The sequence below is a fragment of the Coregonus lavaretus genome (genome assembly GCF_964263955.1).
Source record: "Coregonus lavaretus genome assembly, chromosome: 39".
Lineage (NCBI taxonomy): Eukaryota > Metazoa > Chordata > Actinopteri > Salmoniformes > Salmonidae > Coregonus > Coregonus lavaretus.
The window spans coordinates 20,298,471-20,586,828 of NC_140026.1; the positions used below are offsets into that span (position 1 = coordinate 20,298,471).

The window sequence follows — 288,358 nt, forward strand, 5'->3', positions numbered from 1 at the left end:
GTTCCAACACCGGCTGATCCTAGCTTTCTCTCAAATGTTGCTCTAGCACTGCGTTCTACAGCTACACTACATGGCCAAAGGACGTGGACACCTGCTCGTCGAACATCTCATTCCAAAATCATGGGCATTTATATGGAGTTGGTCCTCCCTTTGCTGATATAACAGCCTCCACTCTTCTGGGAAGGCTTTCCATTTGATGTTGGAACATTGCTGTGGGACTTGCTTCCATTCAGCCACGAGCATTAGTGAGGTTGGGCACTGATGTTGGGCGATTAGGCCTGGCTCGCAGTCGGCGTTCCAATTCATCCCAAAGGTGTTCGATGGGGTTGAGGTTAGGGCTCTGTGCAGGCCAGTCAATTTCTTCCACACCGATCTCGACAAACCATTTCTGTATGGACCTCGCTTTGTGCATGGGGACATTGTCATACTGAAACAGAAAAGGGCCTTCCCCAAACTGTTGCCACAAAGTTGGAAGCACAGAATCGTCTAGAATGTCATTGTATGCTGTAGCGTTAAGATTTCCCTTCACTGGAACTAAGGGGCCTAGTCGAACCATGAAAAACAGCCCCAGACCATTATTCCTCCTCCACCAAACTTTACAGTTGGCACTATGCATTGGGGAAGGTAGCGTTCTCCTGGCATCCGCCAAACCCAGATTTGTCCGTCGGACTGCCAGATGGTGAAGTGTGATTCATCACTCCAGAGAACGCGTTTCCACTACTACAGAGTGCAGTGGCGGCGAGCTTTACTCCACTCCTGCCGACGCTTGGCATTGAGCACTGTGATTTTAGGCTTGTGTGCGGCTGCTCAGCCATAGAAACCCATTTCATGAAGTTCCTTACGAACAGTTATTGTGCTGATGTTGCTTCCAGAGGCAGTTTGGAACTGGGTAGTGAGTGTTGCAACCAAGGACAGAAGATTTGTACGCGTTATGCATTTCAGCACTCGGCGGTCCCGTTCTGTGAGCTTGTAAAGGGGGTGAATCCTTTCCTCTACACTTCTAAATCTTCGTCTACATCTGACCTGTTATCTCTCAATCCTCCACCCTTTTCTTGTTTCTTTGACGCACTTTCTTTCCCTTCTTTCTCTCTTCTTAGTGGCCCTCTATTTCCCTCTCACTCTCTCTGTCGCGCTCTCTCCCTCTCTTTCTCGCCTCTTCTCTCCCTCCCTCCCTTGTTTTGTTGACTAAACAAAGTGGCCTTTATCGGAGAGAGCCGCAACCCAAACAAGCCAAACAAAAGATAGGGCAAGGAAATCTGCCCAGAGGAGGGAGGATCTTATCATGCCAGGGAGGCCATTGTGTGTGTGTGTGTGTGTGTGTGTGTGTGTGTGTGTGCCAGTCTGCACAATGGCAGTCTCATGCCCTGGCATCTAATGCACTAACGTATCATAACGGTCTTTGAAGGCCGACACCTGCCAAGAGAACGATATCGAGGAAAGAAGACGAGGAAGCCATGCTAAGTTTGGCGGCCATTTTGAGAACTCATCCTTTGCCAATACCTAGAGAGCATGGGTGATAAACCAAGCCCATACAAACACACAAATACAGACCCAGAAAACAGCAGTAAATGTGTTAAGAAATGTATAACTCTTTCTGTGTGTGCAGAATGGATATGAAGACAGCAAGCATTCTTCTAGGAATGCCCCCCCCCCCCCCCACCCACCCATATAAGGCATTTGAGCAACTCAAACGCTAACTAGCATATCAACGACAAATAAAGTTTTCTATCATGTTAATTAGATTCAGCTACATTTGCTTTAGATCGACTGCAGACATGATACAAAAAGCCTGTCTAGGAACACATTTAAGGCTTGTGGGAGTGTTAGGGGGAGGTGGGGAGAGACAAGGAGGGTAAAGTTGAAAAGACTGAAGGAACAATGACATTTTGCCTTCTTTTTATTCAACGGAGAGACACCACAGACTTGTTTGAAAGGCACACACATACACGCACACACCCACGAGACAGTGAGACAGTGGGATTGTCAGGTTTTGAGACGTAGGAATCAAGTGTCAGACAGACAGGGTCAGACTGAGAGGAGGACGAGGTGGAGGAGGGGGGGGGGCATACAACTTTCAGGGTGAAAGCATTTACAGACAGCTACAGGAACTGTGTGTGTGTGATTCTCATGAAACCAGTTTTAAACATGGCTGTAGCAAATTGAGTTACAAAACCATGGTGCAGCTGCAAAAATCAACTATAATTCTGAAAATGTGTCTTATTTTAAATACATTGTACATTTTCGCCAGAATTTTGTACATTTTCACCCCAAATTCTCATTACCAGAATGCGTCCGGATTAAATTCTCGGGTCATTTTATGCAATTCTACTTTAGATAAACCTAAATTATTTGAATAAAATACAAAATATGTTGCTGTAGTTTGTCCATAAATCATTACCATTACCTTACCAACATGGAGGCATGAATGGGCTTTAGTGATGTGGTCAATTGTTTGCTGACTCATAACGGCTGTCTCCTATTATTTGCAGATTGAGCTAAGGGCCTCTCATTACCGAAACACACATTTCTCATTTTTTGGTCCGTTTCGGTAATGAGAACCTTAATTCCAGTAATGATAATAAGCTAATTCTAATGTATAGTCAATGGGTGTGCTGTGCTGGTAAACTTTATTTATTTACTAGGACCACTTAAACCTATTGTATAGATTTTTTGTAAAACAACAGTTACTTGATTAAGTAGGGTTTGTCAAGAAATATGGGGTGTATAAACCCCATTTAACTTACTTTGTCACAATCTGCAGTTTGTGTTTCAACAAAGAGCAACCTCACCACTTAAATGAGGATATCCCCAATTTTGACATGTGTACCTGCTTTTACACTTGTTGTTTGATATCCTAAGAAAGTTTAAGGTCCATATCTCACATATTTAAATACTTTATAGGCATATTGTGTCATGCTGTTTGCACATAGGATCCCATCCAATCCAGAAATACATCTAAAATACCGTACAACCACAAATAGCCATGTCCTAATACACAAATATTAACTGTAAAGACCTTGGATAAATTATTTTTTCCAAAAAAAAGTCACCTTGTTATGTTTAAGTCTAACTATTCAGCCCCCAAAGTCAATACTTTGTAGAGCCACATTTTGCAGCAATTACAGCTGCAAGTCTCTTGGGGTATGTCTCTATAAGCTTGGCACGTCTAGCCACTGGGATTTATGCCCATTCTTCAAGGCAAAACTGCTCCAGCTCCTTCAATCTTTAAGTCATACCACAGATTCTCAATTGGATTGAGGTCTGGGCTTTGACTAGGCCATTCCAATACATTTATATGTTTCCCCTTAAACCACTCGAGTGTTGCTTTAGCAGTATGCTTAGGGTCATTGTCCTGCTGGAAGGTGAACCTCCATCCCAGTCTCAAATCTCTGGAAGACTGAAACAGGTTTCCCTCAAGAATTTCCCTGTATTTAGCGCCATCCATCATTCCTTCAATTCTGACCAGTTTCCCAGTCCCTGCCAATGAAAATCATCCCCACAGCATGATGCTGCCACCACCATGCTTCACTGTGGGGATGGTGTTCTCTGGGTGATGAGAGGTGTTGGGTTTGCGCCAGACATAGCGTTTTCCTTCATGGCCAAAAAGCTCAATTTTAGTCTCATCTGACCAGAGTACCTTCTTCTATATGTTTGGGGAGTCTCCCACATGCCTTTTGGCGAACACCAAACGTGTTTGCTTATTCTTTTCTTTAAGCAATGTTTTTTTTCTGGCCACTCTTCCGTAAAGCCCAGCTCTGTGGCGTGTACGGCTTAAAGTGGTCCTCTGGACAGATACTCCAATCTCCGCTGTGGAGCTTTGCAGCTCCTTCAGGGTTATCTTTAGTATCTTTGTTGCCTCTCTGATTAATGCCTTCCTTGCCTGGTCCGTGAGTTTTGGTGGGCGGCCCTCTCTTGGCAGGTTTGTTGTGGTGCCATATTCTTTCAATTTTTTAATAATGGATTTAATGGTGCTCCATGGGATGTTCAAAGTTTCAGATATTTTTTTATAACCCAACACTGATCTGTACTTCTCCACAACTTGTCCCTGACCTGTTTGGAGAGCTCTTTGGTCTTCATGGTGACGCTTGCTTGGTGGTGCCCCTTGCTTAGTGGTGTTGCAGACTCTGGGGCCTTTCAGAACAGGTGTATATATACTGAGATCATGTGACAGATCATGTGACACTTAGATTGCACACAGATGGACTTTATTTTTTTACATTTTACATTTTAGTCATTTAGCAGACGCTCTTATCCAGAGCGACTTACAGTTAGTGAGTGCATACATTTTCATACTAATTTAACTAATTATGTGACTTCTGAAGGTTATTGGTTGCACCAGATCTTATTTAGGGGCTTCATAGCAAAGGGGGTGAATACATATGCATGCACCACTTTTCAGTTATTTATTTGTTATAATTTTTTGAAACAAGTTATTTTTTTCATTTCCCTTGACCAATTTGGACTATTTTGTGTATGTCCATTACATGAAATCCAAAAAAGAATCCATTTAAATTACAGGTTGTAATGCAACAAAATAGGAAAAACGCCAAGGGGGATGAATACTTTTGCAAGGCACTGTACTTTAGCAATTTGGGACTAATCTGACAGTGTGACTTTCGTTCTTTATCCAAATATGTGTGCATAAAGACAATTTTAAAAGAACATGTATACGCAAATTTAAATAATGGTTATGTGTTATGGTAATGAGATCAATTGCCAAATAAATGTTAATTCAATTTTCAGTGTTATGTTTAACTATAATATTAGAAATTTGTTTATAACTTTTTAGGACTTTGAAAATTGTTGCGGTAATGAGAATTTATGTGTTGGTAGTTGTGGAAATTGTGGTAAAATGCATAATATCTGATCAAAAAATATAATAATAATTATGAAATAGATAAGTACAGATCCTAATCTCGGTGATCCAAGAAGAAACTTTATGAAAAATTACACTTGAGAATGTTTTGGTCAAATGTCAGTTTCGTGAGAATGAACCGTGTGTGTGTGTGTGTGTGTGTGTGTGTGCCCTTTGGGGAAGAAGAGACGTGCATACTAATGATACTGGAGACCGGTTCCCCTTTCTCTTACACTTTTTTAGGGGACTCAATGCTGTCTCGTCCATAAACTCTCACGGGGGTGAAAAGACGAGAGCTTTTACAGAGCCAGAGAAAACAGACTTCTCATTCAGGTCAACAAACAGTGTGGCATCGCCCACATTCATTCCAGAGAGGAACGGGAACAAGGGCTGAATCGCCCGACACATCATTAATGAGGCCAGGCCAGACCAGGAAAGAGAGAGGGAGAGGGCAAGTAGCCGGGAATACAAAGACAGGAGAGGAGAGGAGAGAGAGGGCAGAGAGAGGAGACTGTGGGCATATACACATATGTATGTGCATGCACACATTTACTCACGCATGTATACACACACACATACAGATGTAGAATCTTAATTTGATCACCCTGTTGCAGGAGAAATTTCCTGCAATGCACGAAATGTAAAACTTGTAGTGTATTTGAAGTTTTAAAAGGCTTCTGAAGTTTGTAATTTCCGCTTGATTTTCAGACATGATTTTCCCTAACGGAAAATGTATCAACCCCTACAAAAATGTTCATTTATTATAATCCACATAATAATTCAGATTTCCTGTTGCTGCAAGATGTTCCTGCTGTAGCAAACTGGCTCAAATTAAGATCTGACATCTGTACATGTGGACTGAGATATGCACGAATACACAGATGCATACACACACACTATGAAATTACACACAGATAAACACACAAATTATTCAGGTCTGTGGGAATTGAGATCTCCGAAGTGCTGCAAGCTTAACACACACACACACACACACACACACACACACACACACACACACACACACACACACACACACACACACACACACTCTCTCGTGTTGAGAGCTATGCTGTGCCATACATGTGCTCTGTGGTCAGGGCCTGGGATGCAGACAACACAACACAACATCTGGCTGTCCCATGAAAAATGAGCATGCAGGCAGGGCTTCACCGCACACTGCCCCAGTCACTGTTTCCACACACGGAGACACAAACACACACAAGCATGAACGAACGCACACACACACACATTCCCAGCTGCACCCTGTTCCATGACAAAGCCTCCAGCCATGCAAGACATAGCCTGACCATGACATGACAGAGTGCTTACATGGCTTCAAAATCTCAGTCATACTACTAAGGTTCTGTCATATATATTATAAAACGAGATCAGGCATTCAATTACAACCTACACAAGTGATAAAAAGCAGGAAGCAGAAAATTCAAATGTTTAACATAAAATTGTACACAGCCCCCCTTGACTTACTGGGAAGTCAGCGCTAAGTCAGGATAAACTTAACCTAACCTAAACTCAAGTCAGCCTCACAAACAAAACTGGTCTTTACAGTGCAAAAACATATCACACTATGTTGGTTCTAGGCTGTTAGCTAAGGCACTTATCATGTCAAAACAATGTACCCATCAGCACATGAGCGTTAAAACAACAGAATGATTTTGGTATGCATCAGACCCACAATTTGCTTTGTTGTCGTGTAATTGACTGTCTAGCTGGCATTTGCATTTGCCCACTGCCCAAGCTGCTAGTCTTGGGGTAGCATAATGGGTTACGTGGTGAGGAGGTTGATGCCACTTTCTACAGGACCAGGAGGAGCCATCTTTGGCGGTGGCAAATGTCCAAGAGTCCCCTTTTATACGTGGCGGAGGGAGGGAGGGAGGGAGGTAGGGAAAGGAGGGGAGGGAAGGGTGAGACTATAGATTTAATTATGCATGCGTGTTTCTCATTCATGGTGGTGGTGGTGGTGAGAAAGGGAGGAGTAAATGGGGTGGGGGTGAGGACCAATGACATTCCGCCGAAGCCCCCTCTTTCTCTCTCACCTCTCTCTCTTTTCTCTTGCTCTCACCAGTCTGGTGGCTGCTTGGGCTAATGAGGTGACACTCACCGTCTGGAGGCTAGCCAAAACAGTCCATTAACTCTTAGCAAATAGTGAAGAGGAGGAGGAAGGAGGAGAGGGTGGGGGTAGGAGAGGGGAGATGGGGGGGATAGAGGAGGAAAAGTAGAGTGAAAAAGAAGAGAGAGAGAGAGAGAGAGAGAGAGAGAGAGAGAGAGAGAGAGAGAGAGAGAGAGAGAGAGAGAGAGAGAGAGAGAGAGAGAGAGAGAGAGAGAGAGAGAGAGAGAGAGAGAGAGAGAGAGAGAGAGAGAAAAGAGAGGCTACCGGGGGTGTTTTGTATTTGTGAATGAACCAGCGGGAGTTGGGGTGTGGGAGTTGGGGTGTGTGTGTGTGTGTGCATGCACGTGTGTGTGTGCAGGATCGTGATGATGCGTGATAATGCGTGCCGGGATTGGTTCAATAGAGGCGGCACTCGAGTGTGGGACTGCATGGGACAGGGGGGTTGGGATTTGGGGAAAGGGGCTGCTATTAGCACAACGCCACATCATAGAAAACCCACCCAGACAGACAGACAGACAGACCTTTGACAGAGGGGCTGTGTGATTCTGCTCTTTCATCCTATCATCCCTCCCTCCCACACCCCCTGTCTGATAATTATGAGACAAATGCACGGGTCCCCTGCTGATGAGTGGTGGGTTCAAACCTGCTGCACGCTGTCTGGACTGGGAAAAGGAGAGGGAGAAAGAGAGAAAGAGAGAGAGAGAAATGGAGGGATCAGAGAGAAGGGGGGAGGGAAGGAGGTGGTGTAAATTGATTTCTAGGAAAGTGCCGGGTGGTAGTCGGGTAGATCTTCAGCTTTGACACACTAGCTGGCAAAAAAGTGTTGGTTCCCACAATGTTTCTGGTGGGTTAGCCGGCTAACATTCTCTAACCTCTCTTTTGTAACAGTAATATGTGAACATTCCTTCCAACAACATTCCAGGAAGTCTGTTTTAGCAAAACTCCAGGGGGATGTTCTTGAAAGTTGAATTATGACATATTCCTGGAAGTTCATGTTTTACAACAACAACAAAAAGTTATTATAATATCCAGAGGTAACATCGTCCAATAATCTCATCGTAACCAAATGAGTGTCAGACAAAATGTTATGTTGTGAGAACTGCAATCAATTTAGTATTGATTCAAATGTCTATAAACTGACCAATGGAGACTGATCAAGGTCGTGTATGGCTGAGTTGGTAGAGCATGGCGCTTGCAACGCAAGGAGTGTGGGTTTGTTTCCCGGGGTCACCCATATGTAAAATGTATGCATGCATACCTGTAAGTCACGTTGGATAAAAGAGTCTGCTAAATGGCATATGTGGAAAAAATACTTGAAGAATGTTAATTGTGAATGGAGGATTCCATATCTTTATAACTCTGAACTCCAGCCAATGACGGACGCCAGTGACTCCCTCTAGCCAATGCTTAGCCAAGCCTTTGGCCGCTGACTTAGCCAACAGAATCCCCACTGGCAGAAGGCCACGAAGGAACTCTGCCACCCTCACCCTGTGCCAACGGCACAGAAGTAAACATACCCATACACACAACACCAACGACCTCCCACACCTTAATTACAACGTTGGACGACTTATTAGATCATATAATTCCACATCTAAGGCAAGGCGGAGAGGCCTTGGCCCAAGACAGACAATGGAACAAAGCTGTGCACTCATTCAGACAGCTTCGCTGGCAGTGCTACCCATGTTTGGAACGGAGTGGTGTTTAATGTGTTTTTACAAACATAAAAACTGACTACCAACACTGCCAACAGATGTCGACAAGCACTTTTTTTTACTGCCATGACGTAACTTCAATATGGAAAACATGCAAGCAGGTGCAAATGAAGACAGAATTTTCTACCCACACAACTGTGCTCCATCTTCAGTGTTCCCGGTCTTTGATTGAGATATGGATAAGTATTGTACTGGCTAACAATGGAGTTCTGAAAGCTAACAGGAAGAGAACCTGTCTGAATATTTTGATGATGATATATTACCGCCGAGTTGGGCAGCCCATGGAGATCAATCAACCAAATGTATTGCTGTAGTGCTTAAACACCACAAATGTAAACAGGTCCAGAACGGAGCCTTGCGGTGTACCAGACTACTACCAGATATCAACAGAGGGCTGGAGTTGGGTTTCCAATGTTTCCACCCCCCTCACTCCCCAGCATTCACCCTGTAATGTCCTCAGGTAAAGACTGTTAAAACCTCTTAACGGTTCCTAGTACACGGCTTGGTTATAAGAGGACGAGAGGCCGTAGAGTCGGTGTTATAAAAACGTCTGCATGCCGCATGGCCAGTAAAACCCTTCTTTCCTGCTAATGAGCCCAAATGCCGGAGCTAGCTAGATGTTGTTTTAAACCCCATGCCAGGGCCGGGATAAATCAATGCCAGCTACGGAGAAATAGAGGATGGTGGCAGTAAGGGAGTGGGGTTGGGTGGTGCCCAAGTAACGGTACCACACCTGGGACAAGGTTTCAGTGGGGGGTTGGGGCAGGGAGGAGGGAGGAAATTGTGTAGCCAAATGTAAACACATTTTGTATTTCTGGGTAACAGAAGCAAGCTGCAGTCCTGATACTGCAAGACTTTGAGATGGGCTCGCTCATCCTTTTTAGCTGGAGGCTCATGCGGAGCAGTCTGTCTTAGCAGAGCAGAGCTGAGCTGAGTGGTTGGAAGAGTACATGCTCTCACATAACTCAGGAGAAACAAAGATGGTGTGCCCACCACAGGGTCAGAGAGATCTGGCAGGGTTCCAGAGGCAGTAAAGAACTCCTCCACCCCTGATGGAGCTATCGCCTTGGGGATCTCCCAAATCTACCACCGATCAATAATCAAACACACACGAACTTGCGCCCACACACACGCGCCCACACACACACAACTAAAAACAACTCCCTCGCAACCATGCAGGGTCGATCGTAACTTTCCTATTTACCACAGCTAAAACTCCAGATTGCACCTTTTAGATATGGGTAGCAGTGCCCCACTTTTATCCCTACAAACACACACACAGTCCTCCAACCTACGAGTTCCTCCTCACAAGGTGTCACAGCATGGAGCAGCCGTGTGTGATGAGTGTATGTCATTCCGCATTCCTGGCAACGACTAATGGAAGCAAATCATCTCAGTGCTCCCGAGGTCTTCCGGGGCAGCCCCTCGCGCCACACTGCAGCCGTAACAACATGTGGTTTGGGTACAGAGATCCTGCACAGCCCCAGTTTATATGGGCAACAGTTTGAGAGGGAACCAACCGCTAAATTGTTTGAAAAGCCTGGTATTTAAGAACTGGGTCTGAATGAGTGTTGTAATTGATGTATCTAAAGGGAAATAATTAAAGGATATGCAAATTAGGCCTAAATTACACAGGAGGTGTACCCAGGGTGGGTATCACGACAGCCTGGCATGGCAAGCCCAGTCCTCCTCCCTCACTAGTCAGAATGAGAAACATGTGAAAGGCTTTTGTTTTGCAGCCCATTTTTGGGGGATGTTGCCAAAATACAGGGATGATACAGTACCAGAAACAAAGACACCTGTCATGTGGCCTAATTCTGCGTTTTTTTGGTCAGCGCATTGAAAGGTGTTCATTATTAAGGTTCTATTGAGGGAGGGAGGGAGGGATTTGCAGTTAACTTTTGGTTGGATTTGTCTTCATAAAGCTTTTACACCCTTTCCCACGAGGCTCCCAACTTGATAATGTCGAAAATATTCACACGGATGACAGCAGAAGCAGGGCGCCATGTTACAGTTGACATGGAATGGCAGAACTAGGCCTAAATCTCGCACTCATTTTTTCCAGCGTTTGGAAAATCAGGAATTCCCCTCTTTCGCCACTTCTCCCCTTTCCTCCCCCCTTTCCCTCCCCTCCTTCCCCGGTGCTCTTTCCACCACTTCCTCCAGTTCACTAGGATTGTCCACTCAGCCTGACGACGGGGGTATTTACACCAAGCTTCACAGCCAGCTTCCAAAAGCTGCCTTGCTGTTTTCCAGTCATCCTAGCATGTCGTTTTCACTTTATCTGTGAAGCCAAATGTTCAGTGGGTAGGGGTGGGGGAGGGGGGCTGGATGAGGTGGGGAAGGGGCTAAGGGGTAGCGGTGGTGTGTGTGTTCAGGAAGGTATACACCGTGGGGCAAAGCTGGGCCTTCGTGTTTGTTTCGAGGGGGGCATGTTTTACTCTCAGGGTCCCAAGCAACAAGGAAGAGAAGAGAAGAGAAGAGAAGAGAAGAGAAGAGAAGAGAAGAGAAGAGAAGAGAAGAGAAGAGAGAGAGAAGAGAAGAGAAGAGAAGAGAAGAGAAGAGAAGAGAAGAGAAGAGAAGAGAAGAGAAATAGTTGCCCTGTGTGTTACTGTTAGCGTTGTTCTGTGCTCTCCAGAGTGTGATCCGATTCCATCCCTCATCACCCATCCTCGTCGCAATCGAGCGAGTGCCTCGGAAAACATCGCGAGCGAGTGACTCGGATCACAAACATACATTGTTTCCATTCTAGAACACCTTGTCAAAACACTTCCCATTTGCAGTGCTGGGGCCGGGTCCAAGCCACTTGAGCTTTGGCATGGCTCACCTGGAACACACCAGGACTCCTCCAAACACACGCCAGCAGTGGGCCAATCCACTCCGGGAGGCCATACTGTAACAGCAAATATAGCAAACAACGCTGAGTAGAAAAGACAGCGCAGCTCAGAGTTCCGAAAAAATATTCCTGGGAGGTCGTTACAGTTGAAGTCGGAAGTTTACATACACTTAGGTTGGAGTCATTAAATCTTGTTTTTTAAACACTCCAAAAATGTCTTGTTAACAAACTATAGTTTTGGCAAGTCGGTTAGGACATCTACTTTTATGCATGAAACAATAAATGTTTCCAACAAATGTTTACAGACAGATTATTTCACTTATAATTCACTGTATCACAATTCCAGTGGGTCAGAAGTTTATACTAAGTTGACTGCGCCTTTAAACAGCTTGGAAAATTCCAGAAAATGATGTCATGGCTTTATAAGCTTCTGATAGGCTAATTGACATCATTTGAGTCAATTGGAGGTGTACCTGTCGATGTATTTCAAGGCCTACCTTCAAACTCAGTGCCTCTTTGCTTGACATTATGGGAAAATCTAAAGAAATCAGCCAAGACCTCAGAAAAGAAATTGTAGACCTCCACAAGTCTGGTTCATCCTTGGGAGCAATTTCCAAACTACTGAAGGTACCACGTTCATCTGTACAAACAATAGTACGCAAGTATAAACAACATGGGACCACGCAGCCGTCATACCGCTCAGGAAGGAGACACGTTCTGTCTCCTAGAGATGAACGTACTTTGGTGCAAAAAGTGCAAATCAATCCCAGAACAACAGCAAAGGACCTTGTGAAGATGCTGGAGGAAACAGGTACAAAAGTATCTATATCCACAGTAAAACGAGTCCAATATTGACATAACCTGAAAGGCCGCTCAGCAAGGAAGAAGCCACTGCTCCAAAACCGCCATAAAAAAGACAGACTACGGTTTGCAACTGCACATGGGGACAAAGATCATACTTTTTTGAGAAATGTCCTCTGGTCTGATGGAACAAAAATAGAACTGTTTGGCCATAATGACCATCGTTACAGTGAGGGAAAAAAGTATTTGATCCCCTGCTGATTTTGTACGTTTGCCCACTGACAAAGACATGATCAGTTTATAATTTTAATGGTAGGTTTATTTGAACAGTGAGAGACAGAATAACAACAACAAAATCCAGAAAAACGCATGTAAAAAATGTTATAAATTGATTTGCATTTTATTGAGGGAAATAAGAATTTGACCCCTCTGCAAAACATGACTTAGTACTTGGTGGCAAAAACCTTGTTGGCAATCACAGAGGTCAGACGTTTCTTGTAGTTGGCCACCAGGTTTGCACACATCTCAGGAGGGATTTTGTTCCACTCCTCTTTGCAGATATTCTCCAAGTCATTAGGGTTTCGAGGCTGCCGTTTGACAACTCGAACCTTCAGCTCCCTCTACAGATTTTCTATGGGATTAAGGTCTGGAGACTGGCTAGGCCACTCCAGGACCTTAATGTGCTTCTTCTTGAGCGACTCCTTTGTTGCCTTGGCCGTGTGTTTTGGGTCATTGTCATGCTGGAATACCCATCCACGACCCATTTTCAATGCCCTGGCTGAGGGAAGGAGGTTCTCACACAAGATTTGATGGTACATGGCCCCGTCCATCGTCCCTTTGATGCGGTGAAGTTGTCCTGTCCCCATAGCAGAAAAACACCCACAAAGCATAATGTTTCCACCTCCATGTTTGACGTTGGGGATGGTGTTCTTGGGGTCATAGGCAGCATTCCTCCTCCTCCAAACACGGCGAGTTCAGTTGATGCCAAAGAGCTCGATTTTGGTCTCATCTGACCACAACACTTTCACCCAGTTCTCCTCTGAATCATTCAGATGTTCATTGGAAAACTTCAGACGGGCCTGTATATGTGCTTTCTTGAGCAGGAGGACCTTGCGGGGGCTGCAGGATTTCAGTCCTTCACGGCGTAGTGTGTTACCAATTGTTTTCTTGGTGACTATGGTCCCAGCTGCCTTGAGATCATTGACAAGATCCTCCCGTGTAGTTCTGGGCTGATTCCTCACCGTTCTCATGATCATTGCAACTCCACGAGGTGAGATCTAGCATGGAGCCCCAGGCCGAGGGAGATTGACAGTTATTTTGTGTTTCTTCCATTTGCGAATAATCGCACCAACTGTTGTCACCTTCTCACCAAGCTGCTTGGCGATGGTCTTGTAGCCCATTCCAGCCTTGTGTAGGTCTACAATCTTGTCCCTGACATCCTTGGAGAGCTCTTTGGTCTTGGCCATGGTGGAGAGTTTGGAATCTGATTGATTGATTGCTTCTGTGGACAGGTGTCTTTTATACAGGTAACAAGCTGAGATTAGGAGCACTCCCTTTAAGAGTGTGCTCCTAATCTCAGCTCGTTACCTGTATAAAAGACACCTGGGAGCCAGAAATCTTTCTGATTGAGAGGGGGTCAAATACTTATTTCCCTCATTAAAATGCAAATCAATTTATAACATTTTTGACATGCGTTTTTCTGGATTTCTTTGTTGTTATTCTGTCTCTCACTGTTCAAATAAACCTACCATTAAAATTATAGACTGATCATTTCTTTGTCAGTGGGCAAACGTACAAAATCAGCAGGGGATCAAATACTTTTTTCCCTCACTGTATGGAGGAAAAAGTGGGACTTGCAAGCCGAAGAACACCATCCCAACTGTGAAGCACGGGGGTGGCAGCATCATGCTGTGGGGGTGCTTTGCTGCAGGAGGGGACTGGTGCACTTCACAAAATAGATGGCATCATGAGGAAGGAAAATTATGTGGATATATTGAAGCAACATCTCAAGACATCAGTCAGGAAGTTAAAGCTTGGTCGCAAATGGGTCTTCCAAATGGACAATGACCCCAAGCATACTTTCAAAGTTGTGGCAAAATGTCTTAAGGACTGCAAAGTCAAGTTATTGGAGTGGCCATCACAAAGCCCTGACCTCAATCCTATAGAAGATTTGTGGGCAGAACTGAAAAAGCGTGTGCGAGCAAGGAGGCCTACAAACCTGACTCAGTTACACCAGCTCTGTCAGGAGGAATGGGCCAAAATTCACCCAATTTATTGTGGGATGCGTGTGGAAAGCTACCCGAAACGTTTGACCCAAGATAAACCATTTAAAGGTATATACAGTTGAAGTCGGATGTTTACATACACCTTAGCCAAATACATTTAAACTCAGTTTTTCACAATTCCTGACATTTAATCCTAGTAAAAATTCCCGGTCAGTTAGGATCACCATTTTATTTTAAGAATGTGAAACGTCAGAATAATAGTAGAGAGAATGATTTATTTAAGCTTTTATTTATTTCATCACATTCCCAGTGAGTCAGAAGTTTACATACACTCAATTAGTATTTGGTAGCATTGCCTTTAAATTGTTTAACTTGGGTCAAACGTTTCGGGTAGCCTTCCACACGCATCCTACAATAAGTTGGGTGAAGTTTGGCCCATTCCTGCTGACAGAGCTGGTGTAACTGAGTCAGGTTTGTAGGCCTCCTTGCTCGCACACGCTTTTTCAGTTCTGCCCACACATTTGATATAGGTTTGAGGTCAGGGCTTTGTGATGGCCACTCCAATACCTTGACTTTGTTGTCCTTAAGACATTTTGCCACAACTTTGGAAGTATGCTTGGGTTCATTGTCCATTTGGAAGACCCATTTGCGACCAAGCTTTAACTTCCTGACTGATGTCTTGAGATGTTGCTTCAATATATCCACATAATTTTCCTTCCTCATGATGACATCTATTTTGTGAAGTGCACCAGTCCCTCCTGCAGCAAAGCACCCCCACAGCATGATGCTGCCACCCCCGTGCTTCACGGTTGGGATGGTGTTCTTCGGCTTGCAAGGCACCCCCTTGTTCCTCCAAACATAACGATGGTCATTATGGCCAAACAGTTCTATTTTTGTTTCATCAAGACCAGAGGACATTTCTCCAAAAAGTACAATCTTTGTCCCCATGTGCAGTTGCAAACCGTAGTCTGGCTTTTTTATGGCGGTTGCTTCTTCCTTGCTGAGCGGCCTTTCAGGTTATGTCGATATTGGACTCGTTTTACTGTGGATATAGATACTTTTGTACCTGTTTCCTCCAGCATCTTCACAAGGTCCTTTGCTGTTGTTCTGGGATTGATTTGCACTTTTCGCACCAAAGTACGTTAATCTCTAGGAGACAGAACGCGTCTCCTTCCTGAGTGGTATGACGGCTGCGTGGTCCCATGGTGTTTATACTTGCGTACTATTGTTTGTACAGATGAACGTGGTACCTTCAGTAGTTTGGAAATTGCTCCCAAGGATGAACCAGACTTGTGGAGGTCTACCATTTATTTTCTGAGGTCTTGGCTAATTTCTTTAGATTTTCCCATGATGTCAAGCAAAGAGGCCTTGAAATACATCCACAGGTACACCTCTAATTGACTCAAATGATGTCAATTAGCTTATCAGAAGCTTCTAAAGGCATGACATCATTTTCTGGAATTTTCCAAGCTGTTTACTGGCACAGTCAACTTAGTGTATGTAAACTTCTGACCCACTGGAATTGTGATACAGTGAATTATAAGTGAAATAATCTGTCTGTAAACAATTGTTGGAAAAATTACTTGTGTCATGCACAAAGTAGATGTCCTAACCGACTTGCCAAAACTATAGTTTGTTAACAAGTAATTTGTGGAGTGGTTGAAAAACAAGTTTTAATGACTCCAACCTAAGTGTATGTAAACCTCCGACTTCAACTGTAAGCTACTATACAAGCGAGTCAGCGAGTCATAGCTTACACACAAAGAACAGAACAGTACAGGCAAGGCAGGCTTTATTATCAATTGAGAGAGAATTCCACAGATCATATGGAATAATTTTTTACACATAATGTATTCCCTTTGTGGAGACTGTGAAAGGATATGTCTACATGTTTTAGGAGGAGGAAGGGGGAAAAGTATGTATGGAAGGAGGGATGGCGGGAGGGAGGGAAGGAAGGAGGTGGGGGGGGGGGGGGGGGGGGGGGGGGGGGGGGGTCGAGCTTTGGAAGGGGGTGGCCCAGGCACGTTCAGCGAAAATATGCCTCATGCACTCGTTGAACTTGGGGCCTGCACAGGCTTCTCTCCTCTCAAGGTTACAGAAGGAGGGCCTGTGCAGAGAAGCAACAGTATGAGGAGGAGCCAGAGTTTAGGGCCTGACGATTGGCCACAAAGAAACGGTTCAAATTTAAACAAATTATACTAAGTATTGTCGAGATGTACGTTTTCATAAACTTTAAGATTTATAAAAATGACTTCAGTATCAACTTAAAAAATTATATTGGACTTGTCCTCAACCATACAATGGAAAGCCCTAGTGTTGCTGGACTATGGAGGAGCGAGTGTCTCTGGCCCAGATAATAGGGGGAGCGACTGCCGAGCGCCTTTGACACCGAGCTTCCTTCCCCTCCTCAGAGCCAGGAGCGCGGGCCATGTATCCTCTAGCCGCACCCCTGGGACCCCGTCCACACAAAGGTAGGAAGCTGGCTGCCGGAACAGCACCGCCACACGGCATTGTGATGAGGCCACTAAATCACGTCTCGTTTAATCCGCCGATGCTCTTTATGCACGTTTTGGTCAGGGGAAACCATAAACACAACAACTGCCAGTAAATGCATCGGTCTGGAAACAAGGGGGAGGATGACAGGGCTAATAGCTAAATTAAGTCGATACGATTTGTGGTGTGTGCCGACGAAGGAAGGAAAAGGCAACAGATCCAAACGTGGTGAGATAGTATAATAGTATATTGAGGCCAAGAGCCTCTGGAATACTTTTTAGGAAAAGGGACTGTCACCAAAGTCAAAGGGACACCAATAGAACTCGCATATACCTTATTTTCAGCTAAATTAGACCCATTTATCAGATAGAGAGGATTTGGTATCTGGTTTGAGCATATCACCTATTCATAATTGTAATACCACAGCCTAGAGCACAACAATGCATTACAATAGCTGCTTTATTTTTCTGTTGGTGTTTCGGTATTGCAGGTGATAAAAACAATGCAACAGCCAACATGTACTTTGCTGTTCCATAAAAGCGAGACAACACATTCCAAAAAACACACAGAGAGGAGACGTGAAATTGAAAAGACAAGGTGCTGCCCTGTTTAACCCTGGTGTGGACAGGGTCATATGAAAATGTATGCACTCACTAACTGTAAGTCGCTCTGGATAAGAGCGTCTGCTAAATGACTAAAATGTAAAATGTAAAAATGTCATAAGTCAAATAGGTCATAAAACCGTTGACTGAACAATTGGTCACTCTGCTTAGCTTCCAGAAGAATTAGCAGTCCATTATCACCTCATAAAAGGAGCTCTTTTCATGCTTTACTACAGATTAGGTTTCCAAACATCAGACAAGTCAAAGCTTGTATAGAGAGGCCTACAGTGCAGAACCCTTGACTTTTTCCACATTTTGTTACGTTACAGCCTTATTCTAAAATGTATTAAATGACATTTTTCCCTCATCAATCTACACACAATACCCCATAATGACAAAGCAAAAACAGGTTTTTATAAATTGTTGCACATATATAAAAAGAAAACAACTGAAATATCACATTTACATAAGTATTCAGACCCTTTACTCAGTACATTGTTGAAGCATAGTCTCCCGAGTGGCGCAGTGGTCTAAGGCGCTGCATCGCAGTGCTAGCTGTGGCACTAGAGATCCTGGTTCGAATCCAGGCTCTGTCGTAGCCGGCCACGACCGGGAGACCCATGGGGCGGCGCACAATTCGTCCAGGGTAGGGGAGGGAATGGCCGGCAGGGATGTAGCTCAGTTGGTAGAGCATGGCGTTTGCAACGCCAGGGTTTTAGGTTCGATTCCCACGGGGGGCCAGTATAAAAAAAAAAAACATTTTTAAAAAAAATGTAAGTCGCTCTGGATAAGAGCGTCTGCTAAAAATGCGATTACAGCCTCAAGTCTTCTTGGGTATGACGCTACAAGCTTGTCGCACCTGTATTTGGGGAGTTTCTCCCATTCTTCTCTGCAGCTCCTCTCAAGCTCTGTCAGGTTGGATGGGGAGTGTCACTGCACAGCTATTGTCAGGTCTATCCAGAGATGTTAGATCGGGTTCAAGTCTGGGCTCTGGCTGGGCCCCTCAAGGACATTCAGAGACTTGTCCCGAAGCCGCTCCTGCGTTGTCTTGGCTGTGTGCTTAGGGTCGTTGTCCTGTTGGAAGGTGAACCTTCACCTCAATCTGAGGTCCTGAGCACTCTGGAGCAGGTTTTCATCAAGGATCTCTCTGTATTTTGCTCCATTCATCTTTCCCTCGATCTGGACAAGTCTTCCAGTCCCTGCCGCTGAAAAACATCCCCACAGCATGATGCTGCCACCAACATGCTTCACCGTAGGGATGGTGCCAGGTTTCCTCCAGACGTGACGCTTGGCATTCAGGCCAAATACTTCAATCTTCGTAACAACAGACCAGATAATCTTGTTTCTCATGGTCAGAGTCCTTTAGGTGCCTCTTGGCAAACTCCAAGGGAGCTGTCATGCATTTTACTGAGGATTGGCTTCTGTCTGGCCACTCTACCATAAATGCCTGATTGGTGGAGTGCTGCAGAGATGATTGTCCTTCTGGAAGGTTCTCCCATCCCCACAGAGGAACTCTGGAGCTCAGTCAGAGCGACCATCGGGTTCTTGGTCACCTCCCTGACCAAGGCCCTTCTCCCCCGATTGCTCAGTTTGGCTGGGCGGCCAACTCTAGGAAGAGTCTTGGTGGTTCAAAACTTATTCCATTTAAGAATGATGGAGGCCACTGTGTTGTTGGGGACCTTCAATGCTGCAGACATTTTTTGGTACCCTTCCCCAGATCTGTGCCTCGACACAATCCTGTCTCGGAGCTGTACGGACAATTCCTTCAACCTCATGGCTTGGTTTTTGCTCTGACATGCACTGTCAACTGTGGGATCTTATATAGACAGGTGTGTGCCTTTCCAAATCATGTCCAATCAATTGAATTTACCACAGGTGGACACCAATCAAGTTGTAGAAACATCTCAAGGATGAACAGGATGCACCTGAGCTAAATTTCGAGACTCTTAGCAAAGGGTCTGAATACTTATGTAAATAAGGTATTTCTGTTTTTTATTTAAAATATATATGCAAAAAAATCTATAAACCTGTTTTCGCTTTGTCATTAAGGAGTATTGTGTGTAGATTGATGAGGTTTTTTATTTATTTAATCTATTTTACAATAAGGCTGTAAAGTAACAAAATGTGGAAAAAGTCAATGGGTCTGAATACTTTCCGAATGCACTGTAAATCCTAAACGCTGAGTAGCCTCAAACTAGCATGAAATGCTAAGGAGCATTACAGGACAGCTGTCGTCATCTCTAGACAGTAAATCATTTGAGTTTTTAAAAACAAATTAACATATCTGGAAGTGGGTCACTCATAATTAAAGTTGGGCTAGGCTTTGCCCATGTGGGTAAATAAGTAGTAAACTAAACCAGAGTCAGACAGCTAATGTTGCTGCACACTTAAGATGGCCGCCTTATCAGGAGTCTTTGGAGAACGAGATGAGGAAAATATAGCCCATCAAACACAATGAAAGGCGAGAGACAATCATCAAGAGGCTAGAGGAGAATCTGACAGAGTATTAGACAGTCACTTGGGGTTGTTGACGCCATGGCTTAGAGCGTCACTTGAGGATATCCTCGTTGGAGGAAGAAGCAGCAAACAAATTAAGAGGGATGAGCTCACACACTTAGTGGATTAGGTTTATATTTATTAGGCTAACTCGTCACTAGCAGACTAGTGTTCTATGGTGTAGGGAGAGAGAGGATAAAACATTTTTTTTTTAAATATAGCATCAAGATGTCCTATGCTCTGGGGAAGGTATACAATGAGAGCTGAGAGGCAAGAAAATTGCACTTGAATAGGAAGCCCCAAATATGTCCATTTGAGATAATGGCTACTGATATAAAACATTGATGGCAATTGAATACAGCTTTAGCACACAGGGTTAAATTAGGTTTGTTAAATTAGAAACCTTCCCAGTTTGGTGGGAAATGTTGAAGCGATAAACAATGTTACCTAATTTACCTAATTTGATTTTGTCAACTGCAGCATAATCTGGTTGACTTGTACGGAGCTCTAGGTGAACGTCACACTTATTCTCATCTGTACTTCATTAAAACAGGGGTGTGGTGGTGCGCTGTGCGAGCTATGTGGGAATTTTAAACCTGGCTTAGCTATAGACTGTAGGCCTATGTGTGGGAATGTATTGCATAGCCTTAGAAGGGTTAAAACATGCAGTAACAAAGCAAATCTTCAAAAGAATAACGGCAAAAAAACGTCTGTTGCCGCGTCCAAAACTGCAGGTTTTCACGGGGTGCGATGTTTCCCGACCAGAACATGTTTTCGACATTCAATGTCTTGATGGTTTTAGCAGTCGAATCTCATCCACAGCTGTGCAGAACTGGTCTGGAGTGGCCTAGGAAGAAGAAACTCTCTGATCCAAACAGGGGGCTATGCGAATGAGAAACACGCGTGTGAGGGGGTATTTTTAGGACAGGTGATATTTCGCTGTGACACATTTACTGCTAAGGGCCTGCAAACCACACTGCACTACAGAAAGTGACATGACAGCATTAGTAAAGACATGTCCCCCTTTGAGTAGGCCAGCACATACTTTATGAGAGCCATTCTTTAATGTGTGTGAATCGTTAATCAACTTTCATATCAAAACCTCTCCCGTTGCATATGCTCATTCCAAAACACTGACCATGTCTAAGTTACAGTATATATATCAAGCATTTGTACAAAGGATACAACCCTTACATTCACAATCAAAAGTAATTTGAATAGTATCGTCCACGTGGGCACCCTTGTCTGCTTAAAGCAACCTGTTCTTAAGGTTAGCCTACAACATCAAACAATACCATGCCACCCCTTCCCTAAGCCTGCCTATCAAGGTACAAGCCAAACACCCACCACTGGCACTTAAGACATGAAAGGGCTGCTGCAACCCTTGGTTTATGTTCTATGTTAGTGGTTTCCACATTGTGGCTAGGGGATAAGCATCAGAAGTGTTTTTTCTCCTCTCTCAGAGCTCTATGGAATATGTAAACATATGTGTAATCAGTCCTTAAGCGTAATGGAGATTGAGGAAGAGGTTGTGTGGGAAGGAAGGAAAGTGGTGGGGAAGACTCTGTCATACCCATGGCTCGTGGGAAAAATAATTTTAAGACGGAAATGCAAGACTTTTCTCTCAATAATAATCCATGAAAATAGGCAGTGAAGTATTCTAGGTAGACCCACCAAAGCCAAAGGCCAAAATGTCTTAAAATTCTTCAGAAAGCTTTCCCTGATGTTATAGCTTCTCCCAATAAGGACTGTTTCAAGTGATAGTGACACACTTAGAAAACCCAATTTAATTTCGAGTGGAGCCCATGAACTCTGTACCAGAAGCCTGTGATGTTCATCTTTTGTCTCTCTCCCCCCTTTCTCCGTGCTTGCACAAAGCCAGTGGGAGCAGAAGTCACCTCCAACCATTTCCCCCCTCAAGTCTACCATAAGCTGTCTGTCATGTGTGTGTGTGCATGCGCTCACGCTCACCCTCCAGTCAATAAGTTCTCCCAGCGAGGGCCAAAGTTTTAATATGGTGTCCAATCAAAAGTGATTAAGCATCACAGAACACAAACAATGCTGCCCCTTAAATCTCTCTCTCTCTCTCTCTCTCTCTCTCTCTTTCTCTCTCTGAGCCCTCTTTCAGGGGAGTGAATGAAAGAGCACTCTGTCTGTAGGCAGCAGATGACAGACGCTGGAGCCGGAGAGATAAGCCTTACAGCCGGGCTTTCCCCTCTGTAACAGACACAGTTCCGTCTGTATAGGATCTCTATCTGGCTTTGCCGCGGGTGTATGATTTACTAAGGCATTGATGAGGAAGTGAAACTTATCCGTTCTAGGGGAAATGTTCCTTTGGAGTAGAACACCTGATAGAGCTAGATGAGTAAGCAGCAAGCCACCTGGATGGATTCAGCAGGAGGAATTAGCAAATAATAGAGACAAACACACTCTGAGACAAAGATGCGTGCGCGCGCAGAATGCATCCTCTCCTGCTAAATACAGCATAGCATGCAAAGCATTCATAGAACAAATTCTTCAAGAGCAAAATGTCCAGGACTTTGGAAAGGAACCGGCTGGTATATTTTTGGTGTTAAATCAAATCATTGGAGTGCTTCATGCAAATGGCCAACAATCATAATGCATGAAGTATGCTGTATGTAACACAATACCCTGAACTAATACATTCAATGCAGCGGGATTCTCCCCTGGTTATATTCTAGTGAGGCTTCGAGGGAAAGTTGAATGAGGAAGTAGAAAACAGCTAACGTGGATTATATAAGATACTGTATTCTTTAACAAACTCAAAAGACAACCAGAAATCTGCTGCTGTAATCATGACATCAAAATTATTGACAGGATACAGCCATTTTGTTTTTCCTTCAATGTTTACGGGCTACACCATGTTTTCTTCTGAGCGACTAAACAGCAAACTGCACTAAACATGATCTTTGTTCCCCGTAAAGAATAACGTAATTTGGTTATTCCCAGAGCTGGTATTAATCAAATGTAATCTTTCTCTTGAACACACAGAGTTTGAGGAATGAGAGGAAAAAGTTAAGCATGGCAGAACTTGACACTACACGTACAGTGAGGGAAAAACTGTTTGCCCACTGACAAAGAAATGATCAGGCTATAATTTTAATCGTAGGTTTATTTGAACAATGAGAGACAGAATAACAACAAAAAAATCCAGAAGAACGCATGTCAAAAATGTTATAAATTGATTTGCATTTTAATGAGGGAAATAAGTATTTGACCCCCTCTCAATCAGAAAGATTTCTGGCTCCCAGGTGTCTTTTATACAGGTAACGAGCTGAGATTAGGAGCACACTCTTAAAGGGAGTGCTCCTAATCTCAGTTTGTTACCTTTATAAAAGACACCTGTCCACAGAAGCAATCAATCAATCAGATTCCAAACTCTCCACCATGGCCAAGACCAAAGAGCTCTCCAAGGATGTCAGGGACAAGATTGTAGACCTACACAAGGCTGGAATGGGCTACAAGACCATCGCCAAGCAGCTTGGTGAGAAGGTGACAACAGTTCGCAAATGGAAGAAACACAAAAGAACTGTCAATCTCCCTCGGCCTGGGGCTCCATGCAAGATCTCACCTCGTGGAGTTACAATGATCATGAGAACGGTGAAGAATCAGCCCAGAACTACACAGGAGGATCTTGTCAATGATCTCAAGGCAGCTGGGACCATAGTCAACAAGAAAACAATTGGTAACACACTATGCCGTGAAGGACTGAAATCCTGCAGCGCCCGCAAGGTCCCCCTGCTCAAGAAAGCACATAAACAGGCCTGTCTGAAGTTTGCCAACGAACATCTGAATGATTCAGAGAAAAACTGGGTGAAAGTGTTGTGGTCAGATGAGACCAAAATGGAGCTCTTTGGCATCAACTCAACTCGCCGTGTTTGGAGGAGGAGGAATGCTGCCTATGACCCCAAGAACACCATCCCCACCGTCAAACATGGAGGTGGAAGCATTATGCTTTGTGGGTGTTTTTCTGCTAAGGGGACAGGACAACTTCACCACATCAAAAGGGACGATGGACGGGGCCATATACCGTCAAATCTTGTGTGAGAACCTCCTTCCCTCAGCCAGGGCATTGAAAATGGGTTGTGGATGGGTATTCCAGCATGACAATGACCCAAAACACACAGCCAAGGCAACAAAGGAGTGGCTCAAGAAGAAGCACATTAAGGTCCTGGAGTGGCCTAGCCAGTCTCCAGACCTTAATCCAATATAAAATCTGTGGAGGGAGCTGAAGGTTTGAGTTGCCAAACGTCAGCCTCGAAATCTTAATGACTTGGAGAAGATCTGCAAAGAGGAGTGGGACAAAATCCCTCCGGAGATGTGTGCAAACCTGGTGGCCAACTACAAGAAACGTCTGACCTCTGTGATTGCCAACAAGGGTTTTGCCACCAAGTATCATGTTTTGCAGAGGGGTCAAATACTTATTTCCCTCATTAAAATGCAAATAAATTTATAACATTTTTGAAATGCTTTTTTCTGGATTTTGTTGTTGTTATTCTGTCTCTCACTGTTCAAATAAACCATACCATTACAATTATAGACTGATCATGTCTTTGTCAGTGGGCAAACATACTAAATCAGCAGGGGATCAAATACTTTTTTCCCTCACTGTATGTACTGTGCACAGTGAGGGGAGAGGGGAAGCTAAGATAACAGAAGGTGACTTTCGGCCTGGTATGGTGGCTCATTTCCTGATTACGTGTACATGCAAGTCAAATATTGTCTGGAAAAAGACGAGGCTAAACTGGTAAGAGATTACCTATTACAATGAAGTATTGCTCCTTGTTAGGAAGTTTAGACAACTGTGGCAATTGGCAGCTAACAAGTCCAAGTCACAGTAACTGCTTCCAGAACTTCATACAATTGAAAGTGTTTATTCCCACTGTATGTGTTACTTTGTATATACTCAAAAGTGACCTGAAACAACAACCTGCCTGAATGCAAACAAGAACCGTTTCGCTTGAGAGGAAACAGGGTTTCTGGTCAATACCTCGCAGATACAGCGCTGAAAACACACACACAAACTCAAAACAGATCAGGAGATGGAGAGAGATAGGTCTGAGGGAGGAGCCGACCAATGACAAGCTGCTGACATCATCCCCTACGGCTCACTACATCCCCGTCAGTGGCCCAGTAACACTGTCACTGACTGAACAGTCCCACCTGAAGGACTTTCCTCACTCCTCACACACACACACACACACACTGAGCCCAAACAACTACCATCACCGCCGCTACTGCTGCTTTCAATTTCACCACTGTGGCCTTGGTTAATGGCTTCAGCGTTTTGCGGTCTGCCGACACATATGGTCCGTGTAGTCATAGTGTCCCCATCCTTCCAGTGAGGGAGCACAGGGGCGTGGGGGACAGCCTCCAGCCGGCAGGCCTCCATAATAGTGGCACAGTATGGCTTTCATTATGGACACTCTAAGGAACAGATTCTCGAGCCAGGCCCATCACCGCCACAGAGTGTGGAATACGTACACTCACCTGTGTCCACATCGACTGGGTTTAAAAATACAAAAATGTATTTTGTTTTAGTTCACTTTTCCTACCGTTCCTACTTACGAGCTACAATAGAGTAGCTGTAAATTATCATTGACACATTCATACAACCACTTTTACCCATAGTCATTGAATCACCATAAGTATACTCCTTTAATACTAGCTTCAACTGATATGACTACTCTAACAAGATTATAATTTCTGTTACCCTCAACAAGGTTTCTCTTGAAACATTACCTGTTACCATCATCATTAATGCCATTATCACAAATGTAGTTATTTGTGATAATTTTGCTATTACTACAGTTTCCTTCTGTCTAACCTAAAGGGTAGCTCAGTGGTTAAGAGCGTTGTGCCAGTAACCGAAAGGTCGCTGGTTCTAATCCCCGAGCTGACTAGGTGAAAAATCTGTCAATGTGCCCTTGAGCCAGGCACTTAACCCTAATTGCTCCTGTAAGTCGCTCTGGATAAGAGCAGGGGAGAACTACAGTACAGCTTGTGGTTACTTAGGCTCTTCCTTGTTGGATTTCTTTGTCTGGGCACAAATCTCGGGACACAAAGTGGCCATTTTGTGCCTCCTCTCTTGAGATAGAGTTCCAGAGTTCCAAACACGACCCTGGCAACAGGGCCTCTGAGAGAGAGAGTGGGGCAACGGAGCGGGGGCCGCTGCAGCGCGACGACTTAGCTTCCTCAACTTCCACCATACGATACATGTGCACTCTCCTTACTTCTCTGAGCATGCTCTGTCCCTGGGCCGGGGTAAAACGATCGGCAAGGGCAGATGATGTCATGCCAGGAGAATTCAGATATATCAAGCCCGACGGTATGGAACATGGTGTGAGGCAGGCCAGCCAGTGGGCCTGGACACATAAGCTCTCTGGTTCAACAGTACTTCAGAGATGTTTGTTGTTCCCCACAAACCATGTGTGAACTGTACTGCAGAAATACTGAGGTGCATTCTGTCCTTTTACTAGAAAGGTGTGAATAAATGAAATAGTTACTTTCTTGTACAGTTAGAGACTTGTTAGAGACTTGGATAGTACTGTACTACCCAGCACTTTAAGAGTTGTGTTTGATTCGCTGTTGTCTTGCCTCAAACTTTAATTGAGAGAGTGAGGGTCAGAGGGCTTGTTCAATACACCATTTGACCCCGACCCTACCAGAACGTCAAGTCATACTCTGGCAGTCATCCTGAACTAAAGGAAACCACCCCTCTCAATGCCCCATGTGTAATCTACACACGCTAGTACACTCCAACTACAGAGAAGGTTCAGGTAACTAACTACTGACGTTAGTCTACTATCTCCTATAGGGACTTCATCAAGTGGCCACATTGTTCTACTCTATAAGGAGAAAGAAAATGAGAGAAAGAGAGAAAGAGGGAGAGAGAGATAGAACGAGAGAAGAGAGAAAGCGAGGCATTCACTGATCTCATTCTGACAACAGGCCCGGAAAGGGAAGTGTCTTTCCCTGGAACCGTTCGTTTTGTAATACCACCCATGTTTACACAGGTGGTTAGTGAGGAGAGCGCAGGAGATAGAGTCCATGTTACACAACACCTCATTATGAATACTAAACCAAAGGGACATACGTACAAGCACGCACACACACACGCACACACACCCACTCGCAGACGTCTGGCCTAGTTGTCACAGACGCAGACTGTATTTGTAGTAATTGTTTCTGGTAATTTATTCTGAATTCTGGAACGTATGTGTGTGTGTGTGCGTGCATGCATATATTTTTGGAGTTCCCTTATATGGTACAAAATAGCATTCACAAAGTGCTCTCCTCCAATGACTGAACTCCTCCTGAAGCCGAAGTCACTGGTTGGCTCCTATGTATGGCTCCGGGGCCAGTTCCAACAACATCTGCTTGGAGTGGGTTCAAACCCACGAACAGCTCTGCTAGCCCAAAGGTGGCTATGCAGACCATTGTTTATGCAATAGCACACAGCTGGCAGGCAAGGAAAGAGAGGAAATTATGTCCACGATCACTTGCATTCACTCTCTGCATTATACATAGTAGACTACAACCAAGCCAGCAACTTTGAGATGTGTGCTAAAGAGAAGGTCTCTTGGTGCGAAGTGTTGAAATGTCATTTTTGCTGATCCTATACTACTTTGAAAACTGGTTCAAACTGGTTGAAAACAACATAAGGAATACTATCACTAGAAGAAAGTTAATCCTGACATGCTTTCTAAAGGAATGTGAATACTGACCAGACTTGCTCATCAGGACAAGGACAGTTTCAGTTTCCATAAAGCTTTATTTTATTTTCACTCACCTAGAGAGGTGAACCCTTAAAAGTAAAAGCGCTCTCTATTTGGGAAACATGTTTTAAAAAAAAGCTACAGAACAGCTGTTGGGAAACCCACACGAGGTAATTGTTCCAAACGCCTCGTTTTAACACAGATTAAACAATTAAATAACTGTTTATCTAACCACAACAAGTCACCCTGCCAAAAGCATAAAAAAAGACCTCTATTATTGTTTGTGCAGCTAGCTCCGTTCGGAGGAACGATCAGAGGGGAGAGGGGTGGGGTGGTTTTCTTAGCATGGTTTCCTTATGTACAGGAAGGAACATTTATACACAGACAAACCATACATTAGCTTTGAGCCAAGCTCACATAGGAAGAGGGAAAAAGCAGGGTTGGTTGCTGAGGCAGGGGTCTTCTGAGGTGAATACGAAGGAATTTAGGTCACTTCAGCGGAGAGACATTTAACCAGCTCAAGCCATCGCTTAGTGGAAATAACGAGGGAGGCCCAGAAAAGGGGAGCGAGGGGAACAAGTATGTCAGGGGAGGCGAGGCTTGATTCTGCTTCTTGCCCCAGACTCAAACACAGAGCCATAACCTCCCATAATGGTACCAGTTAACATACTCTTCGTTCCGCCCTAAAAACAGTGTCCCATCTTACTTCTGACCTTCAAATAGATGTGGATGTTTTATAACAAACATTAAATCCCTGAAACTTAAGTTGGGAGTTCCAAAAACAAAGTTTTCAAAGGGTTGAGTAAAAAGCACAGATCACCCAAATTACAAATTCCCAGTATATTTCTGGATACCTACAAAGTTTTCTTAGGTGTCCGGAGGCAGCTAATCACAATTTGAACTTAATTGCAATACTTAGCTAGAGCTTAGCATTAGCATAATTAGGTGCAAAATAATGAGTGTGGGATTTACATGCTCAAGGAATATGACACACCTACATACAAAGTAACCCACTGACCTAGATAGACAATAGACCTGGTAACTGCCAAAATAAAGGAAACACCAACATAGTGTCTTAATCGGGCATTGGGTCACCATGAGCATAGGTTCTACAAGTGTCTGGAACTCTATTGGAGGGATGCAACACCATTCTTCAATGAGAAATTCCATCATTTGGTGATGATGGTGGTCGAAAGCGCTGTCTCAGGCACCACTTCAGAATCTCCCATAAGTGTTTAGTTGGGTTGAGATCTGGTGACTAAGACACACACACACCCCTTTAAAACTACTATGCTCCTTTGAGACCCCTCTTTCAAAGAGATCTCTTCTTCTAGCCATGGTAGCCAGAATCATGGGCAACTGGGCATTTTTATACATGACCCTAAGTATGGATGGGATGTTTTAATTGTTTAACTCAGGAAGCGCACGTTTGTGGAAGCACCTGCTTTCAATATACTTTGTATCCCTCATTTACTCAAGCGTTTCCATTATTTTGGCAGTTACCTGTAAATAACCCAGAGGATATTAACTAGCTACCATCAAACCCTTACATAAAGACCTTTCCCATAGAGATAAAGACAGACCCACACACTCCCTCCCACTTTCTCTGTCTTAAACACACGTGAGCAGATTCACAAAGACACCCCCACCTACAAACGCACACACACAAACACTCTCTCTCACTCACACACACACACACACACACACACGCATTGTAAACAGTCTTTATTGAGACGTGAGTGGTTGTATAAACACAGACAAGTCTTTTATTGAGGGGTCCTGAGTGGGGAACAATAAGAGGGAGATCCTGATCCCCTCCTCATAGACGGTGTGTACTAAATCCCATTACCAGGGCCACGGCATTAACATTCCTCTAGTCTGGCAGGTGACGGCTCCCTCTTTTCAGCCCTGCGCAGGGCCCGCCGCCCGTCAGAGCATGGGACGGAGTCACCCCGACAATATACACACAGATACACACACCGTAGCACCCTCCGATTATACACACACACCCGCAGATACACACACTGTCGCACCCCTACAATACACACACACACCGTAGCACCCTCCGATTATACACACACACCCGCAGATACACACACTGTCGCACCCCTACAATACACACACACACCGACTCCCTCCCCCCCTAGCTGCCCGAGTATAAAGACATATAGACGGTAGGAGTGAGGAAGAGGAGGGGGGGGGGCTTCTGGGGTTCTGGTCTAGTGGCAACACTAAGTCTTTTCTTAAAGATCAGCGCAAAAACTGGCGAGCAAATCTCTGTCAAAGGGGCTTTCTTCTCTTTCATGTCTCAGGGCTGAGAATATGCTGATCGCTGATAACTACAATTATCATTATATGGATCAAGCATTGTTTCATGGATTTTCTCCTATACCAGTTCTAACACTGAAAAGGTGATGAGATAAAGTGCTTTTTGATTTTACTAAATATTATATTCACCACAACAAATAAGTTCAACGAGTTATCAATACGACATCAAAGCAGATATCAAATCGGTTCCCTTTCCATAGACATGACATGCACTTTCAAGCCCACATTGCACAAGCTACAGTAAAATGCATGAAGAACCAGTGTCTGTGAGTTTACAGTACAGTACGTCTACATGCCATGTATCCGTGTTCTGACGGTTCACCTTTATCCCTATAACACGGTGACGTGTGGTGTACGTGACAGAGCGCATGTGATATGGAACATATGTCTCTCGTGTCCTGCTCTGAACTCTCAGTCGGAGTTGAGTCCCTCCCTATATATAAACATATATCTAACCAGCCAGGGTGCTCTTTCCATCATGTATCCATCTTGCACCTCTCAGTCCCGGTATGCTTTGATACCTACAGTATACCATCTCCGGAGATTTATGATGTTCAGCCACTAACCCCCCCTCCACCCTCCAGCAAAACCAGTGGCCCAGCTAACTATAAACTCTCTTGGGGAACTCACACACATCCGTGTGCTTTCATACTGTAAACTCTGTATCTCTTTCTGTATATCCCTCTGTCAACATTATTAAATCAAACAATCTTAAATTGACTAACACATTGGTCCCACTCAGCAAGAAATGAATTTGAGCATTTTTTTCACCTTAAGCAAGGTTTTGAGAACATGATTTGAATCTACATTATTGCAGTGCAATACTAAAAGAATGTTCTTCAAGTTGTACAGTCTCTTCTCTCCACACTATACTTTCATCATACAGTAGCTAGCTAGCTGAAACTGCCTTGCACCCTCCTCCTTCCTTTACCCCCTCTCCTTATCTGTCTCCACTGTAGAAATGGGATGTTGCTGCTAGCCTGCTACTGTGACTGGTGGCTTTGTCCAACGGGGCTAAGCGCCATGACCAGAAGGGCTGCATGGACGTGGTTAATTATTCTTGGAGTGAAAAAAGTCACATTTCTTTTCTCTAGTGGTTGTCCCCATTCATACTAGGTGGCACTGCCCTTGAAACCCTCTGCCAGTGCTGGGCCTCACACCCAAAACCCATTTTCATTTCATTTCTTTCCAGCTCTCTCCATTTCATTTCATTCATTTCATTGACATTCCACCAGTTACTCTATGTGTCATTTGGAAGGGCGGAGAGCGAGGTCTGCACTTACCCCGGTCCTCAGACAGTGCCAAGTTTTCAAGCTTCTGCTTGTTGGCTTTCTCTTGGATGATGACGGAGAGACCACCAACTGGGACAAAGCAGACATGCGTAACTGTGGATAATTAAATAGTTTCTCTGTATTTCAATGGACTGATGATTAATAGAAATAAGAGTAAAGTGGTGTGTAATCATAAAATGGAGAATGTGCTGCAACCGGAGTTGAGTTGGAAAAGAAACAGGTTGCAACCATATGCCTAGTAATAAGGATTGACCAACACCAACGCAGACTGAGTCATATTTAAGAAGAAAGGACAATGCATTTTATGACAAGAGCCATTATTGTAAGTTAAGAGTAGATCCAACGGTTTCCATCCAAACAAGATATTTTCCGACAACAGTACTCCCAGTGGCCTGGTGGAAACATGATGTATGTGAACACTCAGGGGTGTCTAGGGACATTGTGATAGGCTAACAGTTTCAGAAGGGGGTTGGAGGTTGGATATTTTACACAATGTTGTCTGAAGTCCAGAGAAAGCATCAGTTTATCGTTGTAGAACTACTGGAAATGTAACCCTGAAATGAAACTTCTATCAACCCCAGTACAAAACTGTAAGGGGAGCACTCATTCACATTCCTATCCACAGAAATTGAACACAGCAAACGTGTATTAGCTCCCCACGTTAATCCCTAGGCTTAAGTTTAGCAGGCTAAAGTCCCCCAACTCTGAAGCCAAGGTTGGCTCCCACATCCTCCAGTCCAGTCCATGGAACTCAACAGGTGGGGCATAGAGGCTCCCCGGCCAGAAGGTGGCTGCAGACTGCAGTGTGGATTGGCTGCAGTGCAGAATGGCTGCAGCGTGGATTAGGGCCCCACAGTGGCCCATTGTTAATTGGGCCCCATTTGTGAAAGCTACAGAGAGATTAGTTTGAACAGCTGTTGCCATTTGTCATAACTGCCCTTTTTGTGGCTTTATCTGTCTTATAGTCCATCATAACAGTGGTGGTTTGGTGGAGCACATATGCTTGTGGGATGAGTAAACATGCCTGAGACTTGAAGACTTGTGTTAGCTCCCCGAGTTGATGCATAGGCTTTAGCTCAGAGGGTTATATCATATGCATAGTCTCTGGGAGAAATGGCAGGGAATTGCCTCGACTCACTCTCTTCTTCTATGTGATCCCGAGGTCATACTGCAGACCCAACAAATCAACACAAACCATGTCTAACCATTTACCATGACATCGCAAAATGATTGATCTCTACTCTGACAGTTTTGAGAAATAGATCAACTAGGCCATCAGATTAGGAAAAATCCACTTCAATGAAGCTCCATGTTTGTCATTGATGCTATAACTCAGGCTATTACCGTATTTTCCGCACTATAAGGCGCACCGGAGTATAAGCCGCAGCAGCTAAATTGAATGATATTGAATGATGTGTACATATATAAGCCACACTGGACTAAATTATAAATAAATTGGTCATTTAGCAGACGCTCTTATCCAGAGCGACTTACAGGAGCAATTAGGGTTAAGTGCCTTGCTCAAGGGCACATCGACAGATTTTTCACCTAGTCGGCTCGGGGATTAGAACCAGCAACCTTTCGGTTACTGGTACAACGCTCTTAACCACTAAGCTACCTGCCGACTATAAGCCGCAGGTGTTTTAATGTTTAATTACCATATGTAAGGGTTCGTGCACAGAGGGGATTGTCGGGAAAGAGACAAACTGTCTCGCTCTCGTAATGTCTGTCTGTCTTGCTCTCGATCTGTCTCTCGTTCTGTCTCTCGTACCACTCTCGGTTCCACTTTTACTTTTGCGCGCTACCTGTCTCACTCTTTTCCGGCCTCCAGCTTTTCCTGCTGGAGCCCGCCGCTTAAAGGTGGGGGGCGCGGACCGGTCATAGAGCCCATAGAGTTAAAGTTGGTGGACTGTAACCTGTAAAATCCATAGATTTAGGAGGTCTTCTAGTGGCCGTTAGCTGTAAAAATCCATAGATTAGCCGCACCGTTATATAAGCCGCAGGGTCGAAAAATGGGAAAAAAGGCGCGGCTTATAGTCCGAAAATTACGGTACTGTAGCATTCACCAGCCATTGAAGGGTTAATGAATGCTATTAGACTGGCCAGGTTGGCACCTTGAGTTAGCCTACTGATAAGAACCCAACTGTTTGACCTCCAACAGCATCTCCTTCAATTTAAGTTCAGTGTATTTTGCATGGTTAAAGCTAGTCTTGGGGACATTTATGCCTAATCCAATAGAGGAATAGATTCTCCTGCTGAACAGGACGACACAAAAAAGATGCCAGACTCTTCGAACAAACACTCGATTGGTAAAATAGACTCCCCCAAACACACAAGTGTGTGCGTGCATACACATTTGCGCATGTGTGTAGGTATTTCTCCAGGTCAGCAGAGTCTTCACCAAAAAACTGATGGAATCCCATGACAGGGGAAAAGCCCAGCCAAGGCAGGGAAGAGGGAAGTCAATTTTTCAGCATGACAATGCCCCCGTGCACAAAGCGAGGTCCATACAGAAATGGTTTGTTGAGATCAGTGTGGAAGAACTTGACTGGCCTGCACAGAGCCCTGACCTCAACCCCATCGCACACCTTTGGGATGAATTGGAACGCCGACTGTTATGGCAGCAAAGGGGGGACCAACTCCATATTAATGCCCATGATTTTGGAATGAGATGTTCGACGAGCAGGTGTCCACATACCTTTGGTCATGTAGTAGTTTGTATGTGAAAACTATTTCTAAGATGCATACTTTCAGTCGCGGAAAAGAGGAGGCTTGCGCTGCGGGTGCTAGCAGATGCGCAGATCAAATATGCAGCTGGAACTCTGATTAAGGTGTTTACTTGTCCTAATAGTTTGAAAGATTGCTAAGAAATCCAGGTGTTTTAATCTGCATATGCTTACTCCAATAATGACCTTACGCCGATTAAGATAATCAGAGTAAGGTGTTTACATGACTAATGCCATACTCGGCCTACTGCCATAATCAGTTTAATATCGAATTATTAGTGTGCAGGTAAACATACTCGGCTCATGTGGTGGAGGAGGCAAAAGTGTATGTTTAGGCTGAACTTAAATCTAATGACCAGATCAGATGTTATTTTTTTCTTATGTTTATTTGACTCAAATGTTGGTCCTCGCATATCTTCTCATGTATTGCATGCCTGACTTCATGTATGTATTCTTGGTTACACTTTAAATAGATGTTTTCGTCAAATAAACCATCTGAATACTTGGTAACTTTTTGAATATCTCCCTCCTCTGCTCCAATCTCCCTCTTCCTGTAGGCTGAACTACCAACTGGAAAATCTCTGTCTCTCGTTTTGGGGGGGGGGGGGTTGTATGTGTGTCCCTCGCTGTGTGAAAACAGGATATGATTATCACAGGGGGAAAGGAGCTGTCCAGACATACTCTGACATCTGTCGTTACACTGATTTGGGATTCAATTTCTGCTTTTTCCACCCTACAGGATGTCCACATGCGGCTAGAACACGGCTAGATTCAGGGAAATCTGCTTCCCAATCATAGAAAATCAAATATCTTTTTGATTTATTCATCTTTTCAATCATGTAGAACACATTTTTTGAATATCATGAATATTTTAGTCTTTTTGAGTCATGTCAGCAGAAGCACTGAGCTTTAGTAAATCACCATGGCTTTAACGTATGAATTTTGTACCCCGATTTCTTGCTGATTCGTTTTGAAAAAGAGCAGGTCAACGGAAAACATGTGGCAATATACGTCATGGCCGCATTTTACACACAATACGATTTGTTAACAGTTTTGTCTCGTCTTACTGCTTTAAATTACACTTCTAATGGTGTGAATAGCGTTGGGATGTTGGGTAATCGCACCGGTCAAAATACTCAGCTACACCTCTGTGCTGAATTTGTTCTTAAATCCTAATATCAGAGTGGTTTTAGTTCAATCTTAATGTCAGGAGAGTGGTTTTAGTTCAAACTTAATGTCAGGAGAGTGGTTTTAGTTCAATCTTAATGTCAGGAGAGTGGTTTTAGTTCAATTTTAATGTCAGGAGAGTGGTTTTAGTTCAATCTTAATGTCAGGAGAGTGGTTTTAGTTCAATCTTAATGTCAGGAGAGTGGTTTTAGTTCAATCTCAATGTCAGGAGAGTGGTTTTAGTTCAATCTTAATGTCAGGAGAGTGGTTTTAGTTCAATCTTAATGTCAGGAGAGTGGTTTTAGTTCAATCTTAATGTCAGGAGAGTGGTTTTAGTGCCACAGACATATGTGAGGGAGGAGCAGTGGGCCTCTACAGAATTTGACAACTCAATGGGGCGCTAACTGATACCAAACACCGATTCCCAAGCCCCAGATGCCATATCCTTTCTTTGACCCAAGGGACGACATTATCCAGCATTCCACTGGGGATTCACCCTACAAACAACATGCAGTATACGCTTACCCCAACACACAAACACACGCACGCAAGCACACACACAACCAGGCACACGCTCGCTCACAAGCAGAGACACACTCACACACAAACACGCACACACACAAACACTGTAATGGGTTCCCTTTTCATTATCCGTCCTAAACCTGGCAACTCTTATACAATGACGGGGGTCCTGTACATGCAGACAAAAGAAGAGACTACCATCACTCTAGACCTCTGATCGGGCCTGTCCCAAATGAAAAGAGTCTGATGGGGAAAGCAGGAGGGGTACGGAGAAGTTCCCGTCTCCCTGGCAACCTCCCCCGATTGTCTGGCCCTTCCTGCCCCCCCATCTCCACCACCACCCCTTTATTTTTTCCCTTGGCGGTTATTATTTCACTTGATAAAGATCGCACATTGGTTTTGCACGCTCTCGATCTGAAAGGCACAGTTTACATTGAAGGAATGCTTCTTCCATGCTTCTATCGCTCTCTGTATCAGAATATTAAGCTCTATCTGGCCAGTATTCTATGATATACTTTTTCTCTCTGCTTCTAAATGTTTGTCTACATAGCTCCTTCTCTCCTTTCATCCTCCTCTGTCTTTCCCCTCTGATCTTTTACTCTATTTCTCTCTCTCTCTCTCTTTGGCTCAAATCCATAATCACAGCTGTCAGATAAGGCCTGGTAGGCAGGCAGACTGGCAGGTTGAAGAGAGGAGAGGAGGAAAGAGGAAAAGAGGAGAGGAGGAAAGAGGGAGATAGAGTAGAGTAGCGTAGAGCAGAATAGAGTAGAGTAGAGTAGAGTAGAGCACAGCAGAGTAGAGTAGAGCAGAATAGAGTAGAGCAGAGTAGAATAGAGCAGAATAGAGTAGAGCATAATAGAGTAGAGCAGAATAGAGTAGAGCAGAATAGAGTAGTGCAGAGTAGAGCAGAATAGAGTAGAGCAGAATAGAGTAGTGCAGAGTAGAGCAGAATAGAGTAGAGCAGAATAAAGCAGAATAGAGTAGAGCAGAATAGAGTAGAGCAGAATATAGTAGAATAGAGTAGAGCAGAATAGAGCAGAATAGAGTAGAGCAGAATAGAGTAGAGCAGAATATAGTAGAATAGAGTAGAGCAGAGCAGAGTAGAGCAGACAGCAGCCGTGGATGGTAATAGTTGTGGCAGCAGCAGGGTCTTTGTAAGCCAGGACAGTGAGGTAGTGTACAATGTACAGTTTGGGACAGGGGGTCAATGTACCCATTTGTCTTCATTTGGGAGGGCTGGTGGATGGGACAGGGACTAGCTAGGAGGAGGGGGCGGCACTAGCCCTCCTGTCAAGTGGTGTCAGGGGGTGTTGAAATGTATTCGGCTATCTTCACAAAGCCTGGGAAACTCTGATGGAGCTTAACCATAAGGATATACTATATACACTGAGTGTACAAAACATGACATAGACTGACTAGGTGAATCCAAGTGAACGCTATGATCCCTTATTGATGTCACTTGTTAAATCCACTTCAATCAGTGTAGATGAAGGGGAGGAGACAGGTTAAAGAAGGATTTTTAAGCCTTGAGGCAATTGAAACATGGATTGTGTATGTGTGCCATTCAGTGACAAAATATTTAAGTGCCTTTGAACGGGGTATGGTAGTAGGTGCCAGGCACACTGGTTTGTGTCACGAACTGCAACACTGCTTGAGTGTATAATATAGTACATAAATATAATAATGTTCTAATTCTATTTCTATGAGCTGACTGCTATTGGAACCCAGAGAAAAATATACATATGTAGCCTACAAACTGTGTCAACTTCTATAAGACATTCTGAACTCCTTTCTCAATCAGACTCCTGTCTTCACCTGCACTGTTACATTGATCAAAAGTACAACAAAAGGCCCAAAGAGGTGCTAAAGGAGTTCCACATTTCTCATTTCAGTTACAGGCCACATTTTGGGATTCGTTTTGGAGAGTGAAAAGGAGTGATGAAGTTGGCTAAGAAGCAGGCATCCGCATAGGGCTGTGACCTCTACATGGAGTTGTCTTGTTTCCATGGAGATTTATGTACACGGTGCACACAAAAGAGGGCTAAGGAGGTAACATGGGCTGTTTAAGCCTTGAGATATTTGCCGGAGCAAAACCCTGCTGCTAGTGACATGCGGCTGATACTGAGATGTAAAAACCTGGTTTCAGAGCACCGGGGTTGGCGTAAGACCATAAACAAGGGAGAAAAGAAAGAAAGAAAGAAAGAAAGAAAGAAAGAAAGAAAGAAAGAAAGAAAGAAAGAAAGAAAGAAAGAAAGAAAGAAAGAAAGAAAGAAAGAAAGAAAGAAAGAAAGAAAGAAGAGAGAGAGCTTTACCAACACTAAATGTAGCTGAAAGTAAGACCACATCATTTTCACAGCAACAGGGTAGAATAGTGGAGTAGCAGAGAGAAGAGAGATAAGGGGGAGGGATGTTTAACAGGAAGAGGAAATCAATAAAGTGGGCAGCCGAGCTGGGAGGGACTTGTTCTAAGTGGATTAGACTGGGAGAATGTGTTCGATAGGTTATGGCTCCGAGTGAGATATTCACCGCAGGCCCAACAGCATACTGATGAGATGAGCCAGAGCTGAGCAGTACAGGGTTGTGTGGTTCACACTGAACAAAGCCTTCACCAAATGTCTTAGCAAAATTCAGGATGAAGTCTTCTCTGTTACATTGGAACTATTAATTATTTTATTGTTGTATAATTTCCACTTTAAAAACCTATTTTAAATGTGAACAAACCATTCCTCTTCACGTTCAATATAGTGAATTTGTCCTGTACATCAAGTTTAATCCAAACGTCAACCATGCTTCTATTGACTCCACCGACAGAGACTCTGGAAACAATAAGTGGACTACTGTACTGTGCTAACAAAATAGCTCTTTGTCATCCTAACCACAAAACAACAACAAAAACATGGAATAGTGGTGTCTTTAACACTGTGGGTCTGCAATGATTTAGTTTCCCACTACTGGCATCCTCCCAGCCATCCTTCTCTGGCTATGAGCCCTGGGCCTGAGGCAGCTGTCACATGAGTCTGGGGGTGACTTGATGGAGAGTCAGTCAGAGAGGGCTGGGCAGTGTGCCGCAACTCTTGGTGGCAGAGGAGGAGAAAGGAGGAGGAAGGGAAAAGGGGGGAGGGGGAGGGGGAGAGGGGGCAGTAGGGATGTAGTGCTTAGCCACAGACCTCCGCTGTGACCCGGAGGTCCAGAGGTCAAACTCACTGCCCCTGACCATGCCTCAAATGCAGCCAGCTGGAAAACGAGGGGCACACAGCTCAAAGCGCTACCCCACGCAGTGCAGCGCAACCAGCCGGCCAATGACCAGGGAAGACAACCGACCAACATTGACACCACGCCAACCTCGGAGGGAGCAGATCTTCTGCTGCCTCTCCCACTCACTGATTCGAAAACCTAACAGACGGACAGGGGGACAGGGGGAGGGGCGCAGACTGACAAATGGTTATCAGGGGACCACTGGTGGTCTGGGAAGCACGACGGCTGACCCCAATTGTTGGGTTCAACGAGGGGGGAGGGGCTTTGCAGGTAGTCCCCCATCACCCCCTTAGGCCAAAAGCCCCCTACTCCACTTACGCGCTTTGGGGCCAACCGTGTTTTCACAGATCTGTTTTGCGCAATTAAACATCAGAGGACACCCCGCCACATCTCTTAGCTGAGGTCAAGGCGTTCCATTCCATGTCTGGCTATCGTAAAACAGAGCCGCCGTTTTAACATGGCAAACCGTATAAGAGGGTAATCCATCCGGATCCAGGACCTATCAGGACTGTCAAAAAAAAGCTTGAAAAATGAAATGGGGGAAGGTTTAGAGAAGTAAAAATATGACTATGTTTTTATGACCATGTTAACTTTCAGCACTAGGATAAAGGGGAAGGGACTTGACCCTTGACATCATGGGATCCTACTGTGGATCAACCAAGCCTTTTCTTTCACTGGCTATGAGTTATGCAGTTTTTTTTCTTCAAAATGGACTCGGAGATCACTGATCTTCTTAAAAGTTTAATGAATTTGTTAAAAAATCTACAAGAAAATAATTCTGACATTTGAACATAAAAATTATCTAAATTCAAAGCAAAATCAGACAAATGAACAACTTTGGGACACCAGTTTATAGACATCAGTTCTCTTTCACAGTACTCATTAGTGGGGAAAAACATTGGAGGGGACCTCAGTCAGCTATCTAAAAGAGAAGCACTCAGACAGCCCCATCATGTATAAGAGGCACTTAATTCATATTAAATAACTGGTCTTTTGAGGCTATGAGTATATTTCAACAATAGTGTTCCTCTTAGCCTAGAACAGAGCGGATAAATCCTAAATAAATACTGCAGAATCTACTAAATCCACTGAGGGATCTGTCATTGGGATTGGAATACGATTTTTCCAAATCCTTCCTCAAAATGTTCCCTTAATTGTCACAATCACTGTTTAGCTACTATAGGGACCCAGCGATGTATCCGAAATCTCATGGAAATAAAGAGCTTTGGGTTGAGTAAATGGTGTGCGTTCTTATTTGAATATTTGGACAAATAAGTCTACAGTCTACACTATCCTCGAGTGTTCATATATGATAAGCACAATGGTACCTTGTGCTTGTGAAACAGTGATGACTTGTGAAATGAATCTGAATGAACAGACGCCCTATCTCCATGTCCTGACATGACTTAAGCAAATCTAATCAGGCTTGTTATTATCAGAAATATTCCCTCTAGCAGTGGAATTTGATATGCGAAACATCCAAAATGGTACCAAAAATCAAAAATTACAATACGAACCAGAAATGTTTGATGAACCCAAGGTGGTTACTAGTTTTAGCAGCAGCACATGGCGAAGGGCATTATCCCATGCCAGTGGGTTTCCATTGAAAAAGACTGGCAGGATTGGCACAATGGCTCCCACAACCCCCACACCCTGCCCCCACCCCCCTTCCAGCTGGCATTCATCTGGGCATGCACATGGGTGCTGCTAGGGCAGACTTTGACCAGCTAAGTGCGTCTATGCCTGACAACAATGGGTTGAGAAACCTCTCTAAAATTCCCCAACTCACTCACTGAGCCAGCGACCTTTCTTGGGCATCAACCCTGCAAAGTTAATAAATACGTATAGCTCAAACTCAATATTACATAAACATTACATAAGAAGCCAAAAAGAAACAGCTGGCACCAAATAGTTTAAGAGGGTTACTATTTTAACAGATTTGAATACAGCTACATATTTAAAAACATATATTATTCACCAGGGAGAATACTAAAGTCCAAATGGAATACGGTGAAAAAACGTATGACATCATTTTTTACTAACGATTAACGGAAACGCCATACTCTGTCGAAGCGGGGCATCAGTTTGGCAGTTTCTTCTTTGTGTTTGTTTGTTTGTTTCATGCAGTTGCAGAAGAACAAAAGCATGGGGGTTCCCATTCTGCCACCGTCAGAAACTTTCCAGCGTGCCCACTGCATTGCGGATGCCAACCAACGAATCAAAGGCACGCTGCAAGCAGACAAAGAGGGTTTGATGCCAACCTCGGAACCTCTAACAACCATCACTGGCGTTTTCCCTGCCTGCCTGCCTGGCACGCCGCAAACAAAATGGCGCCCACCCCGCACGCTACCACAATGTGGCTACATTGTCTAGAAAGCTGGGCACTGGTAACGGCATGCCAAAGACTGCCCTTTTCTCTATACTCGGCAGCATTTTAAAAAACTGTTGAAAAAATCGTCTGAAAGTCTCATTCAAAAGAAATGGGGAACAGAATGTCCGTCCTACTGCAAATGAAGGCTCGATATGTGGTATCTAGGTTACTCTAAAAATAAATATGGTAAGCTGCCTTTACGGGAAAAGCTGAGTATTCTTCATCACTTGGGACAAATATTCATAACTGAAAAACATACTTTTCAAATACTAGGATTCCCCAACTTGGTAACTGCATGTATACACATTGTAAGTGGCAAATGCAACATTCAGACACATTTTCTTTTTAAATATCAGCCAATTATATTAACACAACCTGTAGTGTGCAGTGTGCTTTGTAGATTCTTATTACTTACATGATATAAGTGGACCATATTTGAGACATTTTGTGGTGTGCTGTCTGATACTGTTCATTTGTTAACAGTTCAAATGCGGCAGATGCAAACTAGACATGAGAATCAGCGGCACCCTACAAAAGACACAAAAGAGGGTCTGATGCCAACCATGGTGCCAGTGGCAACCATTATTGTCTCTCTGCTGTGCCTTCTGCTTTCCCTGGCACTTATCAAACACAAAATGGAGGCAATGACAATGAGCTAGCTAGACTGTCTGCGTTTCCTCTCCAACAGCCAATGCATTACGGGTACCTTACTGCATGTGTTGGCGTTATCGTTGGAGCATTTACTGTGGCCCAGCTTAGACAGGTAGTTTTAAATGACTTTAAAATTCACACTTGTTATAATTTTTTTTACAAAAGGTTAAGGGAATAGTTGTTAATGTAGTAAATAAAAGTTAAAAGTGGCAAATACCTAAGAGATTGAATAACAAAACAACCCTATTTGCCAGAATATATATCCGCAGTGCGGTATTGGTCTGAGAAAATTATGGTTCTTGTCAGTTTCCTCTTCTTACAACAATATAAAGATCACGTTCTATCGTAACATCTAGAAATACTATGACTACTTTTGAGTTTATAGGCATTACGTGAATTTCTGTATTACAAGTTTCCATTCAATTTTAAATGTCCTATACATTTGCAATTTCTTACCCAACAAATCATGAAATGTAATGTATATAGTTTGCCATTGTTATCTATTTATGAACTATTTTAGCAATTTTGCCAATTTGATTAATTGACTATATGCAAAATTTTAGGTAACACATTTGTTCATTTAACATCTGTCTCCAAACCACATTTATCAGTAAAAATCTAGTGCAGGAACTCCTTGTTACAACAACTAGATTAAATATCCAATCAAAGATCAAGACTGATATTAACATTTGTCAGGATAAAATTAGCAAATACTGTACATCCATCAAAATGTACAAATTTCCCTTTTTGCCTAAATCCCTTTTTCAAAACCATCAATTAATTACAGTCACATCAAATTATTTGTTTCAATTTCTATTATGTTCAATGATCCAAAAATGTACAATCCATTTTGTGAGCACATACTGTATCTGTGTCCATGAGTAAAACCCTCTCTCCTTGTTCAGAGACTATTAAATTACAGTACTTGTAAGTTGTCAGCACTATAATGTAGTAAGTCTCTATAAAGAGAACTTGTGTGTGCCTAAACAATACAGCATGCACAGCACATACAAAATAGGCACCGGTATTTGGAAAACGATCAAACCAATCAGAAGAGAAAAGCAATCCAACATACTATCTTGTCTTCTATTGTCTGTGTGTGCATATCATATGTTGTTGTTGTTTTTTTTTACTGGTTGCTTTTCTTTTTAAAGGAACATGCCTGTTTGCAAGAGTGTTCATCTACATTGATGACAGGCCAGCTTCCTTCTAAAGCCACCATAGCTGAGACACTCCAACCAGCCAATGAGGCTGCCAAAATGGCAGCGGATATGACCCTTGACCTTGGTCAACCCCAAACTCCACCCACCCAACCAGTGATTCATACAGTAAGCAAACCTACCTTGGTCCTGGACATAGTATGCTAGAAACAAGTCCAGTTCCTTGACCGACACGGTTATGTGATGCGGCTGGACGCAAAGTGTTGGGTTGGTACAATGCGGCGACTTGATGAGGCGCTCTCCATCTGTACTTTCCAACGGGATGCCTTTGAACAGGATGACCATGACCAGGTCCAAGCGCCACACCTTGTCGGCCTGCCGCAAACAGTCGATCCGCCGGATCTTGCCCTTCTGGTCAGGGTTGGAGATGACACAGCACGGGTGCTTCTTGCCTGTCACGCTGAGCACAAAGTCCTCACGGTACTCCTGGCGGATGTCCTTGCGGAGCTTGGCGAGGAGCCTCGAGGCCCACTTCTGCTTGATCTCGGGCTTCTCGCTGAGCAGTTCGTCCTTGACCACGCGCTCCTCGTCCTTGGACATCCGCTTCTCATGCTTCTTGAAGTACTTGCGTTTCCTCGCCTGGAGGTTGAACCACGTGTAGGCGATGGCACGGACGTGAGGGAGAAGTGCCTCGATGAAGGGATGAAATTCATCCTGAAAGGCAAGGGGAAGACAGAAAATAAAGAGAAGTTAGTTGGCATAGTCATGTCAAGTGACCTTTTTCGCAAAAGTTCAGCCAGAAGTCATCCTGAACAAAAGATAAATAGAACATATGCACATTCACCATGTTACAGGAAAAGGCTGACAGAATACAGTTGACATTAGGCATTTTGTGGTTACAATACAGTAAAATTACAACAACAAAATTAAACAATTATGTACTGGAGACAAACCACAATTTCATGACTGTCACATATTGACTCCTATAAGACAGTCAAGTCAATCTGGTCTGAGAATTTATAGGACAAATCTGTTCAGAAGCTGTTTTACCATCTACAATACGGCTGGGATTACAACCGAGAAATAACAATCTAGGTTGATGAAGATATGAGGACGCCACTGTGTTTATTACAACCGCCAACACCACAATAGAATGTAGTCAGGTGCTGTTCCTGTTTCCCCGAGCATGCTCTGACTAGGACTGCTGGGTTGTTGGCACAAGGAGCAAGCGCCTCTCACACTTGCATTTCTCTTATCAAACCGTCTACATTCCAACATGTACTTGCCCTTCACTGGGAATGGAGAAAGGATAGTCTGGAAGGGGGGACTAGAGTGTAGTGGAAAATGTTTGCATAACTGAAGGGGCAGAAAGGAGAAACCTCAACTCCCCCCCTTTCCTTCAACACAAACAGTCACCTTCCATGTTCCAAAGGCAAGGAGTAGAAGGTAGGGGAAAAAACATATAGTATGCTTCAACCTAGAGCCATTATTGACATAGGTTTGGGACTATGTTTGCGGTCCCACGCCAAGTCCCTTAATGTGTTTTCATAGATGCATGGCACTTACTCAGAGTCATTCCAAAATCTAACCAAGGTTGACAATGAAAATGGCATCTTGGCACAACCTGCAGATTCTATGTACAGACTTAATTAATACACTTCCCAATTATAATTAAATATTGCAAATACTTTTAAGTTTAGACAAATCTATAGCCAACCTAAAGTGCTTTATTACAATTTTAACATAAATAATCAAAACAATCTCATATTCTAGTAGCTGTTAGGGCTGAATAAACAGCAAAAACATCACCATTACAATTTTTAGGTCATTAACATGTCAAATTCAATGGCCTTGGAAGAGTTAAACCACATATTGTTCTTTGTGTAAGAAGGCAGATGGGCTCTGGGAAAACCACAGAGATCCAATCCCAGTTATCTCTATGCTCTTAAACTACCCGCTGGTGTTTTCATGAGAAAGCCACATCGTTGATCTGTACTGTAATGTGCCAACAAAACTTGACTTTGGGCGCTGAACTAACACACTGAAGGCAAAATCTTTCATCAATAACAACTCATCCAATTTTTAACAAAGTATGAACTGATGCTGTTATTTTTCACTGTATAGCCCTTTTTCTTTAGAAAGTGAGTTTCTTTGAGATAAAAACAATGTTTTTTGAGTCTTTGTTACTTTTTTCTAGTCAATAACTGTGAAAGTGATAGGACATTTTAAGCAAGACATTAGTTGTTATAATAGTGAAGTTAGTTTTTTATAAGATTGCCATTACCTCACCATAAATGTCGATAGGGTAACAGTAAGGTATATAGGATATAAATGAGTTTTACTTACAAAGTGACCATAATGGCATTGCATGTCCTATTTGCTCCATTATAATGAATTGCATTTATACAGCAACCAATTCCAGCTCATAAACTCCTAACTTCTTCTCTAATATAAGAAAGTAAGCCTAGTTTGCACAAAAGATTAAGGTACGCCTATGCTACATTTCTAAGGTAAGCCTTGGAATTGCATGTGGTGCTGTTTGGATAAGAGTGTCTACTAAATGACTAAAATGTTAAATGTTTAAGATAAATAAGTTGGCAGGGGCCTGTGTGCAGTGCACTTTAGTTGAGACCATAAAAGCACAATCCTCTTTAAGCACAAACTAAACCACATCTCAGTCAATCCCTTACTTTAGCCAAGGAAAATATAAACAGTCAAATTGAGTCAGCCAAAAGCCATGATACTCTGTCCAACCACTTATCACTGTTTTCATCTTCACTGCAAGTGGCTCACATGCAGCTCAAACTGATTGAAACTTTCTCCTGAAACGCACTATGAAAAAAAAGTATTGTCCAATATTACCAGGCCAAAACCAATTTGGGGTCATCGAAAAAATATATATAATAATAGTAGTCCGTTTATGTGTTTTAGTTTACACATCAAACACAGGTCAAAGGAATGAAGTTGAGATTTTGTATAATATCATCTGATAGCCTGATTCACGGCATTTTGAAAGAGGACTTTTACGCACTCATTGGAGCTAGCTTATTTACAATACACATGGCGCTACTGCACAGACTTTTTTGGCTTATTTTCTCTCTCACTGGTAACACAAATGTTCTTTCTTACTCAAAATGAACTTGTCATCCTATAACACTATAAACAGTATTTCATGCACTTTAAATCAACACACATATTAGACCAGGTGAAAACCATATCAATACCAAAATCTACACAAAACCAATGCGTTTAGACACTTTTCATCCTGCTACAAAATATAAGCATTATATAAGATAACGTTTAGTAAGATATACGACCATTTTCAAAGCATTGTTTTATCAATATTCGTCTGGCATAGTGCAAGTTATTATTTTATAACTAAGCTACTAAATCAATCACACCGCAATAGCCTATATAATAATCATGGCACATAATCGATAATAAGAAATCAAAACTTAAAAGCATTGCGTAGGCTATACCTGAGTAAGACAAATTGGAGAGTACATCATCAGCCAACAGTGTACACAAAATAGGTACTTCGATTGATTTCTCTGAAGATCACTTTATCGCGCCATTCTTCCTTGCCCGTAAAGCACCATGCAATATTGTGGAGAAGTTATCCGCGTAAAGAATGTCTTATCCAAGAACATCAGTGAGATTGTGGAAGTCCAAACAATCCCATGTCTCAGTTCAAATGGAGACGATATGGCAGATAGGCTATGCTTTTACAAAGAAGCACTTTGAATGTCTTTATGGCTATCTCAATCCGAGTCGGTGCAAGTTAAAATAAATCTCGCTACTCTGGAACCGTGCGCTTTATAATGTGAGAGGTCCATTCATAAAAGCATTATGTAAAGTATAGAAAGCGCTGAATTTTGGATCCCCACACTCTTCTTTTCAAACTTGATAGCCTAGAATATCGACCCGTACACCCTCGGTCTGCGCGATACTAACAAATCAGTCCGCAAGATTTTTCTTCTCACTTAATTACATAGTCATACTCCTCCCCCTCCAACAAACGCATTCCATTGCCATCGGCCCACCTTCTCGTCTCGCTCAGAAAACACAGCATAAAACGATTTCTCTTCTCTGCCCCCTACCCCGGGTAAACAGTTGACTGCTTCCAAAACTTTTGACCCACCTGAGGTCATTCCAGTTTACGCATGACCCACCACATAAACGAGACTACAATGTTTTCCACCATGACAACACATAGCTGCGACCTATGAGGTCTGGACTAGTGATCCAGACTCACCATTTAGGAACTACTGGAACAGAGGACAGGAACGGCCTGTCAACGAGTCCAATCCTCTATTTCACACTAACCGCGGCACTGACGCTTCGCTTCAAGTCCACAGTAATATGCATGCCTGAGGTCGCCTAAACTATAATTTCGTGTCAAACAAATAGTAAACTATGTTTTATTTTAATCCTGACTGAGAGACTAAAAAGCGATGATGCGTAAAAGTAGTCTGGAGTACTTCGCCAATGGCACGCCTGTTTTTCAATGCAAAGCGCCGAGAGGAATATCGTCTTCATAAATTCATGTTAACATTTTCCTTTTCATGGAAGTCACGGCTCATTATTGGACTATATCAGTGGTGTAAATATGGTGTAGCCTAAATCGGAACAATTATCCCTACAGCTGTGCTCTTTTTATCTCAAAAAGCGGTTGCAGAAAACTATATTGCGCCAAATGCATTGCATGTGTAACCTCCTATAGAATTGTTCCACACATTCCAAATGTAGTTCATTGCCAACAGAGGGGCGGGGGAGGTTAACGCAGGATGTGTGCCAAGTTAAATTCTCTTTTAGGCGCTAACTCCTCCGACCAATGTGACTCAAATGTACCCCCCCCCCCCCCCGAACCAGAAAAAGAAAAACATAAACAATCGTATATGTGTTAATAGTCTTGTCCACTTGTCATAATTATATTCCCGCTCAACCAGACTGAGTTGTGGTGAAGCGCAGGTCAATAATAGGAAAAATACAATGTTGTAACATTTGAAAATGACACATAGCAATAATAATCCACGTTCACGTACCATTGAACTGTATTGCATTGATTTTAAAGGGGGATCCTGGAACCTGGGTGAAACAAGCCGGGTGCCTTCACATTTCTCACGTTCAACTTTGTGCTTTGCAGGCTTTTTCTTGTTGTAGGCTAGTGCTTGCAAAAAAATCAACACCGGAAGAGAATTATTGGCAGAAAGGCGCGTAAAATCAAGTCACCGAGCACCTCGGCTTTTTTATTCCTTCCTCTTCAAGTCTTACTTTTCTATTGGTTTTGGGTTGTTCAATTGCTGAACGCAATCCAGAAGAGGCTGAGTTTTCGTAACTGGGCAGGTTACACCTTCCCTGTCTGACTGCCGCCCGCCTCCCGGTGCGGCACTGCGCAGCCAAAAGAGAGCTCCGCACCTAGAACTTGGATTCTCGCTTCTCATTGGTCAGTGCGGCGGCGGCATCAGGACTTCGCTCAGTAGGCCCTTCACTTCCGTTCGCTACTCAGTGTTTGTGGTTTTTACTTGCATGTCAATACATGATAGGCTGCAAACTGCTGGACTGGCAGAAATTATGGTTATTCAGGGTTTATAGATACGAGTTAATGTAAAGTGGCAAACAGCAGTTGAAACAAAAATAAAGCTCGGTAGAAAGCTGAGGGATGTGGCTGGATAAATGTAACCACTCTCAAATTCATAGCCAGAGTTATGGATACAAAATATAAAAACAGTTTGAACCATGTTTTGAGGCCATGTAGTGTTTGTTTACATTTATTTAGTTGACAAACATTGCAGTAAAACAAGCTTATGTTTTGAGTTCTGATGGGGTATGACAGTAGAACTAAGCTCATGAGACATTTATAAGTTATATTCTTCAAGAATAAATGGGTACATATCATTAAGTTATATATAGCCTACAAAAATTGATGTATCAACTGCAGATTACCCCATTAAATGATCTGTGGTTAGAAGGAAAACCAAAGAATGTCATTATCCACGTTAGGCATATAATCATAATACACTATTATTATCAGGCCTATATTACAGGCTATACTGGGATACTACTAATAATAACCCTTATAAAATTGCTAGTAATATTATTATTAGCATATTATCATGATTATTATAGGCAAAAACTGTATACAAGTTTTGGTTTTTACAGACTGTAATTTCAAATAATTAGCTAATTGTACTAAAGGCTACCAACAGTAAAGGCTACTGTCCTTTATTGATTTGAACTAATTAGGTTTAAAGAATTACTCGTGGTGAAGTACTTCCTTATTAATATGGAAATCTTTGATATTCTATATGAGGAGGCCATTGCATCACATTTCTCTGGACCAATACAGTAGGGAGGTTCATACTTGGGTGACTCCAAATGACAATGGATAATGGACTGTGACAGGGTTTATACAGTCCAAAGACTCTGTATTTAGTTTTATACATTGCCATTGTAGTTACATATTTTATAATTAAACATGTTTGATGAATGATAAGTGAATATATCTCCAGAGGATGCGCCATAAATAGGCTACAAATGCCCAACAGAACTGTAGATTGTGAATATGGCCTAGAGAGTCACTGAACCTAACCGCCTAATAGAATAAAGCTGTTTTGAAAGTTATTTATTTATTCTTTATCATTTGTATAACTCCGAAAAAATATATGTATAGGCTATATCATTTTAAGTGTTTGACACAGACATCCAATCAACGCAACAATATTCCATTTGCCAATTAACATTGATTGTTCAGAAATCCCGTTATAAGAGCAAATGGGGCTGCTTTATTAAGTTACTTCTTGATATTGTCCCTGACATGCACGGAGGGGAAGAATGCACTATGCAAAAACTCACAGGCAAATTAACTAAACAAGAGATATATGTTATAGCATGTGTGCACATCATTTATGCCTATCTGGCCAACACGTTTTACGATAAATAGGCTACCGGTAATTAAGAACTTTTTCCATTTGTCCTCATCTGATTTCAACTCATAAGCTCGGAGTTTTGTTTTTTTAAAGCTGTCATTCCCTTCTTACGAAGAGGGAGGTTACGTATAAATCGACATCAAGGAGAGAGGTTGGAAAAGTTGGTCAACCGAAACTTCGAAGACTGCATGATCCCTTTGGTGCACTTACTGCGCTGAGAGTGAACTTGAGAACTTGAGGCTATTTCAGAGAAAAATGTGATTATTTGCGTTTCTCTGTGAGTTTTGATATTGCTTTTGAGGTGTTTTGATAAATGCATGAATAAGATGTGACAAAATCTAAGACGTAGACGAAATAACTCAAGAGTACGCTATATGGCTCAACGAAACAACCGCAATCTTCTTCAGATCGTCGCATGAATTTATGTTTATCTTACGCATTTTAGGTACGCATTACGCACGTGCCCACACTTAGATGTTATTTTTTGCATGAAATGCACGGTGTATATTGTCTTCTTTCCTATAGCTTACTGTATGCAAATTGCAAAAATATTTTCAATGATGATATATTTTCCTTATATCCACTTATTTGGTTACACCCTACAAAACGCTTCAGTGTGCTCAAAGTTACTGAACTTTGTTCTATTGGCGGTTGGACATATGCTGGCAATATGGACATGATAAATATGTTGCCTATTGAAAAAATTGCATGCTGAGTTTATTCATTTAATTCCATTGAATCATATTATGATAAGGATTATTCACTACGATTTCACAAAATAATCATAAATCCTGAATGTCCATTGTTCAATTTGAAACCATGAACTCCAATAAGACAGCTATTATCAGGGACATTGTATTGAACATTTTCTGTACATTATGTTATGTAAAGGCGGCAGGTAGCTTAGTGGGTAAGAGCGTTGTGCCAGTAACCGAAAGGTCGCTGGTTCTAATCCCAGAGCCGACTAGGTGAAAAATCTGTCGATGTGCCCTTAAGCAAGGCACTTAATCCTAATTGCTCCTGTAAATCGCTCTGGATAAGAGCGTCTGCTAAATGACTAAAATGTAAAACACTGTCATTTTTATACTTAGTGTGTCACTTATTTGGCAGTAGAAAACAAGCCAAAGGTCAATTTAAAAGACAACACTTCACAAAGCTTGTAATTCTCCCGTCTTCGTTTTTGCACCCTTAATGTTACAATAGCAATACATCTACACATTGCTGCCGATCTTTAGACCCAGACTGTGTGTGTGTTTTGAATTGTAATGTATGGCAGACACATAAATCCTTCCCCTCTCATAATTACCAGAAGGACAGTGGTGTATATTGATATATTGATAAATATATTGATTAATCAACAGACTTGCACTATAGCAAGTAGGCCTAGCACAGAGAGAGCAATCGCGTAAATGAGATCAGCAGTTGTGGTTGCTGCTTGCTGGGGAGATTTGGACCAGATTCGTGGACCTTTGCCTGTTTTGGACGAGAGTGAGGAGAGAGAGCCCTACATCTTGAAGTGTAGACTATACAAGAAGCCAAATAGTGGGATAGACAGCAATATTGACATGGAGCACAGATGAATGAACATTGTGAAAGAGTCATAGGGTGTATCGGACAAAGTTATCAATAATGTTACTCCCGTTTTTCGATGGTTATGTGAACATTTGATTAATTAAGTGGATAAATTGGCCACTGTTTTCAGCAGTGATTTTACTGATGATTGACTGACTTGATGTGGTTAAACAAGTTATTGATTGCAACCCTATCCAATATCAAATATCTGTCTTATCGTTATGTCATGGAAGCGATTGCTGAAATCTTTCTGCTTTGTGCGTATTGCCGCCCAGTGGTGTTGTGTGGGATTGCATTGCATATACATTCTGAAACAGTCTACAGTCGTGGTCAAAAGTTTTGAGAATGACACAAGTATTGCTCTCCACAAAGTTTGCTGCCTCATTGTTGATGATGGCAATTTGCATATACTCCAGAATGTCATGAAGAGTGATCAGATGAATTGCAATTAATTGCAAAGTCCCTCTTTGCCATGAAAATGAACTTAATCCCCCAAAAACATTTCCACTGCATTTCAGCCCTGCCACAAAAGGACCAGCTGCTATCATGTCAGTGATTGTCTCGTTAACACAGGTGAGAGTGTTGACGAGGACAAGGCTGGAGATCACTCCGTCATGCTGATTGAGTCAGAATAACAGACTGGAAGCTTTAAAAGGAGGGTGGTGCTTGAAATCATTGTTCTTCCTCTGTCAACCATGGTTGCCATCATCATTGCTTTGCACAAAAAGGGCTTCACAGGCAAGGATATTGCTGCTAGTAAGATTGCACCTAAATCAACCATTTATCGGATCATCAAGAACTTCAAGGAGAGCGATTCAATTGTTGTGAAGAAGGCGTCAGAGCGCCCAAGAAAGTCCAGCAAGCGCCAGGACCGTCTCCTAAAGTTGATTCAGCTGCGGGATCGGGGAACCACCAGTGCACCACCAGGAATGGCAGCAGGCAGGTGTGAGTGCATTTGCACGCACAGTGAGGTGAAGAATTTTGGAGGATTGCCTGGTGTCAAGAAGGGCAGCAAAGAAGCCACTTCTCTCCAGGAAAAACATCAGGGACAGACTGATATTCTTCAAAAGGTACAGGGATTGGACTGCTGAGGACTGGGGTAGAGTCATTTTCTCTGATGAATCCCCTTTCCGATTGTTTGGGCCATCCGGAAAACACCTTGTCCGGAGAAGACAAGGTGAGCGCTACCATCAGTCCTGTGTCATGCCAACAGTAAAGCATCCTGAGACCATTCATGTGTGGGGTTGCTTCTCAGCCAAGGGAGTGGGCTCACTCACAATTTTGCCTAAAAACACAGCCATGAATAAAGAATGGCACCAACACATCCTCCGAGAGCAACTTCTCCCAACCATCCAAGAACAGTTTGGTGACGACCAATGCCTTTTCCAGCATGATGGAGCACCTTGCCATAAGGCAAAAGTGATAACTAAGTGGCTCAGGGAACAAAACATCGACATTTTGGGTCCATGGCCAGGAAACTCCCCAGACCTTAATCCCATTGAGAACTTGCGGTCGATCCTCAAGAGGCAGGTGGACAAACAAAAACCCACAACTTCTGACAAACTCCAAGCATTGATTATGCAAGAATGGGCTGTCATCAGTCAGGATGTGGCCCAGAAGTGAATTGACAGCATGCCAGGGCGGATTGCAGAGGTCTTGAAAAAGAAGGGTCAACACTGCAAATATTGACTCTTTGCATAAACTGAATGTCATTGTCAATGAAAGCCTTTGACACTTATGGAATGCTGCAATTATACTTCAGTGTACCATATTAACTACTGACATAAAGATCTAAGAACACTGAAGCAGCAAACTTTGTGGAGACCAATACTTGTTTCATTCTCAAAACTTTTGACCACGACGGTACTACAGTGAGGAAGAAAAATGAAAGAAAAGGTATCGCGTTGATGTTCCTGAAAGAACAGTCCCTCTTTTAGTCTCTCAGTGTACCTTTATATTGATGTTATACTGCAAACCCCAAATGTGGATATGACATCATCAACAGCCTCCCCTAACCCTTTCAAGACATCACTAAACTGACAAAAAAAAAACGAAGTATTATTGATATACGGATGGTCTCAGTTTACAATACATACGCCTTATACTACAGTACTAACATGGTACTGCCTATGTAGGTACAGTGTAGTAGTAGTAGGTACACATTACTGCATCGTAGAGTGAGGAGAGGTTCAAATAATTTAGATCGTCTCTCCTTTTCTATTCCAATAGGAGGCGCCAGTGTTCTTGATTGTGAGAACTATCCAGTGAGTTTGGCACAACAGTGGCTTGGGACTGCCGAATCCTAATTCAAGTGTCAACATCAAACAGTTAAGAAAGCACAGTGCAGAAATCCACTATATGCTATAATCGAGTTAATATTTATAAGTGACTGGCAGCAAGCGGTCCTTCCTTCACCATGGGAAAAGCGTGGGTATAACAGCCTTTTGTCTCAGACCTCTCTACATGGACACAGTAGAGGTGAACTCGAGGAAAGCTCTCATGACAGAAACCGTTTCTCATCATAGCCAAAGAAAATGAATTGTAAAAATGTCTCTCTCCCGACGCCTCCTAATTTAACATGCACTGTAAAAAAAAAGTATATATAAATGTACATATTTTTTATTATTCTTTCTCTCCCTTCTTCGGGAAGGAGGAAAACCTTTCATGAAGTTGGTATATTGCAACCAGCACACTGAGCAAATCCAATAATTATATCCATCTGGAGAAACACGGGTTGTCAGGCAAGAAAAGCTAGCCTGTGGCTATAAAATTATAATAATAAGGACCTTAGCAGTTGTGAAGCAAAGTTTGGGAGGAGAGATAGGACTTGGGGCAGGGAGGTAGTATTCTAGCCAACCCAGGGATGCTTATTACTGTAAAATACATTGAGTTTCTAGAGAGGGCTACACACACACACAAATACAACCATTCTTGAAGATACCCTGTTCTCATTAGCAACCACTCAGAATGTCAAGCTCCAATAAGTTCATCAGTAATTGCTTGACTTAGTCATCCAAACAAGGACAGCTTTTAGAGAAGTGAGATGCTGGTGGTTGACAAGAGCATGCTGATTATGAAGAACTGTAGCTGTAACCTATCTGTCACAATAAAGAACCATTGCCAAACCATTGCAAACATAGCCCTTCTAAAAGCTTCTCTGGCTTGACCTGTAGAGGCAGTCACACCAGCCTGGTTCTCATAGACTAAACGTAACATATTCAATGTAAATCCGGGACACCTGAATTAGTATGATATGTTACATTTGGCTTGGTTACATAAGACAGGTTACTTAAAGACGCATTATGCAGAAATCGCTCCGCCATTCCCTGGTTACTTAAATTCTAATAGTTCGCCTAATTTCAAACATGACTGTCTAGCAACCCAAAGGTTGTGTGTTTGAATTTTATCACGGACAACTTTAGCATTTTAGCTAATTAGCAACTTTTCAACTTCTAAAAAATGTTTTGCTACTTTGCAACTACTTAGCATGTTAGCTAACCCTTCCCTAGCATGTTAGCTAACTCTTCACCTAACCATAACATTAACCCTTTAAGCTAACCCTTCCCCTAACCCTAACCTTAACTTTTACCCTAACTCCTAACCTTAACCCTAATCTTAACCCTAACCTTAACCCTAACCCCTAGTCTAGCCAACGTTATCCACCTAGCTAACGTTTGCCACAACAAATTGGAATTCATAACATATCATATGTTTGCAAATCGTAACATATTGTACGCTTGCAAATTCATAACATATCATACGAATTGTAATTCGTAACATATAATACGAAATGGATGATGGACATCCACAAATTAATACATACCATACAAAACGTAACATATCATACTACAGAACAGTTTTTACGTACAGAATAATACAAAATGCTCTGAGACCAGGTTGTTCACAGATACAGTGGAACAGTTAACAGAGATACTGAGATCTTCACCCAAATGATGTTTGGTTAAAGAGAGTGAGCTTTAACATAATGACAGGTAGCTAAGTACCCTTCGAGAAAAACAAAAACAAAATTAAAAAATTAACTCAATTGTCAAACATCAATTTGGGCTAACTAATACCCAACATAAGTGCCCTTTAAATTCGATCATACTTGCGGCTGAACTTTTTAACAAATACACAACTCACAGCAACAATGTTGAGCCTGGATAAGACAGGATGAAAAAAAAGAGGGAGAATGACAAAAACATACAGAGAAATAAAACAGATCTTACCATCCACCAGGTTCTGGCTGACATATCGTAACATAACTGCCATTTGATGGCACTGTCTGTTCCTTTCTTTCCAGCCATTGTTGTGTTTGCTACCTTCATCGGACGCAGCTCAGTGGAGGATGAGACACCTAATCAAGGAGAGATCAGTCACAAGTGGCATGCTGTGCTACATGTAGGCCAATCCTATGTGACAGACTGCATTATGGGAGGAAGCTACAACACGACCAGTGTCTTAAACCACTATGATTAAAAGGACCACGATCCGTGTCTCGACTCCCTTATAGACCCCTCCTTTCTCTCACTCTGTGTACGTGTGTGTGTCTCTCTCACACACACACAACACAACACACATACACACACCCCTTCAGTCTGGATTCATCTTGAAGAAGCAGAGTTGAGAACAGGACCATCATTCTTTTGTAAAGCCTCAAGAGTCAGGCAGTGGGTGTCTAGCTGCTGAATTGTGACGCATTGCTCCCCACCCCCCCACCCTTAAATAATACCTTAAATAATACCTGCTTACTTAGTTGGTCCACTAAAGAAGTTGAGTGATTCCTCTGAGTACCAACATATTATTTAAAAGGGCAGTAGAAAATACCTTTTCACTCCTGACACATTCCAAGCCACCAACTCATCACATTGTCCTCTCCCAGGCAGCTGGGTTACCCCACATGAACCGTGGGTGGACTGAGCAGTAAAACATGAATGGCAGTGGTTCTGAACCGTTGGCATTCAGAGTCTGAACCGTTGGCATTTAGACAGAAGGCCATTGGAAATAATACCTTGAGTGTTGTGCAAATAGCCTTTCGCATGCATTTACCCTCTTTCTCGTTTACCCAAATGCCAGGAAACGTAGTTGGGGGTTGTGAACTCTTTGAACTCTACTGTATGCCCCTAAAGTTACCTACCTGATCAATTAAATGGCAATGCAATAAGGGGCAGATTAAGCTTAGTCCTAGACAGAAAACATGACATTCTCCAGTGACCATGCTTTTTAGTCTTGAACTAGGCTTAATGTGTCTGGGAAATCAGCCTGGAGTAAATCACAGTAGCTAATTTAGGCACCAGCCTACAAATGGTATCCTTTTATTACTGTTATTGTTCTGAATAGTACTGTAACATCTGGTCAAAATCACAGGTATTATGCCCATTTATACTTTAAGGTCTGATTCACTAAACTTCATGTATCGCACAAGAGGCACTTACACGAGCAGCAATAACATGAGAGATACTGTACATGAAACCTTGAAACCTTGAAATACTAGTTAAAATCACATTTTATTTGTCACATGCGCTGAATACAACAGCTGTAGACTTTACTGTGAAATTCTTACTGACAAGCCTTTTCCCAACAATGCAGATTTAAAAAGTAAGAAAATATAAATGAGTTATAACACAATAAAATAACGAGGCTATATATAAGGAGTACCGGTACCAAATCAATGTGCGAGGTAATTGAGGTAATATGTTGTTACAGGCTTTGGTTTTTCCATTTATGTTTTGAGATTGGACTTTAGCACGTATAGCTCGTTAGCACGTAAAGCGCACCGATTGGTGTCACCTCGTTACTCAGTATGTGTTACACCTGTGCTGGTTGCCATCTTGTTAGTGGAAAGGTGTTTCACCTGTGCTGGCTCAGGTGCTTTTTAAGAGTGGCTGGTGCAGTGCTCCAGTTCTCTTGATAGATGTGGAGGGTTAACACCTTTAGTTGGTGTGCCCCTTTTTGATTTTTAGACAAACAATCCTTCACCTGATTTTGTTTTGCTCCACCTTTTAGTATTTTATTCCTATCACTAAGTTTGGTGTGGGTTTTTCTTTTGTTTGCCTCTTGGGCAAATTTTGTGGGTGCTCATGGTGGGTGTCTTTTAGGTTCCAGTTGTTGTTAGTCAACTTTCTGTGGACACCCCCATGAGTGTCTTTCAGAACCCCACCTGTTTTGGTTGTTGTCAGTGACTCTTTGTTAGTTTCCCCTTCTGTTTGAGCGACATTATTTGGTTTTCTTGCTGGGGAAAGTAACAATGCACATGTAGGTAGGGGTAAAAGTGACTAGGCAATCAGGATAGATAATAAACAGAGTAGCAGCAGCACGTGAACGTGGGAGTCAGTGGAGGCTACTGAGGGGAGGATGGCTCATAATAATGGCTGGAATGGAGTAAATTGAATTGTATCAACCACATGTTTGATATCATTCCATTGAATCCATTCCAGCCATTATTATGAGCCAGCCTCCACTGGTATGTGTTGGAGAGTCAGTGTAGTGTGTGTGCATTGAGCCAGTGCAAGAGAGTCAGTGCAAAAAGGGGGTCAATGTAAATAGTCCAGGTAGCCATTTGATTAACTGTTCCGCAGTTATAAAAGTTTATTTCTTGAAACCGCATAGCCTAGATGCCTAGGCTTGTTCATTGGTTCAGGCGTGCAGAAAGGAAAGTTAAGGGCCACGCTCACATACACTGAAAGGTGGACAGTCGGCACGCACCACGCACTTTATTGATTTGGAAAGAAAAATCGATACGTTTCATAGTCTTGATTGGATTAGGCTCAACTGTTTGGAGATCCAGCTTTAGTTGGATTTCTACTTTCTTCTTTTTCAACTACAATGACTTCTAATGTGAAAATCAATAGGCCAAATCAATACCTTCAGTGACCAGTGCAGAAAGTTCTGCTGCAGCTGCTAGAGATGGGAGGGGAGACATATTCCCAACATCTGCTACTGGAGAGACAGTATTGTGGACAAAAACACACTTTTTGAACCACACAACCTTTTACTGCACTTCAATGAATGTGATTCAATGCAACTGGTATCAAGTACACATGGTCGTCTACTTCATGAAAAACATATTCTTCGATTGATTAAATCACACATTTGCTGTCAAGTAAATATGTCATTTTAAAGATTGCAGGTGTGTAGATACACATTTGAACCTCTGATATTCATGCTGCTCCTGGGAAGTTCTATGTGGTTACTCTAATGTGAGAAGGCACAATATCTTGCATTTTCTAATAAGAGGAGATGTCTACATGTTGGTTGTTTTGGCGAAAGATGTACTATGATTTCCTTTATTTTAAGATAATTGTGTTAGAATTAATACATTTTGTATGCATATATCACCAGCCTTTTCTATGCTACAATCATATGCCATGGATTAAACATGACCCATATGGAAACAAATCTGAAATTTAAAAAAGATTGTCTGCGATTAATTACTAATTAAAAAATCCAACAATGTTTGACATGTCTACTGCATACTTAATCCTAGTCTAGGCTTGGTGAAATTGAGCAGAGCACATTGGGACAGTAATACATCCAATCATACTGCTAATAAAACTGTATATAGACACGGCTAGCATCCTAGAAGACACTCCTCCACGCTTTAGATTTTATGTTTATATCAAGCCCCTAATTGTTTCCTTTGTTCCGCCAGATGTCCACTCCTGTGCTGGTAACAGGTGGCCACTTGTTTAATTAGTCCACTTGATGAAGCAGGACCAGAGATTAAGGAAATAAATTAACATGGACTATTGGTAGAACATTTTCATATCCTAAAATGACTTAAAGAAATATGAAATTGCCATCGACAATCCTTGATGTGTAAGAATTAGCCCTATGTTATCTTCATCAATGATTTTGTAAGATCACTCAGACATACATGTGGACATATCTGAGCATGGGCATATAGGGTATGTTTCAATATCAATGTAACAACCAAAGTTTAATTGGTTAATTAAAAAATCCATTGCCATTGTCTGATCTACCAACTATCACAGTGTATGGACAAAGGGATCTGTCTTAGCTCAGTCCCTGACTAGGAGCGTATTGTGCAACATGTTTGTGTCATTGTGTGTGTACTTATAACATGCAGACAATGCATTGTTATACAATTCACTGTAACACAAAGCAAATTTTGCACCAGTTTTCTTCCAAAAGGAAATGAATAAGGTTATTTAAGGTAATGTCACTGGATTAGAGAATAGCCCCACAGTAACCATAAACTGATTATGAAGCATTTTAACTTTGTAAATGTAAAGACGGAAATTGCCTCTACAGGTGTGGGATCTTAATTTGATCACTCTTTTGTTGTTGAGAACAATCCTGCATTGCAGGAAATGCAGATGAGCTTTATGATTTTCATAAATTCACTGAAAACCCGCACTAACACATGGTTATATTATATTAGCCTCCAGCTAATAGCCTAACCACTGATCAAGCAACATTATGGACTAAATGTTCCAATTCTGTTGCTGCCGGATTATTTTGAAAAACAATACTGGTCAAATTAAGATGCTACATCTGTATGTCAGCTTTGCTTGGGGCATCCAAAAGGCTCATCACTCATAGGAGTTTGACGAACGCACTCCATACTTGTTGCCAGTTTAGATCGTCTGGAAGACAACATTGGTAACATCTATTAAATTCCAGGTTCATGCACACATTATGAACGCTTCATTGAGTTGTTAAGACCTGGGGTTAGGCTCAATTGACAATGGAAGACGACCTACATATTGTTTTTTGAATTCAAACTGTGAATATTCAAAACTACAGTGAGGGAAAAAAGTATTTGATCCCCTGCTGATTTTGTATATTTGCCCACTGACAAAGACATGATCAGTCTATAATTTTAATGGTAGGTTTATTTGAACAGTGAGAGACAGAATAACAACAACAAAAATCCAGAAAAACGCATGTCAAAAATGTTATGAATTGATTTGCATTTTAATGAGGGAAATAAGTATTTGACCCCTCTGCAAAACATGACTTAGTACTTGGTGGCAAAACCCTTGTTGGCAATCACAGAGGTCAGACGTTTCTTGTCGTTGGCCACCAGGTTTGCACACATCTCAGGAGGGATTTTGTTCCACTCCTCTTTGCATATCTTCTCCAAGTCATTAAGGTTTCGAGGCTGGCGTTTGGCAACTCGAACCTTCAGCTCCTTCCACAGATTTTCTATGGGATTAATGTCTGGAGACTGGCTAGGCCACTCCAGGACCTTAATGTGCTTCTTCTTGAGCCACTCCTTTGTTGCCTTGGCCGTTTGTTTTCGGTAATTGTCATGCTGGAATACCTATCCAAGACCCATTTTCAATGCCCTGGCTGAGGGAAGGAGGTTCTCACCCAAGATTTGACGGTACATGGCCCCGTCCATCGTCCCTTTGATGCGGTGAAATTGTCCTGTCCCCTTAGCAGAAAAACACCCCCAAAGCATAATGTTTCCACCTCCATGTTTGACGGTGGGGATGGTGTTCTTGGGGTCATAGGCAGCATTCCTCCTCCAAACACGCGAGTTGAGTTGATGCCAAAGAACTCGATTTTGGTCTCATCTGACCACAACACTTTCACCCAGTTCTCCTCTGAATCAATCAGATGTTCATTTGGAAACTTCAGACGGGCCTGTATATGTGCTTTCTTGAGCAGGGGGGCCTTGCGGGAGCTGCAGGATTTCAGTCTTTCACGGCGTAGTGTGTTACCAATTGTTTTCTTGGTGACTATGGTCCCAGCTGCCTTGAGATCATTGACAAGATCCTCCCGTGTAGTTCTGGGCTGATTCCTCACCGTTCTCATAATCATTGCAACTCCACGAGGTGAGATCTTGCATGGAGCCCCAGGCCGAGGGAGATTGACAGTTATTTTGTGTTTCTTCCATTTGCGAGTAATCGCACCAACTGTTGTCACCTTCTCACCAAGCTGCTTGGCGATGGTCTTGTAGCCCATTCCAGCCTTGTGTAGGTCTACAATCTTGTCCCTGACATCCTTGGAGAGCTCTTTGGTCTTGGCCATGGTGGAGAGTTTGGAATCTGATTGATTGATTGCTTCTGTGGACAGGTGTATTTTATACAGGTAACAAGCTGAGATTAGGAGCACTCCCTTTAAGAGTGTGCTCCTAATCTCAGCTCGTTACCTGTATAAAAGACACCTGGGAGCCAGAAATCGTTATGATTGAGAGGGGGTCAAATACTTATTTCCCTCATTAAAATGCAAATCAATTTATAACATTTTTGACATGCGTTTTTCTGGATTTATTTGTTTATTTCTTTGTCAGTGGGCAAACGTACAAAATCAGCAGGGGATCAAATACTTTTTTCCCTCACTGTACATACTTTGTTGGGTTTTGACTGGAGGCACATTGTGTAAAAACAGTGCCTGACCAAGACGAAGGGTCTGTTAAGTTTATCCTTCCTTAAAGTTTTTGGAGTGCAGGATTTTGCTCCAACCCTACTCCAACACCTGATGGAGCTAATCAAGGTCCTGATGAGTAGTTGATTAGTAGAACCAAGTGTGTTTTAGCAGGGTTGGAGTGAAAGCCTGCACACCCAGTAGCTCCCCAGTAGGAGGGTTGGCCACCTCTGATTAACAGAAATGATCAAGAAATAACAATAAAACACATTTAAGAACTTAGTTACACCATTTATTTAGTAAATAATCATGTGTATTGGCAGCAGTCATATTCCCATGATTAAAACAATGTTTTTTTTCTTAAATGTCAAAGAAAATTAATATAATTATAACCTGAGACACAGAAAATAACCAACATTTATTATATTAACTTTAAATTCGGTCTTTCCTAATTGTTCCCAAAATAGATTTGAACTGAACAATTTTTAAAAAGCTCAAACTGAATTTCAAGTCATTAACAAATTCCTTTAATTACACCAGTCAAAAACCTTTTTTAAATCTACATTTTACCCTGAAATTGATTCTCAAATGGACAATATTAGGCCAACATTGATGTTCCATTCCTTATGCAATACCTTAATCTATCTGTAAGTTAACTAAATATTATATTTTTCAGAATATAGGTATTATGGGTACAATTAAAAACAGTACTGGTGTGTAGGTAATGTAAAATGTAGGTGGCTATTTTAAATGTATGTATGTGTATGCGAGGCAATGTATGTGAGGCATACCAACATCTTAAGAGACATTCCCTTTAAATATATATTATGTTGAGTATACGGACATCTACATTTCAATTGAAGTCAATGAAATTCAATTCCATCTTATTGCAACCTCTTGGGGACAAAAGCGTCTTAAGCTTCAAGCCTCTAATGCATCCTCAAGTCTGTCTTGATGTCAGGTTGGAGCCCAATTCATTACACAACAGTCAGGAATATTTGTATGATATATGCACAACACATGTATGATCTACTGTATATATGCATTCTTCCTAATTACATTGAGAAAGAAAAGTTGTAGCAAAAAGGCCTAGCGAGAATCATATAGCCAAATGTGTGAGTCGCGCAACTTTGGTCCTTCAAGCTGAAATCTCTAACTGTAAAATACTGGTGTTCTTATATTTAAAAATAAATATGTAAACAACAGGTAATTTAACCTGAACATGCATGAATCATGTGTCAATTACATTAGATTCAATTTTTTTAATAGACATATGCCGCAACTACAAGACTCAATATAGATGTAGGATCTTAATTTGATCCCCCTGTTGCAGGATAACTTTCCTGCAATGGAGGAAAGTGTATTTGAGGTTTAAAAAGGCTTCTGAAGTTTGTAATTTCCACTTTGATATTTCAGACCTGATTTTCCCTTATGAAAAATGTATCAATTCAACAAAAATGTACATTAATTATAATCCACATAATAATTCACGTCCTGTTGTTGCAGGATAATTATTTGTGCTGTAGCAAACTTCCTCAAATTAAGATCCTACATCAGTATATGTGGACTCTCCTTCCTAGTACATTTGTCATTTAGCATAGACACTTATCTAGAGCAACTTATTAAAAGTAATTATAATAAGGGGGCTAAACAACCAAATAAAAAAGCATTGTAAGTAGATCGATGTTAATGGCTATGGCAAATGTTAATGGCAAATTCCTTACTAAAATAAAAAAGTGCAAATTCCAACATCATGGCATGTAATAAAGTGCAGATTTCAACACAGTAGTACGAAGTTGAATGATTACAGAGGTAGTGGTACATTACATTATATAGTGTTATAAGACAATGGACCATCTATCACAAGTGATGGGGCGGCAGGTAGCTTAGTGGTTAAGAGCGTTGTGCCAGTAACCGAAAGGTTGCTGGTTCTAATCCCCGAGCCGACTAGGTGAAAAATCTGTCGATGTGCCCTTGAGCAAGGCACTTAACCCTAATTGCTCATGTAAGTCGCTCTGGATAAGAGCGTCTGCTAAATGACTAAAACTGTAAATGTAATCAAGTTAGGAGGGAGATTAAGTTTAAGAAGGAGAGGGTTGGGGAGTGTAGAAGATACACATGAGAACAGCAGGGGACCTAGCATCAAGCCCTGTGGGAGACCAGCTGATGTAATGACGATACAGAGCCTCACCAAGGTCCTTTTTAGACTAACAGTTGATGTAGTGTACATACATCTATGGTTTAAGACAGTTGGTGGCACTCCTATTGGTGACGTGCCATTGACAAATAGTTCAAGTCTAAACGAAAAACATGTATTTTGCATTATTGTAACATTAACATTCCCCATTTATGATGCATCCTATATGATGAAGGAAGTACGGAGTAGAAAACATACTACAATGTCAACCAGGAAATTCAAATTAAAGACCCTATTGTTATTACCAAAAAATATTTCAGCGTCCACTACCATTTACGACCAATCAATGTACAGAACAGGAGAAACTAGAAACATGACAGACAATTTACAGCAGCCGTCCCCACATTCAACATAAGAACAAATCAACATCAATCAGTGCCTACTTACAGTGTTCTGAGACTCCACTAGGTCTTACATACGGTACAGGAGACTCAACGTTATTATCATACATTCAAATCATCAAAAATTATAAACTCAACAAGTGATGACAACATTGAAATAACCATTTGATGACCATTTCTACAGTATATGTATATTGAAAAAAATGTGGAATGTGTACAGAAAATATAGAGGTAATATATCAGTGCATATGCACAATGTTACAGCCAAGTGTACAACAGCAGATACATATAAATACAAGTATTTGGTATAGCCTGAAATAAATGTTGATACAATCCACTTGTTTCACGGTGACTCCCCATTGGGACATTTTACAAATCATCTTCATTGGTAAGGTTAAATAATTTGGCAATAGGAAGTGTGGAGGTATGAAGTCTCAAGCAAACATAGTGTTTTATAAATGGATGACCAATGACTTTCTAGCGTTGTGATATGTTTTTAATCATGGATATCTGTGAAAGCTCAGCACTTCTGTGGAAATGTTGTCTAATTGATAGTAATGAATGTGGAACAAAATACATTATCACTGTGAATGGAAGATTAGCCATGGTTAGTTACTATGTAGTTAAAATTAAGGTGTTACTAGTGGTATATATTTTTTGTAGGAGCATTATCATTTCTTTTTTCAAAAAATAAATATGAGTGTAAAAAGTAAAGCAAAGGAACCCTTGAACCATATAATTATGGAATGCAGTTCAATCATGGTACTGCTCTTCCTTATAGAAATCCATAAACCAACTTGCCCACCACTTGATATCCAACTTCTTCCCAAAATAATTACTTATATAGCCTTCTGTAAAAAGCATGTATCCAAACCATTTGGAAGACTGACTAAAAATGTCATTTTATATCTTGTAACAGCAGGCCCCAGCCCACCAGATAATAACAGCAGAAACACTGCTGATTTATGACACATGAATGGACAAAAAGTCAAAAGAAGGCACAAATTATAGAAACATTTGGCTGTGTATTGGGTACGGAGTTAGGGTTAGTATTTAGTGTGGTTTGAAGGTCTACATGGCCCTACAATCAAATTGAGGTTCTTAGTGATTTCCTTTTTGTCAAAGTTTCTCTCAAAAGCAATTTTCCCTTAAAGTGGTTTCCACAATGGGACAATGGAGCACAATGGAGCCCCTAGTAATGATTATAAAGGGCACTAGGTTGCACTTGGTAGCATGTCCTCGACTCTTGCAGAAGTTTGTGACCCAGTTCAGACACTGTCAATCCTACATCCTATAGAGAAAGACAAAAAGACTGTGTATCCACTGGCCAATCAAGACTACCACCCAGCTTAGGTGGCACAAAACAGGGAGGTGAAGGCAGGCGGGGGGTGCTGAGAGTGTGCACAGTGTATTCTCTGTCAGAGATGGCAGCCTATCGTCTGGATCGAAGTGGGACAGCACTCCTTCACTAATCTACACATGAGTGCGGAAGTGGTGGGGAAAGGTCAGCGGTTGCCTGCTCCTCAACGGGATGAACCACAGGACTTTCCAGGTAGTGCCAAACACCTCAGCCAGTGTCCGCTGCCAGGATTTATTTGACCCACCACCAGCCCCACCTCTGTGAAAGAGAAAGGAAAAATAATGTGCACAAGCATGCAAGTCCGAATGGGCCCAAAAGAGAAAAACAGAGGTCCCAACGCTAACCCTTGTGGAACACCAAATTCAACGGAATGATACTGGGATGATTCGTCAACTAGCTGGATGGATAAATTGTTTCCATTCAGATATAAGTAAAACATGAAACTGAAGAGACCGTCCACTGAGCCCAACAAAGTCTGCAAGTACTGAGAGGATGTTATTGTCCCTTGTATCAAAGGCAGCACAAAGGAACAAACCCATGGTACTTACATTTTACTTGAGAAGTTAGCCATTTTCTCAATGGTGGTGGTGTCCTGTTAGGGGGTCACACAAGAGGGAAATAGTTGAAACATTTAACATCTTTGAGTAGTTTGTATGATCACAGACTGCCCTGGAACATTTATTTGCATTAATTAACAGGATGTGTACTACTTAGCCAGGTAAACCTCTTCAAGTGGAGGCCTTACACACAAAGCGATTCACCAAACAGATAACACACCACATGCAAATTAGGAGACAATAATGCACCTTCCCAACTGTGCGGAGAAGCCCAGGTTTCCAAAGTTAAGTTATTTTCTGAAAAGGACCTCTATCTGTTTAAATCAACAATCAAAACGCCTACCTATCACAACTCTGCGTTTATTGTCAATTGTTAACATCTTATCATCTTAACTTATTCCTGTTAGGTTATTTTCTCTGTGAATAACAAACAACTGATCAACATCCTGCCGTTGCCCTTCCTCCTTACCATATGTTTTGTTGTATTAAAATAGCCAATAGCTTTTGGTGGCGTACATCGATACATTGAGACTTGGAGGTGTAGGGATTTGGCCAATCAGCAAATCTGTTACTAAGCTTGTTCACAGGTCTGTGCAACAACAAGACGAGTATGGGACTAACTAGGCCTTCCTAAGCTGCGAGAAGGACCCATGTTTACCTACAGGGACAGTAATGGAAATAAAGGCTTAGCAGTCCAGATGGTTTTACTCAGCTGGGCTCAGATTTAAGCTGTTAAGTCTATTGCACCTTGGTGCTGGTTCATTACCTCCTGTCAATCTACTCACAGAGGTTAAAGGTGAGGGCTCATCTGGTCATGACAGCCAAGGACATGGTAAAGTTTACAAACACATCCTAATATTCCAACTACTTCGACAGCAATAGGTAAAAATCTGGTCTGAGTGTGCAGACACTAGTCACATACCCAGGGAACGGAACTGAGGCCGAATGGCATACATCAGAATTTGAAAAGACCTAGGTTACATGAAATTGGCAGTGTAAACAGTGCATAACATGCTACTTTGACATACAGTGCATTCGGAAAGTATTCAGGCCCCTTCACTTTTTCCACATTTTGTTACGTTACAGCCTTATTCTAAAATTGATTAAATAAATGTTTTTCCTCATCAATGTACACACAATATCCCATAATGACAACGCAAAAACAGGTTTTTAGAAATGTTTGCAAATGTATAAAAAAACAACAGAAATACCTTATTTACATAAGTATTCATACCCTTTGCTATGAGACTCGAAATTGAGCTCAGGTGCATCCTGTTTCCATTGATCATCCTTGAGATGTTTCTACAACTTTATTGGAGTACACCTATGGTAAATTCAATTGATTGGACATGATTTGGAAAGGCACACACCTGTCTATATAAAGGTCCCACAGTCGACATTGCATGTCAGAGCAAAAACCAAGCCATGAGGTCGAAGGAATTGTCCGTATAGCTCAGAGACAGGAATATGTCGAGGCACAGATTTGGGGAAGGGTACCAAAACATTTCTGCAGCACTGAAGGTCCCCAAGAACACAGTGGCCTCCATCATTCTTAAATGTAAGAAGTTTGGAACCACCAAGACTCTTCCTAGAGCTGGCTGCCCTGCCAAACTGAGCAATCGGGGGAGAAGGGCCTTGGTCAAGGAGCTGAGCAAGAACCCGATGGTCACTCTGACAGAACTCCAGAGTTCCTCTGTGGAGATGGGAGAACCTTCCAGAAGGTCAACAATATCTGCAGCACTCCACCAATCAGGCCTTTATGGTAGAGTATTTGTTTTTGTATTTATTATGGATCCCCATTAGCAGCTACTCTTCCTGGGGTCCAGCAAAATGAAGGCAGTTCATACAATTTTAAAAACATTACAATACATTCACAACACACACTTTGTGTCCTCAGGCCCACACTCCACCACTACCACATATATACAGTACAGAAATCCATGTGTACGTGTGTGTATAGTGCGTATGTTATCATGTGTGTATATGCATGTGTCTGTGCCTTTGCTTGTGTTGCTTCCCCACTGTCCCATAAGGTGTTTTTTAAATCTAATTTTACTACTTGCATCAGTTACTTGATGTGGAATAGAGTTCCATGTAGTCATGGCTCTATGTAGTACTGTGCGCCTCCCGTAGTCTGTTCTGGGCTTGGGGACTGTGAAGAGACCTCTGGTGGCATGTCTTGTGGGGTATGCATGGGTGACCGAGCTGTGCTGTTAAGAAGGTAGAGCAGCGCTTTATTATGGACATACTTCTCCCCATTTTAGCTACTGTTGTATCAATATGTTTTGACCATGACAGTTTACAATCCAGGGTTACTCCAAGCAGTTTAGTCACCTCAACTTGCTCAATTTCCACATTATTTATTACAATATTTAATTGAGGTTTAGGGTTTAGTGAATGATTTGTACCAAATACAATGCTTTTAGTTTTAGAAATATTTAGGACTAATTTATTCCTTGCCACCCACTCTGAAACTAACTGCAACTCTTTGTTAAATGTTGCAGTCATTTCAGTCGCTGTAGTAGCTGACATGTATAGTGTTGAGTCATCCACATACATAGACACTCTGGCTTTACTCAAAGCCAGTGGCATGTCATTAGTAAAGATTGAAAAAAGTAATGTGCCTAGACAGCTGCCCTGGGGAATTCCTGATTCTACCTGGATTATGTTGGAGAGGCTTCCATTAAAGAACACCCTCTGTGTTCTGTTAGACAGGTAACTCTGTATCCACAATATAGCAGGTGGAGTAAAGCCATAACACATACGTTTTTCCAGAAGCAGACTATGATTGATAATGTCAAAAGCCGCACTGAAGTCTAACAAAACAGCCCCCCACAATATTTTTATCATCAATTTCTCTCAGCCAATCATCAGTCATTTGTGTAAGTGCTGTGCTTGTTGAATGTCCTTCTCTATAAGCATGCTGAAAGTTTGTTGTCCATTTGTTTACTATAAAATAGCATTGTATCTGGTCAAACACAATTCTTTCCAATAGTTTACTAAGGGTTGGTAACAGGCTAATTGGTCAGCTATTTGAGCCAGTAAAGGGGACTTTACTATTTTTAGGTAGCGGAATTACTTTTGCTTCCCTCCAAGCCTGGGGGCACACACATTCTAGTAGGCTTAAATTGAAAATATGGCAAATAGGAGTGGCAATATCGTCCGCTATTATCCTCAGTAATTTTCCATCCAAGTTGTCAGACCCCGGTGGCTTGTCATTTTTGATAGACAACAATAATTATTTCACCTCTTCCACACTCACTTTACGGAATTCAAAATTACAATGCTTGTCTTTCATAATTTGGTCAGATATACTTGGATGTGTAGTGTCAGCAATTGTTGCTGGCATGTCATGCTTAAGTCTACAAGACTCAATATAGATGTAGGATCTTAATTTGATCCCCCTGATGGAGGAAAGTGTATTTGAGGTTTAAAAAGGCTTCTGAAGTTTGTAATTTCCACTTTGATATTTCAGACCTGATTTTCCCTTATGAAAAATGTATCAATTCAACAAAAATGTACATTAATTATAATCCACATAATAATTCGCATCCTGTTGTTGCAGGATAATTATTTGTGCTGTAGCAAACTTCCTCAAATTAAGATCCTACATCAGTATATGTGGACTCTCCTTCCTAGTACATTTGTCATTTAGCATAGACACTTATCTAGAGCAACTTATTAAAAGTAATTATAGTAAGGGGGCTAAATAACCAAATAAAAAAGCATTGTAAGTAGATCGATGTTAATGGCTATGGCAAATGTTAATGGCAAATTCCTTACTAAAATAAAAAAGTGCAAATTCCAACATCATGGCATGTAATAAAGTGCAGATTTCAACACAGTAGTACGAAGTTGAATGATTACAGAGGTAGTGGTACATTACATTATATAGTGTTATAAGACAATGGACCATCTATCACAAGTGATGGGGCGGCAGGTAGCTTAGTGGTTAAGAGCGTTGTGCCAGTAACCGAAAGGTCGCTGGTTCTAATCCCCGAGCTGACTAGGTGAAAAATCTGTCGATGTGCCCTTGAGCAAGGCACTTAACCCTAATTGCTCATGTAAGTCGCTCTGGATAAGAGCGTCTGCTAAATGACTAAAACTGTAAATGTAATCAAGTTAGGAGGGAGATTAAGTTTAAGAAGGAGAGGGTTGGGGAGTGTAGAAGATACACATGAGAACAGCAGGGGACCTAGCATCAAGCCCTGTGGGAGACCAGCTGATGTAATGACGATACAGAGCCTCACCAAGGTCCTTTTTAGACTAACAGTTGATGTAGTGTACATACATCTATGGTTTAAGACAGTTGGTGGCACTCCTATTGGTGACGTGCCATTGACAAATAGTTCAAGTCTAAACGAAAAACATGTATTTTGCATTATTGTAACATTAACATTCCCCATTTATGATGCATCCTATATGATGAAGGAAGTACGGAGTAGAAAACATACTACAATGTCAACCAGGAAATTCAAATTAAAGACCCTATTGTTATTACCAAAAAATATTTCAGCGTCCACTACCATTTACGACCAATCAATGTACAGAACAGGAGAAACTAGAAACATGACAGACAATTTACAGCAGCCGTCCCCACATTCAACATAAGAACAAATCAACATCAATCAGTGCCTACTTACAGTGTTCTGAGACTCCACTAGGTCTTACATACGGTACAGGAGACTCAACGTTATTATCATACATTCAAATCATCAAAAATTATAAACTCAACAAGTGATGACAACATTGAAATAACCATTTGATGACCATTTCTACAGTATATGTATATTGAAAAAAATGTGGAATGTGTACAGAAAATATAGAGGTAATATATCAGTGCATATGCACAATGTTACAGCCAAGTGTACAACAGCAGATACATATAAATACAAGTATTTGGTATAGCCTGAAATAAATGTTGATACAATCCACTTGTTTCACGGTGACTCCCCATTGGGACATTTTACAAATCATCTTCATTGGTAAGGTTAAATAATTTGGCAATAGGAAGTGTGGAGGTATGAAGTCTCAAGCTGTCTTACTCAGCTGGGCTCAGATTTAAGCTGTTAAGTCTATTGCACCTTGGTGCTGGTTCATTACCTCCTGTCAATCTACTCACAGAGGTTAAAGGTGAGGGCTCATCTGGTCATGACAGCCAAGGACATGGTAAAGTTTACAAACACATCCTAATATTCCAACTACTTCGACAGCAATAGGTAAAAATCTGGTCTGAGTGTGCAGACACTAGTCACATACCCAGGGAACGGAACTGAGGCCGAATGGCATACATCAGAATTTGAAAAGACCTAGGTTACATGAAATTGGCAGTGTAAACAGTGCATAACATGCTACTTTGACATACAGTGCATTCGGAAAGTATTCAGGCCCCTTCACTTTTTCCACATTTTGTTACGTTACAGCCTTATTCTAAAATTGATTAAATAAATGTTTTTCCTCATCAATGTACACACAATATCCCATAATGACAACGCAAAAACAGGTTTTTAGAAATGTTTGCAAATGTATAAAAAAACAACAGAAATACCTTATTTACATAAGTATTCATACCCTTTGCTATGAGACTCGAAATTGAGCTCAGGTGCATCCTGTTTCCATTGATCATCCTTGAGATGTTTCTACAACTTTATTGGAGTACACCTATGGTAAATTCAATTGATTGGACATGATTTGGAAAGGCACACACCTGTCTATATAAAGGTCCCACAGTCGACATTGCATGTCAGAGCAAAAACCAAGCCATGAGGTCGAAGGAATTGTCCGTATAGCTCAGAGACAGGAATATGTCGAGGCACAGATTTGGGGAAGGGTACCAAAACATTTCTGCAGCACTGAAGGTCCCCAAGAACACAGTGGCCTCCATCATTCTTAAATGTAAGAAGTTTGGAACCACCAAGACTCTTCCTAGAGCTGGCTGCCCTGCCAAACTGAGCAATCGGGGGAGAAGGGCCTTGGTCAAGGAGCTGAGCAAGAACCCGATGGTCACTCTGACAGAACTCCAGAGTTCCTCTGTGGAGATGGGAGAACCTTCCAGAAGGTCAACAATATCTGCAGCACTCCACCAATCAGGCCTTTATGGTAGAGTATTTGTTTTTGTATTTATTATGGATCCCCATTAGCAGCTACTCTTCCTGGGGTCCAGCAAAATGAAGGCAGTTCATACAATTTTAAAAACATTACAATACATTCACAACACACACTTTGTGTCCTCAGGCCCACACTCCACCACTACCACATATATACAGTACAGAAATCCATGTGTACGTGTGTGTATAGTGCGTATGTTATCATGTGTGTATATGCATGTGTCTGTGCCTTTGCTTGTGTTGCTTCCCCACTGTCCCATAAGGTGTTTTTTAAATCTAATTTTACTACTTGCATCAGTTACTTGATGTGGAATAGAGTTCCATGTAGTCATGGCTCTATGTAGTACTGTGCGCCTCCCGTAGTCTGTTCTGGGCTTGGGGACTGTGAAGAGACCTCTGGTGGCATGTCTTGTGGGGTATGCATGGGTGACCGAGCTGTGCTGTTAAGAAGGTAGAGCAGCGCTTTATTATGGACATACTTCTCCCCATTTTAGCTACTGTTGTATCAATATGTTTTGACCATGACAGTTTACAATCCAGGGTTACTCCAAGCAGTTTAGTCACCTCAACTTGCTCAATTTCCACATTATTTATTACAATATTTAATTGAGGTTTAGGGTTTAGTGAATGATTTGTACCAAATACAATGCTTTTAGTTTTAGAAATATTTAGGACTAATTTATTCCTTGCCACCCACTCTGAAACTAACTGCAACTCTTTGTTAAATGTTGCAGTCATTTCAGTCGCTGTAGTAGCTGACATGTATAGTGTTGAGTCATCCACATACATAGACACTCTGGCTTTACTCAAAGCCAGTGGCATGTCATTAGTAAAGATTGAAAAAAGTAATGTGCCTAGACAGCTGCCCTGGGGAATTCCTGATTCTACCTGGATTATGTTGGAGAGGCTTCCATTAAAGAACACCCTCTGTGTTCTGTTAGACAGGTAACTCTGTATCCACAATATAGCAGGTGGAGTAAAGCCATAACACATACGTTTTTCCAGAAGCAGACTATGATTGATAATGTCAAAAGCCGCACTGAAGTCTAACAAAACAGCCCCCCACAATATTTTTATCATCAATTTCTCTCAGCCAATCATCAGTCATTTGTGTAAGTGCTGTGCTTGTTGAATGTCCTTCTCTATAAGCATGCTGAAAGTTTGTTGTCCATTTGTTTACTATAAAATAGCATTGTATCTGGTCAAACACAATTCTTTCCAATAGTTTACTAAGGGTTGGTAACAGGCTAATTGGTCAGCTATTTGAGCCAGTAAAGGGGACTTTACTATTTTTAGGTAGCGGAATTACTTTTGCTTCCCTCCAAGCCTGGGGGCACACACATTCTAGTAGGCTTAAATTGAAAATATGGCAAATAGGAGTGGCAATATCGTCCGCTATTATCCTCAGTAATTTTCCATCCAAGTTGTCAGACCCCGGTGGCTTGTCATTTTTGATAGACAACAATAATTATTTCACCTCTTCCACACTCACTTTACGGAATTCAAAATTACAATGCTTGTCTTTCATAATTTGGTCAGATATACTTGGATGTGTAGTGTCAGCAATTGTTGCTGGCATGTCATGCTTAAGTTTGCTAATCTTGCCAATGAAAAAAATCATTAAAGTAGTTGGCAATATTAGTTGGTTCTGTGACGAATGAGCCATCTGATTCAATGAATGATGGAGATGAGTTTGCCATTTTCCCCAAAATTTAATTTAAGGTGCTCCAAAGCTTTTTACTATCATTCTTTATGTCATTTATCTTTGTTTCATAGTGTAGTTTCTTCTTATTTTTATTCAGTTTAGTCACATGATTTCTCAATTTGCAATACGTTTGCCAATCGGTTGTGCAGCCAGACTTATTTGCCATTCCTTTTGCCTCATCCCTCTCACCAATAACATTTTCCAATTCTTCATCAATCCATGGGGGTTTAACAGTTTTTACAGTCATTTTCTTAATGGGTGCATGCTTATTAGTAACTGGAATAAGCAATTTCATAAATGTGTCTGTTTGCTCCTCATTACACACCACAGACCAACATATATTCTTTACATCAACAACATAGGAATCAATACAAAACGTATTGTATGACCTCTTATTCACAATATTAGGCCCAGCCTTTGGAACTTTCGTTTTCCTAGATATGGCTACTATATTGTGATCACTACATCCAATGGATTTGGATACTGCTTTCAAACAAATCTCTGCAGAATTAGTAAAGATATGATCAATACATGTTGATGATTTAATTCCTGTACTGTTTATAACTAACCTGGTAGGTTGACTGATAACCTGAACAAGATTGCAGGCACTGGTTACAGTTTGAAGCTTTCTCTTGAGTGGGCAGCCTGATGAAAGCCAGTCAATATTTAAAATCACCCAGAAAGTATACCTCTCTATTGATATCACATACATTATCAAGCATTTCACACATGTTATCCAGATACTAACTGTTAGCATTTGGTGGTCTATAGCAGCTTCCCACCAGAATGGGCTTTAGGTGAGGCAGATGAACCTGTAGCCATATTACTTAAACAGTATTTAACATGATATCCTCTCTAATCTTCACAGGAATGTGGTTCTGAATATAAACAGCAACACCTCCACCATTGGCATTCCTATATTTTCTGTAAATGTTATAACTTTGTATTGCTACCACTGTATCATCAAAGGTATTATCTAAGTGAGTTTCAGAGATAGTCAGAATATGAATGTCATCTGTTACTAGCAAATTATTGATTTCATGAACTTTGTTTCTTATGCTACATATGTTAACGTGTGCTATTTTGAGCACTTTTCTTCTGGGATGCTTACTTGTTTTTATTGCTTTACTGGGAAGCTTAGCAGCGGTAGATGTGGTCATGTTCTTTATGTTAGTGCAGGGTGAGCTGCACACAGTGGACTTCCTCCTCGGGCACACCGGCTCAGTGCTAACAGTATAAATCTGGTTCTTAGGCACATGATTACTGCATACAATTGCTGTAGGATCAGCAGAGGCATTCAGGGCAGTTAGAGGGACATAAATTAGGTTACTTATATTGTGTCTACCAACACCCCTGGTGTAATGTACATTCGCTGAAGCATTTTGACAACTCTGCGTCACAATGGTAGGGATTAGCTGAGCTGGGCTTTGGTCAATGCTACAGTGAGGGAAAAAAGTATTTGATCCCCTGCTGATTTTGTACGTTTGCCCACTGACAAAGAAATGATCAGTCTATAACTTTAATGGTAGGTTTATTTGAACAGTGAGAGACAGAATAACAACAAATAAATCCAGAAAAACGCATGTCAAAAATGTAAAAATTGAGTTGCATTTTAATGAGGGAAATAAGTATTTGACCCCCCCTCTCAATCAGAAAGATTTCTGTCTCCCAGGTGTCTTTTATACAGGTAACGAGCTGAGATTAGGAGCACACTCTTAAAGGGAGTGCTCCTAATCTCAGTTTGTTACCTGTATAAAAGACACCTGAACACAGAAGCAATCAATCAGATTCCAAACTCTCCACCATGGCCAAGACCAAAGAGCTCTCCAAGGATGTCAGGGACAAGATTGTAGACCTACACAAGGCTGGAATGGGCTACAAGACCATCGCCAAGCAGCTTGGTGAGAAGGTGACAACAGTTGGTGCGATTATTCGCAAATGGAAGAAACACAAAATAACTGTCAATCTCCCTCGGCCTGGGGCTCCATGCAAGATCTCACCTCGTGGAGTTGCAATGATCATGAGAACGGTGAGGAATCAGCCCAGAACTACACGGGAGGATCTTGTCAATGATCTCAAGGCAGCTGGGACCAGTCACCAAGAAAACAATTGGTAACACACTACGCCGTGAAGGACTGAAATCCTGCAGCGCCCGCAAGGTCCCCCTGCTCAAGAAAGCATATATACATGCCCGTCTGAAGTTTGCCAATGAACATCTGAATGATTCAGAGGAGAACTGGGTGAAAGTGTTGTGGTCAGATGAGACCAAAATGGAGCTCTTTGGCATCAACTCAACTCGCCGTGTTTGGAGGAGGAGGAATGCTGCCTATGACCCAAAACACACGGCCAAGGCAACAAAGGAGTGGCTCAAGAAGAAGCACATTAAGGTCCTGGAGTGGCCTAGCCAGTCTCCAGACCTTAATCCAAAACAAAATCTGTGGAGGGAGCTGAAGGTTCGAGTTGCCAAATGTCAGCCTCGAAACCTTAATGGCTTGGAGAAGAGTTTGCAAAGAGGAGTGGAACAAAATCCCTCCTGAGATGTGTGCAAACCTGGTGGCCAACTACAAGAAACGTCTGACCTCTGTGATTGCCAACAAGGATTTTGCCACCAAGTACTAAGTCATGTTTTGCAGAGGGGTCAAATACTTATTCCCCTCATTAAAATGCAAATCAATTTATAACATTTTTGACATGCGTTTTTCTGGATTTTTGTTGTTGTTATTCTGTCTCTCACTGTTCAAATAAACCTACCATTAAAATTATAGACTGATCATTTCTTTGTCAGTGGGCAAACATACAAAATCAGCAGGGGATCAAGAGCCAGTTGTGAAGAGCAAGAATCCTGCTTAAGCGTTCAATGCCACGATTCAGACAGGGCACAGGGCCAGATATGATGGTTTCTTTGTTAGTGTCTAGCAGAGAGTCAATCAGTTCTTTAAAATCCAGTTTCAACTGTTCAGAGCTGCCCTTCATAATGTAATTAAAACCCACATGGACTACGATAGAATCGATTTCCATGTCCTGATTTAGTACTTTCGGGAGCAGTTTAGTAATGTCATTTACTCGAGCTCCGGGATAGGACATTGTTTTTGCACCAGGAACGGTCACATTTCTTACCATGGAGCTGCCCAAAATCACGGCTGGCGAGAAGGACGAGGAAATCCGCCCACTGCCCCGCTTCACAGGATGCAGGCCTCCGACAGATGGAGAAGCCCCGCTCGATCCAGAGCAGGGACGGAAGGTTGCCGACATCGACGGATGCCACTCCACAGTAAAAGGCACATGACAGCCCGCTTGGAGTTTGCCAAAAGGCACCTAAAGGACTCTCAGACCATGAGAAAGAAGATTCTCTGGTCTGTTGAAACCAAGATTGAACTATTTGGCCTGAATGCCAAGCGTCACATCTGGAGGAAACCAGGCACCGCTCATCACCTGGCCAATACCATCCCTACGGTGAAGCATGGTTGTGGCAGCATCATGCTGTGGGGATGCTTTTCAGCAGCAGGAACTGGGAGACTAGTCAGGTTCGAGGGAAAGATGAATGGCGCAAAGTACAGAGAGATCCTTGATGAAAACCTGCTCCAGAGAGCTCAGGACCTCAGACTGGGGCGAAGGTTCACCTTCCAACAGGACAACGACCCTAAGCACACAGCCAAGACAATGCAGAAGTGGCTTCGGAACAAGTCCCTGAATGTCCTTGAGTGGCCCAGCCAGCCAGAGCCCGGACTTGAACCTGATTGAACATCTCTGGAGAGACCTGAAAATAGCTCCCCAACCTGACAGAGCTTGAGAGATCTGCAGAGACGAATGGGAGAAACTCCCCAAATACAGGTGTGCCAAGCGTGTAGCGTCATACCCAAGAAGACTCGAGGCTGTAACCGCTGCCAAAGATGCTTCAACAAAGTACTGAGTAACGGGTCTGAATACTCATGTAAATGTGATATTTCCGGGGGGGGGGGGGGGGGGGTTTCGTTGCAAAAATGATGGGGGTTATGTATGTAGATTGATGAGGAATTAAAAAGAAATATATATATATATATATATATATATATATATATATATATATATATATATATATATTTATTTTAGAATAAGGCTGTAACGTAACAGAATGTGGAAAAAGTGAAGGGGTCTGAATACTTTACGAATGCACTATATAACAACAACTGTAATATTTACTTGACAACAATTTTCTGACCACAATCTGTAATGAGAGACAGTAGAGAGATTTGACTCACTGTCAGGATGCCAGCCATCTGAGTATAGAAGAGGCTGCTCATGCCGGCAAACATCACCAGACCCATGATCGCAGACACTCGTATCAGGGCGAGCTCATGACGTGCCATAAACGCCTCCTATGAGAGAACAATCAGAAGAGGCCAAAGTCAACTTCACAGCACCATGCACATACCCCCATCCTCCTTTCACACATTCAGCATACCATCTCTATTCAAATATGAATCATCAAAGCATAGATGGGAGAGTGTTTTTTATGTGTCTGACAGACAGGTATCTGTGAGATCTTGATTACATACTTTCCAAGGAAATTGTCAAATCTTGATTTAGAATTAGAAAGTCATCAAAAACGTTGACGAAATGCTTCCTTGTGATCGCTTTTACCAAATAAAACCAAGTGTTGAAACCAAGCCATGTAGGGTTCTGTCCGGTGATGAATTCCTTGAATTAATTCTAGTTCAGTGTTGATAAGGCCTCACTTTTCATTATTGACTTTACCTGGTCCAGTGTGGTTAAGGGCTGGAAGTAATAGTACTGGCAGAAGTCCAGAGCCAGGGTGAACAAACTGAGGACCTGTGTGTAAAAACAAAGCTGCAAGAAGAGCCAGTGGTTGTCCTCCCCTACGCAATTATTGATCCTGCCAGGAGACAAGAGGGAGAAAATATACATTTTACAGGACGTCTCATAGGCCTAGTTACAAGCTAGTCAAATATTAAGCAGATTTTCCTAAGAGGATAAACAGATATATAGGCATAAACCATTAAATGAACCGTCTATTGGTTTTAGCAATATATGGCAAATGGCAATCCTGGGGGGTGCTGCTAGAGAAGAGGTGCAGGGCGGGGTGTAAATACTGTGCAGTTGGCCCCCTCCCATGGCCGGTTCGGGGAAAGACAATATCACCGTCAGTTTCCCCCCACAATGAGCTGCCCTGTATCGCTGAATCTCCTAGGGGAGTGATAGACAGGTCTGAAACATTACCATGGACAGTGGTGGTCCATTTTGCGTACACAGTGGCCACAACGGCTGCAGTGGTGGGACCTTTTTGGTCTCATCATGTTGCACTTGCTACACATTTCCCACTGCTCTCGCTCTGAAACAAAGTAACAAAAAAAAGTCTCCATGTCATGACTGACCATGTCAAATGATATACTTTTGTCATATAAAAAACCTTATCAGTGGATCTTATATCCGTATTCATGACACAGAGGCAGAGGCTGTGGAATGTCACTTTACCTGAGTGAGGGATGTGGGGGTCGGCTGGGAGTCTGCCAGGGTCGGCTGTAGAAGCTCTAAAAAGTGCTGCCATACAGAAGGCTGATGCTAAGTAGTAACCTAGGAGGAGAGGAACAGGAAGACTATAGCAGTTAAAGTCTTTGATTAAGCAGAAATAACTCAACACCTGGACTGTGGGATTGATACTCACTGACAACCAAGGCCCAGGGGATATGCCCCTCATTGAAATGGGGAAGCAGCACCAACTTGGGGACGAAGAAGGAGTTGTAGAGCCAGATGGCGAACACCATACTGATGCAGAACCAGCCCATGGGGTCCACCACAAAGTGCAGCCGAAGCTTCATGGTTCCTGTGACTTGGGGACACAGAGAGACGAAGTGTCATAACCTTCCCTGGAGAAAAAGATATGGATAATGGACATCTTATGATCAGTGTTAATAAATAGGTTAGGTTGCACCTGTGAAGGTCTTACTCAATAATCATTAAGCTCATAGTCAATGTTATCTAACTTTCTCATACTCTTATGACTCTTATCGGAGGTGTGTGTATATCATGAACCAATGATGAAATGTTAGTGTACACCCCCCACCCATAAATCACATGATGATACACACACACACACACCACAGGAGGTTGGTGGCACTTTAATTGGGGAGGACTGGCTCATGTTAATGGTGGAGCAGAATAGTGGAATGGTATCGATGCCTGAGTGGCGCAGTGGTCTAAGGCACTGCATCGCAGCGCTAACTGTGCCACTAGAGATCCTGGTTCGAATCCAGGCTCTGTCACAGCCGGCCGCAACCGGGCGCACAATTGGTCCAGGGTAGGGGAGGGAATGGCCGGCAGGAATGTAGCTCAGTTGATAGAGCATGGCGTTTGCAACGCCAGGGTTGTGGGTTCGATTCCCACGGGGGGCCAGTATAAAAATATATGTATTCACTAACTGTAAGTCGCTCTGGATAAGAGCGTCTGCTAAATGACTAAAATGTAAATTTGCTCTGTTCCGGCCATTATTATGAGCCGTCCTGCCCTCAGCAGCCTCCACTGACACACACACACAACTGAACAATAATGTAAAACATTCTGATTGTACCTTAACATACTGACACTTCACATTTTAGTCATTTAGCAGACGCTCTTATCCAGAGCGACTTACAGTTAGTGAGTGCATACATTTTCATACTGGCCCCCCGTGGGAAACGAACCCACAACCCTGGCGTTGCAAGCGCTATGCTCTACCAACTGAGCTACAGGGGACTTTACTAGCTAGCTAGCTACATATTGCTGAAAGTAGATAATGTCAAGCATACAGGTAGACGGTAACGTGAGACGCATTACAAATATATTGATAGCTAGCGAGCTTTTCTGACAGGTAGCTAGCTAGCTAAGTGCGGGCTTGGTTTTTGTAGGTAGATAGCTAGCTAGCAGTAACAGCTCAAAATGTAGCTAGCTATCACATTACTTTAGTTACTCCACCTACAAGTCAAGCTGGGGATATCTATTCCTAAAATTCAGAGGAATACCCACTTATTATCGCTGTCTTTTTCAATGAGACCACCGGTTCAGTTCTTCTAGTGGGGTACTTCCGTGGAGATGCGTCTACAGAAATATGCTGTGACTGTGTTGTGATTTGCTGTCAAAAAGATGAGTCCTGCTGCCACCTACTGGACGTGCTTTCGAACTTATTTTGTAGAATGTATGTTTTTGTAAGCCAAATAAAACATTATTCTGATAGTGTTATTTGTATGATTTATCTAAAAATATATATAATTGCAAAAAATCTATGTAATTGTCCCAGCATGCGATCTGAGGTCAAGGTTGATTTTGCCTTTCTACTTCCGCCTTACTTAACCGGCCGATTGCTTGTTGACAAGGAACGCCACTTCTCTGCTTAGAAGTTACGATTAAAACATTGTGATATTGGTGATAAAATGGCATCGCCTAACTCATATAAGCTAAGGTGCTCCATACCTGGCCATGAAATGGATGTTAGAGGTCTTGCAGCTGCTTTTTTCCCTGAAGGAGCCTTTATGTCTGTTTCCAGAGACCGAACCGGAAGAGTCTGGGTACCAAACTCAAGGTACCGCTGGTTAGCTAATTTAGCTTAGCTCAAAAGACAATAATGTGTTTATCTCACCATTTTAATGTCGTAAAGATAATAATTTACCAGCCCTTAGCCACACATATATCGATGCCCCTCTCAATTTACCATAACCATAATTTCAAGGCAAACCAAGAAGTCTCTGCTAACGGAAACTAGCTAGCTAGCTAACATAATTAGCGTTGTCATTCACTCAACTGAACTGTGCAACCAAACCACACTATGGTGTGGAAGTGTGGTTTCACTTCTGGTATTCCCCCATTAATAACATTGATGTCACACAAACTGTACGGGACACAAACGTGACACAAGTTTTCTAAACCTTGAATGACAATCTATGCGCACAAGGTTTCTCTAGCCCATATGGCTAGTACGGTACTAATTTTATAGCTAACAGTAAGCTTTTGTATAAAGCTAGTCACTGGAAGAAGCCAGAGACTGTTCAGAATTACTAGATTTAACACCACATTGTTGCTGTTGTCCTGCTCTGTGTTTTCAATGTAATCCAATGTAACTTTAAATAGCATATGTTCTGTGTCGAATTCTGTCTACAGCCCAGACAGGGGGTTCACAGAAATGCATTGTATGACAGGCCATCAGAACTTTGTATCCTGTGTATGCATCATTCCGCCCAGCGACACGTATCCTCGGGGACTCATAGCCACAGGTGGAAACGACCACAACATCTGTGTTTTTACACTGGACCAACCACAACCATTGGTCACTCTCAAGGGACACAAAAACACAGGTATAGTTGATATACTGTTGATGCAGGTAGCCTAGCAGGTTGCTGGTTCAAATCTTCGAGCCGACTAGGTGAAACATCTGTCGATGTGCCTTGAGCAAGGCACTTAACTCTAATTGCTCCTGTTAGTTGTTCTGGATAAGAGCGTCTGCTAAATGACTGAAATGTAATGCATCATTGTGGAACAACTAACTCAACTTGACCACTTAAAATACCAACTTGGTCTGATGACGCTTTCGTTGTGTATAACTAGAAACTGTCCATGTTATGTATGTCCACAGTGTGTGCACTGTCCTCTGGGAAGTTTGGAACACTACTGAGTGGCTCATGGGACACCACAGTAAAAGTCTGGCTCAACGAGAAGTGCATGATGACCTTACAGGTAAAGTGTCTGAGAATTGTCTATAGTAATTTTGATCTGGGTCATGTTCAGTTGGGCTCACTGTAGCAAAACGTTTTGCAACAAAATGAAAATCTGTGTTCTAATTGGATAAGTTTCAAAACGTTTTCTCCCTGCTGAACACAACCCAGGTGAGTGACCATGGCAAGAGCACGCACCCCTGAGGGGCCCCGTGTTGAGGATCAGCGTGCCAGATGTGTTGTTACCTACCCTTACCACCTGGGGGCGGCCCGTCAGGAAGTCCAGGATCCAGTTGCAGAGAGAGGTCCTTAGCTTAGTGATGAGCTTTGAGGGCACTATGGTGTGATTGCGTCATCTGTGGATCTGTTGGGGCGGTATGCAAATTAGAGTGGTTCTAGGGTTTCTGGGATAATGGTGTTTATTTGAGCCCTGACCAGCCTTTCAATGCATTTCATGGCTACAGACGTGAGTGCTACGGGACTATGGTGGTCTGCTTGAAACATGTTGGTATTACAGACTCAGTCATGGACAGGTTGATAATGTCAGTGAAGACACTTCCCAGTTGGTCAGCGCATGCTCCGAGTACACGTCCTGGTAATCCGTCTGGCCCTGTGGCCTTGTGAATGTTGACCTGTTTAAAGGTCTTAGTCACATCGGCTACGGAGAGCGTGATCACACAGTCGACCGGAACAGCTGATGCTCTCATGCATGCTTCAGTGTTGCTTGCCTCAAAGCGAGCATAGAAGTTATTTCGCTCAACTGGTAGGCTCGTGTCACTGGGCAGCTCGTGGCTGTGCTTCCATTTGTAGTCTGTAATAGTTTGCAAGCACTACCCTTTAGTTCAGTGCGGATGTTGCCTGTCATCCATGGCTTCTGGTTGGGGTATGTACGTACGGTCACTGTGGAGACGACGTCATCGATGCCCTTATTGATGAAGCAAGTGACTGATATGGTGTACTCCTCAATGCCATCGGAAGAATCACGGAACATATTCCAGTCCTGTAGCTTAGCATCTGCGTCATCTGACCACTTCTTTATTGACGAGTCACTGGTGCTTCCTGCTTCAGTTTTTTTGCTTGTAAGCAGGAATCAGGAGGATAGAATTATGGTCAGAGTTGCCAAATGGAGAGTGAGGGAGAGCTTTGTATGCGTCTCTGTGTGTGGAGTAAAGGTGGTCTAGAGTTTTTAATTTTTATTTAACATGCTGGTAGAAATGAGGTAAAAATGGATTTAAGTTTCCCTGCATTAAAGTCCCCAGCACTAGGAGCGCCGCCTCTGGATGAGCGTTTCCTTGTTTGATTAGGGCCTTATACAGCTCATTGAGTGCGGTCTTAGTGCCAGCATCGGTTTGTGGTGGTAAATAGACAGCTACGAAAAATATAGATGAAAACTCTCTTGGTAAATAGTGTGGTCTATAGCTTATCATGAGATGCTCTACCTCAGGGGAGCAAAACCTTGAGGAAATGAATGCGGTTTTTAGAGAAAAGCGAGTTGATTTTGTTTAGTTAATTTCTTTTTTGGTAGTTTGTATGATATTTATTTATTTTTACCCAAATGTTTTCCTTTTTTGGGATCCTTATTCTCCACTCGCACAGTAGGTGGTGGAATGCACATTTAATTGTTGCGAACGCCGTCATACCATAGAAGAAGAAGGGGGAGAGCCATCAACAGCTGCTTGATATTATTGGGGTAGGAGGAAGAATGTACAAATGGATAAAGGATTTCCTGTTTAGAAGGTCTATCCAGGTGAGGGTGGAGAAGTCTCTATCAGGCAGATACCTGGTGGATAACGGTACACCGCAGAGGAGCGTGATTAGTCCTCTGTTGTTCTCAGTCATGATCAATGATGTTTACTCAGGTACAGCCAGATATAGGGAGGTCGTTATTTACAGATGATGGTGCCTTATGGAAGAGGGGAAGAAATGTGCCATACATAGTCAGGAAGGTACAGGAAGCAATTGATGGGGTAGAGCGATGGGCATTAATGTGGGGATTCAGGTTCTCTGTAGAGAAAACTCAAACAGTGTTCTTTACCAGGAGGAAGGTGGGAGATGAGGTATGCTTGAGGTTATATGGGAGAAACTTGGAGAGGGTGGGGGCATTCAGGTTCCTTGGGGTATACTTTGACACTAGACTGACCTGGGCAGAACACATTGAGAGAGTGGTGGGAAAGTGTAAGAAGGTGCTAAATGTGATGCGCCGTCTGACGGGGAAGGAGTGGGGGGCTGGGCGTTCCTCATTGAAGACCATGTATGTTGCATTGATCCGATCTGTAATAGACTATGGCAGTATAGCATATGGTTCGGCAGCCCAGACCTCATTGGAAAGGCTAGATGTCATAAAGGGGCAAGGACTCAAAATATGTAGTGGGGCGTTTCGGACGTCCCCAGTGGCTGCATTACAGGTGGAGATCGGGGATATGCCGTTGCAGATTAGGAGACAGCAGCTGGCAATGAATTATTGGGTCAACCTACAAGGACATGGGGTGTCTCATCCTGCGAAAGGGATTTTACAGGCATGCTGGGAACATGAGCGAAGACCGAACACAAGCTTTGGGTGGGTGGGTAATACCCAGGCAAAGGAGATGGGACTGTATGGAAGGGAGTTTAGTCCAATGGTAGCTATTCCTATAAATCCACCATGGCTACTCCTGCCTCCAGTAGTTGATCCAGAAGTGTTGGAGAGACTACAGAAAGATCGGGAGGGTGTTGATCCATCAGACGTCTGGATACTGTGTATCAGGATTTTGTGGCCATTTACACAGATGGTTCAAAGGATCCAAGGACAGGACATACTGGGTCAGGATTTGAAGTGCAGGAATGTGGGGTGGAAGTCAGGAAACGTATTACCGATAATCTGGTGGTATATACGGCGGAGCTGATGGCCATACTGTTGGCCTTCCAGTGGGTGGAGGAAGTCAAACAAGACAGAGTAGTTATTTGCTCTGATTCATGTGCAGTGTTAATGAGTCTCCAGTCCTTTAGCTCACGTAGCAGACAAGACCTGCTTTATGAGGTGCTACAAACCCATGGCAGGTAGCTTCGTGGGTAAGAGCGTTGTGCCAGTAACCGAAAGGTCGCTGGTTCTAATCCCCGAGCCGACTAGGTGAAAAATCTGTCGATGTGCCCTTAAGCAAGGCACTTAACCCTAATTGCTCCTGTAAGTCGCTTTGGATAAGAGCGTCTGCTAAATGACAAAAAAAAAAAGTTGTGCTCTTTGTATTCTAGGGACACACAGCAGCAGTGTGGGCGGTGGTCATATTACCTGAACAAGGCCTCATGCTGTCTGGATCAGCTGACAAGACCATCAAGCTGTGGAAGGCTGGACGTTGTGAGAAGACATTTACGGGTGAGAGATTAATGCACCCACTACCCACGGTGCCCTCAATAAATATTGTGTTAAATGTCCTTGTCCGTCCCAGGTCACGAGGACTGTGTCAGGGGGTTAGCGGTGGTCAGCGACCTGGAATTCTTCTCCTGCAGCAACGACACCAGCATCAGGAGATGGCTGGTGACTGGGGAATGTGTGCAGGTATACTACAGCCACACCAACTACATCTACAGCCTGGCCGTCTTCCCCAATGGACAAGGTACAGTATGGACGACTGAACCCTGACAATCTACTAGTGCCCTGTTTGTGGAACCACTATGCCCTAGGAAAGTGTGACAACCTGTTGGTGATTCATAGTTTTAGTTATGCGTCCTGGTGTATTGTAATCTATAGGCTGATCCGCTCCTACTTAAATGTATTTTGGTATATAATTTCTAAATAGTTAACAGAACCTTTTGTATTGTTATTGGCCGCCTACTTGTCATCTTTTTTTGTGATTCATATTGTCGAAAAGATAACTCCTGCACACACAATATGATCTCTGCACATTTACTGTGTTGCCGTTTCCGTCAGATACATTCTTCTAGACAATTTGTTGGTGCTCCCCTTCCTTCTCAGATTTCATAAGCACAGGAGAGGACCGGACCTTGAGGATATGGAAGCAGGGCGACTGCCAACAGACCATCCGTCTCCCAGCCCAGTCCGTGTGGTGCTGTTGCATCCTGCCCAACGGGGATATAGCTGTGGGCGCCAGGTAAACCCCAAACCCCACTGTCTATTTATTTTGCCGCATATGGGCACCTATACTGCTACTGCACCGAAATTATAAACCAAGTACAAAATCTTCTCCTTGGTGTATGCTCATACAAGATGGTGATGCCCCCTACCTCCTTATAGCTTCACACACAAGGTAAACAAAGGTAAACATAGTTGGAGGTGAGGTGAGAGCGATGTTTATTATATGACCTTGCTTTTGTGTCACCGGTCGTGTTATTTGCCGTACAGTGATGGCCTCATCAGAGTGTTCACTGAGGTGGAAGATCGTATGGCCAGCCCCCAGGACCTCCAGGCCTTCGAGGACGAGCTCTCCAAGACCACCATCGACCCCAAGACAGGGGACCTGGGGGACATCAAGATGGAGGATCTTCCAGGAAAGGAGCACCTCGAGGAGCCTGGTAAATTGATTTGTATCTGCATGTTCTATTATGTTATTCCATTCCACTATATACAGTGAGCTCCAAAAGTTGGCTCTGTACATTGAAATGATACAATGACAATGAAGTTAAAGTGCAGACTGTCAGCTTTAATTTGAGGGTATTTTCATCCATATCGGGTGAACCGTTTAGAAATTGCAGCACTTTTTGTACATAGTCCTCCCATTTTAGGGGACCAAAAGTATTGGGACAAATTCACTTATGTGTATTAAGGTAGTCAAAAGTTTAGTATTTGGTCCCATATTCCTAACACGCAATGATTACATCAAGCTTGTGACTCTACAAACTTGTTGGATGCATTAGCTGTTTGTTTTGGTTGTGTTTCAGATTATTTTGTGCCCAATAGAAATGAATGGTAAATAATGTATAGTCATTTTGGAGTCACTTTTATTGTAAATAAGGATAGAATATGTTTCTAAACACTTCTACATTAATGTGGATGCTACCATGATTATGGATAGTCATGAATAAATCGTGAATAATGATGAGTGAGAAAGTTACAGATGCACAAATATCAAACCCCCATTTTATGGGGGTTATGATATTTGTGCCAAATCCAAAGTCCTGGAGTACAGAGCCAAAACCCCCAAAAAATTGTCACTGTCCCAATACTTTTGGAGCTCACTGTATGTATTGATACCTACAGTCAGGTCCAAAATTATTGGCACCCTTGATAAAGATGAGCAAAAAATACCGAGCTACTGTATATTGTATGCATTTTTGTTGTTGTTGAAAATTCTATTATTTTATACTCATACAAATTGCTCAGAGAAAGAGATTTTGTTTAACAAGTAAGATTTTTTTCTCTCAAAAAGATAGGGGTCAAATTATTGGCACCCCTGTTTTCAATACCTTTCAATACATCTCCTTGCGAGGAAATGATAATGAGATTGGAGAACACATTGGCAAGGATCTTAGACCATTCCTCCATATATGGAATATCCGAGTTTCAGCCTCCTGGCAGAGGCAACCAGGTTTTTGGCAAAAGTTTCCTGGTACTGGGTAAAGTTCATGATGTTGTTGACCTTAACAAGGCCCCTAGGACCAGTGGAAGCAAAATAGCCCCATAACATCAAAGATCCATCACCATATTTTACAGTAGGAATGGGGTTATTTTCTGCTTATACATCTTTCTTTCGACGCAAAACCCACCACTGGTGTGTATGGCCAAAGAGCTGTATGTCATCTGACCTTAGCACCGGTTCCAATCCAAGTGCCAATGCCGTTAAGCAAACTCCAGGTGTTTACATTTGTTTGATGACATGAAAATAGAGCTCTTTGGCCACGCACACCTCGCAAGGTGAGGTATTGAAAACAGGTGTGACAATCATTTTGAGACCTATCTTTTTGAGAAAAATACAATTCTTGTTAAACATAATGTATTTCTCTGAGCAATTGTATTAGTATAAAATAAAAATGCATACAGAACATATGCATACCCCTTGACTTGTTCAACATTTTGTTGTGTTACAGCCTGAATTCAAAATTGATTAAATATTTGTTTTTCTCTCACCCATCTACACACAATACCCAATAATGACAAAGTGTTTTTAGAACTTTTTGCAAATGAAATACAGAAATATATATTTTGCATAAGTATTCACACCCCTGAGTCAATACTTTGTAGAAGCACCTTTGGCAGCGATTATAGCTGTGTCTTTCTGGGTAAAATGCTTCAAGCTCTGTCAAATTGGTTGTTGATCATTGCTAGACAACCATTTTTAGGTCTTGCCATAAACTTGCAAGCAGATTTCAGTCAAGACTGCAACTCGGCCACTCAGGAACATTCACTGTCTTCTTGGTGTGCAACTCCAGTGTAGATTTGGCCTTGTGTTTTCCTCTAGGATTTTGCCTGTGCTTAGCTCCATTCCATTTATTTTTTTATCCTGAAAAACTCCCCAGTCCTTAATGATTACAAGCATACCCATACCATGATGCAGCCACCACTATGCTTGAAAATATGGAGAGTGGTACGCAGTAATGTGTTGTATTTGATTTGCCCCAAACATAACACTGTTTTCAGGCCAAAAAGTGAATTGCTTTGCCACATTTTTTGCAGTGTTACTTTAGTGCCTTGATGCAAGTTTTGGAATATTTTTTGTTCTGTACAGGGTTCCTTTTCACTGTCATTTAGGTTAGTATTGTGGAGGAACTACAATGTTGTTGTTCCGTTCTCAGTTTTCTCCTATCGCAACCATTAAACTCTGTAACTGTTTAAAGTCACCATTGGCCTCATGGTGAAATCCCTGAGTGGTTTCCTTCCTCTCTGGCAACTGAGTTAGGAAGGACACCTGTATCTTTGTTGTGACTGGGTGTATTGATACACCATCCAAAGTCTAATTAATAACTTCACCATGCTCAAAGGGATATTCAATAGCTGCTTTTTTATTTATACCCATCTACCAATTCATGCCCTTCTTTGTGAGGCATTGGAAAACCTCCCTGGTCTTTGTGGGTGAATCTGTGTTTGAAATTCACTGCTCGACTGAGGGACCTTACAGATAATTGTATGTGTAGTTACAGAGATGAGGTAGTCATTGAAAAAATCATGTTAAACACTATTATTGCACACAGTGAGTCCATGCAACTTATGTGACTTGTTTTTACTCCTGAACTTATTTCGGCTTGCCATAACAAAGGGATTGAATACTTAAGGGAAAAAACAGCTCAATTTAATCCATTTTAAATTCAGGCTGTAACACAACAAAATGTGGAAAAAGTCAAAGGGTGTGAATACTTTCTGAGGGCACTGTAGCTATTTTGTATTATTTAATTAATTGTTTTTTTTGCTTATCTTTATCAAGGGTGCCAATAACTTTGGACTTGACTGTATATATTCAATTAATATAAACTATAAAAACATTACATGCACAACATCACTGTTTGGCTATTATAGTTTTTTGCATGTACAGTCCCTGGTCACTGACATCTTACATGAATGATAAACTTATTTGACCAATCATCAAGCTTTAGTAAAACCTGCACAACTAAAAACCACAGATGCACATGAAAGTGGAGTAATCCAGAAAACCCCTTTGTTGAATTTAGAGTATATACAGTATGATTACACATTAAGATGTCTGTGTGTCTGTCTCCCAGGGAATCGGGATGGCCAGACACGGCTTATCAAAGAGGGCCAGAACGTGGAGGCGTACCAGTGGAGCGTGGCCGACAGCCGCTGGATGAAGATTGGAGATGTGGTGGGAGGGTCCAACCAGCAGACCTCCAAGAAAGTCAACTATGAGGGAAAGGTGAGGCGCACCCCAACGTTGGGTGATTGATGATATCAATAGATAGATACTTCATTGTCCTACAATACAATTCTGGTGAGCTAAGTCCAGAGTACAGACGCAAGGCATAAGTGATTTTCATCTCCACTTTTAACTGAGGCGAGCTGTCACACAGTGAATCTCTCAACACAGGTCCAACCCATTTCTGAATGATTTTCCAGGAGTATGACTTTGTCTTCACCATCGACATCAACGAGGGCGGCCCGTCCATGAAGCTGCCCTACAACGTGACAGATGACCCCTGGCTGACAGCTCACAACTTCCTGCAGAAGAACGAGCTCAGCCCCATGTTCCTGGACCAGGTGGCCAACTTCATCATCGAGAACACCAAAGGACACACCTTGGGCGCCGCCCCGCCCAGCGCTGCTGACCCATTCACTGGTAGGGCCACTGAACCAACTTCATACTATAGGCTGCTTCATGACATGTTTAGACTCTTAACACACACTGTGTGCAAAGTTACTGTAATATTTGAAATAGACCGGCCCAGCCCAGTAGTATCAACCCATTCACTGGCCATTTTCTCTCTATAGGGTACACTTAGGGTGATCTTTCCTTCTTCTAACACACAGTGTGCAAAGTTACCGTAACATTTGAAATAGACAGGTCATGGCAAATCAAATTGAGTTTGGAATACCACACTAACTGTATTTTCACCCACCTTTTATCATGTTCACCATTAGGCTCAGGCCGATACATTCCTGGAGCTGCTGACAACAGAGCAGGCTTTGGGGCTGACCCCTTCACAGGTAAATAAACACAAATATCATTTTCTTGTAGATTTCAGTTTGATGAGGACATCCTGTGCTAATACATTATTATGGCCTTTTCCCCAGGCACTGGGCGGTACATCCCAGGATCGGGGACTCCTACAGGGGCTCCGGTGGGCGTGGCAGACCCCTTCACAGGTTAGTCACTATAGCAACTCCTTCAATGTCTAGGGTTCAATAAAAGGTTGCATTAACACTCAAACCTGTTTTTTCCCCCAAATAATTACATATAAAAGACAAAACCCAATAACACTGCTAAAGCAGAAATTATTTTGTTTGGTTGAGGGGTAGGGCTAACACTTCTACCCCCCTCTTGTCTTCCCAGGTGAGGGTGCCTACTCGTCGACTGCCTCGAGGCAGACCCCCACAAACATCTACTTCCCAAAAACGGACGGGGTGACCTTCGAGCAGGCTAACGCCACACAGATAATGGGTAAGTAAGTAAGCACTGAACAAAACATGATCCCTTGATATTTTTATTTTACTGATCAACCAGCATTGTGGCTGAACTGAAATAATGTGGATAGCTATATGGAAACCTTACTACAGTTAATACATACCAGGTATTACCTCCCGAGTGGCGCAGTGGTCTAAGGCATTGCATCGCAGTGCTAGCTGTGCCACTAGAGATCCTGGTTCAAATCCAGGCTCTGTCGTAGCCGGCCGCGACCGGGAGACACATGTGGCGGTGCACAATTGGCCCAGCGTCGTCCAGGGTAGGGGAGGGAATGGCCGGCAGGGATGTTGGTAGAGCATGGCATTTGCAACGCCAGGATTGTGGGTTCGATTCACACATGAAAAATATATATATATATATAATGTATGCACTCACTAACTGTAAGTCGCTCTGGATAAGAGCGTCTGCTAACTGTAAAACGTATTACAAAGTGTCTGTTTCATTCTGAATAGCGCCTCTGTATATTAACGTTGCCCTTCCACCAGCCAAACTGAAGGAGCTGAACAGTGGGGCCCCTGGGGAATACAGGATGTCTGAAGAGGTGCTGGGGAGCCTGGAGAAGCTGCTGGTGTCTGTCTGTGACCCCCACGCCTCAGAGCAGCCCACCACAGAGCAGATCAGTCTGCTCTGGAAGACCTCCCACTGGCCAGAAGGTAGGCTACCACACATCTTAGACAGGATTTGGGTTTATCCCACTAGACTAGTGCAGAGGTGGGCAATTCTGATCCTGGCAAGCCGCAATGTGTGCAGGCTTTTGCTTCCAGTCACTAGCACACCTGATTTATTCTGAACAAAAATAAAGATCAAAGACATTTTCCATATGCACAAAAACATATTTCTCTCAAATTGTGGCCAAATTGGTTTACATCCCTGTTAGTGAGCATTTCTCCTTTGCCAAGATAATTTATCCACCTGACAGGTGTGGCATATCAAGAAGATGATTAAAAAGCATGATCATTACACAGGTGCACCTTTTGCTTGGTACAGTAGAAGTCCACTTTAAAATGTGCAGTTTTGTCACACAACGCCACAGATGTCTCAGGTTTTGAGGGAGCGTGCAATTGGCATGCTGACTGCAGGAATGTCCACCAGAGCTGTTGCCAGAGAATTGAATGTTCATTTCTCTACCATAAGCCACCTCCAACTTCGATTTAGAGAATTTGGCAGTACGTCCAACCGGCCTCACAACCACAGACCACACCAGCCCAGGACCGCCACATCCGGCTTATACACCTGCGGGATCGTCTGAGACCAGCCACCCGGACAGCTGATGAAACTGTGAGTTTGCCAACCAATGAATTTCTGCAGAAACTGTCTCAGGGAAGCTCATCTGCTTGCTCGTCTTCCTCACCTGACTAGTTCGGCTTCATTGGGCAAATGCTCACCTTCGATGGCCACTGGCACGCTGGAGAAGTGTGCTCTTCGTGGATGAATCACAGTTTCAACTGTACCAGGCAGATGGCAGACACCGTGTATGGCGTTGTGTGGGCGAGTGGTTTGCTGATGTCAACGTTGTGTACAGAGTGCCCCATGCTGGCGGTGGGGTTATGGTATGGGGAGGCATAAGCTACGGACAGCCCAGGACCGACACATCCGGCTTCTTCATCTGCGGGATCGTCTGGGGGGCGGGCAAGGTAGGGCTGGGCGATATGGCCAAAATATCATATCACTGTATTTTGTTGACGGTATTTTATGTTTTTTTTTGCTTTATGAGTAGTGAGTGACCATTGGGTGGCAACACATACATTCTAAGTGATTTCAATGGGTCTTTCTCCATTCTGAATGTTTTATACTGTTCAATTCAACTGTTCAATAAAAAATGTCTGCATTTCCATCAATTTCTGCATTTCCTGCACTCATTTGAGATCATTTCCACACTGCCACATAGGGCTGAACAATATGGGCAAACAATCTAGGCCTTATTTTTAACCACTTTAACACTTGGGTGAACTGTTGGAATCATGGAAATAGAATGATTATTCAAGTTGTATAGTTAGAATATAATAGTGGGCAGTGTTTGACATGACAACAAATGATAATGCCAGGGAGGAGTTATTGTGACAGGGTAGGAACCAAAGTGTTGACAAGTGTTTCCTAGGGGGCCCTATAATCTTGGGCTACATTTTAGCTACTTCATGTAGCTAACATATTCTTGCGTTGGTATTTGATTTAGAAGATACTGTTGCACAAACAACATGCTGATTTAGGTCTTCACCATCACTGGGATTATCAGGCTGTATAGCTAATTATGTTTGCTCTGACATTTATTAGCTAGCTAGCAATTAGCATTAACAGCTAACAGGATTTAGGTCCAACTTACTAAGAAAAGACAGACTAGCTGTTTGCAGATGTAAGAAATACAAATTGAAAACAGCATCTTTGTCATCAACATTGTTGCATGTGCAGCAGTGACCATGCAGCGCCCTTGCCCAGTCAGGAGAAGTCCATAGATTAGGGCCTAATGAATTTATTTCAATTGACTGATTTCCTTATTTGAACTGTAACTCAGTAACATCATTGAAATTGTTGCATGTTGCGTTTATATATTTTTTCAGTATAGATAATCAAGCAATTATGGTCAGGTGTGTTAGAGCGGACTGCAAGCCCCCAGCACTGGAATTGCCCACTCCTACACTTTACCCTCTGAAGTTCTGATAAGCATTCTATTGATTTACTTCAGTTTTAGTGTTTTAAGAATAAAAAGCCCTATCGGCATTTTCAAGCATGTGAAACCATTGCACATTACAATATTTGAACATATGGTAATGTACCATTTTCATTGAGCTGTGATCACCTGTTCTCTCTCCTGTCCTCCAGACATCGTCTTCCCTGTCCTGGACATCCTGCGGCTGGCGGTGCGCCACCCGCAGGTCAACGACAGCCTGTGCGGCGGCGACGCGGATGATGGCGTGGCGCTCTGCAACCACCTGCTGAGCCTGATGAAGCCGCAGGGCCGGCCAGCCAATCAGATGCTGGCGCTGAGGACACTGTGCAACTGCTTTAGTGGCTGGCGAGGCCGGGCCCTCCTATTGGCCCAACGGGAGGCCGTCCTGTCCCACGCCGCCGACCTCTGCTCTGTGTGCAACAAGAACATTCACATCGCCCTCGCGACTCTCATCCTCAACTACGCCGGCTCACTCCACGGCCAGCCCGACCTGGACGCCAAGGCCCAGTGTCTGTCTGTGGCCAGCGCGGCACTGGAGTCGGTGCAGGACAAGGAGGCAGTGTTCAGGCTCCTGGTGGCCCTGGGGACCACGGTGGCCTCTGACCAGACGGCCCAGGACCTGGCCAAGTCGCTGGGGGTCACGTCACAGATCGCCAAGTACACCTCCGTCACCGACCCAGCCAAGGTCGGCGAGTGCTGCCAGCTGGTTTTAAAAGAACTGCAGTGATCTGATTTCCTGTGTCTTAAGAAACACTGGTTTCCCCTTCCCTCTCCATATATTATTACTAGTCTCTGTTCAAGTGTTTAATTGACTTCTGAGACTGTTGGATTGCATGTGCTGCAATAAAAAGATGTACAAATTGGATCTTTCATGAAGCCTGGCTTGTGTCTTTATTCATTATAAATGGAGTTGGTGAGAAAGTAGAATAGAAATAGGCAAATTAGGCACATTTCTAATGCTTTGAAACTGTCCATGTTATGCATGTCCACAGTGTGTCTTCTGTCCTCTGGGACGTTTGGAACACTACTTACTGGCTCATGATGACCTTACAGGTAAAGTGTCTGAGACCTGTCTAGTTTTGATCTGGGTCATGTTCAGTAGGGCTCACTGTAGCAAAACATTTAGCAACATAAAATGTAAATTTGTTCTAATTGGATAAGTTCCTAAACGTTTTCTCCCTGCTGAACACAACCCAGGTCAGTGACCATGGCAAGTTGTGCTGTTTGTATTCTAGGGACACACAGCAGCAGTGTGGGCGGTGGTCATATTACCTGAACAAGGCCTCTTGCTGTCTGGATCAGCTGACAAGACCATCAAGCTGTGGAAGGCTGGACGTTGTGAGACGATGTTTATATGTGAAAGATTAATGCACTCACTAACCACAGTGCCCTTCATAAATATTGTAGCAGTTCCGGGGCCAGACATCACTGAATGTCTTTGGTAGACGCACAAATATCATACCCCCAAGACATGCTAACCTCTCACCATTACAATAACGGGAGGTTAGCCTTTTTTGGGGGGGTATGATATTTGTGCGTCTAACATTCTCACTAATCATCAACAAATTTGTAGAGTCACAAGCTTGATGGAGTCATTGCGTGCTATGAATATGGGACCAAATACTAAACGTTTGACTACTTTAATACACTTAAGTGAATTTGTCCCAATACTTTTGGTCCCCTAAAATGGGAGGACTATGTACAAAAAGTGCTGTAATTTCTAAACTGTTCACCTGATGTGGATGGAAATACCCTCAAATTAATGCTGACAGTCTGCACTTTAACCTCAGTTATTATATCATTTCAAATCCAAAGTGCTGGAGTATACAGCCAAAACAAACAGAAATGTGTCACTGTCCCAATACTTTTGGATTTCACTGTATGTATTGATATCGACAGTCAGGTCCAAAATTATTGGCACCATTGATAAAGATTAACAAAAAATACTGTGCTACAGTATATTGTATGGGAAATCTGTATTTTTTTGTACTCGTACAATTGCTCAGAGAAAGAAATGTTGTTTAACAAGTAACCATTCAAATTTTTGGCACCCCTGTTTTCAATGCCTTTCAATACCTCACCTTGCAAGGATAATGGCGCTGAGCCTTTTTCTAAAATGTTTTATGAGATTGGACAACACATTGGCAGGGATCTTAGACCATTCCTCCATATAGAATCTTTCCAGATCCTTCATCTGCACTTATGGACTGCCCTCTTCAATTTAAAGTTTCCAATGGGGTTTAGGTCAAGAGACTGAGATGGCCATTGGAAAATCTTGATTTTGTGGTCAATTAATTAATTTCTTTGTGGATTTTGATGTGTGCTTGGTGTTATTGTCTTGCTGGAAGATCCACTTGTGGCCCAGTTTCTGCTTCCTGATTAAATAGCATGATTACACAGGTGCACCTTGTGCTGGGGACAATAAAAGGGCACTCTAAAATGTGCAGTTTTGTCACACAACACAATGCCACAACTGTCTCAGGTTTTGAGGGAGCGTGCAATTTGCATGCTGACTGCAGGAATGTCCACCAGAGCTTTTGCCAGAGAATTGAATGTTAAATTCTCTACCCTAAGCCGCCTCCAACGTCATTTTAGAGAATTTGGCAGGACATCAAACCAACCTCACAACCGCAGACCACGTGTATGGCGTCGTGTGGGCGGTTTGCTGATGTCATCGTTGTGAACAGATTGCCCCATGGTGGCGGTGGGGTTATGGTATGGGCAGGCATAAGCTACGGACAACGAACACAATTGCATTTTATTAATGACAATTTGAATGTACAGAGATACCGTGACAAGATCCTGAGGCCCATTGTAGTGCCATTCATCCGACGCTATCACCTCATGTTTCAGCATGATAATACACGTCCCCATGTCACAAGGATCTGTACACAATTCCTGGGAGCTGAAAATGTCCCAGTTCTTCCATGGCCTGCATACTCACCAGATATGTCACCCATTGAGCATGTTTGGGATGCTCTGGATAGACGTGTACGACAGCATATTCCAGTTCCCGCCAATATCAAGTGGGACAACATTCCACAGGCCACAATCAACTGCCTGATAAACTCTATGTGAAGGAGATGTGTCGCGCTGCATGAGACAAATGGTGGTTACACCAGATGCTGACTGGTTTTCTGATCTACGCCCCTACTTTTTTTAAAGGTGTCTATGACCAACAGATGCATATCTGCATTCCCAGTCTTGATATCCGTAGATTAGGGCCTAATGAATTGATTTCAATTGATTGGTTTCCTTATATGAACTGTAACTCAGTAAAATATTTGAAATTGGTGCATGTTGCATCTATATTTTTGTTCAGAATACATACAGTGCCTTCAAAAAGTATTCATACCTCTTGACTTATTCCACATATTGTTGTGTTAAAGCCTAAATTCTAAATGGATTAAATAAATAAAAATCTCACCCATCTACACATAATACCCCATAATGACAAAGTGAAAATATGTTTTTAGAAATGTTTGCAAATTAAATACATAAATATCTCATTTACATAAATATTCACACCACTGAGTCTATACGTTGTAGAAGCACCTTTGGCAGCGATTACAGCTGTGAGTCTTTCTGGGTAAGTCTCTAAGAGCTTTTCACACCTTGATTGTGCAACATTTGTCCATTATTCTTTTAAAATGCTTCAAGCTCTATCAAATTGGTTGTTGATCATTGCTAGACAACCATTTTTAGGTCTTGCCATAAGCTTGCAAGTAGATTTCAGTCAAGACTGCAACTCGGCCACTCAGGAACATTCACTGTCTTCTTGGTAAGCAACTCCAGTGTAGATTTGGCCTTGTGTATCCTGAAAAACTCCCCAGTCCTTAACGATTACAAGCATACCCATACCATGATGCAGCCACCACTATGCTTGAAAATATGGAGAGTGGTACTCAGTAATGTGTTGTATTTGATTTGCCCCAAACATAACACTCTGTTTTCAGGCCAAAAAGTGAATTGCTTTGCCACATTTTTTGCAGTGTTACTTTAGTGCCTTGATGCAAGTTTTGGAATATTTTTTGTTCTGTACAGGGTTCCTTTTCACTGTCAATTAGGTTAGTATTGTGGAGTAACTACAATGTTGTTGTTCTGTACTCAGTTTTCTCCTATCACAGTCATTCAACTTTGTAACTGTTTTAAAGTCACCATTGGCCTCATGGTGCAATCCCTGCGCGGTTTCCTTCCTCTCCGGCAACTGAGTTAGGAAGGACGCCTGAATCTTTGTTGTGACTGGGTATATTGATACACCATCCAAAGTCTAATTAATAACTTCACCATGCTCAAAGGGATATTCAATGTCTGCTTTTTAATTTATACCCATCTACCAATTCATGCCCTTCTTTGCGAGGCATTGGAAAACCTCCCTGGTCTTTGTGGGTGAATCTGTGTTTGAAATTCACTGCTCGATTGAGGGACCTTACAGATAATTGTATGTGTGGTTACAGAGATGAGGTAGTCATTGAAAAATAATGTTAAACACTATTATTGCACACAGAGTGAGTCCATGCAACTTATGTGACTTGTTAAGCACATTTTTACTCCTAAACGTATTATTTCGGCTTGCCATAACAAAGGGATTGAATACTTTGAAGGGGAAAGAAAGCTCAATTTAATCTATTTTAAATTCAGGCTGTAACACAACAAAAAATTTGGAAAAAGTCAAAGGGTGTGAATACTTTCTGAAGGCACTGTAGGTCAGTATTTGTATTATTTAATTTATAGTATTTTTTGCTCATCTTTATCCAGAGTGCCAATAACTTTGGACCTGACTGTATATATTCAATTAACAGAAACTATAAAAACATTACATGCACAACATCACTGTTTGGCTATTATAGTTTTTTGCATGTACAGTCCCTGGTCACTGACATCTTACATGAATGATAAACTTATTTGACCAATCATCAAGCTTTAGTAAAACCTGCACAACTAAAAACCACAGATGCACATGGAAGTGGAGTAATCCAGAAAACCCCTTGTTGTATTGTAGTGTATACAGTATGATTACACATTAAGATGTCTGTGTGTCTGTCTCCCAGGGAATCGGGACGGCCAGACACGGCTTATCAAAGAGGGCCAGAACGTGGAGGCGTACCAGTGGAGCGTGGCCGACAGCCGCTGGATGAAGATTGGAGATGTGGTGGGAGGGTCCAACCAGCAGACCTCCAAGAAAGTCAACTATGAGGGAAAGGTGAGGCGCACCCCAACGTTGGGTGAATGATGATAACAATAGATAGAATCTTAATTGTCCTCAGATAACATTATTGTACGCTGTACTACAATACAACTCTGCCCTACAACATGAAAGATGACCCCTGGCTGACAGCTCACAACTTCCTGCAGAAGAACGAGCTCAGCCCCATGTTCCTGGACCAGGTGGCCAACTTCATCATCGAGAACACCAAAGGACACACCTTGGGAGCCGCCCCGCCCAGCGCTGCCGACCCATTCACTGGTAGGGCCACTGAACCAACTTCATACTATAGGCAACCTTTCCCTCTTCTAACACACAGTGTGCAAAGTTACCGTAACATTTGAAATAGACAGGTCATGGCAAATCAAATTGAGTTTGGAATACCACACTAACTGTATTTTCACCCACCTTTTATCATGTTCACCATTAGGCTCAGGCCGATACATTCCTGGAGCTGCTGACAACAGAGCAGGCTTTGGGGCTGACCCCTTCACAGGTAAATAAACACAAATATCATTTTCAGTTTGATGAGGACATACTGTTCTAATACATTATTATGGTGTTTTTCCCCAGGCACTGGGCGGTACATCCCAGGATCGGGGACTCCTACAGCGTGGCAGACCCCGTCACTGGTTAGTCACTATAGCAACTCCTTCAATGTCTAGGGTTAAATCAGAGGTCGCATTAACATTCAAACCAGTTTTTTCCCCAACAAATTACATATAAAAGATAAAACCCCAATAACACTGCTAAAGCAGATCATATTTTGTTTGGTTGAGGGGTAGGGCTAACACTTTTACCCCCTTCTTGTCTTCCCAGGTGAGGGTGCCTACTCCTCGACTGCCTCGAGGCAGACCTCCACAAACATCTACTTCCCAAAAACGGACGGGGTGACCTTTGAGCAGGCTAATGCCACACAGAAAATGGGTAAGTAAGTAAGCACTGAACAAAACATGATCCCTTGATATTTTATTATATATTTTTCATACTAGCAGAAATAATCAATGTCTATTTATTCAGTGTACAAAACTGATCAACCATCACTGTGGCTGAACTGAAATAATGTGGATAGCTATATGGAAACCTCACTACAGTAAATACATACCAGGTATTACAAAGTGTCTGTTTCATTCTCAATAGCATCTCTGTATATTAACGTTGCCCTTCCACCAGCCAAGCTGAAGGAGCTGAACAGTGGGGCCCCTGGGGAATACAGGATGTCTGAAGAGGTGCTGGGGAGCCTGGAGAAGCTGCTGGTGTCTGTCTGTGACCCCCACGCCTCAGAGCAGCCCACCACAGAGCAGATCAGTCTGCTCTGGAAGACCTCCCACTGGCCAGAAGGTAGGCTACCACACATTTTGGGCAGGATTTGGGTTTATCCCACTAGACTAGTGCAGAGGTGGGCAATTCTGATCCTGGCAAGCTGCAATGTATGCAGGCTTTTGCTTCCAGTCACTAGCACATGTGATTTATACTGAACAAAAATATAAAACGCAACATGTAAAGTGTTGGTCCCATGTTTCATGAGCTTAAATAAAAGATCCCAGAAATGTTCCATATGCACAAAAAGCTTATTTCTCTCAAATTTGGTGGACAAATTTGTTTACATCCCTGATAGTTTCTCCTTTGCCAAGATAATACATCCACCTGACAGGTGTGGCATATCAAGAAGCTGATTAAACCGCATGATTATTACACAGGTACACCTTGTGCTGGGGACAATAAAAGGCCACTCCAAAATGTGCAGTTTTGTCACACAACACAATGCCACAGACGTCTCAAGTTTTGAGGGAGTGTGCAATTGGCAAGCTGACTGCAGGAATGTCCACCAGAGCTGTTGCCAGATAATTTAATGCCACCTCCAACGTAGTTTTAGTGAATTTGGCTGTACATCCAACCGGCCTCACAACCGCAGACCACGTGTAACCAAGCCAGCCCAGGACTTCCACATCCGGCTTCTTCACCTGCGGTATCGTCTGAGACCAGCCACCCGGACAGCTGATGAAACTGAGGAGTATTTCTGTCTGTAATAAAGCCCTTTTGTGGGGGAAAAACTCATTCTGATTGGCTGGGCCAGGCTCCCCAGTGGGTGGGCCTATGCCCTCCCAGGTCCACCCATGGCTGTTCCCCTTCATGTGAAATCCATAGATTAGGGACTAATGAATTTATTTCAATTGACTGATTTCCTTATATGAAATGTAACAGTAAAATCGTTGAAATTGTTGCGTTTATATTTTTGTTCAGTATATATCATTTAAATGGACATGAATATAAATATTTGTTTGTATTTTTTAGTTTTTCCTCCTATTAGATGCCTGTGATCTGACACTGGACGAAAACACGGCACACAGAGAGCTCTCTCTGTCTGAGGAGAAATGCAACCATATCCTGATCACCCAGACAGATTTGAGCGCCCTGCACAGGTGTTATGCATAGAGGGTCTAACTGGACGCTGTTACGTGGAGGTGAAGGGGAACAAGTATGCGACTTATATAGGAGTAGCATACAAAGGGATCAGCAGGAGAGGAAGGGACTATGACTCCCTCCTGCGTTGTGCTGATGACCAATACATTGCCTGGCACAATATGAGGAGCACTGTCATTCCTGTCCCTTCCAACAAACTGTGGCTCAGCCGGCACTCTGTACTTTTACAGTGTCTCCTCTAGCACATTGACCCATCTTCACACATTCCACACTAAGTTCTCTGAGCCAGTCTATCCAACCTTTAAGGTTTGGGCTAATGGCGCATCAGTGTCCCTTTGAAAAATAGAATAGCATCTTGGCGCGGTAGAATAACTTGTAAGATGCGTTTCTTTATTATTGGCAGACCACAGAGGCAACTGAGTAATATGTTACAAATATTCCGATACAGTTTATGATCTTGTATTTTATATTTTTATTGAGCTATTGCTGTAAAAGGGCTATGATGATAATCCTCAATGTGCATCCATTTGTGTGTGAAGCCAAAAATGAATTATTTCAGTTTTTACATCTTGTTAGTATTTTAAATAATTAATTATTCAAGAACTTTTCCAGAATTGTGTTGGTGTTGTGATGGCAAAAGTACTCCCTTAAGGCAATGTTGAAGAAAGGGCTAGTAATTGTCCCCAAACCTATGCATTGACTACCGTATAAAAATGCATCACTAGTGGCAGGGTTTGTTTTGAATCAGGTCACAACTCATTTATTGCAGTACAATAGTGTATAGACATTCACAAGCATTCCACAGGACGGAAGAGTCGATTGAACCATTTTGTATAGTACAGTATTTTCTATAGATCCTCTGGCAAGCACATCATAAACTTTTAGCCAATAGGGAAATGCTCAAATGTACGATGTCATATATGGTGGAATCGTTTAGATACAAGGAGAAGTTAGTTATCAAATGTATAACACCACTGTGATTGGATTGATACATGTTCTGTAGTCCATATGTTCAAATGTTATAATAATAGTTGGATTTAGGTTTAGGTTTCCTGGAGGTTTTACATTTTGTCATCACATTTTCTGTTTTGGAATGAAATGGGTGGTAAATGAAATGTTACGTGGTGTAAAGTTTGACGTTTAACCTCTAAAATGTTGGAACAGATTATCCCTATTGGGGTTAAATCATGTACTAATCTAAGCAGTGCAATCTGACAACTTTACATAGAGAATATTCACACTTGTGTGTGACTCTCGCATTTATATCTAAAAAGGACCACCTCTAACCATTGTCCTACAACATGGTGGGTAGAGCCGTTGTAGTAGGAGTTATGATACTTTCTGTAATGTCATCTGGGTCCGTATTCTAAAAGCGTTTTAGAGTAGGAGTGCTGATCTAGGATAAATGTAGCCTTTTAGATAATAATAATGAAGATTATGGACCGATGTAGACCTGATCCTAGATCAACACTCACTCCTACAGGCCCTGGGCATATTACTCCTGTTTGAATGAGCCCTTTTATGTGCTGTGTAAAGTCTCTTCCGCTGTTCAATGTCAAAGTTGATATTCCATTCACAATAAATGAAAAACAAAGAGACGTGACAAAATGAATTAAAGCAGACCACACTAATATGTCAACCTTAAAAGCTAGCTTATCCTAAGCGAACAGTATTTGCCTTAACTACAATGCTTCATGATGGTTAAGCTTTCAAAAGGGAGGCATATTACTATGCCAGTCAGATATCGTGTCTATATATTATGGTCTATGATTATGGAGTAACCCAAGCATGTACACAAGCAGATATTTAATCACATGAAAGCATATATTACCATAATAGTTGAACTGTACGTTGCAGTTAAAAATGAAATCGTTAAAAACATTACACGGACTGACTGTCTTGTCACTACTACTGAGGCACCACAGTAACTTACCATGGTTTCTTTCCCTGTGAGAGAACGGCTCTCGTCTTTTGCTTAAGGCATGGGGATGGAGCGATGGAAGGAGAAGGAAGAGCTGCACTTCAGTAGTTTGGCATCTCAGTTCCCTTCCTATTCATGGTTACATTAGATTTTTAGCCCCAAAATGGCTGGTGGCTAAACCTGGAACATTCTAGGTTGAGTATTCTGCTACGGATTCCTTTTCTCTCCCATTGGGATGTCTATGTTGTAAGAATAAAACCTCATTTAGTTCTGGCTTTTCTTTTAAGACGCGTGTGCAGGGTTCTGGAATGTTCTCGAACTGATCGCCAACACTTATTTACACAAAACAAGAGAAATCTACTTCTCAAAAATGAATTGCATTGAGAGACAAACATCCACAATGACCCAATAACATTAGTTAAGACTGAATCTGTAGAAATCATCATCATCATCATCATCAAGGCACCCCCCCCATGTAGAAAAATATGTACAAAAAAAGACAACCATCAGACTGGTAAAGCTACCATTTCAATGACAGTGATGATCAGATTTCTGTCCATGGGTGAATTGTCTACTAGGATACTACAAGGTGGTTCTAGGGCCAGGGGTGTAGGGGTCAGACCCTGGGGATATAGGACAGTAAGACAGAGCTGGAGCAAGGCCACTCAGGACAAGGCAGTGAGACATACACGCATACTCGATCGTAAAAGGGACTAATTAACACTCTGTACAAGCAACATTCATTCTCTCTACACCATCGGTAAAGAAACACACCATTTTATAAAGAACAAGGCTCTTTTCCTGACCTTCCAGAGTATTTACATATATAATTATTTGAGTTACAAGCGACCCGCGGGAAAAGCTGCAAGAAGCAGAAAGAACAACAAAAGAGCCTTTCGGGAGAGGGTTAAAAAGTACCATCTTTGGGTGATATGAAGGTGCAAAAATTATCTGTACAAAATTCTCCCTTACACCCTCACCACCCATCAAGTTTCTTTCTCTCGGCCTCCTCTCTCTGCTTTTCTCCACAGTGTGAGTGAGTGAGGTCATCAGACCGTCCAGCAGATGGCAGCAGTGGCCAAATCAGATGACTGGCGCACCGAAGCACTTGAGGCACCACTGGACGTTGCTGTTGGGTGGCCGGTCGATCTTGTGCAGGGCCTTGAGCTGCTCTGGGCTCAGCTCATCAAAGGCCAGGCGGTATTCACGGTCAAAGGCCTCTGTTGGAGACACGGTGAAAAACAGAAATAGAATTACACTTTTTTCATCTATATTTAGCTCATCAAACTCAGAATTAAAAAGCACATAGTAGTTATGGTAACTATAGCCATCAGAACAAGACACTGGATGATTGGAATTACCCAAGTCTTGGTTTAAAAAGACTGGTTGTGTCATGCAGTTCACTCACCGACGTCAATGTTCTCCCGTCCCAATGCCACCAGCGCCAGGAAGAGGATCTCCCTATAGATACCCCTGATAAGAGACAAATCGATCCATTGATTAATAAATAGATCGAATGAGTAAAATGCATCACAAAATATATCACCCTCCAAATAAGTGTCGGAGGACTGACCTTTGGCGTTTGACCTCTGGGTTCCTCTTGACCTCCCGGAGGAGCAGGTTGATTGGGCCGTAGACGTCGTTGGTCTGGATGCTGCGGACGATGCTGTTCAGGAGGGTCCGTGTCTCCTGGTAGTCCGTGGGGGCCAGGGTGCCCTTCTTCTCCACTGGGAAACAGAGATGGTTCAGTACTCATTCACTATTCAATACATTAGAATAATGGGTTTTACGTATATGGCTCTTTTCATGAGCTGACATCTCAAACTGTGTTCCATTAACGAATATGAGCAGGACATGCATGTTAAAAGGCAATACAGAGAGAGAGAGAGAGTTTCTCAGTGCTCTGAGGATGATTGCTTGATTAGATGTATGAGAGCTATGTGTGTGTCTGAGTGAGTGAGTGAGTGAGTGCGTGCGTGCGCATACTCACTCAGGGTCCTCCAGCTCTGGTAGAGGGGATCCCCAGGTTCCTGGTGCAGGTTGATGTTGTCCCACAGCAGCTGAACATACACCTGTTTACTGTCCTGAGACAGGGATGTCTGGGGGAGCTGTGGACATAGAATGGAAAATACAGACACAGTTATCTACTGTTGTACTACTTTAAAGGTCCTGAACAGTTATTCTGAAAAGTACTTTTTCTCTCATGCTAACTACCAGGAAATTTGAAAAGACAGGCTGAGTGCGCTTATATTCATGAGCTCGCCTTGACTGACAGCTCTTTGAAAATCCTATGTCAAGCAACTTGAATGCAGTGAGCAGTATGGCAGTCAAATCATCTCAAGCAAATTTGGTGATATACAAAGCAACTCAAACATTGAAACTGCACCAATAATATATATTATTGGCATGTCTCGTGATGCGGTTCACAGCAGCACTGACGGGTGTGTTGACAACTGCGTCGGCGGTTTGAATGACCCTTCCTCCCCTTTTGTTCCATGCTGGCTGAAGACCTAGCTAGCCAGTAACTAGCTAACACCAGACACAGATGAAGATCTAGCTAGCTAGTAACTAGCTAATACCAGACACAGATGAAGACAGGTCTGGTGGGGCGGCAGGTAGCTTAGTGGTTAAGAGCATTGTGCCAGTAACCGAAAGGTCGCTGGTTCTAATCCCCGAGCCGACTAGGTGAAAAATCTGTCGATGTGCCCTTGAGCAAGGCACTTAACCCTAATTGCTCATGTAAGTCGCTCTGGATAAGAGCGTCTGCTAAATGACAAAAAATAAATAAATAAAAATAAATAAAAATAAGACCTAGCTAGCCAGTAACTAGCTAACACCAGACACAGATGAAGACCTAGCTAGCCAGTAACTAGCTAACACCAGACACAGATGAAGACCTAGCTAGCCAGTAACTAGCTAACACCAGACACAGATGAAGACCTAGCTAGCCAGTAACTAGCTAACACCAGACACAGATGAAGACCTAGCTAGCCAGTAACTATCTAACACCAGACACAGATGAAGACCTAGCTAGCCAGTAACTAGCTAACACCAGACACAGATGAAGACCTAGCTAGCCAGTAACTAGCTAACTCCAGACACAGATGAAGACCTAGCTAGCCAGTAACTATCTAACACCAGACACAGATGAAGACCTAGCTAGCCAGTAACTAGCTAACACCAGACACAGATGAAGACCTAGCTAGCCAGTAACTAGCTAACACCAGACACAGATGAAGACCTAGCTAGCCAGTAACTAGCTAACACCAGACACAGATGAAGACCTAGCTAGCCAGTAACTAGCTAACACCAGACACAGATGAAGACCTAGCTAGCCAGTAACTAGCTAACACCAGACACAGATGAAGACCTAGCTAGCCAGTAACTAGCTAACACCAGACACAGATGAAGACCTAGCTAGCCAGTAACTAGCTAACACCAGACACAGATGAAGACCTAGCTAGCCAGTAACTAGCTAACTCCAGACACAGATGAAGACCTAGCTAGCCAGTAACTAGCTAACACCAGACACAGATGAAAGGGGAAATATATAAGTATCTTTGTCATATAGGGTAAATCTTTCATTATTTTTGCTGACACCCTACAGTCAAAGGTAGGCACCAGTAGAGTATCTATCTAGCTATAAACCACCATGCCTTCTCAAATGTTGGTTACATGAGCGGTACTGATTTAAATTAGGTAAGAGAATATCATGTTACCATTGGTGTATTAAAAAGAGAGTTAAGGTGATGTCACCTTGTCCCCTTAATAATGAATCCAAGTGTTTGACATGGGGGAGGGAACCAGTAACTTTATGATACAACTTTATCAATGTAGAAGCAACAGTCATTTTTCATACTTTGGTCATCATACTTTGATCTGGTTTCCTTCAAATATCATCAAATTAAATGAAAAACATGATTTTGATAGTTCATGACCTTTAACAGTGGCTGATCGGGTTCACAGTGGCTGATCGGGTTCACAGCGGCTGATCGGGTTCACAGTGGCTGATAGCTCTGAGGTGATCAGAGCTATCAGCCACTGTAGAGAGCACTGTTTGTAAGCTGTAGGTGTATATTTGTGTAGATGAGTAGTGTGTGTGAGCTTTGCATGGTTATGTACCTGTACTCCATTGTTGCAATGTTCTGAGGTGAGGATGAGGCCAGGCAGGTAGCTGGGCAGGTCCAGGCGTTGGAAATAAAACACCAGGTTCCAGAATATGATGGGGTGCTGGCTCAGGAACTTGTGGGTGTAGATGACCTGATGGAGAAAACCAATTAAACAGTGCTCAAAAAGCGATACTACAGTTTATTACTCAAATCTGTAAAGACACTGGGACGATGGAAACAGCAACAGCGAGGTTGACAAATGACCAGCACGTCAAGGGACACACATACAATAGCTACATTTATGACATTTGTAAACACAGGGGCCCTTCAACATACTGTAAGTCACACTACATGTGAGAATCTATGGGCCCCATTTTGCTGCCCTGTCTATTTGAAATATTGCTTCTTTCTGAACCTATTCTTATATCTGTTAAATGTGTGTTACTTGGTCTCCCTCGTTCTCCAGTAGGGTCTCTAGTTCTTTGCGGAGGACCAGGGGGCTGAGGTAGGGCACAGACACTGGCATTGGGTTGGACCGCTTCTGTCCCAGGCCATCCTGAGAATCACACACACACACACAGCTCTTTAGTCAGTTGCATAACTACTTCTGACCATCTACACAATAGAACCTTTTGTTGCCTCCCACTCACATCCACAGTGAAAAACCTATTCACTACATCCACTGGACAGTGACCACTGATTACGTATCCATTTTATTTCTGGATTTTGACAAATGTGGTTTCACAGCACTGTGTGTAAACAACCTCTTTGCTTTCTAAATAGCATAGAAACGCATGGCCTGTACATGTGCTGCAGTTTTAAAATACATTCAATTTAAATGAAAGTCCACATAGGGAAAAGATTTGAATCAATTTCAATTCGTACCCTGAATTGACTGAACTGAAATTGAATTGACTCAAGCCCTGGTGCGCTGTGAATGGGAAGGATTGCGAGGACATTATAAGGACACTCACCATCTCTGTCAGGCTGCAGGGCAAGCTGGTGGTGGAAACACTATGTTCTGGTTGTCTCTGGTCAACCAGGCTCTGTAGAGGCCCGCCCACGCTGTTGCTGCGTGTCAGAGACGTCCCCCTCTTCCCTGCCTGGTGCTCCAGCAGGCCCAGGGGGTCCGACTGAGCCGGCTCCGGTACCAAACTGACAAACGGAGAGGGCAAAGACAGAGGATCTTTAACAACAGAAAAATGCAAAGCAAGAGTGAGCCAAGTCAAGTTTCAGTTTGTGATTTTTCAGTTCTTACAGTTCAATTGAAAGAGGAACAAATTAGCTTAGCTACACATTAGCATCATTAGGGTACATGTTAACCCTTTAATTTACTGAATAGAAGGCACCAAATCAGATTAAGGATAAAAGGTAATATGATGGTGACAGAATATTAAATGTATTTTTGAGACAGGCATATCTGTGAACAGACCTCTTGTGCGTGGCAGTCTGGCTGGCCGGGGCCTCTCCTGGGTCCTCAGATTCTGGGAAGCTGATGAGGTCCGGGGGCGGGGTGTCCACTGCACCCCCAACCTTGTTCTCAGTGGAGTCCGTGGCTGTGGCCTGGTGGCTGGTGCTGTGGATACTGTCTCCTGATGCACTGGGATTCAGGTAGAACCTGGAGGGGAGATCACACACAATGAAACAAGGGAAGAGCATACACATCCAGCCACATAGAACATTTTAATGACTTAGATGAAAATAATTAAGGATGTCTAATTGTATCAGGTTAAAATGTATTTAATGCCCATTTCAAAGCCTGCCACCGTATCTTCCTATGTAGCCGTTTCTGTACGAGTGCTTAATTGTCTGCTTTTGTACATTGTATTGTGTCTCACAACAAATTCTGTTTCAAGTTAGTGAGTTCTTCATGAACTAGTAAGTATACTTTAAACATTAGCATGGAAAATCTCTCATCCTGTTTTATTGAATACACTATTATACAAGTGTATACTTCAACAGCCAGACAGACAGACACCCACCCTGTGGTGGTGCGCAGGTCGTGGAACTCGACGTGGAGCAGGGGCAGGAAGGCGGTGCGGCAGAAGGGACAGGTGGTGTTGAGGTTGGAATCGTCTGCCGTCCAGCCCGCCATGATCTCCTCATCGTACACCAGACACTCACAGGACCGACACTGGGAGCAGCTGGACATCAGCACCTAGACACACACACAAAAACACACACACACACACGGAGAGAAACATTACAGATGCACCTGGCATAGGCTACCTGGCTATGTAACAAACTCTTATCGGGTTACGGATAGCAAGAGGTCACAGTCCATTATGAGCCTATAGCGCCCTCTAGCACTATGTATGAACTGCCAGATTACTACAGCATATGTCATCTGTTTTTGACTCTGTCTTTGTGAGACCATACAGTGGGGAGAACAAGTATTTGATACACTACCGATTTTGCAGGTTTTCCTACTTAAAAAAGCATGTAGAGGGCTGTAATTTTTATCATAGGTACACTTCAACTGTGAGAGACGGAATCTAAAACAAAAATCCAGAAAATTACATTGTATGATTTTTAAGTAATTAATTTGCATTTTATTGCATGACATAAGTATTTGATACATCAGAAAAGCAGAACTTAATATTTGGTACAGAAACCTTTGTTTGCAATTACGGAGATCATACGTTTCCTGTAGGTCTTGACCAGGTTTGCACACACTGCAGCAGGGATTTTGGCCCACTCCTCCATACAGACCTTCTCCAGATCCTTCAGGTTTCGGGGCTGTCGCTGGGCAATACGGACTTTCAGCTCCCTCCAAAGATTTTCTATTGGGTTCAGGTCTGGAGACTGGCTAGGCCACTCCAGGACCTTGAGATGCTTCTTACGGAGCCACTCCTTAGTTGCCCTGGCTGTGTGTTTCGGGTTGTTGTCATGCTGGAAAACCCAGCCACGACCCATCTTCAATGCTCTTACTGAGGGAAGGAGGTTGTTGGCCAAGATCTCGCAATACATGGCCCCATCCATCCTCCCCTCAATACGGTGCAGTCGTCCTGTCCCCTTTGCAGAAAAGCATCCCCAAAGAATGATGTTTCCACCTCCATGCTTCACGGTTGGGATGGTGTTCTTGGGGTTGTACTCATCCTTCTTCTTCCTCCAAACACGGCGAGTAGAGTTTAGACCAAAAAGCTATATTTTTGTCTCATCAGACCACATGACCTTCTCCCATTCCTCCACTGGATCATCCAGATGGTCATTGGCAAACTTCAGACGGGCCTGGACATGCGCTGGCTTGAGCAGGGGGACCTTGCGTGCGCTGCAGGATTTTAATCCATGACGGCGTAGTGTGTTACTAATGGTTTTCTTTGAGACTGTGGTCCCAGCTCTCTTCAGGTCATTGACCAGGTCCTGCCGTGTAGTTCTGGGCTGATCCCTCACCTTCCTCATGATCATTGATGCCCCACGAGGTGAGATCTTGCATGGAGCCCCAGACCGAGGGTGATTGACCGTCATCTTGAACTTCTTCCATTTTCTAATAATTGCGCCAACAGTTGTTGCCTTCTCACCAAGCTGCTTGCCTATTGTCCTATAGCCCATCCCAGCCTTGTGCAGGTCTACAATTGTATCCCTGATGTCCTTACACAGCTCTCTGGTCTTGGCCATTGTGGAGAGGTTGGAGTCTATTTGATTGAGTGTGTGGACAGGTGTCTTTTATACAGGTAACGAGTTCAAACAGGTGCAGTTAATACAGGTAATGAGTGGAGAACAGGAGGGCTTCTTAAAGAAAAACGAACAGGTCTGTGAGAGCCTGTATTCTTACTGGTTGGTAGGTGATCAAATACTTATGTCATGCAATAAAATGCAAATGAATTACTTAAAAATTATACAATGTGATTTTCTGGATTTTTGTTTTAGATTCCGTCTCTCACAGTTGAAGTGTACCTATGATAAAAAAGTACAGACCTCTACATGCTTTGTAAGTAGGAAAACCTGCAAAATTGGCAGTGTATCAAATATTTGTTCTCCCCACTGTATATTGAGTATGGTAGCCACTTATATATAAAGTATGATAGTCTCACCTCCAGGGCACAGTTCTGGTAGATACTAGAGGAGCTGGCGTGGTGGGAGCCTTGGTCTGACCTCTCAGAGTCTGGACCTCTGCCTGGCCTTCCTGGAGTCACATCTACACACACAAGGAGTAATCACACACTTTCAACCATACACCCTTCCACATCTTGTGAGTGTGTTTATGGGTATACGGGTAACGTTGTTTGTCTTCTCGTGCATGCATTAACAAACAGTGTGTGTGTGTGTGCCTGCATACTTTTGTATTTATATAAACTGTGTGTGTATGCTTACGTGTGGAGTGGGGTCCTCTCCCTGTGTCGCTGCTCCCACTGCTGCTGCCCAGGCTGGTGCTGCTCTGGGTCAGGCCGTTGGACACCAGGCCTTGGGTGGGCCCTCTGTGGGTGGGACTGTCCCTTCCTCCACCCCCCAACAGCATGGACTCATCCAGCCCAGCAGGGAAACTGTCCCTATCCCTATAGCCCGGGCCCAGCTCATCCTGGGAAGAGGGGGAAATAAGGCCAAATGTAAACTTCTAAACGATTGTGAATCGTCATATTATTCACTGGTACAACACTGAATGCATTCTGCAATCTGGTTTGCAAGATGAACCTGTGAAGATGCTCTGCTTGCATAGTCAAAGTCTTACATAATTTGTCCGTATATAATGGTGTTTTACAGTGTGGTATTTACAGTGGGGTCCAAAATTATTGAGACGCTTGATAAAGATGAGCAAAAATAACTAGAAAATAAATAATTTAAATACTTAGCTATATTTTATGCTACAAAAAGTGGGGAAAATATATTATTTTATACTCATACAATTGCTCAGAGAAAGATATTTTGTTTAACAAGTAATAATGTTTTTTTCTCAAAAAGTTAGGGGTCAAAATTATTGACACCCCTGTTTTCAACGGCGCCGAGACTTTTTCTAAAATGTTTTATGAGATTGGAGAACACATTGGGAAGGATCTTAGAGTATTCCTCCATACAGAATTCTTCCAGATCCTTTATATCCTTCGTCGCCGCTAATGGACTGCCTTCTTCAATTCAAACCACACGTTTTCAATGGGTTTCAAGTCTGGAGACAGATGGCCAATGCAAAATGTTGATTTTGTGGCCAATTTTGTGTATTTTGATGTGTGCGTGGTTATTGTCTTGCTGGAAGATCCACTTGCAGCCAAGTTTCAGCCTCCTGGAAGAGGCAACCAGGTTTTTGGCAAAAATGTCCTGGTACTGGGTAAAGTTCATGATGCCGTTGACCTTAACAAGGGCCCCAGGACCAGTGGAAGGTACCGGAACGCCCCCCCAAAAATAATATAGCATTGCATGCATTATCATTGCTTGTGTGTACAGGCATAAAACATTAGAGTAGAGGTGATGGAAGAAGTTGCACACACATGGGTATAAAGTTTTGTAGCCTAGGGTCTGGGAAAATGTTTGCCTTTTATAAACGCATTTCTTGCAATTCTACATCATTTTAGATGACTGAAGACTTTACCAGATTTTTTTTTTTGTACCTCACAAATGATCGAAATGACAGTCTACTTTGACACTGAAACTGAGATCAACAAAAACAACCTTGTCTTGAATCCATCAATAGCCTAGGCCAAGTTTGTGGAGACACATATTGTACAACATAAGGAGGAAATTATAGTCCTAAAAAAGCTTTCCAGTTTCACTGACTCACCCAATGACGTACAGCACACTCACCGGCGATGGCTGATGCGCCCCTGTGTCAAAAGCCTCTCTTGTTTTACTTAGTAAAACAATGTTGTTTGCTCAATAGGTCTATTTGGAAATTGACCATATTTAGTAGCCTACAGGCAGATTAGTCTTCTCTTTTCAGCAGGAGCCATTTACTTTCCAATCTGTGTTTTCCCACGATTGTATTTGAACATTTTGCGAAAGGCGTGTTTTGGCTGCATGCTGTTCACTGACTGATTTGCAGCGCATTTCCGACTGTAGGCATGCCTTGTGATTGGGCTACACTCCACAGCTAGGCAATAATACAAAAATAAACTATTGATCCTCTGTGACCTAGTCCTGGTGTAGTCTTCTGAATTATTTCATTTTTCTGAACAGACAGCAGTATTTCTATAACTTCAATTTATCAGGGGTGCAGCGGCACCGCCAGCACCCTTCCCGCAGCTATGATTCTATAAGGAAATAAATGATGAAGTGCAACGCTGGAGAGATGAGAGTTGCAGGCTCATGTCTAGCAGAGCAGAGAGAGGGCGAGAGATCATAGGAAGTAAATCTCATTCTAGTTCTGTGAGAGATACAGGTGCGCTTTTATCTCTCACCACAGCAATGGCCACACGTTGGTCTATAGGCTACAATGTTGCGAAAACCATAAACCAGGGCCGGCCCAACTCGAATCAATTCTTAGAATATCAGGCACGTTTTCACGGGGCAGAAGAATTACAGATGAGGCAACTTGAATTAACTCTGATTGCGTTTATTAGTGAAAATTATTTTTCATTCCAAGAGAGGTATTGGATCCTGGCAAATGGGTTCCGGAACGAAACAGTCCAAAACTGAGTTCAAATTAAGCACTGGTTATGGGGCTATTTTGAGTCTATAAGTGCAGACCAATTCCTGTATATATGAATGGACAAACCCATCAATCACGTGACACTATTAATTCCTATGTGAAGACTCAACAGCGCATTGAAGCCAAATTAAGTCGGTTAAGATGGCGTCTCATGTAGACATAACGTGCAGTTTGAGCTACTCCAGGAAGTGACGTTGCAGGCTAGCCCCTCTCATTGAGTAACTCAAGTTGAAGGATGAAGGATGAAAGATGAAGGATGACTGGTTCAAGGACATGCATCTGGTGTATTAGAAGCAATTATTGGTACTATGATTGTCTTCAAAACTTTTTTGTATTTACACGAAGATTGCAATTTTTCCATTCACTATAATGGGAGATCCTGTTTTCAGCTAACAATGCCTGGAGTACCATGGTCGGCATTGAACTTCCACGGCTTCAATGAGAGGGGGGGCAGTCATTCTCCCCTGGCGCAGATTAAGGATATCAAAGATCTGGAAGGATTCTGTATGGAGGAATGGTCTAAGATCCCTCCCAATGTGTTCTCCAACTCATAAAACATTTTTTTTTAAAGGCTCAGTGCCGTTGTCCTCGTAAGGTATGGTATTAAAAGGTATTGAAAACAGGGGTGTCAATGCATTTTACCCCAAACCTTTTGAGAAAAAAAGTATTACTTGTTACACAAAATCTTTCTCTGAACAATTGTATTAGTATAAAATAACATAACTTCCCCTTTTTTGCATATAATATACAGTGGGGAAAAAAGGTATTTAGTCAGCCACCAATTGTGCAAGTTCTCCCACTTAAAAAGATGAGAGAGGCCTGTAATTTTCATCATAGGTACACGTCAACTATGACAGACAAAATGAGGGAAAAAAATCCAGAAAATCACATTGTAGGATTTTTAATGAATTTATTTGCAAATTATGGTGGAAAATAAGTATTTGGTCAATAACAAAAGTTATTGGCTAGGCCACTCCAGGACCTTGAAATGCTTCTTACGAAGCCACTCCTTCGTTGCCCGGGCGGTGTGTTTGGGATCATTGTCATGCTGAAAGACCCAGCCACGTTTCATCTTCAATGCCCTTGCTGATGGAAGGAGGTTTTCACTCAAAATCTCACGATACATGGCCCCATTCATTCTTTCCTTTACACGGATCAGTCGTCCTGGTCCCTTTGCAGAAAAACAGCCCCAAAGCATGATGTTTCCACCCCCATGCTTCACAGTAGGTATGGTGTTCTTTGGATGCAACTCAGCATTCTTTGTCCTCCAAACGCGACGAGTTGAGTTTTTACCAAAAAGTTATATTCTGGTTTCATCTGACCATATGACATTCTCCCAATCCTCTTCTGGATCATCCAAATGCACTCTAGCAAACTTCAGACGGGCCTGGACATGTACTGGCTTAAGCAGGGGGACACGTCTGGCACTGCAGGATTTTAGTCCCTGGCGGCGTAGTGTGTTACTGATGGTAGGCTTTGTTACTTTGGTCCCAGCTCTCTGCAGGTCATTCACTAGGTCCCCCCGTGTGGTTCTGGGATTTTTGCTTGTGATAATTTTGACCCCACGGGGTGAGATCTTGCGTCGATCGAGGGAGATTATCAGTTGTCTTGTATTTCTTCCATTTCCTAATAATTGCTCCCACAGTTGATTTCTTCAAACCAAGCTGCTTACCTATTGCAGATTCAGTCTTCCCAGCCTGGTGCAGGTCTACAATTTTGTTTCTGGTGTCCTTTGACAACTCTTTGGTCTTGGCCATAGTGGAGTTTGGAGTGTGACTGTTTGAGGTTGTGGACAGGTGTCTTTTATACTGATAACAAGTTCAAACAGGTGCCATTAATACAGGTAACGAGTGGAGGACAGAGGAGCCTCTTAAAGAAGAAGTTACAGGTCTGTGAGAGCCAGAAATCTTGCTTGTTTGTAGGTGACCAAATACTTATTTTCCACCATAATTTGCAAATAAATTCATTAAAAATCCTACAATGTGATTTTCTGGATTTTTTTTCCTCAATTTGTCTGTGATAGTTGACGTGTACCTATGATGAAAATTACAGGCCTCTCTCAACTTTTTAAGTGGGAGAACTTGCACAATTGGTGGCTGACTAAATACTTTTTTTCCCCACTGTAGCTCAGTATTTGAATTATTTTCTTCATCTTTATCAATGGTGTCAATCATTTCGGACCCCACTGTATATCATCTGGCTGTTGCAGGTTATTATTGTGCAATTAATTACTATTTTACTTTATCTCTTAGTTAATCTAGCTATGTATGCATGTTATGCAGTCCATCCCCACTCACCTCGTCGTCGGAGTAAGAGTAGGCTGAGGCCACGGCTCCCCACACCTTGCTGGCCAGGTTCCCTGCCTGCTTCATGCCCGACTTTAACACGTCCATCTTGGGACCCGAGAGCAGGGCGTCCATCTTGGGACCCGAGAGCAGGGCGTCCATCTTCATGCCCGAGATGGAGTTGATGACCGAGCCCAGCGAACCGCTCTGTGACGACCTCACCAGCGCAGTCAGCGACGATGACCTTGGGCTGGCCACAACACCCCTGGAAGAGGCAGGGCTCCTGGAGGCCTTCACAGCGAAGGTCTTGGAGCGTGTGACGGCTGCGGGGCTGTGTTTAGGCGTCGTGTCCCCGCTTGACCCCCCTGGGTGTTTGACAGGGGGCATGGGGAGGCTGGACCTCCGTTCTAGAGGTTGCGTCACTGGGGCAGCATCCGGGGAAGAGTCCCCTCCCTGGCCCCCCTGGTGGAGCTCCATGCTACAGGATTTGGGGCCAAGCTGGCTCCGGAGGCTCATGTACATCTCAATCTCGTCGGCCAGGTTTCGGGACACCACGGCAGGCAGGGATTGCGGCAGCTCCTGACTGGTTACGGAGGCTAACTCCTCGTGCTCCGAGACAAGGAGGGAGAGGGGGTCTGCCCCTACCTGCACCTCCTTAATCTCCAAGGTTGGCAGAGAGATAGAGCCCCTCCCCCCTGAATCTCTTTCCTCATCTTCCTCCTCCAACTTTAGACCAATCTCATCCTTTCCTCCTGCCTCCTTCCTGCCACCTTTCATCCTCTTCTCCTCTTTCCATATCCCCTCCTCCTCCTCCAGTGGGGTTGGGTCCTTTACTGGCCCCTCCTCCTCTGACAGTTTCCCCAGAGTCGGACCCCGCCCCTCCTCAGACTCCAACTCCAGGTCCTTAAAGAGGGCTTTGGCCGCACTGGGAAGCGGCTTTGTAGGCGGGGGGTTGGTGCCGCCCCCAGAGAGAGCCGCCGCCAAGATCCGTGCATCTGCGCCCATGCGGCTGGCGATGTGGTCCACACCATGTTTCTCCATCAGCATGCCGGCACGGCTCTCGGCACTGAAGCTGCAGGTGCGCTCCGAGAAGGCCTTCTGGCGCTGGACCTGCCCCTGGACCGCAGGCCCCGCCACCCCGGAGCCACCCGGGGCTGCAGACTTACCCTCCTCCAGCAGGGAGACGTCCTCGCTCTGGCTGCGCAGAGAGAACAGCTTCCCAGGGGCTGGTGGTAGAAATGAACACATAGGCCTTCAATACTAGGGGACATTTTCTGTCCACAATTTCCCCCAATAAACATAAGGAGAGTTCAGTGCTGTTTTGAAGACAAAAATGTTACCCCAAATATCAAATGTGTAAACCTCAGATATGAGATTAGGTTTAGATTTAAGTTTGAGTCTGCTCCCGTCACTCACCAGTGTCTCCTCTCTTCAAAGCGGTATCAAAACTCGCCCCTGTGGACAGCTTGACGATGCTAGGGACATGTGGGAGGGCTTTAACAGGGCTGGGGGGCTCCACTACAACCACTGCACTGTCCAACGAGCCAGCTATGTCCCCACCTGAGGAAACATGATTGCACACCAATAGCAAAGGTGCATAAAGATGGAGGAATTCAGATAGGACGTCATTGTTTTTCGCACTACCCATAGAGTTTTTCATTAAAAAAAACCTGAATATAAAAGACTGACACATTGCATGCCCATCTAGCAGATGAACTCTCGCCATTACTATTCTATGTTATGCCTGAGACTGGGGTTGGCTGTATTGGTTACCGTTGTGCTGTGCTTTGGGCTTGCTGCACTGATCCACGGCGATTACAAGGGCTGCTGATTGAGCCAAATCCACTAGGTCCTGATGCAACTCATCTTTAGAGCCATAGCCTTGATCAGACTGAACTCCTGTGGGACACAAACATATTGACTTAATCTACCCAGTCTTTTAAGATCTGTGCACATCTGAAGGTTAGGGACTATGGGCTAGGTGCAAGAAGTTAGGGCATAGGAGCTAGAGGCTAGGAGCTAAGGGCTAGAGGCTAGGGACTAGTAGCCAGGGGCTATAGACGAGAGGCTAGGGGCTAACAGACGAGTAGCTAGGGGCTAATGGTTAGTGGATAGGGGCTAGCAGCTAGGGGGTAGGGGATAGGAGACGCTGTACATGTAGGGACTTCGTCCAGTGTCTCCAGGCTGCAGTCTACCTCTGCTGCAGTGGTTGTCCGTGGCGTCTCCTATGATGAGGCTGCGTGCGAACAGCTTGTGATCCTCTCCATTCGCCTCGCTGGAGCTGTCCACACTCCAGTGGCTCAGCCGGTCGCCGTCGCTGCTCGCCGAGCCGCCCACTGATTGGCCAATATCACTTCCTGTGTCCCAGATCAGAGTTTTAGGTGAGCAAGCTAAAATGAGAGCTACTGGCCTTAACCATGTAGGAATAACACAAACAAACAATAAAGCAAGGTGGTCTGTACAGTATATTGTAAATAGAGTGTATTGTCCTACATACAAGCACATGTACATTACATAGTTAAAATAGATGAAATAAGTAGAACGTGATATGCATTTGGTGCAACAATCAATCAAATGTCAGCAGATGTCACAAAGTGCTATACAGAAACCCAGCCTAAAACCCCAAACAGCAAGCAATGCAGATGTAGAAGCATGGTACTGTGGTGTTTGCACTCCAACCTAAGTGATTGACTCTCTCCCATGCTCTGTCTCTGTAGTGTTCTGACACCTCACCTGTCGTGATGATGGTGGGTCCATTCATGGCGGGCGTCCGGTGGACTGCCTGTTTGAATTGAGAGAGAGCGCGCGCCACGTTGCGCACCTTGGCCCACATGAAGAGACCGCTTCGGTTCCGACTGGGCCAGGGGCCTTCCAGAACAGCCTGGAAGAATGAGTGGAGAGGAGATTAACATGGGCCTACTTTGGATTGAGGTATTTGTATGGGCTAGTTTAAAGGGATAGTGCGAGATTGTTGCAATTTTTGTCTCTGCATGCAGTTTGAAGGAAGTTGAAGGTAGTTTCGCGAGTCATTGCTAACTAGCGCAAAGACTGGAAGTCTACAGGTACAGCTAGCAAGCCAAAATCTTGCACTATCCCTATCCCTAACCCTAAATGGTTGCAGATATGTAAGGTCTAAGCAATATGGTGGAAGCGCCACAACTACACATCTTAATATCCAGACCAAACATTAAAGGGTTAGGGTCAAGGTGAAGGGAGTGAAATGGGACCATATGTATGTGTATCGGCTGGTTAAAAGTACCCTACCTTGTTGTAGTATCCATAGGTGATAGCATTAGGGTGCACCCCCGCCTTCTTCATCTCCACCAGAACACGGACGGCCATGACAGGCTGACCGTACACGCCACACAGCTGCATCACTACACGGTAACACACCTACAGAGGGAGAGATGGTGGCTATGTGTGAGAGGACACTCCAAGACAATAAAAACCTAATGGCTACAGTAGACTTCCACTGAAGTTATCACTGTAGTGGAAGTGATAATAGTAGCAGACAGACAGATAGACTCAAGCCCACTCACAAAGACTCATGTTCACAAACATCCTCAGACAAACAGACACACACGCTCATGTCCACATACGTCGACAGATAACCAACCATAAGCACTCACAACCCTACATACATATCCCCCCCAACCATCCAAACACCCAATAAACCCCAACCTCCCCTACCCCCATTCCCCTCACCTCATCCAGCACCTCCACCTCAGAGGTCCTCATTTTCAGCAGGACGTTGTAGGCCTGCTGCATGGCCCAGCTCTTGGACTGGGCCAGCCTCACCCCCACGGGCAGACAGATGAACCACAGGCTGTAGCAGTGGCTGAACAGACACTTGGCCCACAGCGGAGGGTTGGAGTAGAAGCGTTTGGCCATCTTGTAGGCCAGCTTGATCTCCTGTGGCAGGACACAGAGTTCAGTTCAGTTCAGTTCAATTAGCTTTATTAGACATGCAGACAATTTACTGATTATGATTGATTTCAGATGATGTATTTCAGATTATTCTCCTTTGCCATTTCCTGATGGTCAGAGTTGGGAGGAGAGAGTTGGAGTGAGTGTGACTGTGCACGTTCCTAATGGTGAACCTCCCCTTCCTCCTCTCTCTGTAGAACAATGGCCTACAAACAAATACTGCTTGTGGTCTTTTGAGGCGAAAGCAGCTCACACTGGCTTGATATCCTGTCCCGACACCCACAACTCAATGTTTGTGCCGTGGTGAGAATATGCGTGAATATGTTTATATACTTGCTAAAAGGGCCAGACAAAGCTACACATACAGTTCTGCCTGAACTGGAACAATATATTGGCCTCCCACAAAAGAGGAGAAAGAAACAACACAAAAATATAGTTTCCTCTGAGGTCTATTATTCTAGAAACAGGTCACAGTGGCCCCTTTCCCTCCCCAAACACACACACACACACACACACACACACACACACACACACACACACACACACACACACACACACACACACACACACACACACACACACACACACACACACACACACACACACACACACCTCGCTCTTCCCCCTCTTCCATTCCTGTCCAAAGTAAAGCTAGTGTTGGAGGCTGACGTGTGCAGACTGGCTTTGAACCCCTTCTCTGCCCTGCTGTAAATAAGTTGTTGCTGGTGACCGTGGTGAGTGACTTATTGTTATTGGAACCATCACAGCCTGAGAGAATGACTCCGCAGCAGGCAGTATCCATTGCAGGCTAGGTTATTCCCTGACTGGGGAAGTGGTTAGGTGGTCAGGGCAGTACAGAAAGGTTCCAGTGGGTAGAACCAGAATGATCAGGAAAGTACCAGAATTTGTAAGTCTTTCTTTTGTTGTTTTCCCCCTGCCCTTCCTGCATAGTTGCAATAAAGCAAACTGTTGCACCTGCTTATCTGGCTGACTGTGTGTGTGATCGTGTACCTGCTTGGTCCTCTTGGCCAGTAGTGCAGGGCTGCTGGACAGGCTGGCCCCTGGTGTACTACTCCTCAGCGCTGGTATCACCTCCCTGGGGCGGTCAAACAGGTCCAAACGCAACCGAGGAAAACTCTTATAACTGAGAGAGAGAGAGAGAGAGACAGAGAGAGAGAGAGCGAGAGGGACAGAGAGAGAGAGGGACAGAGATAGAGAGAGACAGAGAGAGAGAGAGACAGAGAGAGAGAGAGAGAGAGACAGAGAGAGAGAGAGCGAGAGAGCGAGAGGGACAGAGAGAGAGAGGGACAGAGAGAGAGAGAGACAGAGAGAGAGAGAGACAGAGAGAGAGAGAGAGAGAGAGACAGAGAGAGAGAGAGACAGAGAGACAGAGAGAGAGAGAGGAGAAGAGGGAGATGCCACAGGTATGAGAGTGAAGCCAATGCAGAACTGCTTCCGATCCTCCTGGCCAGGTGCACTGTCAACCCTTCACAACAGAATTACACTCACACTATAAAACACTACCAGGCCCACTGATGTTATTGTGCTGTCAATGTGTTAGTGGTGCAGCCGGTATTAGGGGGGTAAGCTCACCTGTAGTAGGCAGGGGGGTCAGACCCATCCTCAGTGGCAGGGGGTTCTGGAGGCATGACGAAGACCGTGTGCTCGCTCTTCTGTGATTCGTCTAGTTCCATAAGCTTGGTGTCCTCTGATGACTCACCCTCCACCTATGGAGAGGAAAACATGTTCTTAGTGTCAACGCACATGGTAGTAAACACACAGACAAATCAAATCACTACAACCAGATCGAAAACCATTCTTCTAATCAATGCATACAAATTTGACAGACCCCAGTTGGAAAAGGTGGTGTTAAAACTAGACTACGGTGTGATGGATTACCTTAGTGCCTTTGTCACTGCCTTTATCGGAGGGAAATAGCTGCAGGGGGAAAAAGTGAGAGGAACAGATTCAATAGAGGAAATTAGCCTTCCTCCGTCAGTCTCCCCTGGAGGAATGTTACGACTAAGTCACCAATAAAACAACATGTAACAAAAAAGGTATTTCATGGGGAACGGTGGAAACTGAAAAATGCCACAGAAATTGGGTTAGAAAATTGACGTCTGTCTGAGGCACTTGCCAGGGATGATGGAGGAAAGCCTTGTTCTTGTCTAGCAGGGTTTGGGGGTACATTTTCAATTCAATTCACTTCCTGGCTTGATGGGAGTTGGAATGGAATTGGCCCTAACCCAGCAGGCAAAGCGGCATAAATGACATCATTTCAACCAGTTTTGCCCGCTGGAAACACGGTTGGATTTTTAAAAATTATTAATTGAATTTCAATTCACTTCCTGGATTGATGGAGTTTAAATGGAATTGACCCCAACACTGATCCCTGATGCCTGGTTCTTGTTAATGCTCACCTTCTCAATGCAGTCATCGAAGAAGGCCAGGCCCGTGTCCTTGTCGCTGACGAATGTGCACTCCTCGATGAAGCGGATGAAGATCTGAGTCTTGGTCAGCTGGGAGTAGAACTTCTGGTGGGTGCGCTCCCTGCTCTTCAGAAACCCTGGTAGAGGACAGAGAGCCAGGTCAATGGGCCTATTCCATAGGAAACGCTACACAAACATTATCTAAACACTAAAACAGGCAATGCTGTGTGGCCAAAGATTAAATAAAAAAGCCGAAAGGAAATATGCTTTGTGTTACAGTGGATTTTAGTGGCCTTTTTTAAGTTACAATTCCACAGTAAAAAAAAAAACTATATTATATTCAGTGAATGGGTAGTGTGGTCTTGTGAAGTAGCCTTTTAAATCAAATATAGCGATATATACTGTATATTATATTGTCTATTTTCTTCCGAATGCATTTTATAAGTGAAAGTGAAGGTATTCAACCCAGGTGTATAGCCAATATAGCTAGCCATAACCAAGGTGTGCAGCTCTTTCCCCACTGGTTATGCAGCTTCCATTGGCCTTAATGGACCTAAATGAGGATGCGATGCCTTTCCAAGAAGCCTGCGTCAGTGGAAAGAATTTACAGCCAATGCCATGGATGATTGATTTCTGACACACTGAGCAATCACTAAGTAGGCCTGTGAAATAGGAGACTTGCCTGTTATGAACACTTGGAGGAGCAGTCAGATATGCTATCGGTTTAACACAGCCCCTGGATTTGACATTAACATAATGTAGAAAATACATTTAAATACTTTGAGAAATGTGTGAGATTGCAACAAATGAAAATGATCATTTGACTTTCCTGATGTTTTAGCCCATTTGTCTTTTCTTTTGTCTGTTTTGTGTTTCTCTTGAGACAAAACAGCGCCTGCGTAAGATCTTGTTCTAGGTGCTGCGATGAATTTTCTGGGGAAATAAACGAAGGACTAAAAATGATCCATCCATTCTCACCATGCAGGTCGTATCGTGAGTCTGCAGCAGTGACCTTCTCGGAGGGGGCCTGGGTGATGAGTTTGAGGCAAGCGCGGTAACACACACATACACAGCCTGTACTAACCCTGTAGGTCGTATAGTGAGTCTGCGGAGGTGGCCTTCTCGGAGGGGGCCTGGGTGATGGGTTTGAGGTAATAGCGGTAGCCCTTCAGGATGTTGGCCATGAAGCGCAGCAGGGCCTCTTGGATCTCCATCTCCAGGGAGGTCATCTTCTTGTGCCAGGTGAAGTCCGCCTCGATGGGGGTCATCTCCACTGCCAATCCCTCTTGGGCTGTCCGACGCACTGAAAACAACCACCAGACTGGATATAAACATTTCTCATTTTATTCACATTTCACATACCAAAGGTGGTCCTCTGTCGCTCAGTTGCAACGCCAAGCTAGTTTGTACAATTCCCGGCAACACCCGTACGTGAAATGTATGCACACATGACTGGGAAAAGGATCTGCTACAGCGAATATATTATTATTATTATCATTATTATTATATTACATGAGCAAAGCAGGTTGAATGCACCATTTACTCATCATCGGCTAGATAGCTAGAATTCATTCATAATTTATATCTAAAGACGTATATTCATAAAGAATTAACTTCTATATCATACGTCCAACTGATGTACTTTTATCCTGAATGCATTGGCCATGAAGCAATTGCTATGAGGGTACAGTTGAGGTGACTGTGACTGTGTACCTACCGATGCCCAACTGGTGGTGCAGGTTGGTCAGGGAGGTAAACAGACTCTTGCAGGGTTTCTTTGGGAGGTTTTTCCAGTTACTGTGTCTCTTCTCATCAGACCTGCACAGATGGTTCAGCATGTTAGTATGGTGTTTTTGGAATATGCTCATTCTCGTGTAAATAATTCAATATTTTATATGCAATATATGGGAATGTTTGGGGGTATTGACTACAGGTTGAGTGTGTAAACAGATCCACATGTCAAAATGGGGGAAATGCTCCTTTCAAGTGTATGGATCTTACAGGTAAATAGTGTTGGTGTCCAGGTCCACACAGACCACGTCCGGCGGGGGGTCATAAAGGTCAAAGTAGCGGGAGTCCACGCCCACGATGAAGGGACAGGGGGCATTGAGGACCCCCGCCAGGGAGAGGGGGCACAGGGGGATGTAGGGGCACTGCCACTGGAATGGAAAGATCATCTGGAGAGAAGAACACAGATGGAGAGAAAATCTAACTTCTATTTTACATTTTGATCTAACTTTTAACCTAAAATCAGTCCTACATGGGACTGTTACACTGTATACCAATGGTAACTGGATAGAAACTCCAACCAACCAATTAATAAGTCCCATTTTATTCTAATTTTTACATTTTAAAAGCTGTATGACCATATCCTGTATCACTCACAGCCACTACGGCCTCTGCTACCCCGGTGAGTACAGCGGGTCTCAGGGAGTGAAGCAGGATCTTACTCTCCAGCAGGACAAAGTGCAGCAGCGTGGCACAGTTCTCTGAGCCCAGGTTCATCAGCAACGTACTGTAGTCTGCCCCACTGAGGAGAGGAGAGGAGGGGAGGAGGAGAGAGAGGGAGGAGGGGATGAGAGGATGAGAGGGAGAGAGGCAAGTTGGGAAGAGAGGAGCACAGAGGGATTGGGAAACAATTCAAATTAGACTCAGGGATCCAATGGCCGGGGCATCGATGGTTGGATTGGATGAAGGGAAGCCATCTTTGAAGGTAGGTTTGTAATTGGTACAGGTGCACTGAGAAGGTGTGTGGGCAAATAAGTAAGGGAGGGGGTGAAGGTAAACTGGATTGAGACAGAAGCTCAGGTTACATTGTGCCCTTGCGACAAAACATGTTCTTTTAAAAACCTTTTGGGGGGGAAAGTACTTTTCTTTTCAGAGAATAACAGTTTCAAACTTTGCATAGCAGCAAACACTTATAAATCTGGCCCAAAATTATTATAAGTCTGGAGAGGAAAAAGCCTGATGATAATGATGGAACATATGGTATTTTTAGAACATTATGAGGTTTATTGGCAGAATGCAATGGCAGCATAACAGTTTATTTAATATGTACAGGCTGGATTTCTACACTAAATAATGAAGGTCCTGTCCACAATGTGACAGACAGGCAGTGCTGTTTCAGTTTTAAAGTGTGAATATTTGACCTTAGAAAACTGACATGAATTAATGCGTTTTGCATTACGAAGCTAGAACCTTTGGAGGGTGCTGGATGATTGCTTTTTCTAACCCCGGTATTTCCTTTGGAAAATCTGTGGTTGATGCTCTACCATGATAACAATAACTGGGCCCAGTCTCTCTTTCTGGTCCTGAAGCCTAGATTATCACAGCTCTAAACTTGTTGAGAGGATTTACCACCATCTGTGTGTGTGTGTGTGTGTGTGTGTGTGTGTGTGTGTGTGTGTGTGTGTGTGTGTGTGTGTGTGTGTGTGTGTGTGTGTGTGTGTGTGTGTATGGCCTAAATGTGTGCAAGTACAAAATCAGATTGACCCTTTGAGACAGCCGATAATGTCAGGAGAACACACATTTGCATGATCCATTCAGCCAGCTTTAAATAGGTCGTACCTGAGAGGCAGAGGAGTGCACACAGGTTGTGCGAGCATCAAGGTGTCATGTGCAGAGAGCTGAAAGAGAAAACAAAAACAAAAAAATTTCACCCTGCCACGACACCAGTTTTTTTTCCACACATCAAACACATTCATTCACGCAGAGACAGACGCAAAAACCCCAACAAACTTCCCTCGCTAACACAAAAAACACAATGACATCTCACCTGGACCAAGATTCTGGGCCTCTGAGGTGAGGGGAAGGACACGTTGTGCATGAAGTGCGAGATGTGCCTGTCAAAGAAACAAACCAGCAAACAAAACCACATTAGTCTCTACCAACACCCACCTACTATCAAATTCATTTATAAAAAAAGTCAAATACATGATTAAAAAACATTCATCCTGAGCTACACCTGATTTAGTTGTCCTGGTACAATGGAACCAATGGAATAGTCCCAAAGCAAATCACAAGCTTCCAACTTGATAAATGACGCAATCCTTACTTTTCGATGGGCAGCGGGTGGGGCCCCGAGACGGACAGCTTGTAGAGGAACATGAGGAACTTGCGGAAAGACTCGAAGAAGGGCCAGCGGGAGAGCAGGCAGATGCACTTGTTGGTGTTGACCGTCCGGTTGGGGATCATCATCTTCTCCACGGTGGTGAGCAGGCCCAGCTGCACCTTCTGCTTCTCACTGAGGAGATCTATGGGGTAGGCCTCGTAGAACTGGATGGCTGCGCCGTACACCTGGGGCAGATCAAATTATATAACAGATAGATTCCTGTGTTAACATGTTTGTTAACAGATGTTAACAAATGCCCTTTCCGCATTTTTATGATATGGCGAGTAGTGTTTGTGCACCCTTTACACAAAATTGCTAAATGTGTTTACGTTGAACGCCACCCGTCATCTCAACTGGCATTCAACGTTTACACAACAAAGTACAATTTCATTACTCCCTCTAGCTCAGAGAGAAGTGACATGGTTTGGGACATAACTTGTGATCAGATTGTAGTTTGCTCAAGGGGCAGCTGACATTCAGGTGCCTTGAAACACACAGCCTGAGGAGAAAACAAATATTTCTACCCATTCCCACTGTCACATGCAGCTCAGGAAGTGAGACTTGAATGTTGACTATTACAGCTCTCAATCAATCTACAGTATCACAGCGCTGCTCAGCGTTGGCACTCCATGGCCGAAATTGAACAGCCCTGAACTATCTAATCACGGATAATTGAAAATCACTGTTAACTGATATAATACCATTGTTCTAGTCCACCTACCTTTTCCCCAGAGGAGTTGGTTAACACAAAGGTGGAGAAGACGGGCAGAGGGTAGCGTGTGTTGGGGGCCCAGCACTCGATCTTAGCCCCCATGGGGAGGCAGAACAGGGGCACAGACTCAGACAGGGGGAAGGACTCATAGTCATCCTCTGGGTAGCGGAAGATGAGGCCTGGAGGAGAGAGAGCAATCAATCAATCTTTTTTTATACGGCAAGTCACACAAGACATACACTGAGTGTACAAAACATTAAGGACACCTGCTCTTTCCATGATATAGACTGACCAGGTGAAACCTATGATCCCTTATTGATGTCACTTGCTGTCCACTTGCTAAATCCACTTCAAATCAGTGTAGATGGAGGGGAGGAGACAGGTTAAAGAAGGATTTTTAAGCCTTGAGACATGAATTGTGTATGTGTGCCATTCAGAAGGTGAATGGCCAAGACCAAAAATGTAAGTGCCTTTGAACGGGATATGGTAGTAGGTGCCAGGCGCCACTGGTGTGTGTCAAGAACTGCAACGCTGCTGGGTTTTTCACGCTCAACAGTTTGTGTGTATCAAGAATGGTCCACCACCCAAAGGACATCCAGCCAACTTGACACAACAGTGGGAAGCATTGGAGTCGACACCTTTTAGAGTCATGCCCCGACGAATTGAGGCTGTTCGGAGGGCAAAAGGGAGGTGCAACTCAATATTATGTTTGGTATAAACATACATGTAACATTACATTTCATTGGGGTACACTGAAAGCACTAGACTACATATCCCAAGGAGAAAATGATGTCTACAGATCCCACTACACAATAATAAACACACCTATGAAGTGAAGACAGGAGAAGGGAAGGAAGGATGAAAATTGGCTCACTTGGCTGTTGGAATAAGATCAAACCCCTTTCCCTTGTCATATTTTCATTGACATCAGCCAGTGTGCTGAGATTCAGGACACATTATTTTCAAAGGAAAGCAACACTTTGCTGACCAAGACCTTGTCACCCCATGCCCTTTTGTGAATTTCAGAGAATGTTGTCAAAATAAAGCGATCAAAAGAGTAGGCGGGGTAGGAAGCAGTCTATGGTCTGAGTGTAGCGTGTGTTGGGGGAAGGACAGAAGGTGTGCGGCGGCGTCTCGCCCTTGCATCGCAGTGCAAAACTGTGCCACTAGATCCTGGTTCGAATCCAGGCTCTGTCGCAGCCGGCCGCGACCGGGAGACTCATGGGCGGCGCACAATTGGCCCAGCGTCGTCCAGGGTAGGGGAGGGAATGGCCGGCAGGGATGTAGCTCAGTTGATAGAGCATGGTGTTTGCAACGCCAGGGTTGTGGGTTCGATTCCCACAGGGGGCCAGTATAAAAAAAATTAAAAAAAATAATATGTAAGTCGCTCTGGATAAGAGCGTCTGCTAAAATGACTAAAATGTAAATGTAAAAAATGGTCTGGCGAATAAAAAGCGTCACCTCACAGGAAGAAGGCCTAGTGGAGATAAGGTGTGTGTGTGCGTGGTATCTGAACAGGGGCCCGTCTAAGCCAACACCCAGCTCTGACCTCCGAAAGTAGCAAGTACGAGACAGGGAACAATTCTGCATTATTTACAAGAATGTGGATACCGGTACATGGAGGGAAACCATCTGAATAGGACTTTACAAATGTCTGATTCTGGGCTAGCTGTCCTCAGAAACATCATCTTTCTAGTAAGAACACATGCAATTTTATTTTCCATTAGAACCTGTTTGGAGGTCATTCAAATGAAAAACCAAACGCGACAAAGATAAACATAGGGCAATTGCAATGACGCACAATGACACTGTTTTCCACCTTGAAATAAAATGGGCACCAGAAATAAGGCTGGGAATGCTGATGAGAAACACTCAGAGCTAATTGCATTAAGAGTTCTGATTTGCCGTGAACAATTCTAATGTGAGGCTGTGCCCTTTTCTAAACTCCAGATAGATGCATTGGTTTGAAACTAGGACTGTGTCCCAAATGGCACCCTATTTCATATATAGTGCACTACTTTTGACCAGGGCCTATAGGGAATAGGGTGCCATTTGGGACCTACACCATATCTTAAGATTCAGAAGAGCGACAAAACCCCCAAACGAATCATGCCATTTATTCCAGGAATCATCAGGGAGAGTATTGTGCAGTTTCCAGGTATTTGAGTGACAGATAACAGAGCTGGCATATGCCAGTGCATTTAGTCTTATCTACAGCACACAGAAAGCTCCTGTCAATTCAGATCAATCATAAGAGATCAACATACAATTACTTTGAAGTCATCTCAGGTGCAAAGCAAGCGGAAATATATGGTAAACAGCATTAAACAAAGGCCAGGAAATAATAACTATCCATCAATGTGAGCAGAAAAGGCAGACCGATGCGGAGAGATGGTAGATAGACAACAAAGAAGACTCACCGGCTTTGTAATTGATGGAATTGGACGCCGACACTGATTTCTTGTAGCACAGGAAAACACTGGAGCCCCACTGGAGGATGAAAAACAAGACCATGTGACTTGTGGCTCAAAACAACATTTTCAACGCTTAATTTCAACAGAATGTACTCGGGGTGAGTGCCATGGCCTACATTTCATAATAGGTATATTCCAGCCCCATACATTCCATCCTCATTCCTTCCCCAAAGTACTACTTTTAACCAAAATAATAAATATGTGTTGGAGCAATTGAGCATGTGGGCTGTAGTTCATTACCAATGGTAAAGTATATGACATCTGGCAGATGGTTTTAACCACAGTCATGCGTGCGTACATTTTCATATGGGTGGTCGCGTCGGGATTCAAACTCACAATCCAGGCGTTGCAAGTGCCATGCTCTACCAACTGAGCCATAGAGGACCAGAGGACTCACCATGCCACAGTTGAGGTTCTTGTCCACCTTGCAGAAGGTGTGCGGCGGCGTCTCGCCCTTGCTAGTGACGATGACGCAGATGTCGGTGACGGCCAGTGAGTTCTGGGGCTGGACGGGCGGCGCACGGCGGAAGGTGATGAAGATGCGCTGCGAGGTGGCAGAGCTGTTGTTGACGTTGGCACAGCGGCCGTACGGCGTGGCCTGAATGACCTCACAGCCCTGGATGAGACGCTCCTTCCCTTCGTATAACACCCTGTGAGAGAGACAGAGAGACAACCATATGAGTCAAATGACATGTACATATTCACATACACCCACTCACGCATTAATACGTACAACACCAAACACATTCACAAACGAGACCTAGAGAAGAATCTTTGTAGAGCACCCCGAGACACACACACTCAACAATATGAGCCAATAACGTACACATATTCATATGTATCCACTCACACATGAATAACAACAAACACATTCAAATAAAATTGTATTGGTCGCATACACGTTTAGCAGATGTTATTGTGGGTGAAGTGAAATGCTTGTGTTCCTAGCTCCAATATTGCAGTAATATCTAACAATACACACAAATGCACACAAATCTAAAAGTAAAAGAATGGAATTCAGAAATATATAAATATTACGACGAGCAATGTCGGAGTCCGGAGTATATATATACACTGCTCAAAAAAATTAAGGGAACACTAAAATAACACATCCTAGATCTGAATGAATGAAATAATCTTATTAAATACTTTTTTCTTTACATAGTTGAATGTGCTGACAACAAAATCACACAAAAATTATCAATGGAAATCAAATGTATCAACCCATGGAGGTCTGGATTTGGAGTCACACTCAAAATTAAAGTGGAAAACCACACTACAGGCTGATCCAACTTTGATGTAATGTCCTTAAAACAAGTCAAAATTAGGCTCATTAGTGTGTGTGGCCTCCACGTGCCTGTATGACCTCCCTACAACGCCTGGGCATACTCCTGATGAGGTGGCGGATGGTCTCCTGAGGGATCTCCTCCCAGACCTGGACTAAAGCATCCGCCAACTCCTGGACAGTCTGTGGTGCAACGTGGCGTTGGTGGATGGAGCGAGACATGATGTCCCAGATGTGCTCAATTGGATTCAGGTCTGGGGAACAGGCGGGCCAGTCCATAGCATCAATGCCTTCCTCTTGCAGGAACTGCTGACACACTCCAGCCACATGAGGTCTAGCATTGTCTTGCATTAGGAGGAACCCAGGGCCAACCGCACCAGCATATGGTCTCACAAGGGGTCTGAGGATCTCATCTCGGTACCTAATGGCAGTCAGGCTACCTCTGGCGAGCACATGGAGGGCTGTGCGGCCCCCCAAAGAAATGCCACCCCACACCATGACTGACCCACCGCCAAACCGGTCATGCTGGAGGATGTTGCAGGCAGCAGAATGTTCTCCACGGCGTCTCCAGACTCTGTCACGTCTGTCACATGTGCTCAGTGTGAACCTGCTTTCATCTGTGAAGAGCACAGGGCGCCAGTGGCGAATTTGCCAATCTTGGTGTTCTCTGGCAAATGCCAAACATCCTGCACGGTGTTGGGCTGTAAGCACAACCCCCACCTGTGGACATCGGGCCCTCATACCACCCTCATGGAGTCTGTTTCTGACCGTTTGAGCAGACACATGCACATTTGTGGCCTGCTGGAGGTCATTTTGCAGGGCTCTGGCAGTGCTCCGCCTGCTCCTCCTTGCACAAAGGCGGAGGTAGCGGTCCTGCTGCTGGGTTGTTGCCCTCCTACGGCCTCCTCCACGTCTCCTGATGTACTGGCCTGTCTTCTGGTAGCGCCTCCATGCTCTGGACACTACGCTGACAGACAAAGCAAACCTTCTTGCCACAGCTCGCATTGATGTGCCATCCTGGATGAGCTGCACTACCTGAGCCACTTGTGTGGGTTGTAGACTCCGTCTCATGCTACCACTAGAGTGAAAGCATCACCAGCATTCAAAAGTGACCAAAACATCAGCCAGGAAGCATAGGAACTGAGAAGTGGTCTGTGGTCACCACCTGCAGAACCACTCCTTTTTTGGGGGTGTCTTGCTAATTGCCTATTATTTCCACCTGTTGTCTATTCCATTTGCACAACAGCATGTGAAATGTATTGTCAATCAGTGTTGCTTCCTAAGTGGACAGTTTGATTTCACAGAAGTGTGATTGACTTGGAGTTACATTGTGTTGTTTAAGTGTTCCCTTTATTTTTTTGAGCAGTGTATATATATACACAAACACACACCGAACAAAAATATAAACGCAACATGTAAAGTGTTGGTCCCTTGTTTCATGAGCTGAATTAAAAGATCCCAGAAATGTTCCATATGCACAAAAAGCTTATTTCTCTAAAATGTTGCGCACAAATTTGTTTACATCCCTGTTAGTGAGCATTTCTCCTTTGCCAAGATAATACATCCACCTGGCAGGTGTGGCATATCAAGAAGCTGATTAAACAGCATGATCATTACACAGGTACACCTTGTGCTGGGGCCAATAAAACGGCACAAACGCCACAGATGTCTCAAGTTTTGAGGGAGCATGCAATTGGCATACTGACTGCAGTAATGTCCACCAGAACTGTTGCCAGAGAATTGAATGTTCATTTCTCTACCATTAGCCGCTCCAACGTCGTTTTAGAGAATTTGGTAGTACGTCCAACCGGCCTCACCACTGCAGACTACGTGTAACCACGCCAGCCCAGGACCTCCACATCCAGCTTCTTTACCTGCGGGATAGTCTGAGACCAGCCACCCGGACAGCTGATGAAAATGAGGAGTATTTCTGTCTGTAATAACGCCCTTTTGTGGGGGAAAACTCATTCTGATTGGCTGGGCCAGGCTCCCCAGTGGGTGGGCCTATGCCCTCCCAGGTCCACCCATGGCTGTGCCCCTTCCCATTCATGTGAAATCCATAGATTAGGGACTAATTTATTTATTTCAATTGACCGATTTAATGTAACTAAGTAAAAGAGTTTAAATTGTTTTATTCAGTATATGCACACTCTTGGCTTTCTCTCAACCAGCTTCATGAGGTAGTCAACTGGAATGCATTTCAATTAACAGGTGTGCCTCGTTAAAAGTTAATTTGTGGAATTTCTTTCCTTCTTAATGCGTTTGAGCCAATCAGTTGTGTTGTGACAAGGTAGGGGCTGTATACAGAAGATAGCCCTATTTGGTAAAAGACCATGTCCATATTATGGCAAGAACAGCTCAAATAAGCAAAGAGAAATGAAAGTCCATCATTACTTTAAGACATGAAGGCCAGTTATTACAGAAAGGCAGTCGCAAAAACCATCAAGCGCTATGATGAAACTGGCTCTCATGAGGACCGCCACAGGAAAGGAAGACCCAGAGTTCATTAGAGTTCCCAGTCTCAGAAATTGCAGCCCAAATAAATGCTTCACAGAGTTCAAGTAACACACACATCTCAACAGCAACTGTTCAGAGGAGACTGTGTGAATCAGGCCTTCATGGTTGAATTGCTGCATAGAAACCACTACAAAAGGACACCAATAAGAAGAAGAGACCTGCTTGGGCCAAGAAACAGGAGCAATGGACATTAGACTGGTGGAAATCTGTCCTTTGGTCTGATGAGTCAAAATTGTAGATTTTTGGTTCCTACCGCCATGTCTTTGTGGAATGCAGAGTAGATAAACGGATGATGTCTGCATGTATGGTTCCCACCATGAAGCATGGAGGAGGTGTGATGGCGTGGGGGTGCTTTGCTGGTGACACTGTCTGTGATTTATTTAGAATTCAAGGCACACTTAACCAGCATGGCTCCCACAGCATTCTGCTGCGATACGCCATCCCATCTGGTTTGCGCTTAGTGGGACTATCATTTGTTTTTCAACAGGACAATGACCCAACACACCTCCAGGCTGTATAAGGGCTACTTGACCAAGAAGGAGAGTAATGGAGTGCTGCATCAGATGACCTGGCCTCCACAATCCCCCGACCTTAACCCAATTGAGATGGTTTGGAATGAGTTGGACTGCAGAGTGAAGGAAAAGCAGCCAACAAGTGCTCAGCATATGTGGGAACAAGACTGTTGGAAAAGCATTCCAGGTGAAGCTGGTTGAGAGAATGCCAAGAGTGTGCAAAACTGTCATCAAGGTGGCTACTTTGAAGAATCTAAAATATTAAATATATTTTGATTTAATACTTTTTTGGTACTACATGATTCCATATGTCTTATTTCATAGTTTTGATAACCCACAACGTTAGACACGGACACGAATGATCTGCTTGGCGTGTTGACACACTGGTGGTTTGTTGTGGCCGAGTATTGGTGCTAGACCGTGTTATTGGAGCCTGGCATGCTAGTTGGCTATGGCGTCATAGGACTAGGTGCCCTGGACGGTTTTCACGGAAGAATACTGTACCAAGTTAGCTAGCTGAATAAACTAAGTTAGTCTATTCCTAGAAAACATTGAACCGCTGTAGTTTACAACAATTGTCGTTTCTGAGGTGGAAGTTGGGAGAGTTATATTTGGGTGTTTCAGTGAAACGTGAGGGAGGCCCCGCTCTCTCGCTTTCCCAGATGTTTAGTTCATTTCATTCCGATCTCCTTTGCATTATTGTAGCCATTTTCTGTAGCCTGTCAACTATGCGTTTGTCTATCCCTGTTCTCTCCTCTCCGCACAGGCTATACAAACGCCTCACACCGCGTGGCTGCTGCCTCTCTAACCTGGTGGTCCCTGCACGCACGACCCACGTGGAGTTCCAGGTCTCCGGCAGCCTCTGGAACTGCCGTTCTGCGGCCAACAAGGTAGAGTTCATCTCAGCCTATGCTACCCTCCAGTCGCTCGACTTCTTGGTGCTGACGGAAACATGGATTACCACTGAAAACACTGCTACTCCTACTGCTCTCTCCTCGTCTGACCATGTGTTCTCGCATACCCCGAGAGCATCTGGTCAGCGGGGTGGTGGCACAGGAATCCTCATCTCTCCCAAGTTGACATTCTCTCTTTTTCCCCTGACCCATCTGTCTATATCCTCATTTGAATTCCATGCTGTCACAGTCACTAGCCCATTCAAGCTTAACATCCTTATCATTTATCGCCCTTCAGGTTCCCTTGGAGAGTTCATCAATGAGCTTGACGCCTTGATAAGTTCCTTTCCTGAGGATGGCTCACCCCTCACAGTTCTGGGTGACTTTAACCTCCCTACGTCTACCTTTGACTCATTTCTCTCTGCCTCCTTCTTTCCACTCCTCTCCTCTTTTGACCTCACCTTCTCACCGCCCCCCCCTACTCACAAGGCAGGCAATACGCTTGACCTCATCTTTACTACATGCTGTTCTTCTACTAATCTCACTGCAACTCCCCTCCATGTCTCCGACCACTACTTTGTATCCTTTTCTCTCTCGCTCTCCTCCAACACTACTCACTCTGCCTCTACTCAGATGGTAATGCGCCGTCGCAACCTTCGCTCTCTCTCTCCCGCTACTCTCTCCTCTTCCATCCTATCATCTCTTCCCTCTGCTCAATCCTTCTCCCTCCAATCTCCTGATTCTGCCTCCTCAACCCTCCTCTCCTCCCTTTCTGCATCCTTTGACTCTCTATGTCCCCTATCCTCCCGGCCGGCTCGGTCCTCCCCTCCTGCTCCGTGGCTTGACGGCTCATTGCGAGCTCACAGAACAGGGCTCCGGGGAGCCGAGCGGAAATGGAGGAAAACTAGACTCCCTGCGGACCTGGCATCTTTTCACTCCCTCCTCTCTACATTTTCTCTACACACTCCCCCCTCTCTGTGGATGACTTCGTAAACCATTTTGAAAAGAAGGTTGACGACATCCGATCCTCGTTTGTTAAGTCAAATGATACTGCTGGTCCTGCTCACACTGCCCTACCCTATGCTTTGACTTCTTTCTCCCCTCTCTCTACAGATGAAATTTTGCGACTTGTGACGGCCGGCCGCCCAACAACCTGCCCGCTTGACCCTATCCCCTCCTCTCTTTTCCAGACCATTTCCGGAGACCTTCTCCCTTACCTCACCTCGCTCATCAACTCATCCTTGACCGCTGGCTATGTCCCTTCGTCTTCAAGAGAGCGAGAGTTGCACCCCTTCTCAAAAAACCTACACTCGATCCCTCCGATGTCAACAACTACAGACCAGTATCCCTTCTTTCTTTTCTCTCAAAAACTATTGAGCGTACCGTCTTTAGCCAACTCTCTTGCTATCTCTCTCAGAATTACCTTCTTGATCCAAGCCAGTCAGGTTTCAAGACTGGTCATTCAACTGAGACTGCTCTTCTCTGTGTCACGGAGGCTCTCCGCACTGCTAAAGCTAACTCTCTCTCCTCTGCTCTTGTCCTTCTAGACCTGTCTGCTGCCTTTGATACTGTGAACCATCAGATCCTCCTCTCCACCCTCTCTGAGTTGGGCATCTCCGGCGCGGTTCACTCCTGGATTGCGTCCTACCTGACAGGTCGCTCCTACCAAGTGGCGTGGCGAGAATCTGTCTCCGCACCACGTGCTCTAACCACTGGTGTCCCCAGGGCTTAGTTCTAGGCCCTCTCCTATTCTCGCTATACACCAAGTCACTTGGCTCTGTTATATCCTCACATGGCCTCTCCTATCATTGCTACGCAGACGACACACAACTAATCTTCTCCTTTCCCCCTTCTGATAACCAGGTGGCGAATCGCATCTCTGGCAGACATATCAGTGTGGATGACGGATCACCACCTCAAGCTGAACCTCAGCAAGACGGAGCTGCTCTTCCTCCCGGGGAAGGACTGCCCGTTCTATGATCTCGCCATCACGGTTGACAACTCCGTTGTGTCCTCCTCCCAGAGTGCAAAGAGCCTTGGCGTGACCCTGGACAACACCCTGTCGTTCTCCGCTAATATCAAGCCGGTGACCCGATCCTGTAGGTTCATGCTCTACAACATTCGGAGAGTACGACCCTGCCTTACACAGGAAGCGGCACAGGTCCTAATCCAGGCACTTGTCATCTCCCGTCCGGATTACTGCAACTCGCTGTTGGCTGGGCTCCCTGCCTGTGCCATTAAACCCCTACAACTCATCCAGAATGCCGCAGCCCGTCTGGTGTTCAACCTTCCCAAGTTCTCTCACGTCACCCCGCTCTTCCGCACACTCCACTGGCTTCCAGTTGAAGCTCGCATCTGCTACAAGACCATGGTGCTTGCCTACGGAGCTGTGAGGGGAACGGCACCTCCGTACCTTCAGGCTCTGATCAGTCCCTACACCCAAACGAGGGCATTGCGTTCATCCACCTCTGGCCTGCTGGCCCCCCTACCTCTGCGGAAGCACAGTTCCCGCTCAGCCCAGTCAAAACTGTTCGCTGCTCTGGCACCCCAATGGTGGAACAAGCTCCCTCACGACGCCAGGACAGCGGAGTCACTCACCACCTTCCGGAGACACTTGAAACCCCACCTCTTTAAGGAATACCTGGGATAGGATAAAGTAAACCTTCTACCCCCCTCTGCTAAATGACGTAAATGTAAATTATATCTTCACTATTATTCTACAATGTAGAAAATATTGAAAATAAAGAAAAACCCTTGAATGAGTAGGTATTCTAAAACTTTTGACTGGTAGTGTGTGTGTGTGTGTGTGTGTGTGTATGCATGTATTTATATATACACACACACACAGTTGAAGTTGTAGGTTTACATACACCTTAGCCAAATACATTTAAACTCAGTTTTTCACATTTCCTGACATTTAATCATAGTAAATATTCCCTGTCTTAGGTCAGTTAGGATCACCACTTTATTTTAAGAATGTGAAATGTCAAAATAATAGTAGAGAGAATTATTTATTTCAGCTTTTATTTCTTTCATCACATTCCCAGTGGGTCAGAAGTTTACATATTTGGTAGCATTGCCTTTAAATTGTTTAACTTGGGTCAAAAGTTTCGGGTAGCCTTCCATAAGCTTCCCACAATAAGTTGAGTGCATTTTGGCCCATTCCTCCTGACAGAGCTGGTGTAACTGAGTCAGGTTTGTAGGCCTCCTTACTCGCACATGCTTTTCAGTTCGGCCCACACATTTTCTATAGGATTGAGGTCAGGGCTTTGTGATGGCCACTCCAATACCTTTACTTTGTTGTCCTTAAGCCATTTTGCCACAACTTTGGAAGTATGCTTGGGGTCATTGTCCATTTGGAAGACCCATTTGCGACCAAGCTTTAACTTCCTGACTGATGTCTTTAGATGTTGCTTCAATACATATACAATTTTCATTCCTCATGAAGCCATCTATTTTGTGAAGTACACCAGTCCCTCCTGCAGCAAAGCACCCCCACAGCATGATGCTGCCACCCCCATGCTTCACGTTGGGATGGTGTTCTTCGGCTTGCAAAAGTCCCCCTTTTTCCTCCAAACATAATGGTCATTATGGCCAAACAGTTATATTTCTGTTTCATCAGACCAGAGGACATTTCTTGAAAAAGTACGATCTTTGTCCCCATGTGCAGTTGCAAACCGTAGTCTGGCTTTTTATGGCGGTTTTGGAGCAGTGGCTTCTTCCTTGCTGAGCGGCCTTTCAGGTTATGTCGATACAGGACTTGTTTTACTGTGGATATAGATACTTTTCTACCTGTTTCCTCCAGCATCTTCACAAGGTCCTTTGCTGTTGTTCTGGGATTGATTTGCACTTTTCGCACCAAAGTACGTTCATCTCTAGGAGACAGAACGCATCTCCTTCCTGAGCGGTATGATGGCTGCGTGGTCCTATGGTGGTAATACTTGCATACTATGGTTTGTACAGATGAACGTGGTACCTTCAGGCATTTGGAAATTGCTCCCAAGGATGAACCAGACTTTTGGAGGTCTACAATTTTTTTCTGAGGTCTTCGCTGATTTCTTTTGATTTTCCCATGATGTCAAGCAAAGAGGCACTGAGTTTGACGGTAGGCCTTGAAATGCATCCACAGGTACACCTCCAATTGACTCAAATTATGTCAATTAGCCAATCAGAAGCTTCTAAAGCCATGACATAATTTACTGGAATTTTCCAAGCTTTTTAAAGGCACAGTCAACTTAGTGTATGTAAACTTCTGACCCACTGGAATTGTGATACAGTGAATTATAAGTGAAATAATCTGTCTGTAAACAATTGTTGGAAAAAGTACTTGTGTCATGCACAAAGTAGATGTCCTAACCGACTTGCCAAAACTATAGTTTGTTAACAAGAAATGTGTGGAGTGGTTGAAAAACGAGTTTTAATGACTCCAACCTAAGTGTATGTAAACTTCTGACTTCAACTGTACATATAAAATGGGTAAAACAGTATGTAAACATTATTAAAGTGACCAGTGTTCCATTATTAAAGTGACCAGTGTTCCATGTCTATGTACATAGGCAACAGCCTCTAAGGTGCAGGGATGAGTTACCGAGTAGTAGCCGGCTAGTGACAGTGACTTAATTCAGGGCAGGGTACTGGGTGGAGGCTGGCTAGTGATGGCTTTTTAACAGTCTGATGGCCTTGAGATAGAAGCTGTTTTTCAGTCTCTCTGTCCCAGTTTTGATGCACCTGTACTGACCTCGCCTTCTGGATGATAGCTGGGTGAACAGGCCGTGACTCAGGTGGCTGAGGTCCTTGATGATCTTCGTGGCCTTCCTGTGACACCGGGTGCTGTACCTGGTATGTTATCGTGTGTGTGTATGCATGTGTCTGCACCTATGTTCGTGTTGCTTCACAGTCCCCGCTGTTCCATAAATATTTTTTATCTGTTTTTTTTTTTACTCTAATTTTACTACTTGCATCTGTTACATGATGTGGAATAGAGTTCCATGTAGTCATGGCTCTATGTAGTACTGTGCGCCTCCCGTAGTCTGTTCTGGACTTGGGGACTGTGAAGAGACCTATGGTGGCATGTCTTGTGGGGTATGCATGGGTGACCGAGCTGTGCGCCAGTAGCTCAAACAGACAGCTCGGTGCACCCAACATGTCAACACCTCTAATAAACACAAGTAGTGATGAAGTCAATCTCTCCTCCACTTTGAGCCAGGAGAGATCGACATGTAGATTATTAATATTAGCTCTCTGTGTACATCCAAGGGCCAGCCGTGCTGCCCTGTACTGAGCCAATTGCAATTTTCCTTTTTTGTGGCACCTGACCACACGACTGAACAGTAGTCCAAGTGTGACAAAACTAGGGCCTGTAGGACCTGCCTTGTTGATAGTGCTGTTAGGAAGGTAGGGAAGCGCTTTATTATGGACATACTTCTCCCCATTTTAGCTACTGTTGTATCAATGTGTTTTGACCATGACAGTTTACAATCCAGGGTTACTCCAAGCAGTTTAGTCACCTCCACTTGCTCAATTTCCACATTATTTATTACAAGATTTAGTTGAGATTTAGTGAATGATTTGTCCCAAATACAATGCTTTTAGTTTGAGAAATATTTAGGACTAACTTATTCCTTGCCACCCACTCTGAAACTAACTAACTTTGTTAAGTGTTGCAGTCATTTCAGTCGCTGACATGTATAGTGTTGAGTCATCCACATACATACACACTCTGGCTTTACTCAAAGCCAGTGACATGTCATTAGTAAAGATTGAAAAAAGTAATGGGCCTAGACAGCTGCCCTGGGGAATTCCTGATTCTCCCTGGTTTATGTTGGAGATACTTCCATTAAAGAACACCCTCTGTGTTCTGTTAGACAGGTAACTCTGTATCCACAATATAGCAGGTGGACTAAATCCATAACACATATGTTTTTCCAGCAGCAGACTATGATCGATAATGACAAAAGCCGCACTGAAGTCTAACAAAACAGCCCCCACAATCTTTTTATCATCAATTTCTCTCAGCCAATCATTAGTCATTTGTGTAACTGCTGTGCTTGTTGAATGTCCTTCTCTATAAGCATGCTGAAAGTTTGTTGTCAATTTGTTTACTGTAAAATAGCATTGTATCTGGTCAAACACCATTTTTCCAATAGTTTACTAAGGGTTGGTAACAGGCTAATTGGTCGGCTATTTGAGCCAGTAAAGGGGGCTTTACTATTTTTAGGTAGCGGAATGACTTTTGCTTCCCTCCAAGCCTGGGGGCACACACATTCTAGTAGGCTTAAAATTGAAAATATGGCAAATAGGAGTGGCAATATCGTCCTCTATTATCCTCAGTAATTTTCCATCCAAGTTGTCAGACACCGGTGGCTTGTCATTGTTGATAGGCAACAATACTTTTTTCACCTCTTCCACACTCACTTTACAGAATTCTAAATTACAATGCTTTTCTTTCATAATTTGGTCAGATATCCTTGGATGTGTAGTGTCAGCAATTGTTGCTGGCATGTCATGCCTAAGTCTGCTAATCTTGCCAATGAAAAAATCATTAAAGTAGTTGGCAATATCAGTTGGTTTTGTGATGAATGAGCCATCTGATTCAATGAATGATGGAGCCGAGTTAACTTTTTCTCCCAAATTTTGTTTAAGGTACTCCAAAGCTTTCTATATGTCATTTATCTTTGTTTGATAGTGTAGTTTCTTCTTCTTTTTATTCAGTTTAGTCACGATTTCTCAATTTGCAATACGTTTGCCATTCGGTTGTGCAGTCTTTCATAAACTGGTAAGAATGAAAGTGACATAAAAAGACACAATACCGCCATGGCCAAAAGAAAAGAGAAACAAAGCCTGGGTATGCCAAGTGCCTCTGTAACTATAGGACACCACTGGAGTGACATTTCTAAATCTTGTCCTACATATCCCACAGTATGTAACTACTAACACAGCTGCCCGGTTTCAACTCCCATCTAAATACTTTAGCCTACTATGTATAGGAGTGCAACAATGGGCGATCAAATCACCATGACATTGTATCACAATGGAGCGTCTGGGCTCAAGCGGAGATAACCTTGGGTCCAGTTTCATAAATGTACCCACCCGCTAACAAAAAGACTCCCATCCATTGTTGCCTGGCCTTAGGCAAGTACCATACTAGAGGGATTCCACATACAGTGCATTTAGAGTGACCCAGAGAGCAGGAATGTAATTAATTCATGGCTACCAACTATCCCATGGCCTTCGATGACAAGTTTGTCCTGAGGCCATATAGGACCACAGGTGAACTGCCCTATGCAGCATTTTTAATTGGAGTTGATGTTGGATATGCGTTTGCACTGCTTAGCAAACTGCAGAGAAAGAAGTGGAGAATATGTCCAGATAGCCAGAGAGGGAGGTAGAGAGAAGGAGAGAGAGAGGTAAAGAGAGAGTGAGAGAGAGCGAGGTAGAGAGCAGGGTAGAGAGACAGAAAGAGAGAGAGTGAGACAGACTCATGTCTTCGCTCATGTGGCTAGCCTTTGACTTGCATTCAATAGGCAGGAGTGTCAACAACGTGTGAGGAAGCTGAGATTGGCAGATAGCAGAGTGGTGCAAAGTGCTGGCAGCAGAATGACTCCTGCCTACACATAATCAGAGCCACACAAATCAGAATGCTCACTCTCTCTCTCTCTCTCTATGCAGACAGTCTGAACTATTAGGCCTACACTACCACAGTACACTTACGCAGGTTTAACTGAGCTTTCTCTAGCGTTTAGCCCCAATAGATACTGTAAATTCTCCTTCAGAAATCAAATACATTTGGTAAATAAACTGGTATTTTTAAGTTTTAGGTTTATTCAACCTCGCAACACCAAAATGTTTCCATGGTGCAACGTTTTGCAAGTTCAGTGTAGTCATATTTCAAGTCAAGTCAATGTGGGTAATTTCTACGCACCTCCCACTCTGGCAACAGAATGTCACATGCCTTCTAGAAACAAAAACATGCAGCGAAGGCAAAACTCAAAGGAAGAGAGTGAATATTTTCTGATGGTAGGGGAATATCTGTGGTTTCTTCTCAAGGAAGAGTGTTGAGAAACTCGTTCAGCCTCCTCCACAGCCTCTGAAGTGAACCAACCAGGGTTCTGAAGTGAACCGAGCTCAACATGGCAGGCTAGAGACTAGGTAGCCTGGTCCCAGATCTGTTTGTGCTCTTGTCAACTCCATTGAGGTCATTGTCAAGCCAAACATGATTGGCAAGACAATAAGTTACAAGGAGTTGGCACGGTAGTCCAGGTCGGGCTACCACCCGATTCGCTGTGATATCAAGTACACTCTCACAGGTAGAAGGATGTATGATGGGGTAAGTGAATGTGTCATCTCTTTATCCATATGTTGAAAACACACACAGTTTAGCGCAAGGTACAGTTGTCCCCGCTTGCCCTCCTAGGGCATGTTTATCAGAAATATAGCCATGACAAGTAATCATGGTTTTCTATTTCTGGAGACGAACTTTGGTAGTTGTACAGTATTAAAAAGGAAGGGTCAGTTTGTAGCCAGAACTGCCTGTTTCTGAAGACAAGGCTGGTTTTCCATCCAGGCTTCCCCTTTACAGAGTCAGTCCTTCCTCTATTCCTGGTCGGCCTCTTCACTGGGCGATCTGAGTCAGACATCTTTAGCACATGACTCATTTCAACCTTATAGACAGTAGAGAGCAAACTGGAGAATGGCACATTCTAGCAAGGAGCTATCATGCATTGATGCATCTAAAGTATTACACAACAAGAGCAGGTTGACCGAAGGGCGAGGCAATGTATTGTGTATTAAGTATTATCGAAATGCACGTCTTCAGATTTTAGCATTCCTTGGTTTTTAAAACTACCTCATAGCATCCACCCACACAGGCCAGCAACATACCACCCTGCATCCCACTGCTGGCTTGCCTCTGGCAAATCCCCGCCTTATCTTAGCTCATTGGTCACCATAGCAACACCCACCCGTAGTATGCGCTCCAGCAGGTATATCTCACTGGTCATCCCCAAAGCCAACACCTCCTTTGGCCGCCATTCCTTCCAGTTCTCTGCTGCCAATGACTGGAACAAATTGCAAAAATCTCTGAAGCTGGAGACACTTATCTCACTCACTAACTTTAAGCATCAGTTGTCAGAGCACCTTACCGATCACTGCACCTGTACACAGCCCATCTGAAATTAGCCCGCCCAACTACCTCATCCCTATATTGTTATTTATTTTGCTCATTTGCACCCCAGTATCTCCATTTGCACATCATCTCTTGCACATCTATCATTCCAGTGTTAATACTAATTGTAACTATTTTGCACTATAGCCTATTTATTGCCTTACCTCCATAACTTGCTACATTTGCACACACTGTGTATATATATTTTCTGTTGTATTTTTGACTTTATGTTTTGTTTTACCCCATATGTAACTCTGTGTTGTTGTTTTTATCGCACTGCTTTGCTTTATCTTGGCCAGGTCGCAGTTGTAAATGAGAACTTGTTCTCAACTGGCTTACCTGGTTAAATAAAGGTGGGAAAAAAAAAGCAGGGTTGGTCCTGGTTGTTCCCTGGATGAGAGACCAGATGCTGCTGGAAGAGGTGTTGGATGGACAGTGGGAGGCACGCTTTCCTCTGGTCTAAAAAAATATGTATATCCCAATGCCCCAGGTCAGTGATTGGGGACATTGCCATGTGTAGGGTGCCGTCTTTTGGATGGGACGTTAAACGGGTGTTCTGACTCTCTGTGGTCACTAAAGATCCCATGGAACTTATCGTAAGAGTAGGGGTGTTACCCCCGGTGTCCCAGCTAAATTCCCAATCTGGCCCTCATACCATCATGGCCACCAAATCATCCCCAGCTTCCAATTGGCTCATTCATCCCCCCTTATTCTCCCCTGCAACGATTCCCCAGGTCATTGCTGTAAATGTGAATGTGTTCTCAGTCAACTTACCTGGTAAAGTAATATTATTTTATTAAAAACGGGAATCTAGATGTAATCAGGAATGCAATCAGTCTACCACTACAACCTAGACTCTGGTTGACAGCAATTACTGCAGGAGTTCCAAAGCAATGTTACTAGCAGTCAAATCCTTGCTTCCGCCGACCTTATATCCTTCAAGGATTTGACAGAGTCTCTTATATGCAGCATGCCTTGGGCACAGCCAAGAGCCTTGCCCTCCTTGTACCAAGTAATTGCAATCCTGGGAAGGTCACTAGAGCTGAGGAGGGGACACTTTGTGACATGAGTAGGAACACAGACAGGTCCCAGGCCCTCATGCTTTGTATCTGGCAGCCGGTGCACCGTTCATTCTGAATGGGAGGCGAAATAATCCAAAAGAGGCCGCATGGGAAGGACAAGCGCCAGTGAACTCTTAATTAACACACAAGAACAAGTCAGAGTTGGAACAGTGACAGTCAATGGTGAAACACTGAACACAGCGGCTGGGGGGCAAGGAAATGGGGTCTTGCAACTGCTGAGCAGAAGGACAATGAATAATTTACGGGTGCCATTTTTTATTATTTTGCCCATTCTTATGGTGAAACTTTCTGACAGAGATGAATAGCATGTGGAATAGCCATCAGCAGATGGCTGAGATGGATGGGAGAGCGGCACTGAGGTAAAAATATTTTATGACCTGATCCCCAACTCTACCTCCCCCTTTTCTGACAAGAAGTGGATCCTTCTAAAACCTTTACAGAGTCAGCCAGTGAAAGAATCCCATGGTGCAACAGCCAAGGAGGCCTGCAGTTCATAACACTTGTATCCAGACTGCAAACACCCAATCAGTCCCTTCTTAAACTGGGGCCGGCTCCATGAGGGGGCAAAAGGGTGCTTAGCCCCCTCAGTTGAAACTTGTGCCCCCTCAGTTTTAGTTAATGTCCCTATATAAAAATAGCAAAAAAAGTTCAATTGATTGAGTGACAGAAATAAATCTGTATCTCCGCTGCGCTGTGTCAGCATAATGGACAGAGCGTGCCATGGTGTGTGTAGGGGGGCTATGGAAAGCTACTAGGGCGGTTAGGTATGACTCCTTTGGGTTTCCATAAAAAGCGAGGGGGGGGTTCATTTTCATGAAACTAAAGTCTTCTCATCTGTGGTCGGCTAAGTGAATAATGTGACACGCCTCCGCCTATAATATTTGACTTTGATTTATAAGGGCGGGGTCAAGTTTACTGTTGAAGCTACTTCACTCAACTCTGCCTCATGCCCCACCACTACAGAGTATATACCGGGATACGGTATATACGGTATACCGCCAACCCTACTACCTACCCTTCCACAAGCACCGCCAGGACAATGGCTCCACAGCCCCCTCCACCTCCGACCGTTCCTGACGATCTTGGAACAGAGAAGCCAGCCCAGGTTAGCTTAGAATCCTACCCAAGCCGCAGGTTTTCTGTCCAAAAACGTTAATTTAATAGCATCTGGTTCATAGGAAAAGAGTGGCTGGAATACTCAGTTACTGCAGATTCAGCATTTTGCTTGCCATGTCGAAAGTTCTGTGTTGGGTCCAATGCTAACGCAGACAAGGACTTCACCCAAGCTGGGTAATCTAACAGGAAGCATGCTACTGACAGAACCAAAGGATTTGCTAGGCACGCATCAAGAAAAGAGCATTTGAAATGCACTGCACTGTGGGAAAAAAACTAGTTTGAAGTGCTATGGGAACATCAGTGTCAACACTTGTTAATGATGCGCAGCTGGGAAGAAATTGAATGTATTTGTCAGCGATTGTGGACATTAAGTTCCTTGTTTCAAACTAGCAACCACTGAGGGGACACGACACGATAGAGTCAAGAGGGGAGGGGGGCAGTGGACTTTTTCTGTCTATGATGGAATATACTCTCTGAAAAGACAAGGAACTTGCCACAATGCCACATACACATCACACAATATTCAAAATGATGAATGTTTTAGAATATTAATCTGTACAGGCTTCCTTTTCACACTGTCATTTAGGTTAGTATTGTGGAGTATCTACAATGTTGTTTATCCATCCTTAGTTTTCTCCTATCACAGCCATTAATTAAACTCTGTAACTGTTTTAAAGTTAACATTGGCCTCATGGTGAAATCCCTGAGCGGTTTCCTTCCTCTACGGCAACCGAGTTAGGAAGGACGCCTGTATCTTTGTAGTGACTGGGTGTATTAATACACCATCCAAAGTGTAATTAATAACTCCACCATGCTTAAAGGGATATTCAATCTTAGGTGCCTTTCTTTGTGAGGCATTGGAAAACCTCCCTGGTATTTGTGGTTGAATCTGTGTTTGAAATTCACTGCTGAACTGAGGGACCTTACAGATAATTATATGTGTGGGGTACAAATATGAAGTAGTAATTCAAAATTAATGTTAAACACTATTATTGCACAAAGTAAGATATATGGACTCACTATGTGACTTGCTAAGCAATTTTTACTCCTGAACTTATTTAGCCTTGCCATAACAAAGGGGTTGAATACTTATTGACTCAAGACATTTCACCTTTTCATTTTTTATTAATGTGTAAAAATGTCAAAAAACATAATTCCACTTTGACATGATGGGGTATTGTGTGTAGGCCAGAAACAAAAAAATCTATTTAATCCATTTTAAATTCAGGCTGTAACAACAAAATGTGGAAAACGTCAAGGGGTGTGAATACTTTATGAAGGCACTGTAGATTCTTTCATGCCTTTATTGATCTGATATTTTGTTTACTAGTCCTACTTGGTACTGCTGTTTTGTTCTGTTCGCATTCATTCGTTTGCATTCACAATTGTATCGGTATTCTAAGCCAAACTGTTATTCAGTATTTCTGTTTGTATGCATGAATAACTAGGCTATTACTTTAGTTTGCATTATTTTGGTAAGACAGCTGTGTGTATGGCTGCATTCACATAGGGTCATTCAGGGGCGCAACTTTGGTTTTAGAAGTGGGGGGGACAATTATTTTGTTTATTTTTTATCCTTTTTTTCCCAGTCGGATAAACACTCCAAACAGCCTACCCGACCGCTTGGAGGCGTCCGCATGGTCCTAAAGCACACTGTTGCCTCATTTTGTATCACATTCCAATTATAAAACTGGGGAGGACAAAAATGCAATTTCAGAATGTGGGGGGGGGACATGTCCCCGTCCCCCGTGAAAGTTGCGCCCCTGGGGTCATTCATCTATTACAAACAGTCTATCTAGCTTCTAGCCTATATTAATTACCAAAACGGCCTTGCTTTAATATGTAGGGCGCTGTCCATTGTTTGTGCTGATACAGCGCAGTGGATTTCATGCCAACCGGTCACTTCAAAAGCACTCAATCAATGGTCTCGGAGTCTCTGTATTTGAACTTTATATTGTGGTATAGCATGATATTAGCAGAATTCAATATAATTCCAATGCAAGAACCCCCCAAAATTGTGCCCAGGGCCTAGAATGAACAACTGCCAAATGTGGGTAGATTTTGCCATTGGAGGGTAAGATGTCTATTTCACTAGCCACGTAGGTGGGTGGTCAGGGCTCCAGTGCGAGCATTTCACTTGCATTTGTGAATAAAAAGTCAAGTATGATCACATTTATAGTAAAATAAATGCTGCAGTAGCTGTTTTCAAAGTATTTCTGTCGTTTTGTTTCATAGCTGGTAAAATAATCGCACAAAGTCAAAGAACTGTGAATCCTATATAGCCTATCCCACATCGCGATGCAACACTGCCTGGCTGGGGGCTGTCCGCACATGAAGAGCCGAGTGAAAGATTCAGTTTTAGAAGTACTGCGCACAGGCATAAAAGTTGGTCTAATTTTCATGAAACTAAAGTCTACCGAAGTGAGACTTAGTCCTTGTGTTTCTAGGTTATTTACATTGTTTTGTTCACAAGCTAGGATCTTTTTGAATGTTTGAGTTTCAACTGCTAGGGAAGAGAAGACAACTCTTCTACTAGTCAGACGCAATCTCCCAGGCACAAACATGAGTCTTGTTACCACGGTAACATCCCATCCTTAAAGGGGCAGGTGAAATTCGTCTCATCTGTGATACTTTGGTTAAAAGACTCAGGTCACAAAAAATGAAATAAAACAATATACCACATTACTTCTTACTAGTAATACATTTGCTTCAGAAACATTACAAAGCATGCTCATCTGTTTAGTGTTTTGTTGGTGTAATCTGAGGTAAAAAATATTTTGGCTGGTAAAGAATCTGAGTGGCTAGGGCCTCCCGAGTGGCGTGGTGGTCTAAGGCACTTCATCGCAGTGTTGCGGCGTCACTACAGCCTGGGGTTAGATCCCAGGCTGTGTCACTGGGAGTCCCATAGGGCGGCGCACAATTGACCCAGCGTTTAGGGGAGGGTTTGGCCAGGGGGGCTTTACTCGGCTCATCGTGCTCTAGCGACTCCTTGTGGCGGGCCGGGCGCCTGCAGGCGGACTTCGGTCGTCAGTTGAACAGCGTTTCCTCCGACACATTGGTGCAGCTGGCTTCCGATTTAAGCGAGTGGGTGTTAAGATCGGTTAGGCGGGTCATGTTTCGGAGGACGCATGACTCGACCTTCGCCTCTCCCGAGCCCGTTGGGGAGTTGCAGCGATGAGACAAGTTCATAATAACAAAATTGGGGCAAAAAAATGTTTTTACCAAAATGTCTGAGTGAAGTTAATTTTATGTCGTGATTGTGCCCCCTCACCGATTTCAACTGCCCTCTTAGTCACTTTATCCTGGTGCCGGGTCTGTCTTAAACTAACTAAGGCTATGGCTTCTCTCAATGACTGGTGGATATTTTGACCCTGTGGGTATTAGCTTCATAACCATTAAAACTGGTTATAATGGTAATGTGGTTTGAATGACGTCATTTAAACAAGCTTTGCCTTCTGGGGAGTAGAACTATATTATGATAAAGGGGCTGGATTGTATCTCTACATTGGATTGTGTTAGCAGTCAAAGCCTAAACGAAGCCTTGGGGCAAGAGCTTTAAGCTTCCTACCTCTATTATTCTCATCCTTTAATCTCACAAACCGGCAAGGAGCTCAACAACAAACTGAATTCTAAGTCTCCGCATCCCAAACCATGTCTGTTTCCGATAATTATGCTACGTTGGAACTACCTAAATCCAAGATGGATTTCTCTCTCTCCACTCCAAGAAGGGTAAGTGCTTTACTAGCCTATAACTAGCCAGAGTATGATTATGTCATTTCTTTGGGGAAACACTTGATATTTGATCTGCTGTTTACACTCTAGTCAGTGAGGGTTGAAGAGAAACTTGTGCGTTCCAAAGTAGAACAGAGGATTTCAAAAAATCAGTCGAGCCAAGTAACTGGAAACTCCAGTTTGTTGTTTTGGTTAAGAAGAGCGGAGATATGTGGCTAGAAAATCTAACAATCTATTAAACAAAGAACAGCGTTTAATGACAGGCGCCAACAAAACCCCCGGATCAAAGCTAAACACTAATTTGAGGATAGTGGTTGGCATCACTCTTTCAAAACGCAACACTACTGGATGCTGTTATTTCCCAGATAGAAAGGGAGTAAAGTGCTTTAAAATGAAATGTGATTTACTTCAAATGGGGGGGATGCATTCAATTCATCTAGCAAACAACCCAAAAGCACTCAAAATAATAAGCAAGCACTAGGCCTACATTGCAGAGGGTTATTCCACAATAGCTCAATAATAGACGAGAAGCAATTTTCAATGTTCATTACCATTTTCTCTCCTATCAGTGTCGTTTTCAAAGAAAGGGATTAAGGTAGATGTACTTGTAGCTCCATTAGAGATGACTATTCTGGTAATTGGTCTCATTGGGACGAGTAGGGTGTTAAGAGGCTATGGTGCACCCGTTTTAGAGTTCACCCTAATTATACCATTGTGTAACACACTTTAGTTAATTTGGGTTCACAGTAGAGCGCACACACAGATGGACAGACAGACTCACCCAATATCGATGAGCGGGGGCTTGTCGCGGCCCCTCTTGTAGCAGAGGAACAGCTCGTGGCTCTTAAGGCTGCCGTGGTTGAGGTTGGCCTGCTGCCCACTGTAGGTGCTGTCGATGCAGGTGAAGCCCTCCGGCACAGTCTCGCCCGCCGACTTGTTGATGATGGCCAGGTCAGTAATGGGCGCCTTGGGCCCGCTGGACTTTGTCTCCGACAGGTCCTGCTCCAGGGGCGTGGACTTGTCTGTCAACCCGGCCACCACAAAGTAGTCGGTCACACGGTGACCCTTGTCCTCGATCATGGCTGGGTGTGCCTGGGGAGAGAAGAGAGAAGAGGTGGGTGGGACAAGGTCAAATGTGAGGATAGAGGTCAGAGAATGGGAAATTGTTTTGTTTGTTATCAAAGTAGGGATATATCTATGGAATTTGGGCCTTATCCAGGCCTCCTGTAACACAATGTAGCCTAGGTCTTAGTTTATAGATAGTACAGAGCAAGTCACACGGGAACGACCTGCTCCATATATATCACACTTGCACCATGGGACAGTCCATTACATTCTAACAGTGTATGTGGAATCCCTAATGATTAAATACGTATACATGTCTAAACAGCATCCCACCATAAAGTACTTAACGTACCTAAGGAACGACAGGGGTCTTGTGAAACGACGCGACTTGTTCACAAACACTCCTGTCACTGTATATCACTTCCCAGTCCCATCCTAAGGGACATGGAGAGAGTTAGGAGCTTCGGTGACTAGGGAGAAGCAGAGGAGAGCGGCAGAGCCAGGCGGAATGCACCAAAACACCTCTGTAAGCATAAATCAAGATGACGAGTCTTACAAAACGTTCTCTGGAAAACTAGAGAATTGGAGTCCTGTTATTCTATTAACTTGGGATATAAAAACGCTTCCTTCCCGAGATTCAAGACGACCATATGCTAAAGCTCGGCGAGGAGTCATCAAATGCTTAGTTTTCCTGCTTTAGAAGAAGTAGAAGGATTCATCAATTACCCATAACGAGCACTATGGCATAGAGGTAGTAATTAGATGCAATTAGTCTAACAGCTAATGGAGCACGAAACCCTCTGCTCTCAGTTAGAGGGGTTGGCAACTATCACAGCTGGTTTCCTCTGCTGGTAGATATTATAACTTATTATAGTCTGTAAGTTACAGTAAAGTCTGAAATAACATGGCAGCGTAAGTCCCAGGTCACCTTGCTTGTGGGAGAGCACAACCTCTAAAGACTGACCATTTTGATTTATACACTTAGGATAACTTCTTTATGGTGCAAAAATAGGTTCTTCAGACGTCCAAGAAAAACACTAGGCTTTGGGAGGAAGATACGGCAAAAAGAAGCAAACGGCTGTCCATGAAAGAAAAGCTAAGAAAGCAAACAACCCATTCTCTTCAAAGAGAGGTGGAAAATCATGCAGGAAGTGAAATTTTCCAGTCGTGAGTCAGCAGCAGCATGGGGCAGGAGGAGGAGAGAAACGTGGCCCCTCTGAACTGAAGGAGCACCCGGCCGGCTCTGGACTAAATTTAGCCCACTTCATAACAGTGTTTAATAATCTCTGTCTCAGAGACTTTTAGCACGGCACTGTGACCTCATCCTTGCCACTTAATTGGTCAGATGTTATCTAGTGTGTCACACAGTTTGATGAGGAGATACTACCGAGTACAATACAGGAAAAACCAACGGCATGAACAAGCACACAGAAGTACTGTATAATATCACCATACTCTACGCAGAAACACACCAAACCCATCACATTTAGAGTATCGAGTGTCAAACCTGAATGTAGGCCAAAAAAAAACGCCTTCATAATCTGGAACCAATTTGAATGTCGGACTCTAGTTTGCATTGTATGCTGAACAAAAATATAAAACGCAACAACTTCAAAGATTTTACTGAGTTATAGTTCATGAAAGAAAATCAGTCAATTTAAATAAATAAATTAGGCCCTAATATATGGATTTCACATGACTGGGCAGGGGTGCAGCCATGGGTGGGCCTGGGAGGCCATAGGCCCACCGACTTGGCAGCCAGGCCCAGCCAATCAGAATGAGTTTATTACAGACAGAAATACTCCTCAGCACACCCCCCTTCAGACGATCCCGTAGGTGAAGAAGCCGGATGTGGAGGTTCTGGGCTGGCGTGGTTACATGTGGTCTGCGGTTGTGAGCTAGTTGGACGTACTGCCAAATTCTCTAAAACAACGTTGGAGGCAGCTTATGGTAGAGAAATGAACATTATATTCTCTGGCAACAGCTCTGGTGGACATTCCTATAGTCAGCATGCCAATTGCACGCTCCCTCAAAACATGAGACATCTGTGCCATTGTGTTGTGTGACAAAACCGCACATTTTAAAGTGGCCATTTATTGCCGCAGCACAAGGTGCACCTGTGTAATGATCATGCTGTTTAATCAGCTTCTTGATATGCCACACCTGTCAGGTGGATGGATTATCTTGGCAAAGGAGAAATGCTAACTAATAGGTATGCAAAACATTTGTGCACATTTCTTTGAGAGAGAAATAAGCTTTTTGTGCATTTGGAACATTTCTGGAATTTTTTTTTTTAATCTCATGAAACATGGGACCAACACTTTACATGTTGCATTTATATTTTTGTTCAGTGTAGTTGATAAAAGAAACATTGGAGAGGGAATGATTATAGCGGTCCCCTGGCTGTGTATCCGTTTTGTTGCTCTCTCCCTCTCCAATGTTTATTGTCATAATCGTAACATAACCTATTGTGGTTGCAACAGCTTGACCCACTTCTTCATACAACTCTCAGCGTCAAGTATTGGCTATGACGATTGTGGATTTTTGGATAACGATTAATTGTCACGCAAATGGACATGGTTATTGTCATAGTCGTCATTTTAGTAGAAAAATGTTTTAAGCTTTTAATGTATCATAATGCATCTTCGAAAATTTGCTAGGACATACACTATGTACACATACATGGCCAGAAGTATGTGGACACCCCTTCAAATTAGTGGATTTGGCTATTTTAGCCACACTTGTTGCTGACAGGTGTTTTAAATCGAGTACACAGCCATGCAATCTCCATAGACAAACATTGGCAGTAGAATGGCCTTACTGAAGAGCTCAGTGACTTTCAACGTGGCACCGTTATAGGATACCACCTTTCCAACAAGTCAGTTCGTCAAAAACGAGCTGCCCCGGTCAACTGTAAGTGCTGTTATTGTGAAGTGGAAATGTCTAGGAGCAACACAGCTTAGTTGCTAAGTGGTAGGCCACACAAGCTCACAGAACGGGACCGCTGAGTGCTGAAAAGCGTAGCGCGTAAAAATAATATTTCCTCAGTTGCAACACTCAATACCAAGTTACTGCCTCTGGAAGCAACGTCAGCAAAATAACTGCTAGTCAGGAGCTTCATGAAATGGGTTTCCATGGCCGAGCAGCCGCACACGAGCCTAAGATCACTATGCGCAATGCCAAGCGTCGGCTGGAGTGGTATAAAGCTCTCCGCCATTGGACTCTGGAGCAGTGGAAACGCCTTCTCTGGAATGATAAATAACGCTTCTGGCAGTCAGACAGACTAATCTGGGTTTGGTGTATGCCAGGAGAACGCTACCTGCCCCAATGCATAGTGCCAACTGTCAAGTTTGGTGGAGGATGAATAAATGGTCTGGGGCTGTTTTTCATGATTCGGGCTAGGCCCCTTAGTTCCAGTGAAGGGAAATCTTAACACTACAGCATACAATGACATTCTAAACGATTCTGTTCTTCCAACTTTGTGGCAACAGTTTGGGGAAGGCCCTTTGCTGTTTCAGCATGACAATGCCCTCGTGCAAAAAGCGAGGTCCATACAGAAAAGGTTTGTCAATATCGGTGTGGAAGAACTTGACTGGCCTGCACAAAGCCTCGTAAAAACCTTGTAAAACTGACTATCCTACCGATCCTTGACTTCGGCGATGTCATTTACAAAATAGCCTCCAACACTCTACTCAGCAAATTGGATGTAGTCTATCACAGTGCCATCCGTTTTGTCTCCAAAGCCCCATATACTACCCACCACTGTGACCTGTACGCTCTTGTTGGCTGGTCCTCACTACATATTTGTCGCCAAACCCACTGGCTCCAGGCCATCTATAAATCACTGCTAGGCAAATCCCCGCCTTATCTTAGCTCATTGGTCACCATAGCAACACCCACCCGTAGTATGCGCTCCAGCAGGTATATCTCACTGGTCATCCCCAAAGCCAACACCTCCATTGGCCACCATTCCTTACAGTTCTCTGCTGCCAATGACTGGAACAAATTGCAAAAATCTCTGAAGCTGGAGACACTTATCTCCCTCACTAACTTTAAGCATCAGTTGTCAGAGCACCTTACCGATCACAGCCCATCTGAAATTAGCCCGCCCAACTACCTCATCCCTATATTGTTATTTATTTTGCTCATTTGCACCCCACTATCTCTATTTGCACATAATCTCTTGCACACCTATCATTCCAGTGTTAATACTAAATAGTAATTATTTTGCACTATGGCCTATTTATTGCCTTACCTCCATAACTTGCTACATTTGCACACACTGTATATATATTTTCTGTTGTATTTTTGACTTTATGTTTTGTTTTAGAAATATGTAACTCTGTGTTGTTGTTTTTAATCGCACTGCTTTGCTTTATCTTGGCCAGGTCGCAGTTGTAAATGAGAACTTGTTCTCAACTGGCTTACCTGGTTAAATAAAGGTGAAATAAAAAAAATAAAAAGAGCCCTGACCTCAACCCCATCGAAAACCTTTGGGATGAATAGGAACACCGACTGCGAGCCAGGCCTAATCGCCCAACATCAGTGCCCGAACCTCACTAATGCTTGTGACTGAATGGAAGCAAGTCCCCGCAGCAATGTTCCAACATCTAGTGGAAAGCCTTCCCAGAAGAGTGGAGGCTGTTTTAGCAGCAAAGGGGGACCAACTTCCATGATTTTGGAATGAGATGTTCGACGAGCAGGTGTCCACATACTTTTGTAGTGTACCTAATAAATACAACACCACCTTACTGACACCCCTATCTAAAAAACGGTTTTAATGCTTTTAACTTTTGGAAATTAAGCTTCTCCTCCTGACCATGCTGTTCTGCTCGTAAAATTATGACCAACTCTAACCACCACAAACTCCTATTATTTTTTCAAGTCCATAATTGTCGGTTACGCGATTATACAATAATTGTGCCAGCCCTATGTAGACCAAAGACTGGGACCTCACAACAAGGCTGTCACCTAGGTTACCGACTACAGTACATTTGTGCCCCTGCAGTTGGTTCCATAAAAAGACATACCACTCTCTCACCATGTCAGAAAGGTGACCCAAACTGTGCCCTGTTTGTTCCAAGTAAATGTCATGCACTAGGCTACATGGGTATTGTGTCCTGTCTGTATAAGGAAAGGACAAGATGCATTGCACTTATGTGTTCACAACTATACATATTTGGACAGAAGCAATAATGAATCACATACAGTCTACAGTAAGTGAAAGGGTATGTTTAAACTCAAACAGCCATGGTAGTTGGCTTGCCATGAAGTTGGTGTTTGTTTGGTTTTACTATTCTTGTGGGGATCAGAAGTCCACTCACAAGGATAGTAAAACAAGGAAAATTCTGACAAGTGGGGACATTTTTCTGGTGCCCACAAGGAAAAGGCTATTTTAGGCATAGGGGTTAAGTTTAGGTTTTTATGGTTAGAATTAGGGTTAGGAGAGGGTGATTCTCATTAAACCAGCATTACACTTGTCTGTAGCAAAATGTAGTTACAAAACCATGATGCATCTGCAAAAATAAACTATCAATCTGAAGACTAAGATGTCTAGTTTTTGACAAAGTGTCTTATTTTTTAAAATATATATATTTTCGCCTGAATGTTGTACTTTTTCACCGCTAATTCTCATTCCCGAAATGTGTCCAGACTAAATTCTCGAATCATTCTATACAATTTTATTTTAGAAAAATGCAACTTATTTGAAAATATGTTGCTGTAGTTTGTCCATAAATCATAAAAATGTAACAAGTCAAAGTTTACATTAAACTATAATATTTATTAAGTCAAAACAGTGTCTGTGGACATGTCTCATTAGCGTATCACTCTTTCAAGTTCCTGTAAAAACTCCAAATCAGTTCTTAAATAAAGTTGTATTCACCCATGATTACATTTTTTACATTTTAGTCATTTAGCAGACGCTCTTATCCAGAGCGACTTACAGTTAGTGAGTGCATACATTTTTCATACTGATGCATCATCATAGTCCTTAGATGAGCACAAATTAAGTTAATTTACTTATTTCCCAGTACTACTCTAGAGCCAGAGTGGTGCACCCCTGTTGGATTTCACCCCTCAAAAGGATTGCATAATGGTCCAGAGCGAAACAATACAGTTTCATGTTAAGTGAAACATCAAGGAAGAATGACTCAGGGTTTCCACAAACAAGGAAGGCAATAAAAAACGCCTTGAATAATGAAGGAGGGGTGGTGCCCCCTCTGATGTGGTTTGGTTGCTCCAGGGGAAAAGAAGAGAATGGAAATGCTCAAGTTCCCTGGAGCATTCCAATGGGGTGGAGAGGGGGGGACAGATAACATTTATATGCACACATTGGCTCTTTTGCTAGCTAAAGAGGGTCATTCCACCTCAAAAAGCACAAGGAGGATTTCTGAAATAGTTTTTGTAGTAAGGAACAGTTAAGATTAGCATTCCTGCAACATTAAAAAAATATATAATTTGATCACTGAGAAATTAAGCTAATTGATTGCACCCAGATTGGCCATTTTCATTTATAGGATTCCGATTATATTCAATAAATAGAGTACCCAACATCCGATTTGGAGCCAATTTCTTCCTAACAATGAGTAAGACATGAGGAATCCAAAACAATGGTCAAAAGCCACGCACGGACCCCCCACGCCCAACAATCAGTACACAGTATTTTTTTGTATACAGCCATGTTTTACCCACTAGATAGCACTGTTTCTACTATATTTTTATCCAGTCAGAGGTTGCAAATAACTACATTTCCAGTACAAATTCACCATTATGGTCAAGATTAGGATTGATTGGATTAGGATTGGTTGAGATTCCGATTGAGGAAGGGGGAACCTCCCAATCAGCATGGACCAATCTGAGTTATTTATTTAGCCAAGGGCTTTTCAGCATCCTGAGTTTCTATTGGTTGAGAATGCATTGAGGGGCTGTTTCCCAGACACAGATTAAGACTAGTCAAAATAGTTAAACTCAATGGGGAAACTCAGTTGAAAATGCTTTTTAGTCTAGGATTAAGCTTAATCTTTGTTCATGAAATGGCCCCTTTTAGTGTGTGGTTTATTAGTTAGACCATTGCTGATGAACAAGCAAACCATTAGGTTACAGCAGTTCTAAATGGTTAAATGTTATGGTCTCTAATAGTCTACAATAGTAAAAAGTCCCAACAACACAATGGCATTGGGTTTAATGGTAAATGTCACTTATTGTACTTCCCATAGAGATGTTTTCTAATAATTTTATTGGAAAACATAAGCCTGCCATGCAATGGTTTACACTGGTTTTATTTTATTAGAGTTGTCACTAGCCCATTTCTCCATCAAGTTGTGGGCTTGTAGGAAAAGTATTCATGAGAATTGCACCATAGGAATAAGCCCTCTCAGAGAGCTGCCATTTGTTAGACTATTAAAGGAGAATTGGGTTGAAGCATTAGGTTGCTAGAGAAGGACAAACTAAATTGCTTTCATGGAGGACTGGCTTGACTTGTGAGGATGGCCACACAATGTATTGTCATCATGAGCTAAAGCTAATGGTTTTCTACCCAAACTTAAAAGCTAATGCTAAAGCTAAAACTAATGGTTTTCTACCCAAACTTTCAAAGAAAATATTGTGATCCATTTAATAAACACGAGACCAGCAAACTGGATACAAGGGTGGGTAGCAGGAATAGCACTATCAAGTGGGCAAAACCTAGTACTTTCCCACTCTATTATGGGTATTAAGGAAAGAGAATTCAAATGGCTGGCGTGGGGTATGGGGGGTCCATGGGTGGCTTTTTACATTTTGGGGGGATTCCTCCTGTATTACTACTCATTGGTAGGAAGATGTTGTCCAAATCGGATGTTTGGTGCTATATGTATTGAATATTATCTGAATCCATAAATTAAAATGTACAATTTGGCTGCAATCAATTAGCTACATTTTTCAGAGATCAAATTATATTTCAACAAAATAAATGTTGCAGGAATGCTTATCTTATCGGTTTCTAACTACACAAACGATTTCAGAACAATCGAAGATGGGTGGTGTCATGGCTTGCTGAAATTCATGGAATGACTCTGGAGAGAGTGAGTGGAACAGGGATTCAGGCTCAAAGGAGCTCAGATACATCCCATATAACACACTCTTTCACTGAGCCATTTACTTTGCTCAGAGGGGGGCAAACCACAGGCAGCAATTCTTCCTCTGAGAATGTGTGTGCGCAAATCAAAATTCAGTCAAGTTTATTTATTTTGGCTTTGCGCAGTAAACAAAGTTCTAATCCAAATGAATGCGGACGTGCATTCTCATGCCACAAAAATAATGTTGTTCGTCCGACCCCTTCACCATCCAGATAGTGAGTTAGTTTGATTGAACAGAGCCCTTAGTATGCTATGCAGTGCACTATGGCAGACAGAGGAGACAAGCCACTGTTGGTACTACTTTCTGCAGAGATTTACATCATCGTATCCATGGTTACACCTCACCGTTAACTGCTCAGAGCCTGAGTCCAGAGCAAGCTTTTTTTCTTAATACATTTTTGCCCTTTAAAAACTCTTTAACAGTAGTATACACTGAGTGTACAAAACATTATGACATCCATGACAGACTGACCAGGTGAATCCAGGTGAAAGCTATGATCCTTTATTGATGGCACTTGTTAAATCTACTTCAAATCAGTGTAGATGAAGGGTAGCAGACAGGTCAAAGAATAATCTTTAGGCCTTGAGACAATTGAGACATTGAATAGCACACATACACAATCTAAGGGTGAATGGGCAAGACAAAATATTTGTGCCTTTGAACAGGGTATGGTAGTAGATGCCAGGCACATCGGTTTGAGTGTGTCAAGAATTGCAACGCTGCTGGGTTTTTCACACTCAACAGTTTCCCGTGTGTATCAAGAATGTTCCACCACCCAAAGGACACCAGCCTTGTAGAGTCCACGCACCGACGAATTGAGGCTGGTCTGATGGCAACTCATATTAGGAAGGTGTTCTTAATGTTTTGTACACTCAGTGTATATACCTTACAGCTCAAGGTTTGAAAAAGCTACTCCCACAGCATATATTTCAGATGTCTTAAATAGTTCAACCAATCGAAGACCAAGAGGAGTGACATTTGAATTGCGTCATCTGGCACGCAAACACGCACGCACACAATTAAGGATGAAGGCTGAGGTTCATACCGTTCAATTAATGGGTATTTGCAGAAGTCCAAACAAAATAACATATTTTTCACTTTACACACAACTGGGAGTGAGTTATTTATGCATCTTGGAACCATATCTAAAATCATGCAATGTATTACCAATAGCTTAACGAGGCTGAGCTGCATTGTCTTTTAATGCAGCTTGCTAAGTGGCCTGTGACAATGAAAATATTCATATTGATGGACTATGGACACATTGTCATGATAAGTAGACCAGTAAAAAGATAAGTAGGCCAGTACATCCATTGTAACGAATCATATTGCCTTCTGGTACATCTTAGCTGTTGAATACAATGACCTACTCAAACGATACATTTACAATCTCACTGGACTATTATAATAATAATAATAATAATAATAATAATAAGCCATTTAGCAGACGCTTTTATCCAAAGCGACTTACAGTCATGTGTGCATAATTTATTTTTTAAACATATTTTTGAAGACCAAGTCCCACACTACCCGGCATACAATAAGCATGTTTTCTTCTTCTTTGGACACTTAACGGTAGACCACTCTGTAACACAAACAGAGACCCTTATTCTTAAGCTGATAGTATGGTGCCAGTAGGAGTCGGGAGCAAACTGGTATCACAGAGTGGTGGAAGTAGTAGTGGTGGTGGGTGGTATGACTCACGGTCATGCCAGCTTCCTGGCAGCGTGGGCACAGATGCCTGCTCTCTCACATAAATAAACACACACACGGTAATGAAAGGAACCACATGACAAACGTAAACAGAAACAGAGATCTGCAAACAAACACTGTACAAGTCCTGCCAACCCACAATCCTGCCAACACTGTTACCAGCCCTGTTAACTAGCACTTGTATTTTGCCTCGCCACGCTAGCGTCGCCCTCGTGTGGGTGCTAGCAAGCTAGCTAGGTACTGCTAGGTATCAACAGCCAATCCAGTAGGGTCTGGAAGCTATAGTGCACTTCGATTGGTCAATAGCACCGCGATATCGTGGAGTATTTGCATAAAGTTCTGGTTTCCCCAATTTAGGTCCCCCCACCTGTTCACACTCCCTCGCCCATGCTCGCATCGCCCAACGGTCACCCAGCCCACTTCGCTTCCTTCCGTTGTTTCGTCGCCCCCATCGTGTTATGTATGTTAGGTCTAGTACTTGGTAAGGCTCAGACAAAACATATCCCAAAAAACAGACCTCATATCCTCACCCAATATTCGTAACAGTAGCCCATTAGTCCCATCAGTCCCCCATTAGGAGAAATATCACACTTTACTTTACTATCATCCTTTTACATCCAACTAACTCTCCTACAACCTACAGTGGGGAGAACAAGTATTTGATACACTGCCGATTTTGCAGGTTTTCCTACTTACAAAGCATGTAGAGGTCTGTAATTTTTATCATAGGTACACTTAAACTGTGAGAGACGGAATCAAAAAAAAAATCCAGAAAATCACATTGTATGATTTTTAAGTAATTAATTTGCATTTTATTGCATGACATAAGTATTTGATCACCTACCAACCAGTAAGAATTCCGGCTCTCACAGACCTGTTAGTTTTTATTTAAGAAGCCCTCCTGTTCTCCACTCATTACCTGTATTAACTGCACCTGTTTGAACTCGTTACCTGTATAAAAGACACCTGTCCACACACTCAATCAAACAGACTCCAACCTCTCCACAATGGCCAAGACCAGAGAGCTGTGTAAGGACATCAGGGATAAAATTGTAGACCTGCACAAGGCTGGGATGGGCTACAGGACAATAGGCAAGCAGCTTGGTGAGAAGGCAACAACTGTTGGTGCAATTATTAGAAAATGGAAGTTTCAAGATGACGGTCAATTTGGTCTGGGGCTCCATGCAAGATCTCACCTCGTGGGGCATCAATGATCATGAGGAAGATGAGGGATCAGCCCAGAACTACACGACAGGACCTGGTCAATGACCTGAAGAGAGCTGGGACCACAGTCTGAAAGAAAACCATTAGTAACACACTACGCCGTCATGGATTAAAATCCTGCAGCGCACACAAGGTCCCCCTGCTCAAACCAGCGCATGTCCAGGCCCATCTGAAGTTTGCTAATGACCATCTGGATGATCCAGAGGAGGAATGGGAGAAGGTCATGTGGTCTGATGAGACAAAAATAGAGCTTTTTGGTCTAAACTCCACTCGCCGTGTTTGGAGGAAGAAGGATGAGTACAACCCCAAGAACACCATCCCAACCGTGAAGCATGGAGGTGGAAACATCATTCTTTGGGGATGCTTTTCTGCAAAGGGGACAGGACGACTGCACCGTATTGAGGGGAGGATGGATGGGGCCATGTATCGCGAGATCTTGGCCAACAACCTCCTTCCCTCAGTAAGAGCATTTTAGATGGGTCGTGGCTGGGTCTTCCAGCATGACACCAACCCGAAACACACAGCCAGGGCAACTAAGGAGTGGCCTAGCCAGTCTCCAGACCTGATCCCAATAGAAAATCTTTGGAGGGAGCTGAAAGTCCGTATTGCCCAGCGACAGCCCCGAAACCTGAAGGATCTGGAGAAGGTCTGTATGGAGGAGTGGGCCAAAATCCCTGCTGCAGTGTGTGCAAAACTGGTCAAGACCTACAGGAAACGTATGATCTCTGTAATTGCAAACAAAGGTTTCTGTACCAAATATTAAGTTCTGCTTTTCTGATGTATCAAATACTTATGTCATGCAATAAAATGCAAATTAATTACTTAAAAATCATACAATGTGATTTTCTGGATTTTTGTTTTAGATATCATCTCTCACAGTTGAAGTGTACCTATGATAAAAATGACAGACCTCTACATGCTATGTTAGTAGGAAAACCTGCAAAATCGGCAGTGTATCAAATACTTGTTCTCCCCACTGTATATAAATTACATTATGACTATGTAAACTCATGCACACAGAATCTCATATCAAGCACACCCTTGAATGGAATTCAACTGAGAGGAAATATCACCCTTCATAATAATATCTGGTTTGGATGATGATTCCTCTATCCCCCTGAGCTGAAAATGTGACAGAGTTCATTGAAACAGAAGCAGCATCATCACAGCTTCGTATTCAGCACACGGTCCTGCCAAAGTGTTTGGCTCCATCAACGTTTCCCTGACAACAGCACTCTCAACCAACTCCTTTGCTTGAAATTCTGCAGCACAGTGGATTACCTGCTGAACACCTACACCTATACTTAGAATTGTACCTAACAAAACACACGCCTAGCTTCACTAATGACTGTAAAAGAAAATCAAAATCAAAAATAAAATATGAGAGAGAGAGTGAGTGTGCGCACGCGTGCTGTATTCCCGCATGGACAGTTTTTGACTGGAGTGGACCATCTCGCTTCGCATCTTCATCTCTGCCCTTGCCTTAACTGTCTAAGAAAAGTGAGGAGCGTAAACCCCAACTTAATTAGGTCTATAATCAATAGCCTAACTGTTAAATGTGCCTGGCTTTATAAATCATCCATATATACAGTATCTACAGAAATAAGACAGATCCTGCTTCTGTTGCCTGTTTGAGTGTTTGTTTAATAGCCTACTGACTCCATGAGCACCAAACCTCATGCAACCACAACATGTCAGATAAAGAAATTTGGCTGTTTTTTATCTTTGCTATGCTGTAATAAAGGCTTTACACTTTTTTTTTTCTTGCTAGAAGGGTCCCTGGAATTATTGATAATTTATTTAGTGTTGTTTACACAGTTCCAAATTGTCCGATTTGTCTTAATAATAATAATCCTCCTTTTTCTTAATCTCCTTCTTGTTATTATTACTATTATAATAATAAGTAATGTCATTATCATTAGTATGGTTAATATAGTAGCCTTGTATAACCACCATCGAGCTGTAGGCCTAAGAGTGCAGCCTGTTTAGTCTTAATACCGTAACTTACTTAGGCCTATATTTCAATAGTTATATAGGCTACAGTATCAATCAATCATTCATTTGTTCATGTCATCACACAGCATACGAGTCAAATTGAAATGCAATCAAGGAATTTAGTTTTAAAATAAAGTAAGAACCCGACCCTTTAATAATTACCGTAAACAATAAATAAACCGTTCCATTTCGGAAATTGCATTCACGAATGAATGCAACTGTTTTTAGTCTTTGCTGTAATAAAGGCTTTATAAAAAACATTACAGACTCTCTGGTATGCGTATAATTTATTTAGTGTTGTTATATATTGTAAGTATATTGTAATCTAACAGCACCTGTTTGGCACACATAGGCCTAATATGCACGCAGTGCTTGCTCCTTCTTTTTCTTGATCTCCAGTATTTTCCACAACTAGTCAAATGTATTCCACACATCTGACTTACCCTTTACCTCCTGAGCAACCAGTAAACATTCCCCCGTTTCGAGTTTGTCACGTCCTCTGCATCCATTTTGCTGTCACGTGTTACGGTGTTCAGAGTTTGTTATAACCAATTTATTGATGTGATTATGATATGCTATAGGTCAGGCCCTATTGGTCACGTGCATGCGATGCATACATGTCACGTAAAGAGAGCAAGGGTTGAGGTAATAGTGAATGTTTTTCCTAAACAAATGAGGGATTTCGGTAACAGAACTTTTCAGTCAGAAATGGCTGTAATTATGTTGCAGTTTCAGCAACACTGACGGCGCGATAAACACTTTTGATATTCTGAGGTGGTCGCTGCAGCAGGGAGGAGAGAGAGACAACGGGTGCTAATCACATTCACTCGCGGTCTTTGTTTTTAACACAGCAAGTCTGAGCCCGGCCCGGCACAATCAAATCAATTGCAGTCAGACTCCCTCTATTCATTTGTGTGTCTTAATTATTTCATCAAACAGTGCGCTTAAAGCATCAGACAAGCTCAGTGCATATAGCTGATTTGATTGAAACACATTGGATGTGTCTATATGTGGTAAATACACGTTTAAAAAAGAAGACAAAACATTTTTTGTAGGGGACAGCCCAAAGCTCTAACCGCTATGCTACCTGCCGCCCTCTTCCTCTCTGCCTACAGATGTAGGATCTTAATTTGAGCCAGTCTTCTACAGCAGGAAAATAATCCTGCAGCAACAGGAAATGTCAATTATTATGTAGATTTCAAAGCGGAAATTACAAGTCTTTTTAAACCTCAAATATATAACAAATTTCCTGTGCACACACTGAGTAGAGGATTTGTGTGTTTCCTATATTTAGGCTACCCTGAACACACACACACACACACACACACACACGGCACTAGTAAAATAGAAGAAGACAAGCAGAATGTATTCTCTTTGTGGACAGACTGTGCAATGTACACAAACACTAGCGCTGCCATGGCAACCCAGCTCCAACAATACCAGGCAGCCCCCATGCCACTCGTGTCGTTATTCTATCTGGGCAGGGGCGAGTCCCCACAGGAAATCGATCCGGTGTGGGTCTTTAAAAGGGCGTCACGTGGAGAATGTATGCCTATGCAAACTCTGTGGCCTACAAACAGTTCAATGAAGACGTAGGCCTACAGTAAATAAAAGCGGGGAAGGGCCATTATAAAGTCCACTTTAAACATTCAGAAAGCAAATAAAAAAAGAATGCTCAGCCATAAACTGCACATGCCGGTACTTTGGGAGAAAGAGAAGGGATTAAACTAAAAGCCTTTGAGGACATTGTAAACAGAAGCTTGTATATGCTCCTTTCACATTGTGCCATCTTGTTTTGTGAGGATAGCGGCCCTGTAGACTACGTGGAACATGAGAGGCATCGGCCAATCAGATTGCGCGGCAAGAACTAACCGTTTTATAATCTGACACCAACATAAATGACTCAGCAATAAATGTGTTTAGACAAAACATTGACTCTAAAACAACTGCAGGCCTCAGGCGTGGAAAGGTAAGCTAATAAAATACATCCTCATACAACGAGGGCATTATCAAGCACAGAGGTTAATAATATTAAAGGCCAATTGAACTTGTCTGTGAATTTTCCATTGTACTACAGTCTTTCCTAATGTTGTAACTTGAACCCCAGTCACTAAAGGTTGTGAACAGAACAGAACGTCCCCTCCTTAACAAAAACCTTTTCCTGTGTAACTCTGGGGCAGAGCTGCACTACTTGGGTGTCAAACTGAGTACGCTTACATGTGCACTAATAATTTGATATTCAACTGATTATGGCAGTAGGCTGAGTATGGCATTAGTCATGTAAACACTTGACTCTGTTTATCTTAAATCGGCGTCAGGTCAAAATCTAAGTAAGCATACGCCGATTAAAACACTTGGTTTTGAATTATTAGGACATGTAAACAGCTTAAATCAGCGTTCCAGTTGTGTTTTTGATCTGCGCATGTGCCAGCACTGGGTAGCGCAAGCCTCCCTCTTACACGCGAGTGAAGTGAGCTCAGAAAAACTGTTAGTATGCATCTTAGAAATAGTTCAAATACAAACTTTAAATGTCCAAACTAAATAGGCTTTGCAAAAATGACAGTCGCTGTGGTAGAAAGTTTTGATTGGCGATTTTCTGCATTTATTTAAGCACTGTCTCCACTGGGATGGCTGTGTGAATGAGCAATAGAGGCCTATAGCAAGTGCCAACACTAGTCTCACCGGTCTTGTTTCACCCAACTTTCACCAGTGTCGTGTTTTGCTACGGTGTGCCCTATCGAATATGGCCAAGGGGGAAAAAAAGTATAAATTGTAGAGGCACTACCTGAACTTGTCCAATAAGAATGTGAATTTTATTTTCCGTTGTCTACACTGTGCCCTTATGAACATGGCCCTGCTGTAAGCAATATGGCAGAAGTTCACCTTGGCTTTGGCCGTTGGTCAACAGGGGGGGAGCTTGCTTACCAATTCCTCACTTATTATATTTTACTCTCCCATTGTGTCTCTCCAGTCACAGGGAAAAGGAGGCCAGGCCCCTCTATGCCTGTGTATTGCAGAAGGTCATGTTTCTTGGCTGTGGCGCTGGTCTTAACTGGAAAACCAGACAAAAGCCTGCAACGCCGGTCCAATGGCCCTCAGGCAGAGGAGGACTCTTCTAGGAACCCTCACCACACACGGTGTGCCAAGTGCCAAGCTATCGTCCAATTTGAACAGCACTCTAGTCTCTCCCAAGCACTCTTATAATGTTCATGATTTTACGTTGTCATCTTATAAGCAAGATCTACACAAATCAAGCAAAAAAAGCTGTAGGAACAAAAATACATATCTATAGGGTTACAGAGTGGTTAACCCTTTAGCATGAGCTGTACAGAGTGGAACACCCCTAACTCCATCCCCAATGGTCTCCCCACAGTTAGTCAGTCATCTCATTCCTGTCATGGACAGCAGACAGTCTTGTGTCTGTTCAGACAGGACTGCCTCAATTATTCCAGCAGAGCAGAGGCCCTGTTATGAAGCTCCATTCAGTGGAGACTGGGGACCAGCATGTCTGAGGAGAATGGCAATGAGTGACACACACACACACATACACACCACTGTCATACAGAGAGAGAGAAATATGACCATATCCCAGAAAAGACTGACAGGGCCTACCAAAGCACAGATATTTCTCTCTGGATAAATGTTTATAGAAAGTTTAAAATATGTTACAATGACATGAACCTATCACCTTTCCTTATTTTCTAAGTTAAGTTAGCCATCTAGGTTACTGTGTTGAAAACCTACACTACACAATTTAGCAAGCCATCTCCTTCCCTTTTATTTAGTTCTCATTTACAACTGCGACCTGGCCACGATAAAGCAAAGCAGTGCGATAAAAAACAACACAGAGTTACACATGGGATAAAACAAAACATACAGTCAATAACACAATAGAAAATCTATATACAGTGTGTGCAAATGTAGTAAGTTATGTAGGTAAGGCAATAAATAGGCCATAGTGCAAAATAATTACAATTTAGTATTAACACTGGAGTTAGAGATGTGCAGAAGAAGATGTGCAAATATAAGACACTGGGGTGCAAATGAGCAAAATAAATAACAATATGGGGATGAGGTAGTTGGGTGGGCTAATTACAGATGGGCTGTGTACAGGTGCAGTGATCGGTAAGCTGCTCTGACAACTGATGCTTAAAGTTAGTGAGGGAGATAAGTGTCTCCAGCTTCAGAGATTTTTGCAGTTCGTTCCAGTCATTAGCAGCAGAGAACTGGAAGGAATGGCGGCCAAAGGAGGTGTTGGCTTTGGGGATGATCAGTGAGATATACCTGCTGGAACGCATACTACGGGTGGGTGTTGCTATGGTGACCAATGAGCTAAGATAAGGCGGGGATTTGCCAAGCAGTGATTTATAGATGACCTGGAGCCAGGGGGTTTGGCGACGAATATGTAGTGAGGGCCAGCCAACAAGAGCGTACAGGTCACAATGGTGGGTAGTATATGGGGCTTTGGTGACAAAACAGATGGTACTGTGATAGACTGCATCCAATTTGCTGAGTAGAGTGTTGGAGGCTATTTTGTAAATGACATCGCCAAAGTCAAGGATCGGTAGAATAGTCCGTTTTACGAGGGCATGTTTCGCAGCATGAGTGAAGGAGGCTTTGTTGCAGATTTAACATTGGATTGGAGATGCTTAATTTGAGTCTGGAAGGAGAGTTTACAGTCTAACCAGACACCTACAGTGAAGGAAAAAAGTATTATTTCCCCTGCTGATTTTGTTTGTTTGCCCACTGACAAAGACATGATCAGTCTATAATTTTAATGGTAGGTTTATTTGAACAGTGAGACAGAATAACAACAAAAAAATCCAGAAAAACGCATGTCAAAAATGTTATAAATTGATTTGCATTTTAATGAGGGAAATAAGTATTTGACCCCTCTGCAAAACATGACTTAGTACTTGGTGGCAAAACCCTTGTTGGCAATCACAGAGGTCAGACGTTTCTTGTAGTTGGCCACCAGGTTTGCACACATCTCAGTAGGGATTTTGTTCCACTCCTCTTTGCAGATCTTCTCCAAGTCATTAAGGTTTCGAGGCTGACGTTTGGCAACTCAAACCTTCAGCTCCCTCCACAGATTTTCTATGGGATTAAGGTCTGGAGACTGGCTAGGCCACTCCAGGACCTTAATGTGCTTCTTCTTGAGCCACTCCTTTGTTGCCTTGGCCGTGGGTTTTGGGTCAATGTCATGCTGGAATACCCATCCACGACCCATTTTCAATGCCCTGGCTGAGGGAAGGAGGTTCTCACCCAAGATTTGATGGTACATGGCCCCGTCCATCATCCCTTTGATGCGGTGAAGTTGTCCTGTCCACTTAGCAGAAAAACACCCCCAAAGCATAATGTTTCCACCCCCATGTTTGACGTTGGGGATGGTGTTCTTGGGGTCATAGGCAGCATTCCTCCTCCTCCAAACACGGCGAGTTGAGTTGATGCCAAAGAGCTCGATTTTGGTCTCATCTGACCACAACACTTTCACCCAGTTCTCCTCTGAATCATTCAGATGTTCATTGGCAAACTTCAGACGGGCCTTTATATGTGCTTTCTTGAGCAGGGGGACCTTGCGGGTGCTGCAGGATTTCAGTCCTTCACGGCGTAGTGCGTTACCAATTGTTTTCTTGGTGACTATGGTCCCAGCTGCCTTGAGATCATTGACAAGATCCTCCCGTGTAGTTCTGGGCTGATTCCTCACCGTTCTCATGATCATTGCAACTCCACGAGGTGAGATCTTGCATGGAGCCCCAGGCTGAGGGAGATTGACAGTTATTTTGCGTTTCTTCCATTTGCGAATAATCGCACCAACTGTTGTCACCTTCTCACCAAGCTGCTTGGCGATGCTCTTGTAGCCCATTCCAGCCTTGTGTAGGTCTACAATCTTGTCCCTGACATCCTTGGAGAGCTCTTTGGTCTTGGCCATGGTGGAGAGTTTGGAATCTGATTGATTGATTGCTTCTGTGGACAGGTGTCTTTTATACAAGTAACAAGTAAATCCCTTTAAGAGTGTGCTCCTAATCTCAGCTCGTTACCTGTATAAAAGACACCTGGGAACCCAAAATCTTTCTGATTGAGAGTGGGTCAAATACTTATTTCCTTCATTAAAATGCAAATCAATTTCTAAAATTTTTGACATGCGTTTTTCTGGATTTTTTTGTTGTTATTCTGTCTCTCACTGTTCGAATAAACCTACCATTAAAATTATAGACTGATCATTTCTTTGTCAGTGGGCAAACGTTAAAAATCAGCAGGGGATCAAATACTTTTTTCCCTCACTGTAGGTATTTGTAGTTGTCCACATATTCTAAGTCAGACCCGCCGAGAGTAGTGATTCTAGTCAGGTAGGCGGGTGCAAGCAGTGTTCGATTGAAGAGCATGCATTTAGTTTTACTAGTGTTTAAGAGCAGTTGGAGGCTACTGAAGGAGTGTTGTATGGCATTGAAGCTCGTTTGGAGGTTTGTTAACACAGTGTCCGATGAAGGGCCAGATGTATACAAAATGGTGTCGTCTGCGTAGAGGTGGATCTGAGAGTCACCAGCAGCAAGAGCAACATCATTGATATACACAGAGAATAGAGTCAGCCCGAGAATTGAACCCTGTGGCACCCCCATAGAGACTGCCAGAGGTCCAGACAACAGGCCCTCCGATATGACACATTGAACTCTATCTGAGAAGTAGTTGGTGAACCAGGCGAGGCAGTCATTTGAGAAACCAAGGCTATTTAGTCTGCCAATAAAAATGCGGTGATTGACAGAGTCGAAAGCCTTGGCCAGGTCGATGAAGACGGCTGCACAGTACTGTCTTTTATCGATCGCGGTTATAATATCGTTTAGGACCTTTAGCGTGGCTAAGGTGCACCCATGACCAGCTCGGAAACCAGATTGCATAGCAGAGAAGGTACGGTGGGATTCGAAATGGACGGTAATCTGTTCGTTAACTTGGCTTTCAAATACTTTCGAAAGGCAGGGCAGGATGGATATAGGTCTGTAACAGTTTGGATCTAGAGTGTCACCCCCTTTGAAGAGGGGGATGACCGCGGCAGCTTTCCAATCTCTGGGGATCTCAGATGATACGTACTATAAGCAAACAATACTTATGACCAAACATAAGTATACCCCAACTGGCGGCCCGCGGGTAGTTTTATTTGGCCCCAAAGTTTTCTGAGCAAAAATAAACACATATATAAAAATTACTTTTTTTTGGGGGGGGGGGGGGGGGGGATTTTCATTGTTGGACATAAAGGACTGTAAAAACACGAGGAAATCAGCTCAGAGAGATTTTAATTTAAAAAATCTGTTCCCAAGTTTTCCCACGCATAATAGAGAGACACTGTTCATGTGATACTATACAAATGTAAGCAAGGTTTGAAATTAATATGTTTTAGTAAAATATTATATCAGTTTGGGATTCTTGCGGTCAAATTGCAGTCTACAAATAATTTGAAATTATGTTGCGGCCCCCGACCAGCCGCTCAAGATAAAAACCGGCCCGTGGCTGAATCTAGTTGATGATCCCTGTTCTAGAGGATTCTTTGCTTCTTTGTGGCAACAGTTAGGGGGAAGGCCCTTTACTGTTTCAGCACGACAACGCCCCTGTACACAAAGTGAGGTCCATACAGAAATGGTTCGTCGAGATCGGTGTAGCTACAGTCCCCTGTAGCTCAGTTGGTAGAGCATGGCGCTTGCAACGTCAGGGTTGTGGGTTCGTTTCCCACAGGGGGCCAGTATGAAAATGTATGCACTCAGTAACTGTAAGTCGCTCTGGATAAGAGTGTCTGCTAAATGACTAAAATGTAAATGTAAGAACTTGACTAGCCTGCACAGTGCCCTGACTTCAACCCCATCGAACACCTTTGGGATGAATTGGAACGGCGACTGCGAGCCAGGCCTAATCGCCCAATGGAAGCAAGTCCCCGCAACAATGTCCCAACATCTAGTGGAAAGCCTTCCCAGAAGAGTGGAGGCTGTTATAGCTGCACGGGGGGGACCAACTCCATATTAATGCCCATGGTTTTGGAATGGGTGTCCACATACTTTAGGTCATTATGGGATGTATAGACATTATGGACAGTATATGTACAGAATATGTAGTATATCTAAAGAATACGCAGGATAGAATAGTATATGTACAGCAATAGTTAAATAGGATAGGCCTAGAATACAGTATATACATATGGGGTGGGTAAAACGGTATGTAAACATTATTATAGTGACCACAGTGTTCCATTATTTAAGTGACCAGTGTTCCATGTCTATGTACATAGGCAGCAGCCTCTAAGGTGCAGGGTTGAGTAACCGGGTGGTAGTTGGCTAGTGACAGAGACTAAAGTTCAAGGCAGGGTACTGGGTGGAAGCCGGCTAGTGGTGACTATTTAACAGTCTGATGGCCTTGAGATAGAAGCTGTTTTTCAGTGTCTCGGTACCAGCTTTGATGCACCTGTACTGACCTCGCCTTCTGGATGGTAGCGGGTTGAACAGGCCGTGGCTTGGGTGGTTGATGTCCTTCCTGTGACACCGGGTGCCGTAGATGTCCTGGAGGGCAGGCAGTGTGCCCCCGGTGATGCGTTGGGCAGACCGCACCACCCTCTGGAGAGTCCTCTGGTTGTGGACGGTACAGTTGCTGTACCAGGCGGTGATACAGCTCGACAGGATGCTCTCAATGGTGCATCTGTAAATGTTTGTGAGGGTCTTAGGGGCCAAGCCGAATTTCTTCAGCCTCCTGTTACACCTTCTTCACCACACTGTCTGTGTGGGTGGACCATTTCAGATTGTCAGTGATGTGTACGTCGAGGAACTTGATGCTTTTTATCACCTCCTCCACTGCGGCCCCATCGATGTGGAGGGGGGCGTGCTCCCTCTGCTGTCTCCTGATGTCCACAATCAGCTCCTTCGTTTTGTTGACGTTGAGGGAGATGTTATTTTCCTGGCACCACTCCGCCAGGGCCCTCACCTCTTCCCTGTAGGTTGTCTCGTCGTTGTTGGTAATCAGGCCTATCACTGTTGTGTCATCTGCAAAAATGTATGATTTAGTTGGAGATGTGCGTGGCCACGCAGTCATGGGTGAACAGGGGGTACAGGAGGGGGCTGAGAGCGCACCCTTGTGGGGCCCCTGTGTTGAGGATCAGCATCACTGTGGGAACAACATCCCCTATAAACTTCCTGATGAACTCAGTCACAGCGTCAATGTATACATCAATGTTATTGTCAGAGGCAACCCGGAACATATCCCAGTCCGCGTGATCAAAACAATCTTGAAGCATGGATTCCGATTGGTCAGACCAGCGCTGCCCAAACAGACCTTACCCCGGGTACTTCCTGTTTGAGTTTCTGCCTATAGGAAGGGAGGAGCAGAATGGAGGCATGATCTGACTTGCCGAAGGTAGGGCGGGGGAGGGCCTTGTAGCCATCCAGGAAGGGAGAGTAGCAATGGTCGAGAGTTTTTGATGCACGAGTAGCGCAGGCAATGTGTGGTAAAACTTTAGTAGCGTTCTACTCAGATTTGCTTTAAGTCCCCAGTTACAATAAATGCGGTCTCAAGATATGTGGTTTCCAGTTTGCACAAAGTCCAGTGTAGTTCCTTGAGAGCCGTCTTGGTATCGGCTTGAGGGGGAATATACACGGCTGTGACAATGACCGAAGATAATTTTCTCGGGAGGTAATGCTGTCTGCATTTGATTGTGAGGTATTCTAGGTCAGGTGAACAAAAATACTTGAGTTCCTGTTCGTTACCACAATCACACCATGAGTTGTTAATCATGAAACATACACCTCCGCCTTTCTTTTTCCCCAGAGAGTTCTTTATTCCTGTGGGCGACCATGTCTATCGGCACCCTCTTGTTGGAATTACTGCCATATTTACTTTTCCTCAGCCAACGAGATGAGTAATGAATGGCAAAATCACTAGCTTATGTCAAACTAATATCCCCCATAGTAGAAAGGTTAACCTATTCTACTGGTCAGCTTGTCGTTCTGTGTGAGAAAGAAATAGCCTATTCCAAACTCTGGGACAGTTGTGGGACGATGGATCCCAAATTCATACAACCAGTACAACTAAGCTACTTTTAAAAAAAACTTTAAAAAGCAATGAGGCTGATGAAACAGATCAGAACTTTTAGCTTACAAAATGTTGATAAACGATTATTTCTTCACATTATAAGTGCAGCAATGTGCACAAGGCAGCAGGCTACGCTCAAATGTTTGTTCCATAATGCAATTAACGGGAAACCACCGTAGTCAAAAGCACACCGCACACGCGAGCGGTTTCATGTGACAGAGATGAAAATATCCGTTAGAAATAGGAGAGATCTAAAGATACAACTAGCATGGGGTTGCTAACATGACTAGGATTATGCCTTTGGCTGCTGGACAATGAAATAAAGTTGATTTGAAAACCAATAGAGCATGAGAGAAATAGGCTACTGGTTTTATTGGCATATGGAAGTCTTTATAAAATAATTGCCTCCAAGTTTCTATGGTCGGATTTTACTTTGAAGCAAGGTAAGACATGTCTCATAATATGAAGTAAAATGTTTAGGTTTCAAACAATTAAGTATGTTTTCAAAATGCATACTGCCTCCAGCTCATTGCAAAGTGGTGTGATGTGCTGAAGACTGCCTACAGTTGTCTATATGCACTTGAATGGTGAATGGGAAGCGCACTTCAATTAATAAAAATAGTATCTCTTTTTAAATTGTGGCCATCAAAACTGTTTTAACATGCGATTGCATTTTTTAATTTTTATGCAATGATTGGGCTTATAAAAGCATGTTTCACGCTAGAAGCAACGAATGAGCTGTTTGAGCAGCAGCTTCGCACTGTCTGACCAATTTTCCACTCACTGCCTCTGTATATGTATGCTGTGCAAGTTTGACAAACATAATGACTAATACACAAGCGCCAATTTAATTCCAATAAATTCTGCAAATTAACCTATAGACCGATAAGCATGACAGGTCAAATGCATTTCCATCGACTGGTATTTCTATCAATGAATAGGCTAAAAATAATAAATTTGTAATGGATTTTTTTTCTTTCTCCCGGACAATTGGCCAACGGCAGTTTTATTTATCAGCTTTTCATTCTTTTTGGGGGGGCCAAAAGCCGGCTATTACCAGCTAACAGAAACCCTGGTGTGTGCGTGTGTGTGTGTAAGTCCATGCTTGTGTGCGTACGAACATGTGCGTGTGGTCATGGACAGCAGACAACCTTGAGTCTGTTCAGACAGGCCTCAATTATTCCAGCAGACAAGAGGCAGAGATGTGTGTGTGTGTGTGTGTGTGTGTGTGTGTGTGTGTGTTGGAATGCCAACTGTGGTTTGTAATTACCAAAACAATGTGTTGTTAATTAATCAAAACAATGTGTTGTGAGAAGACGTCCTCTACGGCATAGGAAAGGTTGTAAGTATCTCACTACATCAGTTTTGGGTTAAGAGTAAAGAAAATAACAGGGCGGGGTTGGGGGAGAGAAGAAGAGACATGCATTGAGAGATTTCAGTATGCACAAGGCATTCCCCATTCAGTGAGAGCTAGGCTAACAACACTGAGGCCTATCCCCGAGCCTACTCATGCCAGCCAATGAGTCAATCAGCAATGTATGTTGTTTACCAAGTCTTTACTTGTCAATCAGAACTGAGAACTCACAAAGAAGGTAATGATTACAAAAACACAGATCCCCCCTGAACTGCAAATCCTTTCCCAGAGACATTAGGCAGCAATCAGCAAAATATCACGATGTGCACAGTTCGAGGAAAATAACCATTAGCTTATTATAACTTTTTGCCAAAGGCACAAGGCCTCATCATCTGCAATGTGCAGCAAAATGGAAAACCAACCTGTCTACGTAGATGGAGGAAATGATGCGGCCATCCAGCAGAATAGGCAAACAAGACAAGTGAAAATCCACATGACAGGGCCAAAGAGCTATTGAACTAGTCATGGGCCACCTGTTCTTTAGTGCAAGCAACCTGTTGACAGAACTCTGATTCAACTCCTGATGTTTTCCCTGCTCTGGGTAACCAAGGGCAGCCAGACATCAAGACTAATACATTACACAGCTCAATCGGCTTGGCCTAACGCATTAGCCAAGCCAACCTGGAAAATAAGCATAGTCATCACTGAATTACGAGTGGTTCGTCTTTCTAGCTCTTAACAGAGAGGGAAAATATGACAGAACTTTCCCACAACGACTGACAAACAGACACCTTTTCTTATCAGTCGGATGGGTCAACAGTCAATATTTCTGACATGTGAGTGACAAAGCAAATCAAAAGAGCTGCAGCGAAATAGGTAATTCAGTCTAAAAACATGGCCTGTAACCTACTCCTGACATGAACAATGATGATAAAAGACAGTCTTCTGCTGTAATACTGTAATTCGCGAACACACAGTGCACATAGGCCTACAACAGCTGTTGTTGATTTCTGTGTATGATTATGTCATATTGCTAAATCTTCACTCAAGAAACAGGCAATGTTACAGGTCCTAGTAATTGTACGATTTCACGTCGGAGCATCATCTGACAGACAAACAGAGTATGTGCAAATGTCGAGAGAGAGGGCGGCAGAAAAATCAATTCTATGCACCACAAGTTGTAAACCTCCCACGCACCAATTCTATGAAAAGCTGTGTCAAAAGTGATTAGTTTTTCCAAGGCAATTTCATATTGCATCTCAGGCAGGCATAAGAGCACAATAACACAAATCATCAGCACATGTTCAATACAATAGGCTACAATACAGTGCACAAATTAATATGCAAGAGCACAATATCTCAACGCATATTTGTGGCTTTCCAAGTGGAGTTCTCCCTTCACTACCAGCGAATAGAAAGAGGTGACATGCAAGTCTGCCAGTTGGAGTCAAAAGGACTTTGTGACCGGGGTCCTTTTAACTGAGTGACACGTGGGGTTGGTCCACTGACTGAGGGTCATTTGAATGACACCAGTGTGTCGTTCAATGTCATTTCATCAAGCCATGACACCCACCATCTCAGATTGTTCTGAGGGACTCCCTAAATCTTTCTCAGATTATTACCAAATCCACAAGGTATTACTCCAAACACCAAGAAAAGGCTACTCTCCTTGATGTTATCCTCACAAATAATCCTGATAGGTATCAGTCTGGTGTTTTCTGTAATGACCTTAATGATCACTGTTTTACAGCCAGTGTCCGTAATGGCTGCTCAGTGAAACGACCTGTCCTGATTTGTCATAGACACTTGCTAAAAAAACTTTAATGAGCAAGCCTTCCTTCATGACCTGGCCTCTGTAAATTGGTTTAGAATCAGCCTGATCCCCTCTGTCAAAGACGCTTGGACCTTCTTTTTTGATATTTTCAGTGGTATTATTAACAAACACACCCCCATAAAGAAAATTTGAATTAAAAACATTTTCAGCCCCTGGTTCGACCGTGATCTGGCAGAGTTAATCCACCTCAAGAATTCCATTTGGCGAAAGGCTCGGCACACGCATACTCAGGCTGACTGGCTCTCGTTCAGGCAAATGAGAAATAAGTGCACTCTGGCTATCCGGAAGGCCAAAGTTAGTTACTTTAAGGAGCAGTTCTCTCTCTGTGGATCTAACCCCAAGAAGTTCTGGAAAACAGTTAAAGACCTGAAGAATAAACCCTCCTCCTCACAGCTGCCCATGTCCCTTAATGTTGATGATGTGGTTGTTACTGACAAGGAGCACATGGCACACCCCTTCTAATACGACTAGCCCCAATGCTCCTCCCTCTTTTTCCCCTAACCCGCTACAAAGTTTCTCCCTGCAGGCGGTCACTGAGTCTGAGGTGCTAAAGGAACTCCTTAAACTTGACCCCAAAAAACCATCTGGGTCAGATGGTTTAGACCCTTTCTTCTTTAAGGTTGCTGCTCTATCATCGCCAAGCCTATCTCTGACCTTTTTAACCTGTCTCTCCTCTATGGGGAGGTTCCCATAGCTTGGAAAGCAGCCACTGTGCGTCCTTTATTTAAAGGGGGAGATCAAGCTGATCCTAACTGTTATAGGCCAATTTCTATTTTGCCCTGTTTATCAAAAGTGTTGGGGAAAACTTGTCAATAATCAACTGACTGGCTTTTTTGATGTCTATAGTATTCTCTCTGGTATGCAATCTGGTTTCCGCTCAGGTTATGGATGAGTCACTGCAACCTTAAAGGTCCTAAATGATGTCACCATTGCCCTTGATTCTAAGCAATGTTGTGCTGCTATTTTTAATGACTTAGCCAAAGCTTTTGATACGGTAGATCATTCCATTCTTGTGGGCCGGCAAGGAGTATTGGTGTCTCTGAGAGAGTCTTTGGCCTGGTTTGCTAACTACCTCTCACAAAGTGTAGTGTATAAAGTCAGAACATCTGCTGTCTCAGCCACTGCCTGTCACCAAGGGAGTACCCCAAGGCGTGATCCTAGGCCCCACGCTCTTCTCAATTTACATCAACAACATAGCTCAGGCAGTAGGAAGCTCACTCATCCATTTATATGCAGATGATACAGTCTTATACTCAGCTGGCCACTCCCTGGATTTTGTGTTAAACGCTCTACAACAAAGCTTTCTTAGTGTCCAACAAGCTTTCTCTGCCTTTACCCTTGTTCTGAACACGTCCAAAACAAAGGTCATGTGGTTTGTTAAGAAGAATGCCCCTCTCCCCACCGGTGTGATTACTACCTCTGAGGGTTTAGAGCTTTAGGTAGTCACATCATACAAGTACTTGGGAGTATGGCTAGACGGTACACTGTCCTTCTCTCAGCACATATCAAAGCTGCAGGCTAAGGTTAAATCTAGACTTGGTTTCTTCTATCGTAATCGCTCATCTTTCACCCCAGCTGCCAAACTAACCCTGATTCAGATGACCATCCTACCCATGCTAGATTACAGAGACATCATACTCACTGATTGAGTACTATTCAACATGGAACAGCTTGAAGAAAGCAGTTGCCTGGATGCTGAAACTGAAGAGACTTCTACTACAGTTAAGCCAGAAAAGGAAAGTTCTCACCCAAACTGATCCAGGATCAGATCAGAGTTTGACAAACTCACTGAAGGAACAAATTGACAAGTTCAAACTGACGTTTGGAAAAGAAAGTCTGTCTGTAGATGACCTAGATGAAGCAGAAAAGGTCATCATTCGATTTGAGCAACGACAGCACTTTAAACAAGAAATTGCACTAGTTGTAAAAGGAAAACAATGTGCCAAGAGAAGCGGCTCAATCTGTAAGCTTGATCCAATAGTTGACAATGGCATTCTGAGAGTAGGAGGAAGGTTAAGCAAAGCTGCTATGCCTACGGAACTAAAGAATCCTATGATCCTGCCCAAAGACTCCTACATCTCCAGACTGATCTTACTCCACATCCATGAGCAGGTTGGCCACTCTGGGAGAGGTCACATGCTTTCTAGACTTCGCCAGCGATATTGGATACCCTGTGCCAACTCCTTAGCAAGGAAGATCCTTAAGAGCTGTGTCTTCTGCAGGCGGATGCAAGCTAGAGCTGGGGAACAGAAGATGGCTGACCTTCCACAAGATCGGGTAGCACCTGATTTGCCGCCTTTCACCCATGTGGGCATAGATTACTTTGGCCCCATAGAGGTGAAGCGAGGCCGCGTTCATGTGAAGCGGTATGGTGTGATCTTTACTTGCCTTGTGAGTCGAGCTGTCCATCTAGAAGTTGCTAGTTATCTGGATACTGATTCCTGCATCAATGCCCTGCGCAGGTTCATCTGTCGAAGGGGCACAGTAACAAGTATCAGAACAGACAATGGCACCAACTTTGTCGGAACACACAGAGAGCTAGGAGAAGCTCTGAAAGAGCTGGATCACAACAAGATTCAAAATAAATTACTGAAGGAAGGAGTGACATGGTCATTCAACCCTCCCTCTGGAGCCCACCATGGGGGGGTATGGGAGAGGTTGATCCGACTGGTGAAAAAGATCCTCTATTCAGTCCTTAAAGAGCAAGTACTGGATGATGAGGCTTTGCAGACAGCCTTGTGTGAAGTTGAGGCGATTATGAACGACAGACCAATCACTACTGTAACAAATGACCCTAACGATCTAGAACCCCTGACTCCGAACCATCTGCTTCATCTGAAAGCAAAGCCAGTCCTGCCACCAGGACTATTCCAGAGAAGTGACCTATACTCAAGAAGGAGATGGAAGCAAGTACAATATATCACTGACCTCTTCTGGAAGAGATGGATCAGGGAGTATCTTCCACTTATGCAGGAGCGGAACAAGTGGAACAAAACTAAGAGAAACTTCAGTCCTGGTGACCTTGTGGTCATCGTCGATGACACCGCCCCAAGGAACTCTTGGCTAATGGGGCGTGTGGTGAAGGCTTTGCCAGGGGCCAAAGGTCTTGTCCGGAGCGTCATGGTTAAGACTAAGACCAATATCCTACAGAGACCTATCAATAAACTCTGTCTGCTCCTTGAGGCGACGAAGTGAGACACACACACACACACACACAGTGCTCCATCTTTGAATCACGTGCACCTCTGATTCGTTGATGTCGTACTCTTACATTCTTTGATGTCATACATTTTGTGGACGTCAAACTCTTGACATTTTTTGGAAGTTGAACACCTTTACACTTCAACTCAGACTGAGATCTATGGACTATTTTCCTATATGGCACCTTGTATATTTGTATATAGCTATGAACTGTAATGGTGCTCTGGTATAGAATGTTTTTGTATTGGCTCTACGTTTGAATATTAAGTAATTGTTGTGCATTCAGTGCAGTCAACAATTAGGGGCCGGTATGTTAGAGCCGATTTGGGCATATTTTGTATAAAAGACTGAACATACTGAGCTCCATGTACATTTGTGTAAATATATTAAATATTAATGTATATGATGAAATATTAGGTACGTACCTTTATGATTTATTTACCGGATTGAGATATATTCATTTGTTATTAGTGTAACTCAGTTTTTGGCCCCCCCTCTTGCCCATTCATTGTACTGTGTTAATTGTGTTAGTATAAAGGCAGGAAGTTGGGCCTTCGGGGGGAGGAGTCCTTGCTAGATGCGGGAGCGGTATAGTTTTTTGACCATATAGACATACAGAAATACAGACAGACAGGTCATATTATATGATGTATTTGCATTTCTAGTAATCTCTGCTTTAAGTTGATTGGAGAATACCTTTTTGTTAGATAAGAAGAATAAACATTTTTGTTGCACTATATCCCTGGATCTCATTGAATGTTTGGCCGTTTGGAAACGTTGAGTGTGGACTGTATGCGTCCGAAACAACCCCGCTTCAGGCTAGGGCAGTGGCTATGGTAAAGAGGAAAGGAAGCCACTACAGGGAGGTTCCCATAGCTTGGAAAGCAGCCACTGTGCGTCCTTTATTTAAAGGGGGAGATCAAGCTGATCCTAACTGTTATAGGCCAATTTCTATTTTGCCCTGTTTATCAAAAGTGTTGGGGAAAACTTGTCAATAATCAACTGACTGGCTTTTTTGATGTCTATAGTATTCTCTCTGGTATGCAATCTGGTTTCCGCTCAGGTTATGGATGAGTCACTGCAACCTTAAAGGTCCTAAATGATGTCACCATTGCCCTTGATTCTAAGCAATGTTGTGCTGCTATTTTTAATGACTTAGCCAAAGCTTTTGATACGGTAGATCATTCCATTCTTGTGGGCCGGCAAGGAGTATTGGTGTCTCTGAGAGAGTCTTTGGCCTGGTTTGCTAACTACCTCTCACAAAGTGTAGTGTATAAAGTCAGAACATCTGCTGTCTCAGCCACTGCCTGTCACCAAGGGAGTACCCCAAGGCGTGATCCTAGGCCCCACGCTCTTCTCAATTTACATCAACAACATAGCTCAGGCAGTAGGAAGCTCACTCATCCATTTATATGCAGATGATACAGTCTTATACTCAGCTGGCCACTCCCTGGATTTTGTGTTAAACGCTCTACAACAAAGCTTTCTTAGTGTCCAACAAGCTTTCTCTGCCTTTACCCTTGTTCTGAACACGTCCAAAACAAAGGTCATGTGGTTTGTTAAGAAGAATGCCCCTCTCCCCACCGGTGTGATTACTACCTCTGAGGGTTTAGAGCTTTAGGTAGTCACATCATACAAGTACTTGGGAGTATGGCTAGACGGTACACTGTCCTTCTCTCAGCACATATCAAAGCTGCAGGCTAAGGTTAAATCTAGACTTGGTTTCTTCTATCGTAATCGCTCATCTTTCACCCCAGCTGCCAAACTAACCCTGATTCAGATGACCATCCTACCCATGCTAGATTACAGAGACATCATTTATACATTGGCAGGTAAGGGTGCTCTCGAGCGGCTAGATGTTCTTTACCATTCGGCCATTAGATTTGCCTCCAATGCTCCTTATAGGACACATCAATGCACTCTATACTCCTCTGTAAACTGGTCATCTCTGTATACCTGTCGCAAGACCCACTGGTTGATGCATATTTATAAAACCCTCTTAGGCCTCACTCCCCCCTATCTGAGATACCTACTGCAGCCCTCATCCTCTACATACAACACCCGTTCTGCCAGTCACATTCTGTTAAAGGTCCCCAAAGCACACACATCCCTGGGCCGCTCCCCTTTTCAGTTCGCTGCAGCAAGCGACTGGAACGTCTTCATTCAAAGACTCAATCATGGACACTCTTCCTGACAGTTGTGGCTGCTTCGCTTGATGTATTGTTGTCTCTACCTTCTTGCCCTTTGTGCTGTTGCCAGTGCCCAATAATGTTTGTACCATGTTTCGTGTTGCTACCATGCTGTTGTCATGTTGTGTTGCTACCAAGCTGTGTTGTCATGTGTTGCTGCCATGCTGTGTTGTCATGTGTTGCTGCCATGCTATGTTGTCATGTGTTGCTGCCATGCTATGTTGTAGTCTAAGGTCTCCATGTAGTGTTGTGGTGTCTCTTGTCGTGATATGTGTTTTGTCCTATTTATTTTTTTATCCCAGCCCCCGTCCCCGCAGGAGGCCTTTTGCCTTTTGGTAGGCCGTCATTGTAAATAAGAATTTATTCTTAACTGACTTGCCTAGTTAAATAAAGGCTAAATAAAATTTTACAAAATTCTGAAATCATTTTTGTAGTTAGAAACAGATACAATTAGCATTCCTGCAACATTCTTTTGTTGAAATATAATTTGATCTCAGAAATTAAGCTAATTAAATGCACCCAAATTGGCCATTTGAATAGACTGACCAGGTGAATGCTATGATCCCTTATTGATGTCACTTGTTAAATCCACTTGTAGATGAAGGGGTTAAAGAAGGATTTTTAAGCCTTGAGACAATTGAGACATGGATTGTGTATGTGTACCATTCAGAGTGTGGATGGGCAAAACAAAAGATTGAAGTGCCTTTGAACGGGGTATGGTAGTAGGTGCCAAGCGCACCGGTTTGAGCGTGTCAAGAACTGCAACATTGCTGGGTTTTTCACGCTCAACAGTTTCCCGTGTGTATCAAGAATGGTCCACCACCCAAAGGACATCCAGTCAACTTGACACAACTATGGGAAGCATTGGAGTCAAAATGGGCCAGCATCCCTGTGGAACACTTGACACCTTGTAGAGTCCATGCCCCGACGAATTAAAGGACCCCAATCCCACCCCATGTCTGACAAGTAGTATGAAGCTGCGGCTCTGAGTATTGTTTCTTCATCCTATGTAATGTATTCTCAGTGAATTTGGCGATGCTTTAATTTTTTCCTGTTCAGAGAAATTAGTCATTGAAGTTCAGTTTATGTCTAATTCTACATCCTGATATTACCCGGTTCTGACCACTAGATGGTGCTGTTCCTGCTCTTAGGTAATTACTTATTTTAAGAACTAAAGGGATCGTTCATCCAAATTACATATTGGTTTTCAGTTTATGAACAAGGTATGACAGCAACCCATGCTTTGGTTTTGTTTACCTGGCCAATGTTTCAAAATGGCAACTTTTTAGCATTTGTGGCACAAATCAAATGCAAGTCAACAGTACCTATATTAGCATTTTCACGCTTCATATCCAAATCATCTATAAGTAACATCACTGAGTTGCACAATACAATGTTTTATACTTTAGGATGATTTTGCTTGAATTGCCCTGCCAATGCATTGTTGTTCAAACATTTATTTTAATTTTATAAAAACATTTGAGATAGGCTATATGATCACACAGGTAATAGATCAGTTGTCGTATTACTTGTGAGGCACAGCTGAGTAAATAATTTGCTTTAAATTTTACTGGGCTGATGGTGCCTGCATCTGATGGTCAGTCTCTGTAGGGAGAGAGCAGCAGACTGAGGGTCCGGCTCCCACTGCCCCTCCGCTCTCCCTTTCCTCCACTGACCAAAAAGGGACACCGTCTTCCAGCTGATGGCAAAACTCCAGTTGCACCACATTACTTCTGCCTCACACACAAATTCATGTTGTTACTCCTATGAACAGAGAAAGTGAAATATTTATTGATATAAAAAATTAATTAAAAACAAACGCTAATAATAACCACGCAAGCCTATCGATACACTTTCCTGCTCATTCATTACAGCTGCAGTGTTGGTTGCAGCGCGATTGGAAGTAGGAAGAACGTGCATTTTATGGCTTATACAGTACATTCTGAAAGTATTCAGTCCCCCTTTTTCCACATTATTACGTTACAGCCTTATTCTAAAATGGATTAAATCGTTTTTTCCCCCTCATCAAGCTACACACAATACCCCATAATGACAAAGCAAAAACAGGTTTGTAGAAATGTTTGTAAAACTGAAATATTACATTTACATAAAGTATTCAGACCCTTTATCCAGTACTTTGTTGAAGCGCCTTTGGCAGCGTCATACCCAAGAAGACTCAAGGCTGTATGACGCTACAAGCTTGGCACACCTGTATTTGGGGAGTTTCTCCCATTCTTCTCTGCAGATCCTCTCAAGCTCTGTCAGGTTGGATGGGGAGCGTCGCTGCACAGCTATTTTTAGATCTCTCCAGAGATGTTTGATCGAGTTCAACTGCGGGCTCTGGCTGGGCCACTCAAGGACATTCATAAACTTGTCCCGAAGCCACTCCTGCTTTGTCTTGGCTGTGTGCTTTGGCAAACCCCAAGCAGGCTGTCATGTGCCGTTTACTGAGGAGTGGCATCCATCTGGCCACTCTACCATAAATGCCTGATTGGTGGAGTGCTGCAGAGATGGTTGTCCTTCTGGAAGGTTCTCCCATCTCCACAGAGGAACTCTGGAGCTCTGTCAGAGTGACCATCGGGTTCTTGGTCACCTCCTTGACCAAGGCCCTTCTTCCCCGATTGCTCAGTTTGGACGGGCCGCCAGTTCTAGGAAGAGTCTTGGTGGTTCCAAACTTCTTCCATTTAAGAATGATGGAGGCCACTGTGTTCTTGGGTACCTTCAATGCTGTATCAACTTTGCCATAGCTTTCTTTTATGCCTGCTACGTTACAGCAGACACAGTAACCTGAGCCATCTGATTGGCCAGCGGCAGGCCAATAGTGCACTTGATTTGTTCTCCGGGCCTGAGGGGAAGGCAGAGTTTGTACCTTCAGACACGTGAAAAGGTTCAAAATCGGAACACTTTGCCTACCCGGAGCGCAGAGCAGCTGAATCAGGTGCACCTACCGTCAACAGTGCGAAACAAATAAAATAAAAATAGAAACACAATGCTTAATCGTTGGGTTTTTTACAGATATGTTTGGCGATCGACTAGAATATTTATTGAATATTATATGAATCCTATACATTAAAATTGCCAATTTGCGTGCAATCAATTTGCTTAATTTCTCACGAGATCAAATTACACTTAACAAAAATATGAACGCAACATATAAAGTGTCGGCCCCATGTTTCATGAGCTGAAATAAAAGATCCCAGAAATGTTCCATATGGACAAATTTTCAGCAAAACATTCTTTTTTATCCCTCTTTGTGAGCATTTCTCCTTTCTCCACCTGACAGGTGTGGCATATCAAGAAGCTGATTAAACAGCATGATCATTACACAGGTGCACCTTGTGCGTGGGACAATAAAAGGCCACTAAATGCCACAGATGTATAAGGTTTTGAGGGAGCGTGCAATTGGCATGCTGACTGCAGGAATGTCCACCAGAGCTGTTGCCAGAGAATTTAATGTTCATTTCTCTACCATAAGCCGCCTCCTACGTCGTTTTAGAATATTTGGCAGTACGTCCAACCAGCCTCACAACCGCAGACCACGTGTAACCACACCAGCCCAGGACCTCCACATCCGGCTTCTTCACCTGAGGGATCGTATGTTGCCAATTGCACATTCCCTCAAAACTTGAGACATCTGTGGCATTGTGTTATGTGACAAAACTGCACATTTTAGAGTGGCCTTTTATTGTCCCCAGCCCAAGGTGTAGCTGTGTAATGATTATGCTGTTTAATCAGCCTGATATGCCACACCTGTCAGGTGGATGGATTTTCTTGGCAAAGGAGAAATGCTCACTAACAGAGATGTAAACAAATGTGGGCACAAAATTTGAGAAGCTTTTTGTGCGCATGGAAAATGTCTGGGATCTTTTATTTCAGTTTATGAAACATGGGATGTTCATATTTTTGTTCAGTGTACATGGTATGTCAATTCCGCTTATAATCTAATATGATCCTCTATTTGAGTTAACGCAAACCCTTCTCTCTGCAGCCACACATTCAAACGCTGGTTTTGTGAAGAAACACAGATCGTATCAAAGATATCAGACATAAAAGCTCTTAAAACATTTCTCATCCTTGTAGCCACCTGAGGCTAAGACATTCAAATATCTCTAAAGAGTCTTGTAATGAGAGATGTTGTCAATATAATAGAGTGGAAATTTCCACTCATATTTCTGCCTCTCTTCTCACTCATCAGTCATCAACTAAAAGGAGGTCCTTGCTCTCAGTGTGCCATTCTAAGACAGCTTTGTTTAGAACTGAAAGACTAGCACTGTGAAATATAGTACCGCCACTTACCGCCTACATATCCAACAGCAGACACGCTTTACATAGAAGTCTGATAAAAGATTTGCACTGTGGGGTGTGAAGTCATCTACTGCCCGTGAGGGCTGTGTGTTGGCTGTAGGAGCTACAGAATACATTCAAGGCTAGCCCTATTGACCATCTGCCTGACATATGACTATAAGCAGATAGACGAGGGAGGTAGAGAGAGAGAGAAAAAAAATAGACCATCTTGACCATCTGTCTGACTTATGATGACTATCAGCAGGAGAGAGTGAGAGACTGAGAAAAAGAGAGAGAAAGAAAGGCTGAAATATACTTGGGAAAAGCTTGATTGCAATATTTATTATATATTGGCTCTGGTGCCATTATAATACGTGTGGTGGTCCTTGACAGATAAAGTGCAGCGCCTTGGAATCAGACAAAGAGGTAGCTGAGGGGTGAAGGAAAGCTCAGCTGAAATGTCACAAGACTCACTGCCTCCTTCCTCAAGCGTGACGGGCGGCCAGACAAAAAGCATTCTTTCCACAGGGAAGTGGAGGGAGTGGGGAAAAATTCACAGCCCTCGCTAACTACAGTGATAGACAAAAAGGTCCCAGATCCATTGAAAGTTCAGGACGATAGACTACAGTACAGAGACATCAGAGTCATAAAGGAAATGAATAGGTCACCTGATTCTTTCAATTATGCTTTAGCAAAGTTGTAGAACTATCTCCATTTATAAACTACTTCCTGACTGTGTGTGACGTCTTGTTTTAAAAACGAAATATCCTCATATGAACACTTGCTATAAGTCAATTAAGAGACTGAAGTCATTCATACTGTACTTCTCATCTGCTTCACACATAACGAGCCACAATTTCCTCTGTGGCACATATGAAATGGCAAAATGCACTCTGCCCCTGTTCACACTATGGACCTAAACCGCATGCGCAAGTGACGCAAATAAAAGGTGTCATATTTCTCTTTCACATGAGAAGTCCTACCTAACTACCTGCAGTACCAATGAACTATTACTTTTTCTTCTACCCACAATGCCTAGTACTGGTGCCCGGTAACCGTTGAGCCCAGTCAGTTGCTGTTCGCTTACTTCCATATTTCTCCTGTCACATACCTGACACCTTGTTGTGGCACACAAGTACAAGTAAAATAAACACATGCACAAAGACACTGGCTATGTTTACACAGGCAGCACAATTCTGATATTTTGCACAATTATTGATATTTTGCCAATAATTGGGAGGGGGAAAAAACAGAATTGGGCTGCCTGTGTAAACGCAGCCAAAGACACACAGACACACACCTGGGGCCATGACCCAGTTTAGGCATGGTAGAACACTGAAAAGGGGAAAAATGTATTCTCACAACAGACACATAGTTAGTACTAGGGTGCCACTTGCTACACAAAGCCACATTTCAGTGTATTCCAGGGGTTGGGTTGAAAAGAGGTGCAAGCTACAAATCTGAATAGATTGAATCATTGTTGCATAGTTCATTGTTTCCCATGCTCGGAGACAAGTCAGATCATTTTCCTCCCTCACGAGAATGAGGGAATACTGTGTCAAACTGCATTGCTATTTGCTACCCTAATGGAAACCTAAATGTGGCTACAGTACCAGTGGGGTAATACCATCCTCTTTGCCATGCTGGGACCCATGCCACAGACTAGCACAGAGGTGCCATGGCAAACACACACTCACACACGGAGGGACGCATGGAGGTGGGAAGTAAGGAATGCCACTCATTCAGATTGTCAGTGCAGTGCCTCAGTTGCTTGCTGGCAATCAGTCAAGTGCTGAGCCACAGATATGTGAGCACCTTGGCTTGCACTCAGTGACAGACAGTGCACATAGGCAGGAACCTATACAGCGCGTCAGACAGACATTCAATTAGGCACAAGATTAGCAGTGTGGTTAAGGTTAATCTAAGGTTAGGTTTAAAATCAGATTTTAATTAGAAAAATTATAGAAATAGGCGGGTTTATGACTTTGTGGCTGTGGTAACTCGTGACAACACGTCCTTGGCATGGAGTCAGGGCCACACAATGCAGACATTGCACATTCAGTCACAAAGGTCATTGGGGATATAGGTCTACTAAATCATTCCGTTAAATGTCACTGGGGTAAATCCACTAAGGCTTGTATCTTAAACTGAGGTCCACACGTTGAATAACATGTAGTAGAGGACTGTTCTGGAATTACTATGCTACTACAAATGCTCTGCATGTTTGTTTTTTAGTTCCATTACGGCATGAAAAATAAATATTATTTTCCCAGTCAGATTTCCAGTCGAGAATATAGAATTATTAGTGGAAAAATAACAAGGGAATTCCCTGGGTTGGTTACAAGTCAGTCTGAACGACGATTATTTCGTTTGCTAGTAGACTGTTGGACTTGATTTTTGAGAGAAATACTTTCTTGCTGTGAAAGCAATAGGCAGATATTTAAAAATAACAACGCTGGTTTTGCCTGACAATAAATAGTCTACCGAGAGTGTTAACACACCCAAGGCACCTGCAGCGTTTGATAAAAAGAGTACAGGAGAACCGATGCCTCACAGTATATGGGGTCTAGACTAGAGGGGTCGGGGGAAGTATTATGTTCCAACTGTTGCAGCTATGCCTGCGGTTTAGAAGTACTTCAACTTTCGATCACTCAAGACAGCGTCTGAAAACAAAGCATTTCACTCTCAATAAGAGACTCAACATTAGTTATTTTGCGTAGGGAAATACAATTACGTTGCCCGTCTTTCTGCTGCGCAGTAAAAACAACTATTCCAACACCGGCTCTAGCAATATATTCACGCAAAGTACTTGCAATTTGAAATGTTGAAACGTTGTATCATATCGTTAAACTGCGTCATGACAAAGTAACATTTCATCCGCGTGTATTGATACAAACTTAAAGCGCCTAAACTAACAAAAACAAACGTGACTTGTTCCCCAACCAAAAGAGGCAGGCAGCATTACTTACCAGCTCTTTACAACACTACAAGAGACAATGTTGACATGTAGGCAACTTGCAGCTTTCACCAGCTCGAGCTATTCCGTTCGTGTTTTACATTACCAAATCCACCACTGAAGACACAAAGTGGGTGCACTTCGATAATATCTGAAAACTTTGTTTCCCACTTGTTCGCGACACTCTTTTATCGGTAGCTGTCGGTGCAAGTAGGCGCCATGTTTGTGTTTTGTCAGATACTTTGGTGAGCTAGTATTGGTTTGTTTAGACCGCTGCTTAAGGCAGAATGGAACCGCCCAGACAATAGTGACTTGCGCTCAGACGAGTATTCTGCCAGAAGCACAAACAATGACGTCATTTTCTTATGGTAATAGTACAACCTTCAAAATAAAAGCCTGCATTTCAAAACATTAAAATGTGGATAACTCATTCAAATGATATTGCATTTTAATCAGTGGCCACTTTTATTGTGCCAACAAGAAAATGCAATTAGTAATTTATGAAAACAAATTAAACATATGGTTTTAAAAACATTGTTTAAGACCAATAATGAAAAAATATATTGTTGACACTGGAATGTTGTGACTATTGGGCTGTAGAGAGAAAACATTTCTACCTGTCTCAGCTAAAGTGGGATGGGAAATACTCAGTGGGGACTCTACTAACCAAATATGTTTAGTTTTGAAGGGGCACTGTGTTATAGACATATGCATGTAGTCCTGCATGTTATATTAATTCCAAAACAATAACTTAACGTACTGTTGTTGTGTTGAATATCAGTTGTAACACTTAAACACTTTAACACTCTTGTTTGCTTCCAGTGTGAAATAAAATGTAAACAAAGACACAATGTAAACAATGATGGACTGGCATACCTGTTAATGACCTAGATTAACCTAATGGTGATGGTAATAGATGCACCTTTACACATTTAAATCAGCCCAAGGCCAGCCTTGACATGTGCCAAAAAAAGCTTCAGGTCAATCGCTTGGCCAGACAAATAAAATATTTTTGAGGTAGTATCCTAGTAAAATCATGTTGCTATAGGTTTACATCACCCAATTATGCATCGCCTTCCAACAATTTTCTTAAACCCACCTTGGTCGCAATCAATCCAAAGGTTTGCCTCTTGGAAATGGGTTTTGGACTGATTCATGGATCATAGCCCATCTCTCCAAATTGTAATTTGTGAGAAGATTATTACTTGGCCTTTATTAGAAACTTAAATTTGTAGCATTCCACTTCCAAACATAAAAGGTGCGCTTGACATTATTTTCAATCAAATTATGACAAAGGGAGAATCACCACACACATTCAGTAAATGTGCAGTAGTACTCCGTAGACAAACAATTTGGACCAGCACTCCAGATATTCTTGTACTTTATGTTTCTTGTGTAAGGTCAAAAGTCACCGCTGTAATTCAAAATCCCCATCTCGCTTTATTGATCTTCCAGCAGTTGGCAATGAGAGGTTGACCTACAGATTGAGCTCAGTAATCTGTCATTCAGGGTTAAATGACAAAAAAGGACACTACTGGGCCTATCTTATATTTGACTCTTAAATTTAAAATAATCTCTATATAGATTATCTCTATAGACTCTACAAACATTGAGGACACAGCAGGAGTTATACATTTTCACAGAATATCTGATAGTGAGCAAGTACAATCCTCTGAGTCAGATTCAGATATTGATGTTATTTCCCTAATTATTTTGAGGGTAAAGCCTTTCCTGTTCTGACATTTCTGAAGAAAACATCCGCTTTCAAAGAATGTCACAAAAGATTACTTAAAGCAAACAATATGAGTCAAAATCAGCAATTCAGCAGTCATTTCACAGTTGGATGCAGTGAAAACAGGACAGACTACACAACCACTGCTTCAACACAGGCTTCAAAACAGCGATATGTGTGACATTATAGAATCGTTTGTGAAGGAAATTCTACCTGAAAATGTCTTAGCCAATGATCTCATCCAAATTCACAGTTTATACTCTCAAAATTGCAGTCTGAACAAAGTGCCGCTGGGTGTGTTCGACACAATCCCCCTCCCAAAATAACCATATTTGGTTAGTAGACCCCATACACCGTGTATTGCATTGCAGTCAGTGGTGGATTGTCATACTTGAGTAAAAGTAAAGATACCTTAATAGAAAATAACTCAAGGAAAAGTGAAAGTCACCCAGTAAAATACTACTTGAGTAAAAGTCTAAAAGTATTTGGTTTTAAATATACTTAAGAATCAAAAGTAAATGTAATTGCTAAAAATATACTTAAGTATCAAAAGTAAAAGTATGAATAATTTCAAATTCCTTATATTAAGCAAACCAGACGGCACCTTTTTCTTGTTATTTTAATGTACGGATAGCCAGTGGCACACTCCAACACTCAGACATAATTTACAAACAAAGCATGTGTGTTTAGTGAGTCCGACAGATCAGAGACAGTAGCAGTAGGATGACCAGGGATGTTCTCTTGATAAGTGCGTGAATCGGACCATTTTCCTGTCCTGCTAAGCATTCAAAATGTAACGATTACTTTTGGGTGTATGGGGTAAAAAGTACATTATGTTCTTTAGGAATGTAGTGAAGTAAAAGTAAAAGTTGTCAAAAATATAAATAGTAAAGCACAGATACCCCGAAAAATCACTTAAGTAGTACTTTCAAGTATGTTTACTTAAGTACTTTACACCACTGATTGCAGTGAATGGAGTAAGGAGTCACCAGTACTCTGTATTAAACCTGTTGCCCAGCACAAGAGACCCATTTACGTTTTTCAGACTCAGAATAATTCCAATAGCATATGTATTTGATTAAGTGTATTTCTTTCAATATAGCCTACACAATAGCTTTCAACATACCAGTATTTTTGAAAAATTTCAAAAGAAATGCTGGTATAAATAATACAATACGTCAAATTTTCCATTAATTTTTTCAAAGGTGGTTGCAATTATGTGAAAAACACTTGTACTGCACCAATACAAAAACACTTATAAACAATCGATATTCCCAAAGTTTAGCATGTCTTTGCTAAACTTTGGGGAAACATCCACGATGGTGCTGCCAGCATAATATCCTGCTGCTAGGACAACGGTAATGGCGCTCAGATGAGGAGGCTCTTCCTCCTTTTCCATGGGCCTCTTATGCCCCCTATCTGTAATGTAGTGCATTATCTTTACGCACTAGTAGTAGACTACAGATGCAACATATACATTTACATTTTAGTCATTTAGCAGACGCTCTTATCCAGAGCGACTTACAGGAGCAATTAGGGTTAAGTGCCTTGCTCAAGGGCACATCGACAGATTTTTCACCTAGTCGGCTCGGGGATTAGAACCAGCGACCTTTCGGTTACTGGCACAACGCTCTTAACCACTAAGCTACCTAAATTACAGTGAGCTCCATAATTCATTGGACAGTGACCATTGTTTTGTTATTTTGGTTTTGTACTCTAGCACTTTGAGTTGGAAAGGATACAATGACAATGAGCGTGAAGTGCAGACTGTCAGCTTTAATTTGAGGGTATTTTCATACATATCGGATGAACCGTTTAGAAATGACAGCACCTTTTGTACATGGTCCCCCCATTTTAAGGTACTACAAGTATTTGTTAAATTGGCTTCACAGATGTGTGTCGTTAGGCAGGTGTATTCATTTGTGTCATTAGTGAATGCAGGAGAGCTGTTGATGAATAGTAATGATTCTAGACTTTGCTATTGCCTTTGGAGGTTGTTATTGGGGTGTGACAACACGAGGAAGACAGCAGTGTCGATGCAAATGAAGTTGGCCGTCATAAGGCTCAGAAATGAAAATCAATCATTCAGGAACATTGCAAAAACCCTGGCCATGCCCAAGTCAACAGTTTTGTTCATCATTAACAAGAAAAAAACAACCGGTGAACTCAATTATGTCAAAAGACACGGTAGACAGAGGAAGACCACTGTAGTGGATGACCGGAGAATACTCTCTATGGTGAAGAAAAACCCCCTGATAACAGCCCAACAGATCAAAAACACTCTCCTGGATGCAGGTGTAGATGTGTCAAAGTCTACCATACGCAGAAGACTACACCAGCAGGACTACAGAGGGTACACTACAAGATGCAAACCACTGATAAGCCTGAAGAACAGAAAGGCAAGATTACAGTTTGCTAAAAAGCACATAAAAGAGCCCCAAGAGTTCTGGAAAAAAGTATTGTGGACAGATGAGACAAAGATTAACATGTACCAGAGTGATGGAAAGACAAAAGTGTGGAGAAAAAAAAGAAATGCCCATGATCCAAAGCATACCACCTCATCCATGAAACATGGTGGAGGGGGTGTTATGGCTTGGGCCTGTATGGCTGCCAGTGGAACAGGCTCACTTGTCTTCATCGATGATGTGACTGCAGACAGAAGTAGAACAATGAATTCTGAAGTCTACAGAAATATTTTATCTGCTCAGATAAAACCAAATGCCTCCAAACTCATTGGACGGCACTTAATCATGCAACAAGACAATGACCCTAAACATACTGCTAGAGCAACAAATGGGTTTTTGATGGCCAAAAAGTGGAAAATCCTTGACTGGCCGAGTCAATCACCAGATCTGAATCCAATTGAACATGCATTTTACATGCTGAAGAGGAGACTTAAGGCAATAAGTCCCCGAAACAAGCAGGAACTGAAGATGGCTGCAGTACAGGCCTGGCAGAGCATCACCAGGGAAGATACCCAGCGTCTGGTGATGGCGATGCATCGCAGACTTCAAGCAGTCATTGCATGCAAAGGATATGCGACCAAATATTAACAATGATTACTTTATTCTACATTATGTTAAACTGTCCAATGTTTTTTGATGCCCGAAAATGGGGGGGACTATGTACAAAAGCTTCTATAATTCGTAAACGGTTCATCCGATATGTATGAAAATACCCTCAAATTAAAGCTGACAGTCTGCACTTCACCCTCATTGTCATTGTATCCTTTCAAACTCAAAGTGCTAGAGTACAGAACCAAAATAACAAAAGAATGGTCACTGTCCAGTGAATTATGGAGCTCACTGTATATATATACACAGTACCAGTCAAAAGTTTGGACACACCTACTCATTCAAGGGTTTTCTTTATTTAAAAAAGAAAAACTATTTTCTACATTGTTGAATAATAGTGAAGACATCAAAACAATGAAATAACACATATGGAATCATGTAGTACCCCAAAAAGTGTTAAACAAATCAAAATATATTTTATATTTGAGATTCTTCAAAGTAGACACCCTTTGCCTTGATGACAGCTTTGCACACTCTTGGCATTCTCTCAACCAGCTTCACCTGGAATGCTTTTTCAACAGTCTTGAAGGAGTTCCCACATATGCTGAGCACTTGTTTGGCTGCTTTTCCTTCACTCTGTGGTCCAACTCATCCCAAAACTTCTCAATTGGGTTGAGGTCAGGTGATTGTGGAGGCCAGGTCATCTGATGCAGCACTCCATCAGTCTCCTTCTTGGTCAAATAGCCCTTATACAGCCTGGAGGTGTGTTGGGTCATTGTCCTGTTGAAAAACAAATGATAGTCCCACTAAGCCCAAACCAGATGGGATGGCGTATCACTGCAGAATGCTGTGGTAGCCATGCTGGTTAAGTGTGCCTTGAATTCTAAATAAATCACAGACAGTGTCACCAGCAAAGCACCCCCACACCATGACAACTCCATGCTTCACGGTGGGAAACACACATGCAGAGATCATCCGTTCACCTACTCTGCGTCTCACAAAGACACGGCGGTTGGAACCAAAAATCTCAAATTTGGACTCATCAGACCAAAGGACAGATTTCCATCGGTCTATTGTCCATTGCTCGTGTTTCTTGGCCCAAGCAAATCTCTTCTTCTTATTGGTGTCCTTTAGTAGTGGTTTCTTTGCAGCAATTCGACCATGAAGGCCTGATTCACGCAGTCTCCTCTGAACAGTTGATGTTGAGATGTGGGTGTTACTTGAACTCTGTGAAGCATTTATTCGGGCTGCAATATCTGAGGCTGGTAACTCTAATGAACTTATCCTCTGCAGCATAGGTAACTCTGGGTCTTCCTTTCCTGTGGCGGTCCTCATGAGAGCCAGTTTCATCACAGAGCTTGATGGTTTTTGCGACTGCACTTGTAGAAACTTTCAAAGTTGTTGAAATTTTCAGTATTGACTGACCTTCATGTCTTAAAGTAATGATGGAGTGTCATTTCTCTTTGCTTATTTGAGCTGTTCTTGCCATAATATGGACTTGGTCTTTTACCAAATAGGGCTATCTTCTGTATACCACCCCTACCTTGTCACAACACAACTGATTGGCTCAAACGCATTAAGGAAAGAGATTCCACAAATTAACTTTTAAGAAGGCACACATGTTAATTGAAATGCATTCCAGGTGACGACTACCTCATGAAGCTGGTTGAGAGAATGCCAAGAGTGTGTAAAGCAGTCATCAAGGCAAAGGGTGGCTACTTTGAAGAATCTCAAATACAAAATATATTTGGATTGTTTAACACTTTTTTGGTTACTACATGATTCCATGTGTGTTATTTCATAGTTGATGTCTTTACTATTATTCTACAATGTAGAAAATAGTAAAAATAAAGAAAAACCTTTGAATGAGTAGGTGTGTCCAAACTTTGAACTGGTACTGTATGTATGTACGTACATACACACACACTCAACACAAACGCAACAGTGGTCCTCTGTAGCTCAATTGGTAGAGCATGGCGCTTGTAATGCCAGGGTAGTGGGTTCGATCCCCGGGACCACCCATACGTAAAAATGTATGCACACATGACTAAGTCGCTTTGGATAAAAGCGTCTGCTAAATGGCATATTATTATTATTATTAACATGTAAAGTCCCATGTTTCATGAGCTTAAATACATTCGCAGAAATTTTCCACACAGACTAAAAACGTATCTCTCTCAAATGTTGTGCACAAATTTGTTTACATCCCTGTTAGTGAGCACTCAAAATGTAACACGTATTTTTGGGTGTCAGGGAAAATATACAGCGTAAAAAGTACATGATTTTCTTTAGGAATGTAGTGAAGTTTAAAAGTTGTCAAAAATATAAATAGTATAGTAAAGTCCAGATAGTTCTGTCCCCAGCACAAGGTGCACCTGTGTAATGATCATGCTGTTTAATCAGCTTCTTGATATGCCACATCTGTCAGGTGGCTGGATTATCTTGGCAAAGGAGAATCGCTCACTAACAGGGATGAAATACAAATTTGTGCACAACATTTGAGAGAAATAAGCTTTTTGTGCGTATGAAACATTTCTGGGATCTTTTATTCCAGCTCATGAAAACACTTAGCATGTTGCGTTTATATTTTTGTTCAGTATATATGATTGCTATAGTATTTTACAGGTTAATAGAAGTGCTACTGTATTTATTGAAATATTTTATCTACAAGCCACCAACAGTTTGGGTGTCTTCTATAGCCTAGGACTACTGCATTTATAAGCAATACTTTTTTTTTAAATCAAGTAGACATTTCATCAATTGAAAAGTCCAATGACCATCAGAAAATTGTATATTTTACATCTAACAAGAAAAAAAAAAAATAATACGTACTGAATTTGAATGATTACAGCCCGAATAACTTCATGCAAGTGTAAACAAGGTCTTTACAAGCCCAGGAAATGCACACATAAAAAAATTATGATAAACAGATTGACCATTTATTAACAATATTTTACAATTCATGTCAGTTTCGTAGGAAAATAGACCATGTTAGATTGGAACACAAGTATGGCACACATATGTACAAATATTTTAATTGCATGTGCAGTGAAGTTGGTTAGACTTAAATTGTGAAAAAGTGAGAAATTAGATGGTTCAGGTCGTCTATTTATATATATATATATATATATATATATATATATATATATATATATATATATATATATATATATATATATATATATACATATACACATATACACACGTTCAAAAGTTTGGGGTCACTTAGAAATGTCATTTTTCCCCCAAAAAGAAAATCTACCTTTTTGCCCATTCAAATAACATCAAATTGATCAGAAATACAGTGTAGACATTGTTCATGTTGAAAATGGCTATTGTAGCTGGAAACGGCAGATTTTTAATGGAATATCTACATAGGCGTCCAGAGGCTTATTATGAGCAACCATCAGTCCTGTGTTCCAATGGCACGTTGTGTTTGCTAATCCAAGTTTATCATTTTAAAAAGGCTAATTGATCATTAGAAAACCCTTTTGCAATTATGTTGCACAGCTGAAAACTGTTGTGCTGATTAAAGAAGCAATAAAACTGGCCTTCTTGAGACTAATTGAGTATCAGCAATTGTGGGTTCGATTACAGTCTCAAAATGTCTAGAAACAAATAACTTTCTTCTGAAACTCGTCAGTCTATTCTTGTTCTGAGAAATGAAGGCTATTCAATGCGAGAAATTGCCAAGAAACTGAAGATCTCGTACAACGTTATGTACTACTCCCCTCACAGAACAGCGCAAACTGTCTCTAATCAGAATAGAAAAGAGGAGTGGGAGGCCCCGGTGCACAACTGAGCAAGAGGACAAATACATTAGTGTCTAGTTTGAGAAACAGGCGCCTCACAGGTCCTCAACTGGCAGCTTCATGAAATAGTACCCACAAAACACCAGTCTCAACGTCAACGGTGAAGAGGCGACTCCGGGATGCTGACAACCTAGGCAGATTTCCAAAGAAAAAGCCATATCTCAGACTGCCCATCTTAATCTTTTCTTTTATTGGCCAGTCTGAGATATGGCTAATGTATTTGTCCTCTTGCTCAGTTGTGCACCAGGGCATCCCACTCCTCTTTCTATTCTGGTTAGAGCCAGTTTGCGCTGTTCTGTAAAGGGAGTAGTACACATCATTGTACGAGATCTTCAGTTTCTTGACAATTTCTCACATAGAATAGCCTTCATTTCTCAGAACAAGAATAGACTGACGAATTTCAGAAAAATGTCATTTTGAGCCTGTAATCGAACTCACAATTGCTGATGCTCCAGATACTCAACTAGTCTCAAGAAGGCCAGTTTTATTGCTTCTTTAATCAGCACAAGTTTTCAGCTGTGCTAACATAATTGCAAAAGGGTTTTCTAATGATCAATTAGCCTTTTAAAATGATAAACTTGGATTAGCAAACACAACGTGCCATTGGAACACAGGACTGATGGTTGCTGATAATGGGCCTCTGTACGCCTATGTATATATTCCATTAAAAATCTGCCGTTTCCAGCTACAATAGCCATTTACAACATTAACAATGTCTACACTGTATTTCTGATCAATTTGATGTTATTGTAATAAACAAAACATTTGCTTTTCTTTCAAAAACAAGGACATTTCAAAGTGACCCCAAACTTTTGAACAGTAGTTGTAGTTATATAAATCTTCTGGAGGCACTACAGGTCATCTATGGGGGAGAATGTTAACAGTTGCGAGAGGCTAAACTGCTCTTTTCTTGGTGGTGAAGGGCTCTCTAGACTGTCCAGATCCAGAGAAAAGACCTTGTCCGTTACTTCAACTGTGGCTGCAGTCTCCAGTGACGTTGCCATCAGCCAGTCTCTGGAATCCAGGCTCCTCTCGTCATGCTGTGGGGGAAAGGGCTCTTGCACACCCTGGTGTCGGTCCATGAAGGAGGCCTCTCTAAAGGCTTGCTGGATCTTGTCCAGACGCCTGTGTGCGACCAGTAGGGCTGGCTCAGTCTCTGTGGGAAGGAGGGAGGGGATGTGGGGGAGGAGCAGCTCTTCCTCCTCTGCGTTGGATGTGTCCCTGGAGTCACTGGAGCTCAGGAAGCTGCTGTCATTGGCAGGCAGCTCAGGGAGAGTCTCCTGATCTATACTGAACTGCTCTGGGAATGCCTCTTGGTCAATGCTGAACTGGACTACGTCGCTACTGCTCAGGCTATGGAGAGCCTCCATGTTGGAGGAGTCCCAGGGCAGGGTGGACATGAGCGATGCCTGCTGGGGGGCTGCAATACTGTAAACGTTGGTGGCAGTATCCAGGCTCTTGCTCAGGGAGTGCACGTCAGGGCTGAGGGAGGTCTCCTGTACCTCGCAGAGGGGCGTGAGGTGCCGGAGGATGCAGTCACCGTCAAAATTACCAGACAGACGGGCCTTCTGAGCCTCTCCTTCCTCCACCGCCCTTCGCCAGGAAGTCTTCACATCCAGAACTGATGAAAATAAAAAAAACATTACTCCTCTGCCCAACAAAAAGCAAAACTGGTGAAAGAGCATTCTGCCTTTCAAAGTACATCAAATAAAGTCCAATACGCACTCAAACTCTCTGGGGTCCGTGGAATCTGCTTCCTGGTGGAGAAAGGGTCTGTGCCAAGAGTGCTGAGTAAGTCTCCTAGCGCAAGTCCTCGTAAACTTCTGTTGCCAGGGCTGGTGGTCACAGCCTCTGCAAACTAACACACACTTACTAAGGCAATTGAAAATATGCTCCAGGCATGCCTGGCATGTTAAGCAGCATGGTATATAGACTACCTTCTTCTGTGACTCAAATCAGTCATGTCTATGAAGATAATTGTTGTCTGCTCCGTATCTGTCCGTTGCGATTTCACTCAACTCGCCCCGGTCATCAGAGAGCAGGTATGCTATAGGGAGGGCTAGTGACAGACAGAGCACAGCTCAGGACTGCCCAGGTATCTGCCTCCCAAGAACTACCAAAATAATGACTAGAAGGGTCAGCCCCCATTGTGCATTTTGGTTCGAGTGAGGAAATGTATGGAAAGTGTACCTGATTTGCCAAGTTGTCAAACTCAGAGTCCAGGATCTGAGCCTTTTTCTTCACTGCAGACACCTTTGGGGATGCACAAGGCGTCTTCCTTACACTGGCCTATAAGGAAAGATTTGGTCACAGGTGATTAAACATGAATTGGGGACATTTTGGTGTGCAGGAGTGACAAAGGCCAAAAGCCTTTAAAACCGAAAAGCAGTATTAAAATATTGAACCAGCTAAAACAAAACAAAAAAAGCCTTCCTACTGAGTTTGAACGACAGGAGGCTGGTGGCATCTTAATTGTGGAGAATGGGCTCATGGTAATAACTGGAGCGGAATCATATCAAATACATCAAACACATGGTTTCCAGGTGTTTGATGCCATTCCATTTGCTTCGTTCCGGCCATTATTATGAGCCATTCTCCCCTCAGCAGCCTCCACGGGTCTGAACTGAACAAGGAATAGGATGCTTGGTGCACATCACCTACCGGCAGGGGGCTTGGTGAGGGAGCTTTGACAGGGACAGCCAGAGGAGTTTCACAAAGTACACGGAGGGGAGTCATCAGTGGGGAAGAGATCACACTAGGAAGAAGAGATGCAACCCTCTCAACAGCTGGAGGGCAAAGGCTGTTCAAAAAGAGACATCTTATAAAGACCTCTGTGGATAAAATGAGGTTGATGGAGCTAAAAAAAAGTTGATAATTGGATAATTGTTGTCTGCTCCGTATCTGTCCGTTGCGATTTCACTCAACTCGCCCCGGTCATCAGAGAACAGGTATGCTATAGGGAGGGCTAGTGACAGACAGAGCACAGCTCAGGACTGCCCAGGTATCTGCCTCCCATCAAAAACACAATACAGAGGAATCAGACTAATAGTTGCCCATTAGCAACGAAAACAAGGCATGCTGAGTATTAATATACCGTTTGAGGGCAGAATCCATTTTGGTAACCGTCTCCATTGGAATGGAGTCAGTCTCCGCAAGCTTCTCCTCAGAAAATTCTAAGTTAAGAAGAACAAAAAACACAAGGTAACATTTGTTCAAATATGCAGTTAAACAATAAAGCAACTTGGAAGAGGAAATATTTTGTTTCCCTATACTCACTGGGCAGCTTCGCCGGATACTGGGAGAAAACGCTGGATTTAAAGCTGGCTTCTGTGGCCGGCTCAAAGGACAGAGGAGCCATGGGGCACAGAAAATCAAGGGCCTGAAGGGAGAGAGGGAGATTACTGAGGGGGCGCGGTTCTGTTGCATCGCGCAGTGTGTGTGTGACGTTTGGTGTGGCGTTCTTTTATGCTTTTAACATACAGTACCAGTCAAAAGTTGACATACCTACACATTCAAGGGTTTTTCTTTATCTTTACTATTTTCTACATTGTAGAATAATCCTGAAGACATCCAAACTATGAAATAACATACATGGAATCAAAAAAGTTTTAAACAAATCAAAATATTTTATATTTGAGATTCTTCGAAATAGCCACCCTTTGCCTTGATGACAGCTTTGCACACTCTTGGCATTCTCTCAACCAGCTTCACCTGGAATGCTTTTCCAACTGTCTTGAAGGAGTTCCCACATATGCTGAGCACTTGTTGGCTGCTTTTCCTTCACTCTGCGGTCCGACTCATCCCAAACCATCTCAATTGGGTTGATGTCAGGGGATTGTGGAGGCCAGGTCATCTGATGCAGCACTCCATCACTCTCCTTCTTGGTCAAATAGCCCTTACACAGCCTGGAGGCATGTTGGGTCATTGTCCTGTTGAAAAACAAATGATAGTCCCACTAAGCCCAAACCAGATGGGATGGCGTATCGCTGCAGAATGCTGTGGTAGCCATGCTGGTTAAGTGTGCCTTGAATTCTAAATAAATCACAGACCGTGTCACCAGCAAAGCACCCCCACACCATAACACCTTCATGCTTTACGTTGGGAACTACACATGCGGAGATAATCCGTTCACCCACACCGCATCTCACAAAGACACGGCGGTTGGAACCAAAAATCTCAAATTTGGACTCCAGACCAAAGGACACATTTCCACCGGTTTAATGTCCATTGCGCTCATGTTTCTTGGCCCAAGCAGATCTCCTCTTACTGGTGTCCTTTAGTAGTGGTTTCTTTGCAGCAATTCAACCATGAAGGCCTGATTCAAGCAGTCTCCTCTGAACAGTTGATGTTGAAATGTGTCTGTGACTAACTCTGTGGAGCATTTATTTGGGCTGCAATTTCTGAGACTGGTAACTCTAATGAACTTATCCTCTGCAGCAGAGGTAACTCTGGGTCTTCCATTCCTGAGGCGGTCCTCATGAGAGCCAGTTTCATCATAGCGCTTGATGGTTTTTGCGACTGCACTTGAAGAAACTTTCAAAGTGTCTTAAAGTAATGGACAGTCGTTTCTCTTTGCTTATTTGTACAATGTAAAAAATAGTAAAAATAAAGAAAAATCCTTGAATTAGTAGGTGTGTCCAAACTTTTGACTGGTAGTGTAAATGTTTTTAATTTGTACACTGTTTGTAAACCATCTGTCAACGATGGCTTTACAGAGGTGGGGTGTTGGACTGATCTTGTTGATCGTGTACAGACCCGCTACAGACAGACTACATTATGAAAATGCTGCTGGCAGCGGAATCCAATACAGCAGAGTTCCTACTACAATGCAACTCAAACACGAACGCGATGGATATCCCAATGGCCCATCTAATCCCCGATTGTCTGCGAGTAGATTACAAACCCTATTTGCAAACGTGGAAAACGCAGGGGAATCAGACAAAGACTTAAAAAATTTAAGAACAAACTTCCCTTACACACCACCTTGCTGATCAATGCCCAGTCACTGAGGGGGAAAGTGGATGAGCTGTCAGCGAATCTGCGCTTCCAACACGAATACCTGGAGGCCTGTTTGCTGGCGTTTACTAAGACTTGGCTGGATGACAGAGTCCCGGACAGGGAAGTGGAGCTGGCCGGCTTCACACTGGTCAGAGCAGACCGTGATCTGACCGTCACAGAGAAACATCACGGCAGGGACGTCTGCCTGCTTGTCAGGGAGCAGTGGTGTAAATCGATCCTGGTAAGAGAGAGACTCTGTACCCCTGACATTTAACTGCTTTCTGTGTCACTGCGACCCTTCTATCTGCCCCGTGAGTTCCCCCAATTGTTTGTTACCATTGTGTACATTCAACCAAAAGCTAATATCGCAAAGGCATCAGAAATTATTTATAATCGGTCACAGAAACTGGAATCCATCTCCCCGACGCACCCACATTTATTTTAGGGGATTTTAACAACTGTACTTTGCACAAGGTCCTGCGCACGTACCACCAGTATGTGAAATGTCACACTAGGAAAAACACGACTCTTTATTTGTGCTATAGGACAATACCAAATGCTTTCTGCCACCACCAGACCTCCCCCGGGGACATCCGACCACAATGTTGTCTACCTCCGGCCAACCTACTGTCGGCTCCCGGAGAGGGAGAAACCTACAATTAAAACTGTCCAGATCTGGAACGACAACAGTATCACTTGTCTCCAAGGGTGTTTTGACTGGACTATGTGGGAGGTATATGAGGACAGAAGCTCTGATCTTAAGGAACTCACAGATGTTGTTTCAGACTATGTCAACTTCTGTGTTGAGTCTGTTGTGCCTACTAAAACCTGTACAATCTTCCCTAACAAAATATAAAATCCCTACTTAATAGGAAGAAGGCAGTTTATGCTGAGGGTAAAAGACAGGCTTTAAGAGATGTACAGCATGAGATCAAAAGACAGATACTGGTGGACAAGGAGGCATAAAGCAAAGGGTGGAGAGGACCCTCTCCTCAGGAAACTCAAGGGTGGCCTGGCAAGGGATTAAATCCATGGCTAGTGCCCTCCCACACAGGCAGGGGAAAAACCAATGCTGACCTTGGGAGACATGAGGACCAGAACATGGCTAATGAACTGAATGTTTTCTTCTCAAGATTTGAATCGGATGACTTTGTGTCAGAGGTAAAACAAATGGAAGCATCATTACAAATGTTTGAGAGGGTTGCTTTTAAACAGGTTGATGTTTTGAAGTTGTTCAGGGGATGTAACGCACACAAAAGCCCAGACAAAATAAGTGGACATGTGTTAAAGCACTGTGATGAACAATTGGCTGGTGTTTTTAGACATTTTCCAATCCTTGCTCGACCAGCAACACGTGCCAGTATTGTGGAAAAACTCAATAATTATACCCATTCCTAAAGCATCTAATCCCTCTGTGCTGAATGACTACCGCCCTGTCACCTTGACATCCTTAGTAATGAAATGCTTTGAGAAAATTGTGAAAAGTCATCCTCAGCGCCACCCAGAAGTTCCTCGACCCGTTTCAGTTTCTATCAGCCCAGCAGAGGAGTTGATGAAGCCATTCTCCTCAAAATGGTCTATAGACATCTACAACTTTTTGTATTGTTTGTTGGTTTGGCAATGCCACTGTCAACCAGAGAAATATGCTGAGAAGGATTATCACCACAGCAAGTAAGGTACGTGGAGTCAAACAGACAGGCCTGGATGAGATCTTTAAGGTCAGAGCCCTCCGCAAAGCTCACAAAATCATTTTAGACCCAAGCCACCCCCCGTACCCGGACTTTGAACTACTCCCCTCTGGATGCAGGTATAGGGCACCCCTCGGCAGGAAAAACACAACTAGACAATCATTTGTGCAAGGTGTGACATCCCTCCTAAATAGCTCAGGCTATTGTTCCGATCGACCCAGTAAGGCCAGCAGGCCATTGTTCCTATCGACCCAGTAAGGCCAGCAGGCCATTGTTCCTATCGACCCAGTAAGGCCAGCAGGCCATTGTTCCTATCGACCCAGTAAGGCCAGCAGGCCATTGTTCCTATCGACCCAGTAAGGCCAGCAGGCCATTGTTCCTATCGACCCAGTAAGGCCAGCAGGCCATTGTTCCTATCGACCCAGTAAGGCCAGCAGGCTAGTCTCTTTTTATTGGTATGTAACTGTTATGAATGTTGTATTGTATTTAAATGCCACTTTAAATGTGTACATGACACTTCAACAACATTTCCCCATGGGGACAATAAAGTCAGTAAAGTTAAAGATTACAGCTGTCGTAGTTGAATAGCACTGGCCTAGGGGGTAGGGGCTACTGGTTATAATAATAATAATAATAATAATATGCCATTTAGCAGACGCTTTTATCCAAAGCGACTTACAGTCATGCGTGCATACATTTTTGTGTATGGGTGGTCCCGGGGATCGAACCCACTACCCTGGCGTTACAAGCGCCGTGCTCTACCAGCTGAGCTACAGAGGACCACATATCTGGACAGAGCGTCCATTTAATACATCCAGGTCACAAACCGGCGGCAGGTAGCTTAGTGGTTAAGAGCGTAACCGAAAGGTCGCAGGTTCTAATCCCCGAGCCGACTAGGTGAAAAATCTGTCGACGTGCCCTTGAGCAAGGCACTTAACCCTAATTGCTCCTGTAAGTCGCTCTGGATAAGAGCGTCTGCTAAATGACCAATTATTTTTATTATTATTATTATTATTATTATTATTATTATTATTATTATAAACCCTAAGAGGTACTTACAGGATCCTCGTTGAGAAACGAGGTCAGCGGCGTGCATTTCAGACAGTCTGCCCACTTCTGGTCCCACTCCATCTCCAACTTCCTGATGACGCTCTTTACCTCTGGAATTTCCTCCTTTGAAATCCTCTTCCTGGAATAAGAGCGAGACAGTGGGATGTAAGGAGCAACAAAGTTTAAAATAGCTTTATTACTACAGTTCAAGATGAGATTTAAATTGCTGCCGCCATGTCTTGTTTTCAAATAAATGAATGACATGCTGCTACGCAATTCAAACAGTTATACATACAAACTGGGTAGCAGGGGAAGACTATTTCCAACAAGCAGGCTTGCGATAGCACAGTTTGTAACCCACCTCATGAGTCGGAGGTCATCCAGGGCGCGGGCCATCTGCAGGTTTCTCTCCTGCAGGAGCAGGGGGTGGAGCTGAGCAATGGGGGTGTGTCCTGCTATCTTGGCCCTCTCCTCCCCCAGGAGGCCTAGGGCCTGGTGGAGCAGCTCCAGCATGCTGAGGAGGTTCAGCTGGCCTGCCTCGTACACACTGCCCACACCCGACTGACACACACACACACACACAGCTAAGTGATAAACACAGACTACAGCAGTACCCCCTTCAAGTTCCACTTATTTTATGAATTTCCAGCACTAGCATACCAGATTCAATTGGTCAACTAATCACTATTACTTAGTTTAATCAGTTGCGCTAGTTCTAGAACATATCAAACGTGGAACATCTGGGAGTACTCGAGGAGAGATTTGGGAAACATTGCACTGAAATATGGACTGGGTTCCAAATGCACCGTCACCCACTAACCTAAAAAGGCAATGCTATAATTGTGCTTCTCACCAGGTGGGATAACTGCTCTATCCGCTCCAGCAGAACGCGGGGGATTTTGAGGGCCAGGCCTGTCCCGTCCAGGGTGTACTGGACCACATCTCCCCTGACGACACACTCCACCACGCGCCGCTCCTCCTCCAGGGTGGACAGCACTCTGTCGATGGATGACCACAGGGAGCGCACCTGGGGTTTGTTCAGATGTGAAAGGGTCAGAACATTGCAGATAGAAATGTAATGAATGTCAGTTTCTAGTGATGTTTTACAAAGTAGACATCAGTTATGAAATTAAGGAAAAACCTTTTGAATCTTCTCAGCTTGAGGAGTTTCCTCCTTGTCAGCTTCTTTCTTGCGACACCTGTGCGGGGGAAATAAGAATTTAACCAGCTGCCATTGTTTATTGGTACTTTGAGCATAATGTTTTATGCCAAAAGTGAACTGAAAACAGATCAACTACAACCCAAACAATTATTTAAAAGGATAGATGGAATACTCATACATACTTGAGCAAATCATCATACTTTGCATCTTCAGCCCTCAAATCCCGCAAAGACTTCACTTGAGATCTACAAGAGGACGACACAGATGTAGAATGGCAAAACCAGGCACATTAGAAAATAACCAACAGGGCTGTGTTTACACAGGCAGCCCAATTCTCATCTTTTCACCTGATTGGTCAAAGTATAAATTAGTGAAAATAATTAGAATTAGCTGCTTGTGTAAACGCAGCCCAGTTGACTGACAAAAGCAGGACATTCAGAGCATACAAACTCTTAACCACTGTGACCACCTTGTTTTATAATGAGGCTTGATTGCCTGCTCATCATTTGCACCTGTGCTAATTAGTCAGACTCACATGATACCTAGCCAATGAAAGGACAGATTTTTTTTTTATCCAACTGAAATTGTCACAAAAATGGGACACTTTTCTAGGCATTGTAAATATAAGGAAAATAACTGTATCTGAAACATATCCAATGCTTGTGGCTTGTGCAGTTGCCATGTGACTTACTGGGTCTGCCTCTGGTACTCCTGCAGCATCCGGTCCTGCTCCACAGCTCCCCTCAGGAATCTGGTTTTGACCAGCTGAAACCGCTTCAGCGCCATTTGCACAGAAGAGGCAGGGGCTGCCGCCGCCTCTGGGACCCACGTGCCATCTAATAACACACATTGTAAAACAACTAGACAGACGCTTGCAATTCACAGGCAGAAGAAAATCAATGGAGTACGCCTTTAAGTCCAAACATTAGTTATACATAGGCCTTCCCAAAGATGATCTATTATATTGACAAGATAGTAGAGTGACTGCTCTAACAATGGAAATACATGTCCCTAAAGATGGAAGGCAGGCGAGATCAGGTGGGAGCATTCTAGCCAATGAGAGGGCAGATATGCGTGTGAACAACAGGCACAACTCCGATAGTATTTTTTTCCAAAGTTGCTGAAATACCACATGCATCCTTATCAGTGCATTCGTAGAAACCTCATCATTACAAAACTTATATTTGATAAAATAAGCCTCACGTAGCAAATTCGACACTCATTGACCTCCATACAAAAATTATTTATTATTTACTTATTTTCGTGGACATATTTTGGGCGGAGTCAACCCTCTCACGTCGCCTCTTCCTCTCTGGCCTTCCTACCTGTAGAAAATGTCTTCATCTCCTGCAACTCAACATAATTGGCTAGATGGAGCATCAGGTTGACGAACTTGGGACCACCAGGCGAGAGGAACAGTGACGCCACCACTTTGGGAACTGTGCTGCCCTGCTCATCCTGAAAGCACAGATCATGTTCAAATGCTTTAGACCTGTTTAACAGCCATGCTACAACAAGTATGTCAAATCCTGTACACCTGAAAGACATGCCAAATCCTTACCATTAGATCTCGCAGCCAAGCACAGGTCACCTTACGGAATTCAGCATCTGCTTTATGGTCCAACACTGGCCAGCAATGCCTACATACAAGACCCAGCATATTAATGTACATAATTGCAGAAAATTACAAAAGTGTGAAGAAAAACAACAAGCCGGGAATGGGACCGTCACCATACCTGTATGCATCGTGGAAGCGTGTGGGGTTGAGTTTCTTTAACAGGAAATGGGTAACTATGTAGAAAGCATCCTTGTTTGGTTTGTCAAACATATTGCTGTTGGTGAGAGAAAGAAACTGGTGTCAAAACAGGCTTTTGACTGACCTGAGAGAATAGTCCGTCTGTCTCTGCCTATTAGTTTATTTTAATTGTCATGCCATCGCCAGTTTGTCTCACTGGATTGAAACAGGGTTACACGACTGATGTTGATACTGTTAACTTTAACTGTTAACGTTAGCTGTTACCACAACAATCAACACTTACGGTCCAAGAATGATGTGTTTGACATTGGCTTTGCTGGCCCCTGATGATGCTGCGACTTCAGGTTGAAATCCAAGACCCAAAAGAGACCACCACAGATATTTGCCATTCGTTCTCTGAATGTTCGACATTCTTCCAGCGAGCTGCAAACTTCTAGATCGCAAAACTAGCTGCTAGTTAGCAGAACACTGATAACGTTACAGATACGAGGTAAGCTAACGCGTTGGCTAGCTAGCTAACGTTAGCTAGCTGGGCAGAAACAGAAAGCGAACATAGCTAGATAGTTAGTAACTATCCTTACCGTCGTCGAAATTCAACAAATGATACAAATATAGTTAACGACATAAAAAATAATAATCATGAACACAATAAATATGTAGTTCTCGACATTACTCAGGACAACTTTTAAGAACGTCTTCCCCAAACCGCCAAATATTTCAAGAAGTAGAATAATTAGATCAGCCGGATGTTGGTGTGCATACTTCCTGTGTCGCGCATAATGATGTCCCCCTGTCGATCCCCGAATCGATCTCTCGCTGCTAGTCGGTTATCAACAATTACATTTGAATTGTGATATCTTATATTGAAATCACGACTGGTAAAAATGAAATTATTTAATTACAATTAGACTAGTTCAACTGCGGGACTGGGAGATATGTTATACGTCTACCTAGATTCATTCATTTCTGCCGGGGTGTGTCTTTGTCTTCATATACAGCTATTGGTATTTGTGAGTGATAACTAAAATGGCTGAGCAGGGAGTTCTCCTGGACCAGGACCAGTTCTGCTGCTCTATCTGTCTGGATTTACTGAAGGAGCCGGTCACTATCAACTGTGGACACAGTTACTGTAGCAATTGTATTGAGGACTGCTGGGATAAGGATGATCCAAAGGGGGTCTACAACTGTCCCCAGTGCAGACAGACTTTCTCTCCTCGGCCTGCTCTGATGAAGAATAGCCTGCTAGCCATGGTGGTTGGGAACATGAAGAAGACAGGACTCCAGCCTACTCCTCCTGCTATGTGCTTTGCTGGACCTGGAGATGTGGAATGTGATTTCTGCAATGGGAGAAGGCATAAAGCTCTCAAGTCATGTCTGGTGTGTCTAGCCTCTTACTGCGAGACTCATCTCCAGCCTCATTATAATATAGCTCCATTGATGAAGCACAAGCTGATCAAAGCCACCACACAATTGCAGGACAATATCTGCTCTCATCATGACAAACTGCTGGAGATTTTCTGCCGGACCGATCAGCAGTGTATCTGTTATCTGTGTACCATGGATGAACACAAAGGCCATGATACAGTCTCAATCACAGCTGAAAAGACGGAGAAACAGGTGAGAATCAGAGCTAATCTTACAGTTATTGTTATCCAAACAACACAGCAAAAGCATTATATTGAGATAGGCATATGAGACAGATTTCCATTGTCACATCACATCAATACAATGTAGCTCATTAAAGTAAAGACCCCTCTTCATAAAGGTGGAAACTCTTTAGACCCAAATAACTATAGACCTATAGTAATCTGTTCAATAGCAAAAATCGGTGAGAAATTATTACATTCCCAAATATATCAGATATACCTAGATAAATAAAATGTTACCCTTTCAATCTGGCTTTAGACCCAACCATTCTACTACTACTACTACTGTATTACTGAAACTTACTATGATATATACATTCTTCATCTGACCAAGGCAAACTAAATGGTGGCATCTTTATTTGATTTAGTTTATCATTCATTCTATCTTACTAGGAAAACTTAAAAACATTGGTTTCACTAACAGATCACTAAACTGGTTCCATGCCTATCTTAGCAATAGAAAACAATGTGTTTTCATAGAACACAAATCAGAACTCCTTTCACTCAGTAGAGGAGTACCTCAAGGCTTAGTATTGGCCCCCTTCTTTGCTCTATATTCATAAATGAATTGCCTCTAATTTGTCAGAATTCACGTTCACTTATACGCTAATGATACAGTCCTCTATACCAGGGGTATTCAACCTGGGATCCTAGGTACTGCAGGGTGTCAGCGAAAATATATATTTAAAAAAAGTGGGCGGAAAATATTTTCTCAACTCCTAATATTGAGCAAATTACACTCATTGGAGTCAATTACACTCTTTGGAGTATCTGACATAGGCTTTGAAAAAGCAACCGCGAATAGGCTACCAGTGTGGCAGGTGCTGCTGGTAAACTTTCTTGACTTGGCCATACATTTTTGCCAACACGTCTAAGCAAAAATGTGTTTGGAGTTACCTTTCTAGCTAATAGGCTATGTTAGAGTTTACACTTCCTCTTCCAATTATAATGCGGGAAGGTGAAAATAATGAACAACGTTCTACCAAATCTATTCATTTTAAAATGATGAATACTTCTCCTTGCCATTATCATTCACCTGATGATAAGACAAGACGTGGAAAAAACCATTTTTTTGCTAACATAAACCTGGGTCGCCGGTTTGCCTGGGAGGGGGGTTCCTCTGCAAGAAAAGGTTGAAGAGTCCTGCTCTATTCATCAGGTTCAAATATTTTGCAGATACAAGCAACTCTCGAAGATGATTTTAACACGTTACAAAAATGGTTTCTAGCTGATAATTTGGTTTTAAATCAAACAAAGTCCTATATCATGCTGTTTGGTACATGGCAAATAATAAAAGCCACAGCTGGCAATTTCAAAATTGATGCACATAATTGCACAATGCTTCAAAGTGTTGATTGTTTGAAATATCTGGGTTTGAGGATTGATTCTGAATTATCTTTTCGAAAGCATATTGTTTATATTAGAAAAACAATTAACTACAAGCTTGGTTTTCTATACAGATCTTAGAATTGTTTTACTGTATCCATTAGAAAGACCTTAGTAACCCAACTGCTGCTTCCTATCCTAGACTATGGTGACATCATCTACCAAAACACAACCAAGACCTTACTTTGCGAATTAGATGTAATTTCTAACAATATTTGCTAATTTATTCTTGGATGACACTATAAGACACATCATTGCACAATGTATGAATCACTAAATTGACTGTCACTCCCAACTAGAAGACAACTGCATTGGTACCAATTTATTTGTAAATGTATCAACTTAGATTTCCCTGTATATATTAAGGAACATCTAACTTTACAAGACACTATACAAGACTCAGCAGCAATTACAAATTCCAAGGGTACATCATGAGGTTGGAGTAAGATCTTTTCGATATAAAGTCCCAACTGACTGGAATAATTGACTGTACCTATAGAAATCAGGGCATTAAAATCACACAGTGAATTTAAGAAAGCCATTTTTATAAAATGTCAAGAACAAACTGTTTGTGTTTTTAACTATTAGAAACATCACCATGTGGAGATATTAGTAAATGTGTATGTATATATTATACTTAGTTTCATTAGTTGTATAGTAGTTGTAGCAGTAGTTTTTATTAGTTGTAGGCCTATTAGTAGTTGTTGAACTACATTTTTATTTTTATGCTGTTAATGTACGTTTTTAATTATTATCATTATTATTAGACATTATTATTCTTGTTTCTAAGTATTTTTTGTTTAATTTTTTTCATTTGGACACTCTTGAAAATGAGATGGTGCATCTCAAGAGATTTCATCCTGCAAAATGTCAAATAAATCAAGTATGTTTTTGTCCACAGAAGCAGATAGGGCTGAGTCAGCAAAAGGTCAAGCAGAAAGTCCAGGAGAGGGAGAAGGAGTTGAAGGAACTGCAACAGGCTGTGGAGTCGCTCAGTGTGAGTATTGATCTGAGTAGATTAACCATGTTGTTTTTGTTGCAATAGAGTTGCACAGATTATCAGATCCCACACTGCCTGGAGAAGTGTTTGATATCTCAGGAACCACATTGGTATGATATAGCAATATTCTAAGATGCACAGTATAATTGCAACAAAGAAAACCTGGAACACGACCCATTTCACTGTTTTTTCCCAGTCAGCCAGTTAGAGGCCACTCCAATCCCACTGGGCTCTAAGTTAGAGAGATAATATACTTTTTAATATGAACCCTTCTCTTGTCTTTGTCTGTCTTATAACAGCACTCTGCACAGGCAGCAGTGGAGGAAAGTGAGAGGATCTTCACAGAATTTATTGACTCCATTGAGAGAAGGCGCTCTGAGGTGAAGGAGCTGATTGTAGCCCAGGAGAATACAGCTGTGAGTCAAGCTGAAGGCCTCATGGAGTGTTTGGAGCAGGAGATCGCTGAGCTGAAGATGAAAGGGGTTGAGCTGGAGAAGCTCGCACACACAGAGGATCACATCCATTTCCTGGAGGTAGCTACACTGAGGGACTATCCTTCTGTTATTGCAAAGGGAACTCGTTATTCTGGGGTGGGTTTCCCAAAGCCTTTGTAGCTAGCTAAAGTAGTATGTTATTTCTCAAGCTAGCCAACTTAAACTCATGCCTCTCGTAGAAAAGCAAAGTGCTTCATTTGAGGAATTTATTAGTTCACGCATAGAAGATTGACTGTTTAATCATTTTCTCGTGGCTATGCGCTCTTTCTCCCTCTGCAGAGTTATCAGTCTCTCGCCAGTCCTAGTGTATTTTCAGATTTACCCACCATCGCTGTCCGTCCTCTTCTGTACTTTGAGGATGTGAGTGAGGCTGTGTCTAACCTGAGAGAGAAACTAGAGGGCATCTTGAAGAGAGAATGGTGCAGAATTTCCACCAGAGGTAGGTTAGAAATGAGAGTTTAATCTGCATACTTTGATGGGATTTCAGTTTGTCTTCACTTCATTTGTATGGTCTAATCGTTAGTCTTTTACTGTTCGTGAATGTGTGTTTCAGTGAATCTAGTGGATGTTCTACACCTTCCCGAGCCCAAGACCAGAGCTGAATTCTTACAATGTGAGTCCCTTTATCCTGAATTTGCTAACAGTCATATCTCCAATGATACTCACCCACACTCATTTCATATTTGTATTTCTTAATTTCTCTTCCCTCAGATTCCTGTCGGCTCACCCTGGACCCACACACATTATACAGACAACTCTTTCTGTCTGAGCTGAACAGAAAGGTGAAACTGAAGCGCAAAGGCTACTCCTACCCCAGCCGTCCAGACAGATTCACTCAGTTGTGTCAGGTGCTGTGCAGGGAAGGTCTGTCTGGGCGCTGTTACTGGGAGGTGGAGTGGAGTGGGTGGAAGATTTATGCAGGCGTCTCATATAAAGACATCAGCCGATCAGGGCCTGCGGACGATTGTCAATTCGGACACAATGACAAGTCCTGGAGTTTAGAATGCTGTAGTAATGGTTACTTTTTCCGACATAATAATGTCAAGACTGAAGTGGCACGCCCTCAGTCCTCCAGGGTAGGAGTCTATCTGGATCACCAGGCGGGCACTCTGTCCTTCTACAGTGTCTCAGACAAAATGACCCTCCTGCACAGAGTCCAGACAAAATTCACTCAGCCCCTCTATCCTGGGTTTTGGCTTCATTGTTTTAAGACCACTGCTGAGCTATGTGAGCTAGAGTAGAGGCCCCTGTCAGCATGATGCTTTACCATGCCCTACTACTCCGAATTGTTTATCAGAGATAAACATTTCCTTCTATGAATCTCAGAGGATTGACTTTCACAGATTGAGCTCTCTAGTCTAGATAGAATTTGAGGTTATTTTCCCCCAAATCTTAGGAATAAAGTTCATCTAATGTAATTTTCTCGCTAGCCAGACAATCCATATCTCTGTTGAGATTTTACCTCTGAAGGCAGCATGTAGTAGGGCAGGAAATACATTGTTTCCAGAATGATCTCTCAACTTGTCCTGGCTGTGTGTTACGTGTTCTATGCCAGAGACGTTGGCAATTTTTATGTAGGCTACTGTGTACACATGAATGTTTTTTTCCTGCATATTGTATTTCTGTTTGTCCTAGAACTCTCAAATACATCATGTTACAGGTCCCCTGCAGGTCCATATTGTATCAATTGTTTTTCAATCAACTGACGTAAGTAGTTTACTGAACCTGTATTTATAGTGTTCACTCAATATTGACAATGCTGAACCAAATGCAAACTGATAAATAAACAGCTTATTTGTTGAACTTCTGATTTAGTGAACTACTTCTTTAATATTCAGAACCTTCTAATGCTCAAGTGATGATCAGAGTGTAATATCCCATCCAGGGCTCCATCTCAAGCAGCATGAACACTCTGTTTGGAATTACATTTAACCAAATGAGATGAAAAAAAATACAATGGAAATGAATTGAATCTAACAGTATATATTGAATGAATTAAGTATTGTTACATGTTGTAACAATTATTACATTTTAGATGAACGTTTGAAGGTGTTGCGAATGTCTTTGTTGATTGCCGAGAAAATCCTGAAAACGATGGAGGCCTTTTGTTTCTTCTCCTCGGGTTGAGAAGTGGAGGGACGACTCTCCTGAAGTGGAGCCGTGACAGCCTTTGGCACTATGCAGGGTGCTAGAGACTGGAGGGAAAGTAGTCAGGTACTTGGTCAGGTTTTGTGGTCATCAAAAAAATTTTCTTACATGAACATGTTGCTAATGTGGTGGCACTGGAAAAGTATAAAAGTTATTGATTAGAAATAACATTATTGATTAGCAGATAGACTTAAGTATGCAATGCTCCTCCCAATGGGGAACCTTAATCTGGTCCTGTGCTTCCTCTTGAGGGCTTGTCCTCCTTTTTGTTGTTCCACTTGAAGCGGAATGGAAATTAATCACAAATGGAAATCTTAAAACGCCATAACTTTAACAACTGCAATTCACAGGATTGTTCATTGAAAACTAGACAAGTATAAAGCAATACCATTGATAAGTTCCATTCTGTGTAGCAAAATAACACATAGGCCTACCTATAAATACCAAATACTTACAACAATACTCAATGACATTTAAACCAGGACAATTTCTGGTATCCCTTGAGGTTAATTATGAACTTGGCGATCTTTGGAGAAATCTGAACCTCCCTTTGCCTTGTTTCACAGCCTGGAATCACTCCGGGCCTGCTCCTCAGACCCAGTGGCTATGACAGATGCCTCTCTGTCATGGATGATGCCAACTGGAGGAGTGAGTATTCCACGTTGTTCCGTCTCCATTGTGGGACTAGAGGCCCCAGACACGATGTACATCATTTGGTGACAGGTCACCCTTGTGAACAGATTCACAGTATCATTGTAAATCTGTGAGGAACTGCCAGACACCAGACAGCTACTACCATCAGTCAATCGAGAAGTAGTGGAACTTGAGCTGCGGAAACTTGATGCTATTGATGGCACATCGTGAAGGGAGGCTTCCTGATCTAAGCCCCACTATGAAGGAGGGAAGATCAAAGGAAGCAGCAATCGCTTCAGTGACTCCTCAGGCAACATGTAGAGGAGAACGGTTTCCCCGCTTGGTTTTCTCTCCTTGCACGGTTAAGCAGAACCGTGTCAGACACACTTACCGACTGCCACCAATTTAATTTGTGGGATGCTGTTCTACTCCCGAATGAGGCTTTGAAGTTGATCCACAAGGTCATGGCACAATGAGCAAATCTTGTCCTTTGAGATAAGTTCTTCCAGCCTTGTTAGATCAGACTCTGGAGAAGTGATATGCTGCAGTACTTCAGGATCAAGATTTTCAATGATGAGGCTCACCACATCGTTCATGTTTTTTTCTTGGGCCACTCAATGAGGCCTCCGACGCAGTATCATTCCTTGCATCAATACATGTGCTTCTAACAATAGGGAAGCTATTGTCCAGCAACTCAGTTGAAGTTGGAGTTCCTGGGAGTGTGGGAGTATTGTCAAATCTCTGAGACCTTGAGGCTTTTGACGCAGTAGATAAAGAAGATGAAGTCCTTAGAGGCTCTTGCCACTCCTGGTCTTTATCGCCCTTACTGCAAACTGTCTCCACACTCTCCAGCATTGTTCCCACCATGTCATGGAGTCGCACCAGCTCCACTGAGGTCATCAATTCCTCTGATCTGGTCATGTCCTCTTTGATGGCAACCAATATTTGGCTAATGCTTTTCTTGGCTTGCACCATGGTTGCATCACATCTGGTTGATGATGCCGACTGAAGAACTCTCTCAGGTTTTTCCGCAGGTGCTGATAAATAGCCTGTGCTGTAAACCGAAGTTTAAATACAGATATGGCAAAACCACTTTGCCAGCTGTTGTTTGAAGTATCAGAAGAACCTCATTAGGTACCCTCTAGAAGGGTAGAATCAGTTGGCTGTAGACTATCAGTTGATTTGGTGGTCTGGAACAGGCTTTCCATGTATGTCACAACAGTTGCAACAACACCAAAAGCAGATGAGTCCACGGAGGTTGAGGAGGAATCCTGTAGAATGCCAAAATCTGATTGACTGAAGGGACTGGTGCGGAACTCAGATCATATGGAACTACCCAAGTTGGAGAAGCATCCGACAGATTTAATTATACTGAGCAAAAACATGAATGCAACATGGAACAATTTCAAAGATTTTACAGAGTTGCAGTTCATATAAGGAAATCTGTCAATTGAAATAAATTTATTAGGCCCTAATCTATGGATTTCACATGACTGGGAATACAGATATGCATCTGTTGGTCACAGATACCTTAAAAAAAAGTTAGGGGGATGGATCAGAAAACCAGTCAGTATCTGGTGTAACCACAATTTGTCTCATGCAGCGCAACACATCTCCTTCGCATAGAGTTGATGTGGCTGTTGATTGTGGCCTCCTCTTCAATGGCTGTGCGAAGTTGCTGGATATTGGCGGAACTGGAACACACTGTCATACACGTAGATCCAGAGCATCCCAAACATGCTCAATGGGTGACATGGCTGGTGAGTATGCAGGCCATGGAAGAACTGGGAATTGTGTACAGATCCTTGCGACATGGGGCCGTGCATTATCATGCTGAAGCAGATGAATGGTACGACAATGGGCCTCAGGATCTCGTCACGGTATGTCAGTGCATTAAAATTGCCATCGATAAAAAGCAATTGTGTTCATTGCCTGTAGCTTATTCCTGCCCATACCATAACCCCACCACCACCATGGGGCACTCTGTTCACAACGTTGACATCGGCAAACCGCTCGCCCATACGCGACGTTGGAGGTGGATTATGGTAGAGAAATTAACATTCAATTCTCTGGCAACAGCTCTGGTGGACATTCCTGCAGTCAGCATGCCAATTGCACGCTCCCTCAAAATTTGAGACATCAGTGGCATTGTGTTGTGTGATAAAACTGCACATTTTAGAGTGGCTTTTTATTGTACCCATCACAAGGTGCACCTGTGTAATGATCATGCTGTTTAATCAGCTTCTTGATATTCCACACCTATCGGGTGGATGGATTATCTTGGCAAAGGAGGAATGCTCACTAACAGGGATGTTAACAAATTTGTGCACAAAACTTGAGAGAAATAAGCTTTTTGTGCGTATGGAAAATATCTGGGATCTTTTATTTCAGCTCATGAAACATGGGACCAACACTTTACATGCTGCGTTTATATTTTTGTTGAGTGTAGGACTTGTTTCAATCGTTTAGCTGCCTTTGTCTGAAATGTTTCACTTAAGAGTTCGCAAAATACTGCACTGTAAGCAACGCACAAACTCTCAGATGAAGAAGTTGAGGATCTTGTGGCAGAGATGTCCTTTAACCAAGCCATGACATTGTCCACAAACTCAATAGCCAAAAGGGACATATTCTCAGGAACCTCTGGCTTGTAAAATTACACAATTGTGCTCATAACCTCCTTAGTGGTAGAGTCTAGGTGAAGCTGAATGATCTGAGGACTAAGAGCCATCATAGGTCTGGAGCTTTCGCTCTGACCTATACGAAGAGCCACTTCTGGTGAGATGGCTCCTGGAAGCATAGGCTCACTGTTGCTGGATAAAAAATACTTTTGAAGAAACGTTTTTAGCTTGCTCTAGATTCTCCTCTTTGTCTCAATCTGAGCTTTTAGGGGCCAAAAGTTGAGAGTAAAACCCCCACAGCATATTCTGCAACGAGCCACAGGGACAGCTTTCACTTTTGTCAAATCTGATTGTGAGTGATATGAAGTGTTTCACACAAACGACTCCATAATTTCAGAGGCCTCAGAACTCACATGAACTGTAGTAGTTAAATGTTATTTTGGCATAGGCTCGGGTATGCAAGCAGACGTTTGTGCAGATAGACTTCTGCTAGACCTAATGAGCACTTCGATAATAGCTTCACTTGCTTCAGACTTCAAGTCAACACTATAGAGTTTCTCAATGGTTGACATTGCATTTCTGCAGCTTTTTTTTATTCATGCAGCCAGAGGATACAGTCTCTTCAAGAGATTGTTTCTCTGATGCGGATTGTTCCAGATTAAGACCACTAACACAATCCATTGATGCTTAAATATGTACTTTGTGTGCAACATATTCTAAACACATCCATTGATTCTTGCTGGCATTTTCCGGAGTCCATGGAGTCGGCCATAACAGCCATTACCTCTCATGTTAACGGTGCAAGGGAAGCCTCAATGTCCATATTCTCCATTGATGGATTTGTCTTGGCTTGAGGTGTGGCCTGTCCAGTGACTCCAAATCTCCGCAGCTTGGCAGAGATAACCAACACCAGAAGTAGCCGCTATTTACTATTTTACACCTGGGGTTGCTATACATTGCTTTTAACCATTTTATAAGAGAATCACCGAAATTGAAAAAATCTAGGCATTTATAAATAAAATCCAGTCTTACTTTATCAAAGGCCTTTTCAAAATCCGCTATAAATACCAGGCCTGGATTCTTAGATGTTTCATGATGTACTATTATTTCTAGTAGTTGTCATATATTATCTCCAATGTATCGTCCATGTAAAACAAACTGTCTGATCAGGATGAACAATACCTGGTAAAACCTTTTTAATTCTGAGTGCTATGCATTTTGCTAGTATTTCTGCATCACAACATTGAAGTGTAAGAGGCCTCCAGTTTTTAAGATAGACTGGATCTTTATATTTGCCATCTGGGTCTTGTTTTAATAATAGTGAAATCAGACCTTCCTGCTGAGTACCTGACAGACTACCATTTCTATAGGAGTAGTTAAAACAAGCTAACAATGGAGCTTTGAGTATATCAGAAAAGGCTTGATATACCTCTACCGGTATGCCATCAAGCCCTGGGGTTTTTCCACACTGAATGGATTTAATAGCCTTTAAATTATTCCTCTGTAATTTGGCCTTCGCACTGATTTTTCTGTACATTTGTTAATTTTCCATTTATTTATTAGTTGGAAATAATTCCATTCAGTGGGTGAGGATGAGACGGAAAAGAGAACATCTGCTTAAAATATTTAGCTTCCTCTTTTAAAATATAATTCGGAGAATCCTAGATGACTCCGTCTTCAGTAACGACTTTCTGCAAATGATTTGTATTAGCTTTCCTGTGTTGGAGATTCAGAAAGAATTTGGTGCATTTTTCTCCATATTCCATCCAGTTTCCTTTATTTTTCTAATAGATTACATTAGATCGTTCTTGAATAAGTTCCTCCAGTTCTTTTTGTTTTTCCTCTAACTTATTTTGTATGTCTGTAGAATCGTTTTTATTGCTATCTACCTGTACTTTTAGTTCATGTATTTCCCTTATTAGTCTTGTCTCTTTAGCCAGAAACGTCTTTTTTTATTATTGATGAATATTGAATTGAATGACCTCTGAAGGTACATTTAAAGCTATCCCAAACAATAAGGGAATTTGCTGAACCTATATTGTACTGGAAAAATTCAAAACCCAAACTTTGATTACATTTACAATATCCCCGTCCATGTGGAAATTCTATAAGAGTTATGTGATGGCCAATTAGATGATGATCCGATCACATTCTGTCTCCTATTAAAACTTTTAAACCTTTGATTCAAGAGAAAAAGAGACAAGAAAGTAGTCAAGACGACTAGCTTGATTAACTCTCCTCCATGTATATCTCACTAGGTCTGGGTTTTTTAGTCTCCAAATATCCACTATTTCTAATGTGTCCATAATATTTGTGATTTCCTTAAGGGCACTGAGTTCAGTTAAACACCCTCAGTTAAACTAATAATGTATGACTATTAGTAGACTAGAGCTTAGAGAGTTAATCAAATGTGTTTATATAAGATGCATATTTGCCCAGCAACAGAGTATTTGTGTCTTGTAATTAGGAAAGCAGAAGTGCAAAATGATTGAAACCAATAACAGGAGACTGGTTCCAAAAACACAGGGAAGAGGAGTGAAAGGCTTGCAGGATATTGTGAGATAACTATGTATGGGAATAGAGAAAAAATGCAGCCTGCCCGAGCAAGGAGTAGACTATGATAAGAACATATGTGTGTGTATGTGTGACCTGATGGTCAGGAGAGCAGAGGATAACCACATGAGCTAAACCCAGGTGTGAGTTTACAAGATGTGTACAGTGGAAAAATACAGCCCGCATAAAGCGGGGTGGGATTTTTCCTCTGACGTGTGTGTATAAAAATATTGTACGTCCATTGTGTGGCAGAGCGTTCTCATGAATAAACAGGCTGACCATTGCAAAAAAGGGGTCTTTGTTTAATTTATTTAAACTAGAGATTTACACCTCTGGGAATTATTCAAAGATTTAAGAAGTGTTTGACAACCATTGAGATAACAAAATTCTCGTGACAACTTGGTCCTTCTAGCCGGATATCAATACCCGTCTTCTGTCGTTCCGGGGGACACCAAAAAAAACATGCACGGGCGGATGATACATCCGTATAGACAAAGACCTGCCCTCTGAGATTAGGGGTTCAATGCAGGCCGGTGACAAACTGGAAACGACAGAAACGGTGACGATATCTAACCAAAATTGAGTCCCAGCTGCAAGATAAGGTCAGTAGTCTTTATTCATGGATTTTGGGGAGGAAGTGTTCTGAACTTGCAATAACATAGAAATACTGTTGTAATTCTTGTAAAGGACAGAGAATGATTACCAAAATCCAGTAAGACTTGCCATCGCGTTTTTAGACATTTATCTAGAGAAAACCCCGCGCCAGTATTCTAGATAAATATAAGATGCAAGTGGTATAGCACAGGAAGGAAGGGGGTCCGAAATTGACTCCAGGTAATAGGTCAATACCAATATAAACTAGTTAATATTGAGATTGTACAAGATACAGTCTTTACAATATAAACAGGAAGGAAGGAAGTGGGTCCGCAATTGACTCAAGGTAATAGGCCAATAATAGGCCAATACCAATATAAACTAGATAATATTGAGATTGTACAAGATACAGTCTTTACAATATAACCAGGGAATTTAAATAGCATGTGTGAGAAATAGAATATTAGTAAAGTCAAAAGTCACAAACAACTGTAGATTTTGCCGTAACTCTATCCGTTTCATGAAACTGGAGCCTTACAAACTCCGGGTTACCGATAGTGTTAACCAATAATCATGTAAGGTTGTATATGTTTGAGACCTAATATTTGCTCAAAAGTCACATCTATGAATAATTCCAGAAAAAGGGACTAAAATAGGTCGCGTGAGAAAGAATGGTTGTCCCATCCGTTTCATGAAACTGGGGTCTTAAAACACTCTGGGTTACGGATTGAATAATTTAAATGGTTAATTCCAAAAGTTGATGATAACATTTGCTCAAAAGTCGCACCTAATATTAAGTCCAAAGGAGAATAATTATTGAGTGAATTATTACAAGATTTGTGGAGTCCAGGGATAGAAGAAACCTCCATTATGTGACCAGGTGGAGAGAGAGGTATGGTTTTGAGGGACGTCTGGATGCAGACAAACTCAAATCCATGGTAAAACAGATGCACAAGGTGTGTAAAGGCAGAGCAGAGAGAGTGCGAGTGGAAGGGGATCCAGATTATACCCCTCCTTGGCAGATCAGGCCTGGAGGGAAAATCCAGACGATGAAGCAGTGGTGGTGAGGGGAAGGGTGCCACAGCAGGCTGCCGCTTTGGAGCCTCCACCCCCTTACCAGAACCAAGGGGAAGCTGAGGGAGGACAGGGAGGAGGTGAGGATAAAGAAAAGGAAGAAAGTACAGTTGAGGTTCTTAAGAAACTTTTGGAACAACAGCAGCAAACCTAATTGGAATTGCAGAAATTAGAGAGAGAGAGAGAGAGAGAGAGAGAGGAAGGGGGGGACAGAGTTATTTTACAGTGGGCCGTAGACGGAGAGTATCGAGATAAACTTAATCAACTATGTAACAATCTCACAGATTACTACCATAGACATGCTGATTTTTCTAAAATCCATGAGTGCAAACAGGTAGCAGATGGCCCGTATCATCAACAATCATAAATAGCCTTTTTAAGCGAAATGAGGCCTGAAATTTCTCAAACAATAAAAAAGACCCTGATTGACTGGGGCACAGAAACACTGATTGAGGTTAAAAGGTATGCAGTTTACCAAGAGCAGAACGGGAGAGAAAAGAGGAGTAAGAGAGACCTGAAGGGAATGCCAACTATCGGGGAGATAGGAGGCCAGAACAAAGGGGCAGTGTCCTGGAAATCACAGTCTGTGTTTTAGTTTTTGTCAATTCTGCTGGGAGTATATTTAATGAAGGGGATTTGTGTTGAATGAGAGGCCAGAGATTTTTATAAAATAATAATTGGAATGATAATTATATATTAACTTGCTCACCCAAACGTAGACATACGTCATGGATGAGACATAATTAATATGGGTTTTCTGAATAAACTGACCATAAGTAATGTGGTTAAAGACGTAAGTTATAATATTGTACAAAGCCAATTTAGGGTTTCCATTAAGGAACGTCATTTTGTATCAGATGGTAAGACGACAAACCATTGTGATAGTAGTGGGATTTATTTGTCATTTTAATCACATAGAGTGAATAAATCTATCTTTATGAGTGTAAATGATCTGCTGGTATGTGTTGCTGGAACGGATACTACAGAGTATCTGGTTTGGGGATGTATAAGTGAAGGTTTGAAATTTTGCGTGGTAGTCATTTATTTATTTATGTATTTCGTTGCCTAAGGGTTTGCTAGAGTAATGTCTATAAATAAATTGGATAGTGATAATATGGACATGAATTCAATATATGATGGTAAAATACAGTAAGCGTTCGGTGTTACTTGTAGCCTACATAGAAAGGACAGTTGCCTAGATCTGCTGTATTCTAAACAATGATAGATTGGGGGTTTCATAAGAGGTGGCTGTAATTTTAGTTGATAATAGAGGTAATAGGATGTAGTTTACGACGCCTAGAGAAGTGAATGTCTTATATTCATGGCAAGTGAAGTAAGGGAACTCAGAGAATAATAGGATTATTAAACAAACACTAAGAATAATGAAGCAGTGTTGGAAGGAAGCAGAGTATGTAAGATAACATCGACTGACTGGTCTAATTGATAAGTTTATATGAAAGAGATTGTCCTAGCAACACATGGTGGATAGTATAACATAGTAGTTTAAGTTGCATCTCTGGGAATAGATATTTTGTTTGTTTTGACTATAACTTAAAAATAATTGGTTATCTGTTAAAGTAATGTTAGATGGAAAGACAGCGGTAGAGGATAGAGATTGTACAGGGTTTCTTGCATAAAAAAAATTAATAGAAATTGGGTGATGAGAAATGTTGAATTGCATTGTTTAAGCAAGAATGGTATTACATTCATGCTTTCTAGTTATGTGTATGCAAGTTGTATTCGTTTTTGGTGGTGTGTGGATAGAATTTACTAATGCGAGGATTTAGTAAATGAAGCAGAGGGTAATGTGAAGTGGATGTCTGAATAGTTTGTTTATACAACAGTGAGTTATGCATACAGTTCACGTTGAACAATGGGAGATCGTTTTTACTATTAGGCTGATGGCGTAGTAAACATTTTTCGAAGGTTCTGGATTTATTAAACAATAGGTTTATATTTTAATAAATTAATGCAACAGGTTTAAATCAGTAGATTACCGGAAAGTGTTTATGGGTTTGTTATTTATAGGTTTAGTGAATTTAATGAAACGTGGAGTTATCCGATGTGTTCTAAGAGGGAGTTTTTTTTCTTTTTTCCCAGGATTGAGGGAAATCCCCTACAGTATATGTTAAGGGACAGTAGGAGACAACGTATCAAACCATTTTTTTAATAGATGCCTGGGAACAAAATATCACTGCTTACTTACACGAAGTAAGGGATTATATTGGCAAATGAGTGAAATATGACATTAAGAAGGGTGACAGGAAAAATATACGGGGAAACAGATATTTCCTATGTTCTTGATTACATTTTTCATTTTAGTCATTTGGCAGACGCTCTTATCCGGAGCGACTTGTAGTTAGTGAGTGCATACATTTTCATACTGTAAAGAAGACAGGATAAAGAATTGAACATGTGGTAAAAGAAAGGGGCAATCCTACAAGATAATGTCTGGCATAAGGATAAATTATTAATTTGATTAAAGTCACCTTTTTGATATGCAGAAATATTGACACATGGGTAAAATCATGTGTCAACAGGGGGAATAGTAGAGCAGGTTAGGAAACACTTTGTGGCCTATGGTATAACGAACTACAAAAAAAAAAAAAAATTTGTTCCAGATGTGTCATCTGTGCACAGAATAATCACCAAGGTAGAGAGAGCACCCCAGGGGGAATATCCCCTGGCAAAATATCCAGCAATTGGAAATGGACTTTATAGAATTATCACGGAGTGATGGGAAGAAATTGGGTACAATGCCTACCAATAGTGTTGATCACCATTAGAGTAACCCCAGATAAAGATGGGTTATCCCCCTTCGAGAAGGTATTCGGGAGACCATACAGAATGCCTGAGTTAGGCGGACCAGAGCAGGCAGAGATAAAAACTGAGAACACCCTAGCCGAACACATGAGAAGGTTGTTTATTAACCACACCCGTATGTCAAAGGTTTTGTGCCCCACAGGAGAACTAAAGGAGAAGGTAACCCACTCTATCCAACCAGGTGACTGGGTGTGGATCCAATCCTTAAAGAAGAAAGACTGGAAGCAGCCCCGTTGCGAAGGTCCATATCAGGTCCTGCTGGTGACGGCCTTCGCTGTAAGAATTGCGGAAAGATCCACCTGGGTGCATGTCACACACTGCAAAAGGTAAACCCAGCCACACATGACGAACAAACACAGAGTTAGGAGAAAGAACCGATCACCACTAGGGCTCGGGGGTTGGCTCCTTAACGAAGATTCCCTTACCCTGTCTGATCATCCCTGTGTGAGTTCGGTAGAAGGTAAAGCAATGGGTTGGCCTCTGGCGTCTGACATGTTCGCAGGACGAGGGTGGGGATTTACATGTTTCCTGACGGTAGGTGGCTGTCTGATTGTGGGAGCCATATTCCTAGCACACCCAAATCCGCCTGACCCGCCAGAAGTAGTAGTTAACCTAACTCAAGTTAGTAAGAACATGCCCGGGGAAAGCAAAAGCAGGCAGAAAAGACAGCTTGACGTAGGGAAAGGGGAAGTACTAGTGACTGTAGGAAAGGACATCACCTTTGAGGTCTTCGCGGACCAGTTGGGGTCTCTCGAGCCAAGGCTGGCTGGTAGTGTTATAAAGGACGAGAGATATATATATGTATGTCACCATGTACATCCTGGGACCATGTAGTTGCTCATACCGAGAGGGGGGGATATGTGAATCTCCATACACAGTCCCGACAGATGAAATATCCTCTTCAACTGGGGCACCCTATAGAGTAAACATTTCTGAGGGAGGGAGTGAGACTGGGGCCGTGGTGAAGATAGTGCAAACTATAGACCTGAAGGAGGTATTAGAGGTGGAGACTGGTTATAAGGACACAAATCTATGGTTGGCAGTATACGGCAAGAACTATGTCCAAGGAGGACTGTTACGCCTGTGGAACAGCTAAACCTGGGTTAACCACTACTCCGTTCCCTTTGACGGGCTTTAACACTGCATGGTTCAATTGTTCAAACCACTTGGGAATGTGGTGAATGAGTCTTGTGTTAACTTGCACTATCGGTATCCCCCAGTATCAAAGTCTCCTAGACCTAGATTACCCCCTTTTGAAGTATCAGTATTATTGCTTTTCTAGGATGGACAAGATGGGGTACGAGGTAGGGCATCTTAGCTCTTGCTCCCACACAGAGAATGTCACGACCAAAGACACCATGACTAATCTCTCCTCTTTGTTGCAGCCAGAGGATTTTAGGGATCAAAACCAGGCCAGCGCTGACATCTGGTGGTTGTGTGGTGGTGGCAGACTGTGGCCCAGACTACATGCGAATTGGACTGGAACCTGTGCGTTAGCTCAGCTGGTAATGCCTTTCACCCTCATCAAACGATCTAACATGTCAGAGACTGATGGGTTGTCGCGTAAAAAGCGAGACCTCCTTCCGGGATCCTTTGATGAGAGGATATATATCGATGGGATAAGAGTACCTTGAGGGGTTCCAGAATAATTCAAAGCTAGGAATCAGATCGCGCCTGGGTTTGAGTCAAGTCTTTGAAATTACATTTACTACAACCAGCAGAGATTTATTAACCACACTCGTGACGCGATAAAGGGATTGGCTGAGCAGACAGCGGCAACTAGCTTAATGGCATGGCAGAATAGAATAGCCTTAGATTTGCTTTTGGCGGCGAGGGGCGGGGTTTGTGTTGTGTTTGGATCTATGTGCTGTACTTTCATCCCCAATAATACAGCACCTGATGGGTCAGTGACCAAGGCTCTTCAGGGACTCACCACGCTGGCGAACGAACTGGCTGAGAACTCCGGTATTGATAACTCACTGACCGGTTGGTTTGATAACATGTTTGGAAAATGGAAAGCTATTGTTGCAACTTTATTAGGGGGGGGGCTTTGGCTGGAATGTTCATGCTAGTGTTATGTGGATGTTGCCTAATCCCGTGTGTGAGAGGTCTTGTGTTCAGGTCTCTGGAGAAAGCAGTGACCCAGCAGATGGTGAGGTATGGGCCCATTCCCGACTCAGACCAATGGAATGAATGCTACATGCCTCCCACTCTGATGGAGGATGCAGACGATTTCAATCCTGATGAACCTGAATTGAATGAGACAATTTTTTATGTTTAATATACTATCTTTTCAATGAAAGTTATAGTGAAAATCCTAACAAGGAGAGTGAGTTATGGTTGGAAGTAAAATTTGGTAGCATGCAAGACAAATTGTATTATTATTGTGTGATTCATACGAGTGATTCATTTTATATGCAAAACAAGTTGTATGCCTTGTTGTGTGTTTCATTTTATAAGAATGTATTTTAAATGTGTGTGTGAAATTTAGTCAAAGGGTGGATTGATAAAGAAATGTGTGGGTAAGATATTACTAAAATGTCACACCCTCAGTTAAACTAATAATGTATGACTATTAGTAGACTAGAGCTTAGAGAGTTAATCAAATGTGTTTATATAAGATGCATATTTGCCCAGCAACAGAGTATTTGTGTCTTGTAATTAGGCAAGCAGAAGTGCAAAACGATTGAAACCAATAACAGGAGACTGGTTCCAAAAACACTCAGGGAAGGGGAGTGAAAGGCTTGCAGGATATTGTGAGATAACTATGTATGGGAATAGAGAAAAAATGCAGCCTGCCCGAGCAAGGAGTAGACTATGATAAGAACATAGTGTGTGTGTGTGTGTGTATGTATGTGTGACCTGATGGTCAGGAGAGTAGAGAATAACCACATGAGCTAAACCCAGGTGTGAGTTTACAAGATGTGTACAGTGGAAAAATACAGCCCGCATAAAGCGGGGTGGGATTTTTCCTCTGACGTGTATAAAAATATTGTATGTCCATTGTGTGGCAGAGCGCTCTCATGAATAAACAGGCTGACCATTGCAAAAAAAGGGGTCTTTGTTTAATTTATTTAAACTAGAGATTTACACCTCTGGGAATTATTCAAAGATTTAAGAAGTGTTTGACTTCAACCATTGAGATAACAAAATTCTCGTGACAGGCACGTTGATGATAGTTTGTAGAGTGATTCCCTTTACAGTCCATTAAGGTACTTAACACTGTGTTATAGTCTCCCACCATAACGATTTGATCATTTGTTGCCTGTAAGTTCAATAAATTGGTATAAATATTTTCGAAGAAGTATGGGGATCATCCTGATTTGGACCATATAGATTAATAAGCCAAATCTGTTTTTCATCCACTTTCATATTAAAAAAGATCCACCTTCCTTGCGAATCATTCCTGACGATTTGCACATTCAGATCGACATTTTTGTTAATTAATATCATCACACCTTTTGAGTTCCTTTGTCCATGACAGAACATTATTTCAACACCCCATTCCTTTTTCCACGCAACTTAATCTAAGGATGTAGTGAGTTTCCTGTAAACAGTATACGTTATATTCCTTTTCTTTTAGCCACGTAAAGACGTATCTTTTTTTATAATCTGCTAAACCGTTACAATTATAACTGGCTATACTTATTTCAACCCTTACCATAACTAGATACTATTCTCAGTCTAAATTGATCATAATTAGTGCTTGTAAAGTTACTGCCATAAGAGGTTTTTAGAATTCAAGAAACAGGTTCTAGCAATATTTGTTTTATTCCCTTGCCTGTTTGCCAATGAAAATTTAGTCAAGATATTATGTGTGTAGTAAATCTGAGTAGGTTGATGTGTGTGATATTGGATGTGATTTAGTGACAGTGTGTATGATGTCTGGATAAGAGTAAGACTATAATTTGTGATGTTCAATTAAATAATAACCCAGACAATTTGCATGGTTGAGTGTCTGTGTGTAACATGAAGTGAGTATAGCCTTAATAAGTGAGTATAGCCTTACTATTCAGGATGATAATTGTAATCCATATCGTATCACCATCATAGTTGCATCATAATTACCTTTAACATCATTTTCATAGAAAATGTACTATGGTGTTGAATGCTGAGCCATAGTCAATGAACAGCATTCTTACATAGGGATTCCTCTTGTCCAGATGGGATAGGGCAGTGTGCAGAGTGATGGCGATTGCATCATCTGTGGATCTATTGGGGCGGTAAGCAAATTGAAGTGGGTCTAGGGTGGCAGGTAAGGTAGAGGTGATATGATCCTTAACTAGTCTCTCAAAGCACTTCATGATGACAGAGGTGAGTGCTACGGGGCGATAGTCATTTAGTTCAGTTACCTTTGCTTGCTTGGGTACAGGAACAATGGTGGCCATCTTGAAGCATGTGGGGACAGCAGACTGGGATAGGGAAAGATTGAATATACCCGTAAACACACCAGCCAGCTGGTCTGCACATGCTCTGAGGATGTGGCTAGGGATGCCATCTGGGCTGGCAGCCTTGCGAGGGTTAACGGAGAAGGAGAGCCCACAGTCCTTGGTAGTGGGCCGCGTCGGTGGCACTGTGTTATCCTCAAAGCGGGCGAAGAAGGTGTTTAGCTTGTCTGGAAGCAAGACGTTGGTTTCGGCGACGTGGCTGGTTTTTCTTTTGTTGTCTGTGATTGTCTGTAGACCCTGCCACATACATCTTGTGTCTGAGCCGTTGAATTGCGACACTTTGTCTCTATACTAACGTTTTGCTTGTTTGATTGCCTTGCGGAGTGAATAACTACACTGTTTGTATTCTGCCATATTCCTAGTCAACTTGCAATGGTTAAATGCGGTGGTTCGCGCTTTCAGTTACGCGTGAATGCTGCCATCTATCCACGGTTTCTGGTTAGGGTAGCTTTTAATAGTCACAGTGGGTAAGACATCTCCTATACACGTCCTGATAAACTCAGTTACCGTATCAGTGTATTCGTCTAAATTATTTTTGCAAGCTACCCGGAACATATCCCAGTCCGCGTGATCAAAACAATCCTGAAGCGTGGATTCCGATTGGTCAGACCAGCGTTGGATAGTCCTTAGCACGGGTACTTACTGTTTGAGTTTCTGCCTATAGGAAGGGAGAAGCAAAATGAAGTTGTGGTCAGATTTGAATAACAGCGGTCGAGTGTTTTAGCAGTGTGGGTACTACAGTCGATATGTTGATAGAACTTCGGCAGCCTAGTACTGGCAGAAACTTTACTGGATTCAGTGCAACAAAACAAAGTACACTGGCAACCTCGAACAGCGAGGGAAATAACAAGACCCGCACACATAGGCAACTGCCACGAAGACCAAAACAATAACGCACAATACACAATGAGAAACAGAGGGTTATAAAGGGAACACAATAAAACATAATGGGAAACAGGTGTAAACAATAAAGACCAAACAAGACAAACACCGAAACATCGATCGGCAGCAGCTAGTACTCCGGGGACGACGAACGCCGAAGCCTGCCCGAGCAAGGAGGAGGAGCAGCCTCAGCTGAATCCGTGACAGTACCCCCCCCTTGACGCGCGGCTCCAGCCGTGCGCCGACCCCGGCCTCGGGGACGGCCAGGAGGACGCGGAGCAGGGCGAGTCGGATGACTCCGGTGGAAATCCCTCAACATGGAGGGATCTAGGATGTCCCTCCTAGGGACCCAGCACCGTTCCTCCGGACCGTACCCCTCCCACTCCACGAGATACTGCAGGCCCCCCATCCGACGCCTCGAATCCAAGATGGAACGGACTGAGTACGCCGGAGCCCCCTCGATGTCCAGCGGGGGCGGAGGAGCCTCTCGTACCTCACTCTCCTGGAGTGGACCAGCTACTACCGGCCTGAGGAGAGACACATGGAACGAGGGGTTAATGCGGTAATTAATGGGCAGTTGTAACCTATAACATACCTCGTTCAATCTCCTCAGGACTTTAAATGGCCCCACAAACCGCCGACCCAGCTTCCGGCAGGGCAGACGAAGGGGCAGGTTTCAGGTCGAGAGCCAGACCCGATCTACCGGTGCATACACCGAAGCCTCACTGCGGTGGCCAAGATAGACCTTAAGGCACTGAGAGGGGAGCCATTGGGGGATAAAGAAAACCCGGCAGGTTAACTGAAGGACCAGCTCAAAAGGTGGCGACAAGAAACAGAAAAAGATCCAGAGGGGGATCGACTGATGACAACACTGTTCAGGACATCATTGATGGAAGCAATGCCAACGCCTGTCAGAAGCAAACTGGAAGATGTGGTGGGACTAACATCAAAGTCACACAAAGAGTTCTGTGACCATGTTATTCACGCAGTGGAAAAATAAAGGAAGGACGAACAGAAATGGACATAGCAGGGGAGAGATATTCAGAGAAAACTGACACGGATGCAGCTGGAAGAGCTGACAAGAAAGGACAAAAATAAAACACAAGCTCCAGTGATCGCTCCAGCGCCGCCGGAAGAGGGCACCATGGCACCTGTCATCCAGGGAGGTCAACAACCACCGCCTCAGCAGCAAGGCCAAAGACCTCCTGCCTTACCAGTAGTGAATGTGTACACACACCAATCCCCTAGACAGTGGCTAAACAAAAATAATAAAAACAGACCAAGGAAACAATGGTACCGACCACAGCAGCATGGTGGACCAAGAAGACAAGGTGTCTGCTGGAGGTGCAATCAATCAGGACATACAAGAAGGAATTGTCCTACCAAGCCGTGGTGGCCTAGGTAACCACAACAGGGTAATTGGCAAGGAAATGGGCCCAGTTTAGCTGAATGGCAGCAGTCTCAGACACAGGCTCCACAGGGCCCAGTGAACCCGTAGGAAGGACTAAATCATGGATACTAGGGATGCCCAGGGAATCCTAAAGGGGAGGGTCAGCTAGTGGCAGTAACTATGCAGGCTGTTGAAGAACCTATGCTGCAGGTTCAGGTGAATAATAGAGGCACACCAATGATGATAGATACTGGAGCAACTTACTCATGTGTAAGTCAAAATTATGCCTCTCACCTCCCCATATCAGGCAAATATGCAAAGACAGTAGAATTTTCATGACAAATGCAGTTAATACATATGACAGTTCCAGTAAAACCATGTATACCTATATTAGTATCAGAACAAACTCCAGTTAATCTAGTAGGAAGAGATGCACTGTGTAGAATGGGGGTCCAAATTAAATGCACATCAGAGGGACTAATAATAGTTCAGGAAGGGGTATGTCCACAGATGATGATGGCTACAGACAAAACAGCAAATGTATACTGGATAGGGAACATAGAATCACCAATACAAGAGGTATTAAAGAAGTGGGGAAAATGTATCAAGAAATGAGAGTACCAAAATCAGGCTATCTTTGTACACTGCAATATGATTCATATCAAAATAATTTGCTAGAACAACTATGGTTAAGGAAGGCATGAGGTAAACCAGCTTCCATGAGATCGCAATATTTTGTAATAGGAAAACAAGGGTCACCAATGGAAGCACAAGATGCTCTAGGATCTGATATCATACAGACCTGGTTCATAAAACTTTTAGTGGCCAAGGGATAACAGAGCCAATGTTGTTGTTTACTTTTTTGAACGCATGAATCACGATGTGAATCATGTGTCCAAAGGGGGGAGTACTGGTTAAAACAGTGTGACTGTAACAGGCCACCAGTACTAAAGGCAGACAAACAGAAGTGGAGATTGGTTCATGACCTGAGAGCAGTAAATTAAGTAGTTCAGGATAAAGCAGAAGGTGCCTAATCCACACACACTGTTAACAAATGTTCCACCAGAGGCAAAATGGTTCTCAGTAATAGACTTATGTGGAGCATTTTTTTGTGTACCCTTGGCATGAGAAAGTAGACACTTGTTTGCATTTACTTACAAAGGACAGCAATTTATATAAACGAGGAATTAGATTGAAAACAAACGATTACTAATTTAATGGAGGAATTAGATTGAAACAAACGATTACTAATTTGATGGAGTACAGTGGAATTATTTTCATGTTTGTTTATAGTTAAAACGTTTGGGTGGCTGATTAAGATGTACTATAGTAAATGTTAACGAAATGTACATTTTCTTTTCCAGGAGAATGGGAGTTTCAATATCTCTCTTTGGAATGTTTCCTGCGACTGTGAGCTGAGGAGAGCAGTTAGTAAAACTCAGCAATTTTGTAATTAGGCCGTAAGAGGGAGCTACCAAATTAAATAAGGCCTAGCCATTTGTTTGTTTTTGCCCTATGTTTCACCAGCACACACGACCCACCTATTATTAATATTTGTAGTTAGGTAGGGTTTTATTTTTGGTTTCATAGGGTAGAAATAATACACCTTAAAGGGCACATAAAGTACATTTTTGGAAGTTTCTATTGCCAGAGTTTTACATGTAAATTCTCCTGATAAGAAATGTACTGAAAAAACCCAATGTAAACTTAGCACGAAAAATGTTTAAAATACCGTTAAATAATATCTTAGATAAAGGGGAAGGAAATGGAAAGAGACATTCACTTACATGGGGTTGACTGAACTCTGGCCTTTGTTCTGACTTTCTGGTGGGACCCTCCCTAGAAAGCTAGAGACATTGTGTGAGATTTATATGTAGTGTGAAAACACTAATAATTAGGAAGAAGCTTATAATTTAGCAATAGGCCTATGTATGATTCATACCATAACAAGGACAGAGAAAGAGAACTAGCCCTGAATGAGGGACACCTGTCGCCAATACATTTTACTATTCCTTGAATGGCCTTATGAGATACAAGTAAGTTAAGGTGCTATCAAGGGTTATTATTCTAATTTGATTTGGTGTTTTGGTTTAACAGACAGTGTTGTTTTGTTTTTTGGGGCCTTACCTCTGGCACTAATTAGTTATTGCATGCAAGCTAACAGAAATACGCATCTAACACTGCATGAAATGCTTACAGGTTGACATGCCTGTGCCGGTGCTTAAGGGACCATACGAGGGTCCGCCTCTAGTGCACATGGAAAGGGAATTGGAAGGGTATATCAGGTAACTAACTGTCATATATGAAGTTACAGTGGGGAAAAAAAGTATTTAGTCAGCCACCAATTGTGCATGTTCTCCCACTTAAAAAGATGAGAGAGGCCTGTAGTTTTCATCTTAGGTACACGTCAACTATGACAGACAAATTGAGAAAAAAAAATCCAGAAAATCACATTGTAGGATTTTTAATGAATTTATTTGCAAATTATGGTGGAAAATAAGTATTTGGTCACCTACAAACAAGCAAGATTTCTGGCTCTCACAGACCTGTAACTTCTTCTTTAAGAGGCTCCTCTGTCCTCCACTCGTTACCTGTATTAATGGCACCTGTTTCAACTTGTTATCAGTATAAAAGACACCTGTCCACAACCTCAAACAGTCACACTCCAAACTCCACTATGGCCAAGACCAAAGAGCTGTCAAAGGACACCAGAAACAAAATTGTAGACCTGCACCAGGCTGGGAAGATTGAATCTGCAATAGGTAAGCAGATTGGTTTGAAGAAATCAACTGTTACAAGACCACTGATAATCTCCCTCGATCTGGGGCTCCACGCAAGATCTCACCCCGTGGGGTCAAAATGATCACAAGAACGGTGAGCAAAAATCCCAGAACCACACGGGGGGACCTAGTGAATGACCTGCAGAGAGCTGGGACCAAAGTAACAAAGCCTACCATCAGTAACACACTACGCCGCCAGGGACTCAAATCCTGCAGTGCCAGACGTGTCCCCCTGCTTAAGCCAGTACATGTCCAGGCCCATCTGAAGTTTGCTAGAGTGCATTTGGATGATCCAGAAGAGGATTGGGAGAATGTCATATGGTCAGATGAAACCAAAATAGAACTTTTTGGTAAAAACTCAACTCGTCGTGTTTGGAGGACAAAGAATGCTGAGTTGCATCCAAAGAACACCATACCTACTGTGAAGCATGGGGGTGGAAACATCATGCTTTGGGGCTGTTTTTCTGCAAAGGGACCAGGACGACTGATCCGTGTAAAGGAAAGAATGAATGGGGCCATGTATGGTGAGATTTTGAGTGAAAACCTCCTTCCATCAGCAAGGGCATTGAAGATGAAACGTGGCTGGGTCTTTCAGCATGACAATGATCCCAAACACACCGCCCGGGCAATGAAGGAGTGGCTTCGTAAGAAGCATTTCAAGGTCCTGGAGTGGCCTAGCCAGTCTCCAGATCTCAACCCCATAGAAAATCTTTGGAGGGAGTTGAAAGTCCGTGTTGCCCAGCGACAGCCCCAAAACATCACTGCTCTAGAGATCTGCATGGAGGAATGGGCAAAAATACCAGCAACAGTGTGTGAAAACCTTGTGAAGACTTACAGAAAACGTTTGACCTGTGTCATTGCCAACAAAGGGTATATAACAAAGTATTGAGAAACTTTTGTTATTGACCAAATACTTATTTTCCACCATAATTTGCAAATAAATTCATTCATGTGATTTTCTGGATTTTTTTTTCTCATTTTGTCTGTCATAGTTGACGTGTACCTATGATGAAAATTACAGGCCTCTCTCATCTTTTTAAGTGGGAGAACTTGCACAATTGGTGGCTGACTAAATACTTTTTTTCCCCACTGTATATACCAACAGGAGAGAAGCAGAGTTTTAAAACCAGAGGCGAATCCACCACGATCAGTGGTCCCGGGGGAGAAGGTCTACGTCAGGGTCTTCAGAAGGAAGTAGAACGAACAGAGACATGTGGTACCCTACGCCTTCATCCAGGTTACACCAACTGCTGTAAGGGTTGAGGGGAGCTCGACCTGGTATCATCTAAACCGACGACCGAGAGATGAGGAAGTTGAGGATGCTGAGACTCTAGTGACGGAAGAAGGTCCTGAGCGAAAGGGACTAACGCCGGCCCGGAGTAGAGGCCCAGAAGCAGATGGTCATTATCACAACATTGAGGACCACTTGACTGCCCTTATGGCAACCTAGATTGTCTATATGGGGTAGTGGCAGGGGGTGTATGGGCCTGTCATGGTTACAAAGCTCAACAGCAACAATTGGAGGATAGCTTAGAGGGAAACCTTCCGGATTTGTACCCAGTACCTGAATGGGCTCCTTGTCCTCCTCGTGATGGGTCAGACAATGAGGAAGATACATTGGTCTGACTATATATTCTTATAAAATGTAACCACAGATGGCAAGGGTAAGAATAAGTATATGCACATGCTTACACTCATTTTATGTTAACTTTTGCTTTATTGGTTGGGACTTAGAAAGTCCCAAAGGGGGGAATATATGGATGATTGTCTAGTACATATGTTGTAGAATGAAACGCCTATATGCCTTAAATGCTTATGGATGAAGAACCAATTAAAGGGTTAAAACAGAGCAGAGACATTTCTTTAGTGCAAACGCTGTGCTTCTGATAATGGATGATTCCCTCTAACTCCCTGCAGCTGGTCTGGGTATGTCAATGACATGTGATGTAGATAAAACTTATCGTTGTAGCTGTGTGGAGATAGGAGTAACAATGGAACTAGTGTTGTCACTTGTTTGTTCTTATGATCAGAAACACATAGTCACATGCACATAGTCACAAGGAAAAACCATAGTGGCTTAAGGTCCAGGGAGGATGGCTGTTGGGACAGGCTTAAATGTATGTGGTTGAGAATGGGTGATGGACATGACATGCTTAAACCATGTTTAAGTATTGATTGATATGTTTTATAATGTGTTATGAAATGATAAGGGTAAAACAGAATGAACTTGATTGATACTTTGTACTCCAGATGCATGCCTGGATAGTGAATATAGTCAATACAGAGTGTGATTGTTCTTTAACGTACATATGTACACTGCTCAAAAAAATAAAGGGAACACTTAAACAACACATCCTAGATCTGAATGAATGAAATAATCTTATTAAATACTATTTTCTTTACATAGTTGAATGTGCTGACAACAAAATCACACAAAAATGATCAATGGAAATCAAATGTATCAACCCATGGAGGTCTGGATTTGGAGTCACCCTCAAAATTAAAGTGGAAAACCACACTACAGGCTGATCCAACTTTGATGTAATGTCCTTAAAACAAGTCAAAATGAGGCTCAGTAGTGTGTGTGGCCTCCACGTGCCTGTATGACCTCCCTACAATGCCTGGGCATGCTCCTGATGAGGTGGCGGATGGTCTCCTGAGGGATCTCCTCCCAGACCTGGACTAAAGCATCCGCCAACTCCTGGACAGTCTGTGGAGCAACGTAGCGTTGGTGGATGGAGCGAGACATGATGTCCCAGATGTACTCAATTGGATTCAGGTCTGGGGAACGGGCGGTCCATAGCATCAATGCCTTCCTCTTGCAGGAACTGCTGACACACTCCAGCCACAGGAGGTCTAGCATTGTCTTGCATTAGGAGGAACCCAGGGCCAACCGCACCAGCATATGGTCTCACAAGGGGTCTGAGGATCTCATCTCGGTACCTAATGGCAGTCAGGCTACCTCTGGCGAGCACATGGAGGGCTGTGCGGCCCCCCAAAGAAATGCTACCCCACACCATGACTGACCCACCGCCAAACCGGTCATGCTGGAGGATGTTGCAGGCAGCAGAACGTTCTCCACGGCGTCTCCAGACTCTGTCACGTCTGTCACATGTGCTCAGTGTGAACCTGCCTTCATCTGTGAAGAGCACAGGGCGCCAGTGGCGAATTTGCCAATCTTGGTGTTCTCTGGCAAATGCCAAACGTCCTGCACGGTGTTGGGCTGTAAGCACAACCCCCACCTGTGGACGTCGGGCCCTCATACCACCCTCATGGAGTCTGTTTCTGACCATTTGAGCAGACACATGCACATTTGTGGCCTTCTGGAGGTCATTTTGCAGGGCTCTGGCAGTGCTCCTCCTACTCCTCCTTGCACAAAGGCGGAGGTAGCGGTCCTGCTGCTGGGTTGTTGCCCTCCTACGGCCTCCTCCACGTCTCCTGATGTACTGGCCTGTCTCCTGGTAGCGCCTCCATGCTCTGGACACTACGCTGACAGACACAGCAAACCTTCTTGCCACAGCTCGCATTGATGTGCCATCCTGGATGAGCTGCACTACCTGAGCCACTTGTGTGGGTTGTAGACTCCGTCTCATGCTACCACTAGAGTGAAAGCACCGCCAGCATTCAAAAGTTACCAAAACATCAGCCAGGAAGCATAGGAACTGAGAAGTGGTCAATGGTCACCAACTGCAAAACCAGTCCTTTATTGGGGGTGTCTTGCTAATTGCCTATAATTTCCACCTGTTGTCTATTCCATTTGCACAACAGCATGTGACATTTATTGTCAATCAGTGTTGCTTCCTAAGTGGACAGTTTGATTTCACAGAAGTGTGATTGACTTGGAGTTACATTGTGTTGTTTAAGTGTTCCCTTAAATTTTTTTGAGCAGTGTATATAATTATTTGAGTCACGCCACCAATATAATGAGATAAGTGACAGAGGCCCCATTCAGAGAAGCACACGTAGCCCTCGTGAGTAAACAACATGTGACACCGAAGGATGTTAATCATGTACATATAATGGAGTAACTGTGTAGGTTGTATAAGCATGACTGTGCATTTGTGTCTGTATAAAAGTAGAGCTCCGAGTCAGGGAAAACATGTTCTGCAGATCATTTTGGCTTTCGTTGCTTCGTGTAATAAAAGTATATTTTCATTCAACAAAAACTCTGGAAGAACTCTGGAACAACAATCATAGTTGTTTTGATTTTGAGTATAGTGATAATTATCCACGACACTTCCCGGAGAGATATTTATTCCTGTCTGCGAAGATGAACTGAGAATCCCTCTGGCTGGACCGATTTCGACAGAGTATCCCGAGAGAGCCATGTTTCCGTGAAACAAGGTATGTTACAGGCCCTGGTGTCTCTCTGGAAAGAAATCCTTGCCCTGAGCTCGTCAACTTTGTTATACAAAGACTGAATATTAGCGAGTAATATTCTCGGAAGCGATGGGTGATGTGCGCCGAGTGCCTCTCCTCCGCCGGCGATGTTTTGGGTCGGCCTCTGGAATCAGTTCAATTGCTCTGGGGAGAGCGAACAAAGGATCTGCTTCAGGGAAGTCATATTCCTGGTCGTAATGCTGGTAGTTCTGGTGAGTTACCGCCGCTCTGATATCCAATAGTTCTTCCCGGCTGTATGTAATGACACAAAACATTTCCTGAGCTAATAATGTAAAAAATAATACATAAAAAAACAAAATACCGCAAAGTTTCTTAAGAGCTAGTCGCGAGGCCGCCATCTCTGTCGGCACCATTTTCAGTGCACATTACGTAAGGTCCCCTACCTTATCTCTCTTCACTTTAAGCCTAAGTATCTTATATACACTACCGGGCAAAAGTTTTTAGAACACCTACTCATTCAAGGTTTTTTCTTAATTTGTACTATTTTCTACATTGTAGAATAATAGTGAAGACATAAAAACTATGAAATAACACATATGGAATCATGTAGTAACCCAAAAAGTGTTAAACAAATCAAAATACTTTATATTTGAGATTCTTCAAATAGCCACCCTTTGCCTTGATGACAGCTTTGCACACTCTTGGCATTCTCTCAACCAGCTTCATGAGGGAGAGTGATGGAGTGCCAGAAAAAAATAACTTTCTTCTGAAACTCGTCAGTCTATTCTTGTTTCTGAGAAATTAAGGCTATTCCATGCGAGAAATTGCCAAGAAACTCTGCCTAGAAGGTCAGCATCCCGGAGTCGCCTCTTCACTGTTGACATTGAGACTGGTGTTTTGCGGGTACTATTTAATGAAGTTGCCAGTTGAGGACCTGTGTGGCGCCTGTTTCTCAAACTAGACACTCTAATGTATTTGTCCTCTTGCTCAGTTGTGCACCGGGGCCTCCCACTCCTCTTTCTATTCTGGTTAGAGACAGTTTGCGCTGTTCTGTGAAGGGAGTAGTACACAGCGTTGTACGAGATCTTCAGTTTCTTGGCAATTTCTCGCATGAAATAGCCTTCATTTCTCAGAACAAGAATAGACTGACGAGTTTCTGAAGAAAGTTATTTGTTTCTGGCCATTTTGAGCCTGTAATCGAACCCACAATTGCTGATGCGCCAGATACTCAACTAGTCACAAGAAGGCCAGTTTTATTGCTTCTTTCATCAGCACAACAGTTTTCAGCTGTGCTAACATAATTGCAAAAGGGTTTTCTAATGATCAATTAGCCTTTTAAAATGATAAACTTGGATTAGCAAACACAACGTGCCATTGGAACACAGGACTGATGGTTGCTGATAATGGGCTTCTGTGCGCCTATGTAGATATTCCATTAAAAATCAGCTGTTTCCAGCTACAATAGCCATTTACAACATTAACAATGTCTACACTGTATTTCTGATCATTTTGATGTTGTCACGATTGACCAAGGTGCGTGGAAAGCGTACATGTTTATTAAACTCAATAAACATTCAACAAAACAAGAAGTCCTCAGGCTATACACATACAAACGGAACATAAACAAGATCCCACAACCCAGGTAGGAAAACTGGCTGCCTAAGTATGATCCCCAATCAGAGACAACGAGCGACAGCTGCCTCTGATTGGGAACCACACCCGGCCAAACATAGAAATACAAATACTAGAATGTCCACATAGAAATTCCCACACAAAATATTCACAACCTGACTCACCAACTAGCCAACTCTATGTCAGGGCGTGACAGTACCCCCCCCCCCCCCCCCCCCCCCAAAGGTGCGTACTCCGGCTGCACCAACCTGACTCATTAGGGGAGGGTCCGGGTGGGCTTTAAGCCTCGGAGGTGGATCCGGCTCCGGGCGTGACGACCTCTTCCTCTCTGCCTCCCCGTTGCACCCCTGGTCTGGTCTGGACCTCGACGCGATGCTTCCTCTCTCCTTCTTCCCACGATGCACAAAGGCGGAGGTAGCGGTCCTGCTGCTGGGTTGTTGCCCTCCTACGGCCTCCTCCACGTCTCCTGATGTACTGGCCTGTCTCCTGGTAGCGCCTCCATGCTCTGGACACTACGCTGACAGACACAGCAAACCTTCTTGCCACAGCTCGCATTGATGTGCCATCCTGGATGAGCTGCACTACCTGAGCCACTTGTGTGGGTTGTAGACTCCGTCTCATGCTACCACTAGAGTGAAAGCACCGCCAGCATTCAAAAGTTACCAAAACATCAGCCAGGAAGCATAGGAACTGAGAAGTGGTCAATGGTCACCAACTGCAAAACCAGTCCTTTATTGGGGGTGTCTTGCTAATTGCCTATAATTTCCACCTGTTGTCTATTCCATTTGCACAACAGCATGTGACATTTATTGTCAATCAGTGTTGCTTCCTAAGTGGACAGTTTGATTTCACAGAAGTGTGATTGACTTGGAGTTACATTGTGTTGTTTAAGTGTTCCCTTAAATTTTTTTGAGCAGTGTATATAATTATTTGAGTCACGCCACCAATATAATGAGATAAGTGACAGAGGCCCCATTCAGAGAAGCACACGTAGCCCTCGTGAGTAAACAACATGTGACACCGAAGGATGTTAATCATGTACATATAATGGAGTAACTGTGTAGGTTGTATAAGCATGACTGTGCATTTGTGTCTGTATAAAAGTAGAGCTCCGAGTCAGGGAAAACATGTTCTGCAGATCATTTTGGCTTTCGTTGCTTCGTGTAATAAAAGTATATTTTCATTCAACAAAAACTCTGGAAGAACTCTGGAACAACAATCATAGTTGTTTTGATTTTGAGTATAGTGATAATTATCCACGACACTTCCCGGAGAGATATTTATTCCTGTCTGCGAAGATGAACTGAGAATCCCTCTGGCTGGACCGATTTCGACAGAGTATCCCGAGAGAGCCATGTTTCCGTGAAACAAGGTATGTTACAGGCCCTGGTGTCTCTCTGGAAAGAAATCCTTGCCCTGAGCTCGTCAACTTTGTTATACAAAGACTGAATATTAGCGAGTAATATTCTCGGAAGCGATGGGTGGTGTGCGCCGAGTGCCTCTCCTCCGCCGGCGATGTTTTGGGTCGGCCTCTGGAATCAGTTCAATTGCTCTGGGGAGAGCGAACAAAGGATCTGCTTCGGGGAAGTCATATTCCTGGTCGTAATGCTGGTAGTTCTGGTGAGTTACCGCCGCTCTGATATCCAATAGTTCTTCCCGGCTGTATGTAATGACACAAAACATTTCCTGAGCTAATAATGTAAAAAATAATACATAAAAAAACAAAATACCGCAAAGTTTCTTAAGAGCTAGTCGCGAGGCCGCCATCTCTGTCGGCACCATTTTCAGTGCACATTACGTAAGGTCCCCTACCTTATCTCTCTTCACTTTAAGCCTAAGTATCTTATATACACTACCGGGCAAAAGTTTTTAGAACACCTACTCATTCAAGGTTTTTTCTTAATTTGTACTATTTTCTACATTGTAGAATAATAGTGAAGACATAAAAACTATGAAATAACACATATGGAATCATGTAGTAACCCAAAAAGTGTTAAACAAATCAAAATACTTTATATTTGAGATTCTTCAAATAGCCACCCTTTGCCTTGATGACAGCTTTGCACACTCTTGGCATTCTCTCAACCAGCTTCATGAGGGAGAGTGATGGAGTGCCAGAAAAAAATAACTTTCTTCTGAAACTCGTCAGTCTATTCTTGTTTCTGAGAAATTAAGGCTATTCCATGCGAGAAATTGCCAAGAAACTCTGCCTAGAAGGTCAGCATCCCGGAGTCGCCTCTTCACTGTTGACATTGAGACTGGTGTTTTGCGGGTACTATTTAATGAAGTTGCCAGTTGAGGACCTGTGTGGCGCCTGTTTCTCAAACTAGACACTCTAATGTATTTGTCCTCTTGCTCAGTTGTGCACCGGGGCCTCCCACTCCTCTTTCTATTCTGGTTAGAGACAGTTTGCGCTGTTCTGTGAAGGGAGTAGTACACAGCGTTGTACGAGATCTTCAGTTTCTTGGCAATTTCTCGCATGAAATAGCCTTCATTTCTCAGAACAAGAATAGACTGACGAGTTTCTGAAGAAAGTTATTTGTTTCTGGCCATTTTGAGCCTGTAATCGAACCCACAATTGCTGATGCGCCAGATACTCAACTAGTCACAAGAAGGCCAGTTTTATTGCTTCTTTCATCAGCACAACAGTTTTCAGCTGTGCTAACATAATTGCAAAAGGGTTTTCTAATGATCAATTAGCCTTTTAAAATGATAAACTTGGATTAGCAAACACAACGTGCCATTGGAACACAGGACTGATGGTTGCTGATAATGGGCTTCTGTGCGCCTATGTAGATATTCCATTAAAAATCAGCTGTTTCCAGCTACAATAGCCATTTACAACATTAACAATGTCTACACTGTATTTCTGATCATTTTGATGTTGTCACGATTGACCAAGGTGCGTGGAAAGCGTACATGTTTATTAAACTCAATAAACATTCAACAAAACAAGAAGTCCTCAGGCTATACACATACAAACGGAACATAAACAAGATCCCACAACCCAGGTAGGAAAACTGGCTGCCTAAGTATGATCCCCAATCAGAGACAACGAGCGACAGCTGCCTCTGATTGGGAACCACACCCGGCCAAACATAGAAATACAAATACTAGAATGTCCACATAGAAATTCCCACACAAAATACTCACAACCTGACTCACCAACTAGCCAACTCTATGTCAGGGCGTGACAGTACCCCCCCCCCCCCCCCCCAAAGGTGCGTACTCTGGCTGCACCAACCTGACTCATTAGGGGAGGGTCCGGGTGGGCTTTAAGCCTCGGAGGTGGATCCGGCTCCGGGCGTGACGACCTCTTCCTCTCTGCCTCCCCGTTGCACCCCTGGTCTGGTCTGGACCTCGACGCGATGCTTCCCCTCTCCTTCTTCCCACGATGCACCAAGCCCTGTCTGGACCCTGGTGTGGGAGACCCCGAACCTGTAGAGGGGCTGACGTCTGGGCCTGGGTCGGCAATCCTCCCGCGATGCACCAAGCCCTGTCTGGACCCTGGTGTGGGAGACCCCGAACCTGGAGAGGGGCTGACGTCTGGGCCTGGATCGGCAATCCCCCCACGATGCACCAAGCCCTGTCTGGACCCTGGTGTGGAAGACCCCGAACCTGGAGAGGGGCTGACGTTTGGCTCCGGAATGGAACCGCTGACCGGAGCTGAACTGGACCCCGGTGGAGCGGACTGCTCTGCCCCCGGAGTGGAACCGCTGACCGGGGCTGGACTGGGCACCGGTGGTGCGGACTGCTCTGACTCCGGAATGGAGCCACTGACCGGAGCTGAACTGGACCCTGGTGGAGCGGACTGCTCTGACTCCGGAGTGGAGCCGCTGACCGGAGCTGGACTAGACCCCGGTGGAGTGGACTGCTCTGACTCCGGAGTGGAGCCGCTGACCGGAGCTGGACTGGGCACCGGTGGAGCGGAATGCTCTGGCTCCGGAGTGGAGACGCTGACCGGAGCAGGACTAGACCCCGGTGGAGCGGACAGCTCTGGCTCCGGAGTGGAGCAACCAACCGGAGCTGGATCAGGCACCGGTGGAGTGGATTGCTCTGGCTCTGGACCACTGGCCGGGCCGTACTGGACTGGATACACGCACCACTGGCTTGGTGCGGGTAGCAGGTACGGGGCGTACCGGGCTGGCGACACGCACCACTAGTTTGGTGCGGAGAGCAGGTACGGGCCGTACCGGACTGGATACACGCACCACTGGCTTGGTGCGGGGAGCAGGTACGGGCCGTACTGGACTGGATACACGCACCACTGGTTTGGTGCGGGGAGCAGGTACGGGCCGTACTGGACTGGATACACGCACCACTGGTTTGGTGCGGGGAGCAGGTACGGGGCGTACCGGGCTGGCGACAGGCACCACTGGTTTGGTGCGAGGAGCAAGCACGGGCCATGCCGGACTGGATACACGCACCACTGTCTTGGTGCGGGGAGCAGGTACGGGCCGTACTGGACTGGATACACGCACCACTGGTTTGGTGCGGGGAGCAGGTACGGGGCGTACCGGGATGGCGACAGGCACCACTGGTTTGGTGCGAGGAGCAGGCACGGGCCGTGCCGGACTGGATACACGCACCACTGGCTTGGTGCGGGGAGCAGGTACGGGCCGTACTGGACTGGATACACGCACCACTGGTTTGGTGCGGGGAGCAGGTACGGGGCGTACCGGGCTGGTGACAGGCACCACTGGTTTGGTGCGAGGAGCAGGCACGGGCCATGCCGGACTGGATACACGCACCACTGTCTTGGTGCGGGGAGCAGGTACGGGCCGTACTGGACTGGATACACGCACCACTGGTTTGGTGCGGGGAGCAGGTACGGGGCGTACCGGGCTGGCGACACGCACCACTGGCTTGGTGCGGGGAGCAGGTACGGGGCGTACCGGGCTGGTGACAGGCACCACTGGTTTGGTGCGAGGAGCAGGCACGGGCCGTGCCGGACTGGATACACGCACCACTGGCTTGGTGCGGGGAGCAGGTACGGGCCGAACTGTACTGGATACACGCACCACTGGTTTGGTGCGGGGAGCAGGTACGGGGCTTACCGGGCTGGTGAGGCGCACTGGTCACCCAGTACGTAGAACCGGAGCAGGATATACTGGACCGTGGAGGCGTACTGGAGGTCTGGAGTGTACAGCTGGCCCAACCTATACTGGCTGGATGCCCACTCTCGCACGACATGTGCGGGGCGCTGGCACAGGACGCAGGCACAGGACGCAATGGGCTGTGAACGCACACTGGCGACACAGTGCGTGGGACTGGCGCAGGATATACTGGACCGTGAAGGCGCACTGGAGACCAGGAGCATTGAGCCGGCACAACCCGTCCTGGCTGGATGCCCACTTTCGCACGACACGTGCGGGGCGCTGGCACAGGACGCACTGGGCTGTGCATGCGCACTGGCGAGACAGTGCGTATCTCCGCATACTTAGGTTCCTCTATGAACACACGCTCCTTCTGTTGCCTGACCAGCTCCTCTCTCCTTGCCTCCACTACTTCCTTCTCCCTTTGAGCCTCCTGTAGCGCCTCCCTCTGAACGGATACCTCCTGCTCCCTCTGATCTAACAGCCCCCGTAACGTGGTGGCCTCCTCTCTCAGACTCTCGATCCACAGGTCTTGGAGGACTTCTAGAATAGCGGCCTCCTCCTCTCTAGTCAGCCCTTTCCCGGCCTCCTGCTGCCTCGTCGTCCACCCCGTGAGCCCCCCCCAAAAAAAAATATTGGGGCTGCTTCTCGGGCTTCCTCTTCGGCCGGCACCGTTGATGTCGCCGTTGATCTTCTCCTGCCTGGGCTTCCTCCTTCGCTCAGGGTCCTTTACCTGCCAATATCTCCTCCCAAGTCCAAAATGACTTCCCCACCTGTGTCCAGGGTGTCTGCTGCTCCTGGGCACGCTGCTTGGTCCGTTTTTGGTGGGATCTTCTGTCACGATCGTTGAGAGACGGGTCAGACCAAGGTGCAGCGTGAAAAGCGTACATGTTTATTAAACTCAATAAACGTTCAACAAAACAAGAAACAACGTAACGTGAAGTCCTCAGGCTATACACATACAAGCCTAACACGGAACATAAACAAGATCCCACAACCCAGGCAGGAAAACTGTCTGCCTAAGTATGATCCCCAATCAGAGACAACAAGCGACAGCTGCCTCTGATTGGGAACCACACCCGGCCAAACACAGAAATACAAATACTATAATGTCCACATAGAAATTCCCACACAAAATATTCACACCCTGACTCACCAACTAGCCAACTCTATGTCAGGGCGTGACATATGTTATTTTAATGGACAAAAAAATTGCTTTTCTTTCGAAAACAAGGACATTTCTAAGTGAACCCAAACTTTTGAACGGTAGTGTATATATATTATTTTTTTCCTTTTTGTTTTTTCTTATCAAGCTAAATTATTTTACCTCGTCTTATTAAGGTAAAATAGCTTTTAGCTTAATTTAAAAAAAAAGAGAAAAAAAAAGAAACTGAATTATCACTCAATAAAGGATATTTAGGCTTGCTTCATTTTCGCAGTGTAGGTACACTTGATAATAGCTTATACCATACGATTGTACTATATTTGATGATTTGTTCAGCAGAATTGATGTCTGCAAAACAACGTTTTGTTTTGCATTTCTGTTTCCTTATGTGTTATGTACTAGCATGTATTACAATATTAAAGTATTTCATTGCCTGATACCTCTTAATTGCAGTATCAGGTGTAATCTATTCTACATCATAGTAACCATATTTATTATGTCATGTTCTATTCAATCTGCTCTGTTAACTAACAGATCTGTAGACCTATGTGACATCATTAGTTGTCCTGCATCAAGCGTCTTTGGGTCCTTGTGGTGTTCCGATTATTATAATTATCATAATTATGATGATGATTGTAATTATTATTATTATTATTAAGTAGAATGCATCATGCATGTTAATGTCTAAAGTGGAAGGACAGTTCTGTATCAGCTACTTTCAATATGTGTCAACCACACACTTAGTTCCTGTTTCCACACACTTAGTTCCTGTTTCAACACACTGCTAGTAAGTTGATTTACTGTACAAGACCTTTTCTCTTCACTCTGTAAGTATGTGTTGCGATATCTTATAATATTGTGTTTCATTTGATGTTTTTAGTAATAATCCATATATTCTGATAATGATAGGGCCTTTGGCCTCAACGCTATAGTCAGAATTAGGGAATACAATTGATTTAGATCAATACATAAATAATAATGTTGTGTGCTAAGTATCAGGTGTTCACCAGTTATAAACTGTGTTTTTGTTGTCTACCTTTCTGTTTGTAAGACTGCAGGGAGGGAGATGCAAAAATGGCCTTGAGAACAGCAGGAAGTGTGTTGGTGGTCTTTCTCTTGTCTGTGGCAGGTATGGTCTCATTCATAACCTTTCAGTAACCATATTTTTCCTATCCATTGCTATTCAATCTATAGACATTTCTAAACAATTCACAATAAGTTGCTTCTCAATGTTCATTTGGTGTGCATTGGTCATTTCCTTGTTCATATTTAGATTTGCTCTTCACTCCTCACATACAGTATATGCTTGTGGTTTCCATTCACACATCTCTCAGCAACTGTGGAGCAAATTGGGTGTGGGCCACGGGTTTCTTTCATTTCCTTATGATGTGTGACTGTGTTGCAGTGGTACTGGGTCAGAATGGCTGGAGGGTGACTTCCACCCCTCATAATATCTGTGCCTTGAAGGGGTCAACAGTGGATCTGTCCTGCTCTTACACATATCCCAAAGGTCATACAGTCACAGAGACATCATGGTTCTATAGATGGTCTGGTGTGAAACCTCAGAATGATGATCGTGTGGAGTACTGTGGGGATAGAGTGAATGTCTGCACCCTGAGAATCACAGACCTGAGAGAGAGCGACTCAGCTGAGTACTGGTTCACATTCAAGACTCAGATCATACAAGGTCATATCTTTCAAAGTGTGAGAAGTGAGAGATATTCTGGCCATTCTGGAGTCAGGCTGTCTGTCACAGGTACACTAGTTTGTAATGCTTTATCAGTCACATTCAAGTCTTTGGAAATATATCTTAATTTCACCTCATACATTAGGAATGAACGTCTGTATGTAATATGGATGTTTTGGGTCATTTGATTACAATGGTTGTCGGTTAAGTTGATAAGGTTATAATGTTTGTTTTTAATCCCAGGCCTGAAGGCAAATGTTCAAACTACAGTGACAGAGGGACAGAGTGTGACACTGACCTGTAGCACCACCTGTACTCTGACTGACAACCCCAACCCCATCTACATCTGGTACAAGAACGGACAACGTCTCACCAACCCGAAGACCAAAAATAACTACCTGTACCTAGATCCAGTCAGCAGTGAGGATACAGGCAGATACTCCTGTGCTGTAAACGGCCATGAGGATCGCCACTCTCCTGAAGAGACTCTCACTGTCACATGTAAGTATTTATAACTTCATTCTGGTATTATACTTTGTGTACACTGTGTGTACTCACTTTTCTGTCATTCCCAACAATAGATGGCCCAAAGAGAGTGTCAGTATCAGTCAGTCCCTCTGGTAAAATAGTGGGGGGCAGTTCAGTGACTCTGACCTGCAGCAGTGATGCAAACCCACCTGTGGACAAATACACCTGGTACAAGAAGAACGTAACCTCACCAAAATCATCAGGACAGAGTTACAGCATCACTAACATCAGCTCTGAGGACAGTGGACAATACTACTGTGAGGCTGAGAATAGAATCGGAGCCCAGAAATCTACAACTCGATTGATTACAGTCTCAGGTAAAATGTGGTTTTTATATTTAAAACATGTATTTGAAGTTGGAGCCCAGAAATCTACACCTCAATTGATCATTGTAGCCGGTAAGATGTGTCTATTTTATTTCAAGCTACACTATACGATAACATTCATTTAATTCTTTATGCTTTAGGGAAGCAAGCTTCTGTGAAGAATTCATCTATAGGAATCATAGTTGTTGTTCTGATTCTCATACTCTGTCTCTCTGGCTTCATGTGGTTCAGGTGAGTATCTTTCTAAGACTGATATTTCACTTTTTCATTTTGATTTGTTACTAACTTGATTGTTATTCAATGATTGATTCATCCATTAGTTTGTTAATACATAATTAAATTCATTTATTCATGTAAAAAACAGGAAGAAGGCCTCCAAATCCACCTCTGACACAAGGGACACAGCAGGGAATGGACAGGTGAGTTGACTTGAGATCAAATAGTGTTTGTTTTCTTTCAGATAATGTGTTTGATTAATCTTGCCTGGCACAACGAAACCAATGAATAGTCCCCAGGTCTGCTTATATTCTCTGTCTTCTCTCCCCATCAGGTAAACTCAAGCCTTGTTCATGACAATATCTCAGGGATGGCCATGACCCCTACCACATCACAGACAGTGGCTACAGGTGTGCAGAATGACGTTCACTTCGCCAGTGCCGACCTCTCTTGCTCCAAAAATCAGGAAGTGCCTCTGTACCCCATTGTCCAACTGCCTCAACCGCAGAAGCAGGACGAGGATGTCCAGTATGCAGCTGTGAAATTCAACCACCCCATTGCTGCCATCCGGTGAGTAAATCCTGCCTTTAAAACATCACAGATAATCTCGAAACTGGAAGGTACTGTACTTTTGTTTGACTGTTAATAGTTCATACAACTCTTATATGTCCAACAGAACAGCTCTTGTTTGGTTTAAATGCTGTAACATTAAAATTAACGTACTGTCTGTAAATGTATTCTTTAAATCGTCAAATAATCTGAGGCCGGGATTCAATCCGATCCGAGTTTTAATGCACTTGACATTTAAAGGTAATTTCCAATTGAGACAACATGACCAGCATTTAACATGACTGTCCAGCGTGCTGCGCTTTGAATTTGATCTTGGCTTCAATCAATTAATCATGACAGAAAATGAGACCCCAGAAGTGATGATATGTTGCGTCTCTCATCAGACCTCCGGCACAAGCAGCTGAGGAGGACCCCTCTGTGGTCTATAGCACTGTCAACACAACCAGAACCAAGAAGACCACAACCAACAACAAGACCTGAACACAAGAAGACCTGAATACAACAACCCCAAAAGCAACAAGACCTGGGGCCATATCCACAAAGACCTGGGGCCATATCCACAAAGACCTGGGGCCATATCCACAAAGACCTGGGGCCATATCCACAAAGCGCCAGAGTAGAAGTGCTGATCTAGGATCAGTTCTGCCTTTTAGTGAATAAGATTATATGGACATATCCTAAACTCTTAGAATTTTTTTTCCAGAAAGGGTTATTCAGCTGTCCCGATAGGAAAACCCTTTTCGATTCCTGTTAGAAACCTTTTAGGTTCCATGTAGAACTGTCCATGTAGAACTACATGGAATCCAAAAGGTTTCTACATGGAACAAAAAAAGTTTATTTGGGTAAGGTTATTCTGAAAAACCCTTTAAGGTTCAAGAGTGTAGAGCAGCACATTTTGTGGATATGAGCCCTGAACACAAGGCGATCTTGGTTGCGTCCCAAATGCTATTCCCTCTAGTAAACTATGTAGGGAATATGGTGCCACTTGAGACGCACCCTGAACACAAGAAATTCAGAACCAACAAGACCTGAACGCAGGATGACCTGAAAACAAGAAGACCTGAACGCAACAAACCCAGAACCCACAAGAACTGAACACAAGACGACTTTGACTGGGATTCAATCAAAGGCGCATTGTCGACAAGTGGACTTTTAAAGGTAATTTGCACTTAAGCCAACATCCGCAGCATTTACTGCAAATGCAATCTCTGAAAGCTTCAGGAAAATTGCCTTTATGGTAACTGTCCAGTGAAAATCAAATTTTTAAAACCTCCTATTCTATTTGCTCATACCCAAATAATGTTGTTGACTCATCCTTTACTTTTAGTTGTGGCCATAAATTAGCGAAAAACCACTCAGTAAAACCCTATCCCAAACTTGGTTTTGAAACAAACCGTTAAAAAAATATATTGAAATTAGCTTGAAAGATGACATCATCCTCCTTGGTAGAAACAGGCCTGTCTGTGATTGGTTGAATGTCAAGCAGCTTTTTCATTTTTTTCTAAATTCACCGGCGGGGAAGAGGAGGGGAGACACAGGCTCAGAGTGCACACAAGCTAGCAAAAGCCAAGCAATCCACAGCTGGTGTTAGCAAAAAGGACAAAGCCTATACATCAACTATCTCGCCAGTCACTTCTATTTCAAATTAAGTGGTTTGTAAAAGTTGGCCTGCTGGCTGTTTAGAAGCAGTTGCTAGCATTCCCACCCCCCATTCCCACCCTTTGTTGTATTGGGCCTAAATGTAGTCCAAATGACATTTAAGAGAAAGGTAGATATCGTTACCTTGATGCCTTATGAAAAGTTGAGTCACAGAGCAAAATACAATAGGTTTCAACCAGTTTCAACACCGGACAGTTACTGCAAGTCGCAAAGAAAACAGGAGCTGCCTCCACTGTTCCAGCACCATTTCAACTACAACATCACCAAATCACCTATGCTTGGTCTAATACACTGACAACTAAAAGATCCCCAAAACTATTTAGTCCAATCAACGTAAGCTAAATATCATGTGGCTGTCCATGGTACTGATTTTGTGTATGTGTACGTGTTTCTGTGTGTGTGTGTGTGTGTGTGTGTGTGTGTGTGTGTGTGTGTGTGTGTGTGTGTGTGTGTGTGTGTGTGTGTGTGTGTGTGTGTGGAAAGAACATGTTGACTCACCCTACTTGTAGAGAAACGCCAATGCCATCCTCCTCTCTTTCATGTTGCCGAAAAGGTCTATGACTCTGTCATAAAGTACACGCTTTTAGTTTTTGTTGTCCTAGGCTACCTGGCTAAAATGCTTGCTCGCTAGCCTAACTTCCTTTCATGGGCAACGATGAGCCAGCTAGTTAACATTAGGCTACTACATCTAGCTACATATTGAACTTCCATCCTCTCAGGCCAGGGGCACAATATAGGAATTTATGGTTGGATCAGAATTGCCGTTATAATCATTGGCCAAATTCCTATCTCCATCCATTGCTAATTTAGGAAAGGGCCAATTTTAGATAGCTAGCTAGCCACCGGAGGACAACAACACAACGAGATGCAACAACTCACATTGTTTTCTGTCAATGACGTTTTACTTTTGATGTGATGTGATTTTTGTGAAGCCAACTCCAAATTGGCTTCCCTTGACAATTTTTTTTTGGTGCACTAGGACCATCCACAAATGAGCTCACTCAGTTTAGCTCAACGTTGATTGGCTATTATTATTATTGCCCCCTTGTTTCCCTTACATTCAATGCTATGGGCGGCAATAATGTCATACTCTTTTTGACCAGACAACATCTGATAGATGGGCTACACATACAGAGACAGAGGGGCGCTGTTTCGCTCGCTCGCATGCTTTCTCGGGTGAGATACATTCAGCCTCTTGCGAATTATAGGAAAATTATGAAACAGAGAGAAAAAATATGATTTATTTTTGTGTGTATATAATTGTGATTCTTATAACTATTGCAATAGATTTTGATCAATAGCCATACAGTTTCAGTTAATTAAATGTGTTGAAGTCACTTACCTTTTCTTCATCCATATTTGTGTTGAAACGCTAATGCGACTTTCTGTGGTTGGATGTAAATAGATTATGATGAATGGTAGGAAACCAAACTCGTCCTGGACATATTAACACGTTATGTATGTTGTACATGGCATCATAGAGGTGTGTGATCTTTTGATGAGGCCCCAAAAATGCTACCTATTCTATATCGCCCCCTCAATAATACAGTTGTGCCCTAAGCATCTATCTACACGAATGGTTTGCTGGTGTTAAAAAATAACATGAATGGCAAACAAATATCCACATGACCTAACTTCACACGATAAAAGCAAGGCAAGAAGCTAAAGTGAGGAAGTCACGATAACCTATAGAGACGTACCCCCGTTTTTCCTTTGATAGGTTTCTGCCTCCCTCCAGTGGTTTACTTTACATGATACACCTTGTTGGGGTCACTGGCGCAACATGCAAATGAAAGGCTCTGCTGCATACCACGTGACTCACATAATGCGGAAGAAATTGAGCTTGTTGAAGAAAAGCTGCAGAGACTCGTTTCAAAACATTTCTGGGGGCAGAAAAAAAGAGTACTTAGCTAGTTAAACGATTATGACAAGGTGAGCCTAGTAGTTCAGAAAATAGTAAAACCCTGTCTTAGGGAGAAATATTGTTTACTAGCCAGGCCAGCTGTTGATGATGTTTTGTTGGCAATGCATAGCTAGCTAACATTTTAAACCACGTTTTGCCGCACCTGCTAGCTAATTGGAAAGTTTCCCCAAATGAATGGGGAAATGGACCCTACATCAACATTTTCAGGTTTGTTGAATTGTTATGTTAATGGTATTCATTGTCTAACGTCGACAAGCCTGACCCTACCACTTTGGTAAGCAAACGGCTGGGGAAATAGAAATAGCTAGCTAAAGAGCTAATGGGTGCAAGGACTGGCAGTCCATGGCTGCGTTTAGACATGCAGTCCAATTCCATGGCTGCGTTTAGACAGGCAGCCCAATTCTGATCTTTTTTCATTAATTGGTGTTTTGACCAATCAGATGAGCTCTGAAAAATGTTTAATGTGAAAAGATCTGATGTGATTGGTCATAAGATCAGAATTAGGCTTCCTGTCTGAACGCTGCCCATGAGACTTGACATTCACATTGTACTTTCAAACATATAGCCACATTTTTTACAAAGACACAAGTGCCACACGAAAACAATGGTGTGTACTAACATGAGCTGTCTAACTTCCTCCTCTGGTGAAAGAAATGCATCTCCCTCTATCCTCCCTGCGTCTCCTGGTGCCACCACTACGTCTGATGTCTGCATCCATGTGGCAAGTGGCTCAGCAGCGTAACGTGATGCAGTATGGGAAGCTGGAGGAGTTTGTGACTCTGGTGACAGAGATGGTTCCGGAGCTCCTGACGTTCAGGCAAAGGGTCCAACTCATCCTGGGACTGAGAGCGAGGGTGAGACAGGTGGAAGTGTTGAGGGTTAGGAATGGTGTAGGGTCAGGAGAAAAATTTATAAAATGTCTACCACTAAAGTATAATGTGGGGTGAGATTCAGACCTTCGTTCATCCCAAGCCCCTGGATCTCACAGACAAGGGATGCTGACAGAAGATCGCTCTCATCACAATTTCCTCGACAACTTCTGTTCACTCATTATCAGTTACATATTTGACTCCTCAATTTGTTTCCTCAGTGTATAAATTGTTCAGGCAGCCGTTATTAATGCATACATCTTCTGTTTCAGCTGGTTCTTGAATTGTGTCGAGGTGTGGAGTCTAGCCCAGCTGACTACAAAACCATCCAGCCCCACCTGGACAGAATCCAGTCATGCACAACACGTGAAGGGGTAAGTAACCTGTAATATTTGTAACACACATCAGTCTGTTAATGGCAAGTCTGCTTTACTTTCTCATTGTAGATGGTTACAGTTGTTTTGTGTGTGATTACATATTCAGAGCAAAGACAAAGAAGTGGAGGCCTCAAAGGATAACTTTGTGGAGCTGGTCCAAACTCTGCTAGAAGACTCAGCGAAGAGGGAACACTTTTTTCAGGTGAGATATCTAACATCTAGATGTCATAAATCCCTCTTTCAAAGGACTAGTATGACCTCATGGCGAATATTGAATACGATAAAATGTCTACATATGCCTTGACTAAAACCACGACTCTCCCTTTCTATCTCTGTGCTGAAGGAGGTGTTCCCTGTGCAGTACAGCACTAGGTACGACACAGCGCTGCAGATACTGGTGTGGCAGTTCTTCGACAGACTGGAGGAGATGCTGCCAGTGCCCAGCTTTACACAGGTACCATCTCCATCCTATTAGATCATCTAAAACATGTTGACATTCATTTGTACACATGCTTGAAATGTAGGATAAAAAATATGAATAAATAAATGACCCCCTTCCGTGAATGAATAAACATCAGTAAGTGTCAAAGGGGTAGGGTCTAGGGGTCATGTGGGATTGGACTGTGCTTTTCTCTGTTCTGCAGACATGCTTATTCTCTCCCTCAGACAGCATCCATTCTCAAACTGACCCCTGCTGACCTGGAGGAGTGTCAGCAGTCTGTCTCTGACCCTGAGCATCTGAAGACACTGCTGCAGCATCATAGAAATCTGGGGCACCTAAAAAAAGGTAAGGATCCCTCAGGTGATCTATTTGAACTTGTGTTAACCTCTGGGTTAAATGCCTGTGGGGGATTGTCCTGAAAGAGAATTTGGAGTTATTTGGATTCTCTCTCTGGCTATGTTTCCATCCAATTGGCAACAGATTTTCATGCGAATATTCAAAAATCTGCATAAAGAAAAAGTGCGCATTTTCCCACCAGTGGTGTGTTTCCACCAAATGGAGTTAATGCGGATACAAATCAGTGCGTGATGATGTAGTGCACACACACTGTACTTGTTTGCTTAAGTTTTAATGTACTGAATAAAAATCTAAAGTTCAATGTGTTTCCATCGCATTTTCAACTTCACTGATAGTTGTCACAAAAGTGCTAGCTAACAGCTCACAGATACAGTGCAGGTAGGCTAGTTTACATGAGAATATTATGCATAAGAGAGAGGAGTATTTGTCTAACGGCAGTCGAGCATCGACCATCATGTCACCACAATAAGACCCTCAATATTTATTGGAAAGGAGCATCAAGCTCATCACCGTGCACTTTCACCACCCTGTGAAGTTCATCATTTATTTCATCTGTATCTTAATAAGCTGCATGGTTTCCCGAGTTGTAGTGGGAAGACAACACACCATATCATCACGTGGCCAAGTTTACTTCGATATGGTGGTTACTATATCAATATTTGCGCATGAAGGCGTTTCCACCTCCATTTCTCCTATAATACATTTTCGTGCACCAAAGAATCCCACCATGTCAAACTAACAAATTATCTGTTTGCATTTATAAAAATAAAAAAAAGAGCTGTCCTGATTTTATTTTATATATACAGTGGGGGAAAAAAGTATTTAGTCAGCCACCAATTGTGCAAGTTCTCCCACTTAAAAAGATGAGAGGCCTGTAATTTTCATCATAGGTACACGTCAACTATGACAGACAAATTGAGAAAACATTTTCCAGAAAATCACATTGTAGGATTTTTAATGAATTTATTTGCAAATTATGGTGGAAAATAAGTATTTGGTCACCTACAAACAAGCAAGATTTCTGGCTCTCACAGACCTGTAACTTCTTCTTTAAGAGGCTCCTCTGTCCTCCACTCGTTACCTGTATTAATGGCACCTGTTTGAACTTGTTATCAGTATAAAAGACACCTGTCCACAACCTCAAACAGTCACACTCCAAACTCCACTATGGCCAAGACCAAAGAGCTGTCAAAGGACACCAGAAACAAAATTGTAGACCTGCACCAGGCTGGGAAGACTGAATCTGCAATAGGTAAGCAGCTTGGTTTGAAGAAATCAACTGTGGGAGCAATTATTAGGAAATGGAAGACATACAAGACCACTGATAATCTCCCTCGATCTGGGGCTCCACGCAAGATTTCACCCCGTGGGGTCAAAATGATCACAAGAACGGTGAGCAAAAATCCCAGAACCACACGGGGGGACCTAGTGAATGACCTGCAGAGAGCTGGGACCAAAGTAACAAAGCCTACCATCAGTAACACACTACGCCGCCAGGGACTCAAATCCTGCAGTGCCAGACGTGTCCCCCTGTTTAAGCCAGTACATGTCCAGGCCCGTCTGAAGTTTGCTAGAGTGCATTTGGATGATCCAGAAGAGGATTGGGAGAATGTCATATGGTCAGATGAAACCAAAATATAACTTTTTGGTAACAACTCAACTCGTCGTGTTTGGAGGACAAAGAATGCTGAGTTGCATCCAAAGAACACCATACCTACTGTGAAGCATGGGGGTGGAAACATCATGCTTTGGGGCTGTTTTTCTGCAAAGGGACCAGGACGACTGATCTGTGTAAAGGAAAGAATGAATGGGGCCATGTATCGTGAGATTTTGAGTGAAAACCTCCTTCCATCAGCAAGGGCATTGAAGATGAAACGTGGCTGGGTCTTTCAGCATGACAATGATCCCAAACACACCGCCCGGGCAACAAAGGAGTGGCTTCGTAAGAAGCATTTCAAGGTCCTGGAGTGGCCTAGCCAGTCTCCAGATCTCAACCCCATAGAAAATCTTTGGAGGGAGTTGAAAGTCCGTGTTGCCCAGCGACAGCCCCAAAACATCACTGCTCTAGAGGAGATCTGCATAAAGGAATGGGCCAAAATACCAGCAACAGTGTGTGAAAACCTTGTGAAGACTTACAGAAAACGTTTGACCTGAGTCATTGCCAACAAAGGGTATATAACAAAGTATTGAGAAACTTTTGTTATTGACCAAATACTTATTTTCCACCATAATTTGCAAATAAATTCATTAAAAATCCTACAATGTGATTTTTCTGGGGTTTTTTTCCTCATTTTGTCTGTCATAGTTGACGTGTACCTATGATGAAAATTACAGGCCTCTCTCATCTTTTTAAGTGGGAGAACTTGCACAATTGGTGGCTGACTAAATACTTTTTTTCCCCCACTGTATATACGGTATGACTTTACTTGCATAAAAACTGTGGATGTAAACGTGGTTTCTCTTCCAGATTTTTTGTTCTATGACTCTGATACCATCCTGTCCACGTTGTCCCTCCTCGCTCCCTCACTGAAGTCTGAACAGACCAAAAGAGGCAGAGAAAAAGGCACGGTGAAGAACGAGAGCGATGTGAGGAGAAACGGAGAGAAGGAAAAGCCTGAAGGACTGAAAGAACAGGAGAGTGGCGAGGAGAGACAGCAAGAAGTCAGTGGGGAGGACGAAGACGCCAATGAGGAAAGTGATGAGGGCACTGAAAGACTGGAAGAGGCTGGGGAATCCTCTGGGAACTCAGGGCAGCAGAAACAGCCATCATTAGTGGCCATCAATGGTAAGGAAATTCAGGGCGGAATACATTGCATACATCCATACACTGGCGAACTGAGTTGGTGAAGTTTGATTACTTTTTCCAGTAGCAGAGTGGGGTCGGTAGTCAAACTTTTTTATTTTAAAGTAACAACATTTCTTACTCCACTAGTTTATAACGATTTAGTACACATATTCTATAATTGCTGAACAAATTTCTGCATGGATAATAAAAAAACATCAGCTACTGACAACAATCTGCAATGGAACTTTGAACTCAGCAGCCCTTATTTCACACTCCTGTGTTTTCTACCTGCAGGACAAGCTAAAGCCAAGCCCCCACAGTCCCAGGGCTTCTCCTGCTCACAGTGCCAGTTCTCCAACAGGAGATGGCTCACCCTCCAGGAGCACATCAAGAAGAAACATCCAAAGGAGATCCTGGGCTCTGGAGAAGCTGGATCTGAGAACAACGCCCTGCCTGTCAGTGAGAGAGAAATCTCCTCAGCCAAGAAGACCAGGAAGAACCGGTACATCTGCTCCCAGTGTGGGAAGGGTCACAAATGTTCATATGAACTGAGACGACACGAAACGGTTCACTCTGAGGCGAAGCCCTTCCATTGTGATCAGTGTGAGAAGAGATACAAAACGAAGGTGGCTCTAAAACAGCACCATCGAGTTCACACTGGAGAAAGGCCATATGTTTGCTCACATTGTGGCAGAGGCTTTAGGTCTGCAGGAACTTTACAATCCCATGTACGCACTCACACTGGGGAGCGACCTTTTGTCTGTTCTATTTGTGGGAAGGGATTTATTCAACATCAAATACTGATCGGTCACCTCCGCTGGCACAGAGGGGAAAAACCGTTCTTATGTACCGTTTGTGGAAAGAATTTTAGTACCTCAGGTGCCTTGTTGGTACACTCACGAACACACACGGATGAACGCCCCAAAAGCTGTGAGCATTGCGGGAAGAGGTTTAGAAGATGTTACGATCTCACAATACATCGGCGGATCCACACTGGTGAGCGGCCGTTCTCCTGCACACAGTGCGACAAATGCTTTACCTCCCACAGCGACCTTAGCAGACACATGCGAATCCATACAGGAGAGAAACCTTACCAGTAAAATGTGCGATAAGAGATTCACTGAAAGCGGCAACCTGAAAGTACACCAGCGGGTTCATCGGGGAACAGCCACAAATGTACGGGTTTCAGTGTGTAATATCAGTACGGCCCACCACAAATCACCAAGTGCGGCAAGAAAGAAGGAAAGAAAGAAAGACAATGTTCCACCTCTCCTCGTTGGACATGAGTTGCAGTAACCACAGTGTATTCATGTTCTAAGAACACGCATTATATTGGAACAACGTTATGATTCCCGGGCCATTATAATGATATTTTTTATTTTATAATAAGTTTACTTACGTCGTAATAACTTCTTTCTCATAGTAGCAAGATAATTGGCTATTTTGTGATAGCGAGGCATTTAATGAAAGCGTAATATGATTTCTTATAATAATGAGGTAATTGGTTACTTTGTTTCTCTAGGTGGTAGCTTTTCAACACCGTATATTAGGTAATCACACAAACATATTCACTGTATCCTGCCCACTCAGTCACTGAAATGAAAGCTAGTCAGTCAGGGTCAAACATTTCATTGATACAGGAGTACTGTTTTTGTGGAATTAGACTGCAAGGTAATATTACATTTGCAGTGTGGCCCTCTGGACCTCAGCGAAGAGAGAATGTGGCCCCTGAAGAAAATGAGTTTGATACACCTGGTCTTGAGGGACATTGAGCTCTGTACAGCACTATTTTGGTGAAGATGGTGACGCTCGGTAGATCTATAGTTTGTGACTATGGTGACTTGGTTAAACCAGTGGTTCCCAACCGGCACACTGATTTGTCTTTAGGAGTTCTCAGGTGTGCCGCGATACTTTTCCTAATCTTGATATTATAATTTTTTTAACACTCACCTATAAACGTGACCTGTAGAATGCACATGGAATTTTGACTTGGGAGCACTAGTGCTGGTCAGATAATACACTACCAGTCAAAAGTTTGGACACACCTACTCATTCAAGGGTTTTTCTTTATTTGTACTATTTGTTACATTGTAGAATAATAGTGAAGACATCACAACTATGAAATAACATATGGAATCATGTAGTAACCAAAGAAGTGTTAAACAAATCAAAATATATTTGAGATTCTTCAAATAGCCACCCTTTGCCTTGATGACAGCTTTGCACACTCTTGGCATTCTCTCAACCAGCTTCATGAGGTAGTCGCTTGGAATGCATTTCAATTAACAGCTGTGCCTTCTTAAAAGTTAATTTGTGGAATTTCTTTCCTTAATGCGTTTGAGCCAATCAGTTGTGTTGTGACAAGGTAGGGGGGTTATACAGAAGATAGCCCTATTTGGTAAAAGACCAAGTCCATATTATGGCAAGAACAGCTCAAATAAGCAAAAAGAAACGACAGTCCATCATTACTTTAAGACATGAAGGTCAGTCAATCCGGAACATTTCAAGAACTTTGGAAGTTTCTTCAAGTGCAGTCGCAAAAACCTTCAAACTGGCTCTCATGAGGACCGCGACAGGAATGGAAGACCCAGAGTTAACTATGCTGCAGAGGATAAGTTCATTAGAGTTACCAGCCTCAGAAATTGCAGCCCAAATAAATGCTTCAGAGTTCAAGTAACAGACACATCTCAACATCAACTGTTCAGAGGGGACTGTGTGAATCAGGCCTTCGTGGTCGAATTGCTGCAAAGAAACCACTACTAAAGGATACCAATAAGAAGAAGAGACCTGCTTGGGCCAAGAAACACGAGAAATTGGCGTTACACCGGTGGAAATGTGTCCTTTGAGATTTTTGGTTCCAACCGCCGTGTCTTTGTGAGACACGTGTGGGTGAATGGATGTTCTCTGCATGTGTATTTCCCACCGTAAAGCATGGAGGAGGAGGTGTTATGGTGTGTGGGTGCTTTGCTGGTGACACTGTCTGTGATTTATTTTGAATTCAAGGCATACTTAACCAGCATGGCTCCACAGCATTCTACAGCGATACGCCAACCCATCTGGTTTGGGCTTAGTGGGACTATCATTTGTTTTTCAACAGGACAATGACCCAACACACCTCCAGGCTGTATAAGGGCTATTTGACCAAGAAGGAGAGTGATGGAGTTCTGCATCAGATGACATGGAGTTCTGCATCAGATGACCTGGACTACACAATCCCCCGACCTCAACCCAATTGAGATGGTTTGGGATGAGTCGGACCGCAGAGTGAAGGAAAATCATCCAACTAGTGCTCAGCATATGTGGGAACTCCTTCAAGACTGTTGGAAAATCATTCCAGGTGAAGCTGGTTGAGAGAATTCCAAGAGTGTGCAAAGCTGTCATCAAGGCAAAGGGTGGCTATTTGAAGATTCTCAAATATAAAATATACTTAACCCTTTTTTGTTTACTAAATAATTCCATAAGTGTTATTTCATTGTTTGGATGTGTTCACTATTATTAAAAAAACAGTAAAAATAAAGAAAAACCCTTAAATGAGTAGGTGTGTCCAAACTTTTGACTGGTAGTGTACATTACATGGCACATGGTTACATCTGTATCTTTGTTTCAAGTCCAGTGCACTCAGGCTGTTGTTACATTTGTATCATTTTGAGGGGTGCGTATCATGAGCAATGTCCTCTATCATTTTACTTCATTTGTGTCATTGAACAAATACAATGGTTATTTTTTTAAAAGAACAAGCTAATTACTGACTTTCAGTGTACATATAGGGAAGGGCACTCAACTTGTACTGAACTGACTCAGATGACTGATGATAGGCTAAAATAAATTGATAATAAGATGGTAGTTGGAGCTGTATTGTTAGATTTCAGTGCAGCCTTTGATGTTATTGATCATAATTTGTTATTGAAAAAACTCACTTTTTATGGATTTACATCACCTGCCATCACATGATTGGAGAGTTACTTATCTATCCAATAGAACTCAGAGTATTCTTCAATGGACGCTTCTCTAACATCAGATATGTACAGTGCGGTGTCCCTCAGGGCAGTTGCCTTGGGCTGTTACTCGTCTCTATTTTTACAAATGATTTGCCGCGTCTTACAAGAAACTAAAATTATGTATGCTGATGATTGCACACTCTACACATCAGCACCTACAGCCAGTGAGCTCGCTAAGAGTCTTAGCAAGGAGTTAGTCAGTGTCAGATTGGGTCATTAACAATAAACTGGTCTTAAATACATCTAAACCAAAAGCATTGTATTTGGTTCAAAGCTTTCTCTTAGACCTAAACCTCAACTGGAGTTGTGCATAAAGGGTGTGACCATTTAACAAGTTGAGGAAGCTGAACTCCTAGGAGTAACATTGGATGGTCAGTTATCATGGTCAAGTCATATTGACAGTGTTGTTGTGAAGATGTTCTGCATTTTTGACACAAAGATCAACTGTACTAGTTGTTAAGTTGGCCCATCTTGATTACTGTCTGGTAATATGGTCAGGTGCAGCAAAGAAAGACCTAGCAAAGCTGCAGCTGGCTCAAAACAAAGCAGCACGCCTTGCCCTTAACTGCACACACACAAATAACATCAACAACATGCATGATAGTCGTTTATGGTTGAGGGTTAAGGAGAAACCAAACCAAAAACAGATTTAATGCATCGCTCAGTTATGGATAGAGCCATGTTATCGTGGAATGCTCTGCCACCAGTTAAGCTATTTCACAGCGCTTCTCCTCTTTCTAAATATCTAATTTAACTGTGTAGAGATTAATATGTATATATGAATAGCGTGTAAATAGTCTCTTGGTGTCTTTCCTAAATAAATATATATATATATATATATATATCTATACAGTGGGGGAAAAAATTATTTAGTCAGCCACCAATTGTGCAAGTTCTCCCACTTAAAAAGATGAGAGAGGCCTGTAATTTTCATCATAGGTACACGTCAACTATGACAGACAAATTGAGAAAAAGAAATCCAGAAAATCACATTGTAGGATTTTTTATGAATTTATTTGCAAATTATGGTGGAAAATAAGTATTTGGTCAATAACAAAAGTTTCTCAATACTTTGTTATATACCCTTTGTTGGCAATGACACAGGTCAGGTCAAACATTTTCTGTAAGTCTTCACAAGGTTTTCACACACTGTTGCTGGTATTTTGGCCCATTCCTCCATGCAGATCTCCTCTAGAGCAGTGATGTTTTGGGGCTGTCGCTGGGCAACACGGACTTTCAACTCCCTCCAAAGATTTTCTATGGGGTTGAGATCTGGAGACTGGCTAGGCCACTCCAGGACCTTGAAATGCTTCTTACGAAGCCACTCCGCCCGGGCGGTGTGTTTGGGATCATTGTCACGCTGAAAGACCCAGCCACATTTCATTTTCAATGCCCTTGCTGATGGAAGGAGGTTTTCACTCAAAATCTCACGATACATGGCCCCATTCATTCTTTCCTTTACACAGATCAGTCGTCCTGGTCCCTTTGCAGAAAAACAGCCCCAAAGCATGATGTTTCCACCCCCATGCTTCACAGTAGGTATGGTGTTCTTTGGATGCAACTCAGCATTCTTTGTCCTCCAAACACGACGAGTTGAGTTGTTACCAAAAAGTTATATTTTGGTTTCAACTGACCATATGACATTCTCCCAATCCTCTTCTGAATCATCCAAATGCACTCTAGCAAACTTCAGACGGGCCTGGACATGTACCGGCTTAAGCAGGGGGACACGTCTGGCACTGCAGGATTTGAGTCCCTTGCGGCGTAGTGTGTTACTGATGGTAGGCTTTGTTACTTTGGTCCCAGCTCTCTGCAGGTCATTCACTAGGTCCCCCCGTGTGGTTCTGGGATTTTTGCTCACCGTTCTTGTGATCATTTTGACCCCACGGGGTGAGATCTTGCGTGGAGCCCCAGATCGAGGGAGATTATCAGTGGTCTTGTATGTCTTCCATTTCCTAATAATTGCTCCCACAGTTGATTTCTTCAAACCAAGCTGCTTACCTATTGCAGATTCAGTCTTCCCAGCCTGGTGCAGGTCTACAATTTTGTTTCTGGTGTCCTTTGACAGCTCTTTGGTCTTGGCCATAGTGGAGTTTGGAGTGTGACTGTTTGAGGTTGTGGACAGGTGTCTTTTATACTGATAACAAGTTCAAACAGGTGCCATTAATACAGGTAACGAGTGGAGGACAGAGGAGCCTCTTAAAGAAGAAGTTACAGGTCTGTGAGAGCCAGAAATCTTGCTTGTTTGTAGGTGACCAAATACTTATTTTCTACCATAATTTGCAAATAAATTCATTAAAAATCCTACAATGTGATTTTCTGGAGAAAAAAAATTCTCAATTTGTCTGTCATAGTTGACGTGTACCTATGATGAAAATTACAGGCCTCTCTCATCTTTTTAAGTGGGAGAAGTTGCACAATTGGTGGCTGACTAAATACTTTTTTTCCCCAATGTATATATATACACACAGTTGAAGTCGGAAGTTTACATACACCTTAGCCAAATACATTTAAACTCAATCTTTCACAATTCCTGACATTTAATCCTTGTAACAATTCCCTGTCTTAGGTCAGTTAGGATCACCACTTTATTTTAAAATTGTGAAATGTCAGAATAATTGTAGAGTGATGTATTTCAACTTTTATTTCTTTCATCACATTCCCAGTGGGTCAGAAGTTTACATACACTCAATTAGTATTTGGTAGCATTGCCTTTAAATTGTTTAACTTGGGTCAAACGTTTCGGGTAGCCTTCCACAAGCTTCCCACAATAAGTTGGGTGAATTTTGGCCCATTCCTCCTGATAGAGCCGGTGTAACTGAGTCAGGTTTGTAGGCCTCCTTGCTCGCATATGCTTTTTCAGTTCTGCCCACACATTTTCTAAAGGCTTGAGGTCAGGGCTTTGTGATGGCCACTCCAATACCTTTACTTTGTTGTCCTTAAGCCATTTTGCCACAACTTTGGAAGTATGCTTGGGGTCATTGTCCATTTGGAAGACCCATTTGCAACCAAGCTTTAACTTCCTGACTGATGTCTTGAGATGTTGCTTCAATATATCCACATAATTTTCCTTCATCATGATGCCATCTATTTTGTGAAGTGCACCAGTCCCTCCTGCAGCAAAGCACCCCCACAGCATGATGCTGCCACCCCGTGCTTCACGGTTGGGATGGTGTTCTTCGGCTTGCAAGCCTTCCCCTTTTTCCTCCAAACATAACGATGGTCATTATGGCCAAACAGTTCTATTTTTGTTTCATCAGACCAAACAACATTTCTCCAAAAAGTACGATCTTTGTCCCCATGTGCAGTTGCAAACCGTAGTGGCGTTTTTGGAGCAGTGGCTTCTTCCTTGCTGAGCGTCCTTTCAGGTTATGTTGATATAGGACTGGTTTTACTGTGGATATAGATACTTTTGTACCTGTTTCCTCCAGCATCTTCACAAGGTCCTTTTGCTGTTGTTCTGGGATTGATTTGCACTTTTCGCACCAAAGTACATTAATCTCTAGGAGACAGAACGTGTCTCCTTCCTGAGCGGTATGACGGCTGCGTGGTCCAATGGTGTTTGTACAGATGAACGTGGTACCTTCAGGCATTTGGAAATTGCTCCAAGGATGAACCAGACTTGTGGAGGTCTACCATTATTTTTCTGAGGTCTTGGCTGATTTCTTTTGATTTTCCCATGATGTCAAGCAAAGAGGCACTGAGTTTGAAGGTAGGCCTTGAAATAGATCCACAGGTACACCTCCAATTGACTCAAATGATGTCAATTAGCCTATCAGAAGCTTCTAAAGCCATGACATCATTTTCTGGAATTTTCCAAGTTGTTTAAAGGCACAGTCAACTTAGTGTATGTAAACTTCTGACCCACTGGAATTGTGAGACAGTGAATTATAAGTAAAATAATCTGTCTGTAAACAATTGTTGGAAAAATTACTTGTGTCATGCACAAAGTAGATGTCCTAACCGACTTGCCAAAACTATAGTTTGTTAACAAGAAATTTGTGGAGTGGTTGAAAAGCGAGTTTTAGTGACTCCAACCTAAGTGTATGTAAACTTCCGACTTCAACTGTATATACTCAGCAAAAAAAAGAAATGTCCTCTCACTGTCAACTGTGTTTATTTTCAGCAAACTTAACATGTGTAAATATTGGTATGAACATAACAAGATTCAACAACTGAGACATAAACTGAACAAGTTCCACAGACATGTGACTAACAGAAATTGAATAATGTGTCCCTGAACAAAGGGGGGGTTAAAATCAAACGTAGCAGTCTGTATCTGGGGTGGCCACCAGCTGCATAAAGTACTGCAGTGCATCTCCTCCTCATGGACTGCACCAGATTTGCCAGTTCTTGCCGTGATATGTTACCCCACTCTTCCACCAAGGCATCTGCAAGTTCCCAGACATATCTGGGGGGAATGGCCCTAGCTCTCACCCTCCGATCCAACAGGTCCCAGACGTGCTCAATGGGATTGAGATCCGGGCTCTTCGCTGGCCATGGCAGAACACTGACATTCCTGTCTTGCAGGAAATCACGCACAGAATGAGCAGTATGGCTGGTAGCATTGTCATGCTGGAGGGTCATGTCAGGATGAGCCTGCAGGAAGGGTACCACATGAGGGAGGAGGATGTCTTCCCTGTAACGCACAGCGTTGAGATTGCCTGCAATGACAAGCTCAGTCTGATGATGCTGTGACACACCGCTCCAGACCATGACAGACCCTCCACCTCCAAATCGATCCCGCTCCAGAGTACAGGCCTCAGTGTAAAGCTCATTCCTTCGACGATAAACGCGAATCCGACCATCACCCCTGGTGAGACAAAACCGCGACTCGTCAGTGAAGAGCACTTTTTGCCAGTCCTGTCTGGTCCAGCGACGGTGGGTTTGTGCCCATAGGCGACGTTGTTGCCGGTGATGTCTGGTGAGGACCTGCCTTACAACGGGCCTACAAGCCCTCAATCCAGCCTCTCTCAGCCTATTGTGGACAGTACCTTTTATTCTGTACAGGCTTCCTTTTCATTCTGTCATTTAGGTTAGTATTGTGGAGTAACTACAATGTTGTTGATCCATCCTCAGTTTTCTCCTATCACAGCCATTAAACTCTGTAATGGTTTTAAAGTCACCATTGGCCTCATGGTGAAATCCCTGAGCAGTTTCCTTCCTCTCCGGCAACTGAGTTAGGATGGACGCCTGTATCTTTGCAGTGACTGGGTGTATTGATACACCATCGAAAGTGTAAATAATAACTTCACCATGCTCAAAGAGATATTCAATGTCTGCTTTCTTTATTTTTACCCATCTACTAATACAATGCCTTCGGAAAGTATTCAGACCCCTTGACTTTTTCCACATTTTGTTAGGGTACAGCCTTATTCTAAAATGTATTAAATTGTTCTACACACAATCAATCTACACAAAATACCCCATAATGACAAAGCAAAAACTGTTTTTTATAAATATAATAATAAATAAACTGAAACATCACATTTCCATAAGTATTCAGACCCTTTACTCAGTACTTTGTTGAAGCACCTTTGGCACCGATTACAGTCTGGAATCTTTTTGGGTATGATGCTACAAGCTTGGCAAACCTGTTTTGGGGAGTTTCTCCCATTCTTCGCTGCAGATCCTCTCAAGCTCTGTCAGGTTGGATGGGGAGCGTCGCTGCACAGCTATTTTCAGGTCTCTCCAGAGATGTTCGATCGGGTTCAAGTCCGGGCTCTGGCTGGGCCACTCAAGGACATTCTCCCGAAGCCACTCCTGCGTTGTGTTGGCTGTGTGCTTAGGGACGTTGTCCTGTAGTAAGGTGAACCCTCACCCCAGTCTGAGGTCCTGAGCGCTCTGGAGGAGGTTTTCATCAAGGATCTCTCTGTACATTGCTCCGTTCATCTTTGCCTCGATCCTGACTAGTCTCCCAGTCCCTGCCGCTGAAAAACATCCCCACAGCATGATGCTGCCATCAACATGCTTCACCGTAAGGATGGTGCCAGGTTTCCTCCAGACGTGACGCTTGGCATTCAGGCCAAAGAGTTCAATCTTGGTTTCATCAGACCAGAGAATCTTGTTTCTCATGGTCTGAGAGTCTTTAGGTGCCTTTTGGGAAACTCCAAGCTGGCTGTTGTGCCTTTTACTGAGGAGTGGCTTCCGTCTGGTCACTCTACCATAAAGGCCTGATTGGTGGAGTGCTATAGAGATGGTTGTCCTTCTGGAAGGTTCTCCCATCTCCTCCACAGAGGAACTCTAGAGCTCTGTCAGAGTGACCATCGGGTTCTTGGTCACCTCCCTGATCAAGGCCCTTCTCCCCCGATTGCTCAGTTTGGCCAGGAGGCCAGTTCTAGGAAGAGTCTTGGTGATTCCAATCTTCTTCCATTTAAGAATGGAGGCCACTGTGTTCTTGGGGACCTTCAATGCTACAGAAATGTTTTGGTACCCTTCCCCAGATCTGTGCCCCGACACAATCCTGTCTCGGAGCTCTACGGACAATTCCTTCGACCTCATGGCTTGGTTTTTTCTCTGACATGCACGGTCAACTGTGGGACCTTATATAGACAGGTATGTGCCTTTCCAAATCATGTCCAATCAATAGAATTGACCACAGGTGGACTCCAAGTTGTAGAAACATCTCAAGGAGGAGCAATTGAAACAGGGTGCACCTGAGCTCAATTTCGAGTCTCATAGCAAAGGGTCTGAAAACTTACACTACCGTTCAAACGTTTGGGGTCACTTAGAAATGTCCTTGTTTTCTAAAGAAAAGCAATTTGTTTGTCCATTAAAAGAACATCAAATTGATCAGAAATACAGTGTAGACATTTAATGTTGTAAATGGCTATTGTAGCTGGAAACTGCTATTTTTTTATGGAATATCTACATAGGCGTACAGAGGCCCATTATCAGTTTCAACGTCAACAGTGAAGAGGCGACTCCGGGATGCTGACCTTCTAGGCAGAGTTGCAAAGAAAAAGCCATATCTCAGACTGCTCATCTTAATATGGGCCAGGACCGGACCGGACCGAGTTTGGTAAACCCTGCTCTAGTGGACAGTGACTGAATCAAAATACTGTGATCTGCCGTTCAGCAACACAGTGCGGTGGACAGCGGCAGTCTCAGTCACGTGCAGTCCCATCCCTCAGTTAAAGCAAAAAAGGTGGCGTGTCTGCAGTAACGTTTGGCTGAATTAAGGATTGTAGCTTTATGAAAACGTGGGCAACAAAACAATGACGTGCCCACTGAACGCTATGTACCTTAGCGTTCATATACAGTTGAAGTCGGTAGTTTACATACACTTAGGTTGGAGTAATTAAAACTCGTTTTTCAACCACACCACACATTTCTTGTTAACAAACTATAGTTTTGGCAAGTCGGTTAGGACATCTACTTTGTGCATGGCACAAGTCATTTTTCCAACAATTGTTTACAGACAGATTATTTCACTTATAATTCACTGTATCACTATTCCAGTGGGTCAGAAGTTTACATACACTAAGTTGACTGTGCCTTTAAACAGCTTGGAAAATTCCAGAAAATGATGTCATAGCCTATCAGAAGCTTCTGAAGCCAATTGACATCATTTGAGACAATTGGAGGTGTACCTGTGGATGTATTTCAAGGCCTCCCTTCAAACTCAGTGCCTCTTTGCTTGACATCATGGGAAAATGAAAATCAGCCAAGACCTCAGAAAAAAAATGGTAGACCTCCACAAGTCTGGTTCATCCTTGGGAGCAATTTCCAAACGCCTGAAGGTACCACGTTCATCTGTACAAACAATAGTACGCAAGTATAAACACCATGGGACCACGCAGCCGTCATACCGCTCAGGAAGGAGACGCGTTCTGTCTCCTAGAGATGAACGTACTTTGGTGCGAAAAGTGCAAATAAATCCCAGAACAACAGCAAAGGACCTTGTGAAGATGCTGGAGGAAACCGGTACAAAAGTATCTATATCCACAGTAAAACAAGTCCTATATCGACATAACCTGAAAGACCACTCAGCAAGGAAGAAGCCACTGCTCCAAAACCGCCACTACGGTTTGTAACTGCACATGGGGACAAAGGTCGTACTTTTTGGAGAAATGTCCTCTGGTCTGATGAAACAAAAATATAACTGTTTGGCCATAATGACTCTTCTTATTGGTGTCCTTTAGTAGTTTTTTTTTTTTTTTTGCAGCAATTTGACCATGAAGGCCTGATTCACACAGCCCCCTCTGAACAGTTGATGTTGAGATGTGTCTGTGACTTGAACTCTGTGAAGCATTATTATTCTGACATTTCACATTCTTAAAATAAAGTGGTAATCCTAACTGATCTGACAGGGAATTTGTACTAGGATTAAATGTCAGGAATTGTGAAAAACGGAGTTTAAATGTATTTGGCTTAAGTGTATGTTAACTTCCGACTTCAACTGTGTGTGTGTGTGTATGTGTGTATATATATATATATATATATATATATATATATATATATATACACAGTGGGGAGAACAAGTATTTGATACACTGCCGATTTTGCATTTTTCCTACTTACAAAACATGTAGAGGTCTGTAATTTTTACACTTCAACTGTGAGAGACGGAATCTAAAACAAAAATCCAGAAAATCACATTGTATGATTTTTAAGTAATTAATTTGCATTTTATTGCATGACATAAGTATTTGATCACCTACCAACCAGTAAGAATTCCGTCTCTCACAGACCTGTTCGTTTTTTCTTTAAGAAGCCCTCCTGTTCTCCACTCATTACCTGTATTAACTGCACCTGTTTGAACTCGTTACCTGTATAAAAGACACCTGTCCACACACTCAATCAAACAGACTCCAACCTCTCCACAATGGCCAAGACCAGAGAGCTGTGTAAGGACATCAGGGATAAAATGGTAGACCTGCACAAGGCTGGGATGGGCTACAGGACAATAGGCAAGCAGCTTGGTGAGAAGGCAACAACTGTTGGCACAATTATTAGAAAATGGAAGAAGTTCAAGATGACGGTCAATCACCCTCGGTCTGGGGCTCCATGCAAGATCTCACCTCGTGGGGCATCAATGATCATGAGGAAGGTGAGGGATCAGCCCAGAACTACACGGCAGGACCTGGTCAATGACCTGAAGAGAGCTGGGACCACAGTCTCAAAGAAAACCATTAGTAACACACTACGCCATCATGGATTAAAATCCTGCAGCGCACGCAAGGTCCCCCTGCTCAAGCCAGCGCATGTCCAGGCCCGTCTGAAGTTTGCCAATGACCATCTGGATGATCCAGAGGAGGAATGGGAGAAGGTCATGTGGTCTGATGAGACAAAAATAGAGCTTTTTGGTCTAAACTCCACTCGCCGTGTTTGGAGGAAGAAGAAGGATGAGTACAACCCAAAGAACACCATCCCAACCGTGAAGCATGGAGGTGGAAATATCATTCTTTGGAGATGCTTTTCTGCAAAGGGGACAGGACGACTGCACCGTATTGAGGGGAGGATGGATGGGGCTATGTATCGCGAGATCTTGGCCAACAACCTCCTTCCCTCAGTAAGAGCATTGAAGATGGGTCGTGGCTGGGTCTTCCAGCATGACAACGACCCAAAACACACAGCCAGGGCAACTAAGGAGTGGCTCCGTAAGAAGCATCTCAAGGTCCTGGAATGGCCTAGCCAGTCTCCAGACCTAAACCCAATAGAAAATCTTTGGAGGGAGCTGAAAGTCCGTATTGCCCAACGACCGCCCCGAAACCTGAAGGATCTGGAGAAGGTCTGTATGGAGGAGTGGGCCAAAATCCCTGCTGCAGTGTGTGCAAACCTGGTCAAGACCTACAGGAAACGTATGATCTCTGTAATTGCAAACAAATGTTTCTGTACCAAATATTAAGTTCTGCTTTTCTGATGTATCAAATACTTATGTCATGCAATAAAATGCAAATTAATTACTTTAAAATCATACAATGTGATTTTCTGGATTTTTGTTTTAGATTCCGTCTCTCACAGTTGAAGTGTACCTATGATAAAAATTACAGACCTCTACATGCTTTGTAAGTAGGAAAACTTGCAAAATCGGCAGTGTATCAAATACTTTTTCTCCCCACTGTATATGAACGCTAAGGTATATATATATGAACGCTAAGGTATATAGCTCTAAATCTGTACATTTTTATACTTGGGCTATCTTTTTATGAATCTACAATAAATGATAATGTGGGGTTTGATCATTAAGCAATAAGGCACAATAGGCAGTGCTGTATCATGAATACAGTCACCGGTAAATGACATTGTTCGATAGTGGAGTGCCAGTCAACCCATTCTACAACAGGTTGGTCAAAACAAGAATTGTAATTGGTTGAGATGTGTTCTAAACCATACAAAAAAAAAAGTTTTGCATGGCCTATGATGCAAAAAAAATGGGCATCTTGTTTTCTGTTCCATCTGAGAAATCCCTGTGCATCCACTAATCCATCAGCCCAGCCAGCCAATTCATTAGCTTGATCGCCACTGTAAATAGCATCTAGACATTATTTCCCCTTGATTCTAGCCTAACATTTGGTTTGCAACAACGTAGGTTTGTACAAATGTTGCTATCTGTCTCTTGACGATTTGCACCCTTACAAAAAAAGATTGCAGTTTTGTAACTGCAGTCGACTGTAGTAAGAAAGAAAAGTTATTTTGGACGCAGAATACCGCAGTTAGACTGCACTTTAACTGCAATATTTTTTCATAAGGGCAACATTGTTTCAATATTGAAAATCGATCTCCACTGTCCTATTGAGAATTATCGTGTCAGGATGAGACGGACATCTTTCTCATCCAGTCAAAATCATGAATTAGTATCATTTTTATCGATATATAGAAAGAAATGTCAATCGATAAACAGGTCAAACAAAATGAAATGCAGCTACTTTGCTGTTGTAGTGTCGAGAAAACGATGCTGAGATGCTGTGAGAACAAGAAATCCGCTGACACTGTCCTCGATTATAATTATATATTACATTTGAAGATCTCAGCGCCAATTTACAGACTTCTGCAGACATCTGGAGAATAACCGGCCCCAATCTCTAATATGTTATTCTCCCCTCCTTTGTCCCAAACCATAGTATATATATCCTATGTAACCTGATATGGGTGTTTTCCCCTACAGACCAATCCCAGGACTCCACCTAACAGACTTCCTCTGTTTTAGGGTGCCCCTATAGAAATGCTCCCCAGATGCTTCCTCAAGCTGAGTCAACATCCTCTAACACCATTTGCAGATGTCAGCAAAGTCATAAATTGTTCAGACACTACACTGTTATTCTAGCTGCACGGTTTGACGTGATTGTGTTAGCCGTTGTTGCCTAGCTAGCAAGCAAGGAATGAGCGTTGCCAGCCAGCGGGACATTTATAACGAACGACTGGGTCGTGTCCATAGATATAGAACAAAAAGACTTCACGACTGGGTAGCGGCTCTGGTAACCGATAGAATGAACGGGCACTCGGCTTGGCTAGCAACCATAGATGTGTCGGGACTAGGCCTATATTTTTGCTGAGGGATGAAATGGTAGCCTATGAATACATTTATTAAAATAACGTTTTATTTAAGCGGTAACCCGTTGTAGAAAAGGAATTGTACACTCGGTTGTGCAACACAACTTATTTTTAGTACGGCTGTGCTGATCTACGGTACTCGGCTCCACCTCCTACCTATGACCGCAGAACAGCCGTGCTAAAAAAGTATTGCCAAAAAAGTTGTTTTGCACGCCCTCGTGTACAATTACGTTATTTACCTGGTGACTGTATTCGTGATACAGCATTGGCTTGTGTGCCTTATTGCTTTTAGAAAACTTAACAATGAATTACATACAATATTTTCATTGTTATTTGATAAGTCAATTCATACAATTTCATTCTTTCACCAGAAGATATAGTCCGGAAAAATCTGGTTGTTAGTTCTTTTGGTCATGTTGCTACAGACGGACACCAGTCATTAATTATTTTTGCATAGTTGCTATGCAAAAGGACTGTTTATCAGTTCTAAACAAAATGGTTTCTATGCAGGCTGGTATATTGGCCATATACCACAAACCCCCGAGGTGCCTTATTACTATTATAAACTGGTAACCAATGTTATTAGAGCAGTAATGATAGCAACAAGGCACCTCGGGGGTTTGTGATCATTGGCCAATATACCACAGCTAAGGGCTGTGTCCAGGCACTCCGCATTGCGTCATACATAAGAACAGTCCTTAGCCAGGGAATATATTGGCCATATACAGTGAGGGGAAAAAAGTATTTGATCCCCTGCTGATTTTGTACATTTGCCCACTGACAAAGAAATGATCAGTCTATAATTTTAATGTTAGGTTTATTTGAACAGTGAGAGACAGAATAACAAAGCAAACCAGAAAAACGCATGTCATAAATGTTATAAATAAATTTGCATTTTAATGAGGGAAATAAGTATATGACCCCCTCTCAATCAGAAAGTTTCTGGCTTCCAGGTGTCTTTTATACAGGTAACGAGCTGAGATTAGGAGCACACTCTTAAAGGGAGTGCTCCTAATCTCAGCTTGTTACCTGTATAAAAGACACCTGTCCACAGAAGCAATCAATCAATCAGATTCCAAACTCTCCACCATGGCCAAGACCAAAGAGCTCTCCAAGGATGTCAGGGACAAGATTGTAGACCTACACAAGGCTGGAATGGGCTACAAGACCGTCGCCAAGCAGCTTGGTGAGAAGGTGACAACAGTTGGTGCTATTATTGGCAAATGGAAGAAACACAAAAGAACTGTCAATCTCCCTCAGCATGGGGCTCCATGCAAGATCTCACCTCGTGGAGTTGCAATGATCATGAGAACGGAGAGGAATCAGCCCAGAACTACACAGGAGGATCTTGTCAATGATCTCAAGGCAGCTGGGACCATAGTCACCAAGAAAACAATTGGTAACACACTACGCCGTGAAGGACTGACATCCTGCAGCGCCCGCAAGGTCCCCCTGCTCAAGAAAGCACGTATACAGGCCCGTCTGAAGTTTGCCAATTAACATCTGAATGATTCAGAGGAGAACTGGGTGAAAATGTTGTGGTCAGATGAGACCAAAATCGAGCTCTTTGGCATCAACTCAACTCGCCGTGTTTGGAGGAGGAGGAATGTTGCCTATGACCCCAAGAACACCATCCCCACCGTCAAACATGGAGGTGGAAACATTATGCTTTGTGGGTGTTTTTCTGCTAAGGGGACAGGACAACTTCACCGCATCAAAGGGACGATGGACGGGGCCATGTACCGTCAAATCTTGGGTGAGAACCTCCTTCCCTCAGCCAGGGCATTGAAAATGGGTATTCCAGCATGACAATGACCCAAAACACACGGCCAAGGCAACAAAGGAGTGGCTCAAGAAGAAGCACATTAAGGTCCTGGAGTGGCCTAGCCAGTCTCCAGACCTTAATCCCATAGAAAATCTGTGGAAGGATCTAAAGGTTTGAGTTGCCAAACGTCAGCCTCGAAACCTTAATGACTTGGAGAATATCTGCAAAGAGGAGTGGGACAAAATCCCTCCTGAGATGTGTGCAAACCTGGTGGCCAACTACAAGAAACGTCTGACCTCTGTGATTGCCAACAAGGGTTTTGCCACCAAGTACTAAGTCATGTTTTGTAGAGGGGTCAAATACCTATTTCCCTCATTAAAATGCAAATCAATTGATAACATTTTTGACATGCGTTTTTCTGGATTTTGTTGTTGTTATTCTGTCTCTCACTGTTCAAATAAACCTACCATTAAAATTATAGACTGATCATGTCTTTGTCAGTGGGCAAATGTACAAAATCAGCAGGGGATCAAATACTTTTTTCCCCTCCCTGTACCACACCCCCTTGGGCGTTATTGCTTAAGTATACCACGTGTATGACAAAACATTTATTTTTACTGCTCTAATTACGTTGGTAACAAGTTTATAATAGCAATAAGGCACCTCTGGGGTTTGTGGTATATGGCCAATATACCACGGCTAAGGGCCGTATCCAGGCACTCTGCGTTGCGTCATACATAAGAACAGCCCTTAGCCATGGTATATTGGCCATATACCACACCCCCTCGGGCCTTATTGCTTAATTAACCCCCGCTGTACCAAACTAAATGCTAGGCTGGAAGCAAGGGGAAATAATGTGCGAGTTGAGATAAATACAAGAGCTGATTCGGACAGCAACATGAACATTATATTCTTATGGAGGCACAGTGATAATTTTCAGATGGAATTGTTAGCAGGCATAGAGGTGTGTATGTGAAAGCCAATACAACACGGCTTGGAACGCTGCTTGTCCTGGACACTGATTGTTTAAAACCGCATTCCAGCCTGTCTCTATTCCACAAGTTACCACTGTCTAAAGCTATGACGTTGAAATGCCTATTTACTCTGTTCCATCTCACTGCGCAATCCACAGTCTCATCAGCCCAGCCAGACAATTTCTAAACTTGATCTGCACTGTAAAAGGCATCTAGACATTATCTCCCATTTCTGTTAAGCTAGCAAGTGGTTTTCAATAGCGGAGATTTGTATAAACCGTGCTGTCTGTCTGACATTTGCAACATTGTTTCAATATTGAAATTCGATCTGCAGCTGTCCCATAGTAATGAACCAGCAAACACGTTACGTAACCACGACCAACCCTGACATAATGGATTGGTAATGTCATGACATTACCTTCTCACAACATTGTGGCTACGTAATCTTAAAGTAATAACATTACCACCGCAATTGGTCATCTTCCTACCTCCACAACACGTCACAGCAATGTGATTTCATTACATTACATATTGGTCTCGATTAGACCCACAGAATGTCACAGTATCTGCGGAGTATGAAACATTCTGTGATCACAGCCTATATGAGCTGTGGGGCATGCACCCTCAAATGTATTTTGAATGAACTACACATTTATAGAGGTTTGGGTCCATTTATTGTTCAGATTGGTTTTCAAATGTCCCTTAATTTTTTTTTATGCACCCACACATTTGGAAAGACTGAGCCAACATTATGTAAGGGGAAATTTCCCTAAAAGAATTTGGGCATATTAAACAGCATGATCAAATAAAATAAATATATATATACATTTGATTTATTTAAAATAAATAAAGAATATATATAAATCTGTTCCTGTTATATGTTTCTTAATTGGTGCTGCAAAACCTATCCATGGTTAATTCTAAATGACACCAATGCTCACCTGACCTTTAATCCTCAGACAAGTCTATGAAAACACACTGTTCAGATCCCTTCAAAAGTTTGCCTACAATATACGAGGAAAACATACAATCCGAAACCATACAAGCAGAGCAATAAGCAGATGGAATTTGGAAAGAATTAGTGTTGAATTCAAAACCACTGAGTGGTATAGTATGTACAGTGCATTCGGAAAGTATTCAGACCCCTTCACTTTCTCCACATTGTGTTACTTTACAGCCTTATTCTAAAATTGATCAAATCAAATGTTTCCCAATCTACACAAAATACCCCATAATGACAAAGCGAAAACAGGTTTTGAGAAATTTTTGCGAATGCATTTAAGGGCAGTCTTAGGTCCTGAGCGCTCTGGTGCAGGTTTTCATCAAGGATCTCTCTCTACGTTGCGCCGTTCATCTTTCCCTCAAACCTGACTTGTCTCCCAGTCCCTGCCGTTGAAAAACATCCCCACAGCATGATGCTGCCACCACCATGCTTCACCATAGGGATGGTGCCAGGTTTCCTCCAGACGTGACGCTTGGTATTCAGGCCAAGGAGTTCAATCTTGGTTTCATCAGACCAGAGATTCTTGTTTCTCATGGTCAGAGTCCTTTAGGTGCCTTTTGGCAAACTCCAAGCGGACTGTCATGTGCCTTTTACTGAGGAGTGGCTTCCGTCTGGCCACTCTACCATAAAGGCCTGATTGGTGGAGTGCTGCAGAGATGGTTGTCCTTCTGGAAGGTTCTCCCATCTCCACAGAGGAACTCTGGAGCTCTGTCAGAGTGACCATCGGGTTCTTGGTCACCTCCCTGACCAAGGCCCTTCTCCACCGATTGCTCAGCTTGGCCGGGCGGCCAGCTCTAGGAAGAGTCTTGGTGGTTCCAAACTTCTTCCATTTAAGAATGATGGAGGCCACTGTGTTCTTGAGGACCTTCAATGCTGCAGAAATGTTTTGATAACCTTCCCCAGATCTGTGCCTCGACACAATCCTGTCTCGGAGCTCTACGGACAATTCCTTCGACCTCATGGCTTGGTTTTTGCTCTGACATGCACTGTCAACTGTGGGACCTTATATAGACAGGTGTGTGCCTTTCCAAATCATGTCCAATCAATTGAATTTACCACAGGTGGACTCCAATCAAGTTGTAGAAACATCTCAAGGATGATCAACGGGAACAGGATGCACCTGAGCTCAATTTCGAGTCTCATAGCAAAGGGTCTGAATACTTATGTAAATAAGGTACTTTTTAAATTGTATTTCTATATACATTTGCAAAAATGTATAAACCTGTTTTCGCTTTGTCATTATGGGCTATTGTGTGTAGATTGAGGATTTTCTTTTTATTGAATCCATTTTAGAATAAGGCTGTAACATAACAAAATGTGGAAAAAGTTAAGGGGTCTGAATACTTTCCGAATGCACTGTATATCATGAGTAGAACAGACTCATCTTTTCCTTACTGACTTTGACAAACCTCAAATTGATACGAAACTTGTTAAATGATAACAGGTTTGGCATGTGTGGGAGTCAGGATGAGACAGGCAGGCAGCTTTTCTCAGCCAGTCAATCATGAATCCGCATAATTTGTATGGATATGTCAATAGAAAACAGGTAAAACGATATACAGTCTTTCCAGCTTCAGTTTGAAGTGATTGTGTTAGCTGTGTTGTTGGCTAGCTCCTCTGAACAACAGTGTCTTGACAAGAGAGCACATTTTCTATGCCAGGTTAAATCACGCATCATTAGCTCATTCTTAATAAATAAATGTCACTAGAAAACCGCTTAAACAAATGCAAATGCAGCTACTTTGCTGTTAGTCAGGCTGCACTGTTTGACGTGACTAAGTTAGCCGTAGTTGGCTAGCTAGCAAGCAAGGGATGAGAACTTTGCCAGCTAGTATGGCAATAGAACATTTAGAACGAACGACTGGGTCGTGTCCATAGATACAGAACAAAAATACTTAAATGACTGGGTCACGTCTCTGGCAACCGAACCGATAGAATGAACGACCAGCCGGCTTGGGTAGCAACCCTACATTTGTGTCAGGACTACATCTCGTGAAAGGATGAAAACGGTATGAATAAATTCTGTGCCTATATATGCTCCAAACACCGGCTTCTCTGGCATTATATCGTGGGCTTGTTGAATACTCATTTCTGATTGGCTTGAAGGCAGTGGTGGAAAAAGTACTCAATTGTCATACTTGAGTAAAAGTAAAGATACCTTAATAGAAAATGACTTGAGGGAAAGTCACCCAGTAAAATACTACTTGAGTAAAAGTCTAAAAGTATTTGGTTTTAAATATACTTAAGTATCAAAAGTAAAAGTATAAATCATTTCAAATTCCTTATATTAAGAAAACCAGCCAGCACAATTTTCTAGTTTTTAATTTTTTATTGACGATACCAGGGGCACACTCCAACACTCAGACATAATTTACAAACAAAGCATTTGTGTTTAGTGAGTCCGCCAGATCAGAGGCAGTAGGGATGACCAGGGATGTTCTCTTGATAAGTGTGTGAATTGGACCATTTTCCTGTCAAAATGTAACGAGTACTTTTGAGTGTCAGGGAAAATGTATGGTGTAAAAAGTACATTATTTTCTTTAGAAATTTAGTAAAGTAAAAGTTGGCAAAAATATATATTGTAAAGTACAGATACCCCAAAAAACTACATAAGTAGTACTTTAAATTATTTTTACTTAAGTACTTTACACCACTGCTTGAAGGGCATTCTAGAGCGTGCATTATTTCCCTATAATGCACAGTATATATCCACGGTAGAATTCAAGGGCTATAGTTCATTCTTACATGTTCTATGTTTGAGCTGCTTTTGAAAACAAAATTCTAATTGAAAACATTAGCATTGTTGAATTCGATTTTTATATTAGCAAGCTAGGACTGATGCTTTGGTTAGCTAAACTAGCAAGTCTGTTTGCTTACCAAGGCAACTATTGTTGCTATCTAGTCAACTTGATAGCTACTTCAGTGGATGTTGAACACATTTCTACCAGCAAATGTGTTAAATTATAGCCATGGTATAAAAGGAATAATCACCTTGGGGCTCTATGCTTTCTCTGGAAAATAATACAACTCCGTGGAAGGAGGCTAGTTCGTCCTGAGACACACCTTCCACGTTGTTCATTATTTTCCAGAGAGCGCATAGCCCCTTGTTGATTATCCCTTATTATTATTCAATATTTTGATGATGTTCAAAAAATGCTACCTATTCTATAATAACCCTTACGAAAAAAGATTGCAGTCAGAGTGCAGTATAACTGCAGTATGCTGAAAATACTGCATCAAATAAGTGTTTTTCACTGCAGTAATTTTGCAGTGTAACTGCAGTTACAGTGCAGTATAACTGCAGTTCAATTTCAGTACACTATTCTGCAATTACTGCTTCCAAAATACCAGTCAACTGCATTTACTGCACTTTTACTGCAGTTTCAAAACTGCAATCTTTTTTTGTATGGGAAAGTTTTTGCCCTAAGCATCTACAGGAATGGTTTGCTGGTGTTAAAAAACAAACAAATGAAAAACAAATATCCACATGACCTAACTTCACACGATAAAATCAAGGCAAGAAGCTAAAGAGAGGAAGTCATGATAAACTATTGAGATTTACCCCCGTTTTTCCAATAGGTGTCTGCCTCCCTCCAGTGGTTTACTTTACATGATACACCTTGTTGGGGGTCACATCAATTCATTGAGCAAAAGGCCAATGGGAGGCTCTGCTGCATACCACGTGACTCACATACCGCGCAAGAAATTGAGCGTGGTCAAAGATTATGGATAGCTATACTGATGAGATACATGCCTCTCAGCCTTACCAATGGGAGTCATTAGCTGTGTTTTTATACTCATACTAACCGTACTATTGAGACGTAAATTGAGTATGTAGTATGCTTATTGGTCATAGTATGGATAAAGTTAGAATGCCAAAAGTTCCCGGATGTCGTACTAAATTAGCCCAAATACGAAGTATACAAGCAGTGGACACTATTTCCGTTCGTTTAGGGCCCATAATGCAATTCTTCAGAAAATTGGCGTGGCTTCATAACGTTTTCAGATTTGAAGAAAATGGCGTAAAATATGTAGCCGAATTGAGCGGATACAAATGTATTGCTTTAACTAATGACAAATGTTAAGCAATGTAATAAAGTCATGACTTTTCAACACGTTAACTGACAATTTCTCAGCTACGCTATCCTTACGAACCGCATAGCATATCATTACAGCAGTATGTTAGCTAGCTTGCCAGTATATTAACTATATGCTAACTAACTACCCAACGTTTATTGACTTGCTTATTCACGTCATTCTTCGCTTAGGTAAGTGGTATAGTCGTTGTGCGTTCTCAATGGACATTGTTAATTCTGTCTACTCCGATTTCAGAACACTCTCGTCTGAGTGTGCCAGAGCGCAGAATACCTGATGGATTTACGAACGCTCAACACCCGTTGAATATGGCCGGTGTCAGTAAACGTCGGCAAAAAAGCACAATTACATTGTTGCCAGCAGCACAGTTAGTCACCAACGCAATGGATAACATGAAAACAGCCTGATCAGCTCTGCTAGGGCGAGTAAAATGGTTAGAGTGAGGCGTTCTCTCATTTGTGTCTGGAAGTAGCTAGCTAGTTAAGCTAGCCCAGTCAAAACTGTTCGCTGCTCTGGCACCCCAATGGTGGAACAAGCTCCCTCACGACGCCAGGACAGCGGAGTCACTCACCACCTTCCGGAGACATTTGAAACCCCATCTCTTTAAGGAATACCTGGGATAGGATAAAGTAATCCTTCTACCCCCCCAGCCCCAGCCCCAGCCCCCCCCCCACAAAAAAAATACATATTGTAAAGTGGTTATCCCACTGGCTATAGGGTGAATGCACCAATTTGTAAGTCGCTCTGGATAAGAGCGTCTGCTAAATGACGTAAATGTAGTTAGCTTGGGTGCTTGACTGCCGTTGTGAGGTCAGAACGTTCTGATCAGCCCTACACTCCTCGGAACGCTCCTAGAGCTCTGAATTTACAAACAGACAATCTGACAACGCTCTGAATTTAAGAGCGCACTCTGGCACTCCAGATTGAATTTACGAACTCACCCTAAATCGTAAAATGTCTAGCTAGTAATTTGTTACGCTAGCAAGAGGTTGCATAGCAACAGCATCAACTTCCGGTAGACAGGTGAATCGCTAGGACGCTCAACTGAAAGGATACCGTTCGTTTACAGTATACTAAAATGAACTTATAGTACATACAGTATGGGTATTCGAACACAGCTATTGTCCACAAAGTGGCATGGCGGGCTGTCTAGCTCCCGCCTATCCTTTCTTTGGATTGGTGGATACATCTCATTCTTGTAATCCTTTTTTGAATATTTGATGAGGGTTGTTGACGTCTACCGCCTGTATTCAATGGAGAGAGCTGCTATGCTACTAGCCTCATACCATATGAACTCCGATAGTGTTTTTTCTGAATGTCACGTGTCCTACTTATATCAGTACACTCATAACTTACGCATTACGAAACATATATTTGATCAATAAACCTCACGTAGAAAATAAACCATACATTTTGTTGTTTACCAAATTCGACACTTATTGACCTCAATACAAAAACTCCTTGCCTGGTGGGCGAAACAACGCCGCCTGCTGCTGGAGGGAGACATATTTTCTGCCGAGTTGGGCCTCTGTAGTTGACCGGTCCTAATAATAATAATAATAATAAGCCATTTAGCAGACGCTTTTATCCAAAGCGACTTACAGTCGTGAGTGCATACATTTTTGTGTATGGGTGGTCCCGGGGATCGAACCCACTACCTTGGCGTTACAAGCGCCGTGCTCTACCAGCTGAGCTACAGAGGTCCTCTGGCGTGGTGAAGAAAAACCGCAGACTCGTTTCAAAACATTTCTGGTAGCAGACAAAAAAGTACTTAGCTAGTTAAATGGTTGTGACAAGTTAAGTTTAGTAGTTCAGAAAATAGTAAAAACCTATCTTAGGGCGAAATATTGTTTACTAGTGAGGCAAGCTTTACATTATGTTTTGTTGGCAATGCATCGCTAGCTAGCTAACATTTAAAACCACTTTTTGCCGCGGTGCAACACCTGCTAACAAATTGGAAAGTTGCCCGAAGTGAGTGGGGAAATGGACCCTACGTTAACATTTTCAGGTTTGTTGAATTGTTATGTTCATGCTTTTTGTTGTTTAACGTCGTACAAGCATGACACTGCCACTTCTTTGGTAAGGACAACCAGTCCATGGCTGCGTTTAGATAGGCAGCCCAATTCTGATATTTAACTAATTGGTCTTTTGACCAATCAGTTCAGCTCTAAAAAAAAAGTTCTGAGGTGAAAAGATCTGATTAAATTTGTCAATTAGTTGAAAAAATATCAGAATTGGGCGGGATCATGTAAAAATCTTCCCAGCATGAAATAGTTCCCAATCGTTCTGATTATTGTGACGTCATATTGCGGATGTTTTTCTCACCAAGTTTGCCAAATAAACTAATATAAAACCTAGGTTTTAGCCAAAGTATAGACAACTGTTTCACATCTCCACTAGTTACCCTGACAATGTTCAAATATGTTATTTTGATAACCAAATGTATTGAGCTAGATATCTGCCATTCCGTAATACACTAGCTAGCACAACTAGCTAATTTAACTTTACTCACCGTCTCTCACGTTACCCAAAACCAACAGGAACGTGGTAGCCTCTGCTGGAGCAATCCTTGTGTCGAAAATAAATGGCAGCACTGCAAATAAATATAATGCTAATTAGCCATGTTCGGGGAACAGTGTTGTACTTTTATTCCTAATAATACTGCTGCAGATGGAAGTTTGACAATTGCTCTAGAAGGTTTGAGGACTCTTAATGGTAAAATGAAAGATCATTCTGGGGTTGATACCTCTATGTGGGATTCCTGGATGGATGTTTTTGGTAAATATAAAACCCTTATTTCATCTGTATTGATTTCTATTGCTGTTTTTGTATCAATTCTTACATTGTGTGGATGTTGTTGTATTCCCTGTGCCCGCACTTTGATTAACCGTATAATAACCACTGCTATTGCACCAATTCACAATGACCAAGCCCAGATGTATCCGCTTTTGGGAACTAATGATTTGGAACTGGCCGATTTTGAAAGTGACTATCCTCCCTTATGTAATGTTAAAGGTGGACCTCTTGATTGTCCTTTTGGGAATCCTGAATGTCTGTATGGTGTTGTCCCTGGGGGTGGATGGGCCTGTCATTATTACAAACCTGAACAGCGACAATTGGAGGTTAGCGATTTCGAAGATTAACTCTGATTGTTGTAGTCACTCACTAGAGGGGGACTAACATTGTTTAATTAAATGGCCATATAATTAGTATGCTAGAGGGGGATGGTTGAATGTTTTTTTTTTTTTTTTTTACCATTGCATTATGCGTTATCATGTTTTGTTTTCTTTTCTGCATTATTGTTTTTCTTTTAAGACTGATTCAACTATGCTTCATGCCACCATAATTAATGGATCACGTCTGGGAGACGTGAAGAGGGGGATTTGTCGTAGTAAATATAATTGGTTATAGATTGGTCTGACTAAAATGTTGTGCAAAGACCCATTTGGAGCTTGTTTTCAATAAATGCTGTTCCTATGCAAGAACAATGGACAGAGGACCATATCTTGTCACCAGGTGGCCAAGGACAACACCCACGCCACAGGCCACAATCACTTGCTGCTCCCCACGAGTTTCCCTTGAGACACACACACACACACACACACACACACATCTCACTGTGGACGCACACTCATTCTCATGCCTCACGAGTTCTTTGACACACACAGACATTTCTCTGTGGACGCACACACAAACTCCACTTCCTTCTACTGGTCGGGTGCCAAGGGCAGAGGACTCTGCCGTGCACCAATGGGGCTTCTACTCTGGACAGAGCAGACCCGCCTCCTACGCCTCGGGAACCAATCAAGGGACTAGAAGAAGGACCCCTTCCTTATTGTTACATTGTATAAAATAATGCTGTAACTCTGTTTATCCATCCTTTCTCAACTGTCTCCTTAAGAGGCAATTGGTTGGGTCCATGCATGTAGCTTGAGCAGTACCAGCTATCTCTGTTTTAATAAACTGCCTTTTTGCTTAAGCAAATTCCTCTCTGTCTAGCATCGTTGGTTTTGTACTTCCTCTCCTAAT

At 42.9% G+C, this 288,358-nt stretch overlaps 7 protein-coding genes and 1 long non-coding RNA gene across 10 annotated transcripts in view; 3 read left to right on the top strand and 5 right to left on the bottom strand.

Annotated features, from left to right (window-relative positions):
* Positions 1 to 47,328, bottom strand: part of LOC311112992 (nuclear factor 1 B-type-like) — a 69,285-nt gene extending 21,957 nt beyond the window's left edge. Inside the window, exons 1-2 of the mRNA XM_084156116.1 lie at positions 46,842 to 47,328; positions 43,545 to 44,076 (exon numbers count right to left, since the gene is read on the bottom strand). Of these exons, the coding sequence (XP_084012242.1) occupies positions 43,545 to 44,076; positions 46,842 to 46,871 (562 nt within the window). The 5' untranslated portion in view covers positions 46,872 to 47,328. The remainder of the gene's footprint in view (positions 1 to 43,544; positions 44,077 to 46,841) is intronic.
* An 18,099-nt stretch (positions 47,329 to 65,427) lies between these two features.
* On the bottom strand, positions 65,428 to 81,591 carry LOC311113247 (palmitoyltransferase ZDHHC21-like). 2 transcript variants are annotated; one of them, XM_084156454.1, is made up of 8 exons: positions 81,468 to 81,591; positions 80,131 to 80,332; positions 79,941 to 80,039; positions 79,686 to 79,797; positions 79,203 to 79,341; positions 78,707 to 78,823; positions 66,648 to 66,691; positions 65,428 to 66,357 (listed from the first exon to the last, which is right to left on the bottom strand). In XM_084156454.1, the coding sequence occupies exons 2-8, from the start codon at positions 80,282 to 80,284 to the stop codon at positions 66,213 to 66,215; spliced, it is 810 nt and encodes a 269-aa protein (XP_084012580.1). In that variant the 5' UTR covers positions 80,285 to 80,332; positions 81,468 to 81,591; the 3' UTR covers positions 65,428 to 66,212. The 2 variants fall into 2 exon arrangements, with proteins under 2 accessions (XP_084012580.1, XP_084012579.1); XM_084156453.1 differs by having other exon boundaries at positions 80,131 to 80,295; positions 81,468 to 81,572.
* Positions 81,592 to 81,780: 189 nt separating this feature from the next.
* On the top strand, positions 81,781 to 95,743 carry LOC311113043 (phospholipase A-2-activating protein-like). The gene is made up of 14 exons (XM_084156168.1): positions 81,781 to 82,020; positions 82,596 to 82,789; positions 83,068 to 83,168; positions 86,375 to 86,495; positions 86,569 to 86,736; positions 87,096 to 87,231; positions 87,483 to 87,652; positions 90,791 to 90,942; positions 91,143 to 91,362; positions 91,665 to 91,730; positions 91,818 to 91,889; positions 92,077 to 92,184; positions 92,694 to 92,861; positions 95,026 to 95,743. The coding sequence occupies exons 1-14, from the start codon at positions 81,872 to 81,874 to the stop codon at positions 95,598 to 95,600; spliced, it is 2,400 nt and encodes a 799-aa protein (XP_084012294.1). The 5' UTR covers positions 81,781 to 81,871; the 3' UTR covers positions 95,601 to 95,743.
* Positions 95,744 to 103,228: 7,485 nt separating this feature from the next.
* On the bottom strand, positions 103,229 to 191,630 carry LOC311113127 (DENN domain-containing protein 4C-like). The gene is made up of 34 exons (XM_084156280.1): positions 191,357 to 191,630; positions 152,130 to 152,440; positions 131,446 to 131,698; positions 130,995 to 131,064; positions 128,584 to 128,753; positions 127,806 to 128,047; positions 127,527 to 127,593; positions 127,319 to 127,377; positions 126,137 to 126,281; positions 125,753 to 125,928; positions 125,469 to 125,569; positions 124,836 to 125,054; positions 123,743 to 123,888; positions 123,222 to 123,260; positions 122,916 to 123,049; positions 122,334 to 122,466; positions 121,101 to 121,307; positions 120,660 to 120,788; positions 120,129 to 120,276; positions 119,591 to 119,752; positions 119,169 to 119,294; positions 118,812 to 118,955; positions 117,408 to 118,621; positions 112,848 to 113,052; positions 112,568 to 112,671; positions 110,516 to 110,691; positions 109,966 to 110,151; positions 109,508 to 109,688; positions 108,979 to 109,089; positions 108,547 to 108,684; positions 106,415 to 106,532; positions 105,998 to 106,151; positions 105,833 to 105,897; positions 103,229 to 105,644 (listed from the first exon to the last, which is right to left on the bottom strand). Exons 2-34 carry the CDS (start codon positions 152,426 to 152,428, stop codon positions 105,508 to 105,510), a joined length of 5,958 nt encoding a protein of 1,985 aa, XP_084012406.1. The 5' UTR covers positions 152,429 to 152,440; positions 191,357 to 191,630; the 3' UTR covers positions 103,229 to 105,507.
* Positions 191,631 to 200,655: 9,025 nt separating this feature from the next.
* On the bottom strand, positions 200,656 to 211,249 carry LOC311113128 (HAUS augmin-like complex subunit 6). Its single transcript, XM_084156281.1, has 16 exons — positions 210,839 to 211,249; positions 210,536 to 210,631; positions 210,361 to 210,439; positions 210,125 to 210,257; positions 209,491 to 209,635; positions 208,982 to 209,044; positions 208,779 to 208,836; positions 208,491 to 208,664; positions 207,999 to 208,198; positions 207,647 to 207,776; positions 203,178 to 203,280; positions 202,996 to 203,074; positions 202,563 to 202,701; positions 202,092 to 202,190; positions 201,627 to 201,759; positions 200,656 to 201,522 (listed from the first exon to the last, which is right to left on the bottom strand). The coding sequence occupies exons 1-16, from the start codon at positions 210,964 to 210,966 to the stop codon at positions 200,753 to 200,755; spliced, it is 2,529 nt and encodes an 842-aa protein (XP_084012407.1). The 5' UTR covers positions 210,967 to 211,249; the 3' UTR covers positions 200,656 to 200,752.
* An 80-nt stretch (positions 211,250 to 211,329) lies between these two features.
* LOC311113129 (tripartite motif-containing protein 16-like) lies at positions 211,330 to 216,888 on the top strand. Its single transcript, XM_084156282.1, has 6 exons — positions 211,330 to 212,172; positions 214,489 to 214,584; positions 214,887 to 215,120; positions 215,361 to 215,520; positions 215,635 to 215,694; positions 215,793 to 216,888. Exons 1-6 carry the CDS (start codon positions 211,582 to 211,584, stop codon positions 216,320 to 216,322), a joined length of 1,671 nt encoding a protein of 556 aa, XP_084012408.1. The 5' UTR covers positions 211,330 to 211,581; the 3' UTR covers positions 216,323 to 216,888.
* Positions 216,889 to 256,061: 39,173 nt separating this feature from the next.
* On the top strand, positions 256,062 to 262,486 carry LOC311113222 (uncharacterized protein). Of its 2 annotated transcripts, none has more exons than XM_084156425.1 (8): positions 256,062 to 256,375; positions 256,820 to 257,022; positions 257,310 to 257,411; positions 257,521 to 257,616; positions 257,758 to 257,868; positions 258,081 to 258,201; positions 260,681 to 260,998; positions 261,293 to 262,486. In XM_084156425.1, the coding sequence occupies exons 1-8, from the start codon at positions 256,339 to 256,341 to the stop codon at positions 262,096 to 262,098; spliced, it is 1,794 nt and encodes a 597-aa protein (XP_084012551.1). In that variant the 5' UTR covers positions 256,062 to 256,338; the 3' UTR covers positions 262,099 to 262,486. The 2 variants fall into 2 exon arrangements, with proteins under 2 accessions (XP_084012551.1, XP_084012552.1); XM_084156426.1 differs by having other exon boundaries at positions 256,072 to 256,176; positions 261,293 to 262,230.
* A 20,113-nt stretch (positions 262,487 to 282,599) lies between these two features.
* LOC311112872 overlaps positions 282,600 to 288,358 on the bottom strand; it is a 7,617-nt gene continuing 1,858 nt past the window's right edge. Inside the window, exons 7-8 of the long non-coding RNA XR_014610926.1 lie at positions 286,842 to 286,922; positions 282,600 to 282,705 (exon numbers count right to left, since the gene is read on the bottom strand). This is a non-coding gene — a long non-coding RNA (uncharacterized lncRNA). The remainder of the gene's footprint in view (positions 282,706 to 286,841; positions 286,923 to 288,358) is intronic.

Coding starts and splice junctions, on each gene's coding strand:
- LOC311113247 (XM_084156454.1), bottom strand. CDS start 80,284: ATGAAGCTTCGGCTGCACTTTGTGGTGGACCCCATGGGCTGGTTCTGC. Junction 79,798..79,940: donor CCCCCACATCCCTCACTCAG/GTAAAGTGACAT, acceptor ACTTTGTTTCAG/AGCGAGAGCAGTGGGAAATG. Junction 66,358..66,647: donor GCTAACTTCTCAAGTAAAAT/GTAAGTACCATG, acceptor TCTCTTTCACAG/AGGTGGGGCTGGTGGTGGGT.
- LOC311113043 (XM_084156168.1), top strand. CDS start 81,872: ATGGCATCGCCTAACTCATATAAGCTAAGGTGCTCCATACCTGGCCAT. Junction 87,653..90,790: donor GGAGCACCTCGAGGAGCCTG/GTAAATTGATTT, acceptor TCTGTCTCCCAG/GGAATCGGGATGGCCAGACA. Junction 90,943..91,142: donor AAGTCAACTATGAGGGAAAG/GTGAGGCGCACC, acceptor ATGATTTTCCAG/GAGTATGACTTTGTCTTCAC.
- LOC311113129 (XM_084156282.1), top strand. CDS start 211,582: ATGGCTGAGCAGGGAGTTCTCCTGGACCAGGACCAGTTCTGCTGCTCT. Junction 212,173..214,488: donor CTGAAAAGACGGAGAAACAG/GTGAGAATCAGA, acceptor TTTTGTCCACAG/AAGCAGATAGGGCTGAGTCA. Junction 215,695..215,792: donor CAGAGCTGAATTCTTACAAT/GTGAGTCCCTTT, acceptor CTCTTCCCTCAG/ATTCCTGTCGGCTCACCCTG.
- LOC311113222 (XM_084156425.1), top strand. CDS start 256,339: ATGAATGGGGAAATGGACCCTACATCAACATTTTCAG. Junction 257,023..257,309: donor TCCTGGGACTGAGAGCGAGG/GTGAGACAGGTG, acceptor CTTCTGTTTCAG/CTGGTTCTTGAATTGTGTCG. Junction 257,412..257,520: donor CATGCACAACACGTGAAGGG/GTAAGTAACCTG, acceptor TTACATATTCAG/AGCAAAGACAAAGAAGTGGA.
- LOC311113127 (XM_084156280.1), bottom strand. CDS start 152,428: ATGATCGAGGACAAGGGTCACCGTGTGACCGACTACTTTGTGGTGGCC. Junction 121,308..122,333: donor TGGCCAAGAGGACCAAGCAG/GTACACGATCAC, acceptor GTCCTGCCACAG/GAGATCAAGCTGGCCTACAA. Junction 120,789..121,100: donor AGGTGGAGGTGCTGGATGAG/GTGAGGGGAATG, acceptor CTCCCTCTGTAG/GTGTGTTACCGTGTAGTGAT.
- LOC311113128 (XM_084156281.1), bottom strand. CDS start 210,966: ATGTCGAACATTCAGAGAACGAATGGCAAATATCTGTGGTGGTCTCTT. Junction 210,258..210,360: donor CTTGGCTGCGAGATCTAATG/GTAAGGATTTGG, acceptor CTGTGCTTTCAG/GATGAGCAGGGCAGCACAGT. Junction 208,837..208,981: donor AAGTATGATGATTTGCTCAA/GTATGTATGAGT, acceptor TCCCCCGCACAG/GTGTCGCAAGAAAGAAGCTG.